The sequence below is a fragment of the Vulpes lagopus genome, chromosome 17 (assembly GCF_018345385.1).
Source record: "Vulpes lagopus strain Blue_001 chromosome 17, ASM1834538v1, whole genome shotgun sequence".
NCBI lineage: Eukaryota > Metazoa > Chordata > Mammalia > Carnivora > Canidae > Vulpes > Vulpes lagopus.
In genome coordinates this window covers 16,024,312-16,312,669 of record NC_054840.1, presented here as the reverse complement: position 1 = coordinate 16,312,669, position 288,358 = coordinate 16,024,312, and the positions used below count along the sequence as shown (strand labels likewise).

At 41.0% G+C, this 288,358-nt stretch overlaps 1 protein-coding gene and 1 pseudogene across 6 annotated transcripts; one reads left to right on the top strand and one right to left on the bottom strand.

Moving 5' to 3' along the window:
- Nucleotides 1-138,156: 138,156 nt before the first annotated feature.
- On the top strand, nucleotides 138,157-259,290 carry LOC121477339 (schwannomin-interacting protein 1). Of its 6 annotated transcripts, none has more exons than XM_041731547.1 (8): nucleotides 138,157-138,224; nucleotides 139,273-139,989; nucleotides 231,010-231,128; nucleotides 249,858-249,975; nucleotides 250,888-251,085; nucleotides 251,920-252,043; nucleotides 254,580-254,673; nucleotides 258,649-259,290. In XM_041731547.1, the coding sequence occupies exons 2-8, from the start codon at nucleotides 139,291-139,293 to the stop codon at nucleotides 258,698-258,700; spliced, it is 1,404 nt and encodes a 467-aa protein (XP_041587481.1). In that variant the 5' UTR covers nucleotides 138,157-138,224; nucleotides 139,273-139,290; the 3' UTR covers nucleotides 258,701-259,290. The 6 variants fall into 6 exon arrangements, with proteins under 6 accessions (XP_041587481.1, XP_041587482.1, XP_041587483.1 ...); XM_041731548.1 differs by lacking the exon at nucleotides 138,157-138,224 and adding an exon at nucleotides 138,831-138,939; XM_041731550.1 differs by lacking the exon at nucleotides 138,157-138,224 and adding an exon at nucleotides 139,004-139,151.
- A 12,710-nt stretch (nucleotides 259,291-272,000) lies between these two features.
- LOC121477621 overlaps nucleotides 272,001-288,358 on the bottom strand; it is a 17,790-nt pseudogene continuing 1,432 nt past the window's right edge.

Sequence of the window (288,358 nt, the reverse complement as noted above, 5' to 3'; positions counted from 1 at the left end):
AGGTTTCTCTATGCCAAGCGCGGTACCAGGCATTTTACTAAAGATTGTCTCATTTAAACCTCACACAATAGCTTTTAGAGATAATATTATTATTTCCAATTTACAGCTAAGGAATCCCAATTTTTTTTAAGATTTTATTTATTTATTTATTTATGAGAGACACACACAGAAAGAGGCAGAGACACAGGCAGAGGGAGAAGCAGGCTCCATGCAGGGAGCCCAATGCGAAACTCAATCCCAGGACTCCAGGATCATGCCCTGGCCCGAAGGCAGGTGCTAACCGCTGAGCCACCCAGGGATCCCCAGGAATCCCAAATTTAGACAGGTTAAGCATACCCAGTCTCAGAGGTCATAAGCTGCAAAGTTGGAATTCACATCCAGGTTTGTCTGTCTCCAAAGCTGATATTTTTCCCTCCACACCAGTCTGCCCCTAGGGAAGAGAGGACATGGGGGTGGGCACGAGGGAGAGTTGTCCAAACTGGGATGATGAAGCACTGTGGTAAGCAGAGAGCAACAGATGATTTGAAATACATTTCAGAGATAAAACTGATAGGCTTTGGTGACTAACTTAGAAATTAAGAATTTCTTTTTTTTAAGATTTTTATTTATTCATGAGACACAGAGAGAGAGGCAGAGACATAGGCAGAGAAAGAAGCAGGCTCCCTGCGGGGACCCTGATGTGGGACTTGATCCTAGAACCTCGGGATCATGCCCTGAGCCACAGGCAGATGCTCAACCACTGAGCCACCAGAAATTAAGAATTTCTAAGAAAACAAGGATTATTCATTCACTGGTTCATTAGCCAGGAATGGAGCCAAGATTTTGTGGATATTATGGCCTGTTCTTATTTTTTTTCTAAGTTGGCTTGAGTTTTTTGTTGTTATTCCTTTCAAAGCTCATTCAGTTTATTTAGTTTATTTTTGTTTCTCTCTCTAGAAGTCTGGTTTCTTATTGTCCAGAGACACCTGTAATGGGTGTTTCCAAAGACTTTTCACCTCTATGTCCATTAGGGTGTCCCTGTCTCCTTTTCTTTTTCTTTTTTTTTTTAAGATTTTATTTATTTATTTATTCATGAGAGACAGAGAGAGAGAGAGAGGCAGAGACAGAGGCAGAGGGAGAAGCAGGCTCCATGCAGGGAGTCCGATGTGGGACTCGATCCCTGGTCTCTAGGATCACACCCTGGACTGAAGGCAGCTCTAAACTGCTGAGTCACCCGGGCTGCCCCTCCCTGTCTCCTTTTCCACATCAAACACATACCATGTGGAGTTTGCAACCAAATTTATTGGCAGCCTTTTTGAAAAGATGGAGGAAGCTTCTTTTAGTCTGTGCCATCATTAGTGGGCATTTCGTTCTTTGCTCAGACCAGTGTTCTGATATGGAATGGCATTTCAGAATCTTCATTGCTAGTTCCTGCTTGTGTGGAAGGTAGTTTTCGTTGAGATTGATGTTGTAAATAATGCAGTAACGCTGAGATAATAAAATTCTGGTCAATGTTCAGCCAAGAGCATGGAGAAACACCCAGAGGAAGATTTTGGAAAACCAGGTTAACTTTCCGTGGCAGTTGTGTTTGTATTTTTTGAACAGTCAACTTCATGCATGATGTATCTAGCACTTCACAGATTTCAACACAATTTCATATTTCTTATGACACTTCACCCTCTTAAGAACTCTAAACGGGCAAGGTAAGGATTATTGTCTCTATTTATGGAAGAAGAAATTAGCTCAAGTGTTTAGGTGACTTGCCCAAGCCCGCTTGGCTAGTGCCATCTTAGAACTCAAAGGTCACATATCTCCTCAGTGTGATCTTTACTTTCATAGCCACCAACCATAAATATGGAGCAATACGTAGTAATATGGGAAAGCAGAATATAGACTTTTATATTAAATGATGGTCTCCACCTTCACACATTTGCCCTCTTTCAAACATCCCAGATCATTTTGCAAACACATGTCATTATTCTCAAGAAACGAAAGCACCTGTAATATTAGAGAAACACTCTGCTCTTAGGGGAACTAAAAGCACTTTTAAGATAATAAGGAAGGTGATAGAGTATTTACAGACTGGAATGTTCCCTCCCAGAAGCTGGTTTATAGGGAAGGAACTTGAGTGACTCGTCATGGGCTACATAGTAGAAAGATTAAAAGGCAGGGCAGAAATGTAATTCAAAAGCAAAATGCTTCTTCTCATTTTAAACTCTGGACAGACCATCTCATGAACTACTAGAAAAATATCTCAGCTCCATCACAGTCAGGTTCTGGGAGCTGAGCTGACAGCCCCAGTTCTTATGTTTGTCAGAGAACAGACCATTGGCAAGTTGTATGACATGTTCAGTGCACAGTTCTGTGAGCTAAGTCTCTCTGGAACACAGACTCTATCTTTTCATCTTTGGATTTCTAGTGCCTTGGACACAAGGTGCTCATTAAATGTGTGGGGGATTACAAGTAATATCTGATGAAAAATATGAGCTTCTGCCAGTATTTTGCCAAAGGAACATAGATGAATCCCCTCTAAGTCTTTACATATGAATATTTTGATCCCAACAGTGCACTGAAGAGAATGCCCATCAATATACCAGAAGAGCCTCTGCTTCTTATCTAATCTCTGCCACTGGGCCCTACTCTGCTGTCCTCTCTGCTCCTCTTTGCCTTTCTCTTCAACTCCCTGTATCTGCATCATTCACTCTCCCTCTTTATAAAATTCCTTACAACTTTTCTCATTGATTATCTAAGAAATAAACAAAAAATATAGTCATTTATAAAATTCATTATGAATTAAGCCTGGTAGGAATGATTAATATTACTGTTAGAATCAAAACTTTATAAGCCCTAAAACTATCCTCAATAAAATGTGTTACCAAAAATTAGTGAAAAAATCAAATATTACTGAGAAAATTTAGTTATGAAAAAATTGACCCAAGAAAATTGCACCTTATAGAAGTAATAGCCATTAAGAGAAAAACTCCTTATGACCAAAGCTATAATCATTTTTAAAATAACAGGGCAGCCCCGGTGGCTCAGCGGTCTAGTGCGGCCTTCAGCTCAGGGCCTGATCCTGGAAACCGGGATCGAGTCCCACGTCAGACTACCTGCATGGAGCCTGCTTCTCCCTCTGTCTGTGTCTCTGCCTCTGTCTCTCTCTGTGCCTCTCATGAATAAATAAATAAAATCTTTAAAAAAATAAATAAAATAAAATATCAATGACAAAGTGAATACTTGACATAAAATTTAAGTGAAAAGAATTGATCTTGGTGAAAATAATTTTAGTAAAATAAAAATGAAATAGAAAGAATGAAAACTATTAAATGCACTCTATAGAAAATTCAGGGAATTAAATATTGTCCTAATGGTTTTCACTCCAGAAAATGCTTTCTTGAACCAAATTATTCAATGTTGGTGTAATTCTGACTGAAATGTTCATATTTAAAGTGTCCTTGAGTTCAAAATGTTGGGTCAAAACAGTAGGCACTAAAACCTCTCTACCAGAGACATGGTTAATCTGAAAGCCTGCAAATTGTTTCCTTAGCCAGGAAAATGTCTGCTCTGAACTTAAGTTTTCATGTCTTTCAGATGAAGATGTTAGAATAGATTATTTTCCCCTTGTCTCTCGAGTTCTACAACTCTGATTAACCAGATAAGTGTTAAATTCTTTAAATTTTTTAAAGTAAATTCCAGGTCAGCATAAATAAAAAGATCGTGAAAGTAAGTCAGAAAGAAACACAGGCAAGATTCCATCTTGAACACATAATATGAAAAGTTATACAATTAATCATGTAATCATGTAATGATTGTAATGTAAATGGCATAGTTACAACCATAAAGATACTTTGTCATTTTGACAAATAATAAAAAATTGATTTACTTTATAAACTGAGGGGAAAAAAAAATTTTCTTTCATTTCTGAAATTCTGTAAGATAGAGTATAACAGACATTGTTGGATATATGTGAAAATCTGATTTTTCCCATATTTTATGCTGCTGGACAGAGAGAATATTTAAGTTATACTTGATATTGAACTTGACACTTTCTCCAGAGCAATCATAAGAGAATAAGTCAGTCAGGCAATTCACAAACAAAATTTTATACTGTCAGTATAAAATTAGGTTAATTAAGTATTCAAGAGTTCATGAACATTTTGTGTAAAACTTTTTTTCTTCCAGTTTTACCATTTACTGTATATCTTCTTTTGTTTGAAACATTGAACGTTGTTGAAAATATTCCTATTTGAAAGTATTTACATTAATTTACATTTTCTGTTAAGATGACTGTCATGACCAACATATTGAACCTAAGGTGCATCTTGACTACTCTTAGCAGAGTACAAAGAGCATTCATTCAAAGGTCACTGCCATGGGACAAACTGTTAGGTTAGAGTAGCCAACAAGACCCACTACCCAAGGTTTGCTGTCTTGGTTCAGTTGACTACCAGCCCATCCTCCCATTCCCAAGCTGGATAGAGTTGTAAGCCATCAAAATGAAGTTAAAAAGTGAATGTGGCCATTTCTACTCATTTTTCTGTGTACATAATATATTTGATTATGAAAAACTAAGCATTCAAACAAAAACACGGATTTCATGGAGAGTCACTTACAAAATAGTCTCAGAGGCCATTAGAACTACATTGCTTTGCTGATTTTAATGATTTTTGGCTTTCAAATAACAATAATTTCTTTAAAAAAATAATAATGACAACAATATCAGCTAACAATTACTGAAACACTATTCCAAGCTTGTATGTATTTAATCTTTATTAAAACATGGAGTAGATGCCATTTTACAGATGAGAAAGACTTCAGAGAAGTCATATAATTTGCTTCAGATCATACACCTAGAAAATGTCATACCCAGGATTTGAATATAAGCAGTATGACTCTTAAAACCTAAACAATGCAGCTTCCCCAGCAAAGTATGGGTTTTGAGAACAGGATGATTGCATGTAGAAATTTAAATTCTTTTTCTATAGCAATTGATGAGAAATTTAGGCAGAAGTTTTCTATTTAATATGGAAGTCAGCTACCTATAACTGTAAATCTGAACACCATGATTTCTCAGGTTAAATTATAATATGCCCTTTCCTTTGTGGGATTTTCTTTTCTCATTTTAATGTTTCCCTTGCCTGTTTGACTACAATTTAATTGCTGTTTGGAGTTCAGTGTCCCTTAAGAATTCTAGGTAAATGTCCTTATCTTGTTTTCTTCATTCCATTTGTGGGTCACAGCTGCCTTATCTCTTTAAACATAGCACAGTGTTGTTTTTCCCATTTGCATTTTGGGAGGATCGGGTGAGAGAAGTGATGGAATAATACTGGCATACTCTTATGTTTCCTTCATCCTCATCTTCCAGCTCCACTCTTCACAATTTAGACAAGTCTCTGAAAGAGACCAGACTCTGAAAAGCAGTTTTGTAGTTTAAACCACTGTGTTTAAATGAAAAGGTGAGACAGAAGCTTAAAATTAAAATAAATTCAATTTCTGTTAAATTTCACTGAAAAACTCTGCATTCTACCCCTAAGAATAAAATCGAACTGAGTTTTATCCATGTATTCATTTATTGAACAGATATTTAAGAAGAACCTGCTCCCTGCCAGACTGCGCTCAGGGCTGGGGATACAAAGTGAAATAAGGCATGGCAGGCTGTGTCACCAAGGAGGTCAGCCAGACAAATGTGAGAATTTAAAATGCACAGGTGCCATGATGGTAGTAGGTTCAATGAGGGTATGAAATAAGAAGAGTCAGTTCTCCTTGCTGATGGTCAGGAAAAGTTACATCAAAGGTATGATGCTTTGGTTGAGTCTCAAAAGAGAGTTTTCAAGGCAACCCAAGAATTGGGGCGAGGGAGTAGGTATATTCTAGGCAGAAGGTAGAGGCGGACAAAGATCACGGGGTCTGTTCTGGGTTCTTCGAGGAGCTCAGACAATGTTTGGCAAGGTAGGGAGGAGTGTACAGGGAGGGAGAGGCTGGAGACATTACCAAGCCCATATCACAGGAGGCCTCATAGGCCACATAACAAGTGCATAGTTTTTAAGGGCAGAGGACAGCCCTTTAGGTTTTTAAGCAAGAGAACGCCAACTTCAAATTTGTCTTTGTGAATGATCACTCAGGGTATATAGCATGGACAGGAGGAAAAGGGGCAGAGAGGCCAATTAGGAAGTGGTTCATTAGTCACAGTGAAAGGCATTGAGGGTAAACTAAAGCAACTGAAAGAGCTACAGTTGGCTTACCTGGCAACTTTATGAGGTTTAGAAAAAGGTACCCCCTCTAGATACTCTTAGAAAAAGGCTCCCCTCTGGGCCACAAAGCCCACTATCTGGGACACAAATAACCCTCATCAACCTCAGCTAGGCCCCTTGCCCAATGCACAAATAACTCAGCACATGTGCTAGCCTTAGCAATGGTGTGAAAATGAGGAAGAAAGAGGTGACATGATGGAATGGATGGGACATGGGAGATGAGGGGAAAATGAGTCTAGGATAACTCCCAGATTTCTAGTTTGGGTGAATATGTGAGTGGTGATAGTATCTACCAAGAAAGAAAATTTCATAATTTAAATAGATTTGAAAGAACAGAAAACCACATCAGAATTAACGTTTTCAATGTGCTAGAGAAACCAAATATAATTGTCTATTGGGAGGGCCTTCTAGATGATCAACAGGGCCTAGTCCTCTACAATAGAGCTTCCTCTGTACCTACAGCTGCCCAAAGCTCTGGAGAGGGTCAGTATCCCATTCCTTACTCCATCAAATCTGGACTTTTTTCTCTTTTCCCTGGTAAGTTGTGAGAATGTGGAAAGCTCAGAGGACAAGCCCTCTCATGGAGCCAATGACACATCTCCCACCACTTCCTGAGAGCTGACTTAGAATACTACGAGCAGAGTCTGGGGTTTCCAAGTCCAAGGTAACATTTCTGACACTGCCTCATATCCATCTAGGATAGAACAGGTCTATTCATCTTAGGACAGAGCATAATAACCACACCAGAAACTGCCAAGGAGATGATCAGCCATGTGAGGGCTGAGGTCATAGATGATTTCTTTCAGGAGCTCCAGAACTAGAGACAATAGCATATAGAGGGGAGTGTAGCTGAGGAATTACTATGGTATATGAGTCAGGATAGGATAGGCTATGCTGTGGTAACAAATGACCCCAAATCTCAATGGCTTAGAACAATAGAGGTTGTTTCTTACTCATGTTACATGTCCCTGGCCACCTGGTTGGGACTCTGCCCTACATCATCATCATGTCCTCCCTCCTGGACTCCAACTGATAGAGCAGCCACTACTGGAGCTATGCTACCCAACATGGTAGTCCTTTAGGCACATGGGATGGGTTGCTCATATTTAAATTAAAATTAATCAAAATTCAATGAAATTAATTACAATTTATCTTTCATTTGTACTTGCCATATTGCAAGTGCTCAATACAACATATGGCCAGTAGCTAGAGAACATTTTCATCATTATAGAAAGTTGTACTGGACATGCTGAGTTAAAGCGTTGGGGCTTTAAGGGTCTTACATTAACCACTAAGTGTGATGCGGTACCATCTAACAACCAGGATCCAAACAGTAGCAATTCCACCCTGTGCCCAGAAAACAGAGAGCCAGAAATATTCAGTGAGCAGCATTAACAAACACCCATTTGTGCCTTTCAGAAGAGCTCACAGTTTCCCCCCTTATCTTTGTTGTCATCCAAGATATGAACAGGGAAAGAAGCAATCATAATTTGGAAATGTGAAAAGAGAACAGAATATCACAAGTCAGTTGTGAGTTCAGACTTAAATGAAAAGAATGACAGAGTGATGACATTTCACTGAGCTCTTCCTCTAGGTTATATTCCTTATTTATCTTCACAATGACCCTGTGTCGATCTATGTTACATATATATCTAAATATAACATTATATGTGTGTATATATGTATACACATATATACATATATATGTAGATAGAGATCTATATACATATAGAAAGAGATATACACACACACAATTCCCACTTTCAAAATGAGGAAACAGGTTCAGGGAGGTTATGTTACTTGACCAACAGATGTCTACCTGACTTCAAAGCACTAGAAATGCTTTATATGGAGATGGAATATACTATTTCCCAAGTCTTTTCATTTTTGCCACGCTGGTCGCCTCTCAGTGGCATCCCAGAAGCCATACTCCAGAGGTCCTCCACTCCTCTGATTGGCCAAATAAACCACATCCTGTCTCTCTCTCTCTCTTTCTCTCTCTCCCTCTCAAGTACTCCATCTCTCTCTCCCTTTGCAGCATTCCTTAGCAGAGTCAACAGCGCCATTTCAGCAATTTTAAAGGTGACTTCCAATAAAATATGTATGCAGATTTACCTCGGAGTTGGTAGGCTGAGCTATAAATTTATACCTGGTCAACCATGCAAAGTCTTTCAATTAAAAAAGAAGAAAGAAAATACACAGAGTAAAATTTCTATCGACATTTACCTTTGAATAAAAAATTGTTTTTTTTCTTTTTGTTCTTGTTTTTTTCCTTTCTTTTAAAAAAAATGTAAATGCATTTCCTCTCAAAGAACGAAAATGCCAAGTGAAGAGTAATGACTTAAGGATTTCAGTAGCCTGGTGTTTAAGCCTTTTTTATAATGCCTGGAAATAGAGAAATCCTCAGTGTGGCCAACATTGCTTCCTTCACACAGACCCTGGTGCTTTGGACTGCAGACGTGCATGCCTAACAGTCTTCACCTCTCGGGTGCAATCTGCAGCACTGCCATTGGTCCCCTCCCCCCTCGTTTATGAAAACTGAGGGATTAGCAGAGCCCGAGACAGATCCCCGCTGAGCTGCCAGCATCAGTGGGCTAGGCATGTTTTTTTTCCTCTTTCTTCCAAACCTCAGCACCCATCTCTTTCAAGGAAGACTGTCTTCCCTCCCTGTAAATGGGTGACCTTTGGCCTCCGCCAAACAAAGGCTGCAGATTGCTTCGTGCTTCTCGTTTGCCAAGAATTTATTGGAGCCCATAAGACAATTCCTGGAGCTAAGGAAACTGTACCCTTTTTGTTAGTCGTTACTGTTGTTTTTAATCTAGGCTGCAGTCCAAAGTTTGCAGCATGAGTGAACTACTATGCTCTGCTTTCTAGTTTGCGTTTGGCCAGGAAAAAGCAAACAAATAGCAGTGCTTTGTGTAACATTATAGATTAGAGGTCTCTGGTGTTTGGTATTTGCCTTGTCATCCTCAAAATAAAATCTTAAAAAGGGGGAATACTAAAGCATTAAGTCCATAGTGTATAAAGCAGTTTTTTTGCCAAGTTGCAAAGGCATGAATAAAACCAAATTCATCTTCACAACAAATTGTATCTAGGAAGTGGAAGAGATGTTTATCCCATTTTATGGATGAGTATACAGCCTAAGCTTACCGCTCATCTGTTCTCAGGTCACACATTTTAAGATCACAAATTTAGCTACAGATGGATCAGGACCCTTGTCACTGTCGCTGATTCTTGTCCCCATGCTTGCTCCCTGCCTTACAGGATATTGGAGATTATTTTAAATTTTTTAAAAGATTTTATTTATTTATTCATTTAAGAGAGAGAGAAAGCAGGAAAGCAGGAGCAGATTGCGGAGGAGGGAGAAGCAGACTCCTGGCTGAGCAAGGATCCCAACCTGGGGCTGGATCCCAGGGCCCTGAGATCATGACCTGAGCTGAAGGCAAACATTTGGCCAACTGAGTCACCCAGGCGCCCTGAGATTAATTTAATTTTGAAGCAAAATACTTCATGTGAAAGGCACTATAGACAAAATGCTTTTGTTTTAGTCCAAAACAGGAGTGGAGTAACAGAGAGGAGGAGAAAAATGACACTTAGAACTACAATGATAGGTCATGCTTCCTTCTGTGACATAGCATACTCCTTTGAAGATGTCATTCATCTGGAAACTATGACATGTGTAAAGCCCCATTTCAGCTGGGGAAGGAAACAGACCATGGCACTCGGCAGAGTTTTGTGTTGGCTGGAAAGATGTAGAGTAAAAGTAAGAGAGCAGCCATGTCCCTTCTCTCCTTTGATGCCCAGACTCTTTCAAGTAAACTGACCCTATAATCCTTGGGAAATAATGCACTTTGCAGGATGTTGTGAGAAGGGGCCACTGGAGGCAGAGCAGATGCAATGGACTGTGTCCTCGTGCCTGGCACATTCTGTTGCTAGTGGGTGTGTGGTGCCTGCAGGTGACTTACTGGGTGGAGAGAGCAGCTGGCCATGTCAAGGAAGTAATAGAACCAGAGAAGCAAAGCCTTTTCCTTCCCTTGATTGTAACTTCAGGTTTTGTTAAAAAAAAAAAAAAATCTTATGGCATTCTTTAAACTACCTAAGCATGGAATTAGCCTGGCAATCATATTCTAACTCTAAACTCGTATTTTCTGCTATCTTCACACCTATGTTAGGCACATAAAATACATTACATTGCAATATGGTCTTTTAAGCAAGTGAATGCTCAACCCCTTCCTGAGGTATCCCCACTGAGTCATCTGTTGCCCCTCACATTCTGAGGAAAAGCACAGTCGGGTGGAGTGGTAAGGAGCACTGGCTGATGTGGGATCACCCCATCACCGCCAGGCGTGCCCCACGCTGCCACCTAGAAACCTGCAGGTTCCTGGCAGGAGGTTTCCACAGCAGATAGAAAGGCAGCAAAGGGACAAGCCTCAGTAAGGGCTATACATGCTGCCCGGGAGCAACAGCTGCGTCCATCCTGAGCACCCCACGAATGCCACACATGGAGGACTGGGGAATTTCAAACAGACGTACGAGAGGCTTCCTCTTCTGGGGGCATGCCTGAAAAGACTCAGGGCTTCCCAGGGGCCAGAGAAACTATGCACAGGCCCTGAGGGTTCTTAGTCTTTGGAATTCCATGTCCCAATATAACTCAAGTGCCTCCCTCTTTGGCCCTATTCACTGGCATCTCTGGAACCCACAGTAAGGCCAACTTGGAGTGGAACCCTTGTGTTCCCCAGGAAGGATGCTAATCCTTTCGTCTTCTAAGAAGGTCACAGCTCTATTTGCTTCTTCCTAAAAAAGCAGCTGAGGCAGAAGGGGCATGCACGTGTGTCTCACAGGGACATCTGTCTCCTGGCTGCAGGGCCCCAGCGAGGCCTCTGACCCCTCCCTGCAGGAAGCCGCCGCAGCTTCCCATTTTATCACAGGGGTGGGAAGGTAAGCAGTTCCTGAGATGCAGAAAACAGCCCCAAAGCAACTCTGCTTTCTGTCTGCCTTCCTGCACACCCGCCCCCCTTCAGGCCTGGGCCTAGCAAGCTGATGAGGTGCTCCCTGTGCAGCAGGTACCCCCTGAGCGCGCAGGGCCGCGGCTGAGCGACCCTAACCCTAGCCCTAGCCCTAGCCCTAGCCGGGTGCACCTGCAGGCCCACAACCTCAGCACCTCTGTCAGCCTGCAACCGTCCCAGCCCTGGAGAAAGGGCTTGCCAATTTCGTACTAACATAATTATGTAAACAGTGGCTTCTGTAATCAAAGAAAAGTTGTCCGATCTGAAGGAAGAAGGGCTGTTTGTTTCTGATGATTTTCCTGGAAGCTAGATGGAGCTTTATTTCTCCGAGTAATGTATGAGGCGATCAGGATAGCTGGAATTCTCTTTATCCAAGATCTGAAAGAGACCTTTATGTCTTTAATTTCATTAATCCTCACAAGTGAATGCTGTAAAACTTTGACTTCTTTATGAATGTTCCTGCCTTTTGTTTTTTTTTTGTTTTTTTGTTTTTTTTTTGTGTGTGTGTGTTTTTTTTTTTGTTGTTCCTGCCTTTTGACTCAATAATCTCAAATATAAGAATTTTTTTGCAAGGGGATAATGCAAATGAAGGACATGTGTGTGTGTGTGTGTGTGTGTGTGTGTGTAGATACATATACAGCCAAAGATTCCTTATAGTGTCATCTTTAGATTAGAAACAGCCTGAATGTCCTCTTAGGAAAACATTAATTGAACTATAGGTAAATTCTCTCAATTGAATAATGTTCAGGCGTGATGGGGATCCTTGGGTGGCTCAGCGGTTTAGCGCCTGCCTTCTGCCCAGGGTGTGATCCTGGAATCCCAGGATCGAATCCCACGTCGGGCTCCCTGCATGGAGCCTGCTTCTCCCTCTGCCTCTCATGAATAAATGAATAAAATCTTTAAAAAAAAATGTTCAGGCATGACAAATAATACATTTGAAGCTATGGTAGACTTGAAAATGCTCATGATGTAATAGATATTTAAAAAAATAGAATGCAAAAAAATTATGCTATTCCTTTATAGCATTTTTACAGAATTGTATACTAATTGTTATTATAATATACTAATTCTGTAAAAATAATAAATGTTTATGGACAACGCCTGAAAGGAAATATGAAAAGCAATATGAAAAAGTGTGTGTTGGGGTAGAAGGGGGATCTTTATATATAGGAATGGAAAGCTTGAGAAGTATCTATTTCTTTTTTTTAAGATTTTATTTATTTATTTGAGAGCAAGAGAGAGCACAAACGGGGGTAAGGGGGGAGAGGGGAGCTCCTCAGTGGCGAGCCTGACCTGGTGCTCCATCCCAGGACCCTGGGATCATGACCTGAGCTGAAGGCAGACACTTAATCATCTGAGCCACCTAGGTGCCTAAGAAGTATATATTTATTTAATGTCTTTATAACATTGTTTCAGTAATGAAAGAGAAAGTAAAAACAATAGTTTTCCACTTTACCTGGTAACTGCTTCCTACACTATCTTTAGTGGGAAATGTAAATGTTCAGGTGCACACTGTAGGGTGCTGTTAACTTCTGAGTTTTTTGAAGGCATAAAATTTAGAAGGTTGTAGATAAAAGAATCCTGCAGAGAGAATATAATGTATCCCAGAAAACCCTGCTGGGAACATGTTTAAGCTCTGTCTTGATTTAAAAAGAATCTGTTCTACTCACACCCCATGCTCTGTCTCCCACGAGGACAGACAACTTTGGAATGCTAGGCCAGTAAGCAAAATCCTCCCCCAAGCCCACTAACTCCCCCAACCTGAGTCTTAACTTCTCACTTGTAGGAGGCTCGGAATGTTCCTATGTGGCAGAAGGTTGGTGTTTCCAAATGAATGTGTAGCTAAGCAATCAAAGCATAAATGGTTAATGAGCATCTCATACATCAAAGACACTTGTGACAATTATATATGGTGCTACATGACGAAACATTTATAATGGTTAATATTTATTTGGCCAGGCATTGTGCTGATCATTAGACATGTGTTATTACATTTGATCCTCACAACCACCCTCTAAGATATGCTCCATTAGCTGTCCCATATTATAGGTTAAGAACATGAGTTTTGAAGATCAGTTGTTAAATGAAACCAAAATTATGCAGTCTGTGACTCTGAAGCCATTCTCTAACCGACTTAGACTCTCTACCTTCCCAAAGTAGTCATCCAGGTACTTTTTAACTTTATACATTAAAGCTCATGAGACTTTCCTTAGATAAATCAGCAATTTCCTTTAACTTGTAGATGTTGATAATGTGAACCATGAACAGGGGACACTGTAGAACTGGGGTCTGGGTCCTCCCAGTGTGGAGGTAATCTCTCTTCAGAGCAGATAACTCCTGCAGGATAATTAGAAACCACACAGAAAACAAGAAGCTTGCAGAGGACAATAATAGCTGAATGCAGGGGTATGTGTTATGACCAAAATTCATGAACCATGGACTCATACACATTAAAATGTGATTCCTAAGGCCATGGACATTGGAGGTAGAAGACAGACACATCCTTCCTTACCCAGATATTGAAAAGATAGCTACAAATAATAGCTCAGTTTGGGTCAATGAAGCATCCTTGAGCTAAGCTATTAAGAACCACCATCTGGAGGTTCAGAGCCTCAAGGAAGGAATAGAAAAGCCCTTAGGAAAAAAGCTTGTGGGCAAGTTTAGGCAAAAGCATTTGAGGGGCTTATTCAAGATGTGGGGTTTTGGGAAAACTCCCTGAGTAGCTGGAGTCTAAACTCACAGCTTCTGCTGGGTGCAAGGTTTGTGCCTCCAGAACCCTCACACCAAGGTAGAAGTTAGCTGTGTACTTAAACCAACACTGTGTATTGGACTATGGGATAAAAGGAGGGCCGCAAGAGAGGAAGAAGCAGTTTGAGAAGGCAAAGACATGGGAACTGGGGTTTGAGAGAGGAAATGTGTCCCCTGGGTGGAAGCAATGGATGAGCAACTGAAGATGACACAGTAATCTCCTGGGTGCTAGACCTTTGCACTGGGTCCCAATGGAACCAAGGTGCGTGTGCAGGCATGTGGCGAACCAACCATGGGTGCCAGACCCAAGAAAGACCAGGTTCAGATCCTGAAGTGCCCTAGAAGTATGACCTTAAGAAAGTTACATCAAATCTCTGACCCTACATTTCATCATGTGTAGAATGAGACCAATTCTAGTGTTGTTGCCTCCTAATGTTATAGTGTTATTGTGTGCTATTGAACAACACACAGTAGGCGAAACCCCTGACACATAACAAGGACTCAACACATTTTGGTTTCTTTCCCTCTTTCTTTCTGAGAGTCACCCTTATTAACCAGGGAACTCATTTGGACCACTTAGAATAGCATTGTATTTTTAACACCTAGTTCAAGAGCTCAAGGTAACAACAGGATTCTTCAGTCTTATTTCTCAAAGAACATTAAAGGCAATTAAAATACTAAATCTTTTCCTTCCTCTTTACTTCCCTCCCACGCAGTAGTATGCTGAATTTTTCTATCCAGTATACTTTGCATTGGTAGCCTGCAGTCAGCCATGATGAGATTCTTTACGCCATGGAACTTGGCAAATGCTACCAATCAGGGCTCTTTTTTGTTTCTAAGAGCTGGTTTATCAGTGTACCATCACTTCAGCCCCACAGCTGCTCCAAAGCCTTTCTCTTCAACTCTCAATTTCTCCCCTTCCCACCCACTCCCAGAAGAAATTCGTCTTCCCCCCGCAAGCTTCACAGATCCCTTTCTCCCTTCACCCTCCACGTTCTGCCTCAGCACTTGAACATGTGGGCTCGCTATGCTCCTCTGCAGACATGGACAACAGAGGTAGGACAGGGCTGGCCAAGGCAGGACTGTCTTTGGGGGAATAGGAGAGAGATGCTGTCAAAAGCACTCTGGGTTAATAGTAGTTACCCCAGGAGGATCTGACATCAACACTGATCATAGTCATTTTATACCAAACTTGTAGCATTTTCTAAAACTAACACTGAAGGGTTTTCCATTCTGGATCCCAGCCCATAGTGTTTTTACCTTAAAAAAAAAAAATCAAAGGAGGGCATCTGGGTGGCTGAGCTGGTTCAGCATCCAATTCTTGATTTCAGCTCAGGTTATGATCTCAGAGTTGTGAGATCGAATCCTGCATAGGGTTCTGCACTGGGTGTGAAGCCTGCTTAAGATTCTGTTTCTCCCTCTCATTCTTCCCCTCCCCCTCCTCGCTGAAAGAAAAAAATCAAAGGAAGCAAGTTATTTACTTTGGAAATGAAGCCTTGTTGAGTCCATCTTCACTGGGGTCTTCACGTGACCTTCACAGAGGTCATGTACCCTTTCAGCTACTGCATCAGATGGGCCCTGGAGAACCCTCTTGCACTGTTGGTGGGAATGTGAACTGGTGCAGCCACTCTGGAAAACTGTGGAGGTTCCTCAAAGAGTTAAAAACAGACCTGCCCTACGACCCAGCAATTGCACTGCTGGGGATTTACCCCAAAGATACAGATGCAATGAAACGCCAGGACACCCGCACCCCGATGTTTATAGCAGCAATGTCCACCATAGCCAAACTGTGGAAGGAGCCTCGGTGTCCATCAACAGATGACTGGATAAAGAAGCTGTGGTCTATGTATACAATGGAATATTCCTCAGCCATTAGAAATGACAAATACCCACCATTTGCTTCGACGTGGATGGAACTGGAGGGTATTATGCTGAGTGAAATAAGTCAATCAGAGAAGGACAAACATTATATGTTCTCATTCATTTGGGGAATATAAATAATAGTGAAAGGGAATGGAAGGGAAGGGAGAAGAAATGGGTAGGAAATATCCGAAAGGGAGACAGAACATAAAGACTCCTAACTCTGGGAAACAAACTAGGGGTGGTGGAAGGGGAGGAGGGTGGGGTTTGGGGGTGAATGGGTGACAGGCACTGAGGGGAGTACTTGACGGGATGAGCACTGGGTGTTATTCTGTATGTTGGCAAATTGAACACCAATAAAAATAAATTTATTATTATAAAATTAAGAAAAGAAAATGCAAACCAAAATTATAAAATATCAGTATAGAACCATTAAAAAGCTTAAAATAAAAAGGCTGACAAATCCAATTATCAACAAGGACGTAGAGAACACTAGAAGTCTCCTATATCTCTGGTAGGAATGCAAAACACTGCAATCACTTTGTATAATAGTCTGGCCATTTCTTAAAGAGTTAAACATAGGGCGCCTGGGCGGCTCAGTCCCTTAAGCATCTGCCTTCCACTCAGGTCATGATCCTGGGGCCCTGGGATTCAGCCTGCATCCGACACGTGGGCAGGTGCTCTCTTTCCCTCCCTCTCAAATAGATAAATAAATAAAATCTTAAAGAAAAAAATAAAACATAGAGTTAACCATAAAATCCTGTCTAAAGAAACAATAGTAAAAAATTTTTTAAAAATAAATAAAAAATAAAGAAACAAACAAACAAAAAAAGATGGGCCCTGGAATCCATCATTCCTGCCTATGTTCTTTGGAGGATCTACCCAGACATGATTTCACCAACTCCCATTAGTGGTCCACCAGAACACGAGCGACCCATTGAATTATATAATAATAAACTAACTTCTTCTAGCAAACAAAGCTTTTTGGAAGCAAAATGGCTTGAGAGTATAGATAACAATTGACTTTTTCACACTGAGGTCAAACTAACAAGACCATCCAGTTACAAGAAATGTCCTTTCATACTGGTATTCTATAAGCTGTTATAAGTTTTTCTCTCAGATAGGCCCTAAGAAACCTGGTCTAGATTGTATTCCTGCCTCTCTTTTGTACAGACTTTGAGATCAGAGGTGTCTGAAAGAAAACAGTGCTGGCAGTCAGCTGCCATTTAGCAGTGGGATTTTTGTAATCACTAGTGAAATATAGATCATGGGCTTTCTAGAGACACTGTGGAAGGGAAGAAGTTTTTAAGTTCTTTAAAAATATTTATTTGTCCTTTTTAAAAAAATTATTTGTTTGTTTATTTATTTATTTATTTATTTAAGAGAGAGAGAGAACCAGTGGAGGGAGAGTTGGAGGGAGAGGTGAAGGGAGAGGGAGAGAGAGAAGGAAGCAAGTTCCCCACTGAGTGGGAAGTCCAGTGCAGGGCAAGATCCCAGGACCCCAAGATCATGCATGACCTGAGCTAAAGGCAGACATTTAACCAACTGAGCCACCCAGGTACCCCTGTCCTTTTTTTTTTTTTCAACTCAACTATATAGTGAGGCAAATGTATTCAATCCATAGGGATGGCCATAGGCAGAGAAAGGCAGGAAAGCAACATTTACCTGGCACTCACTGTATGTCAGGCACTGTTCTTAGTATAGTACCTCATTTAAACTGTATAGCAACCTCATGAGGAAAATATAATTCTAAAGGAAAAACACACTCCTGTGTGTGTCTCCTTTACTCTCACACTACCATACTACTTCATTTCTGACATCAGATGTGTGGGTTTTCCATACATCATGCAACTGTCTGACACCAGCTGGTGTCCTATACTTTAACTCAATTCTGACCCTATCTACCTGGAGAGAGCATCAGATCCCATGGATTAAAGTCTCAGTCCTACAAGACTGCCCCCTATTTCAGATATCAATGGCAAGTCCAGGTTGTTACTACTGACGAACTATAAATCAGAGGATCTCAAGACCCCCTCTTTGGGCTCTATAAATTTGTTAGGGTGGCTCATAGAGCTCAGGAAAAGCTTATTTACTTGATCATCGGTTTATTATAGAAGAATGTAACAGTAACAATCATATGGAAGACATGCATTGTGTGAGGGGTAGGGGGAAGGGCACAAAGCTTCCATGCTCCCTCTGAATATAACACTCAACCAGCACCTTTACATGTTCACCAACCTGGGAGCTCTCTAAACCCAGTCCTTTTGGAGTTTTATGGAGGCTTCCTTACATAGGCATGATTGGTTACATCACACATCACTGGCCATAGGCAGTTGCGCTCGAACTCCAGCCCCTCTGCCTTTCCCTGAGATTGGGAGTGGGGTGGGACTGAAAGTTGCTGGGGTTGCTAGGATTTGAGGGCCAAGATAATGAAAAGAAGAGAAATTCACTGAAATGGTACCAATATGGTGTGCTTTGCTATAGTCCTTAGGGCATTTGCTCATTCTTAAAAAGTTTAGGCCTGAATGCAGCTGCTAAAAGGTAGATAAGCCCACAGAACTCAAGGAGCTAGAAAAAAAAGGTTTGCTAAGGCAGCCAGAACTTCAAGAGCCAAGATCCAAAGAAAGAAGGATAGTGCATAAAAGTGAGCCCAACATTCTATGCAAGTTTTGATTTCAGGGTATTTGTTCATTCTTAAGCTACACAGAGCAAAAGGCTAAGAAGCCAAATAGAACATAACTAGAAATTGAGTGGAGCTTTTGGCAGTATCATAATACCAAAGAGACCAAAAGGAAAATCAAGTCCTACCAAAGAGGAGTCCTGTTAAATACTCTAAGCTCCATAGAGAACTACATTCAAGAAGTGTGAGTGACCAAATAAGAAAAAAAAAATAATAAATTTTAAAACCCAGGCTCAAGTGATTGAATTGTGGTGATTTGCTACTGCCTGACAGCACATGACTTTTCTCTGAAGACAGGTAACATCATCCAGAACTTTTATAATGCTTCACTGACAGTGTCTAACATTCAATCAAAAATTACCATGCATGTCAAGAAATAGGACCAAGAAAAAAAAGAAAAACAAAACAAAACAGACAATGAAAGCTGATACATTGGTGATGCAGATATTGGACTTTTCAGATACCAACTTAAGAAAAATGATTATTAGGTTCAAAAAATAGATAAGATATGGGATCTTATCATAGAATTGGACTCTATAAAAGGTAATCACAGGAAAATTCTAGAAATGGAAAAACACAAGAATGGAATATAACTGATATGTGAACCCAAACTCATTAATTTAAACTCAGAATTTAGGAAAAGTGAACAACACACATGGACACAGCTATCAATAGGCATTTTCTATGTATAAAACAAAGGCAATAAAGTAGGGTCACAAATAACAAATCACATAAATGCTTGGTAACATGGCCATAAACTTGAAATATTAAAGATATCGCAAAGCAGCACCTGACTTTGTTTTTTTCAAATTATTTTTAATATTTAAGAATTTCCCTTTTCTGGATAAATCTTCTCTATTTGCTTATTTCAGAGATTTGCTTTTTCTTTTTTAAAGATTGGTTCCCCCTATCCCCTTTTGTTAGAAAAACTTTCAGTTTATCTTTGAGCTTCTGAATTAAAATTTTATTCCCACCAAGTCTTAATTGACCAGAAGCTGGGAAATTAACTTAAAGGATAAATCTTGCCTTGGCACTTACAATCAGCAACAGTATGATTTCCAGAATGAAAACAACCTGCTATGGTACAACACTCATCAGTTGTGTGACTTTGGGCAAGTCAAAACCTCCCTGAGCTTCTGCATCTATAAAGTGGGGTCAATTCCAGTTCCTTAATGAGATTGTTATAGAGATAAAACAAAATAGAGCATATGAAAACCCTTTGCAAACCGCAAAGCTTTTTTTTAATTGTTAGTTGTTGCTACTTTTGTTCTCTGATCCCTGTACAGAAGGAAGTAATTGAACCTCATTTATGTTTGCAGACAAATACTGTATGTTTTTAAAACAAATGTCCACATCTCCTTCACACAACATTCAATATACTTTTATTAAACATCTGTGATGTTCCAGGATCCCTGACAGGTACTGAAGATGCAAATATCAATAAAGCAATCACTTTGCCCTCAAGGACCTCATAAACTGAGAGGGAAGATAGACAAGTAAATAAATCATTACAATACATTGTGATGTGTGGTGAGACCAAAAAGGGGGAATTATTAACTCAGCTTTAAATGTCAGGGAAGTCTGGGTTTTGAAGGACAACTTGGAGATCACCAGGCAAATAAAGGAGGTTGGGAAGACCATGGAAGCCAGAGGGAGTGCAAAGACCCAGAAGCATGATAAAGCATTTTAATTTTTCTTTGATTCAAGTATGAGGCATACATAATCTTGGTCACTTAAGGGCTTTGTATGATAAAGGAGAAAAACATACAAACAAGCAATCTTAATAGTTTTGTGGAAAATTCTCATCTATGGAATTTTTTAAAGTATATAAAAGTGACTAAAAATAAACAAAAGAAAAACAACCCAATTAAAAAATAAGCAAAGAACTTGAATAGTTATTTCTCTGAAAAAAAAAACACCATACAAATGGCTAATAAGCACATGAAAAGTTGCTCAACATCATTAGTCATTAGGGAAATGCAAATTAAAACCACAGTGAAATACTACTTCATACCCACTAGAATGGTTATTATTTTTTTTCAAGAAAGGAAAAAGAAAAGAAAAAAATAGCAAGTATTGGTAAGGATGTGAGGAAATTGGAACCATCATGGAACCTTTGTATATTGCTGGCAGGAACGTAAAATGGAACCTCTATTGGAAAGCAGTTTGGTGGTTTCTCAAAAAGTTAAACATAGAGTTCCTAAATGACCCAACAATTCCACTCCTACGTAAAGACACAAAAGACTTGAAAATAAGAACTCAACACATGCTTGCAGACTAATGTTCATAGCGGCATTGTTTATAATAGCCAAAAGGGGGGGCACCTGGGTAGCTCAGTGGTTGAGCATCTTCGGCTCAGGTTGTAATCCCGGGGTCCTGGGATCAGGTTACACATCAGGCTCCCCACAAGGAGCCGGCTTCTCCCTCTGCCTATGTTTCTGCCTCTCTTTCTCTATATCTCTCATGAATAAATAAAAATAAAATCTTATAGTAGCCAAAAGGTGGCAATAATCCAAGTTCAAACAGCGGATAAATGAATAAGCAAAATGTAAACATTCCACTGAAAAAAAACATTTTGATAAACAAAATGGAGCATTGTTCAACCATAAAAAGGAATGAAGTTTTTATACATACTATAGCATGGATACACTTTGAAAATACTATGCTCAGTGAAATAAGCCAGACAAAAAAGGACAAATACTGTATGATTCCACTTATGTGGGCTCTTTAAAAGCAAATTCATAGGGACAGAAAGTAGAATGGAGATTTCCAGGATATGGAGGGAATAGAAGATAGAGAATTATTGACTAATGGTTGCTGATTTCCTATTTAGGGTGATGAAAAATCCTGGAAATAGATATTGGTGATGGTTACATAACACTGTGAATATACTTAATGATATTGAATTACAACACTTAAATATGGTTAAGATGGTAAATTTTATATTACATTACATTTATATTATATGTATTTTACTACAATGAAAAAATGTTTCTTTTAGGATCAAGCAGTACACCTCTACAATATGGCATAGCCTAGTCTCTCTCTCTCTCTCATGCACTAATTTGTATTCTCTACATTTTCCCTAATGCATACACATTCTACTTTTTATTTTAAAAACCTTAAAATTTCACTTTTCAAAAAAAGAAGCAGACAAACCATTATGGTAAGAAAAACTAAGCTGTCTTTTCTCTATGCACAAAGTACCTTGGGAATACAGAGGACACCATCTGGATTTTACTTGGCCTGGCAACCGCCTTGCAACTGGCTCGTCTGGAGGACTCATAAAATGTGGCTGTGTGTCATCTTGCCCTAGGAAACCTCTTCTGGAAGGAAGACAGCTCAAGTCTCAGTTATTTTGATCATTCTGCAGAGCTTTAGCAAGACGTAGGGCAAGACATCTAGAGCTTCCAACTTCAAAGAGGCACTTCGTCCTTGGAATGCAGCTGCCCAGCTGGCCTGGGGGACTCTGTAGATTAGAAGGGCCAGACAGAAACCCTCACACACGGAGGAGAAGAGATAGAGATACCAGCCAGTTTCTTCCCAGGACTCCCTCTCCCTACGGGTGCTGCCAAGGCATTTCCTCTTTTACTTTAGGGAAAGAAGAGAAGCTGGTTTGTTGTCCTAGTAAACTGGCCTCTGGCCCCCACTGCCCTTGGCTTTGTCAGAGAGAAGACACAAACAGTATTCTACTGTATTGTAGCCATGTCTCTCAAACTCGGAACAAAAGTTTTGGAACTGGGCCCTGCTTTGGAATTGGATCATCAGGCAAGGCCCTGAGGCACGGCTAGTTTGCCCAGGATTTTGCTCTAACCTGATTTGACTTGGGGGCCAACTAAACCGCTAGGGGAGGAGGGAGATGTGCTGAGCTCCAGTAAATCCATCACTTATGCTGATGTTGCTCACAAAGGAAGACAGGTTTAAACGGTGGGTCAGGGAGATGCAGACCCTTAATTTGAAAGCCCCTTAACTGTTAAAGGGCATACATGTGAGACTTCTCTTTAAGGTGCTGAGGATGAAATTGTCTTTCCTTCTGGGATTGTACCCCCAGAGGGTTGAATTTGGATTTAGTTCAGTCATCCAATAGGACAGCAGAGAACAAGCACCAATATGAAAATCTCCTGTGTCTCAGAAAACTTGTGGCCACACCCTGGAATTTCATTCTTTTGTTTTCAAACCTCGAGGTCCTGTGATTTCACAGTTGAATTAAGAGTTGGGACCTGGAAGGGATGTCTGGGTGGCTCAGTGGTTAAGCATCAGCCTTCGGCTCGCATGTGATCCTGGAGTCCTGGGATCAAGTCCCACATCAGGCTCCCCGCATGGAGCCTGCTTTTCCCTCTGGCTATATCTCTGCCTCTCTCTCTCTTTCTGTGTGTGTGTGTGTGTGTGTGTGTGTGTCATGAATAAATAAATAAAGTCTTAAAAAAAAAAAAAGAATTGTGACCTGGGAATTTTTTTTGAAAGATTTTATTCATTTTTATTTGAGAGAGGGAGTGAGAGAGAAAGCACAAGGATGGGAAGGGTCACAAAGGAAAAGAAGAAGCAGGCTCCCCACTAAGCAGGGAGCTGAGGACTCAACTCAAGGGACTCAACCCAAGAGTCCAGGATCATGACCTGAGTCAAAGGCAGATGCTGAACTGACTGAGCCACCCAGGTGCCTTGGGACCTGGGAAATTTTAACACTAAACCCTCATTTCCCCATGTATTTTTCTCCTTTGCAACATCCAGCTCTCTTTTGCAGTGACTGACACACATACAAATATATTTAAAAGTTTATTCTCTAGGGAAATTGGAGTGGAGACTCTTTGGATTCTGGTACACAATGGTGTGCTAAAGACAGTGCATATAAGGGCTTCCAATAGCCAATTGTTCACATCGCTTCCCAACTCTGTTCACATATTCATGGCACACTAGTAACTTGAAAGCAGCCAAGGAAGGGTATTTACACACAGAAATCAGCAAAAACTAAAAACCTGGGTTAGTGTTTATTGTTTATGGAGACCAAGTGTGAAGCTCAGAACTAAAGATAGAAAGATTAAGTTAAATCAGCATGTTCACATAGGACTCTCAAACCACCCTCTTCCCTTTGCCTTGACCCCAGAATGCAGCAACCAGGCATTCACTACCAGGCAGGGGATTAGAAGCTTCTCTCTAGGGCAGCCTCCGTGGCTCAGCAGTTTAGTGCTGCCTTCAGCCCAGGGCGTGATCCTGGAGACCTGGGATCGAGTCCCATGTCGGGCTCCCTGCATGGAGCCTGCTTCTCCCTCTGCCTGTGTCTCTGTCTCTGTGTCTCTGTCTCTCTCATGAATGAATAAATAAAATCTTTAAAAAAAAAAAAAAAAGAAGCTTCTCTCTAGAAAACTAAATGACCTCAGAGATAAATCCATATCAATGGTATAATTTGGGGTTCCTTAACAAACAAACACAAAAAGCTGATGTATCACTCATGGCCAGTAAGTTCCCCAGGACTTTCAAGTAGCAGTTTAGTCCCTTGTTTTAATTGTGAACTTTCATCCAATTTTTTTCAGAGATTTGTGGAAAATCTCGGTCATGAAAGCAATCAAAACATATTTTTTAAGTAGAGGAGACAATAATTAGGAAAGCAAAGAAATCTTCAGAAAGATAAGAGATGATGTCACAACCACAGAATAGTAGGTTGCTGTATTCAGTATTCATTACTACATAACACATCACCACAATTTAGAAGCTTAGAACAACATCTCATTATTTCACAGTTTATGTGGGTCAAGAGTCCAGGCACGGCTTAGCCGGTTTCTCTGCTCATGGTCTCAGTAGGCTGCAACCAAGGTGTCAGCTGAGCTGTGTTCTTTTCTGGAGCTTGGAGTTCTCACCCAAGTTCATGTGGTTGTTGGCAAAATTCAGTCTCTGGTGATCGTAAGAAGTTGTTGGTCCCTGCCTGCTCCATCTCCCTTCTTTAAAAAATTGTTAATCTTTTATTATTAAATATGTGGTCAGTACACATATAACAGACATCCCTGTTCTCTTGTTGCCAGTAGCAGGAGCCTGCTTTCAGCTCCTGGAAGCTGATTGCAGTTCTTTACCAGGTGCCACTCACCTAAGCCCTCTCACTAATGGCAGCTCCTTTCTTCCAGGCCAGGGAGGATCTCATCAGAATGTCATCAGACTTCTCAACAGCAATCCCAAAAACTAGTATTATGCTGAGTGAAATAAGTCAATCGGAGAAGGACAAACAGTGTATGTTCTCATTCATTTGGGGAATATGAATAATAGTGAAAGGGAATATAAAGGAAGGGAAAAGAAATGTTGGGAAATATCAGGAAGGGAGACAGAACATAAAGACTCCTAACTCGGGGAAACGAACTAGGGGTGGTGGAAGGGGAGGAGGGCGGGTGTTGGAGGGGAATGGGTGACGGGCACTGAGGTGGACACTTGACGGGATGAGCACTGGGTGTTTTTCTGTATGTTGGTAAATTAAACACCAATAAAAGTTAATTAAAAAAAAAAAAAATCCCAAAAACTAGAAGAGAAGGGAGTAATGCCTTCAGAATCCTGAGGGCAGCAATTTTAGCATGAAATTTGAAATGAGGCATACCAAAACTGAAGTGTGAGGGCAAGAAAAGACTTTTTTCCATATTCAAGGGCCAAAAAAACTTACCTATTAAGCGTTCTTGATTAGGAAGTATATTGAGAATTCATTCTTGGCAATATAAACAAGTAAACCAAAAAAGAGGAGGACACAAGGCACAAGCAATGAAGGAATCTAAGTCAAAGAAAGATGTAGGGAAGTTCTGGACATTAGCATATAACAGGCTTGTGGAGAAGCAGTCAAGGTTGGAAGAACAACAGAGGATTATGGAAGAAAAATTCCCTGTAAAGAGGGAGTATTAGAATGATTAGATTATCTGACATGGTGAAATATTTGGAAAATATTAGTGATAGGTATAGATTTGAAAAATTTTATCTGACATGGTGAAATATTTGGAAAATGTTAGTGATAGGTGATTTGAAAAATTTGGAGTGGGAGAAAAGTAAATATAATAGTGGTCCTACGCATAACGTGGGGGGAGGAGGGGCAAGGTAGGGCAAGTCTTAACTCCTGAAATAAAATAATTAATCTCTAATCTTATGAGACTCCTTAGCTCAGCAGTGGAGTAATATTTACTCAAAAAATGTAAACTCTAAATATACACTTATCAAAATATCACAACATGTGAAGAAGATAGGATATGGGGAAGATGAGGGATTTGTTTTTCAAGGGTTTGGGAGGTAGGTTCGATTGCTTAATGACAGGAAAATTGACCAAGCCTGCTAGGTTGAAATGTGAAGAGCTTGTATATTCCAAAAGAAAAGGTGGCGAAGAGAGTTGAAATGGGATACCTCTGGGAGGTATAAATGAGGAGGAATGGAAAGAGGATTGGTTTACTTTTTTATTCTGTTCGTTACAATAAAAATAAGGAACAGAGAAAAGAAAGCCTATATAAATATTATTTTGGATTTAAAATATTTATTCTTTTACTAGTGTATCAGATTTCATCAACATCTGTAAGAATCAAAGTTTTCCCAGCCAGAATAAACAAACAGGAAATGCTGAATGAACAGTTAGAGACAGAGACCTACCTCTCGGTTTAGCCCTTGGTTTAAGAAAGACAAACAAACCAAATTTATCTTCCTTTTGTTACGAATTCCACGCTGATTTTGACAGATTTCCCTGAGTGCCTATGCTCCACTACAAATTACTTATTTTTCTGAGTCATTCTCGTCTAGACTGCAAGAGCAGTCCCTGCACAGTGTTTGGCGGATAGGAATTGTAGGTTCTGCTCAGATTTGTTTGTACAGCACTTCCTCCCTCACGCCAAGTATGCATTATATGTGAATGAGGCTCTTCACAGCTCTGCGTAATTACCGCATTTGGAGCCATTCTTCTCTGCAGAGGTTGGGTATTTTTTTTCTTTTCTTTTGATTTCTTATATTTTGCAGCGACTGTCATCATTATTTTGATGCTGTGGTTTAATAGGGGCTTCAAATGCAAATTTGACAACACAAGCTGAAAATTATGGGTGGCAAACAAAGGAACTAAACTTCCATGGTGTTTTGAGAGGCTCCACCTGATGTATAAAAGCACAGAAGTTTTAGTAGTAAGCCCAGCATACAACCTTGGCTTTTGTAGTATAAGAACAAGAATCTTCTGAAGACATTGTCCAACCTGGCCTCTAAAATGGAATCCTAATTATTTTTCCTTACCCCATATTTTACAATCCTGACTTTGCAAATGGTTGAGATCCAGTTGGAAACTCCATGTTTTCCAGTGAATCTGTTGTCCTCTTTGAATCATTTGTCCAAGGGTGAAAAACCAAATGTTTCACAACTGGCAGTGCCCAAAGGCTAATCAGAGCAGGAGTAGAGCTGGAGCTCCTAGTTGGCACCTGTTTTACACCTCTAGCTACTGGACCATGAGAGAAATGATTGGAAGGGGCCCTCTGGCAGGGGGCTGAGGGACTCAAAGGGTATATGGAAAACCTGGAAAGCAGCTATCACTAAGCAGTATGGGGGTATTTAAATGTTTGAACAACTGATAAGGCGGTATCCGGGCTTTCTGAAATATCACCCTTGCATGGTTCACTTCCTGTCTGTAGCAGTTACTTGTGTGCATGCCTCCTAAGTCTGGCTTCCTGAATCTTGACATAAAGAGTGTTCCCCATTGAAATTAAACATACTAAAATTTAGGTAGGGACATACTTTTCATAAACACAAATCTACTTGTTTGGGGGGACAATGAGACTTAGAAATATACATATACAGGTCAGACTTATTTCTTGAAAAAAGTTATCATTGGCGTAATGGATATTTGGGAGAAAGAAGAAAGCATGTTCTTTGTTAATTTTTTAGTTTTGTAGGTGATATGGAATACAGAAGGAAAGACTTGTGCTAAAATTTTTTCTTTTGAAAAAATGGGGACTTCTTTGGCAATATTTTAATTTTGCAATAGTTTAGGTTTAAATTCTTACAGGAAAATCAAACCTTAAGCATTACTTTGGCAAGTCTTTGTTTTCCCTGCCAATGCTAATTGAAGAATAGAAGGGGAGAGATCCATAAAGAGAAGGAAATTAGATTTTTTTAGATCAGTTTTCAAAAAAAAAAAAAAAATATCAGTTTTCAGAACCTAAGAAGTTATCAAACTATAAGGATAAGGGATTGTAAAAGAATATGATTTTTATCAAGGCCATAAAATTTACAGTTATTTTCCTTCATTTAATTTAAATGTAGAAGCGATATGCATCTATAATGTGTCAACCCATTGGGATCAGAAACATGGAATCATAGGTTAAAACATTTATTTTTCATCCAAAAGGAAATTGGCATGAAATACATTTATCAAGGGACTACATTTCTAAAGCATGCCTTGCATGGCTGCCTAGGACTAAAAAAAAAAAAAAAAAATCTAGTATATTAAAGTAATAATTCCTTTTGAACTATAGGTATTAATGTAAGATGATAGAAACACACCAAAATAAACAATTTTCAAAGAAGAGACTGAGGCCAGAATATCATCTTGCCTCTCTAATACTTTATTAGTTGTAGTTTTAGTAACTCATGTTCTCAAAAGATAATTACCTAGAATTCTCTTAGCTCACTCTAAAGCTCTACGCAGACTTGTCAATAACACACTGTTGATATGAACCAAATGTAGGATGTTTCATTCAAAACAACTGAATGGTTTATTTATATATTTTTTTAATTTTTATTTATTTATGATAGTCACACACAGAGAGAGAGAGAGAGGCAGAGACACAGGCAGAGGGAGAAGCAGGCTCCATGCACCAGGAGCCCGACGTGGGATTCGATCCCGGGTGTCCAGGATCGCGCCCTGGGCCAAAGGCAGGCGCCAAACCACTGCGCCACCCAGGGATCCCTGAATGGTTTATTTAATACAAGAGCTGTTGATCATTTAAAGTAAATTACCATAACTAGTCTACATTAGACTTTAGGTTATTTTTAGTTGTACTCTAATAAGATTCTGAAAATAATTTTTGTTTCTCTAATAACATGTTTCAGAAGGTACCATGTGCTAGATAGACAACTGCTAGGCACTGAAAATCTAGAAATAATTAAAGAGGATACTCTCTTTTCTTATCCTGGACCTCAAGGCTTAGCATAGGGAATAGACAATTCCACAGATAATTTCAGCAGAGCCTGATAAGTACTCCAAAAGAAAAAGACTTGTTTTCTCTGCTAAGGGGGGGAGAGGCAGGAATAGCCAAGGGAAAGTCTCTAAAGCAACCCCTGATCTATATCCAAAAGGAAATAGAGACATTAGCCAGGCAAGAAAGACATTTTAGACAGAGGCAATGGAAATATGGGAAATGCGTGTGGTATTGCAATCTGAGCAATAAACTCAAGACTGGAAATCCTGAGAGGAAATGTTTAAATTAATGGACAGAGGCTAAAAAGCTTCCAGAAAAGTCATACAGAGTAAAATAATTAACACTTTCCTTTTGAGAGTTATCATTGCATTATGTTCTCTGTTGCTTTCAATAAAAATAAAAAATATATGGGAAACTTCCCAAGGATTAGCCATAAAAATGCTTGGAAAAATTCCAACATTGGCCATTAGAAAAAATTTCTATAATATATAATATTTCTGTCCTGAGAGGATAAATAAAATGTTAAATGACTTTATCCCACAGAATAAAACCAATATTTGCTATATTTGAATATTTTTTGGAGAGTTAGATGTAAACCATCCATGTAACACAATGTGGACTTTTCAAAATTGTGTCCTCATAATGGTTTTCCTACATAAATTGAGGAAAAAAAGCGTGCAAACATGAGTCATGTGGAATTTGTGTTCCTTATAAGGTAGAACATTTTCTGATTCTCAAGTATCAATTTCTTTTTCTGAGTCCATCCAGGAGTTGGACTGGCCCAGAAGACACTGGACTATCCTTACCTCCTGCATTAATGAGACAAAGTCTTATATAACATAATGTTATATAATATTCTGACTCTAACTCTGTGGATCTTAGTAAAATGAGAGGGTGAACCAGATGACCTCCAAGCTCTTTGAGCTCTGACAGTTATTTTACAAAGTTGTTTTCTTTTTTTTTAATCTCATGCTTGATAATGGCAAACGTGGCTCTGTAATGACTTCCCAGCACCAGTCAATGAAATCACTTCGTCAGCATGCATCTCAGCCATGGAGATCAAGGGTCTTATTAATTGTGTCTTGTCCATCTCACTTAGGTCATAATCATATTTCTCCACCCCCCCCCAAGTGGAACACATTAGACTGAGACCATCTTTTATTGGCTTTTAGTCAGTAAGAGTAGCTCATTCATCTACATCAGCCTAAGTTCAAGTCAATAGTGCAGAAAGAACATGAAAGACTCAAAGATGGTATACAGCCAAAGAATTGAAAAATTTATTCCAGAAAACCTCCTATGACTGTATTTCAGGAAAAAATAATCACCTAAAGGGGGTGCTTCATCTGCATTCTGATAGCAATATATTGTATATATTGTCCCTGCTCTACTCAGTCTTGCTTGACTGGATGGAGAGCAGATCCTCAAAGATTTTTGATCACCCACCTCATCAATTAATATAGTTTATAGACATAGTATAGATATTACAGATATAGTATATTCTTATATTTATATATTATGTATGCTTATTAATCAATTATAGTCTTGTAATATTGAACTAATAGGTTGTATAGATTTTAAAATACCTATAAAATAAAAACTTTAAAAGGAAGAGATTTTTAAAAATTAATGGGAGTGGAAGTTACAATATTCTTCCCAAACCCTTGTGGATTGTTTTGAGTGCCCTACTTTGAGACAATTGCTTTAAAATTCTGACTCTTCTGAATGAACCAGACATTTACATTTTAAATCTATTCCTTTCTAATCTTTTAGGGATCTTAGTAACCTCTTGTTTGAAATATTAAAATATTTAAAAATTTTAAATCCTGAGTTTTGATATGTGTATATGAGGTGGTCAGTTTCATGTTTTTCAGTGAAAAAAAAAAAAAAAAAGAGGTAACAGAGGGAAAAGTTTACTGGGCAAATAATATCAGATCAAGTTGTTACCAACTTGATCCTTGAGCCATCCCAGCTCTCCAAAATCTCATCCTCATCACTCATTTTTCTCTACCATTCATTAGATCTTGAATGTGATCTCCTTCAATAAAATTTCTATCTCTCTCCTTTTTTACATGCACATGAGGTAAGACAGTAAGATACTAATGCTCGTTCAGAAACAGATACCTCAAGAAGTACAGAATTGTATTCTCAATATTTGATGATCAAATTTCTTTTCTTTTCTTTTATTACCCACTTAAATCACTCAATTCGTTTATTGGATTGAGCCATTAATAACTTGACTATTTCCCAAAATCAGACCCATACAAAAAAATGAGGTTTTTGTCTGAAGATAAAAGATCAAAGATTTCCAGCCCAGAGATTGTTTAAATTGATGTGTCCTGGAATTCTGGCAGTAAACTCAAAGAGGACTGAAGGCATCTTTATAATCAGTGTATAAACAATTTACATATTAAAGGAAAACATGAGCCTATGGTTTTTAAAAATCTTTTATTTCATCATAGACCCTCATCAAAGATCTCTCCACCCAGGTTGGAAAGCAGTATGGTGTGCTGAACAGAGCCTTCAGAGGATTTTTTTTTTTTTAATTTTATTTATTTATGATAGGCACACAGTGAGAGAGAGAGAAGCAGAGACATAGGCAGAGGGAGAAGCAGGCTCCATGCACCGGGAGCCCGACGTGGGATTCGATCCCAGGTCTCCAGGATCGTGCCCCGGGCCAAAGGCAGGCGCCAAACCGCTGCGCCACCCAGGGATCCCCCTTCAGAGGATTTTAAACTAGAGTTCCAGCCTCCACCCATCATTAATTGTCTGTGTGACCTTGAACAACTGGCTTAATCTTTGAGTCTCCCTTTCATATTCTGCAAAACAGGACACTGTCTACCTTTTAACTTGCTGTGAAGATCGAGTATTTATAAAGCTCTTAGGAAAGTTCCCAGAATATAGTGGAATTCAATAAATGGCAAATGTTTTGGGTACCCTTTTAAATCCTTAAAGATTCTCTCTCTCTTCCTTTTAGTAGCTAGCATAATGTCTTCTCTGGAGTAAATATCAATAGTTTTCCATTGACTAATACAGATAATCTCCTACACTTTGATAATTTTACTTAACTTTATAGAAGTAAATGATGCTGTGATGCTTTGTATGTTTTGGAGATTAAAGATAAAATAGTTTGACAACAATATAACAATAACAACAAGAAGTCTGTCTGTGCAATCCTGTCTACTTTTCCAGCACATAGAACATCGATTCCCAGGGTCTGAAGTTATCTTGAGTTCTGAGGTACGAATGAGAAATAGAGGTGCACAAATCCTGATTATACCACTGACTGTGCGTGATAGACCTGCAAATCCTTTCTCAGGTCAGTTCCACAATGCAGGTCTCTGCATCTGGGAATCAAGTCTAATCTTCTCCAGTTGGCGATTTGGGTAATCCTTTGGCCTTCATCTTTGGGGATAAACCTTATCTTTTTCCTAAGAGGGAAGCAGGGAATGTGTTTTTCTATCCATATGGGGCCAGATTAGATTCTATGCGAGAGAGTGCATGTATACATGAAAGAAAAGCAGAGACAGTCAACTGACTCTTCTACAACTCTCTGCCTTAATTTGTAAGGAACCTGGGCCTGAATTTTAATCATTAGCCCAAACACAAGAAAGCAGATTCTTCAAAAATGGCAGATAGGAAAAAAAAGTACAGCCTTGCGATCTGACGTGCAGAGGCTGTCTCCCTGAAATACGTGGCCTACCCTGGATATTGCTTGCATCGCCACAGAATGGCCAGGAAGACCCACATTCCGTGCCTCTGTGGGGACAGAAACCCTTTCAAAAGAGCAGCCAAGCCTCTCCAGTTGGTAGCTCCCTCTGAACAGAAGTACAAACAAGGTTAATGAGTTCTGAAGCGGTTCTTTTGAATATTCGAAAGACAATAGTTAAATCTGCATGTTCTGTTAGGGAAGTGACAAGTGGACAGACATTTGGCTTAGAATCAGATCCTGGTGCCTTTCAGTTACTACTGATGTGGCATTGAATCAGACGCCCAATATGAACTCCAATTTTCTGATATGTAAAATGAAAGATATAATATCTACCTCGTAGACTTCTTGGAAGAACTGACTGAAAGAACAAATGTAAAAAATGCCTAGACAGCAGCCATTCTATAGGTATTGTTGCATCTGCAACATATAATGAAGTCAAGTTTCCTGTTTTGGATGATAGTCCTAGATCTCTCTTATCTCTTCAACCTGGAATTTTGACAGAAATCTTCTGCTTTTAGAATCATTTATCACTGATTTGGATTTAGATTCTTTTGGAAATTAATTACTTAGCATTAATGCTTTTTGCTGCTGCAAAGATAGATTTGGAAGATTTACCTCTGTGTGAGTTTTAATAATTATGATTTCTGCTCATATTTGCATAGAGCTATGTTCTCCAAAAATCTTTTCTATTTTTTCATTTGTTCGAGACTTAATACAGTTATGCTTTTAAATTTTAACATCAATTTCATGGAGATGAGTTTAAATGGTTTTCTGTGGCTGGATACAAATAGGGCTTTTTATTTTCAAATCTTCATTTGAGAATGGCGACCATAACCCATAACCTATCTCAGAAATGACACCCAAATAGGGCAGTGTTTCAAAGGAAATTCAGAAAAATTGCAAGCGTAGATTACGGAATGAGCATCTGACATTTGCCTTGGCTCCTAAGTGAATGTAATTCACCCGAATGGGTGGCACGTGTGCAGTTTGCAGCACACTGGGAAATACTCAGAGGCCCACTCTGCACAGCGGATAGACTGCCAAGGAAGAAAAACAAATGGCAGTCTCTAAGAAAAGAAAATATGGTGCTAAATTCTTTATGGACATTTTATTGTAGTACAAGGAAGTCTGCATTAAAGCAAAAGAAGGAAATGATTTTGTTACACTTTTACATTAAATTATTTTTATCATTTGTGATCTCAACTTGAGCTGGGTCTCCAAACAGAGTTCATTTTTGCTGCTCTATTGTGTAAGCAGTACAGCTGAGGGGAAATGTGGAGGAGGAGATTTAAAACCCAAGGACTTGGTTTTGAATCCCATCTCTGCCATTTACTGACTCTATGATCAGTGGTTTTTAACTTTTTGGAGCTTCGGTTTCCTGTATGTAAAATAGCAAAACACAATTAAATTACTTCGATGTTTATTAGGAGGATTAAATAAGACAATACATATGAGTAGCCCTTCATGTACTGTAAAGTGCTAAACAAACTTTAACATCAATGTAGTAATATTACTATGAATAGGGATAATAATAATACTGGTACCAAGGTTTTTGCATTGTGTTCAAACCTCCCTGCCCCTATATATACACCCACTTCTGCCTCTGTGAAATTTCTATGTATACCTTGGGTTGTATGTGTAACAAACGTAATTCCTTATTCACACAATGACACTCAATGCATGAAGACTTCACTTCCATCTTCATAAGGCTTTTCCTCTAATTTTCTCCAGAGTGTTTATAGATTTCTCACATGGTATGGTTATTCTGTCAACAAATGAATATCAGATGAAGGATTATCCCGTGCAAGTCTCTATCGATGGCACTGCCCAATCACCTATCCCAGACAAGCAGAGGTTCAGAAGCTGTTTATTCAGGCTGGAAATAAAAACCAAATACTACATCTGAGGATGTAAAACATTAGATTGGACACGGGAACAGAGTACTACTTGCCCGTAAGCTACAGATTGTGGAGCCAATGGGCGAGATGGCCTCTCAGACCTTATAAAAGTCAGCAAGCCAAGGCTACTTGGCAGAGAGGAGACAGTATGCAGAACAGGAACTCAGAAACAAAAGTAGAAGCAAGTGTGAGGTCTGTAGCATAAGGTAGGAGGAGGATGGAGAAATGACTAACAGTAGAATAACTGCTCTTGAGTGGGGGTGGGGAGATTGCTGAGGAAGGAACTAGTCCTAGTTGTGTTGGTGGGGTGGAGGGATAGAAAAGTGAATAAGCACTGAACATGAAGATGATTGGGTAGTCAGATCTAGGGTGGTCAGGAATGGGCTCTTGGTGAAACTTCTATGTGCTGGCTATTAAACCAAATTTACCCCTTCAAGAAAGAGAAGTCAAGATTTGATGAAGTAATACCTAAAAATCAAATGACGGGCAGCTCGGGTGGCTCAGGGCAGCCCCGGTGGCTCAGCGGTTTAGCGCTGCCTTCAGCCCAGGGCCTGATCCTGGAGACCTGGGATCGGGTCCCATGTCGGGCTCCCTGCGTGGAGCCTGTTTCTTCCTCTGCCTGTGTCTCTGACTCTCTCTCTCTGTCTCTCTCTCTCTCTCTCTCTCTCTTTCTCTCTGTCATGAATGAGTAAAATCTTTTTAAAAAATAAAAATAAATAAATAAAAATAAAAATCAAATGACTACACCTGCTATGGGTATTCACAAGAAGGTTATTGTTCTGGTTTCCAGAAGACTTTCTTGTTTCCCAAGAACTCTCAGTGAAGTGGAACTTATTACTTATTCTCAGTGAAGGTGAATATACTGTGATCCAGAGTCTGTGTTCTGCTCTGCAATTTCTTTTTTTTTTTAATTTTTATTTATGATAGTCACACAGAGAGAGAGAGAAAGAGAGGCAGAGACACAGGCAGAGGGAGAAGCAGGCTCCATGCACCGGGAGCCAGACGTGGGATTCGATCCCGGGTTTCCAGGATCATGCCCTGGGCCAAAGGCAGGCACCAAACTGCTGCGCCACCCAGGGATCCCATGCTCTGCAATTTCTAAAACCAGATTCTGTAAGCACATCAAAAGTGGCTCTGACCCTCCAGGGCAGACTCATATTAGCCAAGCCCATAAGATACAGAACGCCAACAGACTCATTTACAATGAAAGCCATTATTGTCACACATCCCAGAATACTCAGATGGCACACTGGCACATTCCTTCCCGTAGGCCAGCCCACGAGGGAAGTCAATTTGTAGTCAGAAGGTAGCTTGGTGAGCACAGAATCAGAACACAAGGAAATAGATGATTTAAATGTTTAATGGCATCAAATTACAAGAGCTGGTTGTATTCTTCAGTCACAATAGAAATGCCCCTGACTATCTGTAAAACTCTATAACTTTAGAGCCCTTCTGTCTTGGACTGGGCTTGGCTAGGCATGATTCATTGCTTCTTCTGTGACTCATTTTTTTCCATGTCCCCATCTCTCTAATGGATGCTTTCTTCCTCAGACTTGTTTAATGTATATTAATACTTTATAAATAGCACTTTATATACTGTTTCATAAAGCCTAGGATCTCTCTCTTCTCATTCAGTTTGTGTTGACTTTTATGGTTTGACTCTAAGAGATCTATCAGATTTCCCTACTTTATCTATCTATGAGCAGAGGTGAGTGAACAGGGCAGAGGATACTTCATAGCCCCCTTTTCTATTAACAATTACAGTGAATTTGAACTCTTACCTTTCCCCATTCAACATAGGAATATTTCTAAGTTGTCCACGGCCATCTCAAAAAGTCACGCCTGGAATTAAACACAATATTTCTGCTATGGTTCGATAGCACTTGCAGAAGCTGCAACCTGTCCACTCATTTTTCTCAGGCATTATACTCTAGGTACCCTAGGTACATTAGTTTTCTCAGCAGCAAAATTGAATTGTTGATTTATCTTTTTTGTTGTTGTTGTTTTATCTTTTTTTTAAAAAAGATTTATTTATTTATTTATTTATTTATTTATTTATTCATGAGAGACACACACACACACACACACACACACAGAGGGAGAGAGAGAGAGGCAGAGACACAGGCAGAGGGAGGAAGCAGGCTCCACGCAGGGAGCCCGACGTGGGACTCGATCCTGTGGGACTCGATCCTGGGTCTCCAGGATCAGGCCCTGGGCTGAAGGCAGGCGCAAAACCACTGAGCCACCGGGGCTGCCCATTGTTGATTTATCTTAAGCTTCAAATAAGCTCTCTTAAATTGTCTTTTTTAAAAGCTACATATCTGAAGCTTTTCAGTAGTATTTTTCATTTGTTCTAATTATATTTCATTTTGCATGCTTTGACCCATCATTACAGCCTACTAAACATGTTAAAACTGGCTTGTCATTGATCAGGAACTGTGTAAATATCAGAGTACATATTATAGACTGATATTGTACAAATGGTTATTTTCTCTGCTTTATTTGGGCTATCAGTAATCCTAGGGTGATAGAAAGGCATCTGCCACATTCCTTCTTGATCTTTTTCTCTTTATCCAATCGGAGCTTTGTATGAGGCATTTTTCTTTCACACTGGTGACCACAGAAGGATTGAAACAAGATTAGCTCATCTCACACTGATCAATAGGCAGAGCTATAAAGGTACTTATTGTTCCAAAATAAACAAGGAAGAGCACAATTCTGCAGACTGAATAATGCTCACTAAAAGCTAACTTCATTGCTTTGCAAAATCACAAGGTTATCTGTTAGGAATTTAAGGGAATAAAAACTGAAGCAGACAAAGATTTTGCCTCTCAAAAGCTAACATTCCAGTTGGGAAGAAGACTGTAATGAAACTGTTGAACTTAATCTTCGTGCCCCCAAGTGACTGAACCCCAAAGCATAGCTAGGCCAGCAGCCCCCAAAAATTGGAAGTAGAGAACGTCCACCATAACCAAACACATACATATAACTTGATATTGTTTTCTGTTTAATCTAACAAACCACTATTCTAATGGAGAAAAAAAGGCTAGTTTTATTTTTAGAAATTTTTAAGAGGATAGGACAATTCACACAGGCCAGAGTTGGAAAAACCATGACTCAAGCATGAACTTGAAAAAGATCCTTCCTTCCGATTAATACCCTACCCCACTGCCACCCCAGCTTGGCTCTCTGATCAGACTTACCTGAAACATGAAATGCTGCCTATTATACTCACCAAGAATAACCCTGCCATGACACTGACTTTTTCAAAAACAGTGAGTTGGCTTTTGCCTTATATCTACCTACACAGGCAGGGGCTCCTTGGTGGCTCAGTCAGTTAAGCATCTACCTTCAGCTCAGGTCATGATCCCAGGGTCCTGGGATTGAGCCATTGGGGGGTGGGGGGGAGGAGGCGGGGAGGGAGGTTTCCTGCTCAGCAGGGAGCCTGCTTCTTCCTCTCCCTTTGCTTGTGCCCCTGCTCATGCTTTCTCCCTCTTTTAGATAAATAAACAAAATACTAAAAAAAAAAATAAAAAAAAAAAGGATTTATCTACATAGGCAAGAGAACTCAAAAGATACTTCTCAGAACAAGGGAGAGGCACTTTCAAAGTAAATCTTATTTTGCACTGTAGAGTGGAAAGACTGCTCGCAACCTCCGGAATGACCGGTGTGCCTTCCCACAATTTGCAGATTCTACCCCCACAGACACCCCCTGTACTTTTCGATAGCCCATTCTGGGGATCCCTGGGTGGTTCAGCGGTTTAGTGCCTGCCTTCAGCCCAGGGCGCAATCCTGGAGTCCTGGGATCGAGTCCCGCGTCAGGCTCCCGGCGTGGAGCCTGCTTCTCCCTCTGCCTGTGTCTCTGCCTCTCTCTCTCTCTCTCTATGTCTATCATAAATTTAAAAAAAATCTTAAAAAAAAGAAGATAGATCATTCTGCCTGCAGAGTGGAGGACAGATTAATGTAGGGTATTCTGGAGGCCAAAACCAGTAAAGGAACTGTTGTCATAATCCAGCAAGAAGTCATGTAGCATCCAAGTCAGTAGGATTGGAGAGGAGATATGCATCTGAGAAATATTAAAGAATGAAAAGAAACAGGATTCAGTCATGTATTGATGTACAGAATAAGGATAGGAACCAAAAGGTAGTACCCAGGGGCCCCTGGATGGCTCAGCGGTTGAGCATCTGCCTTTGGCTCAGGTCCTGATCCTGTATTACAGGATCCTTGCAGGGAGCCTGGTTCTTCTTCTGCCTATGTCTCTGCCTCTCTCTCTCTCTCTCTCTCTCTCTCTCATAAATAAATAAAATCTTAAAAAAAAAAGGTAGTACCCAGATTTCAGGCTTGGGTAAGTGGGTGGGCAGAGATGCCACTTGCGGCAGAGAAGGGAAAATCTAAATGAAAAGACAAGATGTTCAGTTTTGATAATGTTGTATTTAAAGATTTTTGTAGAATATCAAACTGGATTTGTCCATGTCTTAGGTTGGGTTCTCTCAAACAGCTTATGAGTCAAGAATTCATGTGCAAGTTATTTTTTTTTTAAGATTTTATTTATTTTGAGAGAGACGGAGCAAGTGCCAGGTGGGGCAGAAGGAGAAGGAGAAGCAGGCTCTCCACTGGGCAGGGAGCACAAGTGTGGGGTTTGATGCCAGACTCGATCCTAGGACTCTGGGATCATGACCTGAGCCGAAGGCAGACACTTAATTGAGTACCCAGGCACCCCATGTGCAAGTTAGTTATAAAGGAAGTGGTCCCAGGGGAGATTAATAAGGCAACACAGGCGTTAGCCTAAATTCTGATGGGTCAGATACATCTCACAGCTTCCTTACCTGTAGCAACCAGTTTTTTTTTTTTTTTTAAGATTTTTATTTATTTACTCATGAGAGACAGAGACAGAGAGAGAGAGAGAGAGGCAGAGACACAGGCAGAGGGAGAAGCAGGCCCCATGCAGAGAGCCCAGGATCAGGCCCTGGGCTGAAGGTGGTGCTAAACCGCTGAGCCACCTGGCCTGCCCTGTAGCAACCAGTTGAACAAGCACCTAAGTCCTCTTTTCAAGAATGCAAGTAACTGTTAGCAATTAGCTATTGGTGCTTTCAGCCTTAGCTTTCCAGCTGAGAGAACATATGCCTCCCAAGCAGCCTCTAGCCTACTGAGTACAGAGGTATAATGATAACAACTCACCATTTCTGGGACTCCTCTACAGTCTTTGCGCTAGAGCATCCCATTGAACTAGCTGAGATTTTCTCAGCACTGCACTGCAGTCTGAGGCTCATTCTTTCTAATCCTCCTTCTGTCTCTCTCTCCTTTCACGGATGTCAGACCTGTGAAGATTTTCTCTGCCTGTCACCTTCTCTGTCCTTTACCTTCACAGGTATTACTGTGCAATAATTCCTTCCACTTTTAAGTCCACCTTGGTGTCTACTTCCTGGCAGATCCAACACACCACTCAATACAAGGGAGCTGGGCTTTCATACTCTGTACCCACCAGCCATTGGTTAAGAGTGACAATGAGATAGAAGGCAAAAATGAAATAGATGAAGCCATAGAGGGAGGCAAACCATATTAGACACTGAACTCTAGGAAACAAACTGAGAGTTGCTGGTAAGGAGAGGGATGGGGAATGGGGTCACTGGGTAATGGGCATTAAGGAGAACACTTGATGGTAATGAGTGCTGGGTGTTATATGCAACTGATGAATCACTAAATTCTACCCCTGAAATTAATACTACACCATATGTTAATTAAACTGAATTCAAATAAAGAATTTTTTTAAAAAAGAATGACAGTGAGGCAGAGTGAGGGAAGGGGATGGGCATGCAACAGCTCTCCACGTGTGTAGGCACAGCTGCTCTGTAATCCCAGACAGCCCTCTGAAAAAGCCATGAGGGCAAGCTTGAGGAGTAGGGTATGAACCTATGACACACAGAAATATTAAAAGGGACCCAAAGGAGTCTGGGCAGAGTACCAGTAATGTGCTACATCCAGAAGGAAACTAGGTATCCCTATGGACCTGTAACACAGGAGAGAGACCTGGGCTAGAGTTTGGATGCCTTAGTGTGCAGCTGCTGGGTGGAGACTAGAAGGTAAGGTAAAGTAGACTGAATAGGGAGAGGGTGTTAAGGGAGGAGAGACAACAGCTACGGAAAGAACCAGAAAGCAAATCAGAATTTAAGGGGAAGCAAGAGAAAAGAGAGAAGTTAGTGAAAGGGGGAAAGGCAGAAAGGTAGAGGAAAATTAGAAGAGAAAGGGAAAGAGAAAATCCAGAAATAAGGGAGTGGTTGATATTGACAAGTGCTCCTGAGGTCAAGCAAATTCCCAAGTGAAATGAGCTCAATGGAGAAATTAGGGAGGCTGGAGGAGGAGGGGGTCAACGTGTCAGGGACTCAGAGCTGGATGGGAAATGAGGCAGAGACCCCAAGTGCCCAGTGCTCTCTCAGGAAACCTGTCACTGAACTGAAGGAGATAGGGTTGTGGGGAAAAGGACTAATATATCCTTCTTGGGTTCTTTGTGATTAGAGGCACATAAGGTGCTTGTGAGAATTTTCAGTGATAACAGTAAACTTCAGAGAGAAGAAATCAATGACAGCTCTGGCTTTATACAAAGTACTGTCCACCAGTGTCTGTCAGAACAAATGACTTTACTAATTGTGTGTCTTCATAGCCATTGCACTTTGCTCTGGAAAGCCATTACAGCTAATGTTCTGATGCTTTATACTACTTTTACCCACTGGACTGGTCCAAGATAATACAGTTGTTCAGCACCGTTCATTTTCCTATGTCCTGTCTAGAAGCTCAATTACATGTAGATGCTGACAGAAACAAAAATGGAAAATCACTCAAACTAAAACAGAATTTCTTCCAATTTGGTTTCAAAGCAGGAAAGAATTTATAGTTTTAAGTACATTCTCTATCTTCAAGAAGCTCCTCCCAACAAATAGGCTTTCTTTCCTACAGGGTCATGGGGAAACCGATTTATCCAGAGATCTCTGCCCAGAAGTAAGCTCATGAGGCAGGTAAGAGGTAAACCATGTCTTTCCCTAAATCCCACCAGACCAATGAGATGGACCTGCCTGTGGCTCAGGTTTCTCAGAAAGTGGCTGCCGGTCAAAGGTCAAATCGGCGCTGAGAGAGGAAGCTGCAAGTGCCTCTTGAAGGGAACAGGAATGGATGGTGGAAAACCAAAATTTTCACATGATCCCCAGCACATTCCTCTCTGCTCCCAGCCCCTAGTTTCCCTTTCTTAAAAAAATGGGAGGAAAGAGAGTTGGACTGGCTCTTGGCAGGAAATTCGAGTGAGGCAGCTGCACACCTCCACCAGGCACTCCTGCTGACCCATGGGTAGGAAGTCACGCTGTGGTTGAGAGCATGACTACAGGGCAAAGCAGAATTGTTTAGAGCCCCATGTCTATCGCTTGCTGTGTAATCTTCAGCACAATCTTTACATCTGAAAAGGCCCAAGGGCCTTTGCCTCCAACCCTTAAACCTGCAGATGTTTTGATCCCTCTGTGCACTCAGGAAGTCTGCAATGATTCCTTAGGACTTTGATGGTCTGTCTCCATTCCCTATTGGTCTCTCTTTATCACAAAAGTGCTCACAATTTTATCAGGGAGTAGCTAGAAGATAAAGGCAAACCACCGTCCAAATTCAGGATAAACAATGAATGTTGATGGTTGATGGTTGAAAAGTCAACACAAAACTGACGATGGCTAAAACTGTAGGTTGTAAAAATTTAATATTGAATTAAAAAAAATAAAAATGACAAAAGAACCAAATCTTCATCACAAAATTTAGACCTACAAAAGTAGCCTCAAAAATGAATTTTGCAGAGGTCATATCCATCAAAAAAAAATGACAGCAGAATCAGTGCAATTTTATACAGACAGAAAACTGATAAATCAAACTTATTCAACTTAAATGGAAAAGAATTGAAATAATTTCAGTAAAATAAAAATTTAAATTGAACAAAAGAGATATGATGTAACTACATTATATAGAAATTTGACTAAGAATTGCATTTGGTCTAATGAAGTCCATTTCAGGAATAGTTTCCTCAATGAAAATTTATCACTGTTGTTATAGTTCTGATGAAGATATTTATATTTAAGGTGGCCTTTGAATCAAAAGGACAAAATGGATAGGGTCCTGCATCAGGGTGTTACCTAAAACAGCCCTGAATATACAACCAAGACACAAGTACACTGTACTTGTTTTTATAGCATGGCTACATTTTTTTTTTCATAGAACCACACACAAGCCCTACAAAATCACAAGCCAACATCTTGGAATTTGTAACTTGATTTTTTTAAATTCATAATCTCAAAGAACCATTGAGCTGGAAGGGACTTTAAGAGATCATCTGGTGTAAACTATCTAGGACAGATGGTGGTCTATCCCCCCTTGATCCTCCCTGGAGCATGACAGAGGCAGAAGAGAATGAATAATAAGAAATGAACACTGTTGGCGAGGAAAAACAAAACTGTACATTTGAAATCAGGAAAAAGGGGAAAATTCCAAACAGCCATTCATAATTCTACCATTTAACTATTTTACTTACGTTCATATAATCATTTCATAACTGGTTCACAAATGTTGTCTCAAGAATAGAACCAAATATCAAAATTAAGAAAGATTTGTTATAAAAGTTACATGTTAACAAAATTACTTTTATTTAAAGTATTAGGTAGTAAGAAAAGTCCTAGAGTCGGGATGGGTACTCTGATTCACTTTCAGTACAGCTATAAATTTTCACAACCTTTGTGGGTAATAGACGGGTAGTATTTACTTGGGTTTAAAATGTGTGCATATTCTTTGACCCCCCCAAAAAAGCCCAATTATGAGAAAAATAAAAGCACAAGTGCATGGATAATATTTTAAATATTAAAAATAAACAAGACCATTTATTATTTGTAATGACAAAAATAATAGAAAAATTTGCGTGTTCATCATAGGAGAGGAGTGGAACAAAGTGTGATCTATCTACCCAATGGAAAGCAATGCCACCAAGGCACAAGAATGTCTTAGATCTATCTTAATTGCCTAGAAAAAAGCCAAAAAAGTTTTAGGAAACATATGATTCAATCCCCTAAACATAAACCAACAAGAAAGCTAAATGTGGGGAAAAAAAGCTTAGTAATTAAGACTATCTGCATTTGAATGTTATGTGGGCCACACACTAGGCATGTGATCTTTGGCAAATTACTTGATTCTCTGTGCCTCAGCTTCCTAATCTACAAAAAGTAGTGATTTCTTACACTCATTTCATAGGGTTATATGTATAGCATAATAAGTGTCCGGCTCTTAAAAAAAATACCTAACTTATCCTAAGCACTACAAGAGTGTTATTTGCTATTATTTCTATCAGTATATCTAATGTTTATGTTTATACAAGCAAAGGACAAAATGAATTTACAACCTGAATATTTAGCATCGTGTTATGTGAAGAGTAGAATTAGAGACAAAGAATTTTATATAGATACTTCACTTTTGTTTGAACTGCTGCAACAAATATGCATTACTTTTGCAACTCAGATGACTGAAACTTAAAAAAAAACGGAGAAATTTTTTAGTAAAGTATATCAGGTAAATGTCAAAATGTCACCATGCGTTTGAATGTCTTATAGGTGAAGAGTGTAGACAGCCAAGCTCCTGGAAGCCTTTTATAACAGGAAACGTGGCCATCTCTTCCCCCATTTGTAAGAGTGTGACATCCTAAGCAGTTTCACTACCATTAACACTAACAATATATTTGTTTGGGTACTGCCTCAAACACATTAAATTGCATTTTTGTTTCTGTAAGTGCGCTAAAGGTTTAACAATTTCCATTAGCACCTCTGTGAAGAGCAATTGCAAGACAAAAGGCAAATAGTATAATTATGAAAGCATTAGAAGCCAATTTTTCTTATCATTTTCTATTACTTTTTAGTAAGCAAACTTTTAATTTCCTAAAAACTCTAACATAAAGTAAGTTTGAAAGCCTAAGGCATTTTACTGTGAAACTATCCAAAATATTACCCTGTGCAGAGCAAAAGAATACATGTTACAATTTAACTTCAAGAGCCTAGGTAAAATGTGCCTTTGCGACTTCCTTGTATAGTTGGCCCATATTTTCTTAATAAAAGCAGTTTATTCATTATTGAGGCCATCACCTTCATTAGGTTCTGTTAGAATCCTCAAGATATTTATTGCGCATTATCAAAGGAAAAATTATATTTGCATTTATTATCTTTTGCTAAGGCAGTTATAGGTGGTCTTTAGCACATTTAATGTAGTAATAGCCTTGTTAAGAGTTACATACACTTAAAAAAAAAAAAGAATTACATACACTTAAACGGAAATAAAACCAACCAAATCACTATTAGTCTTCAGGTTTCGAAAATTAGCTTTACCTCAGCCAGTGGTAAACCTGCTCCGTTTTCACTGGGTGTCTGCTCTGTCAGGTGATAAGTCAGGGGTAGTCCACGGCCCAGAGGCACTTGCGTCCTAATGGGAGAGAAATAAGGGAGCAGATACGTAAACAAGACCATTGCAGCCTATGATGAGTGTCCTGAAGGACATACTAAGGGTGTTACAAAAGAAATGATCACAGGGATGTGTGTGGGGTGCCAGGATGACTGCCAGGGGACCTTTCAAGGGAAATGATAATCTGAGCTAAAATCTGAAGGACAAGAATGAGGTAGCCACATAAAAGGATGAGACATCTTACAAGTCATGGTACAAGCAGGGTGAAGTGATCTTTAAAATTAACTGTTTAGGATTAGCTTCTAATAATCATTCATTCTTACCTCTATAAAAGTGATCAATTTAGGAGTCTACGCTCAGATTTTGCTTAAAAAAGCCTAAATATACCATTTTATATTCTCAGGAAATTGTTTTTAATATTTGGTGTCAGTCACTATATCCTGCACTTGTCATTCTCAAATTAGAAAGTTTTGTTCTTTAAGTTGCTAATGTAGGGGCACCTAGATGGCTCAGGCAGTTAAGCAATTAAGCTTTCACCTCAGGTCATGATCTCAGGGTCCTGGGATCAAGCCCAGCTTCCAGGCTCCTCCATCACATTACCCCTCCCCCTGTTCATTCTCTCTCTCTCTCTCTCTCAAATAAATCTTTAAAAAATAAAAATTTAAAAAAATACACTGCTAATATAAATACTTGGGAAGATAGTCACATGCAAATCACACAAAGATGTCAGAGACAATCCCCAACTCCAGCTTCTGAGTTAGGAAACTTTAAACTTAGTAAGCCATGAAACACCTTTTACTTATCTGGCACCATAGGTTCTCTCTTTGCAGCCTTGCTCACCCTCTTCTATTTGCCACTTCACTTGCCTACTCGCTCAGACTCGACACTTGCTTTTCACTTGCCTTTTGACTCTGCAGATCCAGTGAACTTGGACCCCAGTGTCCTCATCTATAGAACTAGGCGGTTGGCCCAGATTAAAGTCTCTTTCATTTATTTTTTTTAAGATTTTGTTTATTTGAGAGAGTGAGAGAGAACACAAGCAGGGGGAGCACCAGAGGGAGAGGAAGAAATAGGCTCCCTGCTTAGCAGGGAGCTCAATGAGAGGACCCTGGGATCATGAACTGAGCCAAAGGCAGATGCTTAACCGGCTGAGTCACTAAGAACCCCATAAACCCTCTTTCATTCCTAGCAGTTTATGGTCTACAATTCACTATCTACAAACCCTAGCTCTTATGATTGGTCTTGTCTCTACCCCTGTCATGTGCATGGGCCTGTATGTGTCTGTGTGCCCATCGTCTGAGGATATGGGTCTGTGGGAAGGGGGGTGGGGAATGGAAACAGGTGCAAGGAGGAGCTTGGTGTATGAGCATGTCAGGGAGGTAAGAGGAGGAAGTCAAGGCCCATGTAGAGTTGTGGTGTGAGCATGGATAGAATTACATGACTCTTCCATTTTAGTTACTTTATCCTTCAAAAAAGAAGAAGTAACAAAATTTGGGTATCAAAATTCCTTGTAAATCATGCAAAAACAATCTTCACACATTAAAAGTGATGCATTGATTTGTCACCCATCAGTGACAGTGAGCCGTACTGACCAGAAGTGGTGGTACCAACCACATCCCACCTATTACATCACCTCAGAGCCTGCTGCCCACTGACTGCCTCCTTTCATAAAACAAGAAGGCTGGGACACCTGGGTGGCTCAGTGGTTGAGCGTCTGCCTTCGGCCCAGGGCATGATCCTGGGGACCCGGGATCGAGTCCCACGTCGGGCTCCCTGCATCGAGCCTGCTTCTCCCTCTGCCTGTGTCTCTGCCTCCCTCTCTCTGTGTCTCTCATGAATAAAGAAATAAAATATCTTTAAAAAATTAAAAAACAAACAAACAAGAAGGTTTTTCTTTCAGCCCCTTATAGTGTCTGTTCAGGGCAATACAATACAGTAGTCAACAGGATGCCTTCTGGGTTTGAATCCTGTCTCTACCATGTGTTTGCCACATGACCTTGAGCAAGCCGTTTGGATTCCCTGAACCTCAGCTCCCTCATGTCTAAGATGAGGACAACAGTCATATCTCCTTCATTGATAACCATATCTACTTCACAAAAATCAAATATCAAACATCTTGCATAAAACTATTTTCATTAGCTCATTCAAGTCTCGAATATACAGAGCTGCCTCCATTTTACAGATGAAGAGATTGAAGCTCAGAGAAGGTTGTAAACTGCCTAGTCACCCAGCTTCAGAGTGTCCAGAGCTGCCCATGTGGAGCTTCCCTTCCACAGAGCCCATGTGGCAATGTGTTCCCATGTGCTTTCCTACTTCTACTCGGTGATACCTGAGGACCTTTGAGTCACATGGCCTGCCCTAGTGTGTGAGTTGGTGGGGCAGGTGGGGGAAGGGGAGCTCCTTCCTTGGGATACTGCCAGTCTTCAAGGTACACACCAAGGAAATGACTAGAAACATCATGGGTTTCCCCTGTGTTACCACACATACTGTAATAGGCCCACACATCTTGAAAGGGCCAGAAGCTAACATCAATTATTTTAGCTAAAATAAACTTGGAAGCTAGGAATCGCCAAAAAGACATGCAAGTGACCATCCTCAAGCAGAGATGGTGCCAGTAAACAGTGCAGGACACAGATCAGTGACCCCCACAACTAATCTAGGTCCACCTGAAAGCCTGGGTCAGCTGCCGAAGCACATTTACGGCTCTCCCTGGACTCGTGCACGGTGGTGGCTGTGGTGTTCATTTACTTTCGCCTTCATATAATTAGTCCACAGATATTATGAGATGGTGATAATGTACACGTACATCACGCTCCGTTTATAGGCTTGTAGTTAAGGTCGTTAGTCACGCTCCGTGTGACTACAGCCAAATCTGTCACAGAGTCTAAACTGACCAATAAATCCATGTCAAGTGGAGAGAATAATTTAAGTGATAATAAAAGGCAACTGGTTTAGATTTTGATTTTATTGGCAGGAGTTTCCTGCTGCCTGAATGCCATTTAACTCTTCAGGAAACAGTGCCGAGGGTCCTGAACCTTCTAGTCATAAGTGTAAAAGTGGGGATTAAAAGAGGTATTAGCCTTCTGAAGACAAGAGAATGGTGAGATCTGATTTTAAATTAGTGTCATCAGTGGGGAAGAAGCAACTGAAAGGATTCAAGGGGCACCTGGAGGTATATTGTGTGGCTGCAGTTACTATGGTGATGGGTTTGTTCTCCAAAAGACAGAAGCTGGGACCCGGGACAGATGTGTGGGATCAGAATGTCATTGTCTGCATGAAGCCCTTTACCCTGACCTGTAGTTATGAAGTTTCCAGGATCCCATCAAAGACCATTTTGCTTCCAGCATTGTCTTGGCAGAGCCAGCGGCTTGTGGGCTAATGCTCTCAAAGTCTGGCAAATGTTCCAAGAATGGTGCCTGGTCTACTTCCTCCCACCTGTAAAGGACAGCAAAGTGCCTGTCAGTGTGTGTGAGAACAATGCACGGGAGCCCTGATGTCCTCATGCAGAGTGTGCGAATTATATCGTAAAGCTCTGCCGTTCCTAATACTGATGTTCTTTCTGATTCAGAAAAAACAAACAAATGAACAAACAAAAACATGACACCTGGCTTGTTCACAGTCTCTCTTCCATGATGGTAGTGTCCAGATGACAATATTGTGGAGTCACTTGTAATCAGACCCTGAGGAGCAGGGTTGGATTCTCAAGTCAGTGAGAAAGATGAAAAATGGCAAACATCAAAAATAACTGTTGCAAATCCCTTAGATTGCAAATCAATTATAATGCATCAGTTTTATATATTCTGTTATATATTCTGATTTTTTTCTTTTTTAATTGAGGGATAATTGACCTATAACATTATATTAGTTGTAGGTGTACAATAGGATTCAGTATTTGTATACATTGTAAAATGATCACCACAATGGGTTTGGTTAACATCCATCACTGTACATAATTACAATTTTTTTTCTTTTTTCTTGTGATGAGATTTTTAAAGATCTACTCTTTTAGCAACTTTCAAATATGCAACACAGTTTTATTTACCATGCTGTACATTACATCCCCAGTACTTATTTATTATTCAGATATTGTTATGTATTAAACTTTGAGAATGCTTGAGACAGACCAAAGAAAGGAATGATGCCCTGTCTTCAGTTGATTCCATGACACCTCACTCCTAATGGCCCTGCTGGCTTCTTCTCATTTGCCTGATTTTTGTAGATTGAACTGCCCCTATTAAGCCTTGCTCCATTCTTAGAAGTCCACACTCCCTTGGAGATCTAACCCAGTCTTACAACTTTAAACTTATCCCCCTGCTGACTCCTTCCAGGTAGGTATCTTTAACACCCTTGGACATCCCACCCAAACTCAGATTCATGCATCCAACTAACTACTCAACACCTCTGCTTGAATGTTGATCTGATATATCAAGCAAGCCCCAAACCGAATTTCTAATCTTTCCCTACAAACTTGGTCTTCCTATAGTCTCCTCTGTCTCACTAAATAATTCCATTTCAGTTGCATGAACCAAATTATTTGTCATTCCTAGTTGGCATTTCCTGCTATTTCAGGCCCTTGAGCTTAATTTAGCCCCTTATGCTGTGGTGATCCAATTGATCAGAGTAGAGAGCTCCACGAGGAGAGAGACAATGCCTACGTTGCTCTCTGCTGTGTGGCAGCAAAAGGCCTGGCTCAGAATGGACACATAAGAAACTCATCAGAGAAGAGAGATTGCTGGGGAATGAGTAACAGAGTCCTTGGGATGAGACTGGACCCTCAGCATATCAAAATGGTTCATCGTTTCTTTTGCTGGGTTATGAGACTGTAGCAAGCGGATGAGCTATTTACCCACATGGTACAGCCTCGAGCACTGTTAAACCACAATGTGGCTTCATTTCAAAGTGCCATCGTGTGCCTACTAGGATTGTTCACGACAGCCCCCTGACGGGTATAATTTTCAGTGCCTCCCTCATTGAACATTCAGTACTTCTAAAATTGTGCTAAGACTGAAAATAATGAACTAAAAATATAAAAATAATATCCTTGTTAATGAAGACATTAGCCTTTTTGTGGTTCTTCATGATTCTAAAAAATCGGAGAAAGCTAGATGAAGGAAAGTCATGACATATTAATGATTTCAAATGTGTGCTGGAATTGGCAGAACAGAAAATGGCATGAATAATTCAAATAAGACACCAGCGTGGGTTTTTTTTTTCCCCCTCTCGCAAAAGGTTGAGGCATGAAAACCAAGGAAGGGGGGCTTCTGAAAAGACGAAATCATACATTGTGTTGTCCAGCGATCTCCTTGCGTTTGGAAGGTTAACGCAAGTTCAAGCAACCTAGGACACCATCTAGTTATTTTGAGGGGATTATATTGAAATCTTTTGACACTACATTTAGTTCTTTCTGACTCTGGCAGCTGCTGGAGAGAGTTAAGACTGAATGTTTGATGCCCAGTGAATTAAAGTCTATTTTTGAGCTCAAATCTCCAAATCCTAAAGGAATGGCCACTGAGAAGAAAGAAAAGCAAGAAGCAGCCCCAGGGGCAGCTGGTTTGGGGCAGTGTCTCCTTATCTCTGCCACGCAAATGACGATGGGAATCGGATATGAAATGGTCTGAAAGGAAGCTTGGGGTATGGATGATGACTGTGAGTAGGCCAGGAATAAAAGCCAAAGCCCACACAGCTACCTTTTTGCTTTAATACCTTTTCTCCCTTGTCTTTTTACCTTTAAAAAGACAAGTTTACCTACAGCTACTTACTATACTACTTACTTACTTACTATAGCTATAGCTTACCTATAGCTACTTTTGAAAACATAGCTATAGTGTTCTGAAGAAGAGCAAAGTGTCCTTCAGCTGTGCATAGACTCTCATGACTGAATATGTCCGAGTGAGACTGAATTTCTGTTCATATCTATGGGATATATATTTCATATATACACACACACACAAATATACCTATACATATAACATGTGCATGCACCCATATAATGAGTGTATTTTAACAGTGCAGGGAAGAAATATTTTATTTTATTTATTTTTTTTTTGGGGGGGAAGAAATATTTTAAAAGAAAATTGCTATGAGTAGGCTCAAGGCTGAAATTAATGAAGAATGAGGGTTTAAGTGACTAGGGTAAGAATGAACCTCAGGATGACCATGAATTTAAAGGTTTTCAGAGGTTCAGTACAGAAGATAAATCAATAGGTACTTGAATCAATCCATAAATTATCTGCTGCAGGTTGTCTTTTAGAGGTTGGCCCAAAGGGATTAAAACAGAAGGAAAATTAGAGAAATCAGCCCACAGGAAACGGTAATCCATCCACCCATCCACCCGTCTATCCATCCATATACTGGGTGTACACTCAGAATAAAACTCAGAACTGCTCTCTTCACTGAGCTCTCAGCCCAGTGGCTGACAGAGCAAGGAAACACAGAATCTGGTTGCCATTCACTGAGCTGTGACGAGGCAGGAGTAAGGGGCTCTAGGTATGCAGAGAGGGGACAACTATCATTCAGGAAGAAGCCATCTGAGATTTCAGACTTTCGAGAGTCAGAATGCAACTCCTTTCTGTAAGGATTAAACTCTATGAAAGCTAAATGAGCTATTTTAGTTCCTTATTTACACCACATAATTTATATAATCCTTTCTACATGTTTTAGGGGCACTTTCCAGTAAGTAGCTCTCTACATTTTAAAAACTGAAATAAATATCTGATTTTTAAGCTCATGCCCAGCTATGTGCAAATTATAGAAATAAATTTGTTAAACACCTTATACATTGCTTAAAAAACAGACCATGCTCATAATCAAATAAAACTTGCAGATTTTAAATTAAGCACCTACTATGTGTTGAGCTTTGTGCTAGAAGTTTCACATAGTTACATAGCAAAAATCCTGTAAGAAAACATTGTGATTCCTATTTTACAAAAAAAAAAAAAAAATATATATATATATATATATATATATATATATATATATATATACATATACACACACACACACACACACACACACACACACCTATATGCACTTAGGAAGACTAAGACTTGGGCTCTTAGCTTTTGGCTTCAAGTTATTATTATCATTATTACCATTACTGTTATCCTCATCTTGCCATCATCATATATATGATAATGTGTTTTACAGATATATATTTTAGTCATTAACAGCTTGCAACATAATAATACATATGACAAATATTTTTAGTCTAGGAAGACGTTAAAGATTACGTATTTCAGGGTGACCTACAAATGAAATATGTCTTGTCGGCCAGCATAGCATTTTGTTTAGTTTAATTTGAATGTGAATATATCCCTTCAGTGTGTGTGTAGGGGGTGCAGGTGCCAGGGGTGAGGCAGTAGGACTGGTTTTCCAGGGCATCCACTCACAGCCTGGTCGCAAAGGCTTTGAGTTAATGTTCCCTGAACCTTGGCATAAACCCTTCCTTTAATGAGTGAGGAAAAAATGCCCAAGAGAGTTAATTCACTTCCCAAAGCCATAGCACTCAATGGCTCAATGGCCTTTACTCAGGACTTTCGCATGCAGATACGGAGACAACCTAAATCATGGGAACCACATGCAAACACTGGTTGTGCTCTGAATCCAGCATGCATCAGACTCATCTGGGCAGCTCTTGTTTATTTGTTTTCTGATTAAAAAAAAAAAATCAAGAGGAAACTCTGCTTGTCGTTGGAGGAAAAAGTAATAATGTACTTGTTTTAAAAGAATCAAACCATTCCAAAGGGTATATAATCAAAATCCTAATTTTCTACTCTCTAGATCAAAGCTGTTAATAATTACTTTGCATTCCTCTGAAAATTTCAAACACATAAAAAAGTAAATATATATCTTTATATCTTCTCCACTTCTTTAAAAAAGAAATGACACCACAATGCTTTTACTCTTTCAGTTATTGCATCTTGTGACTAGTTGGTAAGGTTCTATTGTTATATGTAAGGATCTATCATACTCTTCTAAAAGCTACATGGTACTTCACTGATTGGAAGTTCCATAATGTATTTAACCAATCCCCTCTTGATAGACATTTAGATTATTTCTAGTATTTCATTGTTATAAATATCTTTTTAATATATCTTTGCATATATATGTGCATATTGTTAGGATAATATCTTAGAATTTCTGAGTCAAAAGGACATAGAACTTTTAAAAATATTCTGATAGTGGGACACCTGGGTGGCTCAGCGGTTGAGCCTCCACCTTCCGCTCAGGGCGTGATCCCGGATTTCCGGGATGGAGCCCCACATTGGGCTCCCTGAGAGGAACCTGCTTCTCCCTCTGCCTATGGCTGCCTTCTCTCTCTGTCTCTCATGAATAAATAAATAAAATATGTAAAAAAGAAATATTCTGATAGAGATTTCTAAATTGCCTAACATTGGTGTGCTGAAAGCAGCCTGTAACAGTTCACAAAAGCCAGTTGGTAGATATGTAAGAATTTTGTGAGCCACTTGTCAAGCTTATAACTTGAAATCATGGTGGGAGTACTAATAGGAATCTGGGCATTCATTCATTCACTTATGGCAAGCCAGTTTACCAGCACACCACTGCCTATAAAGATAATTAACACTTATTTAGGGAGGGAAATTTTTCAAGGGTAAGGCCCCATTGCAGACCTACAGAATCAGAATAGGAATGTCAATAGGAACGGAGACTCTGGACTTCTAGAGACTCACAGGAGTTCAGTAATCCAACTGGAACCAATGGTGAGGAAATCTCAGCATTGTTCAGAGAAGGGGAGGGAAGTCAGAGGAGCTATTAGGAAAAAATACTAAATTGGAACTTGAGGACTGTTTAGGAGTAAGATATACGATGGATTCTAGAGATGATCCAGGTGTGGGAGGTGTTTTCTTCAAATATATGAAAAATGGACTTGCAGAAAGCAGAGGTTACATGCAGGGGTGGGGGGCTCCTCTCACTCAGCTGTTCACATAGCCATCTGCCTTCTACTTTTTGTTAGAGCTTACCTCAGAACTTCCCCTAAACTTCTCCCCAGTTGTTCTACCAATTGCAGACTCACATACACACCCCAAGGATGAGTCAAGCTTTTACCTCTCTCCCCACCTTCAAAATCCTTCTTCAGATGTAATTGAGTTAAACTTAAGTGAATGACCTCAAGGGCATCAATATATACTCACACCAAAAGGGACTATCTCCCTGGATTAGGTTCTGAGCTGCACATGTCCTCAGAGACCTAGAAGTCTTGGAGGACAGATAGGATTTTTCTGACCAAGAATATCACAATGACAAAACAAAAACAAACAAACAAAAAAAAAACTAAAAATACCCGACAACTCACTCCCCAACTTCCAAAAGATCTTAGGAAGCTCTCACCTGAGAGCTATGATAACCTTTCCACCCACCACACACATCCCCCACAATACCCCTCCACTGTTGTTTTAGCTAAAGGCGGAAAGGAGACTAGCTATAAATAATTGCAACACAATTCAATGAAAAGTGAAAATTCCATTGTCTAGATTGTTCTACTATTTTTTCTTTTTATTAGATGACTGGTGAAGCAGATTCAGATAACCAAAGAGGCACTTTGGAATGTTAGTATAGGGCATTGATTCTAGAGTTGGACTAAGCTCCTATCTTAGTTCTGCCTTTTATTGGCTGCTTGACTTTAGGTTTGTTGCTTAACTTTTGTGTACCTCAATTTCCTTATGTGTATACAATAACAGCACCTATCTCACAGGGTTTCATGAGGCTTCAATAAGGTAATATATGTGTAATATCTGGTACACACCTGTATACATCGCTTAGAACAATGACAGCCACACTAATTACTTCTATATGCTGTAGCTATTTTGTTTGTGTGGACAAAGTCTTTCAAATATTCATTCCTCACCTCACATTGTTTCCCTCTAGGTGGACAAACCCTGGGACAGGAAAATTAAAGCCAGTTTCATTGCAACAGGAGGAATATATACTATATGATAGATGAGAGAGAGAAAGAGAGAGAGAGAGAAAATAGAATGCTTTAATCATATTTTTCCAGCAGTTCCTTGCTCACAAAAAACACATCAAAATTATTCATTTCAACAAGCTACCGTGGGATATAAGGTTCAAAAATAATTGCTTTAGACCTCAATTTTGACAGACCTTATAAGAGTTTTCCTTACTTTTAAAATCACTAACTCAGTGTGAAAAAAAAAGTTTAAATTGGACAATATCTCCTCTTCCATCACTTAAGGTTTATTTGCTTTTCTCTTTTTAGTTGGCCCATCTGAAGGGGTTTAATGGAAGCAATGGGAGCCAAGCAGGGTAATAAGGCTCTAACTGACCAGGAAAACTTGCACAGAAAGTGCAGGAGGAAAGGGCATTTCATTCATCTCTTTCCCCGAGATCAGCGCTGTCTGTGCCCTTTCCCCAGAGGCAAAGTCACCAGGAGAGAAATGAGTCTCTGGCTGAATGTGGGTGGAGGGCGGAGAGACCTAGAATCTGTTTTGTATTTACTTATCCTGATGTATCCTGACTTGATGTCACATCTGTGGTGACAATAATACAGCAGTTCTATTTCCTTATTTGCTCCTTACAAATTAGGGATTTTTTAAAAAGGCTTATAATGACGTAATGTAAAATGTATTCAAACATCCCAAGTGTTGGAAAAAAAAAAGTACAGCCATAGTTTTTGTATTTATCTTAGTATAGGAAATAAAACCTCATTTGATGGAAAGCTACATGTCGTAGAAGTGTATACATTAACATTACAAATTCAGTGCAAGTTCCCTACTTTACATTTGCTGGAGGAAACCTAATGCCTATTAGTGAAAATTGAATTATAGCCTCTTCTGAATGAAGTGTGTTTTGTGATGTCGGAAGGTGTTGCAGGCAAAAGAAAAATCGTGTTCAGAGACTTACAGGGTAGAAGGAGCACAGTGTCTTTATTAGAGGAACAGAAGTTCTGGATGGGTGGATGAGGGTGTAAAAACAGTGAGAAGCAAAAACAGGGCTTGTGATAGGTCATTTTATGCATCAATGTCACTGGCCAAAGAGATGCCCAGAGAGCTAGTAAAACGTCATTTATGGTGGTGTCTGTGAGGGTATTTCTGGAAGAGACTAGCATGTGATTCAAGAAGACTGATAAATTGCCCTCATCAATGTGGGTGGGCAGGATCCTCTAACTCATAGAAGGCCTGACTAGAACAAAAATGGCAGAAGAAGGACAAATAAATCTCTCCTCTTGAGCTCAGATGTTCATCTTCTCCTGCCCCTAGAAGTAGGGCCCCTGGGTCTCCAGCCTTCAGACTCTGGGACTTACACCTCCCCTCTCCGTCCTCAAACTGGCTCTGAATTATAACCACCAGCTTCTCTGGTTCTCCAGCTCGTAGATGGCAGGTTGTGGGACCTCTCAGCCTCTACAGCCATGTGATCCAGTTCCTATAACAAATTTCCTCTTATATCCAGTAGTCCTCCCCACCTTACCTGGGGGTTCACCTTCATTGGCCTCGGTTACCCACGCTCACCTGCAGTCTGGGCGCAGACGATCCTCCTTCTGATGTGCATGGTCAGAAAGTCAGTAATAGCCTAGCACCATGTTGCAATGCGCATCATTCCCCTTGCTTCATCTCATCCCCGTGGGCCCCATCTCACGTCATCACAAGAAGAAAGGCAGGTACAGTACAATGAGATATTTAGTCGAGGTATTCACATAACTTGCATTACTGTATATTGTTGCACATGTTCTATGTTGGTATCAGTCACTATTGTTAATCTCTCACTGTGCCTAGTTTATAAATTAAATTTTATCATAGTTTATGTATGTACAGTTGACCTTTGAACAACACAGTTTTGAAACATGCAGGTCCAAGGCCTGCATGTGAGGGTTTTTTTCAATATCGGTACTGAAAATGTATTTTTCTCTTTATTATAATTTTCTTAATAACATTTTCTTTTCTCTAGCCTACTTTATTGTAAGAATATAGTATATATTGAATCATGATATTGTACATCTGAAACTCATATAACACTCTTGATTATACTTGAATGTAAAATGATAAATTAATGAAAAAATTTTAAAAAGAATACAATATAAAATACATATACAAAATATGTGTTACTAGATTGCTTATATTTCCAGTCAACAGGAGGCTATTAGTAGTTAAATTTTTGGTGAGTCTAAAGTTATATGTGGATTTCCAAGTGCATAGGGTGCCATTGCATCGTTCAAGAGCCATCTGTACAGGGAAAAACATAGTATATATATATATGGTTTGGTGCGATCTGCAGTTTCAGGCGTCCCCTAGGGGCCTTAGAACACATCCCCCATGGATAAGGAGGGACTATTGTATCTCTGTATATCCTAGTGGCTCTGTTTCTCTGGAGAACTCGAATACAAGGTTATAGAGGACCCCTGAATGTGAATCCTGAACAGTTGTGTCCTCAAGATATGGCTTGGAGTTTGCAACATCAGCATCACCTAGGAAAATGTACATTCTAAATGCTAAAAATGTACATTCTAATGCTAAAAATGTACATTCTCGCCCCATCTCAGATCTACTGAATCAAAAACTGGGGTTGGGAGGGAGGGTGGTGGGAATGAGTAATCCGTGTTTTAACAAGCTATCCAGGTGCTTCTAGTACTTTGATTCTATCTAATGGTCTGAGAACCAGGAGTATGGACCATACTCAAAGGTTTACCCTGCACATTGGAATCAGCTGGGAAGCTCTAAATATTGATTTCTGATCCCCACCCCAAACAATTACATCTGGGAGTCCAACTCTGGCATAGGTATTTTCTGAAAGCTCACCAGCAGTCCTAATATGGGGCCAGGGTTGAGAATCACTGCCTCAGGCTGACACTTTATAATCTGTAACATTGTAGGGCAAGCTTCACTCTCAGAGGGAATTCTTTGATAACCATATCTCTTCTACGTTAAGCCTTAGTGACATTGGTCTATAATTAACATCACCTATTTTCTAATGGCCATGCCCTTAGCAAACGTATTTCCACCACTCTTTTTTTTTTTTTAATTAATTTTTATTGGTGTTCAATTTACCAACATACAGAAAAACACCCAGTGCTCATCCCATCAAGTGTCCACCTCAGTGCCCGTCACCCCTTCCCCTCCAACACCCGCCCTCCTCCCCTTCCACCACCCCTAGTTCGTTTCCCCGAGTTAGGAGTCTTTATGTTCTGTCTCCCTTCCTGATATTTCCCAACATTTCTTCTCCCTTCCTTTATATTCCCTTTCACCATTATTCATATTCCCCAAATGAATGAGAACATACACTGTTTGTCCCTCTCCGATTGACTTATTTCACTCAGCATAATACCCTCCAGTTCCATCCACGTTGAAGCAAATGGTGGGTATTTGTCGTTTCTAATTGCTGAGTAATATTCCATTGTATACATAGACCACATCTTCTTTATCCATTCATCTTTCGATGGACACCGAGGCTCCTTCCACAGTTTGGCTATTGTTCCACCACTCTTAATAACAGAAAGTCCTCTGAGCATAGATAGCATGAGGTAAGCTTCCTTTTGGCGCAGACTAAATCATCAACTGAAGATTCAGAGAAATGGGTCCAGAGTAACCAGATTTTTTAAATTGAATTTACAAAAACAATTATTTGGGAGGGAAGCTGGGAGAATGGGAGGAAAGAGGGGAGTGGTAGGGAAGGGAGGGACACAAATACCTGTGAAGAAAAATAGAGCTTTCATACTTGTCTTATGAACTAGAGAAATAAAGTAGCCATAGTCCCTTTGGCCTAAACAGGCAGCTATTTCTTAAATTTCAAATATCACCTTCACTTGTCACACATCGTTGAACACTTGTTAATTGGGCAAACTTTGATAATGAAAAACTACCAAGTATTGAGCGCTTCTAGTAGGATCACACCCTAGGGGAGGCAGCTTAGGTTCTAAAGTTGGTATATGAATCGAAAATCAGTCACAAACACCACTGCACATCCCTTAATAGCTGAGATACAAGAGGCACATAAGAAACAAGTCCCCATGAGATCAGCTGATCACCTCCAACCCCATGTTCCTCTGAGTTCAGCTCTGTCACCCATGGATTGGATGCTTGCTTCAAGGTCCCCCCTCCACCTCTTGTTGGTGCTTTACAAGCATTGTCTTTTTTAATCTCCATCACAGTCCCATGATGCAGAGATTATCATTAATATGCTATTGTTATCTCTATTTTCCTATTTTACAAATAACTGAGAAGAAGTCAATTGCCCAACGCTGGGTACTGGTGCCCAAATTAGGACACAGTGTGTGCAACCACAGGACTCAGAGCCACGGCTTCTCTATAGCAGAACCAATTTTAAAATGATTTTTCCTTAGTGGGGTCCTTTTATCCTCCTATCATTTCCAGTGACAACAAAGCTTTTCTGAGCAATTAATTATGATCCCAGCAAGATTGTTGAGCCAGTGCTATGGGATGAAGGCAGAACTTCGTCCCTGCCCTCGCACCCTTTCCCAGTCCCTGCTTGGTCTCCAGAGAAGGGAGCCTGGGATGAAAAGACTCTCCTCGCAGCTGACAGGTCACATATATAAGCATCCCAACGTGAGGCTTTGGAGGAAGAAACCGTGGAGAATGCCAATAGTTTGAAAAGTTATCACATCCCTTCTCAGCATCCCCAGGCTCAGCTAGAACCTTCTTTCCTTTCTAGTAAGAAAACAGACTCTGTGAAGGGGCAGACATTTCCAATTAATGCCCAGAATAAAGCCAGAAGAAACTCGAAAGAGCTTCTCAGATGATTGATTGCCTGCTCAGTACAGCATCTCCTTGGGCCCAGTCTCCCCCTCCTCCTGCCTCCCGGTCTCTGTGCTACTACGCACAGGGAGCAGAGAGGGGCTCTTCTCATCACCCACATTTCCTACGACTTTAATCCAGAGCAGGAAGGAATAGTTTTGTCTGGAAGAGAAACAGAAGCAATGAAATACCTCCCTGTTTCAAAGCCACTACCTCTTCAAATAATTCAAATCCCAGTCAGTAGTTAATTAATGAAAAGCAGAGTTGTGTGAGCCCAATTAAACTCCTTGAGCTGCTGCACACAGATGTGCAGGTTGCACACTGAGCAACTGCATAGATTGCAATGTGAATGACATCCCCTGGACTTGTACAGTGCATAATCTGCATGGCCATATGTGGTGGCCCTGCCAACTATCCCTGAGGCCATCCCAAGCCTACTTGATGTAGTGACAAAGCTTGCAGGCATGGAAGCCAGCTGGCCAGGTTCAAGTCCCACTGAATTGGGGCCAGTTTGTTTCTTTGTCTGTAAAATGGGGGTGAAATGATGCCCACCCGCGCTCTGGCTGTGAGCATATGTGAAATAGTGGTGATGGTGTGCTTAGTGTAGCATCTGGTTCGCAGTAAGCCCTCAAAAAATAGTAGTTCTCATTACTGAACCCCAGGTGGGGAGCTAAAGCTTGTGGATAGGATCAGATTCTGAAGTTACCACACTGAGACATCCAAAAAAGGATGCATGAGGAAACAGGACAGGGGGGCCAGGGCGAGGAGACTTCTGGAGACCTTAGGAGAGATGTCCATCCTCATACTCTTGGCCCTTTGCAAGGGCATCCACCCACTGAGGCAAGCCTTTGCCTTTTTTTTAAGATTTTATTTATTTATTTGAGATAGAGAGCACAAGCAGGGGGAGGGGTAGAGGCAGAGGGAGAAGCAGCTTCCTTGCTGAGCAGGGAGGCCCACATGGGTCTCAATCCCAGGACCCTGAGATCATGACCTGAGCTGAAGGCAGATGCTTAACCAACTGAGCTACCCATGTGCCCCTGCTTGTTTTTTTGTTTTGTTTTGCTTTTTTTGTTTTTTTTAAAGCATCACACTCTGCAACCAGTGGAAGGCATTGTAAAGTAATAGCTATTAGCTTGGCAATAGTTGTAGTGAAAATGCAGAGGGACCTGTATGTATAGTAAGTTCTTGATTCGACCTTACATGGATGGCCAGGGCTGCCAGTGTTCTGGCCAAGCTGGAGCTTCAGATTTGTGCATCTCATGGGTAGCAGGGGGAGGGATGAGCTGGCACAGGTAATAAACATGGGGCACAGAAACCAAAGTCCTAGTCTTGAGTCAGTTAGCTCCTGGAAGGAAGGAGTGTTTGAAATGTTGAATCTCAGAGGCAGGCACAAAACCACAATGACCTCCAAAAGGAAGGGGTAAGGGGGTCTGACTTAAAGAAGAGAAGAGCTGGGAAAATAGAGGCTGGAGGACTCCCTTAAGGCAGCACTTTTCAATTTTTCAAACCATGACCCATGGCGAGAAATCTATTTTGCATCACATCCCGGCATACACATACACATAGAACCCAACATAATTGCACAAATTGGTGCTTGCGCTTAATGCATGCTGCACCCCGATATTATTTCCATTTTACTTCATTTTTTAATGCTGTTTCAAAAACTCTGCTTTAATGGAAAATATGGGAAGGGCCCTTTTGGGGGGACCCTGGGCCCAAGATTGTGAGAGAGAAGGTTTATTGGAATAGATGCTTAGTAATGGCCAAGGGTTTCATGATGCCGTGTGGCAGCAAGCGTTGGACTGTAGGGGATTAAATCAATGAGATGCCACTAGACTGGATCTTTTTTTAATACCACAAGCCTTGGACAAAGTAGGCATTCAAAAACACTGATTTTAACCAAACTTAACCCAGTCTTAGTCTTAATTAGACTGAAATTAGCTGCCTCGTGTATATTCTAGTGAACTCAGTGGAACTTGAAACACCTGGAGGGGTAAATGGGTGGAGTGTCCCATTACTTTCCTTAAATGTCTTTTCCCAACTGGGTTTGCCCAGAGGCCTTGATAACAGAGATGTCAAGTTCACATGCTCTGGTGGGGCCTGGAGCACTGGGCTTCTCCAAAGATATTCTCTGCGGGGTGTTCAGGACCCAGCAGTTCCCATCAGCTGGAAAGAGCTGAGTAGCTATTTAAAATAGTTGTCTACTAAGTGAATTTTCTAGAAATGTTTTCCTTAGACTCCTTCTCTATTTCCTCTCTCTGCAGAAGAGAACTTCTTTCTTCCTTTTCCTCCTTCGTGTCATTAGACTTGTTCAATAAGAAAAGTTCCAGTGCTTTTTTACAGGCAAGCGTATGCTCTGGCTGTTGCAGAATGCTAATGCTTACCGAGGAGAAAAACATGTTTATGAGACAGTAGGTTCTAGCATTTGCAATTTCCATTCCAAGCAATGCAGTCCTGGTTCTTCCCTCAGCTCTTGCCTCGACGCTCCCAGAGGACTTGATCTTTCATCCTGGGTGCTCCCGTGGGCAAGAGGGGTTACCCAGGCCCAGAGTTACCCGCAAAGGGAGGGCTGCAGTGGGGTGCTGTGAGGGCAAGCTGTGCCTGGACAGCTCCTGGCCTTTCATCTCTTCTTCAGGAAAAGTGGGATCATGATAAGTATCTCCCAGTGTTGTTGTAATGGTAAGAAGCAACGTATATACAATGAAAAAGAGTGTAAGCCACGTGGAGATACTTAAACAGAATTGTAGTAGCAGGAGCAGTAGTAGTTTTGTTGTTGTCATCACTGTTATAGTTACAATAAATTTCTTCTTAGATGAACTCAAAGAAAGCTAGACTCCTTTTGACCAAAACCAAACAGGAAATGGATTGTTACCATTGTCACCATCATTAAGGATTAGTGCATCGGCCTTCCTTCTGCTCACCTCATTTATTAAGAGTATTAGGGCCCGTGTCTATCCAATAAGAAAGTCTTAAGGTGGATACAAGTGAGGACATCACAGGAAGGAGGAACTGGGCGACTGGCCTCATCAGTACAGATTTTAGGCAGAGCTTCTCTGTCCTACTAGCTTACGAGCCCTCTCACCCTATCCAGGTCAGAGGTTCCATTTCATTTGTCTCCAGTTTCTCCCCAGCCTCTCACCTTGCCTGCTCCATACACAAAACAAAGCTTTGTCAGGTGGGTAAATACGAGTATTAGTCAACCCTATGAGACCACATCAGATGCCTACATAGTTTTAATGCATTCTTGGTGATTGAGGGCAAAGAGCCAGTGCCGAAGCCCTTTGCAGTGTTAAACACATTGTGGTTGGTCCTTGAGCTGTGGGAGGGAGCAGTGGGTGAATCTTTTCAAGGCAGAGTTGGTAAGAGGCATATGGGAGGAAGGTGGTGCCTGAGTTTGTCATAAGTGAACCTGTGAGTCACTGTCTATTGCAGGCAACTAGCTCCTTGCTAAGGGGCCCTCTAGGGAAGAGAGATTTATCAGACCACAAATTCTGAACAGCTAAAGAAGCATTCACCTTGAGGGAGGATGTCGACCAAAACTCTAAGAGAATGATCTGACTTACAGAAAGCTTGTATCTGGAAAAAGAACTCGCTGCTCCACTTGTGGGCAAAATCTTGGTTGTGCATCTGGCTGCTTTTCTCATGGATTAGAACATTCAAGGTACTAAAATCAGTTGGTCCGCTTGAGCTAGGCTGAACAAACAAACTCATGACAAAGAGAAGCTCAAGGGCTTCTTCTCACTAATTTTCAACAGCATTAAAGTTAGACCTCAGAGCCTCAGTGTCCCATTGTTTTCGTTTTTCAACTAATCACACATAAAAGGGCACCTTCATTGCTCTTTCACAAAATATACCAATTTTTAGTTGGATTTAAACAGCCAGGGGACTCAGGTCGTGATCCCGAGGTCCTGGGATTGAATTCCACATTAGGCTCCCCGCAGGCAGCTTGCCTGCTTCTCCTGTCTATGTCTCTGCCTCTCCTCTCAGTGTCTCTCATGATTAAATAAATAAAATCTTTAGAAATAAATAAATCAACAAACAGCCCAGAAAGCTCTCTAAACTAAAGAGAGACCAACCAGGGCAAGGTGAAAGCTTCCTTTTGCTGTCCAGAATTCAAATGGGGAGTTGATTAAAAACTCACCAGGAATTGTTACTTCAGCTATTCTAAGATGCTTCTTTCTTTTTGATTCATAATTTGATGTTTCTTAAATTAGTGTAAGTTGGATATTTTATGTGTGTAGCTAATGAATTTGTCTCTCTTTGAAAAAAAGAAGCTGCCACTAAGCCAAGAGAGTGCCATATTTGATATCATCTTAGAATTAAGGAAATAGCGGATGCCTGGGTGGCTCAGCGGTTGAGTGTCTGCCTTTGGCTCAGGGTGTGATCCCAGGATCCTGGGATCGAGTCCCACGTTGGGTTCCCTGCAGGGAGCCTGCTTCTCCCTCTGCCTCTCTATCTGTGTCTCTCATGAATGAATGAATGAATGAATAAATAAATAAATAAATAAATAAATAAATAATCTTTTTTTCAAAAAAAGAATTAAGGTAATAAGATACTTCACTGTCTCCTCTAAGAACTTCCAGCACAATGTCTTGTGCACAGCCCTTGAGTTACTATGAGCCCTTCCCAAACACTCCCATCCTCCCTAGGGTCCTGGAGTAATATAGAGATGGCACATCAAGAGACACATCAGGACAGCATATGCTGCCCAAGGCCAGCTATGCAGTTTGTGGATCCAAGTGCAAAATGAGAATATGGGAACCGCTGTTTAAAAATTATTGAGAATGTCAACAGAGCGACAGCAGAGCATGAAACCAAGCGTGGGCCCTTCTGAGCATGGAACCCACACAACTTCACAGATCCCATGTTCATAACACTAGCCCAGTGATGGCCAGAGGAGAGGGCTGTGCTGAGCTTTGAACACTGTAAAGTTCCCACACTTTGCAGAAGCCCTCCCTCACTGACACTTAAGCAATCTCACCCCCACATTCTTGTACAGCCTACTAATTCTGCATATGTCCAACTAACCCAGACTGTCTTGAGGAAAGGTGCTGAGAGTCTTGTGGGCATAGTGAAGCCTCAGGAGACCTCTCTTCATGGATCTAGTAGCATAGCCCCCGCTCTGAGCCCTGGCCATTTTGGGCTTCTCCTCGCTGATTCCTCTTTTTGTTTCCCTCTCTCTTTTTCACCAGTCCAGGGGCTTCTGCTTGAGAACTAGCATCCCTGCTCCATTCTTTCAGGCCCTTATTTCTCTCTATTCCATGTTCAAACCATTTTATTTCATAAACCAGCCCTCAATAGCACACTCAATAAAGATTTTCAGCCTGAGTAATTGATCTGAGTCAGAATTCTTGTCTGTAGAAACCATAATACAGTTTGGTGTATTATCAAGTTATTAGATGAACGTCTGAGCCAGCCTTCATTTATTTGGAGCATGATGCTGATGCCTAAGCTTTCTTCTGATGGCATTGGACTTTTAATTTCTGCCCCTGAAATGATCACCATTAAGTCATTGGCTTAACTTGAACTAATGCATTTGCAATCACATTTTGTTTCCCTGAGACTATGACTTTGATTTAGAAAACACCTTTAAAACCTATGGCTTTTTAGGAGAGACAGTATTAAGGAACCAAGAGTCTGACAAATGCAAGAAGCCAATTTTTAACTGATTCCATTTTCCCAGCAATCCCCAGACACTCCCCTGGGAGAGGGTGACATGCAGTTCCACACCAAGGGAGTGCCTGGTACCAAAAAGGAAGTGTGATCCTATCAACTAATTGGTTGACTTCATGAAAATTGTTCAAAACAATCCTTTTTTGACAGCTCAGGCCTGACCAAGTACATTCCATAGTTGGGGATAATTGGAATCGTAGATGTCGCTAAAATCTAATATCTCACAAGGACTCCAGACTTGAGCTTTGAAAAATTATTAGCCATTGCAGAATGCTCTCACGCTGCTGTAATGGCAAAATTTCCTTTTCTGAATCTATTTTATTATATGCTGAGTCTGCAGGCATATAATTCCTCACAAAGTTGTGGAGATGATTAAATGAACCAATGTGTATAAAGTGCTTGACACATTTCTTTGAACATAGTAAGCACTCAATAAATGTTAGCTATTATTATTATGTGCTTCTTTACTTTGAAATGACATTAATTGCTGTAACAACTAGAATACATGAATTTTTCTCCTGCCATGTAAGGCAGTCTCTTCACATGAGTGCTCATGTTTACATGTGAATTTCGTGTCCAGCTAAGAAAAGAGTTGGCTTTGAAGACAGATAGATTTGGATTCAAAGTCCAGGTGAGCCACTTTCTATAAGCAGTGATTCCTCACTAGGGACAATTTTACCCCTCAAGGGCCTAATTCCCAGTATCTGTTCTTGGCATGTCCAGTAAGTGAGCCAGACACAACAACTGTGAATCCAGGCAGTCTTTGAAAGTCATGGCCGCATTCATGGCAGTTGTCTTTGGAGAAGACCTGTCCATGCACAGCAGAACCTTGAGCTGCTATCCTTAAATGTAGGATCAAGATTCAAATCTCCATAAAGGGTTGGGAAAAGCTATCTCTTTAAAAACAAGAGATTTGAATTGAGAGCAAGATAAGAATGGAGGTGTGATAGGAAGGCACTGACAGGTAAATAAGAACCTAGAAAAAAGAACCAATTCCATAGGCTGGGCAAGTTCCAATTAGGATATGACTCAGGGGTACCTGGATGCCCCAGGACATGCCCATGTCTCCTTACAATAATAACTCACAAGGGAGAGGTGAGAAGCAAGAAGAGACAATGAAGAGCCTGACTGTGGTAACAAGTCTGCAGAGCTCAAGTTTGGGAGCGACTTTCTTCCAATAGCAGCAGGAGGGAAGAGGAGGACATAAGGATCAATTGAGCTCCAAATGGAGCTCCAGCCCCAGCCACGGATTTGTACTTTAGGGGTCTGTGCTTTGAGGGCCTGGCTTTAAGGCAGAAGTCCAGATGGAGAAAGCAGTACAGAGGCAGCTGATTTGTATGACTCTAGATGTGCAGAGGCAGCAATGTTGAACTTGTTGGTTTGACGCACTTGTGTATGTTTTGTCCAAGACTAAAAAAACTGCTAAACTTAGAGGGCAGAGCTTCCCTATGCTCTGAAAAATCATGTTTAGTATTAGCTGATGATAATGGGGAAGGTGAGAATGGCCTATATTAGATTACATTGTCCTTGCAAGTTAAGGACAAGTAGAGCCACAGACAAATACCAGTGCTTCCCTGAAACACTCATTATAATATGAACGTATTAAAGGATGACATCAGCTGCATCTGATAATGAGTACATCAGCTTATGTGTATGGCACATCCTGATCTTTGTTCCTCACACTCTAAAAATAGTTATCCTGAGTAGGAGAGACACAGTGTGCGTCACTCTGAGATCTTTGGGGATTGTCCAAGCAAAAGGCCAGGAAGCTGCCCCTGGGTCTGCATGGACTTGGTCTACCCCATAGGTTTGCATAGGACTCTGTTTAGGCAGCTCTGGGGAGGGCAATTCAGGAATGCTGGTAGCCCTAAACAACCTCATTTGTTAGTGCCAGTTTGACTTTCATAAAACTCCTCCCCAGCATACCTGAGAGAAAGCAGAAATCCCTCCTCTTTGGAAACTAAAACCTATGCAAGAGAAATGATGTTCGTTCGTGGCAGAAAATTTGGAATAAGGTCTGGGCTCAGAAATGCGTGTTAATATTTACATATGGAATTATAGGTGCTGCTGTGGATATGGAGGGGCACCAGGCTCTAGAAGGATTTGCCCTTTACAATTCTTTCTCAAAAATAGTCTTTCTAAGGAAACAGATGGTGGCTCCCTCTATCTACGTCGAAGTTCGAGAGTAGTCAGTTACTCAGATTATTATGCTGTAGATAAACAGTGTTATTCTATTCAGTTCTTCAAATAATCTTCTATTTAAATCATAGCTAATTACTATTTAGCAAATTAAACTCATTGAGCACTTCAGAATTGTCTGTTTCACTGTCAAAATGAAAGCTTTAGGGAGCCCTTATTGCAAGGAGCTTTTTTCCATTACATAGAATATTATCTAGTTGGCCTGAATCGGCAACAAAGAGTTTTTTCTCGGAGCCCCTCAAACAAACAAACAATACGAATCGTTTTTGAAGCTTCAAGTCTTCAAGTAGGCATTTCACACATGGACTTTCCTGAGTAAAACAGAAAGACCTTGCCAGTGTCCTAGCTGTGGGCAAGGCCCTCAAAAAGCAGATGTCAGTCAGGAGGTTAGGAGTAGAGAAGTGGAGGGCTTATGGGAAGGTGTGACTCTACCAGCTGAGTCGGCTGGACAGCACTCTCCAGGAGAGCTGCTACCTAGGCAGTGTGCTCCAAGATCTACAATTGTGCAACCACTCAGCTTCCCTACAACTTTTAACTCAAGACTTTACACAGTCGATAGTAAGGATTCCTTGAGAGCTCAATCCACATTACGCAATGAAGTGCATTTATTGAACAACTACTAAATGTGAAGTGAACACACTACTATGCAACAGAAGACAATGACTCCCATGGGATTATACCTACCAACAGCACTGCCCTTAGACCAAGGCAAGAGGGTCTTTAGAAGGTCCCTGAAGGGCCACATGTTTCAGAGGATCCCTCTCTGGCCATCCCGTAGCCATATGTCTAGCCACATCTCCACCTCCCATAATGAGTTCTAAAGAACAAGGGGTCTTGTCTACGCGGAACTCAAGCCTTCCCTTCCAGGTGATGATCCAAGTACTCAGGACCCTGGAATTCCCTGCTCAAATGATCCCAAACCTACATCCTGACCTCCCTGACCTACATACAACCCTCTTACCCCTCATTCTTTTTCTCAAGAGCAGACCGTGTCACCAAAATACATGTTCAGAAGCCCAAGCGGTGGCCAGTTGTAGGGAGATGGGATGGAACCAGTACATGGGATATGATAGAATTTGGACATATATTAAGGGGGTGGGAGGAGGTCCACACACACACACACACACAAGCCCCATGGTTCAGGCGTGGAAAGAGGAGGGAGTCAGACTGCAGGCTGAGCACCAGTAAGCCAACTCTTCTGAACCATAGAATCCCAAATTTGAACCTAATATTCCAGATAGTTTTGAAGGTATATCTGTCAGGATAGGAGATATGTTAGATAACATATACATATTCAACAGTTTGCCAGACTAGTTGACAGCTTCTAAATATTGTAGCATAAAGTAGGTGAGCCTCCATCCGCACTCCTGACCTGCGGTCCCTTACCTAGGCTGGTGGAGAGTGGGAAAGGCTAGGGCAATCTCCACTGGAGCTTGGTGGATCTCCTGGCCCTGGGGGGCGGGGGGAGGCATCCTCTTCTATAACATCACCTGGGTCCGCACTAGCTGGTGAGCTGCTTCCCAATCACACCTCCGTCCATCAGTTATACTGATGCAGAGAATTCTCAACATCTTCAGTTACTCAAAATCCATCTTTGAAAGAGGGACCTTTATCAGATGTGTTTTTAGTACTCTAGTTATTTCACAAGCCTGTGCAAGCTCTAGGAATTGAGGCAGGAACATTAAATGAATAAATCTTACCTGTCTTTTGTGTCCATTTCATCTCCTCTTTTGGACCTGTCACTTTGTGCTATTCTCTCGCTACCCAGCGCCTCAGCTACACCACAGCATTCCCACCTGAGCCAGCATCCCCATAAATCGCCCTATTCTCCCTTCCATGACTCTGTTTCAAAGTCCGCCTTCTTCTCTTGAAGATGATTTCTCCTGTTAAAAGCAAAGTAGTCTACAGCGATTAATTCATACTAAGGTGTGAATGATTAATAGTCTCCTTACCATGTCGAGTACAATTGACTATTTCAAAAAATTCTACTTAAACAAAATAATTTCAGCTGCCAGACATCATAGACAAATTTTGGAAACAAAGTAGGTAAGGGTTTTTGCTTTTTTATTGGTAAAAAAATTGTATTAGCAAAACTTTATTGAAATTGATTTAAATATGATTTTTAAATTTTGATAATTTATCTATCTATAATGAAGACCAAAATAGTAAAATACTCTCATATAATAAATATCCTAATAAGAGAAAATAAACTAATTAAGGTTAATTGGTTATTTATTGGATCAATGACTCTGGCTGGCAAACAGGAGAAATTCACTTTCTCAATACTGAACATTGCCCAAAGGATTCTGTTGATGAACTATTTCCTCTGACTTCCAATTTAGTTCTCAGAGTATGACTTTAAAATTTAGTAATTAAGTTTGAATCATGACTGCCTCTACTCCTGAAGCCTGCATGAAGGTGATTTCAACTCAAGGGAGTTACTTTTAAATTTAGAGAAGGCTTGCTGGCAAACACACTATAAGGGTGAAAAAAATTCCTCAAATGGATTTATAATGTATCTAATACCTTGTCAAAGACAAAAACAGAATAAAGAAGGAAATTTATTTTCTGCTCCTAGCTGCCATCAGGAGAGCACCCCAGATGCAAAAATCAGAGCACCTTGGCAGCATAGTTTCACCTTGGGCTTGTACAGGGAGGAGCAGACAAGTTACAGGGAACTTGACTTTCCAACTGGGATGCTTCTGTCACAAGGGCAGCTGCAGTCAGTGAGGAAAGGGGAATGTTTACCTCTGCGTCTAGCTGGTTTGGGACGTACAGTAGCTAATTACAACACGGAGAATGGAAATCACAAGGGTCTGTGTCTGGCCTTGTCCTAGGTAAACAACAGGGTCATCCAGACACCACATCTAAGTCATATGGAGAAGGATGGTTCTTTGCAGTAAGCCATTTCCCAGAACACAAAAGGAGGTAGGGAGGATTTCTTAACCAGCACTGTTTTCAGAAGAATAGGGCTCAGGGGAAGTTCACCATTGTTCACCCATTTGCAAAAATGTGCACTTCCTTCCCTGTCTCTTCCCCCTCAGAGCAGCACTGCACTCGCCACCTGCTCACCCGGTACCAGTCTTGGCTCTCCTTCACCAGCATACCAGGCAATCTCACTGCAGGGCCTTTGTACTTGCTGCTCCCTTTGCCTGTGGTGCTCCACCTCAGAGATACACAAGCCACCCTCCTTCAGATATTCTCATGCCCCCCGGTCTCATGAGATCTTCCCTTCCTCATTGCCTAGCTCCCCTGTCTTTGCTTTTTCTCTTTCGTGTTTGTAGGCTTCACTTACCTGCCTACTTTATTGTATGACTTGCCCTTAGAATATAAACCCCATGAGGACAGGGCTTTTTCACTACTGCATCCCTAGCACCTAGCACGTAGTCAGCATGCAATAAATGTTTTTGAATAAATATGTTAAAATAGTGTATGCTTTGCCTCACCACATATTATTAAAGTTATGTATTACAGTGATTAATATCCTTGGGGACTTTATACCATGTAGCATGAATAGCACAACCTGGGAGGGATAGCATTCCTGGATTTGTTCTGAATGCTTAGTCTAAAAATAGGTATTTTAACTTTTATTTTTATTCTGTATGATTATAACTAAAGATCCTAAAGCCAGGATAAAACTACATATGTTCCAAATATCAACTTTCAGAATTTTGGCCCTGTAATTCACTGCTCTGACTTATCTGAAAGAAGGCAGCAAAGTACTATGTCAAGAAATGACTACTGATCCCCCAGTGTCTCCTAATCTGTAGATGCCAGGTTTTAATCATATACCACACGTGGTTCAGGTGCATGGGTATTAAGCTCTCTGCAATAAGTGAAGTTTGCACAATTTAATCAGAAATTACTTTTTCCCCCCCTTTCTCTTTCTTCCTTTTTTTTTTTTTTTTTTTTTTTTTTTTTGGTAGAGGAAGCAAATGTATCATCAATTTTCCAAACCTATTACTATCTTGCAGAAGTTTTGGGTTCCCAGAAAAGGAAGAGGGAAAAAGTTATTAATTAATGAAGAATAAAGGGAAGTTAAATTCTCAGGTGATATCTCTTTATTTTACTTTTTTATTGTGAAATTGACGTCATTTTTGAACAGCCTTTGGTGAGTCTATGGCCTTAATCAAGATTTGGTTTCATTATTTCATATTTCCCTCTAGTTCCTGCTCACACGCACATGTAATTTTTCATATAGTTTCCATCATAGCAGAGATAAAATTTTGTATTTTAGGGGTTTTTTCCTGCTTAATGATAGTCTATAAACATTAACCATATTATATCAGTGTTTTCAAAATATCATATTTTTATACCTGAAGAGTATTCCATTGAGCTGCTGATGTACTACATTTACTGTTCAGGGGGAGTTTCCCTTCTTTCTGAGCTATTTCCCTCTTCTCTTCATTGAACTTGTTATCAGTTGGACCTTAAAAATATCTTCCAATTTAGTTACCTAACTTGGCATAAATTAGTGTTACCCAAACCAGGTTCCACAGACCTTCCCATGAGCTCCTAATAGTTGTCCAATGCCTGGAGTGTGGGGGAAGAGGAGGATAGTGAGAAGGGGATCCTGTCTGCAAATGAGTGTGGGAAGCTCTATATTTAATATACACATCTTGGAGTTTGAGCTTTATACTAGTAGATTAAAAGCCCTGATAAGTCTTTCAGAAAAGGCACTTTAATTCAGCTTTCCCAAACTTTGATCACCATTGTACTCTTTCCCGAGCACATTCTGAAAATCTGAAGGAGCATTTATTTGCATTTCCTAGAACCTGGTACAGAAGCACTGTTCAAATGGCTCTCTCTGACCAGGGTCCTCCTAGTCCAGGGACACTTTCTATATCTCCTTTCCTGCCCAAAAGCTCCTCTCATTGATTTCGTAACTAGACTCCCTAAAGAAGCAAATGGAAACCTACATTGTCTTAATTTAGAACTAGAGGTGGTAACAGGGCAAGTGCTCAAGGACTGGAGGTCTGGTTTCTGCTCCCAACGTGGTTAGTCTCTCGGTATGACTGGGCAAATCACTACTCCTTTTGCCCTGCTGTTCACCCCATCTATAAAGTGAGGGTTTGGACTAGATAGATTCTGGAAAGGTAAAGCTGAAAGCAGCCTCTACTGTCTGCAGGGATGCCTGAGGAGATAATGGGAAAGACAGAGGGTAGCCTAAGGTATTCTCATCTGAGTGTCTCAGGGATCCCAGCCCCTGGACTTCCAAGAAGGGGATGTTGTAATTCTCACAGAGAAGCTTCCACACTAGCCTAAAACCTCCAGTAGAATGTATACATTATTCTCAATAGCCAGGGACATTGTCCATGGCCCATTTAATTTCCTCTGTTGTCTTGCTGTAAAGGAGCTTAAGCAACTCACCTCACTTCTCTAAATCTGTACTTATCTTTTCTGAAGGCTGTTTCCTCATCTTTAAAATAAAATAATACAAATTCTCATGAGATAACATCTTTAAGAGGATTAGTACATAGTAAGCACTCAAATAGTTTTCTCTCCTTCCCTTTTCCTCTCCCATGTTAAGTAAATACCAAGTGTCTAAAGAAGACAACTGCTAAGGTTCAGTAGTTGCTGCCAGAAAAGCCAGTTGAGCATGAAATGCCTCTTCGGGAAATACCTCAGCTCCAAATAAGTAACACGAGAAAGCAGCTGGTGCATCTTGTGTGCTTGATCACTTAATGTGAGTTGCAATGATGTCAATGAACTGTAGAAAAAGAAAGAAGGGGCACGTAGGTGGCTTGGTTGATTGAGTGTCTGACTCTTGGTTTGGGCTCAGGTCATGATCTCAGGGTTGTGAGATCAAGTCCCACATTGAGCCCAGGTCAGGCTCCACATTCAGCAAGGAGTCTGCATGAGATGATCTCCCTCTTCCTCTGCCTCTCTCTCTGTTTGCACACACACACACACACACACATACGTTCTGTCTCAAATAAATAAATAAATGCTTTTTAAAAAAGAAAGAGCAAATCAAATCAAGAAAAGTTTAAATGGGGATCCCTGGGTGGCGCAGCGGTTTGGCGCCTGCCTTTGGCCCAGGGCGCGATCCTGGAGACCTGGGATCGAATCCCACATCGGGCTCCCGGTGCATGGAGCCTGCTTCTCCCTCTGCCTGTGTCTCTGCCTCTCTGTCTCTCTCTGTGTGACTATCATGAATAAATAAATAAAATCTTAAAAAAAAAAAAGAAAAGTTTAAATGAATGTGTGATAAATTAATAACAGGATGATTGGAGTATGCTAAATCTTTGACAATCTAGATTTTAGAGGGAAACTATGTACTTCTTCTAATCCTTCTAAAGGATATTATCATAGAAAAATGAATGGACAGGACTCATCATCTGGTGACCTAAGTAAAACAGACTAAATAAAGCATCTGAGCACCTTGATTTGGGCACCTTGGCAGCTGAGATAATTTCTACCAACACACTCCACATAAAATGTCCTTTGGGCTCAAATTTCATAACTGACATTCAAAAAACAGTTGTTTCATTCATATACTCCACTGATGGCTTCAATTTAATACAGTATTGACTGAAGTAGTTTCTTCCTCCTTATTCTTGGTATACTTTTAACTGTAGAGAAAGAGGAGGAAAGTAGAAGTGAGAAATATTCAGTTATAATAATATTTCTCTAAGTTTGATCTTGCATCAGAATTATCAAAGATGCTTCAGATTCCCAATAACAAATATTAGCAAGAATGTGGAGGAAAAAACCCTTGTACACTTTTTTTTTGTAAATATAAATTGGTGGAGCCACTATGGAAAACAGTGTGAAATAAAAAAATTAAAAATAAAATAAATAAAAAATAAACAAAAAATAAATAATAAAAAAATTAAAAATAGAAATTCCATATGATCCAGTAATTCCACTACTGGGTATTTATCCAAAGAAATCAAAAACAAACAAAAAAAAAGAAATCAAAAACATTAATTCAAAAAGATATATGCACCCCTATGTTTATTGTAGGATTATTTACAATAGCCAAGATATGGTAGTAACCTAAGTGTCCACTGATGGATGAATGGATAAAGAAGATGTGGTATATATAAGTACAGTGGAATATTACTCAGCCATAAAAAATGAGATCTTGCCATTTAAAACAATATAGATGACTCTTAGGGTATTATGCTATAAGTGAAATAAGTCAGAGAAAGACAAATATCATATGTTTTCACTTGTAAGTGGAATCTAAAACAAACAAACAAACAAACAAAAAGCAGAAACAGAACCATAAATACAGAGAACAAACTGATAATTGACAGAGGGAAGAGGGTGGGGGAATAGGCAAAATGGATGAAAGGGAGAAGGAGATACAGGCTTCCAGTTACAGAATGAATAAATCATAGGGATGAAAAGTTCAGAATAGGAAATATAGTCAATGATATTGTATAGTATCATATGGTGATAGATGGTAGCTACATTTGTGGTAGGCATAGATAATGTATAAACTTGTCAAATTACTGGTTGTAGTTTGACATTCAGGTTGTACACCTGCAACTAAGGTAATATTGTGTGTCAATTATACTTGTATAAAAAAAAAAATCAGATGCCCAAGCTTCATCTCAAACCTATTGATTCAGAATTTCTGGAAGTGAGATTTAGGAATCTGCATTTTAAATAAGCTACCTGGATAATTTTTAAAACTGTCCTATAATAAATCTCAACATCCCTTTCCTGTCTGCACTTTATTTCCTTTGTGTGAAATCCTTCTCCTCTCACCTACTTTGAGGCTTCTTTGTCTACAATCCATGACCCGTCCATCACACTTCAAAACCTTGCTCAAGATGCAGCTGGGTCCTACTTAACCTGCCAACCTCAGGGTTTTTCTTGTCATCCTGAGCTCATGTGAACTCACCACAAGTGGGGTCGGTTTCTTTCCCAACTTGTCAAATTATAACCATCTCAACAATTTCCTTTATTCAACAAATATTTATTGAACCACCACTCTGGCAGGACCTGTGCTTGGCCCTGAAAATATAGTGGTGAACAAGAGACAAAAGTCCTTGCTTCTTGTAGAGCTTACATTTTTTTGTGTATGTCCTCCCCAAAGAGACTATTACTTTCACAATAGAAGTCTGGTCTCCAATTAGTTTTGCATCTTTCCATAGGACTTAGTAAAAATTAAACACTAAATTCATTATAGGAAACATGACATAAAATTCAGGACAAAGCTATTTCATGTCTTAATGTCAAAACCTAAAGTAAAGGATTTTTTTCTGGTTATTTTTTTTTAATTATGAATAATGGCTTATCTGTTTCCTGCCTGTGTTTCAGATACGGTTTAGAATCAAAGACCCAAAATTTTGGAGGAGGGCATAAAATAAATAATTATTTACAATTCTTTAATTCTGCAATCAACACGATGTACAATTTTTCTCACACTTCCTTTTTAAATAGTTCTACCACTCTTATGAAAAGAGCTTGTTTAAATTCCCAAACTTACCTAACCAATTTGCTTTACTTGCAAAAACTATAAGGAATGCAAAAAAGGGAAAATATCACTCTATCAGCTTTCTTAATCCCTTCTGAAATCCACAACACTTTTTTTCTTGCCTCACAATAGATACAGTGAGCTTGAAATTTTATACTCATATAACTCAGGTATGACTTCTGATGCCCAGCAATGATGAGATAATTTATTCAGAGCAATTCTCCCACTGAACATTGCTAAAAATACTGAATAAAATATGCTTTCATCTTTATTAAAAACATCAATAAGCCAAAACATAGTAAGGCGTAAGGCTTTACCAAGCCAAAACCTAGAATAAATGAGAACACAGAAAAGTAGGCCAAGCACTAGGAGCTGCTTTTGTTCCAAGGCCATTTGCCTATTTGGACTGTGAAACTGAGCTGTGGCTTCAATGGATTCCTGGGGTGAGAGGGATGGAAATCAAATCTCAAGACCCACAAATGTGGAGAATGTAATAGATGAACCTCATATTAAAGTGGAACATGAAGGGCCACACCAGAGGGAAGACCATCCCCTCCCATCCCCCTCAAAGAGCCTTGGAAAGTTGCTTTCACCCAAGACAGAGCAGGGCAGAAGGAAAAGAAAAAGGAAACCTTGCCCTGAGAGTCTGTAGCCACAGGAACATTTGAGGTCTATGCAGCCCCAAATTTGTATCACTGCAAATAATTTAGTTTAGAGTAGTATTAGACTGACATTAATCCCAAGCCTTCTCCAAGGGGAAGATAATGTCATCTTAGTGATCCTCTAAAAATTCTTACATATACTTTCTCAAGTGGTATGAGCAGCACAGAAGCACAGGTAACCAAGTACACAAAGAAACAAAGCACCATGAGCAAGAAGCAGCAGGAAGAACAGACAGCAGAATCAGACACTCAGAAACTTCAGATATTGAGCTATCACATTCAGATTATTAAAAGAAGACGTTTATTATATTTAAAGAAATTTTTAAAGTGAAAAAATGCCTGAAAGGAGCAATCTTTTAAAATTACGAAAGCAGTTTCTAAAAAGTCAAATAGAATCTCTAGAAATTAACAATATAATAATGAACACAGAAAGATAAATATCGTTGTTTCTATAATTGAATTTAGCTCCTGGGCCCTTATTTCTGCCAATAGTGGAAATTTCAAATGTATTGATTAAAGGTAATTCAGTCCACCTCCAGGTTACTACTCAGTCTCTTTGGGTAAATATTCAGTAACACAGTATTCAGTAACTCTGAGCTAACATAAATTTCAGGCCTTTGCACATCTTAGGAGAGGGATTGTCTATGGGAGCTGTCCTCTCCTGAATACTAGCCCTGGTTTTTTCATTCTTAGACATTCATTAGCCTCTCTCCTCATGTATCTGCTATAGAAGCATCCACACTCACTTCTGCATCTCTTCTAACTCTTATTCATCCCAAGGTCCCTTATTCATAAGGTCCCTTTTGGTCCACAGACCTGCACCTAGTCCTAGGCTGTGTCTTCTACAAGACATGGAAATTTCCAGCTGCTAGGCTACCCTTGGGGCCATATGATCTGCCTCAGATCCTCTCTGCCCAAAATCTCACCTGAGAAACTATATTTTCCCAAACAGGAAGTGGGGCCCAAATCCCCTCTACACCCAAATGTATGAACTTCTGTGAGTGTTTTGTCTTTCATGATCCCACTGCCCTCCCTACTAAGACTCAAGCAAAATGAAGAAAGCTCTCCCTTTCTCTTCTCCCTCTTTGTCAAGCTTCTCCTCCATTCCAGATTTGCTTGTCTCCTCTCCACAATGCAGGAAAATGCTCTGTGTTTATTGAAGAATTCTTCCTGTTTTATGTTTATTGTATCAACTCTATGTTCTGAGACCTCCCTACTCTGTCTTGAAATCCAAGCTTTGGGGATTAAACAAACGAACAAATAATAACATTGAAAATGTTTCTCATATCCAGAACCTTTCATTCAGAGTCAAAAGCTCTGGCTTTGAAGACTTTATATGAAAAATCAAAGCTAAGAGTATGACTGTGTTCTCACTAGCTTCTTTGGAATCTCTCTTGTCTAAGTTGTGTGTTTTTCTCAGACTGAGGGGAAAGGGGAATTACTAAGATAGAAAAATACATCCAGTAACACTTCAAAATATTATTCTACTGCATCAACAACTTTTCTTATTTAGTCTCTACAAAAAGAAAGTATATTTAATAATGAACTTGGTATAACCAAATTATCCTGTGGCAAATATGTGGGGACCATAGCGTTTTATTATATGAGGATCTGGTCAGCCCATAGGTTTCAAGCACAGGCTGCCGGCAAATTATATTGATTTACCCTACAGTTCTCACAAGTCAAAACTAGTGTTACTGAGATAACTGAAGATTTGGAACAAAAATTTATATTTACTTTCACAGGTAGCTATGAAGTTAGAATCTTTTTTTTTTTTAATCTTGAAATTGGGTGCTATGCTGTTTCCATGATTACATCACCCCTAAATGTCAATAGGCAGGGATTTTTTTGTCAATGAGAATTGATGTCATAAATTGGCAGTTCAAAAAATAACTCATTACCTAAAAATATGACAATATTTAACATTATTAAAAAGTTTAGGTTTCATTGAAGCAGAAACAGTTTTTACTCACACAAAAAAATGCAAATTCTAAGATCTTTCTTTCCTTCAAGGATAAAAATATATGTATATAAAGTGAGAGTAGATGAAATCTGCCAACTTTATATTTGGAAAGAAATTCAGAGATGATTTTCCTACCAGAAGTTTTGGGTATAGACCAAGTGGATAAAGTTATCTGAGAGGATTAAATGGCTCCCAATCCATATGTAATTGAGCTACCACGTTGGTACGCTGGCTATTGACGTTTTACACAAGGGAGTACAGCGCCTCTTTCAGTTAGGATTAAAATGTCTCCAAAGACTAACTGTAGAAAGCATTAAGAATACATTAAATATCCATGATTTTGTTTGCATAATCTTGATTGTGACTATAGATAGAGCCCACATCAGTCCCGTGAAATCAGCATCTATCCTGTACATCTGCATTGAAAGCAAACAATAGCAAAATCCTCTAATTTCAGAGCTTTAGGTATGCAGAAAAATTTACCTAGAGCTGAAATTTACAAAAACCATAGAAACTTCCCATTTTTAAGTATTTCAGGTAATAAGTTTTACAAATTGTTTCCAAAAAGTGAATCCATCCATTATTAAGTCATTTACAGAATGTTAGAGCTCAGGGTACATGTGTCATGAAAATCAGTGCCATGGTTTCCACAGCAACTACAGCTCTGTCTCATTTGAATCCTCACTTTGTGCTTTATTCAGCCTGTGCTGGTAAATTCAGGCCCATGGCCACGGTGAGAACAAGTAGGTGAGTATAGGTGCATACACACACCTGTGTGTGCATAGGGTCTTTTCCATAAGAACTAGGTTTTCCTTTTTATCATGTGATGATATACTTAACCTTCAAGCTTGATATCAACAGATCTTTTTGCAGGGCTTTCAATTCCCAGACATTGTACTAAACTGCTTTTGTAATGAAAATTATGACCAAGTGAATGTTAAAAAAAATCAAATGATCATATGTTGGAATAACCTGAATCCCCTAAGTTTATGCCTGAGCATCAGTCCTGTCACTAATTCAAGAGAGAAATATCTCTTCTTGAGCCTACTGCTAATTCCAGAAACCAGACTAATAGAATAAGGGGATATTTCAGCTCAATTTGCCTGGAAACCAGGTATCTGGGGTTTACACGGCAGTACTTCCATCCCTTCCAACTGAGCTTCTCAATTGCTTTGTGATTCTTGATAGATTAGTTGACTGTGCCCAATGTATCTATCACACCAGGTCCCAGTGCTTGACTGATTGCTGTGTAATGCAATTAGCAGGCCATCGAGTTAGAAGACTTGTCCCACCATGAAAGATAAGCTCCATTATGACTACTCTAAAACTTCTTGCTCCACTGTTTTCCATAGCAAGATTTCCTCCTAAATGAAATCTGTTTGTATCTTTGGTGTTCATTTATCAATACATCCAATACATATTTATAGCGTTCCTGCCCCCTGGAAGGGGCTGTGCTGGGCACTGGAGACCCTATGCTGACCCTGTAACTAAACACCTTGAGTCGGGTCTAATAAGAACTCATAGCACGGTAACAGTGTTAGCGGAGGGTTCCCATTCCTGGGCCATTCCCAGCTACCAAACCTTTAAAATGGCTTCAAAAAAGGCCACTACCATGTTTTCTTCCATTATAAGCTTTCGTCTTACATTCCAAGGTCCTATCCTACTACTGACCTTTCCTCGAGAGTCCTCCTTCCTCCCTGTTTTCCTAGTTGATTCCCATTACCAAATACATTTCCACTTGATCCCCACTCTCACCCCAATCTGGCTTTCAGCTTCCCATTCCTAGAATTACCCACCTGCTCTATCTCAGACCTATTTTCATTTTTTTTATGCCTTTATTCCTCTTCTCACTAGAGTTTTGAAGTGTTCAAGAGACAAGGAGACCCAAGGCACCATGTGGCTTTTGTCTCTGAACAGTTCAGGGCTTGATGGGGTTCGAGGAATCAGGGATTCAGATTTGAGCCTCCTTGGCTACATTCTGGTTTAAAAAGCTTTACGGTTAACCCTATGAAGATCTAGCCACTTTTGTCCTATTGCTTCTCTTGGTAAATGTCTCCGTGTTCCATACAATCCATTACCTTCTTCATCCGCCCCTGCCCCCCAACCAGACTGAACATTTAGTGAGGAGACCACTATTCATACATTCACCTGAAACAGAATCTCACTAACTCTTCTTTATCCTCTCCATTACCAAACCCTATGGGTTTATCTTCACTGCCACTACGTCATTTAAATTCTTATCATTTTGGGCCTAAATTATTACCCTCTTCCACCCCCCAAATGATTAGTCAAATCTACTACCACCCATCACCACTTTCACCCATCAAATTCATCCTTTTAACTGCAGACATGGTATTTTTTTTTTTCAAAATATATGCCACTTCCTGGCCTGAATCCCCATAGCCTTCAGAATAACATTCAAACCATGACACATGGTTCATTATTAGGTCCTGCCTACATTCACAGCTTCCTTTTCCAGCAACCTACCATCCACCCATGCGCTCTTTATTCCAACCATATAAAACAGGGTGCAGCTCCTATAACTTTTGCTTCTGACTCACACCTCCATTATTTCACAAGTGCTGACTGTTGCCTCTACTTGGAATGCCCTTCATCCTGTTGGGGAGGAAAAATTAACTTCACCTCCATCTTTCTAACTTGTTGGCTGAGGCCCCTGTAACAAAAGACAGATTAACAAGAGAAAAACACAAAGAAGTTGATTAAGATGTATACCTCATGTATACATGGGAGATACCAAGGGAAAAATGAGTAACTCTTACAGAGGCAGCTTAAATACCATCTTGAGTTAAAAAAAAAAAAAAAGTGTGTGAGAGGCCAATTATGGGGAGATGAGCATGAAAAGTTGAGTTTGCTATGCAGATTTTGGTTCTCTTAAATCTCCATTGATAAGAGTTTCTAGTGATTTAAAGCCATCCTTCTCTGAGAGAAACAGAGAGACACAGATAGAAACAAAGAAAAAGAAGAAGAAAGGAGACTTCCTTTATAAATATATTTTTCCCTTACAAAGGGCAACTTTTACTGCTTTCAAAGCTTCACCTATGTCTGCTATTTCTCAAAATAATCCTAATGCCTACAAGGCACATTTTGGGGGGGCATATTTTGCCACCCTTCTCCATGAAGCATTATATTAACTCTTATTAATCTTATTCGTGCTTGAAACTCAGTTTGCTGTGTGTTGTGAACTGTACAAAGAGCAGTGTATGTGTTCCTTGAAACTCAGCTCCAATTTAGATGTCCCTCAGTTAGGTTCTATGGCATTCTGTGATTACTTCTGTTAGAGCATCTGTCATAGATAATATTTATTTGCTAAGTCTCATTTATTCAACTTTTATTTACTATGTATCATACAATAGTAGAAATTTAGACAAGTTTTCTACTCTCCAGTCTTCCAGTCTACCAAGGAAGAAAGACAATTAAGGGATGACAATAAAGTGAGTATCAGTGGAAGGAAAAGTAGAAGGTTCTGAGGGTGATAGGAGTTCTTGACACTACCTAGTCAGGAAAGGCTTCCCAAGAGAGCTATCCTTTAATTGAGGCTGAGACACATTCTAGGAAAAGGAAGGCCCACTACAGGCCTGGAAATGAGAGAGCAAATATATGGGGCCTCATTTCAAGTAACTAAAAAGAAGTTCAGTACAAATGGAGACAGGCAAGAGGTTGGCAAGACACCAAGATGAAGAGGTGATAGAGGCTCTGGCTAGTGGAGGGCTCAGGAAACCTTATTTAAGCAATTTAGATTTTTATCCCCCAAATAATAGGAAGGTGATTAAAAGATGATAAGAAGGGGGTGACATGATCAGACTTGCCTTTTAGAATGATCACTGTGGGGAGCTCCCCTCTCCTTGCTAGATGTGACGCTGTCTGATTTGTGAATCATTTCATAAATCCAATTAGAGCTTTTAAAAAAAAGAATAATTACTGTGGCTGCCTGTGAGAATGAAGTATTTGGGGGCAGGGAGAAACTAGATACAGGAGCACTAATTAGGATACCGTTCAATCCAAGAGAGATGATAGTGACCTAAACTAGATAGTACCGGTAGGAATGAAGAAATGTGGACAAATTTTAAAGCTGCTTAGGAGGTGAAACTGGCAAATGTATTGGTATATTAGAAAAAAACAAGAGGGAGAGGAAGTCAAGGATAATCCCAGATTTCTGGATTTAGATAATTATGGGTGCCATTCCTGTCATTGGGAGTGTTTGGATGGAGAGACAGTTTTGAGATGATAAAGTCCGTTTAGAACCTACTGATTTTAAAGAGCTGTCCAGGAGGTATTTGCACATACATGGATCTAAGGATCAGAGAAGAAGAGGGAGATAAGTCTGGAAATGGAGATTTGAAAGTCATTAGCACATATATAGATTGTAATTAAGGCCAAGAGAGTGGATATGATCCCATAGATGGTAGATCTAATAGGGCAAGGGCCATACATTATTTACCTCTGTAATTGCAGGGTCTAATATTAACTATGTCTGGAACAGAGTGGGTGCTTTGATAATTTTGTTGAACAAATAAATGAACAGTGTGAAAAACTGCCTAAACATAAAATATTAAAGATAGAAATTTGTAGGGTATTGGTATGCATTAAGCAACTTTTTTTGGAAAAGCAAGGAATGGAAAATCTAAAAAAAAAAAATAGATTAATAACTACTTTGAAGACAAATGAAATGCATTGCATTTGTACAAATTAAGGCAGAGTTACAGTCCAAAAATTACCAAAGCAGATTGCAAATGCTATTTTATCATCATTTGTATGGTGTCTGTGACAGTGCAATTAAAATTTGATAATCATATTTGTCTACGCATAATAATTAGCAAGAGACAAAGAGATTAAAGGGATAGTTAAAGAGAAACAAAAAAAAACGAGCAACCTTTAAACTGCACATTTGGCACTGCGGGATCCTGCTTTCAGCAATGGCCTGTCATGGTGGCTTGCATTCCATTTTCCACTTGCTCCCCTCACAGAACTTGAATGTGGGGATACAACAAAACTCCTCTAGTGTATTATCATGGTAATTTTGTAATTATTTTCAAAGGGAAGTCTTTGAATCTTTTTGTTCTTTTATTGAACATAACATTTAAATGTAGGAATACATTTCTCTGAAACCAAACGGTGCCTGCCAGCAGTGGTAATGGATATCAGCTCAACTACTCAGAGAAAATGCCCCCACCACTTTTTAAGTATGTCTCTTTTTTCTCTTGATTCTTTCATTTCATTGGAAAACATAGGAGATACATCTCAGAGATTTTCTTTCCCAATTTTTGCATCATAATCTCAATCCTTAGTACAAAGCCAAAAGGCAATGAAGCGAGTCATTATCAAGTGAGTGAATTGTGGAGGAAAACAAACTGGCCAACATCAGACATGAGATCACATTACAGTGTACCTGCTCAGTACATAGAGGAACTTAAAGATCGTTCCAGGGGCGCCTGGGTGGCTCAATGGTTGAGCTTTTGGCTCAGGTCGTGATCCCAGGGTCCTGGGATCGAGTCCCACATCAGGCTCCCTGCATAGAGCCTGCTTCTCCCTCTACCTATGTCTCTGCCTCTCTCTCTCTGTCTCTCATGAATAAATAAATAAAAAACTTAAAAAAAAAAAAGAAAAGAAAGAAAGAAAGATCATTCCACCTGTCTGGGCCTCAGTTGTCTCATCTATAAAATGAGAGATTGGATTTGGTTACCTCTAAGACCCTTCCAGCTCTATAATTTTATTATTCTATCCTCAGGAACCTTATATTACTTTAAACTATGTAGGTTTTATTAAACTTGACTTTGCTTCATTATTTTATTGTATTTGTTCTCTATTTAACACTAACCTTTGACATCTTAACTATGTCTCCAGGCCCATGAGTATTCCCACACTCATGCTAGGACTCTAGCATGAGTGTGGGAATATGATAACACTAAAAACAACACTTCCAATCTTTGGGCATTTACCACAAGGCAGGTATTATCCTAGGCATTTCACTTTATTTCATTTGATCTTCACAACACAACCTTATGTAGCAAATATTAATATCTCCATTTTATAGAAGATGAAACTTGACAGCTAGAAAGTGCTATAGCTTAATTTCAACCCCAGGTCTGCCTGCCTCCAGAGCCTGTGCTCTGTTATAACACTTTGTTATATCTGGATTCCAGGCTAGATTCCACTCTGAGGATTGGCATGAACCCAACAGAAGCAGGTAGCTCTAGTTGAAGAGGGTTTAATGGAGCCATCAGGGTGTTTATCCACAAAAATTCGACTTGAGAGATGAACAAGGAAGGGAGAACCAAAGTTGTGCTGGAGTACCGCTCCCATTGTGATCATAAGACTGCATGAAGTATCACGTCCAAGGGGAGAGGCAAGGTTGGATTGGGGAAATGAAGAGCGACAATGGCAGCCAGGAGAATCTTAGGAGAATTCGCTCCAAGCCTTCTTCATTAAGGCCAGACATGACAGAATTTTGTGGAAATTCTCTTTCAAACAATATTTCGTGGTGGCAGAAGGAAATAAGTGAAAACATCTATAAGACAATGGAAATGGACCCCAGGAAACCGGTGGCAAGTAGTTTGTGCTGGAGCTTCTCTCAATGGCTCATGAAAGGCACATTAGAGAGGCTTTCCAAATTGGTCAAAGAAGGAAAGGAGAGTTGGGTAAAATGTACTAGGCAGAGATCTCATGCGCCTGCTCTGTACAACTAGGCAATAAAACAAGTGGATCCCTAGGTGGCTCAGCAGTTTAGCACCACCTTTGGCCCATGGCGTGATCCTGGAGTCCCAGGATGGAGTCCCACGTCGGACTCCCTGCATGGAGCCTGCTTCTCCCTCTGCCTGTGTCTCTCTCTCCCTCTCTGTGTCTCTCATGAATAAATAAATAAAATCTTAAAAAAAATAAAAAGTGTTGTTGGTCCGGTGTTCTATAATGCCAGGCCATCTCATTCCATGGTGAACACCTCAGAGGTCCCATGCCCACTCTTCAGAAAGTTTTCAATCTTTACAAAAGATGACACTGCAACATCAGAAGTAAGTGGGTTGGATTCGTCAGGAAAATACAATTGGCTCTTATTAAGTATTCTTGCTTAAAAAAATGAATGGGAATCTAATCAAAACACTACATTAATTAATAAATAGCAAGTAGAGGGGATTAGAAAAAAATAAATGATATCACAAGAAAGTAATCAGCCAAATCCTGAATATAGAATATTTTATAGGACAAGTGATCCAGTTTATCCAACTATAAATGATTCAGTTTCTCCAACAAATTAATGGCATGAAATAGGGGAGATGTGTCATATAATAAAATATTCTTCATAGATATTGATTTTAAAATAAGTAATTGGGGGCACCTGGGTGGCTCAGTCAGTTAAGCGTCTGCCTTCAGCTCAGGTCATGATCTCAGGGTCCTGAGATCAAGCCCCACATTGGGATCCCTGCTTTGCGAGGACACTGCAAACCTCTCCCTCTGCCTGCTGCTCCCCCTGCTTGTGTGCTCTCTCATTCTCTCTGTCAAATAATTAAATCTTTAAAAAAAATAAAATAAGTAATTGATATACAACATCTGGTCATTTCAAGTAAATAACTGAATAAGAAAGTATAAATGTATGCATGTGGGTGTCCATTGCTCTTTTGTTTGTAATGGTGGAAATACTAGGCATCCACTGAAAAAGATGCAGTATTGAGACAGAAGAGTGAATTAAAAGTGAGGGAAAAAAAAGCAGGTTACAGACAGTCTGTATGGTATGATATGCTATGGTAATCAGAAAATCTAGATTTTAATATAAGGTTACTTTCTACTGTTAGAACTTCAACAAATTAATCTCTCTGAGACTCAGTGATTATAGTTCCTGTCTCATAGAGATACAGGACCTGTCTCATAGAGATACAGATATCTCATGGAGATGCTACAAGAATTAAACATAGTAATGTTAAGCACAAGGCCTGGCAAAGTAAGCATTTGATATATCCCTCTATGATATAGAACAGACTTTCTAGAGTAGTGATAGCTATCTAGAGAAGAAATTATGGATTTCCCCTTTTTAATTTTAGATAAACTTTCATTGTCACTAAACTATAAAATTTGTATTATTTTTGTTGTGAGAGCCTGTGTGTGTGCATCCTTTTTCAAAAACATAAACAAAGATAACTTTTTAAAGCAGTTGTAGGTACCTAGCAAAACTGAGTGGAGAGTGGAGTTCCCATATCCCTCCTGGCCTCACACACATACAGCCCTCCCCACTATCAGCCATATATCCCTTTGAAACATGAGAGTTTGGGGTGTGATTTTAAACATTCAAATAAATGGGATTTTTAATAATTAGATAATTGTTTTATCACTAGAGAAAATGGGCTGTGAGATCTCCATTCCATAAGAATTTTTATTTAAACTTCCATTTTCCTATGTAATCTAATATATGGTAAACATGTAAGAAGAGGCATATTTTCTACATACAGGGTTCTAGATATTTTCTATATGATTTGTCATTTACCTTTTAAATTTTCTTTAATTCAAGTATAATTAACATACAGTGTTATCATTTTCTTATATACATTTAAAAATTGGTGATTATGATTGTGGATTTGTCCATTTTTATTATAATTCTTCTTGTATTCTCAGGGCTATGTAGTGGCCATCTTAATCCTTATTGGTCTTCTTTGCCTTCTAGTCTACTTTCTTATATAAACGGTTTACATATGGTAGCACAGGAGAAAGGGTAATGGGGAGATTAGGAAGACTTCAAGCAGTATGAAACCGTGTGTGGTAATTACTAGTTCTGAAGCTTATCATGTCTCAACCTCAACTTCCTCATCTGTAAAATGTGGCTGATGATAATAATAGTACCTACCCCAATACAAATCTACACCTTGAAGTGCCTTGGGGTAAACATTGGGGCCATTGAAAAAATCCTGACAAACTTCCTAAAACCCTTAATTGAGAAATAAATCAACATTGATTCTGCATAATATATGGACTTGAGAGAGTTTACCTACTTGTAGTAATAAAAGAAAATTATAAAAATTATTTCCCTAAAGACACCTGGCTGAATCAGTTGGTAGAGCATAATTCTTAATCTCATGGTTATAAGTTTGATGTACATGTTGGGTGTAAGGATCACTTAAAAAAAAAATCTTTGGAGCATCTGGGTGGCTCAGTTGGTAAAGTAACCAACTCTTAATTTCCACTCAGATCATGATCTCAGCTCCATGCTGTGTGTGGAACCTGCTTGAGATTCTCTCTCTCCTTTTCTATAAAAATAAATAGATGATAGATAGATGATAGATAGATAGATAGATAGATAGATAGATAGATGATAGATGATAGATAAAATCTTTAAAAAAGAAAAAAATTCCCCAGCTAAGCTGAAATCCCCAGTGGTCATTGTAGTGTGATTGGTCAGTGTTCCTGAATCAAGGGTTTATCACCCCAGTTTTCAGAGGTACTAGAGGAGCTTTCCTCAGTTCTTATTTTGTGAATAAATTCTAACTAAGGTAAAATAGTTTTTAATTCCATCGTAGTATTTCTAATATCTCAAGAAATTAAAAGTAGTTAAAGTAAAATGGGATTTTTACCTACTACTTGATCCTTTCCCTACCTTATATAAATTACATAAGATACTCTGTCAATCTCTTTTTTGGCAAAAGTACATGAAGCCAAAACCTAATCTTCTCTTGACAAAATACAATGAAAGAAGTAAGCTGTAAAGTCTGCAAATAGCTAAAAGAAACATTTTGTGTTGAATGGACATGGTTTATAATGAATATTGAACTTTTCAAAGTGTCTAGATCTAATAAGTTTGTCCAGCTCTGAAAAAACACACTTCTCTGGCCCTCCTTTATCCAGAGTTAAGTTGGGTTTAATAACAAATATTTAGGCTTCTACTATGTGCCAGGCACTGTTCTAGACTTTTGGGGAAACCAAAATGTGTAAGACATGGTTCATGGCAAAGGGAACCCTAACCTGTTTAATAAACAAAGCAAGAATTAATACAGATTCATACTAGAGGTTGAACACAGGTAGCCTACAGACATTTGGCCCACATGGCATTTTAACATTTAATCCAGAAATTTTATTTTATTTTATTTCATTTTAAGATTTTATTTATTTACTTGTGAGAGAGAGAATGAGAGAGAGAGAGCATGTGCAAGACAGAGAGCACAAACAAGGGGAGCTTTAGGCAGAGGGAGAGATGGAAACAGGTTCCTGGCTGAACAGGGAGCCCAATGTGGGGCTCGATCCCAGGACCATGGGATAATGAACTGAGCCGAAGGCAGATGCATAACCAACTGAGCCACCCAGGCGCCCCTAATCCAGAGATTTTAAATAGAAATATGGGTTTGGGGTTATCTGGAAGAGCCATAAAATACAGCATTTTGGACTCACTTTTCTGTAAGGCCACAGCCAACCAGAATTAAGAAGCTTTGCTTTCCTTAGAAAGCGTGGCCTTAGTCTACACCTAGCCTGCCTCATACACTGGGCTTATCTGCCTGTCTGCCATAGGAATGGAAGCCTGTGATCCTTGTCTTGTATCAAATAATCATAAACAAGGTAGTATTCTGAGTAACCAATGATCATCTTTATACCACTTGTAAGTTGTGGCTTGATACTTCTTTGTATCTAAAGATGAGATTTTATTTTTTATTTGTATTATTTTTAAGATGTTATTATTTATTTATTTATTCATGAGAGACACAGAGAGAGAGGCAGAGACACAGGCAGAGGGAGAAGCAGGCTCCCCGCTCCTGATGCAGAACTCGATCCCAGGACCCCGGGATCATGACCTGAGCAAAAGCCAGATGCTCAACCACTGACCCACCCAGGTGTCCCTAAAGATGAGATTTTAAATATACTAAATATACTTATTTTAATAGATACAAAAGCCCATGTAGCATTAATAAGGCTGTAAGAGACCCTAGCGCAGCAAGGAATGATCTTGAGGTTTCTTTGGTTAAAATAAAAATGTACTAATTATACAAAACTATCCTCAGTGAGTTGGACCAGATTACTCTATTAAAGATCAGTTTCTGAATTGATGTTTTTTCACAACGGCAAGCCTACACGTTTATAATGCTTTGAGATCTTTTCAGCAAATAGCCTATAAGTTTTGTACCTGGGTAAGGAAAAAAATATTTGCTGTTAAGCAGGGAACATCTGTAAAGTTGTCGCCCATACCATTGTGCTGTAACTCCAAACGTGTGGTACAGAGCTCTCTACATCTGAAAAAGTCAGCCACCAGAAGCAAGAAGTTAAACTGAATTCTGAAAAGAAAAAAATGCACCCTGAAAATAAATTGCCCAGGTTCCTCCTAGCAGGTGAATGTAGAATCTGATGTTAGTTTCTGATTGAAAATTTCAGAAAATGAGTACAGCATTTGAAACCAAAAGTACAATTGCATTATTGCACTTAATTTTCCAAGGCTCAACTATGCAAACTTTATTATTCATGGTTTTCACATTTCAAAACTTTAAAAATGTTTTTTTCCATCTATATTTCATATGTTCATATATTTTTCATATTTTCATTAAGAAGGATTATTTTCAAAACCAAAGTGTAGCAAGAGTTTGTGATGACCTTTTGAAGCAAGTAGACTTATCAGTTAAAAGCAGTCAATGATTTAATTTTTCTGGTGTTTCCATTTATAGAAATGACAATTCTTCCTTAAACAATGGTCAGTAAAATTGGCAGAGAATATGCATTTATTCTTTCTCTGTTTGCCATTCTCCGAGTACTGAGGCGTAAGGGAAGAGGCTATTATTTGGGACCTTGAACTGAATTCATCACTCTGATCTTCATTTAGCCAGTGATTAGAACCCAGTGTAGTACCTTCCTGCTTGGCCTGGAACAGCCAAAGAAGATCGGCCAAAAAGGATCAAGTGAATAAAGAATTCGAGCTGCAGCACCGGGTAGAATTACAAGATGCTCATAGATTGAATGAAAAACCTTCTTCCATTAAACATTTGCCCTGAAGGAAATTGTTTTCAAATTTTCTTCTGTAAGTGTTATCTTTCCAAAATCATTTCTTCCTTATTAACCTAAGAACACATGGTTGAGAAAAAGTTGACTTAAAGCTTGACAATAAATGATGTCTGCCAGTAGCTTAGGATAAATCTTGCCCAAGATATGTAGCTGACCCACCGTAGAGATATGGGGAAATTATGTCACAAAAGAACCTGGAGCACTGACCTAGAGACCCCCACAGCAAGAACTACTGCCATATTTTTACAGAAGTAGGATCTCCAAGCAATTCTAGAGCCAACCCCCACCTCTCTACTTTCCAGTGCCCTGAAACATTTCTGAGGCACTAGTATCTCTCAGAATAATGTAGGTCATCCATACCAGCAAGTATTTGAAGGGTTTCCACTTTCACAGTCAAGCTTTTATTTTTTAAGAAAGAAGGAACAGGGATCCCTGGATGGTTCAGTGGTTTGGCGCCTGCCTTTGGCCCAGGGCGTGATCCTGAAGTCGGGATCGAGTCCCACATCGGGCTCCCTGCGTGGAGCCTGCTTCTGCCTCTGCCTGTGTCTCTGCCTCTCTCTCTCTCTCTGTCTGTCTCTCATGAATAAATAAATAAAATCTTAAAAAAAAAAAGAAGGAACACAGTGTACAAGGGTTCCCCTTTCTCCACATCCTTGCCAGCATCTGTTGTTTCCTAACTTGTTAATTATAGCCAATCTCGGGATCGCTGGGTGGCGTTGAGATCCCTGGGTGGCGCAGCGGTTTGGCGCCTGCCTTTGGCCCAGGGCGCGATCCTGGAGACCCGGGATCGAATCCCACGTCGGGCTCCCGGTGCATGGAGCCTGCTTCTCCCTCTGCCTGTGTCTCTGCCTCTCTCTCTCTCTCTCTCTCTCTCTGTGACTATCATAAAAAAAAAAAAAATTTATAGCCAATCTCACTGGTGTCAGGTGATATCTCATTGTGGTTTTGATTTGTATTTTTCTGTTGCTGAGTGATGTTGAGCATTTTGTCATGTGTCTGTTGGCCATTTGTATGTCTTCTATGGAGGCACGTCTGTAAGGGGAACCCTCTTACACTGTTGGTGAGAGTGCAACCCGGTGCAGCCACTCTGGAACAGTATGGAGATTCCTCAAAAAGTTGAAAATAGAGCTACCCTATTACCCAACAATGGCACTACTAGGTTTTTACCCCGAAGATACAAATGTAGTCATCCAAAGGGGTCCTGCACTCCAATGTTTATAGCAGCAATGTCCATGATAGCAAAACTATGGGAAGAGCCCAGATGTCCATCAATAGATGAATGGATAAAGAAGAGGTGGTACATATATACAATGGACTACTACTCAGCCATCAAAAAGAATGAAATCTTGCCATTTGCAACAATGTGGATGGAACTAGAGGATATTACACTAAGTGAAATAAATCAATCAGAGGTGCAGTGCGAAAGAAAAAAAATCAATCAGAGAAAGACAATTATCATATGATTTCACTCATATGTGAAATTTTAGAAACAAGACAGATCTGTCTTGAGGAAGAGGGGAAAAAAGAAAACAAGACAAAATCAGAGAGGGAGACTGGCACTGGACTCCAATAATGATGGGCAGTCTTCTGACATTGACCATCCTCACTCCCATCAAGCCTCTTCCTGTGGTACTTCACAGGTACCTCAGGTCAGATCCTTTTCTGTTTCATTTCCTGACCTCAAGCCCTGTCCCATCTCTGTATCTGTTGATTCTCCTTAGGAGGGGTGGGAGCTGGTGGCTTCAGCTAATCTCTGAAGAGACTCTTAATCATAGGAAGAGACTCTTAATAAGAGACTCTTTTAATCATAGGAAACAAACTGAGGGTTGCTGGAGGGGGGGTTGGGGGGATAGGGTAGCTGAGTGATGGACATTAAAGAGGGCACATGATGTAAGGAGCACTGGGTATTACATAAGACTGATAAATCAGTGACTTCTACCTCTGAAACCAATAATACATTATATGTCAAGTAATTAAATTTAAAAAGAGAGAGAGAAAAAAAAATAAAAAAATAAAAAGAGAGAGAGAAAAAAAAATAAAAAAATAAAAAGAGAGAGAGAGAAAAGAAAGAAGGAACACAGGAATTCAGAGAACTTGAGTTTTTTCTTGTGTGTTGAACTGTATTTGGACAAAAGCCATTCTACTTGACTTAAATCTGTGTACTTTGTCACTTCCCAAACATAGTCTTGCTTCTCTTGAGTCTGTGTTTTGTATGTTCTAGAGTGTCCCTTCCACATTTCCTAACTTTCTTAAGCTCCCACTCATCCTTGAAAGTAAAGCACAAGCTTCACCTCCTCTGGAAAGTCCTCCATGACTCCCTCTCTCAAGGCCTTCTTTGTCTATATCAAATAATCTTAAATATACTTTAAAGTAATTATTGTTATCTGTTTACCTGTCTACTGCACAGTGAGTGCAGGTGTCATGTCTTTCCTGTGGTTAGTGCCAAATGTTGAGTTGGGGCTCAGAAAACATATCGAATGAACAATTAAGTGAATGAATATATCCGTATCCATAAACTCCCACTAGAATGTTAGATCCTTAGAACAGAGACTGTCTTATTTATGACTAACCAGATATTGATTCCTATGATTCCCACATACTTCCTCTTTCTTAATTTTTTCTTCCTCTTTCTTTAAATAACAGAAATGGAAGGGCAAACTTCCTGGCACCCAGCACTAACTTAATAAATATTTCTTGAATGAATGAACATTTTTTTAAATGAAAGACTGTTTTTTTTATTAGGCAATTCTGATGGAAATTAAAAATAGGATTTCTTTTACAGAAAATAATCTCTTTCTTCAAGACCCAAAAGACCTCCATTTAAAAGTATTTGGATCCTGATCTTGAGGCCAAAAGAATCAATAGCACAAGTATAGATAGGGCTAGTAGCAATACCATTGTAATGAGATAATATCTTTAAAAATTAATTTGTTGCTTTTTCCCCCCAACTTCTTTTTATGTGACCACAATATCTCAAAGATAGTAGAATGATTAGATCAAGAATAAAAGAGAAGAATGGTACATGTTCAGCTTTGCAACTCTGGAGCAGACTTTTGAAAATCAAAGGACTATCATGAGGGATCCCAGAGATCATGACATAAAAATAGAAAGAGATTAACTGAAGCCACCAGCCCCTACCCCTCCTAAGGAGAACCAACAGCTATAGAGATGGGACAGCGCTTGAGATCAGGAAATGAAAGAGAAAAGGACCTGACCTGAGGTACCCATGAAGTACCACAGGAAGAGGCTTGATGGGAGTGAGGATGGTCAATGTCAGAAGACTGCCCATCATTATTGGAGTCCAGTGCCAGGAGGAAGCTGAGATCACTAATCACCACTTTAAAGAGCAGAGGTATAGACAGAAGAACTACTTTGTTATTCCTTCTACCGACAGATGTCTTCATGCCACCTGTGGTTTGTCCAGCCTAAGAACATTCATTTGTACCCCCAGACTTTTCTGAATTCCATCTATACTGCCACATGTAAATGAGTCCCATTTTTTGATTATTCAAGACACCCATGAGCCTCCTACGCATCCCTTAAGGAGGTGCGTGAAAATCCTAGGCTTCTAGTGAGGCAAGGGGAATAGCGTGTCATGGAAGAGAGAGGTCCAGCACAGGTACTTGGGAAACACTAAATGGTGATTAAATAATCACCTCCATTATACACACTCTATATCAGTCAGACATGAGATTCAGTTAGCATAATCTTAGTTTAAATCTGTTCAGAACATAACTAAAGTTCAGATCTCCATCCTAAGTATGAAAACACACATTCAGAAGAATGTGGACAAGATGATCATATGCAAATAGTCTAAAGTACTGGATACACACAGCTTGAAGAAGAGACTTGGGTAAAGGTTTCTTTTGGGGGGACCAGGGGGAGTGGATAGCACTGGAACTCATTAGTGTGCTCTTCTGAACAATGGCTGGCACTAGTAGTCAGAGTGGTCCAAAGATGGTTCAAGATCAGTTGCTTGACCACTTGATTACAATAATGCCACAGGACTTCTGATGGATTAGTTGAAATAGTTAGCAGTTGGGGTGACTGCTGACTCTGAGAATCTATAATTCTATGAAATGAAGATAAAAGAATTAATTCAATCAAACATTTATTGATCACCCACTATATGTCAGCCATTGTGCTATAAGTGCTAGAGAAGTAATGGGGCAAAATGGCCTCTCTCATGCAGCTTATAGTCTAGAGAAGAGAAGACAGACATTGATCAAAAGATCACACAAGCAAATATAAATTTCAGTGGTGACAACTGTTACAAGTGAGAAGTCCACAGTGCTATGAGAGTGTTTATGAGGGGTATACCTGGGCAGGGAGATGGGGACAGCTCCCTGAAAATATGACTCAATCAGAAATCGAGAATGTATAGGAGCTCTCCAGGAGAAGAGGGAACGGAGGAGCAATCAAGATGGTGACTAGGAGCATCCCCCTCTTTCCTTTTCCAGATGGAAAACAATACAACTCATTGAGAATTTAGAGGAGATACGGCATAATTATTAAAAGATAGACTTGAATTCCATATCCTCCACTTATGAGTTGTGTGTCCATGGGCAAATTATTTAGGAATTCTAAATTTAAAGTTTCCTATCTGTCAAATCAGGAAAATATCTACCTTACAAGGTTTTTGGCTAAGATTAATAAAATAATGAATATAAATTGATTAGCCCAAGCCTACTTCATAGTGTTTATTAAGCTTTGGCTATAATCCATAAATAGACATGACATGACAATGGAATTTTATTCATTGAAGAAGAACATAATCCTTTTATAAAGATTTTTTAAAATTGATTTATTCATAGAGACAAGAGAGAGAGGCAGAGACATAGGCAGAGGGAGAAGCAGGCTAGCTGTAGGGAGCCTGATGCAAGACTCAATTCCATGACCCAGGGATTATGACCTGAGCCAAAGGCAGACGCTCAACCGCTGAGCCACCCAGGTGCCCACAGAACATAAGCTTTTTAAGCTGCAAACTAGTAGATTCTGGGATTGAGTAACCCACCAGTAAGGCTGGGAGAACCAAAGCATTGATGGTAGGGAGTGTGAACTGTGGTCTACAAACTTGAAGAAAAAAAATCTCGTGATTCTCCATTTTGTTTTGAATCTAATTGAATCTTACCCTCACCTAGATCAAGAATTTTTTTTTTTAGATCAAAGAATTGTGCTAGATCAAGGAATTCAATCTCAGATTCTAATCTTCAGTGCATCATAGTCATTTGATTAATTCACTATCCAAGATAGCTTCACCCCTTGAAAGGCAACTAAACTGGCCAAAGTCTCTGTCCATTTCCTCATCTGGGAACTTTCCTCTCTGGTGGTGGTAGTAGTGCTGCTCTTCTTCTTCCCCTCCTCCTTCCCTTTTCCTCCACCACTACTCTCCCCCCATAAGGCATAGGGGGAGAGTGAATGCACAAGGGAATGAATATTCTTACTCTCCCCTCACTTCTTCTATCTTCTGCCAGCATCTCATGACTGACTCCAACTGGAAGCCACAGAACAAGAGGATCTGGTATAGTCCTCAAAGATCAGCTTTCTCAGGCACAGACTAGGTTAGAGAAGGGCTGATAATGAATCAAAGTTGGGGGTGGGTGGTGGTACATGCGTGTAGTCACCTATGATGAATATTTATGCCGTCAAAAGAAATGAACTATTCTTGGAATGACAAAAGTATAGAAATGGAGAAATAATTAATGGTTGTCAGAGGTGGGGTTGGGCAGGAAACAAGTTGGCTATAAAAGGGCAACACAGAGATCCTTCTGGTGACAGAAATGTATCTTGACTGTATCTTGACTGTCTGTATCTTGACTGTCCTGATACCAATATCCTAGACATGATGTCGTTCTATAGTTTTGCAAGATATTTCCTTTCAGGAGAATTGGGTAAGATGTACATCAGATTGTTCGTGTTATTCTTACAACAGCATGTGAATTATAATTATCTCAAAATAAAATATTTAATTATAGTGGAAAAAAACAGGTTAGCCGAAGATCAGATAGGTACTAGATATTTCAAAAGTATAGTCTTCTGCTTCCCAATAAGACTGTCTTCCATTTGGTTTACACAGAAATCTCCTGGGATTCTTAGTAGAAAAAATATCACTGAACAAATTGGTTTTTGCTAAAAGTTCTTCATTCTTTGACTTGACTACATCTTGAAAATTTTTGTTAGATTGCAAAATCCTGAGCATATTCAAGAATACCTTGGTCTGTTAAGACATTGACAAAAGTACATAACCAAGACATGAAGCAGAGAGAAGTGAGGAACGGGTGTCTATTTGACATAATAAAAGGAATAGAGCAGAGGAACTGAAGGCAGTTTATTTAAATATTTATTCTTCATTATGTTACAAGAAGGATTTAAAATGGATTTCAAACTTCCTTTTTTTAATATATGAAGAAATCTCGTGGGTGCCTGGGTGGCTCAGTGGGTTAAGCATCCAGACCTTGGTTTTGGCTCAGGTCACAATCTCAGGGTTCTAGAATCAAGCCCCACCTCAAGCTCTGTGCTGAGTGGAAGGTGGAGCCCATTTAAGATTCTTTCTCTCCTGCTCATAAGCTCTTTCTCTAAAATAAATGAATAAATCATATATATATATATACATATATATATATATATATACACACATATATATATGAAGAAATCTGGGTGAGGAGAAAACCAGAGTAGTAACAATGAGACAGGAGTAGGGGAAGTCTGGGTGGCTCAGCGGTTGAGTGTCTGCCTTTGGCTCAGGGTGTGATCCTGGAGTCAGGGGATCGAGTCCCACATCGGGATCCCCTCATGGAGCCTGCTTCTCCCTCTACCTATGTCTCTGCCTCTCTCTGTGTGTATCTCATGAATAAATGAATAAAATCTTTAAAGAGAGAGAGAGAGAGAGAGAGGAGTAGGATTAGTACATAGTGTACAAGTATGAAGTCACAAACACTATGACAAGTCACCACTCAGGTAGCCTTTAGCCCCACCGTTCTAAATGCCAACACACACACACAAAAAAAAGCCAATGCAAAAGCAAAATGTCACCTATTACGTGATTACAAGATAAAACTTGACTTGAAAGAAACCTCTTTGCTGTGTCCTCCTATCATAGAGGAGACGTTACACTTTACTCAACAACATCCTTAGGGTTAACAAAACAACTAGTTTCATAGTTCAACAAAAACAGTTCCATCAGGGACCTAAATAATGCAGTTCGGGTGTATAGCTTTCGAGTTTTGACTTGGGGACATTTGGGAATATTTTTAGAATGGAAAGATTGCGTTCTTTAGAAAATCAAAAACTATTTTTCAAACATGCTTTAAGTAAGTATTAATGGGGTGGCAAACTAAAATCCCTACTGGGTCCAGGGAGGTAATCTTGTGTTCAGGATTGGGTGACAGAAAAGGCGGATGTCTGTAAAAAACAAACACGTGCTACAAATAAAGTGAAAAATGACACTTTACAAATGGTCTCCAGTTGGGGGCTACACGGGGGTATGTACGGTAGGATTTCCGCAAGTTGGAGCCTACCGTTCATTACAAGCCTGTTGTTACCATAACCCAAAGCAGGGCCAGATGTTACCAGTTTTCTTATTTTTCTTGCACATTAGTCAGAGTTCTGCTCCAGAAAACAGAAACTACTCTAGCTATTTTAAGCACAAGGGGCTTCAAACAGGGAATTAGGTGCTTACAGGGTGCTGAGGCTGGGCTTCCAGGACTGACGCCAGAGGGACAATGAGGAACCCACCCCCAAGGACACTGCCAACTCTGCTGGTCAGGAAGATGGGAAATCAGCAAGTTTCCCCTGCACTGTTAACTCTGGGAACAACTGAGAGATAGGGAGCTACTGAGGCTGTGACAGTGGCCCTGAAGCAAGGCTTCACCTGTTAAGTCCATCCTGGCAACAAAAATAACAACAACTCAAAGATGCTGCTGACCTCACTTGTCGATCACACAAAGCTGGTGACAAGAATGCTCCTGCAGAAACTCTCAAAGCATCCTTGATCATGCCTGCCACCAGGGGCGGCTGGGATCTCTGCCTTTTAAATCTCACTTCAATGCATCTGCCCACTCAAAGCTAAGTCACTTCCAGATGCTCAGATTCCGAAGGGCGTTTTTAGCTGCTCAGCCTCTGGAGGGTGTGAAGGAAGAGGGTGGGGGACATGTGGAAAGTATACAGAGCAATAATCCATTTTAGAACCATATTTTATTTTTATGCAGAAATCACTTGGGCTTTTAAATGCTGATAATCAAATCATTATTTTTTAATTAATGGGCAGGCCAATAATGTGGGAGTTGATAAGATACGCCTGTGAACAGATTTGGCTTCATGGCAAGTAACTGGAGGGTAGGTGTCGGTCCACTTCTGCTCAGGGAAGAAGAGAAGCTCAAGCCCTGGCCCCTCCCACCAGCCGATATATGAATAACAGTTTATATAGTGCTATGCTAGAGTCAAAACACTTAAGATGTGGTTACTACTAGTAAATGCTTGATGAAATAATATTTCAACAATACACAAAATCATACAGCAAAAATTTATTTTTCTCCTCTCACTTGCACTGTCAACTCCTCAGATGTAACCTTCAATAACATTGTGAAATAAATCAGACTTCGCTGTGCTTGAATTGAATATTCTAGAAGCACTCTTTGTTTCAGGTGGTCTACGGGGTGGTCTACTAAGAGAAAGCTAGAACCAAGTGTTTAAACTCATGAAAGAATCTGTCCAGTTTATACACGGGGGGGTTAATTGCCGATGAGAATCTATCCAATATAGGTTGCTGGTGAGTCTGTTGACTGAGGAACGGGTTTACTGTCCAAAGCAGAGAGTTCATATTCAGCCTGGAAACAAATATAATTTCCCATAACATATTTTACAGCCAAGCAAACAAATATATTTCCTGTATCAGGTGTATTTTACAAGCTTTGTGGTAATCTCAGACTTTGTGGTTAATGGCCATATTTATTGCTAATATTTGAATATCATAGTGCCTTCCTTTTCCCAATGAACATTCAAAAAGAAGGCAATAATTTATTCTAAAACACTGCAGGCAAGCATTTAAATTTAAATAAAACCGTTGTTTCTCTAGCTTATCTCTTGACACTGTTCTGTGTTTATTGTGCTCCTGTTTTCACCAGCAAGTAAATATTCTCTAACCTTCTCTTTCTTATCTTATGGAAAAGAGTAATATTCAGCACCTCTCAAAGTACTTGGGTCAATAAGACATTGTCCTCTCAAGGCAGCTCATCAAATCCACACTGATCTATAATTTCATTTACATTTGGCCAAAGTCAAAGCGGGGGTTTAGTCTTCTCATTATTATTTCCACAGTTTGATATATACACTTGAGACATTTGTAGTGTGTGTGTGTGTATATATATATATACAGTGTGTGTGTGTGTGTGTGTGTGTGTGCAGAAAGAAACCTGTGTGCACGTGTGTATATGCACATTTGTATCAGATCATTTTTTTCAAACACTTTCACGGATTATCTTATTCAATCATCACAAAATCATATGAGGAAAGTAGGTTACCTATTTTTTAAAAGATTTTATTTATTTATTCTAAAGAGAGACAGAGCATGAGGCAGGTGAGTAGCAAGGAGCACAGGGAGAGGGAGAAGCAGACTCTGCACTGAGCATGGAGCCTTGATGCAGGGCTCAATCTCAGGACCCTGAGATCATGACCTGAGCCGAAATCAAGAGTCAGATGCTTAGTAGGTTACGTATTATTATCTCCGAAGAGGCTCAAAAAGGTTTAGTGCCTTCATTAAGGTAACTCAACTAGGTGCTCACTTCAGCGGCACAGATAATAAAAAAGGTAACTCAACTAGTAACCCATCAGACTGTTTTGGGGTCCTCTGTGTCCAGTCCTCTTTTCCATATACTGTGTGCCTTCATATAAAGATCAAAAAATATAACTGAAGGGCATTAGAGTTCACATCCCAACTCCTGGAAAGTGGGGAACACAAAGAGCAGGTGAGGTGTTTTCTCTCAATAGCATCTCTTCCTCTCCTGGTTCTGGCACTTAGAGTCTGCTGTTGCTCATGACCAAAGCCTGTGTGTGTTTCCCAGTGCTCCAGGAACTGGGTAAATATTTTTGCAGCCTCTCATCTGAGTTCTTGACCTTAGTTCATCCAGAATTTAGGTTCTACTTTGGTTTTCTTCAGTCCTTTTCTGAGATTGGAGGACTACTCCTTAACCTTAATGTTTTTCGTATTAAAATACTTTTACATGTTAACTAATTAATTTAGAAAAAAAATAGCTTCATATAGGTAAGAAAACAAAAATCAGCAGTAATCCCACCACCCAAATATTTCTACCACTAAAGTTTTGACATATATCTTTTCTTAGTCAGTTCAGGCTGCCATAACAAAATACCATAGACAGGGTGGTTTAAACAATAAGCATTTATTTCTCATGGTTCTGGAGGAACTGAGAAGCTGAGAAGTCCAAGATCAAGGTTCCTGCAGTTTCAGTGTCTAGTAAGAGCCCTCTTTCTGGTTTGCAAACTCCCTTCTTGATGTGTCCTCACGTGGTAGAGAAAGAGAAGGCTCTGGTTTCTTTTTGTTCTTTTTATAAGGGCATTAATTCCATCATGTTAACACCACTCTCATGACCCCATCTAAACCCAATTATTTCCCAAAGACCTCACCTCGGGATACCATCAAACTGAGGATTAGGGCTTCAACATATGAATTGGAGTGGGAGGAAGGGACACATTCTGTCCATAGCACGCTCTTTCTTTATAAATGTAAACTTTTAAAACTGAGCTTATACTGTTTATTCCCTTTTGTGACGTGTTTATTTGGAAATAAAAATATGTCGCAAGTATATTTCCATGTTGTTAAATAGTCTTTAATGACTATCTCACTACATGGTGTCAGGTGCATAGTTCACATACTGGTTGGGCTTTTAAGTTATTTCTCTTCTTTACCATTCTAGATAAACATAGTGTATAATTTCCTGTCTCTTATGGAGCATACAGTACCTAAACCTAACCCCACATATAGCCTCTGTAAGAAGTAACCCTATGGGGACGCCTAGGTGGCTTAATTGGTCAAGCATCTGCCTTCAGCTCAGGTCATGATCCCAGATCCTGGGATCAAGCCCCACATTGGGTTCTTTGCTCCACAGGAAGCCATTTCTCTCTCTCTGTCTCTCTCTCTCTCTGCTGCTGCTGCTGCTGCTTCTCCTACTTGTGCACTCTCTCTCTCTCTCTTTCTGTCAAATAAATAAATAAAATCATAAAAAAAATAAGAAGTAGCCCCATGCATCCTTATGACAGTTCTCTTCACAAACAACAGTCATTGGATAAAGCCAATCTATCGGCACTCAGCAAGCAATTAGTCTAAATCAATCAAGAATTTTAACTTAAGAGACCCAGAAAATGTAGCAGAGAGGAGGCATTTTAAATGAAAGATGCCTTGCAACCCAATACCTGTAACCAAAAGAATCATGTCTAAAACACTGATGAAAGTTTGATGCTAAATCTTTTTTTTTTTTTAACTATTCATGATTATTTCTTTAGAATAATTCTTAGGAAGGGCATCTGGGTGGCTCAGTAGGTTGGGCATCTAACTCTTGCTTCAGCTCAGGACGTGATCATGTGGGATAGAGCCCTGTGTCCAGCACCAGGCTCTGCTATCAGCAGGAAGTCTGCTTGAGGGTTCTCTCCCTCTGCCCCTCCCCCTGCTCTCTCTCATTCTTTCTCTCTGATAAATAAATAAATCTTTTTTAAAAAAAAGTAATTCTTGGAAATGGGATTCTAGCTCAACGTTATACATTTTTAAAGACTTGATGCATATTACCAAATTACTCTCTAGAAATGATATTCTTCTCCCAACCACCACTAAAGGTTAATTGATCCAATTTGATTTCCAGGATTGTATTTCATTGTTTTAAGTTGCACATCTATGATTTCCAAGTGAGCTTTAACATTTTCTATGGATATTGGCCATTTGTATTTCTTCTTTTGTGAATTGCCTGTTCATATCACTTGCTCATCTTTTTCTGCTGAAGTAGTCATATTTTTCTTACTGATTCAAAATAACTTTATATATTACAGACTTAAATCCTGAATTTTTGTTGTTGTTGTAAACTGGTGGGAATCAGAAGGAAGGTCAGGAAAAAGTGGACCAAGGATTTCAGTGAATGTCTGCAGCCAAAAGATCAGGTCCAGGGACACTCTATCTCATGACTCTCTTTCCTCACTCCTAGACTTGTTTTTAATATGGAGTGCCAGGTCACATGGGGCATTCACAGACTTTCAAAAGGGTACATAGACCCTACTTTTTAAAGGAACTAATTTCCAAATCTCCAAATTTTGTGTAACTTGTTTTTAATATGGAGTGCCAGGTCACATGGGGCATTCACAGACTTTCTTTTTTTTTTTTTTTTTTTTTTTTTTTTTCCACAGACTTTCAAAAGGGTACATAGACCCTACTTTTTAAAGGAACTAATTTCCAAATCTCCAAATTTTGTGTAACATGTTCCTAAGATAGACTGCCTAAAAAATCTTTTCCTACCTCTCTTTTGCTGGAGTGTTTCTTTTTACAAGACTGCACTATGGTGATTTGCACTTGGGTATGCATATAGCTCGATGGGAACTGAGTGACATTTGGTATCCCCGCCTTCATTCCCATCTACATGAGCAAGATTTCTCAATATTTTTATTAAGAGATGCATTTTCAATAATTGAATTTTTTTTCTTAATAATGATCTATCAAAAGTGGCATATGTTCATGTTGTTTTCATCAATTTTGCCAAATATCGATCAGGATAGTGTAATAAACCTAAAACTTCAGTGGCTTAACACAACAAAAGCTTATTGCTCCTGTACATCAGTCTGGTACAGACAAGGAGGCTCTCCTTCAAGATAGATCACTCTGCTTCCATCTTGCATCTCTGCTGAGTTCCCAGCTTCCAACTGGGAAAAGAGAAAGAGAGCATAGAACTCAACCCACTCATAACTACTAGGACAGGAAAAAAAAATACATCATTTTGGCTCATACTCCCAATGAGAAACTGAGAAATATAAACTTCCTATACCTGTAGGAAGAGAAAAGGGAGTGGTGACCACAGCATTGTCTCTGCCACACGTACTCCAGATAATACTGTAATGACAAATTCAGTCCAGATGAATGTTTCTTAAGAGGGTCTTATGGCCACAAATTTTAATTCCACTTTATTTTTATAGACAAGTATACAAAGGTAAATAATTAAATACTCTTTAGCACAAAAATACATTTTACTAAGATGAAATTCTGTAAAGGAATGGAAATAAGAATTCAAGAGGGAACCAAAAAGAGGTAAAATTTGCCACTCTTACCTGCTGATTGATGGTGGGTATCAAGTTGCTATAACATTTACATTCCATTGGATTTATTATAACAAGTTGGGTAATAGTACCCTTTAAAAAGCCAACATTTACAACAGACTGTAGATTATATTCTTTGCTACTCTTCAAGCTTCTGATGAAATTTCTTTTACATTACAACATAAAACTGAAAAAAGATGCATAGTTTTTCAAAATTCCTCTTGGAGATAGTGAACAAAAATGTTGAAGCCCAGTGCCCTACACTATCTTTAGGGAAACACCCATTCAATTTGATTTCATTTAAAAGCTAACCAGAAAGAAAGAAAAATACATTGTTAGCAGGACTATTTCTGCTGTACTGGATGTGCAGCTGCCAGGGACTGCAAACTGCAGTCATTTATAATGCCAACTTACCAGGAAATCCAGGGATAGAGGGTTCCAGGTACAGAAATGTATTTCTTGGGAGAGTTCACATGTCAAGGTAACAACCAGACCCACTGCCGGCCACACCCCACTTAGCTTTGTGGTCAAGCTACCTTAGGATTTAAGTTTTCCACCTTGAAATTAGCGAATTCTTATTGCCTTGCTCATGAGCTAGTCATAACGAACCACTCTGCCAGCTAAATAAACATCCTACCACTTTCCAGAAGAATCCAAAGAAGCCTGTCTTTTTGACTATGGAAGACAGCAGTTTTAGACAGGGGTCTAGCTCTCCTTCCTAAAAAGGCCCATTGACCTTTATTGCAAGTGAAATAGCTTATGGGAACAGTAAATGACTAACCTTACTGTACCATAAAATAGAGCTCCCGACAGCCTCTCCTCTCCGTGCTGGTGAGAGGCCTATAATAGCATTCCTCATAAAAACCTCCGTGCCATTTCCTAGGTGCAAACCTTTAAAGAAGTACAACTAGGGAGTTTCCAAAATTGCTTGAAGAGAAGATTATCTAAGAATAATACCAACTATTTAACAGATGTTTCTTGACCAGAATTTGAGATCAGTTTGTTTCTGCATATGCTCGTTTGGTATAAGTGACAACTGGCAGTATAATGGAAACATAGCAGGGCAAGCTTACATTAAAAGGCCATTGAAATGCCATCTGATTTGGAGATTAAAGACCAAATCATGCTTTCTGAACCAATAATGTTAAAAGCCATAAAAAAAAAAAAAACTTGTGTCAGGTTTCAAAAAATAAATAAACAATCCTCTAATTTGCAAGGTGAGGTGCTATAGGAAACCAAGACTAAAGATGTGATGAGCTTACAAATCAAGAATTCAGAAAGTCCTTTCCTGATCAACATGTACTTACTCCCTTCACATATCCTGTTTTATCTTTATCATGGAATTTATCACTACCTGACGTTTTCTCCTCTATTTCTTTATTGGTCTGTCTCGCACAAGAATGTAAGCTCCTGGAATGCTGAGACTTTGCCCATTTTGTCCATGGCTGCATCCCCAGGGTTCTGAACAGAGCCCAGCATGACTTTTAGCAACCTCATCAAAGGATAAGTAAATTACTACCCAAGAAGCAGTGTGGACTCAAGAGAGGGAAAAATGAAACCCCAAATATCAATAATGGTCACGTCATCTATTCAGTAAAAAGAAGTTCAAACAAAGTAATAGGGGCTTGAAGAATTGACAGATCTTAAAGAAAGAATCAAGTATCCTAGAAAAGATAATTAGATGGGACCTCAATTTCCTGGCTTCTGTGGGACTGGGGGGCAGCGCACAGTGTGGAATACACACATAAGGAATACTGGTTCCATGCCTATGACTTTATATGAAATGAAGTGTTGCTACTAAAGCCTTCATGATACTCAAAAACTCAATTAGCCTTTGTTCAGGACACTTCCTGTACCCTGCAACATGCACTGGTCAGTCCTTCCTCCAAATGGGTGTCTAGTTTTGCCTGCTTAGCTCAGGTCACACCTGTGGCATCTGCAAATCTTAAAAAAAAAAGTCTTTAAAAATAAGTCAGTCTATAATCTAACAGTAATTTAAAGAGGCCTTCACCAGGTGTTAGCTCCCAAAAGCACATTTAGAACTGGTGATCTTCATGATGTCCGGCTACACCGGGATTGTCCTGCTGGTGCCTTATGGACAGACCATATGCCTGTGAATGAGGGATGAGCACTTCCTAGAAGGGAATGGATCTTCTGACTATCATTCTAGAAGTTATCAATCCTGGACAGAAAATAAGAACTCTGGAAGTGGGCTTTACATTTATGTAAGAGATTCCTCCCCTCTCCGGGCAGGTAGTTAGTATTGTCCAAACTCCAGGAGGAAAAGGTTTTCTTGACATCTAGAAGCAGATGAAGATTGGGGCAGGTTACCATCCCACAGGGGATCCCAAAGACCAGTCTGGGATGTGTGATACTATTTCTCTTCCAATTCACTTCCTATTCTACTATTGTCTTGTTATGTTTAATCCTGATACCAGCTGTCTTGTGAGATTAAGGGAGAATCTGTCTCACACTGGCTGGGATGATGGAAGGGAGAGGAGGTCCCTCTCATCCTTGGTGAGATCAGCATGGGTCAGCTGCATTGGTCACCAGTAGAGGAGACCTGGGCTAAGCAGCATTTTCTGAAAGTCTTGTGGTAGTGATAGCAGGGCACAGAAAATAAGGAGACCCTGCCTGCCTTGGGTATGTTTGAAATGGCATCTGAGAGCACCTGGAAACCTGAATAAAAAGCTGCGGGACAGTGGGAAGAATTTTCCCTAGCAGTCAGGACAGGGGGTGTTGGAGCTACCAAGTTTAGTCATTAAAAATTAACTGGCTCCAGATAAACTCTTAGTCAAATTGAAATTTTACATATCAGTTATTTTTATAGAGGTAAGGAGCTATCCATTTATTCTAGGTTTTTTTTTTTAAGAAAGTGACTTGATTTATGGTGAAATACAGAAAGGTTTTTCATTAAAGTGTAGAAAAGATAATATTGTTAACACATTTAACTAATATTATTTAAGTACTACCCAATTAAATTAAAAAATGTATAAAAAATTGGAAAGGATGAGCCAAATGATAACTATTTTTTTAAAGATTTTATTTGTTTATTCATGAGAGACACAGAGAGAAGCAGAGACATAGGCAGAGGGAGAAATGGGTTCCCCGCAGGGAGCCTTATGCAGGACTCCATCCCAGGACCTCGGGATCACAACCTGAGTCAAAGGCAGACGCTCAACTGCTGAGCCACCGAAGTGGCCCCTGATAACTATTTATGAATGATATAATCACATAACTAAAAGAGAGCAACATGGAAAACTTTTGGAAACAAGTTAACACAGTAGGAAAACTAGTTGTTAAATGCAGTAACAAATAACCAGTAACTTTAAAGAACCACAAGTTAGAAAATGAATTGAAAAAAATCCCATTTAAAACAATATTTGGGGGATCCCTGGGTGGCACAGCGGTTTAGTGCCTGCCTTTGGCCCAGGGCGCGATCCTGGAGACCCGGGATCGAATCCCACGTCCGGCTCCCAGTGCATGGAGCCTGCTTCTCCCTCTGCCTGTGTCTCTGCCTCTGTCTCTCTCTCTCTCTCTCTCTGTGTGACTATCATAAATAAATAATAATTTAAAAGTAAATAAATAAATAAAACAATATTTGGAGGAATAAAATACCTTAGAATAAAAATAACAATAAACATGAAGAATGTATATGACTGAATCTTGAGAGAATAAAATGGCATTTGCTATGTGCAAATTAAAAATTGAGTATTATAAAGATGTTAACTTTCTTAAAATTAAATTATTACCTGAATGCAATACCAGTAAAAATGTCAACAAGATTTTTCTGGTTATTGTTGAAATCACATATGGGAAATAAAGATGTTCATTACAGAATTATTATAGTTGCAATAGCCTTGAAACAATCTGAATGTATGTCAAGACAAAATGGGTTAAACTATGGCCTATTCCCAAAGAATAGCATTATGGTATCCTCCTATTTAAATACATAAGGGAGATATGCAGGCCGGGATATGGCATAATCTTTAAGATATATTATTAATGTAAAGATCAAGTTGCAGAAGCACACACACACAAATGACATATCTATGTGTATGTGTACATATATATGTATATGTGTGTGTGTATATATATGTACACGTAGAGAGAGATACATACAGAGAGAGAAATTATTATTTCATTTGTGCACTCATAAACACACACACACACACTTCAAAGAGTACCCAGGAAACTTTGCCACCAGAGGTGTGGAATGGGGAATAGGGTAAAATATATATCCATATATATCCAAAATATATATCCATATATCCTTTTTTGCCATTTGGTGTTTTTATTATGTATATGTCTTAACTTTTCAAGAGAAAAATCATTTTTAAGCAAAAAAAAATAAAAAGGATTAAGAACATAGACCTAAAACAGAGCACTTGTTTAATTTAACAGTACTTACTAACATGAATGCAATAAGAGCAGTATTTAGTATTTCCATCTACTGAGCTGGTCAACTTCTACTCGTAGCCTAGAGAAATTGTTGCCCATGTGCATAAGTAACCACATAGAAGGATAGAAAGGCATGGCATGGAGGGGGGAGAAACAGCTAAAACATTATGTTTCTCTGTGGTACCTGCTATTTAGAGTGCGAATAAATGTTTATAATAACAAAAGTTGGAAATTAATATCCATCAGCAGGGTAGGGAGATGTTTAATAAATTTTGGTACAGCTAAGTATTTTGCAGATGTTAAAAGGAATGCAATAAATGCATACATAACATGAAAGATGTTCAGGTTATAATGTTATTAGGTGAAAAATCAAATGATAAAACAATGTGTGTAGTAGTAGTGGTAATTTTTTGTATAAGCATAGAAAATGTATGGAAGGAAATATATCAAACCATAAATAATAGATGCCTAAGTAAGACAGTATTTTATTTACTTCCAAGCCAAACCTGCTTCTCCTCATCTCCTTTCGTGCTGCCTCCTGAGGGAGTAGCCGTTTCTGATCTGTGAATCAGCGTCGCTGATGTAACCTTGGTGCCAACCTGGCCTTTTGCAGCTCCTCATTGGGGTGCAGAGCTCACTTATAGCCACTAGCAACGTTATTCTCTGGTTTCCATTCTGCAGCTCCTCCTGTGTATTGGCTCCTGGGGAATTTTGCGTAAGGGAGAAATGACAGGATTAATGTGTTTCTGTGGTTCCACCATAACCTCTAACAGATACCCTCAGGTATTTTTAGAGAGGATTTCCTCTTCTCACCTTTTATACTTTTAACATCAGCACCTACATATTTTTTTAAATTTGTGAAACTATAAAATAAACAAAAGTATACAAAGAAATTTTCTAAGGAAAGCTTTGCCTTAAATTTAAACATAAAAATAACACCTATACAATGGTATTTACTGATGTCTGTCACTGTTATGTGCAAAGAATTTGTAACCACAAAAAGGATTAATGACCATTGTATTAAACCTAATGTTTAGTTTGGTTTTTAGTTTTTAGTTTTAGGTTGGTTTTTTCCTTATACTTGTTTTGGGTTTTCAAAAATGGGTGATATACTATTACATCATATGTATTTAATTAAAAAGAATATTAAATAAATTAGATCAATTTACATCTTTAACAGATAAATTTTAGCTTACACTATTACCATTTGATCAGGAAAAAGAACAATTACTTTCCTTTAAACATATTATTAAGTTAATGAAAATCTCAGTTTATGTATTCATTCATATGGATTCACATGATTTTCCCTCCCCTTCCTCTCCTTCTCCCATGAGAGAAAAATCTCTGAAATAATTTTAGGAAAGAAAATATGATATTGGCGGCAGCCCGGGTGGCCCAGTGGCTTATTGCGACCTTCAGCCCAGGGCCTGATCCTAGAGGCCTGGGATAGAGTCCCACGTCAGGCTCCCTACATGGAGCCTGCTTCTCCCTCTGCCTGTGTCTCTGCCTCTCTTTCTCTCTGTGTCTCTCATGAATAAATAAATAAAACCTTTTAAAAATATATGATATTGGGTCAAAGGCTATAAAAATATTAATGCCTCCTGATGCAAGTTTTCAGTTTGCCTTTTATAGCTTCCCTTCCTTGAGTTTGCAATACCTTATAGGTATAAATGTATTAATTTAATACAACCTTCAACAGCTGTGAGCATTTTACATAATTTTTTAATTGCTTGTTAATTTATACCAAAATTTTCTCCCTTATTCATTGAATAAGCTCATCTTCTGAGATGTGTATTTGTTTGTTTACTGATAAACGTTGTCAAATTTAGAACCCTTGCTGCTGGAAGCCTTCTCACATAAGAAAAATTTGGTAAGATACTTTTTTTTCAATGTCACTATAACATAATGCTTTATCCTAGCCAGGCCCACAAATCATAAAATTTTAGGTAAAAATGGACATCGTAAGATAACACTTTGATATACAGTTAATTCAAGGGCAAATGGTAATGTAGATATGCACTGTGTGATGCTGTGGGCCCCATCTCCAGTTACAGTGAATCATTCAGCTATCTGAGAGCTTCTTCAGGGATAATGGCACCATCAAGAGAACCTCTTGACACAAGGCCTATAGCATCATTTAAAGGACTAAAGCAGGATGGATGAACTAAGAGCAATAAGAACAGTGACAATTGACATGATATTCTATGTAGAAAACCCAAAAGACTCCACAAAATTTGCTATAACTGACACAGGAATTCAGCAAAGTTGCAGGATATACAATCAATGCACAGAAGTCAGTTGCATTTCTATACACAAACAATGAAGCAGCAGAAAAAGAAATCAAAGAACCAATTCCATTTACAATTGCACCAAAAGCCATAAGATATCTAGGAATAAACCTAACCAATGAGGTAAAGGATCTGTACTCTGAAGACTATAGAATACTTGTAAAAGAAATTGAGGAAGACACAAAGAAATGGAAAAATATTCCATGTTCATGAAATGGAAGAATAAATATTGTTAAAATGTCTATGGTATCTACAGCAGTCTGCACATTCAACGCATTCCCTATCAAAATGCCACCAGTATTTTTCACAGAGCTGGAACAAACAATCCTAAAATTTGTGTGGAACCAGAAAAGATCCCGAAGAGCCAAAGGAATGTTGAAAAAGAAAACCAAAGCTGGAGGCATCAGAATTCCAGACTTCCAGCTGTATTGCAAAGCTATAATCATCGAGACAATATAGTACTGCCCCAAACAGACACATAGATCAATGGAACAGAATAGAGAACCCAGAAATGTACCCTTAACTCTATGGCCAACTAATCTTCAGCAAACAGGAAAGAATATTCAATGGAGAAAAGATAATCTCTCTTCAACAAATGGTATTGGGAAAATTGGACAGCCACATGCAGAAGAATGAAACTGGACCACTTTCTTACACCATACACAAAAATAAACTCAAAATGAATGAAAGACCTATATGTAAGACAGGAATCCATCAAAATCCTAGAGGAGAACACAAGGAGATCCTTGACCTGGGCCACAACAACTTCTAGCTAGCCACATCTCCAAAGGCAAGGGAAACAAAAGCAAAAATGAACTATTGGGAATTTTTCAAGATAAAAAGCTTTTGCATAGCAAAGAAAACAGTCAACAAAACTTAAAGGCAATCTATAGGGGCACCTGGGTGGCTCTGTCTGTTAAGCAACCGCCTTTGGCTGAGATCCTGATCTCAGGGTCCTGGGATTGAGTCCCATGTCCTGGGATTGATCCCTGCTTGCCAGGGGCCCCCTTCTCTCTCTCCCTCTGCACCTCCTCCCTGCTTGTGCGCCCTGTCTCTGTCTCTCAAATAAATGAAATATTTTTTTTAAAAACCTATGCAGACATTATACAAAAATCCTGGATTCCAGCCAAGTGATATATTTTTTTAAATATTTTTAAAATATTTTATTTATTTATTTGAGAGAGAGACAGAGTATGAGCTGGAGGAGGGGCAGAGGGAGAGGAAGAAGCAGACTCCTGGCTGAACAGAGAGCTCTATGCAGGGCTGAATCCCAGGACTCTGAGATCAAGACCTAAGCCTAAGGCAGATATTTAACCAACTAAGCCACTCAAGAGCTCCCATCCAATTGATATAATTGAACAAGTATTTCCCAGTCTACTGTATGGTTCCATGCTAGCTGTTAAGCAGGGTATGGAAGACTATGGTCTTTGTCCTTAAAGAATCAAAATCTCTGTAAGAAGCTAAGATGTAAGAATAGTCTGATACTATATAATCAGGTGCCAAATTGAATTTTTTAAAAGATCTCAAATATATAGTATAGATACTAAGTATTAGGCATACTGGCCAGGCTATAAAGAAACAATATCCAGTTGGCAGTGAAGAAAAAAGTGTATAACCACCCAAGTGATAAGTAAATTAAGTTCCACTTTTTTCTTAGAATCTAACATTTTATAATCGCTTTTTTTTAAAAGAATTTATTTATTTATTCATCACACACACACACACACACACACACAGAAGCAGAGACACAGGCAGAGGGAGAAGCAGGCTCCATGCAGGGAGCCGGACTTGGGACTCAGATTCTGGGTCTCCAGGATCACGCCCTGGGCTGAAGGCGGCGCTAAACCATTGAGTTACCCAGGCTTCCCTATAATTGCTTTTAATCCACCCCAAACCGCCAGGACAGACTTGCATTTGAATATCATCAGAAGAAAATGTTTGCTTTTGCTAAAATATCTTCTCATCTCTGACAGCTGTGAGCTTCAGCTGCAGGAGCCCAGGCCTCAGGAGTGGGCATGGCCTTGGTTGAGAACTGTGTGTGTTTATATGTTTAGGAAAGGCCTCCACCAGCTGAAATAACAAAATCATCTCCACTTGACTCATTGTCAGGGCGCACTACTAATATGTCTTAATCAAAATCTTACACCACAAGCTCCTGAGTCTTCTTTCTTTTGTCTCCAAGTCAGGAGGAAAGGGATCTCCGGCTCTCCCCTTTGTGATAAGCAGGAACTTTGGCTTCCAGGAAGCCAAATCTGAAATAGAAGCAGAAGCCCTTTCATCTAATTGAGAAAGTCTTCCCAGTCACCGTAAATCTTTCTGTAGGGAGACAAGCCCCATAGAAAGGATTTTCTGGCCTTTGAAAGTGGCCTGCCAAACACCATTCTTGTGCCTTATCCAGGTGTCATTAAGCTGCCTACTAGGTGCAGATGCCAGAAAACAGACAGCCTCCAGATTTCTGTGGAAGGCTTAAGCCTCTGCAATCATCAAGAGAAGGAACTGCTTTGCCCAAACAGGCCCCAAAGCAGACAAGTGAAACTGTCTTCCTTATATGGTGAAAAGTGCCCTGTCCCTTTAAGGCCAAGAGACTTGGTTGCAGACAGTCCCTGGGAAGTTTGCCGGCAGCCCCATCCTTGGGTCTGATCCTTGCAGCTGTGCAGGTGAGTTCCCAAACCTTCCTTCCCCAATTTGCCCTCTACAAAATCTCTTGTGACACGGCAGTTTGGGAAAGCTGTTATAAGAGGCCTAGAGAATTTCACGGTCAGCAGGGATGGTGTTTGGAGAAGTTTAAGTTGAAGGAAAAAACAAGGTTACTAGGGTAATGTGCAGTAATGCAGCCAGTGAGGATGCTTCTAAGTTCCAGTGGGGATGAGGCATCAAGGTTACTGAGGGCCCTGGGGCATTCCAGAACCGGGCAGGGGAAAGAAATTCTGCAGAGGAAGAGGGAGAGATTCTAGGTAAAAGCCTGCAGGGTTAAAAGTTTAGGATCCTGAGCAGGAGAACCTGGTCAACGTGGTCAACTGCAAGTTTAAACCAAATAGCTGGGAGAAAAATAATGTTTCTGCAAGTGTTAAAGGCTTTGCAGGAGCTGGAGCTACCGGGCTGACTGCAGATGAGAAAGTATACCCGAATGTTTGCAACATCCACTGGCATGGAAGGCTGCAGCCTTAACCCCTTGTTTGGCTGGCTGTTGAGCAGGTAGGGGTTGACTGCACAGAGCGGAGTGAGGATGGGGCTGCGGGTGCGTGTATGGAGCGCTGCAGCAGAAGACTAAATAAATGAATAAGATGATGATTGTAGAAAAGCATCTCTGGTATCCCCACAGTACCACCTGCAGAGAAGAGAGGTTTTCTAAGCTTGCAAATTCTGTGTCATTCGCCAGCAAAGGGCTGGAAGAAATCTCATTTAAGCTGATTAATGACTGCTCTGTCATTTACTAATTCAGCTCCCTATTTCCACCCACCCCACCCCACCCCGGCCTAGAGCCGCCTAAAATATTAATTTGAAATTAACCATTAGAACTTTTTAACAGGGAAGGATGTGCTAGAAGTGTGTCTGTGAAAGGCTGAAATGTATACAGTTGGGGCTAGGATTTTATTGACAGGATAAAAAAAGAGGTGGGCATGACATATGAGGAGAAACGCTTGATGGTCATTTTACAACGTATCCTAAAGCCTTTAACTGAGCCCATCGGTCTGCTATAGCCAAAAAAAGAAGTCCACCCAGGAATTTACAAAGGGAGATGCCAAATTATAGGGCTTGGGGTTGTCTTCCCTCCTGGTTGGGTATGGGGCCATTCATCACTCAGAGGCCAGTGATTTCTTTACAGTTGTTGTGGGGGGCAGTGAGCACAGAGGCTGGATTAACATTCCTTAAATACTCCATGCCTTTAAAAAATATTCATTCATCTGAGTATTCACTGACAAATTCTTTTTATTATTAACTAACAAGTGCTCAATCCCTTGTTTTCTGAAGGCAGATTGTTCGTGGAAAAAGATTGCTTTATCAACAGGGATCCTCTAGTGCAAGAGTTCCTCTTTTCTCACTTCCGATGGGTGGGCAAAATGGTGATATTGCTTGCTGAATAGAAAGATCTATTGATTCTAAAAAATCACAGGACTGCACGCAGGCCTTACTCCTTTGGAAATCCTGAGCAAGAAGTTAACTTACGCACTGACAATTTGGAAGAGAGCAGGGTGCGTGGGTCTAACTTCGCTTCATTTTGTATCAAGCTAAATCCAGAAAGCAGTGTCAAATATACTGCTTTCAAATATGAATGCTGCCAAGAAAAACAAAATCCCATCCCCAAAGCTGGAAAATCTCTAAAAGTAACATACTGTGATCTTTCATAAGCTAAATCAAGGCATGTAAAAGGAAAAAAGATGTGGCTTCCTGAACATTTCACACAGTGACCCTCAAGTCTCCTATTGCTTATACACCGTCGGGCAAGCTCTCCATTTTTTCCATGCATCAGTGTCTTCACCATTAAAATTGTGCCTTCTTGGGAGGGACTTTCATTGGAATGGAGAAATCAGACCTGGGATGGAACAGACTGGGTTAAGTTTTCAGTTTCTTCTTTATTCCATAACCTTAGGCGAATTCCACTGCCAATCTGAGCCTTGGTTTCCTTATTTGTAAAGGGAGTAAATAATTAACAATATCCAAAGAATTTGAGGAACCCAAACCCAGAAGAGCCTCCATAAATGTGATTCTTTCTTTCTTTCTTTCTTTCTTTCTTTCTTTCTTTCTTTCTTTCTTTCTTTCTTCTTTCTTTCTTTCTTTCTTCTTTTTCTTTCTTTCTTTCTTTCTTTCTTTCTTTCTTTCTTTCTTTCTTTCTTTCTTTCTTTCTTTCTTCTTTTTTTTTTTCTATGACTTAGGGAAACTATATTGTTCCTTGGGGGAGGAAATGTGTTTTGAGAACAGAAACCAGCTCCACAGCACAACTTTAGCACCATAGTTAGTTCACTCCCTCTTCTCACCCTCCTTCAAAAAAGGATGCCCTCTTCCTGGGAAACCCACTCCTAGTTATTAACCAGGTGCATTGGAGGGTCTTCCTAAAGCAAGCCCACTTCCACGTATGTTGTATTCGGAGACATGAAAACAGTTGGTTGTTTTCCTTTGGTACAGAAGTATTCCATATGTTTGCAGAACAATAGCCAGCCATCTTAGAATCTCAGCGAAGGTGATCTATCCACAAGTAAGTTTCAAAGCATTTTTGAGGGAAATTTTTTTTGTTATTATGAGGCACCCTTTTCCAGTGTTTCACTAACAACCAATTGCTATTTTTTGGTAAAATCTCCTAACACCTTCACCCAGCTGTCATTAAGAACATGGTTAGTGTTAATTTTAGAGTTTTCATTGTTCACTTCAAGCCAAGAACAGGTTTGCCTTACTTGTAAGAGGGCTGTGTATAACACACTTTAAAAATGAAAACATTCTCTCCACTAGTCCGGAAAGGTGGTGATACATTTCAGCAGCAGAAACATTCCATTGAAAGTACAAATCACAGCACATATATCAGCTGGGAATTGAGAACTGTCATTTTAACTAAATTAAGGAAAGGTCACCCCTGTGGCTGATCATCTTGTTGTAGATTAGCCACCACCTCTGTCAGGACACTGGTGTTTAGATCCACAGCTGGCCACTTAAGGTAACTGTGGGACCCTGGGCTAGTTCCTTCCGTCATAGATTCTGCATTATGGAAATAACAGTGATATGTATGCACGTGATTGTGGGAAAGGCAGGAAAGGTGGCAGTGGAGGTGCTCAATAATTATGTTGGATCCAAATGTCTGATAGTCTATAACAAGATCCTTATACTTTAATAAGATACTGGCCTTAGATCTCATCTACACCCTTTAGAACATTCTGCAAGTGAGTATGTGTCTAAGGATGTGTAAATTAAATTTTTAATGAAAATTTAAGTCTCTAATTAGGTGGAACCAAAGAAAAATAGGTGGTAAGGCAATCAGAAATTTTGCTGCAGGGGTTAACTGTGAAAACAGGTTTAAAATCTGGTGGGTCACATGGGACTTCAGATTAATTATGTTCTTTAAAAATATTTTTAATTTTTGACTGCATGGGAAGTACTTCTGTGTCTGGCAAAAAAGAGGTGGCTTGGGGAAAAGCAAGTGGTCAAGATTGAACAGGTGGAGTAGAGAAATCCTGGTGGAGTTGCATCTCTTGACACACCTCCTCTCACCCCACCTCCCATTCACCCTGAGCTGTCAGATGCAATTTGTTCATGAAATTGCCAAGCTGGGGAAGCTTGAGGAAGTGTCTAGCTAGACCAGCTTCTTGCCCTCAGTCGAAGCTGCATCTGAAATAACCAGACACAATGGCCACCTATCTCTGCTCAAGAAAAGAGTGTTTCAAGTTCAGTCTATTTTCTACCTGCACTAGGGCTGCATTTGGGGAGTTATCCCTTTACCTAACATTGTAATTCAACGTTGTAAGCCCATTTTCTCTTAGCGTGCCTCTGCTCTGTCCTGTGTAATTATGGCAAGTTCCTATCCTGCCTGTAGGACATTGCCACTGGGTTTGGGAGTGCGGCTAGGACCACAGCTTCCTTGAGGGGCAGCACTCCTTGTTCCCTCTCTAAGTAACCACCAGGTGAGCAGACATTCTTCCCCCACTGACTTCATCAATTCTATTTTCCTTCCCTGTCCTTGTCTCTATTGTAGTAGTTCCTAGAGACAGTGCGCATCAGAATTACCTGGACAGTTTGTTAGCACCCAGAATGCTGGGACCCATCCCTAGAGCTTCTGATTTGTCAGTCCAGGCTGGGGCCTATATACCTGCAATTTGTAACAAGTCCACATGTGGTCTGGGAACCACTTTGGGAACACTCTGCTAGCCCAATACTAAATCTCACTCTAGTGTTTCTAACAATCTGCAGCCCTCCCACCTTCCAAAACTATACCTGCTCCATTCTTGGGAGTGAAACAGAGCCTTCTCCTAACCATAGTTAAATATTACTATTTATTGAATTCGAACTGTAACAAGCCCTGTGCTAAACACCCTACATCTGTTAGTTGTAATTTCCTCAACAACCCTACAAGTTTGGTCTGATGAAACAAACAGAAAGAGGGTAAAAAGCCAAGGTCTCATAAGTGACAAAGAACAGGTATCGTATTTAAACTCAGATTTATCTGGAAAGATCAGCTCTTTCTGCTATTTCAAGGCTGGCAATAGATGTTTAACCTGTATGTCAAGTCTGATTCACTGGTAGCAGCTGCCTAGAGCACTGAGTTGCGGAGTCCCACGTGGAATGGGTGGTCAGCAGCAGGGAGTTCTGGAATTGGTGAGCTGTACACGCCGGGGGTGCAGGAGTAGAGGAGGCAACATGGGTGTTGTGTATTTGCCATCCCTACACTATACTTCATCCATGGATCAATTTTGTTAGCTATAAGACTTAGATGAGGATGAGTATTTAACTTTGTTCCATAGGGAACAATATAATGTATTTCCTTTTCCCTCCCCTCCTCTGAAGGTGAATCTAAGTTTTTGAACCTAGATTTGAGAAGGTATAATAACCTGTAAAGTAAAATGAAATGCAACTGGTATATAGATAGTGGTCATCACATGGGCATTTAGCCTTAAAGTGATGAGGGAAAGGGAATTACGTTAATTATATCTTTTATGTTATGTGTCTTTTTGTGTGACCTATACAATGGATTTCTTTATACTAAATAATCCACTGTAACTTAATAAGGAGGTAATGACATTTCTAGTTTTGTTCCTCCCTCCATCATTCATATTCAATGTGGGATTTGTTATTTTTAGCATCTCAGGGCTTTATCTGAAAAATGAGTTTGATAATGCCTTTCTGCTTCTTACTAACATTTATTATGTATGTGATTAAATGACATATAACTTCATGGCATCTATTTTATTCAGTCAATAGATATTTATAAAAATTTATTCCTGGGTACTGGGATATAGCAGCAAACAAAACAGACTGCTCTTATAGAACTTAATTCTAGAGGGAAGGAGAGACAATAAACAAGAAAAAAATAAAGAAGAAAATTGTATATAGTGGTCTGTGCATAGTGCATTGTGAGAGTGTGTGTGTGTGTGTGTGTGTGTGTGTGTGTTGCTGTCTTAGATAGGGTGGTCAGGGAAGGCCTTTCAGAGGAGGTAACATTGAAGCTAAGACTTGAATGTGGAAAATGGATAGACTGGGACTGGAGCAGTCCAGCCAGAGAGAACGGTGTGTGCAAAGATCCTGAGGTTGAAGGTAAGCAGGGGCCAGATCGAGTAGGCTAATAGAGGTTTTCAGCTTCAGATGGGACCACACCCATTCCCTCACTGGAGGGTGTTTGAAGAGTTGTGAGTGGTGATTTGGATACAAAATGTTGGAGTTGAGGACAGAGTACTACTGACTTTCAATGGGCAGGGATCAGGGATGCTAACAGCTTGCCCTGCTTAGGACAGACTCACACGGGACTTGCCCTGCTCATGCTGTGCTGCAGATATTGTCCCTGTGGAGAAATCTCAAGAGCCTCTAAGGCCCAGATAAGAAGTTTGAATTGTATCCTAACTACACTGGGAGGCTATTGGAGAATTGTAAGCTTTAAAAAAATGATCTTTAAAAGACTACTTTGGCTACGTAGTGAAGAGTGAAACTGATAGGGACAAAGGTGAAAGCAGGGATGGTCAGTAAGCAGCTCTTTGCGTAGTCCAGAGTAGAGGTGATGGTGGCCTGGCCAGGGGTGGAATGGTAGGGTTTGGGGAAGTATTTTCACCTTCAAGAAGACTGCTAGATAAATGGAAAAATGCTGTTTTCTATGACACACCTATGTTATCCTTTTTTTTTTTTTTAAGAGACAGAGAGAAAGATTTTTCAGTTTCAGAATCAGCTGGCTTCTCTATATTCATTTAAGAGAATCTTTGTGGCACCAAATGACAGAAGACCTTGCTCTTTCAAATGCAAGTCCTTATCCTCTTGCTCTTTAACCTTGCAGATCCGTGCACATTTCAAGTTGTTCATAACTCAGGAAGGTAATCTATTTGATTTGAGCTTCTAAAAAGAGAGAAAATGACATGTGCTTCTTGAATAACAATATATGATTTCTTTCTCTGAAGGGTCAATAGGAATTAGCCTACCTATATCATTTTACAAAACCAGTGCCTAATCGCATGGGTAACAGGGACCAAGTCTACATTTATTCCACTGAAAGAGAAGCATTAAGAGAACATCAGAATCTCTTGAAGAGATTGCAGGCATTGCAGTACTAATTTTCCTCGAGCAGTAAAGCCTCGCAAATAGTTTTCAGGTGCATCAGCTCCTCCCCCACAAAGGCAATTCAGCTTCCAAAATTTTAGAAAATCCCCCTCACCCCTGTCTTCTCTCTCCTCATTGCCATCTCTTCTCACTGCACCCCCACCGCATGTGGCCCCCAGAATGGTTCAGGGTTCATCTCCAGAGGAACCCCCCCCCTTACATCCTTGGGGACTGAGGAGCATCCTGGCTCCCAGGCTGACCTGAAGGGACCTGGAGAAGAGAGAGGAGGCAGCTGGCTTGAGGCCAGAGCCACACTAGTGAATGGTTTCATGGAGTGTGGAAGTCAGGAGGTCTTCCCACCAGAATCCTGTGTTCTGAGAACAGAGGAGGGCAGCTACCAAAGGAACACAGGGGTCTGGATGTGGGACATGTGGAACAATACACCACGGCCTCCAACTAGAGCTGATGAAGCCAAGTACTCACCAAACACATCCTGCCTTCCAATTTCTAGGTGAAACTGAAGAAGAGAAATAGAAACCATGGGAAACCCCCCCCCCCACCCAAATTAAATCTTTAAAACCATCACCCAGTCACCATAAGCCAAGCTCCCAGGAAATAAAATATCAAGTGATCTCACTTACCTGTACAAGCCAGGGAAGAGGAAGTTCTGCCTCCATCTCTGGGCCCACATGTGGTCCTGCAGGAGGCGGGCCACTTCACTGCCTACTACGAAAAGGGAAACCAGACTCATGTATTAGGAAATAAAGAGCAGGGGCAGCCCGGGTAGCTGAGCAGTTAGCATTGCCTTCAGCCCAGGGCCTGATCCTGGGGATCGAGTCCCACGTTGGGCTCCCTCCATGGAGCCTGCTTCTCCCTCTGCCTGTCTCTCTCTCTCTCTCTCTCTCTCTCTCTTTCCTCTCTCTCATGAATAAATACATTTTAAAAATCTTTTTTTTAAAAAAGGAAATAAAGAGCAAATGGTTTGCATTAATAAGTCCTGACCCAGCTACCAACTAGCCATGCAACTTTGGACAAGGTCACCTTCTTGAACTTGAGAAATAGGGTTGATCAAAGTTCTTTCGGGCTCTGATGTGCTCTGAGCCTATACTTCATAAGTCAGCTCAAGATTTTCGCTGCTTCCCTGAGTCCTCTTGCAAACCAAACCATCCACCTCCCCAAGTCCTGTTTCTCTCTCTAATTCTGAATTAATAGCTTTCTCCATGCTGTTCCCATTGGCTCCTGAAACACCCCCATAACACACCTAGAACACAATTACTTTTCTTTCTTTCTTTGCATATCTCCGTCCCTCTACGAGATCTTAAATTCCTCTGGAGAGAGTCACCAGTGCCATAATTGTGTTTCTCTTTAGAATCTCCAGTGCTTGGCACAATACCTGACACTTATTGGATGTTCAATAATGTTTGTTGTTGAACAAATGGAAAGAAAAGATATAAAAATGGAGAAGACCGAGCCCAAGCCAATTCAAAGCTTAAGAGCCAGCTTTTGCTAAAAGCTACATGTTCTGCCCATAACATCCTGGACTTCTCAGAATTAAAAAAGAGAAAGAGAAAGAAAGGGAGAGAGAGAAGAAAGAGGGAATTTTAGATATTATAGCAAAAATTTCAGATATCATAGCTTCTAATACACTATGTCTCCCCTGAGCTATACCGGTTTCACAGGATTTGAGAAATACTAGAGTTTTACCTAGCCTTATATTTATAAAAAGCTTATATAAAACTGCTGAGTAGGTAGGTAAATGGGGTTAATTGTATGGTGGTGGATGGTAACTAGACTTGGAGATGATCACTATGCAGTGTATACAGATGTCTAATTATAATGTTGCATACCTGAAACTTATATAATGTTATAAAAAATTCTACCCGAATTTTAAAAAATGATGAGTAGAAATTTCCAGATTTCTCTCTATAAAACTTCATGCCACTTTAAGCTGTTCCCAGAAAAAAAAAAAATCAGAAAGTTTAAAACTGCCTGCATCTTATCTTAGAAAGACAAGTTTTGATCCTTTCACTTATTTAATATTTGTAAACTCCATGGCCCCATAATTGCTAAAGAACCTAGGAAGGGCCATGTGGGATGAAACCCCTGGCTTGCCTAGCCAAATCGCTAACACAGTTAAGCCTTGCAGGGGTGGTGCTGAGAAGGGAGAGAGTGAGGACTCACAGCAGAGGTGGCCTGAAATAGGACAAATCCAAGCCTGGTCTAGTTCCAGGAATTTGAATCTGAAGGGATTGAGATAGAGCACATTGTCAGAACTTTTGGACAGTGGCCAAATGTTCCATGAGTTCAGGCTAACCAGGGAGGACCAGACACAAGTGATCTGGCCTCAAAAAAGGGGCCAAGGGGCACCTAGGTGGTGCAGTCAGTTAAGCAACTGATTCTTGGTTTCTGCTCAGGTCATGATCTCAGGGTCATGAGATTGAGCCCTATGTCAGACTCTGTGCTCAGTGTGGAGCCTGCTTATGACTCTCTCTGCCCCCCACCAAATAAATAAATAAATAAATAAATAAATAAATAAATCTTTAAAAAAAAAAAAAAAGAAAAGAAAGGGGACAAAAGGAAAAGGGAACATGTAATAAACATCTCCACTTCATCATGGTAATGTGTCACGTATGGTTCATCCATCCATTCTTCTCAGCCCCATTTCCAACCTCAAGTTGGAACAAGTGTCATGAACTCAATTATTTTTAATTGTTTTGTCTGTGTAAAGAAGCAAGTCTCTTTGGCCCTTATTAGTGCTGTCCTGGGGGTGGGAGAGAGGACCACCATGAGTATGCAACTGTAGACTTAATGACAATAATAAACCTCATTCAAACTAAAAAGAGCAGAGTTTTGGTAAGTTCCATGGGATCTCATCTAAGGGATCACACCATGAAAAGATCTTGGGAAGCAGGGGAGACTCCCATCATATCAGGAGCATGCGCTGGCTCATGACTCTGTGGGCTGCTGTCTAGGGCATGTGATTGCCCAAAGTGGCTAGTATCAGTTGAAGACCCCACAGGCCACTTGGCCAACGAGATGGATGAAAGGCAGCAATACCACAGAGTAACTTAGCCAAACTCTCAATACCTTACAGTTAAACCATAAGGAAAGGCAAGGGATTAAGGTCAATTCTAAGATAGTGTCATGAAGTGGGAGAGAGACAGGCACAGAGAAAACGATCAAGGTAGGATACTCAGAGGGCTTCAAGGGTGCCAAAATGATGTGACTTCAAATGGAGAGATGGGGAATGCTGCTGTTCATTTTATCATTATTCTTTAGACTGTGCATATATGTGTTTATGTCCTGCTTTGCATGTATGATATATTTTAAAATAAAGAGACAACTATCATATGGTTTCACTCATATGTGGACTATAAAACATAGTGAACTATGGAAGGGGAAGGGAGGAAACTGAGTGGGGAAAAATTAGAGAGGAAGACAAACTGTGAGAGACTCCTGACTGGGAAACAAACAGGGTCGCAGAAGGGGAGGAGGGTAGGGGGATAGGGTGACTGCGTGGTGGGCATTAAGGAGGGCATGTGATGGAATGAGCATTGAGTGTTAGACTATATGTTGGCAAACTGAATTTAAATAAAATATTTTTAAATGGTAAAAAGAGAGAGAGAGAAAGAAAGAAAGTTACCTACTTCCAAAATATAAACACTCAGTGTCTGAAAGAAATTGATTGGGAACTAAAAGCAGTTGCTGAAATAAAGCCAGTAAGACCTTAAGTGAAATTTTAAAACAGAAACCATAGAACCAGTACAGATGTCAATCTCTCCCCCACCACTGCCCCTACTTCCTCTCTCCCCTCTCTCTTCTCTCCTCTCTGCTTTTGCTGGCAACACTTTCGCTGACTGGAGAAGAACTATGGGAGTAAGGAGCATTAGCACATACCTACGAATTACATTCAAGAGAAAATACATTCCCTGGGCCCCCCATCCTGCTGGCCAGAGCGGGAGTGATTTAGCACAGTTGCTTTTCCAAAGTCGAAAGGTTAAAAATAATATGTACTCTCTGGAAGCTGTTGTTCTAACACAAGGTAGCCATTGAACAGAAGCCTGTTTAACTAACATCAGGACGTATGCAGTGGGGCTGTTGGGCCGAGCGGAGCCACGTGCACCTTGCCCTCCCTCTGCCTGCCTTTCCCTGTGTCGCTCTCCATCCTAGGGCTCTCCATGATGCTCCACACACCAGCTCAGTAGTCCCTATTTTGCTCCACTCTTTACATGCCTCGAACAGCTCATTTTTTCTTGAGCCCTGGCTTAGCCAAGTCCCCCATATTTGGTTCCTTTGATCTTTCTGTTAAAATCAAGCTCTTCCTCTTAATTATTTTCTGTTCCACTTCTTTGAACCCCTTCCAGTTGCCTCCATGTCTCAAGAAGCCAGGTGTTTATTAAGAATCTGGGTGAGGTTCAGGCAGAAACAGGTAAGATGCAGCTGCTTGCCCTCAGGTCACTTGTGGCCTCCTCTCTAAGCAGCAAAGGTGGCTTACCAGAGGCACGTGACATTCCAGAGCGGTGAACACGGCCCTGCACGTGGCAGGTGCTCAGTAAGTAATTACAGAATGGAGAAATTAATTGGGATCTCTTTTAAATGGGCTAGGCTATATTCACACTTATGCTTAACTTGCTTCCCCCATCCCACTCTCAGGCCAGGTCTCTTTCTGCTTTCAGGTTTTTCTTTCTCTTCTTCTGGTTATTTCATAGCTTGTTTCTTTGATGCTTTACACATTTTAAAATTAAATTTCTTTGTGTTTCCTGCCCATATATTTAACTTCATTAGTTTAATTCATGTCGTAAGATTTTGCTAGTAACCTTGTTTACCAAATTAGTGTTATTTACAAGCTATTCTATTTTAGCCCGTCTTTAAATAACTGATAATCATTTTCATATTGTCTTATATTTAATTTCTGTTGATTAGAGTAGACTTTGCTTCTATATTTGTCAATTTTCAGTGTTTTCCTAATTAGGCACAGTACAAGATTCATCATATCCTGTGATCCCAACACAGGTTTGGGTTGAGAAAAAAGACCATTGTCTTCAAATGATATGATGTATGAGAGATTTCCTTCAAAATAGCCTAGTGGGAGTGGGGAGTAGGAGAGTTAGAAGGGAAATAAGATTGCCATGGGTTGATAGTTGCCAGACCTGGGTGATAGGTATGTGAGGGTTCTTTTTTCTATTCAATTATGTTAATGTTTGAAGCATTTCCATAATAAAAATTTATTTTTAAAAAAGTCAAAAGAATATAGATATAGAATGAATCATATGAATTATCTTAGGCCCCCAGATGTCCCTTGTCATTGTCATTTATTGGTCAGCCACCTCTCTACATTCCTTGCAAAGCTTAACGCTTGCTTTTCCTCTTCCTTTCTTTCCAAACTCTCCTTCTCACCCGGGAGATTTCATGGAGCTGGTGTAGTGTCCAGTGCCTCACATCTGCAATGCTAATCATTGCACCTCTACTCTTTTTCAGCAGCGCACCATCCCTGGTCATATTTTAAATCATTTCTAAAATGATGCAGATCTCTGCGTGCTGTCTAGCACTCTAGCTAAGGCTCTCAGGCTGTGTTTTGATACAGAATTCACTTTTTCTCAATGATAGTCAAAACATAAAGCACGTATACAATCCAGCCATTTCTGGCTTACAATCCTTCAGGTCCCTACCAATTTCAAGTTCTAATCCAAGCACAATATTTTCCACATCCAGTTCCTGCTTTCCTAGCATTTCTAGCCTCTTTCTCTACTATTCTCCTATACATATTCACACTGTCTTTTCTAGTTATACCAAATTTCTTTTATTTGTGGGTAACAGACCATGCTTTGTTACACCTCCAAACTTTTGACCATACTATTCCTTGAGATTGGAATGCCCTTTCATCAGTTGGCCCTAGGGAACTTCTGCGACTTATGTTTGTACCTCAAAACTCAATCAAGCTTCACTCCTTCGCGAAGGCTTTCCTGAGCTGTCCTCATTGAGCTAAATGCTCCCTCCAACATCTTTTCTCATAGCACTCTTTGACTATGCCCACCCAAATACTTTGAAACCCAACTGAAATCATGTATATTGTTTCCTTTCTTAACTGTAAGCTCTTTGACCTCTTTCAACTTTTTCTCTCCAGAGTCCAACCCAATCCCTGGCACACAGTAGTTATTTGAATGAATGAGTAATTGAAAGAACGGAGGAATGGATAAATGGATGCTATTACCTCCTTAAGGTAGCACTCCTTACTCAACAGCCTTCTCTAGGGGTCTGGGCCAATGCTCTTGGTCCTGGGCAGCTCCTCCAGTCTTTGCCTCCTAACTGCCCTTCTCAACCCACCTGACCCATCTGGTTCTAGCTGTACTCAATTGTTCCTGTTTCCGCTGAATCCTTCCTATTTGGTGGCTTCCTCCAGGTGACTGTTTCCCAGTGTGTGGTACATAATAATTTTTAGGTGATACTCAGACAAGTGTCTTTCGATAGTCTTATATTTATATTTGTGTATATTTGAGGAGGGGAAAATGAGCACATAAAACCTGTGATATCACAGAGAATAGGATAACACAAATGTAGGTAGTGCCATGGTAATGAACTGTACCTGGACCTCATAGACCAGAGGCAAGGTGTTCAGACATAATCATCAATGTTCCAAGCCCTCAGTAACCAAACCCTCAACCATGCCCAATAGAAGTATGGACAGTCAGGAATAACACCAATAGAGAGGGCTCCTTAAACACTGAATTCCATAGGCACCTCTTTTTTATTCAGTGATATGTCAAAATGTCATTTCCTGAAGTTGCAGAGTATATTTATGTACTCTTAAATATGTTATATTTTACAGATAAAATAAATATCTATTGAGCTGTCCAACCATATCCTCATGCAAGTTCAGATTTTTGTGTGGGCTAATATAGAAACTGACAGATTTGTCTCATTGATGTGGATCCTCATCTTTGTTGAAACCATCAACTAGAATATCTAGCTATTTTGATCAAAAAGTGCCATTCCTCTCCATAAGAAACTTATTTTTATTATTTACTTATTTTTAAAGATTTTATTTATTTATTCATGAGAGACACACACAGAGAGAGAGAGAGAGAGAGGCAGAGACACAGACAGAGAGAGAAGCAAGCTCCATGCAGGGAGCCCAATGTGGGACTCGATCAGGGACTCCTTGATCACGCCTTGAGAGAGAGAGAATGGCACAGACACAGACAGAGGGAGAAAGCAAGCTCCATGCAGGGAGCCCAATGTGGGACTGGATCAGGGACTCCAGGATCACACCCTGAGCTGAAGACAGATACACCACTGAGCCACCCAGGCGTCCCAAGAAACTTATTTTTAGCCATATATTTTATATGTCAATTTGATTTATTCTGTTTTTCGCCTGGCATTTTTACTTTTAATGTTTACAAGTTTCATAACATAATTTTTATAGAATTTACTATATTTCATCAACTCTAATATACAATTGATGTGTAAAACACATCATTATTTTATGTGCTTCTAAGAACAATAGAGATGTTGCTAATTATAACTGCAAGATGCCATTGATTCTAAGACACATCCCAATTTCAGAGGTGTTAAAATTATTTTTTAAAGTGTGCTTAAAACTTATAAAGTGCGATATATGTACACTTCACTGTGTTTTACCCGATAATACTTATATTCCATTTATCATAGTGATATAAAGTTTCTCTTTTGAATGAATTAAAAAATGAGTTGGTTTAATAGGAATATGGGTAAATAAGAGTAGACGTAGAATATAGTGTGGCAAAATCCTTGAGGTGACAGCCTAGTCGTTGTGACTTGGCCAAGACTCAGATATGCCTGTTGGCCCTATGCAGGAGGTCAGGCCACCCCCACTGCCCTCCAGTTCTGTGTGCAATTCCTACCTAAGGGAGAACCTCCTCCACCAAGCACGGAGGAGGGATTTGGGCAATTACGCCTATGCTCAGATAGAAGAATGTGGCAATAAGTCACTGAAGCCATTTTATGAGAGTGAAAATGAATTCCTAAGAAATAGACTCATTATAGGTATTGAAATAACCTAGAGTTGCCTCTGTTTAAATAACAATGTACTGAGAGGTTTCTGTTTTGTTTTGTTTTTAACCAATTCTCCATGAAGTAAGGGGGAGAAAAGAGCATTTTAGCCTTTTTTGCTGAGTAACTTATTTACTAATAATGGCTAACTAAACGTGAAACAGTTTCTTTTTTTTTTTTTTTTGAAACAGTTTCAATGATTATTAAACCAGAGAATGGTCTGCTTTGTTTTTCAGAATAAATATACCAGTTATAATTATGAACAACTTGAAGCAAATTGTATTTCATTGACAAAATACAGAAGTGGCTAATTTCCTACTTCCAGGATGGAAGTGAAGAGAGGATCATTTTAGATAGAGTTGGATAAAACTGTTGACTTTCCACTGGAAAAATGCTATGCTTTTGCACATTAGCTCCCTGACTGTTGCTGTGGATCTGTGTTCATCATGCTTCCAGCTCCCACCCTGTACTAGATCTAGTCCTCAGAATGCTAGGCACTATATGAACATTTCCCCAAGAGCCATGCAAAACCCTTTGATTTACTTGGTGCTTATTCTTGAAGGTTATTGTGAATCATTAGCCAGAATGCAATAGAGCAGGAGGTCACAAGTCATACAGGCTCCACTGCTTGTACAGAGCCTGTTTTTGCAAACCTAATTTTGAAAGTTTTAATGTAGGTATAATTGAAAAGATAAATTGAACACATATGCATATCCTAATAAAGGTATTCTTCAGAGTCAGCAAATAGTCACATCATACAAAGCATCAATGAACCTATTATAGTATAATAAAAAGGAAAGGTCTTATAAAAGAAGATTATTTATAGGCTATTAGTTATTAGTATAATTTTAAAAATATAAGCAGTAACAATTAGCAGAATTGATAGTATTGGAGATGCAGCTGTTTCCACTCACTGGTACTAATAATATTAGCAATAATTCTATATAGTAATGTCAATTGAAAGCTAAACCTCTTCCAAGTTCTTTGTTTATCCTTATGGGTCCTTTTATCAGATCACTGATGCATAATTTTATGAAAAACCCATTTCCTAACGTTCATAAAAGTTACTGACATCATACACTAAACTTTGAAATTTATTCATAGATTGGAATAAAATGATAAGTGTCATGTGGTCTAGTACCCTTTCTCCAAGCAGATAGTGGTCTGAAAGTCAAATATATTTAGGAAGTAGATTCAAATATATTTAAGAAGTAGACTTGGTGTTTTAGGTCAGATTCTCTAGAAGCAGAGCCTGAGAGAGGGATTTGGATGCGGGTGGTTTATTGAGAGATAAACCTATAAGGGAGTGAGAGAAGCAGGATAGGGAAGGAAGAAATGCCAGGCAGGATGTGGATCAGATGGGGATGCTTGGCTTGATGAAGGTGGATGGATAAATTGCACCGTAGAGGATAGCTGTGAGCCTTTGTAGCCAATATTCACAGCAACTGGGGTGGGGCGGTAGGTGTGGTGGCCAGGACTGGGGACCTGCCTAGAGTACCAAGAGCTCTAAGTACATTTGGTGATGGAGGGAGAGTGGGAAATGGAGAGGGGGGAATAAGGATGACCCTTGGGTTGGTGGCATAGTGAATAGATTCTTGAATGTAACAACAGCACACCTCATAATACCAACAATCTAAGATTGCAGAAGAAATACGAAAAGATTCTCATTTTACAAATAAATAAATTTGCCTTTAGCTTTGACTTTCTAGGTCAAAAAAATATCAACTTCTTGGCATATTTGCATTGGGTCAATTTTCTACTAAAGATATATAAACTTTAAAAAAAAAGAGAGATTTTTTAGATCTTTTCCACATACTCTGCTTCACATTGAAAATGAACCCAAACTGGTTCTAGTACTCTAGTAACTGAAGATTCACCTGGCTACAGTCCCAATATCATGTCAGCTTTTAATGAAAAAGTATTATGCATTATTCTTGTGCATTCATCCTTAGTGCAGAGGTCAGTAGACTATGGGTTGTGGGCCAGAGCCAGCCTGCAACCTGTTCTTGTATGACCGAAGAGCTAAGAATGTTTACATTTTTAAAGGGTTGCTTTAAAAAATGCTGTAGACTAAATGACCACAAAGCCAAGAATATTTATTACTTAGCCCTTTACAGAAAAGTTTGCTGACCCCTGCATCAGTCCATTAAAACCCCAAAACTTTTTTTTCAGAAGTGTGCTGACCCCATCTACATTTTGAAATAAAATCTGACATTCAGAAACTTCAAACTAGTAAGTGATTTACAGAACCAGAAAATTATTTGTCTTATAAAAGGATTCATCACAGAACTCATACAAATAAATTCTAGTTCACCTGAACAATTTTTTTAAAAGATTTTATTTATGTATTTTAGAGGGAGGAAGAGAGAGAGAGCACGCAGGGGGGTGAGCAGCAGGAGAGGGAGAGAGAAACTCAAGCCTACTCCAAGCTGAGCGTGGTGCACCCCCACCCGAAATTGGATCTCAGGACCCTGAGATCACGACCTGAGCCAAAACCAAGAGTTGGACGCTTAACTGAACAATTGTTTTTAATAGGATTCTTCAACAAATTCAGAACCATTCCTTTAAAGTAAAATAAATATGCATGATTTTTCTTTGTTTCATAAAAATATTACTACCCGTTTTTTGATTATTATAAAGAAACTGGAAAACCCAAGTAGATACAAAGGTAAAAAAAATCACCTCTAATATTACCATCTATTGTTAACCACTATTAACATGTGGCTACGTCTTTTCTAGGCATAAAAACATTTAATTTTTCAAAATCTGGATGATGTTGTATATATGATAGTATATCCTCTTTTATTCATTTAATGTTCTAATTTTCAAAAGCATCTGATTTGACTGCATTTATTCCACAGAATGAGTATGTCACAATTTATTTAAACATCTCACCATTTTTTGACATTTAGGTTGAAGCTAATTTTTCACTATTGTAAATGCCACAATGAGCGTCTTTATGCATAAATCTAGATCCTCATCTCTGTGTCCTTAGGGTAGATTTTTTAAAGAGTAACTATTGTCTTCTTACCCCATTCTGTTCCTTATCTTTCTTACAAACTCATTCTTCTTCTAGCTCTATAAATGACGATGGAATTCCTCCAGGCTAGAAAGTTGGCCTTCTCGTCTCACTCTGTCTGCAGAAGGTGTCACCGATACCCAAGCTTTCAAATATACAATGTCCCATATTTATATCCCCAGCCCCAGATCTCTCTTCTAAGCTCCGGATGCACATATCTCCAGATATCTACTTGTCATCTATACTTGTATGTTTTATATCATCTCAAATAGACAATGTCCGAAAAGGATTCAATATCCTCCCTCTTTCCGCTCCCCACCAAACCTCCCTCCGTATTGCCCATTTCAGCAAAGAGACATCCACCTTTCACTCGGTTGCTTATGATACGAAGCTGGAAATCATCAGTGACATCACTCTGTCCCTCACCACCCCCACTATTCAGTCTTGTTAATTCTCTCATCTAAATATATCTCTAATATTTCTATTTTTCTCCATCTCCGCTACACCCACCTGAGCCACATTTATCTCCTCCCTGGACTACATATTTGCTTCCTAATTGGTCTCCCTGCATCCACTCTGGTCCCACTCTGTCCTTCTATCCCCTTTGTAATTTTCTGCCAAGAAGAACATTTCTAAAAATGTCAGTGTGCTTTTACAAGCCTTAAGTGGCTGTGAGGATGAAGATCTTAATGGCACAACCCCTTCTCTTGCCACTTTTCCCCTACTCTCTTGCTCCAACCTATTGCTTTCCTTGCAGATATTCGATGGAGGTAAGCTTCTTCCAGCCCCAAAAGCTTTATTTCAGGGGTTTGTCTATTCAGCTTTGAACACCCTCCCTCTTCAGCTGACCAGACCTTTTGCTGATGCATCCCCCAACACGCATACTACCTACCTACGTGTTCTCTCAGCATCGTATGAGTCTACTTTTGGGGTACTTATGACAAATTGAAATTGTTGTGTATCTTTTTTTCTCCCATAGTGCCTGTTTCTCCACTAGACTGATGTTTCCTTTTAGGCAAAACAGTGTTCTTCTCTTTTCACCACACTATAACCCAGTGCCTCCCATGTAGGAGTTGCTCAATAAATACTTGCTGTGTTATTAACAGGTTAGGGGGTATAAACTTTGGGGAGACATTTATCAAAGAGTATTATCAAATAATGTTCCAGAAAGTTTGTATATTATCATTCAGTGTTATCCAATGGTATTCCAGAAAGTTTGTGTCAACCAATTTATTAAGCTCACCAATAGTATATATGTCTGTTTCTTTGCACTCATTTTGACAATGACTATTAAAGTTTTAAATAACTTTAAAACAGGGTGCGTGGGTGGCTCAGTCAGTTAAGTGTCTGCTTTGACTCAGGTCATGATCCAGGGTCCTGGGATCGAGCCCTGCATCAGGCACCCTGCTCGGGGGGGGGGGGGGGGGGGAGTCTGCTTCTGTCCCTCCCTTTGCCTGCCACTCCCCCTGTTTGTTCTCTCTCTCTCTCTCTCTGTCAAATAAATAAATTAAAAAATATTTTTATAGGCAGTATGTTACCTCATTATTATTAAACTTGCGTTTCTTTGATTACTAGTGAAGTTGAACATTTTTCACATTCTCCCTTACTTTGAGTGATCATATAATTTATCACATAAAGTGGGACACTTTTGAGAGTGAAGAAATGTGCTGTTCATTATTATGGCAGGACGACAGGTATAAAGCAGGACCCTCCTACATAAGCCAAGATGGATGGTTTCCCTAACTCTTCCATTTTCATGCAGTCTTAGAACTCTGGGCATCTAGAGCCAAGAGCAGAGGTCCAAGTGGTGATCCAGGAATAAACTGAAGATAAAAATGCTTTTTATTCTGAATTTTAATATGGACGCCTTTGTGCTGTGCTGTCCAGTGACTCAGTGACATATCCTGGGACTCCCTGCCACCCATACTGCCCACTTCACTCATTTACCTCACCTGCCTAACCCTTAAGACATCTGACGATTTCATGTAACTCTCCTTCCATAATAAGGCCGGTGGCCCGAGGAGCAGCAGGGACTGCCTTGCCCATAAATGTAGAGCTAAACAGAGGCAGAGCCAAGGCTCTTGGAAGAGTTCCCTCCTATTCCACCAAGCCGCCTCCTTCTGCACGTTCACATGCATTCCTCCTGCCTGCATGGCACTGATGGGTGCCAGCAGTTATTTTCTGATTTGATAACACTTCCAAAGTTATGTCGAAAAGTGACCAGAACAGAGTTTTACTTCCTAGAGCATCCTGTGAGGATGTTCCTCTTTGACAAACATAACACATCAAAGTACAAGGCACACAATTTCTGAGGCAGTTCATCTTGTACTGGGGTCATGGGCACATGGTCTCAGTGCCTGTCACTTGTAACGCTTCCCTGAGCTCACGCAACGGGTCTAGGAACTTCCCTAGCTTTCCCTAAATGTCCTTTTATGTAATTTATGCCCTACAATGAAGCCCAAAAAATAAACTCAAGAATTGCTTACAGACTTGCATTTTCAAGAATTGCTAGGAACTTAAGGGAAGTAGAATATGATGACAGAGACTCTCTAGAAAAAGAAAGACAAGAGTTTAAATAAGTCGAATTCTTGTCAATGCTGTCCATCCAAGGTAAGACTTTATTAGGAAAAGAATAGCAGCCTTCCTCTTCCAATCTCATCAAAAAATTTCCTTCCAATGGGATTCCCAATAGAGCCTCTGTGTACTGTTGTGCAGATTGCCTGCTGCGCAACCCTAGGGGGCGCCATTCACATCGCCACCCGTGCAAAAGGTGCCAAATGGTTAACCTCCTGGCAGGCCCTGTAGTGCAGATCAGGAGGGGCCTCCTGGCACCAGACAGGGCACAATCTGTGTGGCCATATGTTGAAGTCCTGACTGACACCTCTGTGCAACTTTTCCCTGATAAAGACAGACACTGTCCCATGCTGCAGTTAGAGTTGCCTTGTTCACCAATGCCTATTGACTTTTTGGAGTAATCTTCATTTCATACATTCACCTAGTTTTTGTAAGCACTGTAGTATCTGTCAAGCCAAGTGTCCTGGTTTCAGGTTTAGAAAATAGGTCATTGGAGCTATCTTTTAAGGGCTGAGGTTGCCTAGATTTTGCCATTTCAATTTTCTTGAGGGAAATGCAGGAAAGAAGTGCACTCTCATGGTTTTCTAGAGAGTCAAAACATTTAAGATGCTAATGTTTTTTAAAGGGTAAATGAGAGTAAGAAAAAAATTACTTTAGGAGGATATAGGATCCATCTCTGAAATGTCTACATTTTAGACCAACATTTAGAGACCAAAAGTTAAGACTGACCACTGGCTCTACAGAAATACAGGAGAAATACTATGCTTTCAGCCTGCCTAATGGAGATAGACCTTGGTTTCAAATTAGTGGAGGAACCAACTTGGTAGCTTCCAACAGGGAAGGTGATAAAACCATTGAGAGATATTCTTATACCATATTTCCCATAGCGTTTAGGATGAAATCCAAAGGGTCTTTAAGCTGGAAGAAGACTTTTGGTTCATTCACTTAATCATTCATTCAATTAATTCTTACTGTTTGCTTAACACTGTGATCGTGCCATCTAGCCCCTTCATGAGGAAACTGAGGTCACAAAGTTGGTTAGAAACAGGGCTGGAAACTAAGCCCAGATGTTCTAAATCCAGGACACTTGGCCTCACAGTGCTGTTAAATTCAGGTGATGAAATGGGAGAGCATCTGTGTACTGCATGTGACTTGCATGTAATTCATGTAATAAAGATGAAATACAAACCTCTTTGCCAGCTATTTCTTTATTACTCTAAATGCCACAACTTAGAGAAGGTGCAGCGTTAGGGGCAATCATTTCTGAATTAGTCTGGAAATTTTGCAGACAAACCTTTTCTTTCCTCTATCTGCTATCTGCACTCCTTTGGATTTAAATATTTTAGCCATGTCTTTTCACACGTGTTGCCCTGATAGATTAGAAACCTATAAATAGCCCTGACCTCTGAGAAACACGCTCTCATCCCTACCTTTTGAGTATTATTCCAGTTTTCTATTCATGACAAAAATGAAAATCCCAATTTCACAATAACTGCCTTCTTAAAGGGTCTGTTTGGCGGGGGTACTTAAAAGCATGGAGTTCATAACGAGGTGAAATTTCATTTTCTGAGGTGTCTGTTCTCTGCCTTTACACTATTAAGTCACCCAACTCGCTGAATATTGCTGAACTTGTTGATGGTTGAGCAGGTGGGGCAATGTGAGCACTGGAGAGCGAGCAGCTGCTCCCGCCAGCTGCCTTCTTCTCCGCCTAGACAGAAGTACTGCCCAAAGAGCCTCTGCAGGGCAGCAGACTGAGAACTCCTTTGAAGTTGCTGGAAGGAGACCCTTTCTGGCATTTTGCTTGGTAAATGTATCCATATGCACACAGACCAAAGGGCACGGAGCTTTTCACTGAGTGACTTAGAGCCAGGATTCTGAAGCCAAGCTACCTGTGTCCAAGCCCTGGCTAGGCCACCCCACGTTCCCTCTTTTTGACATTAGGCAACTTACTTGAGCTCACTATCTTCAGCATCCATACCTATAAATGGAGATACTAGTTTCTTCCTGAGAGTTTTCGGGAATTCAACGACTTAAATGTTATTATTAATAATTCCAGCAACAACTATCGATGAAGCTTCTATTCCATTCCAGTTACCATGAACAAAATATTTCTATTTTGGAGCTTACAGTCTTTTTTCATAGCAGGAGCCCTGATCCCTCTAAGGGTTATAGAATCAATGGTGATGGGTGGGCAGGTTTTGTTTTTAGTGAATCAGGATAGGATTTTACAAAAGAAGGGTTTGATGAAACTTTTAAATATTTTTAGCTGTATGTGTGGCCTGGGTCTTGACATAAAATGGTTTTCTTGAGTCTAGTAGAGAAGATAAGCAATTAAACAGCAACCTCAATAAAGTGTGTGTGGTAAGTGCAGCGAGTGTCTCAGGAGCATGGGAAAGTTACCTGATCCCTTTTGGGGGTACAGAGAATCAGGAAGCCTTCCTGGAGAAAGTGACATGTAAGCCTAGACTTAAAGGATAACTAGAAATTTGCCAAAAGAAGTTGGGGGAGGCTGGGCAGGAAGCAGTTCCTTTAAGGGCAATGAGGAGCTAAGGGGGTTTTGATGAAATGACGAGAGCCTTGTTCAGATTTGCCTTTCAGAAAGGCACTCTGGCTGCACGCACACAGTGGGCACAGGTCGTAGGAAGCCCATTTAGAAATTTCCGGACATAGGGATCTAGACTGGGGGAGGGAGGCAGTGAGTATTCTAGAGGGACAGGATTTGGTGATTGATGGCAGACGGTGCTGGTCTGTGATGACACCCACTTGACTCACATTTCTGATGTCTAATGTGCAAAGACTGCAGGCGACAAATCTAAATCTGTATGCCCCAAGCTTCTAACTGGGAGAAACGGTCCTCTAAACAGGAAGACAGGACCTTTCAATCACTTTCCAAATCATCTCTCCATCCTGCTGGACATATCCGTAGACTGTCGCCGGCCTAAGAATTGGCAGGGCTTCCTGTTCCAAAATGGGACAGTTCTTGGCAGGAGATGGAAAGCTGGAAACAGAATGGAAACTGGGCTAGCCAGGCACCTTGCACGAAGAGGAAAGAAAAAAGGAAACCTGGTACTTTCCCATCTGATCCAGAATATCTGGTCAGAAAATAATTTAAAAGGACAGATAATTCAAAGAGGTTTCTATTTGGCTTTGAAATGCCATGCATTTTTGGCAGTGGATTTACCTTGCCAAATGTTTTTCTAAGGCCTTATTTTGCATTCCCTGAACATGGACCATCTGGGCAGCAGGGAGAGGAGTCGGAGCCCAAGAGGGAGTCTGGGTGGGTGGGTGAGGAGGTCGTAATGTTTAAAAATTGGGGCCAAGACCACAACGCTTCTTCATCACCTCAGCTAATCAATACTTCCCTGTCTACCTGTGTCCTGCCACAGCGCAGGGAGCCCTTCCTGACCTAAACCTTGCCAAATCACATGGTGACTTGAAAAGCAGCTAGCTAGTTCCCAGCACGCAATGTTTCCTATCCACATCTCCGAACACTCTCAGGGCCACCTCCATCCCACATGGGGGCAGACAGCTGACCCAGTGCTTCACAGCAACCTCAAAATCAAACCATATTTGGAGCCCAAGCAGGCTGTTTACAGATGTTACCATAAAAGACATTTTAAATTACAATCAGTCCTGTTTTTACAGAAGAGCTGTAAAGGGGCTAGAACAGAGGCCCCTTTTCCTGTATTCATAAGACCGCTGCTTCCAGACAAGTTAAAAGATTAGTTTATCTTCCCTGGTTCAGGCCTGCGGAGCACAGGAAAGAGTCACACTTCACTGAAATCACTTAAACAAAGGGTCTCTGCACCAAGTCCCAATTAGGACCTAGAAGAAATGTCAGGGTGGCAGCCACTCCCTACTGAAGAATTTCTAGCATTCCCCTGTTCCTCAATCTGGAGGGTGCAAAGCCCGGGGTAGTGGCCTGGTCCAGGCTTGAATTCACTGGGAATAATTGGAAACAGTACAAATCTGGAAGTTCAGGGAAACTGGTTTTCCCCAATCTGTTGTAAAATTAAGTGCTGGGCTTTTTTTTTTTTTTCTTTTTGAAACTTTTCAGCTTTATTGAGGTATAACTGACATATAAAATTATAAATATTTAGGGATCCCTGGGTGGCGCAGCGGTTTGGCGCCTGCCTTTGGCCCAGGGCGCGATCCTGGAGACCCGGGATCGAATCCCACGTCGGGCTCCCAGTGCATGGAGCCTGCTTCTCCCTCTGCCTGTGTCTCTGCCTCTCTCTCTCTCTGTGACTATCATAACTAAATAAAAATTAAAAAAAAAAAAAGATCATCCTTTAAAAAAAAATTATAAATATTTAAAGTGTATGCCCTGATTATTCGATACAAACATAGAGTGGAAAGGACCCCCCCCCCCCATCTAGTTAACACATCCATCACCTTACAGTTTTATTTTTCTGCCTGTATGTGAGACCACTGAAGTTCAAAGTACTGTTTTTCACAGACACCAGAGAAGGGGGCAGTTCTTAGCTTCCCAGTTCTTACAAGTCTGAACCGGTGGGTGGTTCACTGGAAATTCTTAACCCTGAAAAGGTGTTCGAGGACCCATCTACGTTTTTCAAGTGTTGCTATCTCTCACTTCGCGGAACCTGTTCCCAATTAGATGAGCTGCCAAACTCGGGGAGCCAGTGTGTGTTCGGAAAGAGCCAGCATATGTTTCTCTGACTCGGTTTCCAGAAAAATTTGAAGGCGCAGAGCCAGTGCACGTGCCAGGAGGGGCAGGTCACCTGATACCCACCTCGTCCCCTCCTTTACGGTCTCCTTGGTCGGAGGCGGCCAAAGGGGGCTCTGGAGGTTCGCCTGCACCTTTGGCACAGATTCTCCTCCCCAATTCCAGGTATCGGGCCCATCCTACGCTTGACCCCTCCGTTCCCCAGACACCCTGGTCTCCGAGGCCAGCCTCAGCGTGCGGTGCGGCCCGGAGGGGGAAGGAAGCGTGAGCTAAAGCAAAAGCAACAGGTTCCGCCCACAGCCTGAACTTGCAAGGGGAGCCGGCGAGGCGACTGGAGCTGGGCGGTGGAGGGAGAGGAAGTGGCCGAGGAAGGTGGAAGGGAAATGATGGTGCATGACCACTGAGCACGCGTCGCTCCGGGCTCCCACATGGGCTATGTCTGCGCGCGTGGGGCGGGGGGGGGGCTCGCCGGCTCGCTCGGGGGCTTCCGCGTGGGTGAGGATGCGCCGCGCCGGGGCCGTGGGGTACGGCGAGGCTCAGGCAGGGTAGCGCGCCCCGAACCCAGGGCTGGAGACGCGCCCGGGAAATATAGTGCGTCCGGGGGGGGGGGGGGGGGTTGGAGTCCCGCGGCCTCCCAGGGGCCGCGCTGCGAAGTGGCCGAGTCTGCATCCGGAGCCCCGCGCCCGCTTCCCCCGGCCTCTCTCCGGCCCCTCCAGCGCCATCCCCGCGCCGCCTCCCGCCCCAGCCCGCCGCCGCGAAAACCGGGAGAGCGGCCTCCGCCGCGCCCGGCAGCCTCTGGGCATGCTCCGTGGCGGGACCCGCTCCCCGCGCGAGGGCGCGTCCTCCCCGCGCCGGGCGCCCCGGGCCGCACACCTCGGCGGAGGCGAGCGCCCCCCTGCCCCGGGCGGTCCGGCGAGCCGGGGAGGGGAGGGGAGGGGCGGGCGGGCCGGGGCGGGGCGCGGCGGGGCGGGGCGGGGGCGCCACCTCCGAGCTGCCGCGGTTCCTTAGAAAGTGGAGCCGGGCTCGGAGCGGATCGCGGCTGCCCGGCGGGGCGGGGAGGGCGGGGGGGGCCGGCGCCCCGAGCGAGGTGCGGATTCAGGGGCCGCCCGCCCTCCGCGCGGTCCCGCCCCCGGGGAATCCTAATTCTCTGCCAGAGCGTGTGGTTCCCGGAGAGTCCTCGGGGCGGGGTGCTGGGCGCCCGGCGCGAAATGGTCACAACAAAGTCCATGCGCGCCCCGGGGCCCCTCTGGAGGAAAGTGTCCGCGCCCGCGGCTGGGCACCCCCTTTGCTAACCGGAGGGTCAGTCGCTGGGAGGGAGTGGGGGGGCCCGAGCCTCGGGGCGCAGCTCCGGCCGGGTCGGGGTGCTCGGGGCAGGCTCGGGCAGGCTCGGCCCGGCGGCTCACTCTCTGCCTCCCCCCAGGACTACCGAGAGGATGGGATGGATCTCGGCAGCGACGCCGGCAGCAGCAGCAGCAGCAGCAGCAGCAGCCGCGCCAGTTCGCAGTCCAACTCCACCAAAGTGACCCCTTGCTCCGAGTGCAAATCCTCGTCGTCGCCGGGGGGCAGCCTGGACCTGGTGTCTGCCCTGGAGGACTATGAGGAGCCCTTCCCGGTCTACCAGAAGAAGGTGATTGATGAGTGGGCGCCGGAGGAGGACGGGGAGGAGGAGGAAGAGGAGGACGAGCGCGACGATGCCCGCCGGCCGGCCCGGGAGCCGGGGGGCGTGAGCGCCAGGACCCGCGGCGGGGGCGGCGGCGGCGGCGGCGGCGGCGGCGGGGGCACGGGCGCCAGCACCGTCATGCCGCCTCCCGTGCCCAACGGCAACCTGCACCACCCGCACGACCCCCAGGACCTCAGGCACAATGGCAACGTGGTGGTGGTGGCCGGCCGGCCCGGCGGCTCCCGGGGCCCCCGCCGCGCGGTGCAGAAGCCGCAGCCCGCGCGGGGCCGACGCGGGGGCCGGGGCCCGGCAGCTGGGGTCCTCCCGCTTCAGCCGGCGGACGGCGGGACGTGCGTGCCCGAGGAGCCCCCGGCGCCCCCGATGGACTGGGAGGCGCTGGAGAAGCATCTGGCCGGACTGCAGTTCCGGGAGCAGGAGGCGCGCAACCAGGGCCGCGCGAGGACCAACTCCACCTCCGTAAGTTGGCCGGGCGCGTGCCCACGCGCGCACACTCGCGGACGCCCCCAGGCCCGCGCGCCCGGCCCGCTCCCCCGGGGTGCGCCTGCGGCGGCTGCGGGCGGCGGGTGCGCGGGTGCGCGGGTGCGCGGGCGGAGGGAGGGGCGGGGCGGGGCGGGGCGGAGGGCGGGGCGGCCGGGGGGCAGCGGAAAGTCGGGCTGCTGGGGCCGGCGACTCATTTTAATGGAATTACTTGCGGAGACGAGGTTGTGAGTCACTTGCACGAAAATAAATCCGGGGAGATCTTGGCACCGGAGCCGGGGCCCTGCGGGTGATATTTCAAGTCGTTAGTAGTCGTGGCCGTGTCGGCCGTGGCGGGTCTCCCTGCGTTACCACCGGGGTCTCGCCCGTGCGTGGGCTGGCCCCGTGCACACGCTCCCGGCCGCCTGCCCAACCTCGGAATGGCTCCTGCATTCGAGTGGGTGACGCCCCCCCCTCTGAGACTGGGCGGGGGGGAGCCTATTGTGGACCTGGGGGATGGGGTGGTTGACCTGCCCCGAGGAGGGAGCGGTTGTTGCCTCTGTGGCCTGCACCTCGCTGGGGAATCCTTCCTTGTCTTGCTGAGGAGCCCCTGGCAGTTCCTTGTCAGAGGCCACTGCCTCAGTTCAGGAGATCCAGAGAGGGAGGGGTGCAGAAGTGGAGGGGGGAGACGGAGAGAAGGAGGGCTGCATCTATAATAAGAAGCCCTGGCAGGTTTGCACTTGTCTCAACATCTCTCCTGCCCCCGAGACGGGAGCAGATAAATGACTTAAAAGAAAAACATCAGGCGTGGAGCTCTGCTGTGTATCACTGCTTTGAGATAAAGCAACAGTTGTAATTTGAAATGGTTAATGATGTCCCTAAATGGGGCTGAAGGGCACGCAGTGGCACCGAGCTGCTTTCCGTGTGTGGCAGCTGTGCCGGCAGTGCGGGAGAATGCTGGCTTGCAGGTGTAATTTTTTGGCTCCAGGGCCCTGGGGCTACTGGAAATTGGGTGCATGCACTTGTGACTTCAGGGGTGAGGACAGTAACCGTGATGCACGGAGAAGTTGGCACGGTTTCTATCAGACAGAGCTCTTGGCTGACAGAGCCCACTGGTTAGTGTCCCTTGGGAAACTACCTATTAAATTAACACATTCATTTTAATCCCAGCTGTTTACCAAGTCCACTAGCAGATGTGGAATCTTTCCATTACAACCAATCCTCTCTCTCATACTTTGCAATGGAAAACACCCCTTTCCCACTTAGTGCTTGGGAAAAATACCTGATTAAGCTCCCTGGACTTAAACAGTGACTTGAAGATAAACACATTTTGTTTACCATTGCATGACATTTTTACATTCCAGGAGAATAATTGGTGTACGTGCCAAGTTAGGATTTGACGATGACATCGAGCTCCATTATTTAAAAGTTCTTAAACAAAATGTTATGGAGCACCTGTTTGCTATGTGCTAAATGCAAGGTCTAATCCTCCGTGCTGCAGTTACACATGTGCCCATGTGAGACTTGAATTTTGGTGTGGGAAGATAGGGATGCGGGCTGACTCCCCTCTAGGAACTTAAAATTTAATGAATTACTTAACAGCATCCCTTCCCCCCCCACCCCCCACCCCAACACCAGACACGCCCACAGCCTTGTTACTGTGAGGACTTTGTGAATCTTGCCTTCTCTGGCAATCTTTGAAACCAAAGGTGTCTCCTCACCTATTGAACAATTTACATATTTGGGTCCCCCTCCCTGCACCCCAGTGCCCCTGAAAATGCCCCGTCTGGGCATTTCCTCCACAAGTTACACAGAGAAGTTTGGAACCCATTTCTTTAAAGCAAATATGAATACAGAAAAAAAGGGGAAGGGAAGAGCTTTTTAGGGTGTTTAGTCAATTTTACCATTTTTTTGCTTGTTAATAACAAAATTACTAGCCAATGTCAGTTTAGAATAGTGATTTTCATACTGTAAGTTATTGATGAAATCACCTTAGCATTTAAAAAAAGAATGAAATAAAATAGAATATACCACTATCTATTGCAGGTAGTTACCGTAAGTTTGGTTTTAAAAACTTTTGGTTTTATGTAATGCTGGGTCGTGATGTAAAACTTATTTCGCACTGTGGGTTGTTGTCATAAAATTTTAAAAACACTGATTTCAATCCTCTTTACTCCTGCCTGGAATAAGTGGGAGAATTTATACCTATGAGGACAGAAACTTGAGAATAACAAAGCAGTCATCTAGAAGAGAAAGCCTATCTAGAAGTTGTTCAAATCAAGTATTTTTGCTCCTCCTTAAAAAGTTGTGTATATAAATGGAATTAATACAGACTACTGGGAGGAACGGTATAAAGTGGAAAAGATGAGTGTTTTCTCCTTTACCTTTGAAGAGAACCAAGTAACCTTTTCCCACCTGAGGGAAAACCCCCAGTAGGGTTGCCTGTATTGGAATCTAGTGGCTGGTTCCTTCTATCATTGCAGATGACTCATCCCAAAGTAAAGTAAGGCACTCTGGCGTGTTTTCTAGTGCTTATCACTACCTGACATTCTCTTGTTTGGTTTCCCTTCATTTTTGGTTTCTCTAGAATCAAGTTGTAGTGTAGAAGTCTTGCCTGGCTTTTAATTGCTGTAACCTAGTACCTGTGATAATGCCTGGGATACAGTAAGTCCTCAAATACTGAATGAATGAATGAATCAATCAATCAATCAATCAGTCAATCAGACAATGGTCTATTAGGCACACATGCCCCAGACCTAAGCCAACCCCCTCATATAGCAGTTGAGAAAACCGAGGCCCATTGAAGTTAAGTCACTGGGCCTAAGGGCCCACTAAGTAACCTATGAAAGACTTTCTTCTTACACCAAGACTAGGGGGGTTTTGTTTGTTTGTTTTTTCTCATTTTAAGGCTAAAAACAATTTGAAGTAAAAGGGAAGGAAAGGTTTCCTAATGACAAGTCCCCCCTTCCCTAGTGTATATTAAGGACCTAAGTAATTAAGAAATAATCAAATCCCATTAAATATGAATCTCTTCTCACATATATGGTTTTAGTTTTGGTCTGTTTCGTTGGAATAGGCAGCAGCAAGACCTCAAAGTGAAGGATGAGATCCCAAAAATGTGTTTGCCAAAAAGAAAAAAAAAATGTGTTGACCATCAGTCATTCCTAATCTAGGCAAAATTTAGAGGCAAATTTAAGAACACACAACATCTAGGTGGGATTTAAACCCTAGGGCTGACCTTTTCTTTGTGAAAGGGTTAAAGCAGCTAATTTCTCCCTTGGTGTCAACTAGGAATGATGGGCTTGGATCCTGCCAGGAACTTTCTTTGGGGTCAGAGCTCTAAGGTGCCAGAGGGAGTCCTGAAGGAAACATTTTGGTGACCTTACATCCTGCTACCCCTCTAGACAGGCTTGCCTCTAGTGGCCCAACCTCCTCCTTGATGGAGCAACCCCCACCTCTATGTCAGAGCCTTGAGGGTAGCAAAGTTTCCTTTTCCACTGCCTTATCCCCAGTAGCTCCCTCCTGCTTGGCACAAATGCCTGACACACAGAGGGAGGGAGCCATTCAACCCAACAGCCGGAACTACTCCCAGAAGTACCCGCTCCAGTTGGCCAGCCCCTGCTCATCTAGTACCTACCTGTTTCTCACAGTCCTGCCCTGGGCCTGCATCACCCACTCATCAAGGGCCACACACAGTTAAGGAGTAAAGAAAGATACTGGAGACTGGTGCCTTTGATATGAAATCTAGAACTAGTGTGGCAAGTCCTACTCCCTGATATTCATATTCACCCCAAATTCTCATTTCCCTGCCTACTGTGTTTGGTAAATAGGGCAATCCTAGGGAAACCCAGCTTCTCTCTTCTCATTGCAAACCTGAGCAGTCCGCTTTCTCTTTTTGCCTGCCTCTTCTGGATCTTACTTTGTCTTGGGATCACTCTTTTGCCGATTCAAGGGTTCCCCTCCACTTGGCCCAGTGGGGTGGGAGTGCCCATTGCCTCAAGGTACTCCTCTTCCTTTTTTTTATAATTCTTTTTTTTTAAGACTTTATTTATTTATTCATGAGAGACACACAGAGAGAGGCAGAGACACAGGCAGAGGGAGAAGCAGGCTCCATGCAGGGAGCCTGATGCAGAACTCAATCCCAGGACCCTGGGATCACAACCTGAGCCAAAGGCAGATGCTCAACCACTGAGCCACCCAGGTGCCCAAGGTGCTCCTCTTCCTAACTGGACTATAATTCCACCTCTTTTTCTCAATGATCTTTCTGTGAGGTTTTTCACTTCTTAGGGTTTGAGTCCTCCACATTGAGCCTATTTCATCTTTGGGAACTCACCCTCTATTTTCACCCTCTTTTCTCACTTTGGATTCTTTAAAAAAAAAAAACTATATAGGTTGAATTGACAATCCACTGCACACATCTGAAGTGTGCAATCTGATGGGCTTTGATACATGTGTACACTTGTGAAACCATCCCCAAAATTAGATCATGACCATATTTCTCACCCCAAAAAGTATCCGCGTGCCCCTTTGCCATCTCTCCATCCCATCCCTTGGCAACCACTGGTCTTCTTTCTATCATTGTAGGTTAGCTTGCTTTTTCTAAAATGAATGTAAGTAGAATCATATAATATGTACTCAGTTTTTGTCTAGCTTCTTTCACTCAGCCTGTAATTATTTTGTGATTCATCTATGTTGTTTTGTACGTCAATAGCTCATTACTTTCTGTTGCTAGGTAGTGTTTCATTTTATGGATATACCCTATTTACCTGTTGATGGACATTTGAGTTGTTTCTAGTTTCCATGACTCATGGAAGTGCTGGAATTAATTCATAGCAACATATTCTTTCTTTTCTCTTGGGTAAATACCTGGGAGTAGAAGGGTTGGATCATATGGTAGGCAACTGTAGAAGTTGCCTGTTTTCCAAAGAAGCTGCACCATTTTATGCTTCTGTCACTGTGATTATTCATGTGCTCCCTGTAACCTTGGCTTCCTGTCCCACTGGTTGCTCTGTTCCATCTGTGTCCTTGGGGACTTGCAGAACATCTCTCTCTTCAGGTGACTGGGGTGATTGCTTCCCTCCCTCTTGAAACAGTGAGAGTACCAGGATCACATCTTGCACCCAACTGGAGTCATTATGCCCACTGTTCAAAAATACCCATTTTTGAATTAGAGAAGAGTTCTAGTTGTAGACCCAACACATTTTAATTATGGTTTTATTATTTTTAGTGCCTGTGACAGGTGTATTTCCTCTTTTAATGAGAAGATAAGAATAATTTTAATTGGTGTGTTAATTGAAAGCAAATTTTCCTGATGAAGTTTTTTTCCTAAGTACTTGAAAACAATTTGTCTTTTTATTTGTTTTTGCTATTAACTAGTAGCAAACTTCAAATCGCCTATATTTTTTCCTAGAATGGTAGTAATTACAGGTTGTTTTCAGTGTATTATTCTGTGAGAATTCCAGCCGCGGTCCTCCTTTCCCATCAGTGACACCACTGATGTAGCTTGAATGGCTGAGTAGCTTGTTTCTCTAGTTATTTGGGCTATGTTTAAATTATATGAATTCCCATTTTTATAGACTGAGTTAAGAGGTCTTTATTACTCCTACAAAATATTATAAAATTTGTAAGTTTAATAAATCATGTGATATGGCAGCCTGGGGCACAGCAGTGAAAATAATCTGTGTGGTGTACAACTATCTCTTATTCCTGTTAGAGGACACTACATGATATTGTTAAATCTTTTTTTTTTTTAAATCATAATCAGAAACTACCAGGACTAAATGTACCCTGTGCTTCAACCTTTTACCTTGAAATGTTTAGTGTCATCTTTGCCTGTTTTTCTGATTTATGTTGATATTTGTTTAAGAGCTGCAAAGGCTGCTCTATCCATTAGTGTGTACTCAAGACTTTAAAGAAATATATGGTTGGCTTAAAAACAAATTAGATTGCAAGTGACCTACATGTTCCAGGGCTCTGTGTGTATTTAAACTACCATCACATGGCCCATCCTATAGTAGAACAGCCCTTTTTGATAGTGTCATGGTTGGACTAAAGGACATCTTTGCCTACCAATTGGTCTGCACATAGTGGTCCTTTAAAACATCCTAAGGAAAACTTTTAGAGTGCATATCTGAGAAACAGTTGTAGACATTCTCATCACACATTCATTGAACTCTGTGAACATCTCACCACTGACACCCTGTCACCTTCCTTCCTTTTCCGGCTCTGCCACACTTCCAAATCCAGATCCTTTGCCTGGCATTCCTTATTCACTCAGAAAGACCTGGCATGAGCCCCTTGCTTTGTAGCAGGTCTAGATGCTTCTGTCCACCAAATGCCCAGCACTTGCTTCTCCAAGGCCTATTCTGACTCAGGGCCTCACCTCTTTGGGACACTGTATCTGATCAGCTCGCCTTTCTGAACTTTTTATTCCACTTGTGTACCACTTCTGCACACTTAGGTTTTGAAAAAAGGCTTTCTAGTTTTAAGTGTTTTCATCTTATCACATTCCATCCTCATGACACCTAAAACTTGAACAAGGCAGTAATTATTTCCATTTTAAAGATGATAATACTGAGGCCCAGGAAGATTCAGGGGATTTACCTGAAGTCCCAAACCTGACAAAACTCAGACCAGACCTGTCAATTCTGACTCTGCTTCAGTGACACTGTCTTATATTCTCAATTATCTGTTCATGAGTATGTCTCTTATCTACCCAAGTGCTAGTAATATTAATTCCAGGTCCTTTCTTAAAAACTTATCTAAACTCTATGACATTACATTTGCATTTAAAAAGAGAAATTTGTTTTTACTCCCAGACCTTTGCCCCTGAAGATATGAATGGTCTTTGTTTTCTTACTTTCGAAATTCAGTCCCAGGTAATTTAACAAAAAGGGCCTTTGCAAATGCTTTTCTTAACCACTTTTTGCTCCTTGAGCTGGACCAGATGATGCTTTATAATGCCAGTAACTAGGGGATTATTTTGCATACAATGTATGTAGAAATTCAAGTGTCAATTATGAAATTGAACATTTTTAATAGAAAAGTAATAGAATTTTAAAGGCAGAAAGGATCTAAGAGGTCATCTCATCCAACCCTTCCCATTTTCAAGGGCAGAAATAGGTCTATGGAGATTAAACACCTTTACCCAACTTCACCCAATGTCCTCAACCCAAGCCTCCCCAAGTCTGGAAGTAGATTCTACTTTTTAGCACTTGATCAGAAGTTTTCATTTTATTGTTTCTTTCTCTTTTTCCTTTGTTAAACCAACATTTTCAGGCAATTATAAATTGCTTTCTTCCATTCAGACTTCGGCTCATCACTGTGTATATTTCCACCAACAGAACAGTGCTCTCCATGAACCAATGATATTTTCTATCAGTGCTCCTTTTCCTGTCTCTGCAGCCTCCTTGCCATCACTGGGCCACACGGTTCTTCTCTCTTATGGGGCCAGAGGATGGCTGGCACTTGAGAACTTTGCAAGGAGCCTCCTGAGTTCTAGAAGACGGAGAGGGGAGCAGTGGGAGAGTTCAGGCTCACCCTTGAGCAGGTCACTTCCACAGACAAAGTCCTCCCGTTGACTGTCAGGCCATGAGGTGGAGCCGGGGTTCAAGAAAGATAGGGGAGAAAAGATCTCTGTGCAACTCACCCACAAGTGGAAGTACAATTTTAAGTGAATAATTGATTGCAAGCCTCCCAAAGGGGAAAATAACAACCAAGAAAAAACTAGAGAGAAGAGTATTTGTGGTGTTCAATAGCAGCCCATGAAATCGTCTCCATTAGGACATCAGGTTTTGTCAGAATGTGGGTGAGAACAAGGAATGGAAAAGTAGACCTCAGGAAAAGGAGATGTAAAAAAAAAAAAAAAGGAAAAGGAGATGTGTTTGGGTTTTTGTTTTGTTTTGTTTTTTTGTTCAAGATTTTTTATTCATTTGAGAGAGTGAGAGCATAGCAGAGGGAAGGGTCAAGGGGAGAGGGAGAAGCAGACTCTCCACTAAGTGGGGAGCCTGATGCTGGGCTCGATCCCAGGACCCTGGGATCATGACCTGAGCCGAAAGCAGATGCTCAACCGACTGAGCCATCCAGGTGCCCCTGTGTTTGGTTTTTTATGATCCCCAAGTGATATTTCTTAGTTTCCCACTTAAATATGTAGAACTGAGCCATCGCTAATTCTTCTTGTCAGGTCCATGACATTTGTAATAACCATTCTCCTTCATTTAGCCAAGCCTCATCAAATCTGTAAGAGCCTGCACTGTTTCAGATGTTCTTGGTTTATTCCTTTGCTTTGTTTTGTTTTTGGCTACTACTTCCTTTTGTGATGTTATTTTCCTTTGGTGAAAAGTAAAATATTCAAAAGTATTCTACTTTGGTGGTATTTTCTCCTGAAAGTTAATGTAATTTAAAGGATGATGGCTTAGGCCATGAAATACTCAGGTTATAGGAATGAACTCAGCCAGTGTTTGTTCAGCTCCAGGTTGATGGGTTTTTTTAAAAGTACTTGTAAAATATTTTTTAGTTGCCTGTAACGGATGTGAAGTTGTATTAAATAAAGTAGAGCTTACTGGAAGCAAAAGAGGTACCAATTTTTTTTTGTCTAGCTTTATATATCAGATTTCCTAACAATTGCCACTTGTATCTGTACATTCTACTGATACCCTTGAATCTCCACCCAAATATTTTATACTAATTTGTAATTGAATGACCTTTTTTTGGTATATCCATCATCAGCAATATCATATTCATCTTTTTTCTTCTTTTATTTCCTTCCATTTTTCAAAGTTACTCCTTGGCATTTATGCTTCTTGAAAGTGGTTGTGGATCTTTCTTCCTTGGGATATTAGCATAGTATATATATTTTTTAAAAAGCTTCAGTTTTTATGGGTTACAAGAAGCCATGCATTAGTCAGCAGCTGATTTCTGCAAGTTTATCAGTTCAAGAGGGTTTTATTGCCCATGTCCTCATAGAGATGATTGATCCTTCAAAATTCTTTCTTATAGAAATGAATGTCTGAGTTGTTTGTAGAGTTGGGTTTTTGTTTTTGTTTGTTGGTTTGTTTTTTACAAAAAGCATCTAGTAAGAAGATGTGAGGCTGGTGTTTAGGGTGCTTAAAAAAGGACAGAGGACAGAGCGCAAGCCCTGTAGCCTCACAGCTAGGCCTCCAGGTGGCAGATTGCCTGCCAGGACTTCCTTGAGCTCCCTGGAGCTGATGTGTTTCCCCCTCAGCAGTGCACACCCATTGCTGCCTCCTCTAGGATCCCCCCACTGTGATCCTCAGCCTGTGGTCTGTTTCTTCTTTCATGTGTGTGCGGGTCCCTTGTCTTTAGAGAACCAACTCAAAGTCTGTATGAAAGTGGCTTCTCCTCTGATGACCAGGGCCCCTGGACAGTTAACCTCATGGATCACCTGGTGATGAGGAGATTAGGACAGGTACCCCCCCGCCCAGGCCTGCTAGCAGTGGCTGAGGTCCCCTCAGTCACAAATGGGTCATAGGCATGTTCAGAACAAAACAACAGGTAAGTTGTGGCAACTACTAAACTAACGTAATTTGATTCTGCTTCCTTCTGGGTTTGCCATATATGGAAAGAATTTTGCTGTCTAAAAAAGTTTAAAGGGAGTGAGGTAATTTCCTTATAATTCCTAAGATCTCCAGCAGCGTTGTAAATTTAGATTTGAGGTTAGAGCATTAAAAAATAAAAACAGAACCAAAAAAGCTGCTATGTTACGAAATGCTGGGGCATTTCTGATGTCGGGTCCAGCAGCGTAATAGCTCATACCCCCCTTCCCCCACGTACAGAAAGAGTAGCATTAAACTTATTTCTAAAATAAGAAGGGCCTGGACCTCTGGGAACCTGCACAGTGTCTTCTTAGAAGAAAACTTAAAGGCTAATCTCAACTCCTATAAAAATAACATGTTTTCAAATAGTTTCAAAACCAATTTAGACTTCTGTTTTTCTCCTCATGGCACCAGTAGCTAAAAATTATACCACTTATGAAAATTGCAGACAATTTTTTTTCTTTGTGCAATCTTACATAATTTTTGGTCCATTTTGACCTGGTCTGACATTTTATTATGAGCAACTGCATCTTAAGTGCTCTTCCCTTTTTATTACCACTCTAAAATTGGTAAGGAGTAAGGGAGAAGACCACTGGGATTTTATTTTTGAATACTCAAATTATGCAACCAGTGATCTCCTGCTAGAGTCGTTACCCAGCCTACAGTGGCCCCATGGTCTGACCCAAATAGCCCTTAAAGTCAGATCTTGTTCTAGAAGAAAAACTTTGGGTAGCAGTAACTTTAGAACTTTTTTAATATACCTGCTTTACTGCTATATGGTGGTTTCGATATTAGAAATTTTTTTCTTGTGTTTCCTACAGAAACACTCAACAAAGCAAAGGTATAACTGTTGGGTGCCTACTGACATACAAGTGAGACCCTGACAGAAATTCCAGTGTGCTGGCAGCCTAATTAGAACTCGGCTTTACTAATAAGCAATCACACTGGGAATGAGAATTATTAGAGCTGGGAAGGAATCCACCGCAAGGATGGCAAACCCAGATGCTTCCAGAGGCTGCGCAGGTAACTAATGAGGGCAGTGGGTCAGGGGGAAGCAGGGCCCGGGTGAGCTAGAGAGCGTGTCCCAGCCATAAAGGGGCAGCTGTTCTTTCCTACTGGCTGATTTGTTGCCATGCTGGGATACAATCTCAGCATTCTGATATATCAGGAGAAGCCCAAGACCAGGCTTTTTTTTTTTTTTCCAAGACCAGGCTTTTGTGAGAAATATCTTGAGTATGAAATTTTGGCAAGTAACTTAAAAAAGAAAAACCACACATAATTTTGTAGGGCTAACAAGCATATCAGCTCTTCAAAATACAGCTCCTGGGCTACCAGCTTCCCTTCCTACACCAAACCCAATCTCTTCGTTTTACAGATGAAAAAAACTGAGACCCAGAGAGATAAAATGACTTATCCTCAAGTGAGGGTGAGTTGGGTGAGTTGGGAGTAGCTTGCTGAGAAGTCTGGTGAGATACTAGAAATGAGAGATGCTAGGGAAGAAAACTCAGGAAGAAATGTTCGGATTTACTGACTACCAGAAGTCACTTCCCCTACCTCTTTCAGTGCTTAAAATAATTTGAAACAATAACATCCAGAGGGACAGAAAAAGAGATAACAGTATACACTTTATTCTGTTTTACTTAATTTTTATACACATCCCATTACTTAGGATTTGCTTTTCTCTTTCATCTTCAAAGCAGTTCAGAAACTGATTTCTTTTATTTGGATTCAGGGAAATATATTATGATTTCTTTCTTTATTACTTATGAATAATGAAAAAGGAAGAACTCTTTAAGAAAAAGTTACCTTAACCACACACACACACACACACACACACACACACACACACACAGTAAATGGTCTCAGTTCTTTTATCTGCTGGAAATTCATCTGAGACCATTTAATTCAAGGGATAGTAGTAGTAGAAGTAAGTTTTGATAACATTTCTTGTTATTATATAGAATCTAATGAAAACCTCAACATTACTGAATCATATTTAATTTCATCTGTTACTACCAAATATAGTGTTGGAAATATAGAGGTTAGGAAGTTTTTTTTTTTTTTTTTTTCTTTTTCCTCTTTAGAACTGCTGGCTCTAAGTACAAAGTCAACACAGTTTTCAAACAAACAAGACAAGTTTGGGGTCTTGATTTACTTTCCTTTAGAAAAACAGGAAACATTGTTCATTTAGCTTTTCAAACACGGCTTTTTACTTTGGAATAACTTAAGATTTACAGAGGAGTTACAAAGATAGTACAGAAAGCTCATAAATATCGGTCACTAGCTCCTCCTGATGTTAACATCTCGTATAACTGGCACACTCGTCAACACTAAGCAACAAACATTGACACTATATTATCACCTAAACTACAGGCTTTATTTGGATTTATATTAGCTTTTACCATTAAAAAGGTATTGCAACTAGTCACCAAAGGTAGTAAGTAATAGATCCTTGTCGACTGTGGCTTGAGAGGGGGAGAGCTAGGTTCTTCCATAGTCTCCCTTACCTCCCCACAAAGTCATCCCAAGCGAACATGAAGCCTAAGCAAATATTCTGCTGTGTGTTTGCCTGTAAATGTGTTGTGTGTGTGTGAGTGTGTGTGTGTGTGTGTGTGTTTAAGATTTTATTTATTTATTCATGAGAGAGACAGAGACATAGGTGGAGGGAGAAGCAGGCTCCCTGCAGGGAGACTGATGCGGGACTGGATCCCAGGATCACAACCTGAGCCAAAGGCAGATGCCCAACCACTGAGGCACCCAGGTGCCCCATGGTAATGTGTCTTGAAGACCATTCTCCTAGCTTCTCTCCCAACCGGGTTGCCTCACCGGGTCTCTCGTAGGTGGGAACTCTGTGGCTGCACTGTGGGGAAAGCATGTGCAGTGAAACCAAAGAGCAGGACTAGTAAGGAGAGAAGCGTACACAAACTGGAAGAGGGTACCACCCCTCTCATCGGGAGGAGGTTGTGAGGGGCTGTGTTGGGATTTCTCAACTATAGTATAAGTTACATACTTGGCCATCGTCCCTTTCCTTTGGGCTGTAGAATGGCCGTAAGTTGTCATTGTCCTCTGGAATGTTATTTGGTTCACTAACATCCAAGTCATTTGTCTGTTTGTTTGTCTTTAGGAATCAGCTTTTCTGCTAAAGAAGGCGCTTGTTCTTTAAAGTTAAGCTTCTGGTGGAATTGCAAAGGTTCTGCAAGTGGTATGAAAGTTCAGGCAGTAGGGAGTGAGTTGACTAGAGAGAGCTGTAAGTGATCTGGGGGGTGAACACCACTCAAGATGTGACATGAGTGATATGTTGTGGGAACACATTTGGGAGATTTCACGGATTAGAAACAATAAGGTAATGGGTATGAGACTCTTGCACTCTTGCAGGCCTGGAAAAAAGGATTGACCTATCAGGATGTTTAATATTCGTTGACCGAATCATCGGAATTTTAAAAACTAAACTACTACCAATGGGCACCAGACATGGTTTTGTCAGCAGTAGGCTATCCCCGTGACTCAGTGATTTCTCATAAAGAGGGCTTCCTAGTTAGTCATTCTCTGCCTTTGGTGGCCTGGCTTGGCTGACAGGATCGGTGATTTCCTCTTAGGCTTGTTCAAATTTCCCAGAATTCTTTTACTAATTACATGTTCAATGTACTGTGGATTATGATACTACTAAGTAAATGTTTCTTTCAGCAAAACCCATAAAATCACATTGGGAACTGTGCTTTCTAGACCAGAATGTTTTGAATAAATACATCAATTTACATACTCTCTTGGAATTCATTAGATGCTGTGCTGGAGGACAGGATGTTTTGGCATCCCTGACCTCTATATTCTTAGGTTCGCCCTCACACATGGTGGATGTTCATGGACTTTGTGCCCAGCATAAGTTACGCTTCCTGATAGCGCCCAGTTTCCTTTTAGGGAGTTTCCCTTTCCTGCTGTGTATGATTTTGGTGGAAGGGTAATTGAAAATGTCTGACTCATGTTCTGGAACCTCAGCCCTAGAATCTCCTTGCCCTGGCTCTGCTGCAGGTGGAAGAGCTTCCCTGGGACTTTGGGTCTAGAGCGCTCACTACAAGGCCCTCAGAACAGCTGGAAGCCCTCGCAGTGATGACTGCTGCCAAGCCCTTGCCGTGAGGGACCATGGCCTGCTTCTGCTGCCTGACCTTCCCTGTCTCCCTTTCTTTTTCTATGTCTCTAGTTGCTGCCCCAGTGTCTACTTCCTGTTGAGTCTGAGAGTTTAGATCAGCTGGTGTTGGTTTTCTCGCTTTCAAATCAGGAACCCTAACTAATAACACCACTGACTTATGAGTCAAGTTCATAAATGGTATCTGTAGGCTCATTATCACTAAATAGAAGTCAAATATTTTAGAGTCTCTCACAGAATCATTGAATATCAAAGGTGGAATGGACCTTAAAGCTCAGCTGGCCCAATCCCCTTCATTTTACAATGAGGAAATAAGTACATAAAGCAAGAGAGAGACTTTGGAGGTGTCATAAACAGAACATTGACATCCTGCACAGAGACCTCCTGTCTTATCCACCCTGGGCATCTTGTCCACACACCCTCATTCTACTCCCCTGCCCCGTGACTCATGGTACCCATTTATGGGATGACTGGGCAGATCCAGGGGTGACATCAGTAGCCTTGGAAAGGATCAAAGTTAACTCACATACGGTTCAACCTATGGCTGGTGATGCTAATACCAAGATTCAAACACTGGGCTGAAACATCAGCAGGCATTACTCCAGTTCCCTCTGATGCCAGTCCAAACGTGTTCTTGTGATGCAGCCGAGACTTTGTATAAGGAAGTAGTTATTAGCAGGCTCTGGAATCAGACAGACCTGGCCCAGAATAGTAGTCGTAGCCTCCTAATGATTATTAGTATACAAACTGGTATCTTGGTGTAAAATCTCCTATAAATGTTTAATGTGAATTAGAGAATATCTTCTAACCATTCTTTATTTTGTAGAAACTATGCTCTTGTTTGATCTAAGTGTAGCCAGTCTCTGAGTTTTAAATAAACTTTTTGAGTTCATTTTGGAATAAGAGCTAGATTTTATTTTTTTAATTTTTTTAAAGATTTATTTATTTATTCATGTGAAACACACACAGAGAGAGACAGAGAGAGAGAGAGAGAGAGAGGCAGGCAGAGACACCGGCAGAGGGAGAAGCAAGCAGACTCCTCGCAGGGAGCCTTATGTAGGACTCCATCCCGGATCCTGGGATCACACCCTGGGCCTAAGGCAGAGGCTGAACTGCTGAGCCACCCAGGCGCCCCAAGAGCTAGATTTTAAAACTGCTTATGTGAAGCTTTTCAGCAAAACATAGTCCACAAAATGTTGTCTGCCAAGTCCTTCCTAATATATGCCATTATTTTTTTCTTCGTGGCCTATTCAGTCAGTAAAGACATATTGAACACCTACTGTGTGTTAGGTATGGAGGAAGAGGATGAGCAGATGCTCACTTGGAGCTGTCATGTCATGAGGCTTCTTGCCCTCATGGAGCTTGTAGCCAAGTGGGGGAGGCTGACCTAAATCCGGTAAGCACACAAATGTGCCAGATGCTGCTGGAGAGGGTGATGATGCTCTGAGAAGTAGAGATAAACATGTCAAACCTGTTTTAATGATAATAACAATAGCTATTACTTACTGAGTGCCAACTATGGGCAGGTACTGAGTTGACTGCTTTTTACTTATTGTGCCTAATGCTCACAGTGAGGTGAGGTGGATGCTGTTACTTCTATATTATAGATGAGGGAGCTGAAGCTTATATAAGGCAGGATCACAGAGCTAGCGTGGGTCTCGCTGGCTCCAAGGGCCGTGTGCTTTCCACTTTCAACTAGTAAAACTGCTACACCAGATACTTGGAATTTAGGCTCTCTGACATTCATTACATGATAACTGCTTGTCTTTGCTAATGACTGTGGCCACATCTGAACATCTGTAATCTCTGGATATACAATATCTGCTTATACTCACAAGGTGCTATCTGAGACTTCTTCATAAATGAAAACTTTTATTTAATTAATTAAAAATTCATTCAAGGGGTGCCTGGGTGTCTCGGTTAAGCATCCAACTCTTGATTTCAGCTCAGGTCATGCTCTTGGGGTCATGGGATCCAGCCCTGTGTTGGGCTCTGTGCTCAGAGTAGAGTCTGCTTATGCCTCTCCCTCCACTCCTCTGCCCACTTGCATGAACTCTCTCTCGCAAATGAATAAATAGGGTCTTTAAAAAAATTAAAAGTAACCCTACGACCCAGCAATTGCACTACTAGGTATTTACCCCCAAAGATACAAATGTAATCATCCAAAGGGGCCCCTGCACCACAATGTTTATAGCAGCAGTGTCCACAATAACCAAACTATGGAGAGAGCCCAGATGCCTGTCGACAGATGAATGGATAAAGAAGAAATGGCATATATATACCATGGAATATTATTCAGGCATCAAAAAAATGAAATCTTGCCATTTGTCACAATGTGGATGGAATTAGAGGATATTATGCTGAGTGAAATAAGTCAATCAGAGAAAGACATTTATCATATGATCTCACTCATACGTGGAATTTAAGAAAACAGGATCATAGGGGAAGAGAGGGAAAAATAAAACAAGACAAAATGAGAAAGGGACATAAACCATAAGGGACTCTTGGGATCCCTGGGTGGCGCAGCGGTTTGGCGCCTGCCTTTGGCCCGGGGCGCGATCCTGGAGACCCGGGATCGAATCCCACATCAGGCTCCCGGTGCATGGAGCCTGCTTCTCCCTCTGCCTATGTCTCTGCTTCTCTCTCTCTCACTGTGTGCCTATCGTAAAATAAAAAAAAAAAAAAAATTTAAAACCATAAGGGACTCTTAATCATAGGAAACAAACTGAGGGTTGCTGGAGGGGAGGGGGCTGGGCAAATAAGGCAACTAGGTGATGGGCATTAAGGAGGCCATGTGATGTGGTAATGAGCACTGGGCGTTATATAAGACTGATGAATCACTGAACTCCACCTCTAAAACTAATAATACATTGTATGTTAATTAATTGAATTTAAATTTTAAAAATCAAAAAAAGTAAAAAAAATAAAAATAAATTCATTCGAACATAAATACATAGCTTTATGTTTCTTCCCTTCTCTTTGAAGGTTCCCAGGAATACCCCTATTGCTTGTTTCTAATAAATCTGTCTAGTCCATTAAGACTAGTCAAAAACTTGCCCTACATGTTGGTTTGAAGGAGTCATAATAATCCTCTGGTTGAGCGGAGGTTCAGAGAGATAAAATGGTGCATTCCTGCTCTCTTGACACCCAGTCCTGAGCTAGCTGCTCCTCATAAATTGTTTTGCCTCTAGAATGGGACTGTGGGTCACTAAGTTATTGGCAGCCATAAATAATGGAACATGCCTCAGAGTCTTTGCCATGTGATGGGCAACACACAGAGAGCTTTCCTTGCAGAAGTCCTGGTACCACTTTCAGAAGTAGCATCATCTGGGGCATCTGAAGTAAAAGAAATGACCATCTTAAGGCCCAGGAAGGATAACAAGGTCGGGTAGGGTGAAGTAGAGGGGGCTCAGGCTACAACAGAACCCAGTGCCTCCTGTGATTTTTTTTCTTGCCCAATCATGTACTTATTCACTTAACAGCCACTTATATCCAGTAGCTGCATGTTGCTGGACACTAGGGAGATGAAATGGCTCTGAGCTATGTCCAAGTGGCATATTTATTTTGATGAGAGAGGTGGACATTAAACAACTTCCTCAGGTAGTTATTTAATCTCTGAGGTAAATGCTGTGAAGGCAGGTCAGGGAGACTAGAAGCCTCTCCCTCGGCACCTGCTGAGGCAGCTGCAGGTGGACAGCTGACCCAAGACCTGGAGAGAAAGGAACCCAGTGCAAGATGGGATGGCCAGAGCTGCCCCAGGGAGCTGCGGCAGGTGGGGATGGGGGTGAGGGGGCCAGGGAAGGAGTTTGGAAAGGTTTGTGGAAATCAAGTCAGGACTAGTCTGAGGAAAATTGCTCTCCTTCCTAACAAACACACCCCAGACATCTGAGTCTGCACTTCATTTATGGAACTTTCCACCATTACTCCTAAAAACCACCTTTTATACAATAAAATAACCGTGCAATTTTCCTGTAGTAAATTCAAAATATTTTTTTATGCTGCAGAGGGTTTAATGATAGACACAATGCTTGAAATGCCATTTCCTTATACCCAGAGAATTGGGGTACTGTGGCGAATGGAGCCTTTTAGGGAATTAAGTGGGAAGAAGCTATTTGAATTCAGTAGTGAATTAATGTTAAACTTCTCAGGCACCAGGAAATTCTCGAGTGTTTTGGTTTAGAGGCGTTGACATATTTGTGGGGTTCGTTGGTGTATTTGTGGGGTTCGTATCCTCTGGGCTGGGAATATGTTAAAAGGGAGTCCCAGCCTTGCTCCTTTATGAGCTCCTTGGGATTTACCTGAAGCTTTAGGCACACTGACCTGAGATGGGGCCAGAAATGTTGAAATGCCAGATGTTGACAGGATTGGGGGCAAAGAGTCAGGCATTCTAATGTCAGCCACGTGAGCACTCAGTCCTGGGACTTCCTCACAGAAGCGTCCAGAGCTCTGCAGGCAGGTTCAGGGAAGTTAGGGAAACCCCTCCGTTCCCCCAATCCATCTCTCTCGTCTGCCCACCCACAATGAAAAACTGTTGAATGTCAAATAGTTTGCAACTTTGAAGTGAAATGTTTCCTGCCACATGTCATCCAGTTGAGCAAGTCCACACCTGTTCATCTGGTCGCTGGTTAGTAGAAGGAATGAAAGAGAAGAACCCTGTGCCTTTGAGCTAAAGCATTTTAAATACTTATTACTCTGATTCACCTTCACTGCTGGTTTCCTTTTATCTTGACACTGTAAGTAATGCATGAGCCTTCCTACGGAACATTGCAGATCTCATTTAAATGGTAAAAACGTCTCCAGCCCAGGTGATCAGCTTGTTAGAAGAGCCATTTGCTACACAAGAAACATGAAATGTTTTTGTCTGGTTGGAGCCTAAGGACTCCCTATAACGTGGGTGGCACCCATCAGTTTCTATTACTATTTTTCTTTTACCATTGGCTTCTGTTCCTTTAGTTATCCTTCCAAATAGCATCATGCTGGGTCTAAGAAGATTATTTACAAATCTCTATCAAAAAACAAAACTGTGCAGGTTTTAACATTAAGTGGAAGTCAAAAGAAATCCGGAATTTTCTCCTTGGCATGGTTGCTTTGCTTTATAACCCAGACTGACCTAGATCTAGGGGTTATGAACCAGATAAGTATTGTGTGGTTTTTCTCTAACCCTTCTCCGTTAAAAAAAAAAAAGGCTTTAGAGTGAACCCAAGGCTTGTAATACTTTGAAAAATAATCACAATTATGTATGATTCGTTTTATATACCTATTAATGGCAATACACTTAAAACGCCATAGCAGACCCGTTGTGCAACTTCTCAATTTGATAGCTTTTCTGAAAAGCCTAACCATGCTTCTATAAATGTAATAAAAGCTTTTTTCATATTAAAGGCATGTATTGGGAGATGGAATGTTTCCTTCTCCCTACATAACTGCACAGTGATTAAATATTGACTAAGAGCCAGGAGTTGACAGCCAGCGGCCTCACCCTGGTAAATGCTGATGTGTGCGGTTGAATGTAAATACAGAGCCATCCATCCCCCCAGGGCCATGGCTTTTTGTTGGGAAGTGGGGAGCAGCAAGTTGTGAGTTATGCACAAGGTGTCACATTTGAGTGCTACAATAGAAGGATGTAATTTGAAACAAGTAATTCCTTTAAAAGCAACCCAACTCTGTCAAAAGAAAAATATATTTTCCTAATCAATCTGAATAAAGAGGATGTTAGTCAGAAGTTTTAACAAAACATCCAGGGTCCCACTGAACGCTGCTGCTTGCAGAAACAAAAGAGCTGTCTGTCACTGGAACCGCTATTCTCTCACAGACAATGATTACTTAGTTTATATGACACAAACTGGTTGAAATCATCAGATTTATTTTTGTGATACTCATTTGATTGGGACATTTGCTCATTTGATTGGGACATTTCAATACATCTTCTATATTTTGGTTGTATGTGTATTTTCTTTTTTGTTGTGTTTTAAACAGTCTGAACCTTTAAAATACACAATCAGTTTTTTCTCTCCCTCTTTGGGGGGGGAGGTGCAAAATGAGATGTTTTGCTTAGTTTCGAGAAGAAAATACCTTTCTTTGCATTTTTTTCTGGTTAATAAGGTTCATTATAGATCTAATTATTTTCATTCTAAGACTTTTACACTCTGCAGCAGATACCTGACATGTGTTTCAGAGCAGCTCCCTGTCTGGGTTGAGCCTTTTGTTTGGGTTGTCTTTTAAACACTAGAAGTTGCTGAGGCACCTTCTTCTAATTTTCCCTTGCCTGTTTGTTTACCTCATGCATGTTCACACAGACTTGGCTCAGGCCTATAAATCCAGTCTGTGGAAGCTAAGTGACTGTCAGCCTGCACCAGGGCCTGCCGCAGCGTCTGCCCCTTGCTAAGGGTTTAGGGAGTCAAAGGGATACGCTATGAAATGTGAATCCATTTCCTCAAATTCTGGGGTTTTGTTTTGTTTAGGTGAATGGGGAACAAATCCAACAAAATAATTCTTAGTGTTTTCCCTTTGTAGTTTAACGGTTTTCAAAGAGTCAGCCTCAGGACAGACTACTTTGTTGGCTCTAGTCCTCCTTTCTACAGCCTCTGCCTACATTTAGACTGGCTCCTCACTCAGCCTGAAGCAGTCCAGCAGCACTAAAAATCTGGCATATTTTCAAAGCAATTTGACTTGGTCTTCAGAAGGCAAGGGTGGAGGTGAGCCAAAGAATGTTTATTTTTTCTGATTTCATGTGGCAGATAGAATGACCATCCCAGACTTTTCAAATAGTCTGATCAAGATGACTTTTGACCCTCAGAAACAATCCATTCAGCCTAGAGACTAAGCTGTGCCTCTGTCCTTAGCTGCCTCTGCTGAGCATCTAACTGAGATGTGGCGGGGATCGTCCTCGTCCATGTGTTCTGTTCTTATCACTCAGGAAAGTACATTCTTTAGGTTAATGTATTGGGGCAAACACTAAAAGTAACAGTATGTGAGACTAGGTTTTCAGTTTCACTCTTTTCAGAAAAAACAATGTAGTGATAAGAATCTACTCTAAAATCATGCTGTAGATTATAAGGCATAACAGAAATGACAAGATGCAGTCACTGCACTCATGCCACTTAAAACAGTGGGTCCTGTGGATAGAACGGAATCTTAAGAATAGCCTGCTGAGTGCTGAGCATCCTTTCATTTATAAGAAATTAAACCCAGAAATACTAAATACGGTTCCTGAATATGATTTCCTGTTGGTTATCTATACACTCTAGAAGATTCCTGAGGAGATGTTTATTGCTCACAGGAATTTAGGGGAGGTGTCCTCAGGGTTGACTGTTTTCCAAGAGCCCCCTCACAGGGGCAAATTAGCCACTTCCTTTTCTCAGTGGGTTGACCACAGTTCATACATATATCAAAAATATAGAGAACCTACTACATTGTAGGCACTGAAGCATACAGTACTGGAAAAGAGAATCCTAGTCTAATGTACACACACATTAAACCTGTGTTAGGGTTTTCCAGATAAACAAAACCAATAGGTATGTGTATGTTTGTGTGTTTGTGTGTGTGTGTGTGTGTGTGTGTGAGAGAGAGAGAGAGAGAGAGAGAGAAAGAGAGAGAGAAAGAGAGATTTATGTTAAGGAATTGGCTCTTGCCGGGATTGACAAGTCTCAAATCAATAGTGCAGGCTGGCAGGCTGGAAATTTCAACAAGAGTTGGAGTCTTCAGTCCAAAGTCATTCTGGAGGCAAGAGTTCCTTTTTTCTATAGGGGACCTCAGTCTTTTCCCTGCATCCATCAGCTGTTTGGATGAGTGAGGCCTACTGTATTATAGAGGGTAATTAATCTGCTTTACTCACAGTCCATGAATTTAAGTGTTAATCATAAAAAATACCTCTATTAACAACATCTAGACTAGCATTTGACCAAGTAACAGAGCACGATGGCCTAGCCAAGTCGACATCTAAAGTTAACTATCCATTCCCTACCCACCCTCAAATAACTATGTCATTTCAATTTGAAGGCTCTCAAACTTGAGCAGACATCAGAATCCCCTGGAGCGCTTGTTAAAACAGAATGCTGGCCTTTACCCCCTTCACTCAAGAGATTTGGGGTTGGGCCCAGGAATTTGCAACTCTAACAAGTCCCAGATGATGTTGATACTTCTGATCCAAGGACCACACTTTGAGAATCATTGCTTTATGTAATCCAGGATCTGCCCCTTAGCCTCGTGGCTCAGAAACATTTTGTGATTATAAGAAAGGTAGTTTTATTTTTCAGAGATGGACTCAAATAATTCAAGATTACCAAGCTGATGTGTAAAATATCAGTGCAAATTTATTGACTTCCGATAAGAACTAAAACCATGATGGTGAGCAGAATAATCACATCAGCTTGAGGGAAGGGTAGTTCCTCCTAGGGCAGCTCCATGGGACACTGAGCAGAAGGAGATGGAGAATCAGCCAAGGAATGGGATGGTTGATTGTTTGCTGCACACACACACACACACACACACACACACACCCAAGGATGGTCACATTCTTATCAGCCAAGACCCTCTCTCCCTGGACTTTGTACAAGGATTAGACAGGGCCATTGTTTCGGGAATGGATCCTTTAAGTGGAAAGCTTTTGTTTTTACCGGTCTGATGTAAGTTATTCTCTGTGCTGCAAACTCTACTCAACAGTGGGGCTCAAAGTCCACAGAGATTGGAAATACTTTTGGCGAATCATTAAACATTTAATTTTTATGGTAAGATTTCATTAGATGTAACATATACTGTTTTTATGAAAGAGGAATGTGGGCAGCATTAGAATGTGTTAATGTGTGTCCTTTATATGTTGAGTTTCCCTTCTTGGTTGTTAATTTGAGTAAAGATACAATCTCCCCTTTACAAGATTATTTCTATCTTTCTTTGCACATCTTCTCAAAGTCAAAGGAACTTGACTTTGAAAAAACATTTATACATTTCATATATTCAAAATGTTCCATGTCCATTTAGAAATCATTTTTCCCAAGCTTTGGCGTCCTGCCTCCATTATACTATTTTTAGATTTCACATTAAGAATGGGATTCCTTTCTTAATAAAGATATTTGAACCAGTTGTGTTGTAAAAATATTGTGTTTATCTTATTTGTTTTAATGTTCTTATTTTAGAATCCTGCAATTGCCCTTATCAGTGTTAAAAATTTGGCCCCTTGGATAAAGACAGATCCTTAAAACTGGTTCTGAGAAATCAGAATATGGGCTGAGTCTGCATAACCCCTCACACCATGCCTACCATGAACTTCTTGTAAAAAAACATTTGAATAAATAGCCTTAGCCTTTGGAGATAGTGCATGGAGATTTAGTGCATGGACCTCCGTGTAGACAAGTAGTAGATCCATACCAATCTCAGTGACATGGCACAAAACAGGTGCATTCTCATGTTTATTAACCTTCTGGTTTCATTGTCATACTCTCCCAGGGTCCAGTCAGCAAACAGAAAACCATTCTACAAGTTTCAGGAAGTAGATTTAATACTAGAGAATTGGTTATGCAAATAAAGGAAGAACAAAAAGTGGACACCAAGGTAATCCAGAGACTAGTAATGGCAAGAAGCAACCACTACCTTGAGGATTGAGGGAACAAAAGGGAAGAGATAGTGTTACCAGAATCTTCCTTGGAGATGCCTCATGTGGATAGGCCCTAGCCTGGGATTGTGGTAGAGGGGGTGGGGGGACATAGCCATGCTTGAGGACCATCCTTGGGGTACATCTGGCAGCCACAGTTCACAGAAGGGTTGTCCTAGGACTGGTGCTCTCCGCAGCTGCAGGAGGAATGCCCCAAAGGAGCTGGACCTTGTGAAACATCTTCCTCCTCTGCTCTCATTCATCAGTCCACTGGTGCCTCCTGTGGGCAGGATCTAGCAGGGAGCCAGGTGGCAAAGAAGCCTGAGAAATGTGGTTTACAGAGTCTCAGCCTCAGCATCCTAGAGCAGAGGCTCATGGCTTTCTTTGCTTCCCTTCCTTCCTATGTGGATCTTTACTATCAGTTTTACTCACTTATTTCTATTTTAAAAACTCAGTATCTTGAGTAAAGGTAGTGTTTGTGATAAAGGGATCTCATGTAAAGAACAGCGGAGGGGATCTGTTAATCTATTTAGATTACCCTACAGATTGTTCCCCAGTCGTTAGGAAATGCTTTTATGTTAATGAAGGAAACAGAAATCTCAGCTTATTTTTAATATCACATTTAAGTTTCTCAGAGAATAGGATGCTGGGTAATACTCTCATTTTACTTTGAGATTTTATTTGAAGTCATGTTCATATTTGGGTGTAGAAGTCTGTCCTCCTAATAAGTATTCTTATCTTGTGGTGTATGTGTCTTGTGTGTAGAAAAAAAATGAGTCATTTTCTCCTCAAGATTAGAATTTCATGGTATCTCTTTTTGCTATAATTCCTTTGTGTGTTCATTTCTAGGACTGATGGAGTTGGTAATGAAAGTGCCCTCCCTCTATGGTATTCAGAGCAGTTCAACAGGCCTTTATTAAGAGCCTGTCAAGTGCCATGGCTTTGGGCCATAGGACCCTGAGATCATGACAGAAATCGAGAGTTGGATGCTCAACTAACTGAGCCACCCAGGTGCGCCCTAGTTGTTATTAATTATTACCATTTTGATAATCATTCATAGTTTGGGTAGGCATTTTAGACATTAGTAAATTTAATAGCAAAGTTTTTGTTGTTGAGATATTTGTGATTCATTTGCACAGTTAATCATCGTCTTGGTTGTCATTGGCCTGGAAGGGAATTTTTCTTTTAAAGTTATTAGTTTATTTAGGATTTATGCAATTCCCTCTCCTACCTCCAGAAAAGATTTAGGTGGCTGGCTTTTCATTTCTAAAGTTTTAATAAGAGAATTAAAAATAAATAACTCAAGTGCCTTAACCATTTTTCAGGCCCTGGGTTTTTCGTGCTTGCTTACAGGTTGACAGTTTGCGAATCGGAATGGAGATTTGATATAGGCTGGGGTAAGGAGATGGATTCTCATCTAGTGACTAGAGTACTGAATTGAAATTTTAGAAAAAACTTGGATTCTTTGTTTAACTGTGTCACAGATTTGCCATAAGTGTAGGCAAACTATTTGATTCTTTGCTTATTTTTATTCTGTGTTTGTAATCTCCTTGATTCACAGTAGCTTATAAGAATTAATATGAATGTTTATAAATAGCATATATTTACCTTGGATGAAAAGGGCTATGTATAAACTATATCTTATTCTATTTTTGTTGGTTTGGGGCAGGGTTTTTAGCCTTATCTGCGTATCACAAACCCTGAGAGCCTGTAATATATTCAGATCCAAGGCATCACTCTCCTATCCTAAGAGCCTGATTCCTTTAGGACCCTAACATTGTGTGTGTGTGTGTGTGTGTGTGTGTGTATCTGTATCTATCTATGCCTGTCTGGTTGTCTATTTATCTATCTACGGATCTATCAAAACTCCACCGGTGGTCCTAACCTGCAGCTAGTTGGAAATATTGGCATAAAAGAAACACCCAATCTGTGTACTTGGTTCTTTCTCTTACACTGTGTCTATTGACCATTTTGTTGCTTATTAAATATGGGCAGATCTATTAGTTTTCTACGGCTGCTATAACAAATTGCCGCAAACTTAGTCACTTAAAATAACACATTTATTATGTGATAGTTCTGGAAGTCAGAGGCCTAAAATGGTTTTAAAAGGCTAAAATCAAGTTATTGGCAGGGCTGATTCCTTCTGGAAGCTCTAAAGGAGAATTTGTTTCCTTGTCTCTTCTAGCTTCTAGAGGCTTTCTGCACTCCTTGACTCCTGGCCCCACATTCCTACCTCTGCTTTTGTCATTACATTGTCCTCTGATTTTACCTACCTTCATCTACAAGGACCTTTGTAATTACATTAGACACACCTGGATAATACAAGATAATCTCCCCATCCCCTGGAATACAGGATAAACTTCCCATCCAAGACCCTTAATCACATCTACAAAGTCCCTTTTATCAGGTAAGGAAATATAATCACAGGTTCTGGGGATTAGGACATGGACATATTTGGGAGAGGCTATTGTTCTGTCTACTGCAGCAGGAAAAAAAATTCAGACCCTCCCATTTTTCTCATTTAAGTACAGAAAACTCTGAGTCAGCCACATCTCTTTTCTACAGTTGCTGATAAGCAAGAGAGGGACATTTTCAAAGGCTGGAAGTGATGATACCATATTTAGAAATTTGATTTTATTGATTTTTTTAGAAGGCTACCAATTTTTAAATTTTCACATGCCTAGGAACTTGTTTCAGAAATGGATTGCATAACATTTGAATCTCATCAGCTATGAAATCGTGCATTGCTAAAGTTTCCCTCAGGTAGAGTACTTTTCCGTCACTAATACAGTAATTCTCAACAGAGTGTGTATTCAGCCCCTAGATAGGAGAAATCGAGATTCCTGACCATAAGGTCAAGGTCAAAGAACTCACTCCTAATGGTCAATATATTTGTATTTCAATATAACTGATTTCCTTGTAATTCTATGTTTTTTGCTATATGCATATAAAAACATTGTACTATAAAGGGGTCCACAGGCTTCACCAGAATACCAAAGGGGTTCTCATGGCATTAAAATGATTAGGAACTCCAATGAGAGACCAACAAACAGGATCCTAAGAGAATTGTAAGTGTCACCAAAAAGATGATCATGGGATGGAGGAAGCTGCCCAGGGGAAGGGGAAGCTCCTGGCAATGTTTTTTTCAATTCTCACTGCTTATTGAGATGATGAGCAGAAGGTGGGTAGTGCCTCTTAAAACTACCAGTGCCTGGGACACACGAACAGATTCTGGTTTGATTGTTCATGGGAGGGTTCTACATCTGTCATGAAAGAAGTGATGCTGAGTTTGGTCTTGTGAAGGTGAAGTAGAATGGGAAGACCTGTGAGAGTATGGCTGAAGTTAAGGGCTCAGTAAAGGCACTGGAAATGGTTACACAGACACCGGCAGTAAGTCCATTAGCTCCTCCTGCCTCTGGCCTGGTTCTGCTGCCAAACACTGTCTGCTGAAGACTCTGTGACCTATGAGCAGGATAGAACCAAATTTAGACACTTGGCAACTCAACCACTTAGCCAGCTCATTTCCTAGTAGGGAATACAGGTTTCTAATAGTGAAGAATGTGGGCCTGAGCCAAACTGCTTGGGGGCTAAAACCCTGCTCCCCTGCTTATTAGCTATGTGACATTTGGAAATGTGCTTAATCGCTTTGCTTTAGTTTTCTCACCAATAGAATCACTTCCTAAGATAATGCCGACAGCTAAATGGGATAGGCTACTTTTGTTGGCTCCATTCACAGATGGCACTTAGAGATAACAATATCATAGCTGGTGTCACTGACTGAATGTGCCCCCCTCAATGTACATATGTTCAACCCCTAACCCCCGATGTCACAGTATTAGGCAGTGTGGAATCTTTGGGGGGGGGGTAATTAGTTTAGATGAGGTCATGAGAGTGGAGCCCTAATGATGGGATTAGTGTCCTTATAAGAACAAAAAGAGAGGTGGGGATCCCTGGGTGGCTCAGTGGTTTAGCACCTGCCTTTGGCCCAGGGCATGATCCTGGAGTCCTGGGATCAAGTCCCATATCAGGCTCCCTGCGTGGAGACTGCTTCTCCCTCTGCCTGTGTCTCTGCCTCTGTGTGCGTGTGTGTGTGTGTGTGTGTGTGTGTGTGTGTGTGTGTGTGTGTGTCTCATGAATAAATAAATAAAATCTTAAAAAAAAAAAGAAGAAAAACAAAAAGAGAGGCCAACACTCCTCTCTCCACCATGTAAGGATATAGGAAGAAGGCTCTCACTAAGTACCAAATGCTAGCACCTTGATCTTGGCCTTCCTGTCCTCCAGATTATGTGAAATAAATGTCTATTGTTTAAGTCACCCATTCAATGGTAGTTTGTCCCAGTAGACAAATGAACTAAGGCAGCTGGGAAGGGGGCAGAGCTGAGATTGGAAACCATGTTTTGATTCCCAAATAGAGATGCTTAACATGCAAACCATCTCGGTATTGGTTAACATATGTGCTAAAAGTTTGCACTTAGGCACAATGGTGGCCCAAAGGAAGGATTCATTTTATTTGAGTAGAGCAGAGGAAGAGAATCTTAAACCTGGATTTGCCAAGAGGATGTGATAGAGGGCATTGCAGGCAGAGGGAATAGCACGTGTAAAATTATGAAGATGTGGAAGAGCGACTGCATGGGGACTATGACCATGAGGTAGGATGTGTGGAAGGAAGCCAGCAGCGAGAGGGAGGCTGTGGAGCAGTGTCTGTCTGGGGTGTACTGCATGAGGTGTGCATTAGAAGCCCTGGATATGCAGTGCAAGCACTCCTGAGTGAAGATAGAGGGTGGCAATGGAAGAGAGAAGGGCAGAAATACAAGCCATGTCAAGCATGTTGAATCATCAGAATCTGGCAAGAGATGGTCTGTGTTTGGGGAGCAGGGCAGGAATCAGAGAGGAGTCTGGGCCATTGGGCTGGCACAAAGTGATTGGTTGGAATCCAGTGAGTCTTTGATGCGCTACTACTTGCAAAGGAGACCCGCCAGGGTGGAGCGATGACATACCCATCCTTCCCCTGCTTCACAGAGGAAAGCAGAGATGAAAACAGCATGACTGGGCAATGACATCTGGGGATAACCATGAGAAACCCATCTGCATAGATACAGTTCCCCTTCCTCTGTGACACTTAACTAGGCAATGATAACAACTCTAAAAGAGAATTTGGACATGTGGGACCTAAATTTCAATGCAAAGAGTTGAGAGTCATGGTGCCAAAGCAAAGTACTGATGTACAAGAACAGTTTGGTGAAGAGAAGCCTTGCATTGACCATAGAGAAATGAATAATCACTCTGACAGCATACCAAGGCTATGAAATCATGAAAGGGAGATAAAAACTAAAACCACACACTCTGTCTATCAAGGAGGGAAGTGACTGAAACTTTCTGGACAAGCACCAGAGTGTTTTTCTTCTAGATGATGTCATCCAGTTAGAATAAAGACTTAAACAACCAGCTACTGAATTATCCATTTTTCCATGACTAACTGGCTTTTCCTGTTGTGTTTGGTCTTTGGCTTTCTGCTGCTCGGGAGAGCCACATTTTCATGTTCAGCCTTAATCTTGCAAAATTATTAACATAAAGGACTGTTTTTTTAAATTTCTCTAAATTGGTAGGAGGCTATGATACCACTTAGTTCTGCAGCGATGGTGTTGATGAGTTGGTAAGGTCGTTGTGTGTTTTTGAAACTGACTATTTTGCCTCTGTTAGTTAACAGTACCCAGCAGGTCACTATAAAACTTTATTTTACTAGATGTTCTTAAATTTCTCTTAGGTTAAACTGTGGAACTCCGACATCCACTTACTTCCTAAATCTTTCCTTAAATTCTTCTTCCAAGGGGTTTTTCGTTTTCCTTTTTTTAAAGATTTTATTTATTTATTCATGAGAGAGAGAGAGACAGAGAGAAAGAGAGAGAGAGAGAGAGAGGCAGAGACACAGGCAGAGGGAGAAACAGGCTCTATGCAGGGAGCCCAACGTGGGACTCCATCCCAGGACTCCAGGATCACACCCTGGGCTGAAGGCGGCGCTAAACCACTAGGCCACCAGGGCTGCCCTTTCTTTTTCTTCCATTGGTATCTTAGAAGGAATTAAGCAGGGCGCTTGCATGGCTCAGTGGTTGATCTGCCTTTGGCTCAGATCATGATCCTGGGGTCCTGGGATCGAGTCCTGCATCAGGCTCCCCATAGGGAACCTGCTTTTCCCTCTGCCTATGTCTCTTCCTCTCTCTCTGTGTCTCTCATGAATAAGTAAATAAAATATATTTTTTAAAAGGCATTAAGCATTATATCAACTGTGAAATTTCTTATTGTAGACACATTTGTAAGATATGAATTAGTATTGAAATGTTGTTGAACCAGTTCTTACCACATTTTACTAAACATGTTAATCTATTAGGAAATGTAATTTATATTAGTATTATACAAATCAGAAGGTTGGTACTGTGTAGTAGGGCAGGACAGATTTTGGAGCCAACTGGGCTAGGTTCTAATCCTTTCCTGTCCGTTCTAGTTATATGACCTTGAGCAAATTACCTGACCTCTCTGTACTTTGACTTCTATTATCTGTAAAATGGGGTATTAATAGAACCTAACTTCACAGGGTTGTTAGAGGATTAAATGGCAATGGGTATGCACACCTGACCTGACCTGTAGCTAATGTTTACTCAGTTTTCTATGTCACTGTCATCATCATTTACTCTCATTCTCCTAACAGCCAAACAAGGCTTATTTTTTCCAAAGGCCCTACTGCAGTTTTTTGTACCTGGTTGACTCTTAATAAATTAACAAGTCTGTACTACTGAATTAGAATGATAAAGAAAGTGGTTGTTAAAATCCTTTCCTTGATTTCTTGAGCCTTTGCTTTTAATGATGTTACAAAGCTGCTGGAATCTTCCACTTGTGGCCTTACATGTGCAGTGAGAAAAGTTGGGTAATAGAGGGAGACGCCGGGCAGGGCAATTTATTTGACCTACATTCCTTTACTCTGGTGTTCAAGAGGCTTTATTCATATTTGTGCATGCGGTCTTGAGCAACCACCAAAAATTCCATCTCCTCAGGCATTCCTCCTTCCTGAGGTAATAGATGCAAGCAGCATCAAGCACGCTCAGACTCAGGTATGCTGTCTGGGTTGCTCCTGTGGAAGATGAAGGCCAGGTGCCACTACATGGCACCATAGAAAGGAAGCAGGCTCTGGAGCCCACTGATTGGAATTTGAATCCTAACCCCAGGCAAATGACTCCACCACTCTGAGCCTCAGCTTCCTCATCTCTGAGAGTATGAAATGGAGGGTCACAAGGTGCATGGCACTGAACCTGGCACAAAATAAAACATACTTATCCAGGAAGGTTTCCTCACTGCCTCCTTTGGGCCAGACCCCCTGTTGAGCCAAGTGCCAGGGATCAAGATGACAAGACATTCAAGCCTGACCGTGTTAACTAGCCAGCAGACAGATGGACCCACGAGTTGTTGCAGAGGAGCATGGTAAGCATCATGATGGGGAATAAGGGGCAGTGAGAACACATGGAAGGCTCACACTCAGACCCGATGGATAAGCTAGGAGTTTGGTCCCCATTCTGGTGGGAGATGGGAAGGAGGGGGATGAAGGAGAGTGTTGGGCACACAGAGAAATTCAGTAAGGCTGGCCATTAGAGAGGGATGGGTTGAGGTCCCATTTAAAAATTTGGACTTTGGGATCCCTGGGTGGCGCAGTGGTTTAGCGCCTGCCTTTGGCCCAGGGCGCGATCCTGGAGACCCTGGATCGAATCCCATGTTGGGCTCCTGGTGCATGGAGCCTGCTTCTCCCTCTGCCTATGTCTCTGCCTCTCTCTCTCTCTCTCTCTCTCTCTCTCTCTCTGTGACTATCATAAATAATTTTTTTTTAAATTAAAAATTTGGACTTTATTCGATTTTTTAAAGATTTTTTTTAACATTTTTTAAAGTAATCTCTACACCCAACATGGGACTAGAACTCACAACCCAGAGACCAAGAGTCACATACTGTACTAACTGAGCCAGCCAGGCACTTTAGACTTTATCCTAAGAATAAGAAACCTGTTGCAGGGTTTTGCATGGAGAAGTGATACAATAGATTTGGAGTCTAGAAAGATAATTCAAGGTAGAGATTAGAGTTGAGGAGGAGAAACAGAGTCCCGGGGTCTGATTCAGCTGAGACACAGTGGACGTCCTTCCGGTAAGAGATGAGGGCAGCCTCATCTTAGGAAGAAGAGGCTTTCAAAAAGAAAGAAGTGGTGTTTTCATTCATTTACTTATTCTACAATATTAACTGAGCATCTTTTGTGGCTATGTGCTGCGCTAAGTCCCATAGATGCAATAGTGAACAGTCTTTGCCTCCTGGAACTACATTCAGCATATAACACAATTGAGTATAAATGAAACACACACACAACACCTGATTTTATGACCAAGCTGATGCTTACTCTTAGATCTTACTCTTAGAAGGGAAGATCAAGTACAGTTGAACACACAGTTCTCTGGCCGGCCTCCCCCAATGCCAATATCTCTGACCATGATAAGGGCATGCCTAAGTCCTAAAAGCCAGAATTTTCTGATCTCCCCCAGGAGTCGTTCTTGCAAGTTGCCTCTTCCCCCACTTAAGAGATCCAGGAAAGGGACCGATTCAGAGCTACTCCAAGCCAGGCTCACAAACTAAAATACCTACAGGGATAGAATATCATTATCAACTGTGTTACCCAGTGGTATCTGGTGCTGGAAGGGAAACTTTGCAATGAGACCATTGGGTCTGAGAAACCCCAACCTCCACAGTGATTGCTGCTCTGCAGCTATATGACATAGATTCTCCACGTGTGGTCTCTGACCCCTAGTAGGCAGTGAGGGTCCCAGTGACAGAAGGAGAACTCAACCATGCCAGATCTTTCTTCTGCTACTGGAGGCTCATAATCTACAGTTGCAGTCTTTCATTTTTACCTAGGACAGAGGTGTGTGTGCACAAGCTCGAGATACCTTCAATCATATATGCAAGTTCATATGCATTAAATAAAGGAACCCTTACCCCACCCTAAAAACTGGAGACAGCAGACTTAATCTCAGAGAACCTAGACAGCACTATGCACAATCAGTGACTTGTAGCTGTGCTGAAATGAAGGTCATGGGATTTTTATGTGAAAATCCCCATTTTAAAATGTTGGCAACCAAGGACATTGTTTTTAAACACGCAGTTTATAATCATCTCCTTCTTCTCCTTCTCCTTCTCCTTCTCCTTCTCCTCCTCCTCCACCTTCTCCTCTACCTTCTCCTTCTCCCTTTCCCCCTCCCCCTCCTCCTCCCCTTTCTTCTTGTTCTTCTGTTCTTGTTCTTGTTCTTATTCTTCTTTAAGAGATTAAAGGGGAGAGGGGCAGAGGGAGGAGAGGATCTTAAGCAGGCCCTATGCCCAGCGAGAGGCTCCATCTCACGACTCTGAGATCATGACTTGAGCTGAAATGAAGAGTCAGATGCTTAACCAGCTCAACCACCCAGGCACCCCAACTGTTTGTAATCTTCTGTGGACTAGATTGTTCCTTGTTCAGGGCTGTCCTGCAGAAACCTCTGCTTGTAGCATCTACTTTTTTTCCCTTTTCACTCCTCACTGAGCGCTTTAGTCCCTCATTATGTTCAATAGGAGTGAATCAAAATTGGGCAAAATGTTCTTACATTTTTGGAAGTCATATACAGATTAAGTATATGTATACACAAGGATTTTATATAAAGAAGAATTTTCAGCTGGGGTGGTAGCAGTTACAGTAAGTTAGATACAGTTGTAAAAGTTTCTCTGAAGTGACAAATTTCTGAATCCTGGTCCATTTACAAACACATTATGGAACACAAACTTTTATTTACAAATAAAAGAAAAAAGTGCATGCAGATGTATTAAATATATATTTACACAAAGAACATATGAGTACATAATATATTTTCCTTAGGAATTGTCAGAAACTTACTTTTTCCTGTATCAAATGATGAGGACTATTGAAAGTAAAAAAAAAAAAAGAAAAGAAAATTCATATATTCAGCATGGATATTTTCTTACCATTTTTATGGCAAGGAATAACTTAAGCAGGTGCCTCTATTCTGACATTATATAGCTTTAGATTGCTTTTTAAATTAAATGCAAGTTTCAGGAAGGAACAAATTTTTTGCATCCCCTTTATGATTGTAATCTTTGCTTTCTAAAAATTAAGATATTTTCTTCTAAAAGAAGTAATCTATTTGATCGATACTACTATTATGTTTAGTAGGTACCTTACAGTCTTATAAATTTGTTTTACACACAGTGTCCTAACAATCAGCTTTTCATTTTATTTTAAGATTCTTAAAAACATCTCCTGGAGGGAGAAAATACAAGTTTTAATGAAATAATGAAAATAAAAGATTTAATGCAGTGCCTGAAATTTGATAACCATGCAACGCGTCAACAGTTATTGTTATGATTAATGGTATGACTGCTGTTGTAAGCCTTGTTGACACCTAAAGAAACTGAGTCTTAAGTAACTGAAGCCCACTATTGTTATAAAACTAGTACGATTTAGGGGCGTCTGGGTGGCTCAGTCAGCTATGCATCTGCCTTCAGCTCAGGTCATGATCCCAGGGTCCTGGGTTTGAGCCCTGCATCAGGCTCTCTGCTCAGAGCCTGCTTCTCCCTCTCCCTCTGCCTGCCACTCTACCTACTTGTGTTCTCTCTCTCTCTCTCTTTCTCTCTCTCTCTCTGTCACATAAAGTCTAAAAAAAAAAACTAGTTAAGTTTTAAGAGACAAAAAACATTTTAAGACACATTGACCTAAACTCCATAGCCTTTCATTCATAACAAAAAAGAACAAACAAGCAAACAGACCCTCATGTTTATTAGAGCACCTATTTATATGCTAGGTGCTTTGCCCCTATGCACTTGATTTTTTTTCAAGTACAGTTGACCCTTGAACAATGCAGGGGTTAGGAGTGCCAACCCCCCTGCGGTTGAAAATTCGCATATAATCCCGAAATTTAACTACTAATAGCCTATTGTTGACCAGAAAAGAAAATGTTAAGAAAATCTTTTAAAAAGTGAATACACTGGGATGCCTGGGTAGCTCAGCGGTTGAGCTGCAGCCTTTAGGTCAGGTCGTGATCCTGGGGTTCTGGGATCGAGTCCCACATCAGGCTCCCTGCAAGGAGCCTGCTTCTCCCTCTGCCTGTGTTTCTGCCTCTCTCTCTGCGTCTCTCAGGAATAAATAAATAAAGCTTTAAAAAAATACACTTACAGTACAGTACTTTACTTACTGAAATAAATCTGTGTATATGTGGACCTGTGCAGTTCAAATCAGTATTGTTCAAGGGTCAACGGTATTGTATGAGGTTTCATTTTATAGATGAAGAAACTGGAAGTACAATGGGGTTAAATCACTTATTAAGTTCACATTGCAAGTAAGTGGCAAAGTCAAGAAGAGCTCCTAGATCTGAAGCCGAGGCTCCTGCCTTCTGGAAGAAGTTCCAGAGTATATTGTCTCATACTACTTTGTTTTCTTTTTTTTTTTAATTTTTATTTATTTATCATAGTCACACAGAGAGAGAGAGAGGCAGAGAGAGACACAGGCAGAGGGAGAAGCAGGCTCCATGCACCGGGAGCCCGACATGGGATTCGATCCCGGATCTCCAGGATCGCGCCCTGGGCCAAAGGCAGGCGCCAGACCGCTGCGCCACCCAGAGATCCCTGTCTCATACTACTTTGTATCTAATTGATGCTTGCTAGTAGTAAGTATTTTATTTTTAACTAATAGTAAATATTTGAGAGGTTTAGGTTGCTAAGAAAATAGTCTTCGTTTGATGAAATTGCTGGCTAAAGTAGAAGAAAGCAGTCATCTTGAATAGAGTTTTCTGTAAAATAAACAAAAAGGTTTTGTTCTTGGTTTTAAAAAAAAATCTATTTCTTTCCATGTCTGGGAGGTGACCTTTCTGATGTTACACCGTGGGTAGAATTCATTCTGTAGGATGTGAGTGGGATTTGGGGAGTGTGATGGGAATGACTGATGAATCCGTACCCCCTTCCTAACTGGCTTGTCATGCTAAAAACAGTGCCGTTATGGTCTCACAGATGAATGGAGAAAACATAAACGATGGACATAGGAAAATATCAGTTCGGATTAGGTTTAGCTGTGAGTGACAAAAAAAAAAAAAGCCTCAATTGCCAGTGCTTCAAAACAAGATAGAATCTTATTTCTCACGCACGTAAAAGAAGTATGGAGCTCAGGAATTTAAGGCAATTTCAAGATGACTGAAGATTTTTTCCTGTTTTGCTGCTTCATCATCCTCAATATATGTCTTTCTTCCTCATGGTCCAGGCTGGCTGCTTGAACACCTTCTATCACATGATAATCCAGCTGGTAGGAAGGAAGAAGGGCACACCTCCCTTCCTTTAAGGACACCTTCCAGAAGTCACACACAACACCTTTGTCTAGATCCAGTTAGCCAGAATGTATTCATGTCATGTACACGTGGTTGTGACCACACACATGGTTGCAAGAGAGGCTAGAAAATGTGGTCTCATCCTGGAGGGTGGGGGTGAGGACATTTCCTATCAATGAGGAAGAGGAAGAAAACAGATACTGGGAGACTAGTAAAGTCCACCACAGAAAGAATGGAAAGGTGATCATGGAAAAAGATTGCCTCTGGTCCTCTGTTTGAGGATACCTTATGCATGCTTTGCCTCGGATGGGAATCCTGGAACAAATGCTCAGATGTGAGTCCTCACCTTTTACTGAGTATGAATGATACTTTGAATAAATGATAGAAATCTTTAGGAGCCCATTATCTTAAAAAAAAAAAAGCAAAGATGACCATTTTATCACTTTAGTAGCTCCTTTGCACGCTGCTTCCCTACAAATGGGACCCACGTAAGGAATTGCATCATTAATGAATCACTAGCTCAAAACCTGCATTTACTTTCAGAAGCTTGCAACTCCCATTTGAAGGTCTGAGCTCCCTGACATAGATACAGACTGCTCGAGGGACATGGATTCTGAGATTCTTGTGACTTGTTCTCATCAGCACATCTTGTCATGGGTGGGAAATAAATATATTTAGAAGGATGGGAAGAATGTTTAGGGAGCTGGCTGCTTTTCAGCTGTCTCCTTGTCATAGGGCTCTTTCCTCTCAAGGTATATTGAAATAATAATCCTAGCAACTATTTTTTGAGAGCTCATTAAGTATATGTTAAACTTTAAAAAAAAAAAGTCTATGTTAAACTTAAACTTCAGAACAGCTCCGAAAGTTAGGCTTTATTCGTTCTCATTGTATAGACGTAAAAGCTCAGTCAGATAACTAGTAAGGGGAGTTGCTGGAATTTGAACTTGGGTCTGATGGACTCCAGAATCCATACCCTTTATCACTATAGCCCCTCATCTTTCAAAAATACAAGAAGTACAAGGACCCATTCAATGTTTCTTTTTGCGTAAGTGGCCTAGGGAAAGTGGAGAGGTTTTTCCTGGTCCTTGGACTTGTATGGCGACTCCCAGAACCCTCTCCTTGGTTCTTTACTGAACCAGTGAACTCTAGGAAGTGTCACTGCGGTAGAGCCGGGGAGCAGACTGCCTAGAGCTCTCCAGGGGAGGGAGGTCAGGAGCAAAGAGCTGGGCTGGAGCCCTATTCTTTCCCCAGCTTATTGCTTTCCAGAGGTCTTGCTCTTACCACTCTGCTGGGGTTTTTTGTTTGTTTTTGTTTGGTGTTTGTTTTGTTTTGTTTTGTTTTGTTTTTGCAGTTGCCTTCATCTCATAGCTGTCCCTAGTTACCAGATGACTATGTCCCTGAGGCTTTGGGTTTCTTCAACCTCATGGGAGGTGGCGGGTGAGGAGGGGGAGAGAGGGTAGTAGGGAAGGAGTAGAGGGAAAGGAGGTGGTTAGAGAAAGAAGGAAAACTACTTTCCCTGCCGTTCCCAGCAAATTTCTCCTCAGTCTGTATTGGCCCAAATGGGGTCACATGTTTGTCCCTGACCCAATACGTGAAGCTGGGAGATGGGATCATGCAAATTAATTTTGAGCCACAAATCCCACTCCCAGATTAACTTCCCTTAAGTACCTGGTCTTTGCATGAGGAGCTGAGGCTACCAAATAAAAGTAAAGATTACGTTTTATAAAAGACTAGGACTAGGGTTTGGGAAAGTTTCATCTATTGGACTCCCCCTGTTGTGAAAGAATCAGCCCCTACCCGTTTCTAGCAGCACCCCAAAACCCCAGGTATTAGGGCTCTTCCCTTGACTCAGGACTTTTGGAAGGCTGCTGACCCCTAGTGTTTAAAGTAGAGCATTGGACAGAGAATCCAGAGATCTGGGTTAACCTTTGAAATGAGAATCACAAAAGCTGTGCCATCCCCCCACACAATGAGAGTGTGAGCAAAATGAAACTTCTAGAAGTACTTTAATGAGCACAAAGCCCCCAGCCACTGGCACATCAGCGTTTAATGACCACTTGTGTGAGTAAATGAAGAACCCAGATGCTACTCAGCTCTCCTGTCCCCCTTCCTAGCCACTGCTTTCACTAGTAGATACATCAGCCTACTTGTGTTCACAAAACAACTACCGAACAACCAATTGTATCTGGAATGTGTGCATATAAATATGAAAGTATGCTAACAACCCCAAATTCACATGTTTTGTGATGTGGAATGCCACTACATGCTAGGATAGCAGAGAAGACATTCGTTGTGCAGGGCTTTTTATTTTAAGCAAATCAACAAGCATTGCTATTATGAGCTCTATTTTGAGCTGTGGGTGAAGCTGTGTTAGATGGGGCTTTCCCTTGGTCTTGTGCTTTTGAGGTAACAGGATATTTCCTATGTTCCATGTTTTGGGGATAGGTGTGGAGGGGAAAAGCAGGAGAATGTTAATTATAATATAAGATGAATCTCAAGGAAATGGAATGTTACTATTGTCTTAATTTTGTTTTGCTTTCAATTGACTTCCAATTCAAGTGTAATGTGGCAGCTCTCAGGGTAAGAGAAATTTGGCACAAACCTATGAGTAGAAATGAACTGTCATTGACTGGAGAGGGCACCGAAGGCCAGAGAGGATTTCTCAATCTGAGGTCTGGGGGAGAGTTCTGGGAAATGGTGGCAGCCACAGCTGTAGAAGTTCCGACAGCTGTTTGGTTTTGGCAGGCCAGGCTGCTGCTCACTGAAGAGAGCTGTGCTCGCCTGACATGCAGCCTGGAAGATCCCTTCCAGGAGAGGAGTCATAGTCTTTGCATAGGGAGAAGGAAAATGGGCGGGTTAGTGCCATCGTGGTCAGATGGATCATGGATGGAAAAAAAAATCAAACTATATCCTTATGTCCTGAAGTACTATACAAGTTTTGCTAGCCTCCTCTTGTCTCTTGAGTAAAGGAAATGATACGTATTGTCAAGACTATCATTATTGATACAATTTTGTTGAGAATGAAGATGGGTAATAAATATTCTAGCTTCCAGTTGATAAATTGCATGATTCTACTTTGGATTCATTCTTCTAAGATACATAGTGTTCCTACAGAAATATGGATTCTATTCAGTCAGTGTTTTACTGAGACTTAGAGAGCTACTTACATTGCAAACCAATCTCAGCCAGTTTAAACAGTCCTATTTTAAGCTGAATTTGTGCATCAGGGGGAAAGTGGTGGAAGGGGTTCCATATTGGCTGCATGGGACTGATGTATGAATAATGGGCAAGTAATGGATGACCTGGGGTTCGTGCCAGCAGAACCCCCCTGCACATCTGTTTTCACAAGCACTTGACACAGGCTCTGCATTTTTAAAATGTGCCAAGTGCATAGATTTGGTTGGTGTATCTTTCTAAGTGCTCTGTGACTCTATAAAAGGAGAATTAACAATGAAGAAGGCTACAACACTGTGTAGAGAAATAAAACTATTTTTAGGATGTTTCTCCACAGGTTAACTTTTAGTGTCAATGTGTTTTCTTTGGTTTGGTTTGGTTTGGTTTTTGCTGCCCCTCCCCCCATACCACCACATTTGTGTGTGTGTGTGTGTGTGTTGACTAGATAATAACTAATTAGCAATGCCCTTGAGAAAAAGTCTCAGCCTGAGAAATGTGGAGAAACCATGGCTGGAGAACTCTGACACAGCTGTTCAATTTTGGCAAGAAAAAGAAAAAAAAACGGAGTTCTCGTTGTTTGGGTGTATGAGGCACCACTGTACCATTCTGCAGCGTGATTTGTCATGGAGGGAAGCAAATACAGGGGAACGTGCTTTATACCTGCTGCCTTATTAGTCCTCGAATAACCCATTGAAGCAGGTGTTTTTACTCTACTTGTAGAGATGAAGAAGTTGAGGCTTAGATGAGTTGCGAAGTTTGCACCAGGCCTAGTTTCTAAAGGGTGTGGCCGACTTTTGAATCCAGACTTTTTTTTTTGAAGATTTTATTTATTTATTCATGACAGACACACAGAGAGAGAGAGAGAGGCAGAGACACAGGCAGAGGAGAAGCAGGCTCCATGCAGGGAGCCCAACGTGGGACTCGATCCCGGGTCCCCAGGATCACACCCTGGGCTGAAGGCGAGCAGCACTAAATGGCTGCCTGAATCCAGACATTTCTAAACTCAAAGAGACCCTGTTCCTTCTACTGTACCAAATGATGCCGTCCTCAAGTTTTTGTCTTTGAAATAAAATACATGCAACAATGAGCATTTATTCAGTTGAGTGTTTCTCAACAGTGACAGACGGTTTCTCTGGAGCCCTTATGTTTTCACTGAGATTTTGATTGCTTTGTTTTCATTTTGATAAGAAACTATTAATAATAAGCATATTCTGGATCACCTGGATTATCACTTTATAAGCGAGTACTACTCTATTATGGAAGCAATTCTGGTTCTATTTGTGTTTACACTGACACCAAGAAGTATTTCTCCATCCCAGAGATTGCGAGGTGCTCTACCAACATCCATTCTCCCCTTCCTTACTAACAGAACCCTCATTTGACTGCAGGGGACAATATTTTTGTATTACCCAGACATCCTTGAAGTTGAGAACGGCCATGTGACACTGTTCTGGCCAATGATTTGCAAGTGTTATTGAGTGGGGCTTCCCAGAAAGGTTCTTAAAGGTGGCTACTTAGCAGGCTAGTGCCTTTTGCACTCTCTATTCTTTCTTCTTTTCTAGCCTGGAAACAGACTGAGTTATGACCACAAGGGCAGGAAAACATGCTAGGGGTGACTGCAAATGGAATGAGTCTGAGGTCTCTAATGACTGCAAAAAAAAACAAACAAAAAACAAAAAGCAAAAACACCAACAAACATCATGACGACTGTGGATATGGCTATCTACAGACAATTTATTATATGGGAACAATAAGCTGATTTTTAAAATGGCCTTAGTGTGGGCAGCCCAGGTGGCTCCGCGGTTTAGCGCTGTCTTCAGCCCAGGGTGTGATCCTGGAGACCCGGGATCAAGTCCCACATTGGGCTCCTGCATGAAGCCTCCTTCTCCCTCTGCTTCTCCCTCTGCCTGTGTCTCTGCCTCTCTCTGTGTGTCTCTCATGAATAAATAAATAAAATCTAAAAAAAAATAGCCTTAGTGCGATAATAATTTACATACCACAAAATCCACCTGTTTTAGGTGTACAACTCAGGGATTTTTAGTGAATTTTCAGAGTTGTGCAAACATCACCACAATCCAAATTTAGAAAAATTCCACCACCCTCAAAAGATCCTGCCTGCCCAATCCTACTCCTAATCCTAGGCAACTATTCATCTGCTATCTCTATAGATTTGCCTTTTCTGGACATTTCATGTAAACGGGATCATACGATGTGGAATTCTTTCCCATCTGGCTTCTTTTGCTTAGCTTACTGTTTTTGAGGTTTATCCACTTAGTAGCATGCATCAGTAATTTGTTCTCCCTTATCACTAAATAATATTCCATCATATGGCTATCCCACGTTGTTTATCCATTTGCCAGTTCATGGACATGTGGATTGTTTCTATTCCATTGATAGGAATAATGCTACTGTGAACACATACATGTCCTTGTGAGACATGTGTTTTCATTTCTCTTGGGTGGATACTTAAGAGTGAAATTGCTGAGTCATCTGGTAAATTTATGTTTAACTTTTTTTTAAAAACTGCCAAATTGTTTTTCAAAGTTGCCACACCATCTTACATTCCTTTTTTTTTTTAAAGATTTTATTTATTTATTTATGAGAGACACACAGAGAGAGAGAGAGAGAGAGAGAGAGAGAGAGAGAGAGGCAGAGACACAGGCAGAGGGAGAAGTAGCTCCATGCAGGGAGCCAGATGCAGGACCCGATCCTGTAACCCCGGGATCATGCCCTGAGCCAAAAGCAGATGCTCAACCACTGAGCCACCCAGGCATCCCATCCATCTTACATTCCTACCACAATATATGAGAATTCCAGTTTTTCCATATTCTCACCAATAATTATTTTGTCTTTTTGATTATACTCATCCTAGTAGTCATGAAATTGAACCTCACTGTTATTTTAATTTGCATTTCCCTAATGACTAATGATATTAAACATTTTTTCGTGTGCTTATCAGCTTATTTTTTAATGAGTTTGTCTGTCTTCTTATTCATTTGTGAGAGATCTTTGTATATTCTGGCTACAAATCTTTATCAGAAATAATTTCTGCACATATTTTTTCATAGTCAATGGTTTATATTTTTACTTTATTATTGATAATTTCTGAAACAACAGTTTTTAATTTTGATGAAATCTATTTTTTTCTGTTATGGATCATGCTTTTGGCGTTATATTTAAGAATGTTTCTCTGCATCCTTTGTATTTCCATATAGATTTTAGGATCAGCTTGTCGATTTCTGCCAAAAGTCTATTGGAATTTTGATAGGGACTGTGTTGCATCTTCAGGTCAATTTGAGGAAAATTGCCATCTTAATTTTATTGAGTCATCTAGCCCATGAATATAGACTGTCTCTCCATTTATTAGATCTTCTTTAATTTCTCTCAGCAATAATTTATAGTTTTCAGTGTATAAATCTCATACACCTTTTGTTCCTTAGTTTGTAAAGTCACTGTGTTTTGGACTTTCTTCCGCTGAATTGAAGTCCTGATTCATGTTCTAATTGGCAGATAAAGTAGAAAATTAAAGGAATAGAAGTAGACTTAACATACATACATAATATTTTTCTGTGAAGGCTGCATCCTGTCTTGGTGGATTAATGAACAATCAGTTTCACAGTGGACAGTGGAGACAGGGGTAAGGAAACTGAATGAGCCCTGGCACGCAGGACATCCACACATACAGCCCAAGTGAACTTTCACTTGGCAGTTAGTACCAAATGTGTAAAAGCCAATAAAGTGACATCATCTGTCACAATAACTCAGCATTTATTCACTGTAATTAATTGATTATCATGTTTGTTTTTATTGGTGAATTTGTTTATTCCATGTATTATCAGCATGAAAAATTTATACCTAGTTTTACATTTATTGACCCAATATTTTTCCCTTTAATGAGCGTCTAGTATGCAACACGGGAAGACACTGATTTTAGTTTATTAGGTTACAAAGCATTTTCAGCTTACCATTTTATTATTCTCACAGCAACCCTGGAGCTTTGGTAAAATAAGGGTTTTTATTATTCCCACATTATAAATGATGAAACTAAGCCTCACAGACATTAAATGACGTGCATAACTTTATACATCTATATGTGGCAATCCTGGGATTTAAAATTAGGAGTTCAGGCTCCAGATCCCTTACCCTTTCTGCTTCATATAATAGTGATTATTGATCATTTTCTTAAACCCTCCTAATGACACAAGGGAAATATAAAACTTTTGGGAGGCTCTACAGTCTAGGTAGCGAGGTAAAACCCATGAAACAGGCTAAAAGTAAAGTTAGTGTGAGGAGCCCACAGCCCAGACACTAAGTTCTATTGGCATCTAGAGAATGCGGACAACTATCTGGACCTGAGGAATTGAGTAAGAGAGCACGGCCTGAACGATGCAGAGGACATTATTAGGCAGCCTAGAGCCATGACACCACCTTACCCTCCTTCAGAAGTGGAGCACTCATTTCCCCCCAGCTTCTGGGAATGTTAGCAGGCAACAGTTCTCATCTGGGAGCCTCTTTGAGGATTGCCCATGGCCAAAGAAGCTGCCTTGCCCAAGGTCACATGTCCTTCTGAAGGGAAGCCCGTATCTAATGCCTGGTTGATGCTGGGACATAAAGGCTTGGCCTCTTTCTCCCAACTTGGGTCAACTCTGAAGGGCCAGCCTAGCCCCAGAGCTCCCTTACAGGATCAGCTAGGCTTTGCTGCGGCTGCATCAGAAGCCAGCTTCTCCTCCCGCCCTGTATTACTTCTCTGGCCCCTCCCTGCTGTAGGTTCCCAGTGTGCTCCTCGATAAAGTTCCTGCTGGTGACCTCCACCTCAGTCAACTTCCTGGGGAACCAATCTGTGCTGAATGATCTCTGAGGTTTCCAAGAAGCCAAAATGTCATGAGCAAAGGCCTACAGGCCAAAATTCTTCTCGAGACCGTAGCAGATAATAAATGGAATAGAGTGTTTTATAGGAGCTAGAAAACAGGGCCCAATGGTAGAGGACTTTGAAAAACAGGATGAGGCATCAATCAGGCTTGATGGAGAACACCCCAGAAAGCCTTAGCTGACCCATATCCCCAGTCAGAATACTGGCGCTGACCCTGACATTCCCTTGGTAAGGTGAATATGTCATTTAGATATCAGCCCAGATCCTGAACATTTACCGCCATTCATCTGATCCTATGAACTGTGCCCTGAAGTCAGAAAGGGAAAATAAGAATTTAGGATCTCCCTTGCCAACTTTGTTCTTATGTGATTTTAAAGCTTCTCTGACTCATTTGGAAAATGGGTATGTTTTGGGGATTGAAATACTCCTTATTTCAGAGGCAATTCATTGGTATCATGTGACAGGAGGCTTACATGGCCAAAATAACTGAGTGATACTAGGCTAAACTAAGTTAAAGGGAGACCTTTACTGTAGGATTTCTTAGTCCTTAATATGTTGCTGTGTCTTAGAGTCTCAAGGAAGAGGATATAATCTAAATCCTCTTACTCTAATTCATCAGGAAGACCTTTCCCCACTTCTAACACCTTCCAGGAAGCATCTACTAGGCTTGTGTCCTGTTAAAGTCATACTGAGAAACCCTGGTCCCTTGCATAGGCAGTTAGTAAATGTTAAATCAGATTATATGAATTAACCATGGTCCGCCCTGCCTTGACCTCCAACTAAGGAATCTCTCAGAAATTGTTAAGACTTCCCATTGACTTTGGTACTCAAGATCAATGTGGTCTTGCTTATTTAATTGTCTAGGTATCCTCCAATTCATGACATATATCTTTTAAAGAATGGTACTCTTTCAAGTTTTTCGATTGGGAAGAAACATCGGATTCCAGTACATGCACTCTTCATTGAATGGGTAGTAGCTACCCTGATGTGCTGAAACATCTGGTGGCTGCCTTGCAGGAACAAAACAATGTGTTGAGAAGGATGCTGAAGCTGTGTTTGGACTGTCTGAGCAAGTACGCTCTGATGGATCACTAATCCATAACATCCGTTAATATATTACTTGCTACCTTTATTTTAGACCATAGTTTAACTTATACATTCCTTTGCCTGTTGAAGACAGTAGGAGAATAAATAAATCAAAAACCATCCCAAATGCAGCATGTTCAAAACAAATTCATTATCATTATCTTCTCCTCTGACTTGAGTCTGTGCAGACTCTCCGATAATGGCAGTGGCCTCCACCACCATATCCGTGATATTCATGACCACTCCGTCACTAAGTCTTGCCAATTTTGCCTTCTAAATGTGTCTCAAATCACCCCCTCCCCATCACAACTACCACTGCCGTTCTACAAATGCAATTAATTCTCACGTAGAGCTTCTCCTACCTGGTCTCCTTGCCTCCAGTCCTGTATCCTTTAAACCCCTCCCCCCAGTTTACCTACCTGTCTACGTGTTCAGGTAGGTCTCCTTCTCAAACCCATTAATGAATTCCTCAGGGCAAAGCCTAAACCCCTAAATGTGGCATTAGAGGCCTCCCATGTCTGGATCCTACTGATCTCTTAAGGTTTCATATCTTGCTATTCTCTTATGGTCTATCAAAACCAGTCTGCTGAACTGCTTAATTCATGCTGTTTTTAGCCCCCATCCCTTTGCTGTACCTTCTGCCTAAAATGTCTTCTCTAACTGCTTGCTCTGTCCTTTAACTGCCACGTTAACCCCTACCTGTCACTTGAGCTCAGCCATCACCCACTCCAGAAAATCTTTCCCAGACTAACCAGTTATATATATTCTGTCTAAATCATATCAATCTGTAATGTGTAATTGTCTGTTTATGTGTCTGTCTGCACCTTGAAAGCAAGGATGCATCTTATCTCATCTCTGTACTCCTTGGACTGTTAACATGCCTGCTTTATCTTAAGCACTCAATAAACCAAGGAATGATATGGACAAGTGAAGGAATTAAATACTATGAGGAATAAAACTAAGCCAACAGCAGCTCATGGACATCAAGAATGTAACTCATGCTAGGTAAAGAATTTTCTTTGTGGATTAAGAATGACTGCCATGCATGGCTGGTAAGGTCTGAAAAGGCAAAGTGGGCACCAGGGCATCATCAGTGAAAATAGCACCAAGAAGATTCTAATAACCTTAAGTGTCCCATAAAGCAACATGGACACTGAGTTGTGTCCTTCTTTCCCTGAAACCAAAGACTTTGAGAAGTGCTTAGTAAAGTAATTTTCCAACTTTGTGTGTGGCCATTCTAGATGCCCATATCTGTCCTTCTGTGGCTACCTTTTTATTTATTTTTATTTTTTTATTTAAAAGATTTTATTTATTCATTCATAGAGACACACACAGAGAGAGAGGCAGAGACACAGGCAGAGGGAGAAGCAGGCTCCATGCAGGGAGCCCGACGTGGGACTCGATCCCGGGTCTCCAGGATCGTGCCCTGGGCCGCAGGTGGCGCTAAACCGCTGCACCACCAGGGCTGCCCTGTGGCTACCTTTTTAAAAATGCCTACAATTCGGCTTATTTTCTTCACGGATTACTTTAAAAGGAACACCTTCCCACTACTGATTAGATCAGATTTAAGTTAACCCAAGTGACCCTACGGTGAATTACCCAGTAGATTAATACTTCTTTTCAAGTAGATGACAATAGTGGAAGAATTGAGTAAGTGGAGGACTTCAGTAAGCTATCAGCTCCTGGTTGTATTCCTCACTTGTACTTTTGTTGCTGTTTTCTGCCATTTGTAGCCTCTATGCCTTGGTTTTAAATGGCCTCAGAATATGGTTTTCCAGACTCTTTAGTGCCCTTATTGTTTGGATTTTCTTTTTTTATACACATGTACTTCCAATGTGCTACAGTCTAAGAACCTGAATATAAAATAAACACGCAGTCCCCTCATTCATCTGATGGTGAGACCTTCTGCAACTATATTCAGCTGAAGCCACTGAAGCCGAGACATACACCCTAATATCAGACTACACAGTCAATGGTGATGAGCAAGAGTGTTTGTAAAGTCCATGTATATTAAACTCCAGCAGCCCAGGAGCATGCACATAGGAGTAAGTGGCCATTGTGTGAAAATCTCACTCATCCTCAGAGGATGCGAAATAAAGAAAGCATTTTACACCAAAGCAGTACCTTCAGTGCTCCATCACGTGACCCCCGTCAGAGTGCTATGTCTAACACTGATGTCCTAAGGGTAGAAAGTAGTTGGAAAGCTGGAAACAATAGGTGGTTATGCTTTAAAATGGGGAGAGTAACACTCAGATTCAAAACTCATGTGGAAAAGAGTGGACAAGTAGTGTAGCAGGGCTGACCACTTGTAAACCTCCTGAATCGCTTGCCATTAGCTTTTCTCTGCTGTCTTCTCTCTTAGCACCTCGAATTCATATCCTCTTCCCCAGGAAGGGGCAATGTGGAGCTGTGGGCAGAGCACTATCTAGGAGTCTGCTGGGCCTTTGTGCATCTGCAGGCCAGCCTAGGGTACAGGAATCCCTGCTGTTGGCCCCCCTTGGGCCAAGGGCTTTGCTCCCTTGAGCTCATGCAGCCCCCCATATCCACACTGAGAAAGCACTGAAGCTTAGAGAAGCCCTGTTTCCGGACAAAGGTCACCAAGCAGGATCAGGTGTGACCGACTTAGAGGCCCTGCCCAGGTCTGCCCAGTGCAGATGTCGTAAGTCCTTTTCCTTTCTGGCAAATTAAAATTTGGCTAATTATAAAAAAAGTTCTATGTTTCAAGTTCTTAATTTAAAGATGAAAAAAGTTTAACTGTGTGGTCCTTACCCTCTGTCTTAGTTATCTATTGCTATGTAACCATTTACCATAAAATTGAACAGTTTAAAACAACAAACTTTTATTATCTCGCCATTTTTGATGGTCACGAGTCTGGGAGCCACTTAGCAGGGTAGTTCTGGCATAGAGTTTCTCCTGGGGTCACAGTCAGAATGTCCATCGGAGCAGCAGGCCCAGAAGACTTGAGTGGGTCCTCTTGCTAATTGGCTCAGTCATGTGGATGGAGGCTGGAGGCTTCCATTCCCCCACCATGTGGCCCTTTCCATAGGTTCCTTGAGTGGCCTTACAGCATAGTGGTCAACTTCCCCCAGTACCAGTGATTGGAAGAAAGAGAATAAAAGAGAGGAAGCAGATGTGTCTTTCTAAACCTCGTCCCCAAAGTGGCTGGTGTGTAGCTTCTGCTTTCCTTTTCTGTGGAAGAAAGTCACTAAGTCCAGCCCTCACTCAGGCAGAAGGGAATTAGGTTCCGCTTCATTAAAGGAAGAGCATCAAAGAATTTGGGACATGCTATAAAACCACCCTACTCTCTCCAATCTTCTGAGGAAAACAAAATGAAACAGAAAACAAACACACCACCACTTGAGACTGCCTTTTCTGTCTTGACTGTCACTTGAATGCCCTTACCACCCAGCAGCTTCAGTTAAGAAAACATTTCCCCACCCCTGAACTGCCTCCTAAGGAAATGATTATTTGCATAGCTGACAAATCTTTGCTTTTCCAAGGAATTTACAGGGACTGGAAAATGTACAGATAATACAGCTTTTCCTTTTGATAACGCTCTGATGTAAGCCAGGTGCTTGATCTAGAATCTGCCTCCCACTCTTTATCTTGTAGGCCAGTGACCTAAGAGAGGCCACCAGAAGGCTGAGGCCAGGTACCTGGGGCTCTCCCACAGATTGCCCCCCCTCATACTTTTCTCCTGCTGCAGCCCTAGATGAGGCCTGGGCCTCAGGGTGGGGATTAGCCTGCTGCCTGGTATTCTCAGCCCCAGGACAGATGGCTCAGGTCATTAGGTCCTGGGAGCCATCTCTGCCTGGGCCAGTTGATCCTGGTCGGGCTCAGCCAGCTATTCCCAGGTTTGAACGAAAGCTGTACTAATTATCAGGGTCGCCTGGCAACCTGGAGAACTCTGCTGTTGGCCATTCCCAGATCTCTGACCACACTCCAGGTGGGTACTCTGTAAAAAGTCTTCTATAGATCCAGGAGGATCTAAGCTTAATTCTATATTTGAAGTGATTTTTTTCTTAGAAGAAGAGAGCAGGACCAGTTTTAGAATCGATGTGTTTTTGCCTTTTCCCCACTGCATCTGCCTTAATTGGATTGAGTATTAGGAAATTCTACTGCTTAAGTCAGACACCAAGACTAAACACTTGAAATTATGATATGTTCCTAGGGAAGGAAATGATTAAAATTTCTAAAAATTACAGTTACAGACAAGTTATGCTTAAAAAAAAAATGTGTGTGTGTGTGTGTGTGTGTGTGTGTGTGTGAAATGCAAGTATCAATATAGAGCATCTTAAAACCTTTAGCTTTCAATCTGCCTGAAATTAAGGGAATTTTATCCTAAAGGGGTAGAGGAAGTTACTAGGACAAAGTAACTGAAACCTGAGGAAAACTAAGAAAAGAAAGAAAATATGTGCCTCTCTTTGATCATTCACTCCTAAATGTTCATTCAGGTGACTACTACGGTTAATTTTCTAGATGCTAGGGACAGCTTGTAAACAAAACAAAGTCTCTGCTATTCTAGAGCTGATATGATACTGGGAGTGAAACAGTAAACAGTCAAAAACGTGTGTAGTACTTTAAATGTGGTCAGTACTACTGAAGAAGACAAAGCAGAGGCCGGGGGTAGGGAGTGTGGGGGTAGGGGGAGGTGGCAATTAAGAATTTTAGATAGGGTGGTCAGGGGAGAGACCTCAATCCTCAGGCAACATTTGAGGAGAGATCTGGAGAAAGCATGATGGCAGGTCACAGGCTATCCAGGGTTAGAGAGTTCTAATCAGAAGCAGAGAGTACAAAGGCCCTAAGGTAAGAGAGTGCTGAGGTTCATCAAGGATATTGAAGAGGGCTTTCCGGCAGGGGCCAGAGGAAGGGAAGAACAGGTCCTGTGGGTGCCAGGAGTAAGATTATAGAAATCTCTGCAAGTTCTTAGCAGGGCTTTGGCGTCTACTGTGAATGAGATGAAGACTCTAAAATGTTTTGAGCAAACCTGAGAAATGATATAATCAGATTACCTTTTAGAAGTATTCTGGGTATTTTGTTGAGAATTTACCCAGGTAAGGGTGGTTGGAAGGACAGAAACAGAAAGTCTGGATGGAAGACCTTTGCAATAATCCAAGTGAGAGATGATGGTGGTCCAGAACAGAATGATGGCAGTGGAGATGGTGAGAAGTGGGCAGATTCTGGATATATTTGAATTTTCAGCCAAAGAAGATTTGCTGGTAGACTGTAGGGTATGAGAGACAGGGAAGAGTCATGGATGACCCCCAGATTTTAGGCCTGATCTTCTGAAAGCTTAGAGCTGTCATTTACCAAAAATGGGGAAGACTGCAGGTGAAGACTTTGCAGGAGTCGGGTGTTGGGAAGGTGGGAATTTGTTTTAAGCATAATAAATTTAAGATATCTATTAAACATGCAAGTGGAAATGGTGAGTTTGCCATCAGATGAAGGAATCTGAGTAAAGGGATCAGGCCAAGCTAGAGGTATAAATTTTGGAGTCCTCAATCAAGAAACTGGATGACATTTCCAAGAGAGCGAGTTCCAGATAAAGGACAAACCCAAGAACTGAGCCTTGGGTATTCTAATGTAGCACTGTCCAATAGAACTTTCTGTGATGGAAATGTTCTCCATGTGCTCCTTCCAAACACAAGTGGCTATTGAGCACTCTAAACAAGACTAGTGCAACTAAGGAATTGAATTTGTAGTTTTTTTGAAATTTTAGTTTAAGTAGCCACATGCAACCAGTGGCTACCATATTGAAGAGCACAGCTCCTGTAGCTAAAGGTAGACGAACCAGGGAGGGATCAGTCGAGGGCAGGTTTTAACACAGGAAAAGAGCCAGAAGAGAATGTTGTCTTGGAAACCAACTATAGAATAAATGCTAAGAAGTGCTCATAGATCTAGTGTGAGCAAGACTGGAAATTGATCTTGGGATTTAGGAAGGTATAGCCATGTCAGCGGCATGGGGAAAACAAAACTGACTGGAGGGTGTTCAAAAGAGAATAAAAGGGCAGAGGGAAATGTAGACAGTAAGTCTGGCCGACTCTTTCAGGAAGTGTTGCGGTTGTCTAGGAGAGTGTGGGAGTGAATGGACTAGGGAAATATAGAGGACACCAGGCAGTGCCAAGGGCACACTTGGGATAAGCAGTCATGAATTTAAAGTGAATGTGGTTGTATACTTTTTTCTATCCACAGTTATCAGCTTGGAAATAGGCACAGGGTAGCAAAGAGCTAAATTTAATCACAGTTGGGATTTAACTGAGTATGATGTTGGTGGTTATAAGGATGGGCCATGGAATTGAAGGTGTGTAGAGAGAGAAGGAAGGACATGATGGGACTGAGGGGTGGGAGGAAGATGGGCAGTGTATGGGGTGTAGGGCCTAGTGCGCTTGAAGAATCATTGGAATTAGAATACTAGAGAGAGTTAGCTGGAGTGAGAAAATGAGATTGTTGGAGAATAAGAGGATTGACGCTGAAATTTTGGAGGTCATGACATTGTTGATGATGGTAAGGTCAGGATAGGACCATGGGAGTGGTTATGACTGAGATAGAATGGAAGAGGAAGGAAGCCAAGGAACTTACAGGCCAAGATTTTGGAGGGATGTCCAGCTAAGATGGAAATCCCCAAGAATTAGAACTCACATCAGAGAGTGATTCTACAGGGCATGAAGCAGGTAAGCTGAGACGAGTTGACTGTGGCTGGGATGCTGATTAGGGATGGTATCAGGAATCTGATGATAGGAGAGTCAGAGCAGGGTGTTAGGGAGGAGCCACAATTGTCTGGAAGCTAGAGAGGAGCAAGGAAGACACCTACCCATCCAACAGGCAAGATGGAGGCTGGAGAGAAAACTATAGAGGAGACAGGGCCTTCAGGCTCTGTTGAAGAAAGACAGTGAAGGAATGTTCCAAGAAGAGGGCCCCCTGGAAAGGCCATAGAAGACTCGGGGGCAGAAGTCTGAGGAGTAAGGCATATAGGATGCCATATAGGAAGGCACTGAGGCAGATGAGCAGTGACCTGGGAGTTGACGGGGCATAACTAGGCATGGAGAGATCCTATGGTTAAGGCTGGATGGTCTCCAGGACAAATAATGTGGAGGCAAAGGAAGAGTTCTGGGGTTTTTGTTTGGGCTGATTGCAGTGAGGGTGAGTGATTTTTTTTTAAGATTTTATTTATTTATTTATTTATTTATTTATTTATTTATTTATTTATTTATTCATGAGAGACAGAGACACAGGCAGAGACACAGGCAGAGGGAGAAGCAGGCTCCATGCAGGAAGCCCGATGTGGGACCCGATCCTGGGTCCCCAGGATCAGGCCCTGGGTTGAAGGCGGCACTAAACCACTGAGCCACCCGGGCTGCCCAAGGGTGAGTGATCTTAAGCAGAGGATGTGGGTCAAGAAAGAAATCCCGTCCAGAATTACCAAATACCCCCAGGTGACCCATGTCTGCATCCATTCATCAACCTGCTCTTTCTAAGCTTAAATTCATCATTGGCCTCCATTAGCTTCTGCTATTCTTTTTTTAAAAACTTTATTTTTTCATTCATGAGAGACACAGAGAGAGAGGCAGAGAGAGAAGAGGGCTCTGCAGGACTCGATCCCAGGACCCCAGGATCATGACCCAAGCCAAAAGCAGCCGCACAACCACAGAGCCACCCAGGTGCCCCAGCTTCTGCTGTTCTACTGTGGAATTAATCCTATGCTAGAGCAAGAAAACTCCAGGCCTGGCAGCTGGCATATGTTAGGGGCTTTGTAAAGGTCATGTCCCTCTTCTCCCCCTTCCCCCCCCCATTCAGTTTTGTCTCCACTCATACTGAAGGAAGTTATGTCTTCCCATTGGTATTCACATGCCAAAAGTCAGAGATGCTTTTTTCCTCCAAAAGCAGGAACCCACATAATTCTCCAATGAAATGACTATGTCCGATTCCCTTCTCTTCACACATCTGCCACCCAGGATGAGCGTCATGGTTGTGTATCCTCTAAAGTCACACAGGGCTCTTGGCTTCATGTCCTGCTGTTACCACCCTGAAATTCTTAATTTTTGAACAAAGGGTTCTTATTTTCATTTTGCGCAGGGTCCCCCAAGCCATGTAGCTGGCCTTCTGCTTATCTAGGCACCCCCTCCCAAAACAAATAACATAAAATATGACCAAGGCGGGGTCAGGTCATTTGATTTACTATCCCATCTATGTGTCAACGTTTTGGTGATGAAGGGGATTTTGAAAATAATGAAAAACACCTTAACCATATCATTTGTAAATAAGAAAATAATCGAGTTCATCAAAAACCTATGAACACCCAGTTTTGAATCCTTTTTTTCCAACCTGAGGAACTAGCATCACTTTCGGAAGGATTCTTCATCTATTGTTATTACCTCCACATATTAATGAGTTGAAAATCTTAAAGTTATTCTTAACTCCAAGTGAAGCATGACTGAATTATTATTGTTCATGCCAAAGACAAGATTGAATCCTTCCTTGAGAGTATTTCATGCCTGCAGGTAGGAGGTCTCCCCTTGTCTTTACAGAAGACATCCACTTCCTCTGGTGTGTGCATTTGAGGGCAGTAGCCTTGGGTGAGGTGACGCAGGCAGGGCAGGGCAGGACAAGGATGCATAGTAGACAGAATCATCATTTATCTGGGGGCGGACGGCAGACCTGCCTCATTGCTCTCACCATCTAGGGAAAGCAAACCCTTGCACAGATTAAGCCATCGAACCTGGATTATGGTAACTGGTGTCAAATGAAGAGTCCACACAGGCTTTCTGGATTCAACAGTGCCAGACCCGTACTCGATGCACTCTTGACCTGGATTCAAGATTAATTTGTCACCAAGACCGGGCAAGGTACCTGGAGCATTGACAATGTAGTAGTTTTTTTTTTTACTATGGAAATCATAGTCGATGATGATGCTGTGATACACAATAGCAAGTATTTTCTACAGAGAGGGAGCATTTGGATTAGAGAGACTTGAGCCACATCCAGCATTTCTTCTTTAAACATTAGAACACTTTCTGGGAAGCCGCAGCCTAAATTGTAGCTTATTGCTTGTTTCTTAGCTGTCATTTCTGTTTGTTTTCTTCTAAGAAAGTAAACATGCTAAAAATATATATATATTTTGCCTTTTTTCCTCCAGCCTAAACCTCTACGGTGGACACATTTAAAAGTATCAGTCCTAGGGTGCCTGGGTGGCTGAGTCAGTTAGATGTCTGCCTTTAGCTCAAGTCATGATCCCAGGGTCCTGGGATTGAGCCCCACGTAGGGCTCTCTGCTCAATGGGGCGTCTGCTTCTCCCTCTCCTCCCTTGCTTGTGCTCTCTGTCACTATCTCTCACTCTCTCAAATGAATAAATAAAACCTTTTTAAAAATAAAAATAAAAGTATTGGTCTTTTACAAACTCAGTTCACCATCCTACTGGTCATTTTTACATCTATTGTTTTCATGAGAAGACTAGTTGGAAAACTAGCATTCCTTAAATATAAGTATTATGACTTTTTACTCTTACCAGTATCCTTCTTTGAGGTGCACAAGTTGACAATATGAAATTATTTGCTGTTTTGCCCAGCTATCCTAAAGAAACAAGAACCCATCACACAAGGTAGCCAGTTGAGAAGGAGGAAAACACACTAGGCTGTTTTTTTTCTTCTTAATGATTTTGAATTAAATCGGGCCAAGAGTCTGGTGGATTCAGCTTAGAACATGTTAACCTTACGTGGGGATCTGTAAATGATTATTTGCCCTCAGGTTCAGCTGGCCGGTCAGTCCTCCCCCTGAGACACATCAGCAAGGTGAGGGGGCCCCCACTGAGCCTGCCAAAGCTATACTTCACAGCGAGGAGGGAAATCTTGCCAAAAGGCCCCACCAAGTTTAGCTCACAAGCTGGCTGTCAGCCATTAGCCGTCCAGGTGAAGCTTCACTGTCTTGACATGACAAGATGGGCACTTGACCAGCTTTACTGCAGTAATGAATTGAGCTAATACCAGCTGCATGCAGGCAAAACCTGCCCTGGAGCCCAAGGCTCTGACTTGAAAGAACTTCGAGAATTCCATGCATTCATTCAAATATTGGTTGAACACCTACTAGATATGCCTGACACTGTGCTAGACGCTAGATCTATAATAGTAGACTTTGTAGATATGGCCTCTGCTTTCTCATGGACCATTCAGGCGAGTGGAGCAAGTCAACATGAACACAAATTGTGGTAAGTGCTAGGAAAGAAAACATAACATGCTGATTAGATTTGAGGCCGGACTTTATTTAGACTGGGGGCTAGGGAAAGGCCTCCAACTTTCAGCAGGAGAAGTTACTTGGCAAAGAGGGAGGCATGGTCAGGTTGAGAAATAGCTCATGCTAAGGCCCTGAGTCAGGGGAGAGCTCGGCTTTTCTAGGAAACTGAAAGGCAGCCAGTACGCCCAGAGCAAAGGGAGCAGGATTGTGAGCGGTACAAAGGAGGTCTGGAGCGTTGATCAGGACCTAGGGGAGGAGGGATAGAGAATTAGTATTACATGCTAAATATTTCATCCTAATGTGCTGCTGGGAAACCCACTAAGAGTTTTAAACCAAGATGTGACATAATCTGATTTTTGTTTTTAGAAGTGCTTTTCAAATTCACAAAAGGTAAGGCTGCAAGCACTCAATTTTTATATAACAATCTGGGAACTAAATTGAAAAGCATGAAGCTATCAAAGCTATCAAACAGTGCGACTGGGTGAGTGAATGAGGCTTAATTTCTTTTAAAACGATGCTTGATTAATGTATGCCATTTAAAATTAGGGCCAGAGGTCTGATCACCTTAGTTGTAGTGACAGCTCTGCTAAAAAGATCACTTCTATCCTTTGGGAAATGGATTTGATTTTAAAAACCTCAAAACAAAACACAAGTAGCTTAAACTATCAGTTTAAGTTTCCAGGGCTGTCTGCAAAGCAGATGTGTGCCTTTTTTGCTGGCTGCTATTCCTCAGAGTTACCCTCGGAGTCAGAGGCCGTGAGACAGAGGAAGCGTTGGTGTCTGGTCATAACAGATTGTGTTTTATTTTCCTAAGGTTTTTTTTTTCCTTTTTTTTTTTCTTTGCTTGCCTGTTAAGAATGAAAGCAAGCCAGTTCTACTGTCTCAGATGAAGGGAGAGGAGAGGTATCACTGAGGAGATAGGGATTCATTGGACTCAAAAGAACTTTCTATCTTGACTTTCTCAATAAATAATGAAAACACCAGGGACTTACAATAAGTGAACATTTTGTTGGCCTAGCCTTTGTTTCTGAAAGAGGCTCTCTTTGCTATTTGCAGAGGAAAACTGGCTTAAGTTAGAGAGTTTTAGAAGAATCGGGATTAATGCACACATTACCTTTCCTGCTTATGAATAATCCATGATGGATTTTCAGCTTCCTCTCCAAGAATGAGTCCACTCATTGTCCACTGTCCTGAGGTGCGTAATTTCCTAACCAGTACCTTTACCCTCGGAAAGAATTTATTTCTAAAAGATGAGAAACTTTCATAATTCAATAGCTTTAAGATAAATTAAGTGTATGAAATCATTATATGAAGTTCTAGCATCTTTATTACACTTCAGAAATACTTTTTAGACCAATGTCTGCTTTCCTAACCTTTTAGCAAATAGAAGTCACTCAAACACCTCTTTTAAGAAGTGACTGTTAGATTGTAAATTCCAGATTGTTGCTTAACTGGCCCCAGGAAAGCTGGTTAGAGAATGTATACCTAAGGAAGCTTTTAAGCACTAAATCCCATTATAACTAATAGCATCTCAAAACTACTCTTGTATTGGGGGGGGGGGGACAAGAAGATTTAAGGACCACTAAAGAATTTTAATAGTTCCTTAGAGGTTATGTTAATAGAGTTTAATCATCAATTATGCCTCTTTCCTGTGTTCAGTGACACACTAGGAAAATATGTCAGTTGATGAGCAATTTCCAGAAGAGATACATGATATAAATTATGTCTCTTTTTTCATCAGTACTTTGTTTTACTCTTTGAAATAAATCTTTTGAAAATAGTGGCTAATTTTCATAATAAACTAAAATTTCATCACAAACTGTTGTCCTAGCTTTTGAAATATTTTTTCCACAATGTAAAAAAGAAAAAAAAAAAAATCAGGGCCGTTACCCTTATTACATTTACAGAGGGAAGACTTTGAATTGAAATCTAGTAGTTTTTTGTTGACTCTTCACCCAATGCTAATATGTACCATGATACTAATTTTGTTGTTATTGTTCATTTGGAAACCTCAAGATACAAAATAAACTTAATTTTAAAAGATAGGTATTTGATAGCCTGAAAATAGTATTGGGGGTAGTGGATTCAAGGAGATGACAGTTTCTGAGTCCAAACATTTGGCTTCTATTTTTTTTAAAGATTTAGTTAGTAATTTATTTGAGATAGAGAGAGAGAGAGAGCACATGCATTCAAGCAGTAGGGTGGGGGGAGGCAGAGGAGAGAGAAAGAGAATCCTCAAGCAGACTCCCCGCTGAGCACAGAGCTCTACTGGGGGCTCCATCCCAGGACCCTGAGATCATGACCCGATCCAAAATAAAGAGTTGGCCACTTAACTAACTGGTCCACCCAGGTGTCCCAGCAAGTAGAGACCCTTAGATATGAAGCTGTTGTCCAAGCACATTTGCCCAGCAAGAAGCACAGTTGAGCCCAGAACCCAGGTCTGTGACTCCTGATCCAAGGCTCTGTCAAGTCCAGAACCATCAAAGGCAGCCAAGATTGTAACTGTGGTTGTATTAGCATTAGTGTAACTTTTAACTCTTTGGTTAATGTCACTGGAGAGTTATGTATTTATGTTTATAATTGGTATTAACATTATCACTGAATGACCAATAAAACAATCAAGCACACTTTTTAACATTTTTGTTTTCTGATGCTATACACAATTGGAACTGGTTTAAAAACACAGTTGTCCACTAGAGGTCACCTTTCCTCAAGATGAGGGTCAGTCTCCTTCCCTAATACTCCGTTAACCTAGTTTTAAATCAACCACCACCACCTTGGAGAAATGAACAGCCTTTTCTGCCGACGGGGGGGGGATCCCGAGGAGTGCTGTAGCTACATGCACTTGTATGGGTAGGTGAAGCTGTCTGGGCTACTGAAAATCCTGGAAGGATGAAGGGAGATGGTGCCCCCTGCTTCACCTGTGTGCATGCGTGCACACACACACACACACACACACACTTTGTGCTAGTTATGGCTTGACTCCTCTTGACAGACCGACTTATTTTAATTTGAAAGTCTTGTTGTTAGCCCTGGCAGGTTTATACTACCTTTCAGTTTTTTGCCACTGTTTGCTCTCTGGGACTCCAAATGCTGGGAAATGGAGACAAAAAGAAATGGTCCTTAAAAACTGACATAAATTTGGGATGAAACCATGTAGACTTCACCCAAATTTATCTGAGTCAGTTACTATTTTTCTACAGCGTGCAAATTTCAGTCAGCATTGGCCAGAAAATACTATGGGGAGAGGACTAGGACTGTGTCCAATAAACAAGCACTTTGGCAGATTCTATTGAAATATAAACCATCGCATTATTCTAGAAGGAGAGGGAGGCTGCCTGCTATAGCACTGCCTGACGCATCAGGTTTCAAACTGTGTCTGTAGAAACCCAGGGTCGCAGGAGATATTTTTAGAGGCTCACTTGCACCTGTTATTGGAGCTGCTAAACACCTCATCCCCGGTACCCCAAAAAATCTAGTTGGTAATTAAAGAGTTCTGAGATGTGAAAATAATTCTGAATAGAGTACAAATAAGATTGTCTATGAGACTTTAGGCTTTTGGAGAAAAGTGGTCCCAAAAAGCTGTGGTAAGAAGAATATAATATTTCAGCCCAAATGTAGTGATTCATTCCCTCATATCTATCTATGCAAAGTATTTTACCCCACCCTCTTTTGACATCAGCATATTAATTTATCCCTCCAGGTTAAGTAGTCTTATACAGTCCTTAAAACTGAACTCGGAAATGTGTCATTGACTTGTAGGTGGTATCTCTGTACTGGTCTTACTGAAAAGTCATGCCTGTGTGTGTCCAAGAAGGTCAAATTATCTGAGATGCCCAAGGGGGCCAGCATAGTTCAGTTCCAGGTTGGGGTCAAGCAAATCCACTGGGCACATTCCTTCATCAAGCCTAATAGGTAGATAGCACAATGCCACGTGAATGCCCGATACCTCAAATGAGCAAGTCTGGTTCTAGACACATGACCTGTTGGAAGTCAGGGCACTGTGTCTTTTCTTACCTGTTCATTATGACAAATGTGAACAGTGGCTATATATTGTTAGTAAGTCAATCTGGAAATAAATTTCTTCTTACTTTACTTTCAAGCTTCTAGATATGTTTAATGAAAAATATCAGAGATTGCAACATAAGCTGTTTAAAAAAATGACTGTCACCATGTCCAACTACTTATCTTTGTGAAACCAGATTCTCCAGATGTGGTGCAATCAAAATAAATAAATAAATGTAAAAATACAGTTGGAATAAAACTTTAACTGACATCTATAAATTCTGTTTTCAAATACTTATGTACAACACAACAGCCTCATGTTCCCAGTAAAGGATATAATGGGTAAATATTAAAAATTTGAGCTAAAAATTTTGTTGATTAAAAACACATCTGTTATTTTGCCTATCAATTTTCATTCATTTTAAAAACAGATTCTGATACTTCAAAAAAAGAAAAGATGAAGTGACAACCAATGACTTACACTAATAATTTGCTCAGGAAACTGTTTTTTTAATACCTGATATAAAGGTAACCAGGGTCAGAATAGTCAAAACTTTTGAGTAAATTAGTTTATAATGTTCTGTAAGACTCCCAGGTAAGTTTCTTATTTATAGTTATAAGGCTAAAAAAATTATAACCCATCTCATTTTTGTCCTTCTCTCACTCCCCATTTCTGGGCCTCAGAGCATGTGGGAATATCCTGATACCAAGCATCCTCTCTTCTGTGTGAGAAATGACCTTGATCCAACAGGAGCCTCCAAGCCCATTACAGGCACTCTATCCCCGAAGTCACAGACAAATCAACATGCTCAAATCATAGTTCATTGAATCAAATTAAAATGCCTCTCCAAAAGCAAGGAAATGAGGATGTATGACATATGTTGGACCACACTTCCTGAGTCTTATTTTATGTCCAGCCTTTCTGCCACAACCACCTTCCCTGTCATTGGTAAGGTTGTGAGCTGAAGTTTGAGAAAGGAGGCCCGATTAGACAAAGGTGTCTGCCAATGGACAGGCAACTTGCTTTATCAGAGACATGGGGCAAGTTCCTCTGGCTTCCTCTGTAGCTTGCCGCCTCTCCCCATGAGCAGCTATGGATTGTATTTGCAGTTCTTGGGCAGAGGACACATGGGCCAGAATGGATGTCACCAGTGGACAGTGTACAATCTAACAAATATTGAATGCCTCTGGCTATTTAGTGTGTTGTGAATATTAGGTGCTTCTTTATTCTTTCCATGTCTTTCTGTGCCCCCTACACACATGCTTGATCCATGTCTAACACATCCAGATTACTTACTTAACACATACGGTGAATTCTGCCTCTGTCTACTTGCTTACTCATTGTCTAAATCTAAACATCTTACGCATTTCACATATCTCTGAAAAGCTATTATATATTCGTCATCTATTCCTAACACCTCCTATAAGTTTCAACCGTACCATTTGTTTTCCTTATTCTTCTACAGTTAACTGAATCTTCTCAAGTAATACAGCAAACTCCCTACAAAATCTCTTGAAAAACCTTTCCGTGGTATTGTATTGTCCAGACTCTGATCCCACTCAAGTTCTCTTTGCCTTTCAGGTCTTAACTACCTACTGCCCTCTTAATGGCCCAAAGATACTCCCCACCGGTGCTCCTGCATCTTTCTCCATCTCCACCATGACCTCCTCCTTCCACAACACTGCTTCATAACTTTGCTCATCCTATCTTTAGGTCCATAGCTGAATGAAAACCCACCATGTGCTCCTGGTCTAACTCCAGGACTTGGCCCTTTTGATTATTTTTCACCCATTGCCTTCTGTTTCTCCCTTCTCACTAGCTCCTTCCCCGCTGAACACATAGATGTTTGGTTCTCCTCTGTCTTAAAAAGCAGCCACAACCAGTCACTCTGATTCCATTATACACTCAATCTACCACCCTAATGCTCTAATTCATCAACAGACTTCCTTACAAACTGCTTTCTACTCAGTCCTTCAACTTCTTAACCAATTATGACCTGGCTTCTACCCTAACACACTACTACTGAGATTATTCTCTCAAGAGTAACCGATGACTTCCTAATAGAACTAATGGCTCTTGGTTGTGTTTACCTTCCAACCTACTAGTCTTATCTGCTTCCCTACAGAAAAATATTTGAAGCAATCAAGCTCTGCCAGCAACCCACCCCCATTAGCCCCTCACTACACTGGTTTTCATTTTCATCTCACTGTTAACTATACTTGTTTTGCTTTCTCTTGTTCTGTATATATGGGCTTTCACCCAAGATTAGTATTTCCTGTTGGTGCTATAAAAATTTACCCTAACTTAGTGACTTAAATCAATACAAATAATTATCTTATAGTTCTGGAGGTCAGAAGTCCATAAGGAGTCTTATGGGACTAATATCAACATGTCAGCAGGGCTGTGTGCCTTCTAGAGGCCTTTCCCTTTCTAGAGGCCTCCCACACTCTGAGCTCTTCCTTTGTCCTCAAAGCCAACAACACTGAGCGGAGCCTTTCTCACACTACCCTCTCTCTATTCCTTCCTCTTCGGCCTCCTCCTTTTACTTTAAGGACCCTTGTGATGACATTGGACCCATCTAGAGAACCAGGATAATCTCCCATCTCAAGGTCAGCAGATTGGCCACCTTAATTCCCCTTTCCTGGGTGGGGGTCAGGACATACATACTCTGGCAAGTCATTATCATGTTTACCACAGGGATGTCTTTGTTTCTTACTAGCTCTGTCTCTACAGTCTCTCCCTTCATCTAATTTTCTACAGCTCAATTATCCTTTCCCTGAAAAAAAAAAAATTCTATCTGTTGGCCTGACTTCTCTCTGCATCCCCAGTTGCCCCCTATACCTTCAACTCAGAACCTTATGGGGAAAAAGAAAATAACTCATTACTGCAGCCCAACCGCCACCCCCGCCCCAGAATAAGGTCCCCCTTCTGACTTCCCTGTTCCTTTGCACAGCTCCAGTCTTCCTCCAGTCTTGGTCTCAAAGCCTCATGACTCCTTGTCTTGTTCACTCCCCACCTCAGACTATTCCCACTATCACCTCCATCGTTCAGGCCTCTCTTTGTTCTTGACCTGTTGCTTTGCTTTTATTAGGAGAAGGGGAAAAATCCATTTCTGTTCCTCTCCTGAGCACCTAAGAACTGTTCTACATGTTATTCTCATTTCATCCTGTCAGCAATCCAATCAACAAGGAATTAACATCCTCAATTGCTAGAAGAGGAAACTGAGGCCGGAGATCAATGAGGTGACTTTCTGAAGGTCATGGTCATTTATCCATTCATTTAAAAAATATTGATTGAATGCCCATTATATGCCAGGTACTATTTCAAATGCCGGGAATATTAATACTGAATAAACCAAGCAAGATCCAAGTTCTAAGGAAACTTAACGTTAATCTAGAAATAGAAAAGATAGGTATTCAAGAAGTGAACAACCAAATGAACAAGATTATTGCAGCCTCCTGGCTTACCCTAACTAAGAATTCTCTTCCTCCCCTGAATTCCTAGTGAGCAGACAACAAGATCTCTTTGAAGGCATAAACCATTCATCGTTACATAGTACAATCATGTGTGTACTCCCTTATTTCTCTTACCAGTCTCCTTCAGGACAGAAACACTTTTTCACATGCCACATAATGGAAATCTGTTTCAACTACCAGGTTGTAAGACTTCAGGGAGGTGTTGTGGAAAGTAGTTCGTACACTAAAGAGCCATTTTCTAAGGTTTGTTGTCTTGGTGATGCTGATTGTGTTCTTTGGGTGGGTCCTTCAAGGACCTAGTATCCCCGATGTGGCCAGAAATTATTTTTCTTATAATTCCCTTTTTTCCATCGTCCTGAAAGAAGCACAGCTGAAAGCCATATAAAATGTCCACCTGCTTTCCCAAAATTCCTAAGGAAAAGCTTAAAAGTTTAAGACAATGCTTAAGACAATGGCTTCCTTGCTCATCTTCCCCACCCCCCCCCATAACTTTGGGTTTTTTTCCTAAAATTTCATTACAAACATTTTCAGACTGCATAGTTCTCAGGTGAATAATCATTTATGCCCCATCCAGACTCTACAGGTAAAGTTGTACTAAACTTGCTTTGTCCCAGCTTTCCATCAAACCATCTCCTCTGTCTATCCATCAATTCATCTCATTTATTTGATGCATTTCAAATGCCTGCGTATCATTAACTACAGTTCAAAATTTGCTAACCAGACCTTTTTTATTCTTTTCAGGGAAATTTTGCATACGGTGAAATGTACAAAATTTAAATGTATTGTTCAATGAGTTTTGGCAAATGTACCCACCTGTGTAAGCCAAGCCCTTATCAAATCACACAGCTTGTGCCAGAAAGTTCCCCATGCCCCCTCCAATTTGGCCCCTAATCCCAATAATTCACTTTGAAACTATATGTTCACATTACCTGTAGATGTGACTTTTTATCGCTACATTTGTTACCCCAAAAATCTCCTTCATTCTATTGCTGTTAACTGCCACCGTTGAAAAAAGTACTTTCCTGGATTTACAGACACCAGAGTTTGCTTAGGGGCAGAAAAATAGCTTAATCAAGAAATACTCTAATTTTTCTTCCTTTTAAGCATACCTTTGATTCAGATTTTGGTAGAGCCATAATTAGACCTCTTACTTTATGGTAGATTTTAATTTTGAGGCCAACCTACATTGGCTCAGTCAAAAAGGTTTATTTCTCTAAATCTAGTAGGCCTTCATTTAGCATTGTTTAGTAAGAACACATTCACAGGAAATGAACCTAGAAAATCTGGAGGGTTTTTTTTTTTTTTTCTTACTTTGATGCCTTGTTGTTGTTGCTTAAGGACAAGGAGGATTTATGTTCTTGAGCATGTCACAGCTTTCCTAGGCCTCATTTTCCATATCTGAAAAACAGCAGTGTATCTCTTAAGGTCCCATCTAAATCTGAATCCCAGTACTTTTTATGGGAAGGAAAGTTGTGTAGACCTAAGAAGAAAAAAGAATCTCTATGCTACATGGACCATACTTAAAGAGTTGGCCAATATTTTTTGGTCCAAAAATAACAAGTGTTACTGTAGTTTGGTAAGTTATTATAGCTAAAATGTTTTTGGAACAGCTGGTTTCTGTTTAAAGTTTTTTGTACTAGCAAATCATAATTTAAATTGTAACACAAAGTCCTTTCCAATGAATGACTATAAAGAGAAGCTTGCTTGATATATGACTTTTTTTAATCTTGTGTATACCGCTTGAGAGGGTTTTTTGACAGGATTTGGGATACAATTGTCAGAAATCTGTTCTCCCCAGAGCCACCTCTGAGTCACTTCCACTATTTATGGAACAGCAACTGTGAAGTGTGGGATCATGTTTAGGCTTTTTTTTTTTTTTTAACAACACATGATAAATGTTTTTAGGAGCTTATGTAATCTATCCCAGAGCCTTTCGTTTTCAGAAGAGAACAGTCCAGGGAGCAGCTTTTTGGGCCTTGTACAGCTTGAAAGCATGTTCCTGAGTCTTTAGGTCATAGATTGTCAAAGTAGTAACTGGAGTAGTTTTGACAGCCTTTGAAATTAAAGCTGTTCTATCTTGGAAAGTTGGGGTAGGCCTTCTATATTAGGTATAGGATTTTCATTTCATCTATTTGCTTGCAAAAGGAACTTTTACTATGACCTACTTTTCCTTACACATATTTAGGATTCCGGAATCTTTATCTCGATGGTTGTATAGCAAGCCCCTACCCCACCCAGAAGTCTCTCTGTCCTGTGTGGTTGGATTACTCAATAGAGAAGGATGGGAGTTTGGGATAAGGATGTACTGAATATTGTTTCCTTTCCCTGAAAAGTTTCCATCCCCTTTCCTTCATCCTACATTTAAGAAGACTCAGGATCTAGCTCAGGCTTCTGCTTCATTCAACAAGCTTTCATTGTGCCACCTGCCAATGAACAGGCTTAAAGAATCCTGCAGTCACAGGACCTATCTTTCTCCTGTATTCCACAGAGAAAGGCTGTGAGCTTCTGCAGGGTACATCTCCAGAGCACATTTCGTTGCGACCCCACGAACCCAGTGCTGAAATAGCAACCTGTGAGATCATCAGTTGGGCCTTCCTTTCCACCTTTTTCACTCCCCTGACTAGGAGACTGAAGCCATGCATGTGAGCGTGTCCCTGGAGTTGAACTCAAGTAGCAAACTTTTCTCCTGTTTGGATCTCAAATATTGAAAATTAAGAATATTTATTTTTAAAAAATTGGTTTTTCTCCTTCCAAGCAACAGAGGTGTTGTTACAAAACTATTAAGTGTTTCACCGTATATTCCTATCACAAATTCCCACCATTCCTTAAGATTGGGCTTGATGCAAAAACTTGTCAAACATCTTGATTTCATTCCTCAGGCATAAAGTATTTGTTTTTCTGTCACTAGCATACTGAAGACTGTGTGGTTAATAGTAAGAGTTTTTGAGGAAGTATATAGATAGGTAAAAATGAATTAAGAATAACATCTCTGTTGGCTTTTTTTAATTTGGTGGTTTAAATTCAGCCAGGTTTTCACTGAGTACCATTTATGTGATCAGGGCCATTTTATTAAAAAACAACAAAACAAATTGTCTATGGCAACTGAATAATATAGATAAGCAAATTTTATTTCTGTGTGTTTATATTCTTAATTTCCTGTCACTAAATTAGCTTCAAGAATTTACAGAGCTTGTTTCTTCCTATATATCCTAAAATCCCAGAATGACTCTGCGGAGCATTTCAGACATTGTCCGCCCCCTGCCACCCCCCACCCCCCCCCACCCCCGCCCAAAACATGTATTTCCTTTGAGCAACTGTCTCCCAGTCCAGAATTCTTTCCATTACAGACTCTTAGGTAGAATGATCTGTCTCTGGGATCGTATGTCCTTTATGGGGGTGTCTATATATTCAAGTCCTGACATTGGATTAGATGGAGAGAGACCCTTACCTTAAAAAAAAACAAAAAGCAAAAAAAAAAACTTGCAGTTTAGTCACATTTTCATGAAATGAACGAATGATACTGACTGTCCTACCTTAAGGAGCTCCCTCCCTAAGCAGAATTTAGGACTGATTATTTCATTCGGTCTGTGGGTGGCTTGAAAGGCAGCTCAAAGCCAAAAAGCAGCAAGAGGTTGGGGGGGGGGGGGGGGGATGGGATCCAAAGAATCACAAAATAACCCTCCTGTGAGTTACAAAGTTGCCAAACACTGCAGAAACTCAACATGCAAACACGCCCCTTGGGGGCCAGCACTGGGGGGGGGGGAGGGGGGGCTGTGTCCCGAGGCAGCCCCGGCCCGGCTGCAGGGATGCTGCTGCCCCGGGCCCGAGCGTGCGGCCGCAGCATCCCGCGCGCCCGTGAGGCTCCGTGTCCCTCGCCGGCCTTCCTCCCTGCGCGAGGACTGGAATGTCTCCGCACCAGCTCCCCGCCTCCGTACAGCACCAGAAGGTCACAGCAGCCCCAGCCCGAGCCTTCTCTTTGTGCCTATAATATAATTGGCTGATTGTGCCCGCGATGAGCGCGCCCCCTCCCCCGGCGCGGCGCGGCTCCACGTTGGCGAGCGCCGGCCCCGCGCAGAGCGGCTCGCGGGCCCGCGCAGGTTGCTCGGCCGAGCCGCGCCCGTGCCCCGCCGCGGGGAAGCCCCTGCGCCCCCCGGGCCTGCGCCCCCCGGGCCTGCTCGCCGCCGCCCCGCCCCCGCGGCCTCGCCTCGCCGTGCTGCGCCGGGGTGTGGGCCCTAGGATGCACGGAGATGGTCCACCAGGACAACTGCTCGTACCAGGTGAGCCCCGGAGCCCCGGGCGAGGCCGGCATCCTCGGCCCGGAGGCCTCCTCCCCTCCCCAGCGCAGCAGGTTGCCTCCCGCCGGGGCTCCAAGGGGGAGCCCGCCGCCCCCTGCGCCCGGCCTTCCTCGCCCACCGTCCCTGAATCCTAATGAGGTTTTCTGGGGAGTAATGGGGCAGAAAGCGCTGCTTCCTTGGCCTCTAAAGCGTATTGTGAGATCCGCGGAGGTGATCCGTGCTTTTTGCACGCTCCCTGTGTCTGTGCCAGCAAGGGGGACTGCTGTAAACTGTGATTGAATCTGGGGGGGTGGGGGGGAGCCTCACCGAGGGAGAAGCCTGGCCAGGAGTCACCCGGGTGCCATTGCAAAATGCGTTTTGTTGTTGTTTTTTTATTGTTTTTTTTTTTGTTGTTTTTGGTCTTTTTGTTTTGCTCACTGCGTAGGATGGGAGTTGTTTGACATCCAGGGCATAGGATGATCTTTAAGGAAATTATGTACCTAAGAAGTAGTCACTGATGACCTGAGAAACCGTTTGGAAAATCCGGCCAGCAGGCACTTGATGTGCGAAGTTGCACTTGCATGTCTTCCCCCAACTTGTTTTTACTAGCATGTTGCTTTCAGCCGTGAGTCCGTAAGAATGAAGGTGCTGACATGCATTTAAAAAAAAAAAACAAAAACAAAAAAAAACTCCACATGGAAAATTTTTTAGTGTTCCATATTCATCTTTGTGCTAATCTGCTGTGTGGAGTTTTAAATTAAGCAGACGATTTCAGAAGACCAGAACTAGAGTGGGAATAACTCCTTCCTGCGCCTTGGACTGTCCAGGCAACATTGAAAGGGTCCTCGTTGTAAGCAGACGAGAATGTTCTCGGAGTAATTGCTCTTTGCAGCGGCCGGCATGGCTAATCCAAGTCCAGGGTGGTTACCATTCGGGTATTACCCAGCTGACCGAGTTCAGAAGCTCTAAGGGACCAATTCTGTAATTTAACAACGCCTCTTCCTCCTGTGGGCTGGGTTACCTGAGACAAGCAGGTGTTTCTCATGAGGTCAGGTTTCCCAGAGGTAAACGCATGGGGACAGAATCCTACATTTCACAAGGCTCAGGACAGCGGTTTCTCAGCTAAGTCCAGTGCACCTAGGAAATATACTTACGCACTTTTGTCTCTGCCATGACTGGAATTTTGTCATTACAGGCTCATTTTATTGGATTTTCATTTCACAGTACATGTAGGTCCAGAGATCCTAAATATTGAGATTTGCGCTTCCCAGGAATTCTTCCCCTGAGAAAGGGAAGATGCCAAGGAAAAGCCAAAACTTCACTTACCCACAATTCAGAGGTTGAGGATGGAGAATGTCACACCTCTGTGGAGAGCCTCGCCTAGTTATGGCATGGCTCCAGGTGACTCAGTTACTATAATAATTAAAATAATTTTTCTTCTCTCTTTTCAGAGAAGCTATATAATTTAATTTTTGAAAGGCAGACTACTGTGAGATTATCCTCTATACCTTTTCATTACGTTGATTCCGAAATCACTGGTTTTATAGGTCAAAAATTGGTCAGATACCAGCAGTTTCATCTGAGGAGAAGGGATTTTGTTAGCCGACTGCTTCTGAAAAGGACAGATTGATTTTCTTTTGCATGAACTACAACATATAACACTGCCATTGTGTGTTTAATAGCTCTGAAATATTTGCTTATTTGCACAATAAAATTAAGTGTATTAGGCAGATAATAAGAGTCAGTAGATTCTGTATCTCCCTGGGGTTTTGGAATACAACTACCTTCATTTATCTATTCTTTTGAAACACCCTCCCTTTATCCATAAATCAGTAAAAGACAGAAACATTAACCGTGAATCCAAATCTCAATCTACTTAGAAACCTTAGTTTTAGAACTCACCTGGCACCACACGTGATTGGATTCAGAAAGGGCAGTTTCTCCATGTCCTTGGCTTGATGTTGTCATAGTCACTGGTAATATCGACAGTATGATGTTTTTCAGAAACCTTGCCCTTTTTCAGATGAAAGCTTATTGATTTGTTTGTTTTTAAGGATGAAAATGCAATGATTAGAGCAAATTACGTAGGGTGGCATTTTTAGTGAGTAAGTAGGATTTACTTCTAGGACTGATTCCTTTCTTCTCATAAATGTATACCAAGTTTTCTTAATGGAGAGTCCATGAATGGAGCTCCAGGGCCCATTCCCCCAAAATTAAATGCACATTTTGGTGCATATGTCTAGGTGTATGTTATTATTACAATCATCATCATCATCATCAGAGCATTAACAGCCTCCTAACTGGTCCTGCTCTTACCCTTCCCCCGCCCCCCACTGTAGTCTAATTTTCAATGTAGTATCCAGAATGACCTATTAAAACCTCAGTCAAAGCATGTCACTCATCTCAAAATTCTCCTCCTCAGAGTAAAAGCCCACATCCTTCCAGGTTCCTGGCCCTGAGGGCCTTGGATCAACCCGCCCCTGCTTCCTTTGGGACTTTCCACATTTCCCTTACCTTTCACTCCCCTCTTGCTCTGCCAGACTGACCTTGAACTTGCTGTCCCTCTGCTGCTCTATGCTTCCCCCAGGTACTCCCATGTAAGGCTGCCAGATTTAGCAAATAATCTGCAGTGTTTGGAACATGCTTACACTAAATATCACCCTCTGTTTATCTGAAATTCAAATTCAACTTGGCATCCTGTATTTTTCCTGTTAGTAACTCTCATTTCCTTCAGGTCGTTGCCGAAACGCCACCTTCTTGGTCGGGCCTTCTCTGGACCTAACCCTGTCAATTTCCACCTCCTCAGTTCTATCCCAGTGTTTCTGTCGCACTTGTCTAAGTTACTTTTACACCTGGCATTCATCACCACCTATCAGATACATATTTTACATATTTTCCAGTCACTGTCTCCCTCACTTTATGTAAGCTCCATGAGGGCAGGGGTGTTCGTATTCGTATTCACCTGCTTTCCCAGTGCTTAGAACAAACCCTCAAGTCATACGGATGGATATGCCTACTCTGTGTAAAATTGACTAATAAGGGACGCCCGAGTGGCTCAGTGATTGGGTGTCTGCTTCCGGCTCAGGGCGTGATCCTGGGATCCGGGATCGAGTCCCACATTGGGCTCCCTGCATGGAGCCTACTTCTCCCTCTGCCTGTGTCTCTGCCTTTCTCTCTCTGCATCTCTCATGAATAAATAAGTTAAATCTTTTAAAAATAATAAAATAAAATAAGAAAAAAAAGGCATTATAAACATACTGTGGCCATCGTGGTTTCTTATATTTTGATAGCCACTGGGATATCTTTCAGCCTTATTCTAACCACCACCCCCCCACCTCACACCCCACACACATCCACCATTAGCCTGCACTGTTTTCATTGTCTGTGGGTCAGAATATCCCTTTGTTTATTGTTAGTTTTCTCATCTATGAAATGGGATTTTCCCTAGTTGACATCTGGCACCGCTCCTGCCAGAGGCCACCTTTCTGCATGAATAAGTCAGTTATGTGAATTAAGAGTCACCTTCTTCTAATGCTCATCAGGGCCTCAGTGAAGATTGTAAAGCTGCCCCAGGAAAACCATGTATCACTTCATGCCCTGATCATTTGCTGCGAATGTGTGGTTGTATAATCGATGTGCTGCTTTTCCAAATAGGTGATTGTTTTGAAGAAGAGAGTCTCACTGCTACCAAGAGCTTGGAAACTTTTGTCCGAAGTGCGTGGACGCACTGTGCTTTGCACAGGTTAACCCAAGGAGGGGTGCACAGGGGGAGATTCTCAGACAGGATTGTTTATGGTGGTTTCGTTTTGAAAGGTTCTCACGGTGTCATCGTCTCCGTGTACTTCTCCCTCGCAGGATTTACATTAGCCAAGAGGTTACTGAGGCATGTGTTGTCATTTTCAGTTGTAGCCGTGTTAAAAGATAGAGCGATCGACCTCCATTTTCCAGTCTTGGGAGGAAGCCAATCTCTTTAGGAAAGAACCTTGCCCACAGCTTCATAGGCCTGGCAGCCTGCAAGAGGCCAAATTCTTCTAAATGGTCTCTGAGAGCAGGCTTTGAAATGCTGTTAACTTGAAAGCACAAGTTTAGGTCAAGGGGTCCGTGTTGCTTAAAAGCTCCTAAATATTTTCTCCTCTTTCCCTGCAGTTGGTTTTTTGGGGTTAGTGTGTTTATAAAAACAATGACATGCTTTCATCCCTTTCTTTCCATCGCTTAAATTCCTCTATGACCTTAGATATAGATCACACCCTCACATTCTTAGCTACTGTGGGAATGAAGACTTGAAAGAAAAAAAAGGGAAATGGTATGTGAATGACTCTCATCTCTTTCCTCCCTTGGGAACATAAAGAGCCACTTCTTCAAACACACACCTGGTCTTGAGGAAGCACAGTAGAAATCCTTAATGTTCTCCCATTTTTGTTAGGATGTATTCCAGACCCCATTGTGTGGATTCAGGAGCTGACTATCATCCGAACCCTGGACAGAAACACTCCTCCCTCTAAACCCTACACTCCTGCCCCCATATGGCCATCAGTTCTTTGTTTTGCTGTGGTGCCTCAGCCTAGAATGTCTCCCACCCACACACCACCTGCTTCTACCTATTGCACGTTGATGCAGCTTGCGAGGCTCACGTGCCGCCTCCTTTGGGGAACCTTCCCCTTGCTTCCCCCACTCAAAATTTCTCCTCAGTGAAAAAAAAAATTTCTCCTCAGTGGACTTTGTTTTTCTTTCTAATAGAACCCATTTACAGCTAGTGATAATCTAAGTCTGTCTACCCCATTAGACAACAAGCTTCTTGAAAAGAAGGATCTGGTTCTAGGTCCCTAGTGTATACATGGACTATGTGTTCAATAAATGTTTGTTGGATTGAATTGCATTTTCTGCATCTGAGTCCCCAGGATCAGGATTGCCCATCCTAACACTAGAGAGAAGCTCAGATCTATGCACTGCAACAGGGAGTTGGTGAAGCTGACCGCAGTGCTCCTTGTGTCTGGCTCGTGAACCTCTTGGACAGTTACCAGCATTTCAAACATCCCGTGTGCCAAAAAGGGGGATGTAGTGCAAAGAATGAAATAAATGAGACAGACATCCCAGCCTTCCCGGAGATAATCCGTTAAGAACATACCTCTGTACCTATTTCTCCTTAACCCAGAGAATTTTCCCAGGGAGAATGAACCTCACGGTCTGTCCCCAAGCACTTTTTCAATATACCTCTGGGCAGTTGAGACAAGTGCTCATCCCCAAGCTGCCTTTCTTAATATATCAGTTTTGCAAAGTTTCAATACATCTTTTTACCATATAGAGCAGTAGTTCTACTGCCTTCTGAAACGTGAAATTTTTCTTGGGCGAAACGTTTCAGTCCAATTGAAGTGTCATACCCAGCACATAGGGTAAAAGATGCCCTGTATTGATCTTAAACAACAAAAGTAGGGAGTATATCAGTTTAAGTGGTACATCAAGATATTTCTTAAATTCTTGCTGGAAAAAGCAGTAAACATGCCAAGATTCTACTGGGTTATTTAATAGTTAACAAAGGAAAGGAAATATATTCTATCCCTACTGACATCAGGCCAAGTGAGGGCTCATTTCCCAATCCGTTCTTCCTGTGAATGAGAAAACAAGATATCAAATTTGAGTTCATTTAAGATTCCACCCAGTTTAAGCCACCCAGTTTCATCCATACCCAGGAAGAAAAATATATTGACCTAACAGAGAAGGGAATTTGAAAGCATTTTAGTGCACTATTTGATGCGGGCTTTTAAATATAAGTTCAACAAAACAATGTTCTTAGTCTATAGATTTTTTTTTTTACTGAAAAAAATTTTTCCAGAGTTCATAGTGTTGAAGAATACTTTGTCTTCGTTATTTTGCCTAGTTGATGTATAGTTGCATTTTTGGGGGGAGGAGGTAATATTATCACCTTAATTTAATTAAGAAAATAATTCTGGGTATGTAAATTCATCTGCACTTGTTTTTAGCCAATATATCTGAAAATCTAATTTATATGTTTTACCACAAAAGGAACACAGTGATAAGTGCACAGATGAAAAAAATCATTTCAACGGGGTTTCATTACGGGCCTGATCTGAAATAGAAATTTAGTACAACACATCATTCCTATTTAAAGTAGCACTTGGGGCTTCAAACATCATGATTCAGACATCAAACAATTTTAAGAAATAAGTATGCAACACATTTCAAGATGAACATCTAGTATTTACTCTTGGAAAGGGGTGCAGTGAGGGATGGGAAGGAAATAGGAACATCTTCCTGGTAAATACCAGTGCATGGATGGTTTTTAGATAGTAGAGACCCCACATTCACATACAGACACACGTACATACACACACACACAATCTTGGGTGACTAATCACAATTTCACATGCAGAAGCTCAACATTAATAGAGCCATAGCCCAATTAAGCCATATCCTATTATTTATTTATATCTTCTATACCAAGGGAAAATTTGAAATCTTGATGTACTTACTATTCCCCAAAGTGCAGTATACAGATGCATCAGAAACTACCAAACTTCCTGAAATAGTGAGTCCTTTGACAAACTACTTGAATTCAGAAGGAAACATCAGAAAGGCCCGTGACAATCAATATAAGAGAGCCATTAATGGGCCAAGAATGCTAAGAACACAGAGAAATGTAATGAGGGTATTAATACTGATCCCACTTGGAAGCTGTGCTGCGGCCATCAAAGTGACTGCAGTTGAGTTTCTTATACTCAGGTTTTCAGTTGGACAGAGAGATCCAACTGACAGAGAGATGCCTGTGGTGCTCAGTATTTTTGATATGAGTAAACATCTGATAGCCTGTCCACTGCCAACTTTTTCACCTCCTCCACCCCATACTCCCAGTGCCATTATTTTAATTGTTTTAGTCTGCACCAAAAAAGTCTATTTAAAAATTGCCTGTGGGCAGGTGCCTGGTGGCTCAAACATCTGACTTTTGATTTCAGTGTCAGGTCCTGGTCCTGGAGTCCTGGGATCAAGCCCTACATTCCTGCTCGCTGCTCAGCAGAAATCTGCTTCTCCCTCTGCCCCTCACCCTACTCATGTGCTCTCTCTTTCTCACTCAAATAAATAAATAAAATCTTTAAAAATAAGTAAATAATTAAATAATAAAAAAATTAAAATTGCCTGTGGGGCACCCCATTGGTGGCTCAATCCGTTAAGCATCTGACTCTTGATTTCAGCTCAGGTCTTGATCTCAGGGTCATAAGATCAAGCCCCACCTTGGGCTCTGGGCTGAGCAGAAGTCTGCTGGAGATTCTCTCCCTCTGCCCCTTCCCCCTGTGCATGTGTGCTCTCTCTCTCTCTCATAGATAGATAGATAAATAAATTACCTACATGTTTTCATAGGTTACCTAGCTATCGTAGTAAAAAAGCAATTTTAGATAAACTTTGCACAGAAGAAAAAAAAATTTTTTGAAAAGAGATTATAGGTAGGCTTTGGTTTGTATAGCACATGGAGTTTGGATGTTAAGGCTGAAGGCAAGGCAGTGGGATGCTGATGGGTTAATCAGAATGAACTAGAGTTTCCATCTATGAATAGGAAAACCTTTTGACAATGCATAAGTGATTTTTCCCAGTAATGCAGTTAATGTTTTCAGAGTCGATCATTTCCACCACTGGCCGATAATGATCATTTAAAAGCATTAGCTCACGTGACCAGTGCCTCTTGCAATTCAGATTATGGCTTGACAGGAAACTGAAGCTCTCCATTCTAGTCCTTAAATTTCAGGGCAGAGGGTAAGAAGAGGCCATCTCAAGCTCAGGCACTGTGAGTGGCTGTGTGTACATTTTCCAAAGGAAGGTGTTAGCATCTGAGCCCATGTTATGTCAGCACAGTTCATTTTAGAGAGCTCAGCAGTAGAGGAAAGAACTAGGGGAAATTATCTGTAGGAAGGACACGAGGGGTTGCTACCCCTTTGTGTTTGAATAGCTACTGCAAAACCATCCGAACATTATGCTCAGGTCTTCCAAGGTGGTCTTTGGTTTGTTCCTTTCCTCTACTCATTCAGACCTCTTGGAACTAAAATTAATTACAGTGTTGATCCCAAGCATCTAAAGTCAGTGTCTTGCCACCATGTCTGGCAGTATGGTCTGAAATAGAAGGATAATAGCTTATAGTGAATTTTCATCAAGGTCTAAAGCTGTGCTTCTGAAATTTAAGGTGCATTCAAAATTCCTTGACTCTTTTAAAAATGAAATTGCTGATTCAGTAAGTCTGGGTTGAGACCTGAGAGTTTGCATTTCCAGTAAGCTCCCAGGTGATACAAATACTGCGCTCCGAAGGACACACTTTGAGTAGCAAAACTCTCGAAAACACCAAAGATCGGTCCCCATGGTAGGAAAATAGTAGATATCTCAGGATGGCCCATGCCATTCAGATAGCAGTAGTACAACTCCTTCTGGAAAAGGTCTAAGTTATGAACCTGTCTATGTGCTGAATACTCTTTTAGGTGCAGGTACAAGGTGAAATTCTCCATTGGGGACCACCCTACAAGCTCTTGCACCCATGTTTTGGGGGAGATGTTCTATCAGTTGCCTCTCTGTAGTACTTAGTAGAGAACCACTTACGACAATAAATGGCAAAGGGGTTAGAGGAAGGGAATGGTCTCTAGTACTTTCTTAGTACTAATCCTTGTTGCTGTTGTTTGGCTGGGAAATTTCTATCTTAGATCTTGAGGTGCCCTTCTCCAAAAGATGATATATTAATAGTATATGTATGTATATGTATGTATGCAGTCGATATATTACTAGTATGTATATATTAATTTGAATATATATAGTTAATAGAGTTCAGTCATTTAACATACATAAAAAAATAACATACATATATAGAGATAAATAGAAAATAGGTAGATAGATAGATAGATAGATAGATAGATAGATAGATAGATAGATAGTTTGTGTATGGACAGTTGCTGCTCTTTGTCCAAGTGTGTGTGTGTGTGTGTGTGTGTGTATCTCCACCCAGCTAAATTTAAAGTAAAAAGATGTAGTCATTAGACTTATATAGTTTTATGTGTTTTACACAGTCTTGTAAATCTCTAGATTTTTTATGATTTCATCCATGTTAACTCTTGATTATAAAGAGCTAAGTGGACTAGGATGCTAATCTAGGCAAAAGATTGAAATTCCTAAAAAAAAAAAAAAAAAGATTGAAATTCCTGAAACCTGTGGTAGCCTCCATCCCTTCCACCCAGCTAGACCCATTTTTTACCTTTTGAACGTAGGTGGTTTCCACAGAATATTTCAGTCAAAAAGTACTAATATGAGCTACCAATGTTTCCTACGGTGGAGCATTTAGAGGAAACATTTTAAGTAACATACATTTCTCCTCCCTTCGTGTATGTATTCAGCAGCCGTTCGCTGTCCACTTAACGTGTATAAGGCGTTGTCTGGATTCTCTGGGGAAAACAAGATAGATAAACCAAAATCCCTGCCCCCTTAGGAAAAAAAAAAAAAAAGCTTGAAACAGCTGTTGGAAAGAAGCCGTAGCAGTGATTAAAACACCATGGTAAACGAGAAAGGAAAATTCACTATACAGTGTGTTAGGTCATGACCATCAGGGAAGGAGCTTTTATTTCATTCCTTGAAGCCTAATCATCAGGGGATAGCGGTGATCCATGCTGGGTGTTCCAGATGTGTGATTTATGAAACATTTTAGTACGTGATACTCTGTGTGCTGCCAAAATTCTCTCTGTATTAAGCCCTAATTTTTAAAAGCTATGCTTGATTATTTGATTGTGTGCCGTTGATTCTTACTGAGGCAACCAGCAGGAGGTGGGCCAGCACACCCATTGAGAATGTGAGCCCCAGAAGGGGAGGCCCCAGGTTTCAATTCTGGCCTGACCATTGGCAAGCTGCCACACCGTGGGCAAGTTACTTAACCTCACCGTGCTCTCACTCGGCTATAAAATGCAGTTGATAATATCTACTCCAGGGGGTTTCTGTGAGGACTAAACACATATGTAAGAGGCACATGTAAAGTGCCTGCCAAATAGGGACCCCTCCACAAAGGGTAGCTACTGTTACTATGTTAACATATGTCATAATAAGGTGCATAAGTGCTTTCTTCACTTTAATGAACCTCCTTTGTCAGGATTTAATATATCCAGGGTCCTTGAAAGTAGAGAGCATTTTTACCCAAAGCCTCAGCTTTGGAGAATTCTTCAATGTTGGGAACACCCCTGCTGGGGCAACGCTGGGTGGTCAGCATTGCCTTCCAGACCTGGAAGATATTCTGCATGCACACAGTAGGACCCTTGTCTAGAGTGAAGGCCCTGGGGTCTGGAGGAGAGTAAGATAAGGGGGAGATCTCCTAAGCCCTGCCCAAATGCAAGTGTGGCTTATGAGGGACAACTTGTCATCATACTGTCTGGCAGACATGCAAGCCATTCTCTCAGGAGCTGAGCTAAGGAGATGAGGGTGGGCTAAAGGCAAGATTGGGATTTGAGTCCGGGACTGCACAGGATAGTATTTGCTTTACAAACGTAGGGCTATAGTCAACTACATTAAGACACATTTATGCCACAAGTCTTCCACAAATTGAAATGTGTGGGTTTTTTTTTTTTTAATTTCTGGGGAGAAATGCTGAATGTGAGCGTGTCAAGGCTATCTTGAATGGCACTTTTACTTGAGAACTCTTATCGTAACAGCATTGAGGTTGGCCAGGAATTCAAATCGGAAGATGAGGAGGACATTTGCTGCTCTTTGTCCAAGCATGTCAGAGTATAAGATGGTTTGTTAAACGGTGGCTTGGCCTTTGAATTCTCCTTTGGCCCCTTTCTCCTGCAAACAGTAACTTTTTAAAATAAATAGTGGGAATATTTTTAGTTTATGGTAGTAGTAATTTGATAATGACGAGTATGTGCTTGTGTGTGCACTTCTGTTTGTGTGCTTCTTGCGGCAAAACATCCTCCAGCTGTGGGCCTTCTCCTTCCCTGTATGTAAAGACAGTAAAAAAAAAAAAAAAAAGCCATGGGAAAAGGGTAAAGAGAGCAGCAAAAAGGAACATTCTCTTTTGTGAAAAAGCCCGCCACTGGCTGGAGTTTTTTTTCCCCACTGACTGGATTTTAAAGAAAAGTTGATGGATCTTTTTCTCTTGCCTATATGGATAGAACAAAGCACTGATCTTGAGGCAGAGGGGTCCTTCTCTAAGATGGAAATAAATGTCCTTTTGCTGGGGCTACTACCAGAAGATGTGATTTTCATATCTGATTTTAAGAAATGGTTGGTTATAGGAAAAGGGGGGAGGGGAGCAAACATCTGTCATCTTACAGGTTAGTCTTTAAATTATACTGTTTTCATTTTGTCATGGGATACCCGGCTTTTAAGTCACTACTGAAGTCTGGGAGGCTGGGGTTTTGCATCTATTTTTATCCCTCACACTACCGTGGTTCAGAATAAGGTTGCTGGTTTCCTCGCAGGGCTCCAGTCCACACTCAGCCCTGAACTGGGGAGTGGGGGGGCGTGGGGGTGTCGAATCAGCCCTCCCTTGATTGGGAGGAAGAAAGGTGCTGTGGAGAGAAATCCAGGCAAGATCACTCAGGGGAAGGGGACAGCAGACGGTGGGAAGGCTGGACATTCAACAAGCTGAGTGTCGAGGCAGAGTGAGCCTCAGAAACAGCAGCTGCCCCTGTGCCAGAGCTGAGGACAGAGCAGGGAGGCCGGGCAGGGCGGTGTCTCTGGGACAGAGTAGGGGCAAGGACATGCATAACGAGGCACAGGCTCTTAGCTGGCTCTCCATGGCAGCATGAGCAAGTAACTAGGGTACTGGGCGATTGGCACATCAGCCTATCAGAATTCATGGGAGGTTATTTCTTAAGTGAAATTCTAAAGAGTTAAAGGATGAATTTGGACAGTGATGGAATGGATGACATCATCAGTCAAGAATCCCCATTGGATATGGAGGGGAATTATAAAAAGGTAAGGGGTGGGGGAGAGCTCTTTTGTTTGTAAACAATTGGACCATTTTTCTAACTGGGAGAAAGATCACCCTTGAAGAGTGGCCAAATTCCACACTCAGTAGCCATTGCCATAACATATTCAGGAAAACTAAATGCACAGAAGTAGAGACATTAAGTTAGAAGGGTTCTTCTTTCTGCTTTTCTTGGCTTGTACTCATTAATATATTATAACAGTAACTTGAATACATATGTTGTTATTCTGAAGTTGAAACAATTCTATCGTGCATTTAGTTGCTAGGCAGTCTTTTTATGTAAAAGAATAATTCAAAAAATTTTTTGACATATATTGCTAATTTACCTGCAGTAAATTATTACTAGAATGTTTAACCAGTCTTTTTTTTTTTTTTTTGAAATACAGAATTTTATTTAGAAACTGTTTAAAGTAGGAAAAAACCCTGTCAAGAAAGACAAGGTGGAAAATGGGTTCCCAATAAAATGGAATTTTAGGGCAACAGAAGTCTAAAAGGCCACAAAAGAGAAATAGCACCACTGTTATTTGAACAATGGCTAGTTACATGCATTTTTTGGTAACCAGTCTTCTAAGTTTGACTTCTTTAACAATGAAAAATATAGTTTTACTAAGAGGAGGGTGAGTGGGATTTTGAAAAATTGATAATTATCTGCTAATACTTTGCTAGCCTTTTCTTTAGAAAGACAGTAAATATATTTTTGGAATGTTTTATCTGGTAATTGTCGGTAATAACAGGCCCAAGTAAAAATAGCTTTAGTTATATGGGTGAGGTCATGAAATTAAGCTACAAGTATATGCTTGTCTGTCCACAGAAGGCTAAACTTAACACAGTATGTCCTTCCCCCTTATTGTCCACAAGTCAAGGGTAGGTCACAACACAGTACAGTGTGAAGAATAAGGGTCCTTCCGTCATGGACCTGGAGAATAAGACCTCTTTACCTTCAGAGGCAAATATGGCTAAATACTGCCTCTTTGAACAGCAAAACTTGCTGCTCAATTTTCAGTTTGATCAACTAGGTCATGAACTTTTTTCCCCCAGAGTAAGATCTAGAAAGTTCTATCATGATAGTTTCTTAAGTATAAAAACATGAAGTATGGCATTTTATATATTAAATACTAAATTGTGTGTGAGTGTGGGGATGTTTTAAGTATGTACTTTATTTCTTAGAGCAGTTGACAGTAGCTTATGCTCTTTTCTTCAGAACCCCAGACTTTAAAAGAGGTTTAAATGACCTGCCATGTTGCCCTATGCATTTTTCTTCCCTAGCGCTCCCCAAGAAGAGAACGAGTGCCCAAGGTAGTAAGTGTGCAGAATACTAAAACTCTGACACCTCTCAGTTATCCCCTCCTGCGAGAAGCAGGTGTGCAAAAGTGGCAGAGGACGCTCAGCAATCATAGTGGGTCACTTGCCAAGCCCTGTCAACCCGTTTCTCATGTAGAAAAGTGTAGGTCAGTTTGCACTTAGGAAAAATGAAAGACATACCATGGCCACTGCAGTAACAACAGAGTAATGACCACTGTAGTTTTTTTCCCTCCTTGGAAACTGAGAGAGCCCACATGCCTGGAATGAGCAAGCGATGATTTGCAGGCAACCTGATACAGCACTGACTAAAATGGCAAACATGTGAGGCTCAAGTGGCTTTAAAACATCACCAGCAACAAAACAGAGTTGCATTGTGTAATTCTTTATCGAACTAAGGCAGGAAAATGCCACCTGTGATTTCAGGAGAAACAGTATCTAATAGGTTAGTACAAAAGACCACTAGATGAAACTACTAGGTATGTAGGACGCACAGAGATCAGTCTGTATTTTTCAGGCCCCTAAACATGGGAACCAGTCTCTTGTCATTTCAGCTTTTTAACTAAAGTAGTGCTTGCAAACTAAGGTACATATTGGGTACTCTGAAGGCTTCATTATGTTAAAAAAAAAAAAAAACACTATTGGTCATTTCATCAAGAACTTCTAGTGAAGCAGAGCAACATATGCTTTCTTTAAAATACCAAGAATAGGAGAACAGTTACCTAGTATAGAAAAATCACTTTTCCTAATTCATATCTTCCTTTTCTACATTTTTCTCTCTAATGTTTTTGCTGTTTGGTTGACTGGGTAAAAAATTAAATTAGATGCCGTAAAGCAGTGGTCTGCAGGCTTTTTGGCCTTGGCTCCATCAGCATAATGTTTCTGAGCCCATACACCTATTTTATTCAAAAATTATACATATATAAATATGCTGTAAATATATATTTTGTATGTATAAAACCTATACACCTATTTTATTCATAAATTATACATATATAGATATACTGTAAATGTATATTTTGTATGTATAAAACCTATACACAAGTGGACATTTTTAAAACAAAATGTTTCTAAATATGAAAGTTTTAATAATTTCTTCTTTCACCTCCTGTCACTTTGAGGTCAGTTGTCAAAAACAGTTGGAAAATTGGTATACTCCCACCTAGGTACAATACAGTTTCCTCTGCCAGTCACACTAATAAATACCACATGTGTGTAGGGATTATTTTGCAAGGTTGTTTTAAAGTCAGGCAAACAGCCTTCAGGGGGAAAAGGTCACCTTCCCATGTCTAAAATTAGATTCCACCTTGGCAAAGGAAGGAAAAGAGTACACATCTGTTCCTATTCCTTGGGGGAGGCCCTGATGGTGAAAAAGATGTTTCATTAAGGACCTCTGGTTTATTCAGGAGTAGTCGAAAAATGGTCCTCAACAGAAAGCAGCTCTTAGTGTATGGGGTGGAAAGGCTGCCCTGTGGCAGGATCTCAGGTGTGTATGTTGGGCCATAATCGTCCTGCCTCGCCCTGAGCAGCCTCTGACCTTCTAATAAAGCCCCACACAGCCGACTGTCCTCAGGACCCGGGTTGCCACCCGGGGATCCCCATGCAGCCCGGGATCTCTGTCCCGATTCCTCAGCTGTCACCCCTAAGAGCCCCTTCATGTCCCTGGCATGGCGTGTGGGGCCAGAGCCACAGAAGGGGGCTTGGGCTTTGCCTCCAGGAGCTTGCAGCCCCAGCGGGGAGGCACACAAATAAGCTGCCAAGGGATCGATGCTGCCCGGAAGGATGTTCGGATCCAGCGTGCACCTGGGAGACGTGCATGCAGCCTTGGCCGGCGCAGGACCCAGGCAAGAGCCACCGTACATTGAGGGGAGGCCAAGGACCCAGGCAAGAGCCACCATACGTTGAGGGGAGGCCAAGAAAGGAAAAGAAGACAGTTTGACCCAGAATGCCGCGAAAGGCCGGCCGCCACTTGGTCCCGGGGCAGAGCCAGCCCAGGACGCTGCTGCGTCCCGAGGCTGCTGCTTGCAGAAGCGGGAGCTGCGGACGGGCCGCGTGTGGCCAGAGGAGGGAGAGGCCGGCTCGCCCGCTTTGTTTCTCCGAGGTGCTGTCTCTGGTGTCGTGCATCCAATTATGGTGAAAGATTGGGGAGGAGCCCGTGAAAAAAATTAAAAGGCTGGAAGGAACAATATTTAAAGTGAAGCCACAGCTGCGCCTCATGTTTTTTTTAAAAGGTGAATGGAAATGACTGCTCGAGATAAACTGCAATAAACAGGAAGACAGAATGCCAGCTGCCATTCCAGACAAGAGCTCTGCCCTCCCCACACAATTAGGAGGAAAAGCAGCCGTCGACCTCCATTAACCCTCACGTCTTCCTGCCTGGAAGGGCTGGATACGCTTGAAGAACCCTGTCGAGCTCCTGAACCCTGGAGCCTAGCCTCACCTCGGCCACCTGGGGACGATCGGTGCAGCTTTCTGGGCCACCGTCTCCTTTTCTTTCAAGGGAGGAATTGGCCTGGTTGGTCTCAGATGCTATAAATATAAAAATATTAAAGCCTCTTGGCTCCTGGTTCAGAGTCCTTTCCATCCTGTCACCCTGGTAGCACACCTCCATTGGCCAGCCTGGTCAGGGATGCGCTGTGCAGGTTAGCTGGATTTTCTAGAGAAACAGTACGTGAGTTACCTATGGGGTGGGGGTGGGGGTATTTTTTTTTTTTTTGAGAGAGAGAGAATTCTTACATATGAGATGTAATTCACATACCATAAAATTCGCCATTCCATACTGTACATTTTGATGGTTTTTAGTATATCCTTAAGTTTATGCAAACCCCTGCTAATCCCAGAACATTGTCATCACCCCCAGAAGGAAGCCCTGTGCTCATTAGCAGTTACGCCTAGTTACCCCCTTCCCCCACAACCATTAATCTACTTTCTTTCTTCATAGATTTGCCTGTTCTGGACATTTCTGGCTCTTTTACCCTTTTCTGTACTCTTTTCACAAGCTTATCCCACCCCTCCCTTTAATGTTAACAACAGCTACCATTGAATAAGTTTCTGTCTGGGCCAGGCACTGTGCCAGGCCCTTTCTATACAGTATTTCATTTAATCCTTAAAACAACTTATAAGATAGGTATTAGTATCCACCCCCCCCCCTTTTCTTTTCAGAAAAAGAAACTGAGGCTTAAAGCGTTTCTGTAATTTGCACTAGTAAGCATCAGAGTCAAGATGTTAACTTGGGTCTTCTTGACACCAAATGCCCTAAAGTCCCTGCCTCCTTCCTGGTCATGCCTGTGTCTGGTTCGCCCAGATCCTAAGTCCACCCTGACGTGGGAAATTGAGGACATCAGCTTCCTGGAAGTTGACGGAGGTTGCACTGTTTCATAACCATGCAATAGGTCTTTTGATCCGTTGTGTTCTCACTGTGATACTGAATGACAGTGCTGGTTTTAAAGACTTCTAAAATGTCACCTGTTAGAGTTCCCAGACAACACTGCCCTGTGTTAAAAAGTAGTCTCTGTAGCCAATCACATGAGAACCAGAAAAAGCTCAAGATGCTTCCAGCAGGGGCGCCTGGGTGGCTCCGTCAGTTAAGTGTCTGCCTTCTGCTCAGGTCATCATCCCAGGGTCCTGGGATCGAGCCCCATGTTGGTCCCTGCTCAGCAGGGAGTCTATTTCTTTCCTTCTCCCTTTGCCCCTCACACGCACACTGTCTCAAATAAATGAATAAAATCTTTAAAAACAAAAACAAGATGTTCCCAGCAGTTCCTGTTTTGGATATACCACTCATAGGGGAGGAAAACTTTAGTTTCCAACTGTATCCCCTTAGGGCTTAATGTGAAATGCTTCCACTACGCAGTCTCTGTGGATTGCACCTGGGGCTCCTGTTACCTTCACCAGAGTTCCCATTCAGCCAGTAATTGGCTACTAAACTTCAGCCCTAGGTGTTAGATACCTTTGTTCTGGTCCTTAACAATTAAGAGTAGTCAGGGATGTTAGGGACACTGCACAACAGCACCTGTGCCCACCTACTTCTGTTCATATTGCCTCCCCATAGCATGAAGAGAAGGAATGCAGTCAATAGGCAAAACGTCCTTAGGGTTAACTAATTTTAAACAAAAATCTATACCCTCTGGACTGGCATACCCCACACTTTTAATGTCAGGCAGGTCTCTGAAATAGGTATCAGAAGACCCTGGGCCCTACAGTATCTTCCCCTCAGGTGCCCATCCTGGACTTTAGGTCTCCAAAGCCAGCTCTCTCATGAGTACTGATGCTGAGCAAGCCCACCCCTGGCCTCAACACTGCCCAACAGCTCAGCCTGACATCTAGTCCAGAGGATTTCTTTAGACAGATCGGTGCAAGGATGCAAAGATGAGAGATTTCAACAGCTTTTCAGGAAATCTTTCTGGACTGATTAGTTTAAGTGTCTGATATGGAAAATATCAGAAATACAAAAGGGAAAGAAAACGTCCAGAGAGTATCCATTTAGTAATACAATGGAAAGATACTAGGTTATTTAACTTCTGTTTCCACTAAGAATTGAAAAGGTCTTCCCAGGGGTAAAATAAGATGCAAACATTTGAGAAAAAAAAAACCTGCACAGTACTTTTAAGCATTTGACATCCAAAAGTGCACAATTTATTTTCTTATAGAATGATTTCATATTTTGACCTTGTGGCAAACCCATGGTTGTTTCAATAGAAAAATAACTGATATCAGTATACTTGGGTTTTCTTTTTTGTTTGTTTTTAAGAAAATGCAATTTGCCTAATGAACAAATAAGTTCTATACTTCTGGTTCCCAATGTTTAAAAGCCTCAGACTCCTCCACAATGGAATGCTGCCCGTAAATGTTAGAGTAAAGCTGTCTTCCTTACGAGCTGAGGAGAGAAATAAGAGTGGCTTCTGTTTTCCTAAAGGAAGAGTGCTTTTCCACAGGGAGCTCCAGAATCCCAGATGCATTCCCTGGTGGATGCTGCTAATGGGGATGAGGCTGATATCACTAGGCAATAGATTGCACTGAAGCGAGGGCTTCATTAATTGCTTCAAAACAGGCATCCTGGCAAGGCCGGGCAGCTACAGATGAAATCCACCTGGATCCAGAGTGTGGCCATCCACATGGAACAGCTGTGTGCTCAGTTAGGGAAGAGCCGACTCTGGGTTCCATCTAGCTACTTGATCTGTTCAACTGCTTAAAGCCGGGCTTCTCAAAGTATCTGCACCAACAGCATCGGCGGCATCTGGGAACTTGTGAAAAAAATGCATTTTCTCAGCTGCACCCCAGACCTTCTGAATGAGAAAAAACAGTCTGTGTCTTTACAAGCCCTTCAGATGATGTTCATGCATAATCAAGTTTGAGAACTACCAGTGTAAAGAAATTTGTGACAGAGAGAGGGTCACTTGGTACGCGTGCCCAGCCTCTGCAATTCTCCACTTGGCATACTGGTGTTCCAGCAACCTCCTGGCATCCTGAGTTTCTTTATGGGCCATGGGGGATCAGCTTATGGAATAATGTGGCCCCAGTTATTAGGAGGTTTTTCCTCAGTGGTGATTCACATGCACCCTAAAGTGTGCGAAGCACTGACCAGCAGCAGTTGAGCAGCGCAGAAAGGAGGATGCCAGGAGAGGTATCTTCCAGGATCAGAAGCGAACTGAGTACTGAGAAGGTTAGCATTGTAAAAGCACATCCAATAATAAAGGGTTCTGCTCCCTGAAACAAGTGGAACTGGGAGGAGGGGGAAGGTCAATCCAGGGAAAAGATGGAAGATGGGAAATTTGGGGGAAACAGTTTTCGTTCTCCTCATCCCACAGCTGAATCCCATTCAGGCCAGGTTATTTCTGTCCCCAAGCTCACGTCTGCCTTTATTCCCATAGACCGGTATGCCATTCACATCGGCCAGGTCCTGTGATTTTTCTGGACCAAACTTCTTTACACGTCTTCCTCCTTTGGGAAGTTTAAGGAACTCCTTCCTTTTCATCAGACAGGCCCTTTCCGGCTACATGGGTTTCATCATCTCTGCAGGAGTCAGAAGGAAACATCTGTTTGCAGTGTCCTGAGTACCAGCTGGGTTTAAGTTTAGGGTGTTATTTCCCAAAGTGTGCTCCTGAGAGGCCCAGTGGCCCCACAGCTACCCCCACAAAAATACAGTGTGTCACACTAGGTGTTAGAAATGCGCAAGATACTCCCAATCTCCCATTTACAAATGTGCAGGTTAGCGTGTGAAAGACTGGGTGGCCCCTGCTTCAGGGACCCGAGACACCTTGATGCTTCTGGCAAGGTGAACTGGGCCAGAGAAGTTGAAGGCAGGGCCAGAGGAGGGGCCTTAGGAATGGTATTGTGTATAGGGGACAATATGACCCCATCCTGAAGAACCCGTGGAAAGGACATGGGGACATACCAGATTTGGAAAGGGACAGTATCTACTCAAGCAGAACAGTATGCTTTTTATTTCTTTTACCAAACACCCCTCTTTGTTCTTATCAAGCCTGGGGAATTGCAGCAGAACAGGGGCCAAGGTGGGAAGGGCTGAGCATCGGTGCTTAGGGTCTGACCGTGCTCAGTGGTCTGTGTTCTGAGATCGTGGCTCACATGGTAACCTCAGAAGCCATAGTGAGTCTTGTCTGCCTGGGCACAGGGGGTGGCAGTAGGGAATTCAGGGACAGGCGAGGACGAAAACTAACTGCCTGTGGCTAGACAATGGTGAATTTCTAAGCACATTTTTACTCTCCTCTTGGTCTTGAATAGGCTTGTTGTCTCACAGTGATGAGCCACTGTTCTTCAGTTGCCTGTTTGTTTTTCGCAAGTGGTTTTACCATGTTTTACCAGGGTAGTTCCTGGAGCCATTTTAGGAGTGGACGTAGCTCCACGTGCCATAAGGCCAGCCTACAGTGTAGTCTGAAGTCTGCCTCTCCCTTTTCCTGTACACGTCCCTGTTCCTCACCCTGGGACATATTTGGGCTTTTGAGGTTGGAGGACATCATTGCCCTACAAGTGTAATTCTCTAGAAAACCAAAGAACTTTGAAACCACACCCACATACACACACACACACACACACACACACACACGCTACACATGTGGGCAACCGAAAGGAAAATAATTCCAGTTGTTGAATTTTAAGAGAAAAACTGTTTTATTAATCAGTTGAATCTGGTTACTTGAAATGTTAGGACTGGCATCTGTTCCAAAAGGAAGACTAAGCAGTGATGTCAAAGAGAGAAGATACTTGTTTTGTTAATATTTGCAGTCATGACTGGGCCTTGGTGTGTATATTTTCTGCTTTTCTGAAAACACACCACACCCATCTCTGGAAAGAAGTAGATCCATAATTCATAAGTCTCACATCATATCTCCAACATGGCACCCACTGTTCCTTGCCCGGACACCTCACTTATCAGGTGGAAGGACAGAAAGATCTGGCACCAGGAGGATGGACTTGAATCCTAGGTCTTCTGTCTAACAAAAGGATAACCTTCCTTTACCCTCCAGTCCCTCATCTTCAAAGCAGGAATTGTTGGAGGATTAACCATAATAGCTACCATTCATCACACATTTACATTACCACCACCACTGCTGCTAAGCAATTTCCATAAATTTCCTCATTTTCCTCCCAACATCCAGTGAGATCTTTTACCTCTGGCCTAGGAAGGGCTTTCCAAGCACAGAGCTTGTCAACAACACTTCAAAGAAAGCAAGCTACTGACTTAAGGATGTTAACACTTAGATTCAAACTCGAAAGGATGAATCTGCTTAATATAAAAATTTCAAAACTTCCAATCTTTATTGAAAAGTAAAAAAAGTAATTCAGAGAAAAGCAAGTACAGTAACTAAAAAACTTAAGATCACTGATAAAGACATTAACGTAAAAAGAATACCACTTTTTGCCTATCAAAAACAATAGCATTTTTTTTAAGTGAAAATAGTGTTAGCCAGGATATAGTGAAAGCCACACTCTTTTATGTTGCTGGTGGGCATATGTAAATTGGAACAGCTTTTCTTTGCAATGTGACGAAATGTGCCAAGAGCCTCAACAAATGTTCACACCCAGTTGATCTGGTAATTCCACTTCCAGGAACTTATCCTGAGGAAATAATCAGACACGTGGGCAGGGATTTATGTAAAAATGCTAACTTCTGTGTTATTTTTCATTGGATACACCCCAGATGACTAACAATAGAAGGTGCTCTATAGGATAGAATGATGTACAACCATTAAAAATCGTGTTTCAAAAAATATTAAATGAGAGAAATTTTCAAGGAAAATAAAAAGTATGATCCCCGTTTTATAAAAAGGAAGAAATACATACATAAGATAAAAAACTAAAAAGAACTATCGTCCACAACCCAAAATGTTAACAGTGATCTGTGTCTAAGCAGTGGGATTATGGGTGTTTATGTTATTTACGCTTTTCTAGATTTATTCATTTGGATACAGAGAGAGAGAAGGGGAGAAGTGTGAGAGATGGTGTATTATAAAACAGTCCTCTTCAAGCTGGTCATGAAATATCCAAGTATAGAGAATTGTAATTAATGTCAACAGAAATATCTTTAAGGCTTTCTCCAATATCTCTAGCTCTAGTGCACCAAGTAAATCAGGAAAGATAGACTTAGAATCAAGGGCACGTTCACACATTTATACCTGGAATAGGTATTTTCTTCAAATAAAACCTCTTCCAGGCTAATGTTGGACATATTGTTGAACATTACTCATTAACACTCATGTTATCTGCTGATTTTATTTTTGGATATTCAATTTCACTCAACAGTTTTCTGACTAGAGAGATTGTTGGGTGAGAATCTCTTTTGTATTTTATACGAATTAAAAAACAGGTTCACTACCTACACTAAATCTGCATAGGAGATACTGGGATTTTGAAATGAACTTATAGATGTCAAATGATACCAAATGGTTCTGTTTCGGCAGAGCCATCACAAGGACCAGCCCTGCATATTTGGGAGGGTGGGTCACTTTTTTTTTTTTTTTTTTTTTGGTGAGTCACTTTTATTAAGGTTTCCAGCAGCACCGTTGCAAGTGGTTAGTAAAATTAAAGGCCTTGTTGTTTCCCTTTACAACCTTATGGGTTTTTGAGGCTTAGTACTATGCTAACCCAGCAGACAGTATATCAGCATGGCATCTGTAACTATATAAAAGCAATCTTTTACTTTGTGGCTGTATTGCACACACACACACATGCACTGGAGCTCTTCAGTATGACACGGTTCCATTGGTACATGCCAATATGGAGAGCTATCCAAATAAACAGGTACAGATAGAATCAGTTAAGTGTGAGAGTCGAAAGAATGCTGTGGTTTCCAAAGATTAAAAAAATGCAAGGGAAAAGGAGACTGGAGATGAGCTGTCCTTGAACTGGAAGTTCAAAAACCCATTAAAACTAATTATTTGACGCTGGAGCCTGGGGGTGCGTATTTTATACTTGATCTCAGCCAAAAGATCGAAAAGCTCTGGGGATGTGTGTTTTAAAGACTGCAGGAGATTCTGATGCAACCAGTTGAAGCGGGGCAACTGAGAACCATGATCTTAGCAGCACTACTGTCACGTATTTTACTCTGCTCTGGTTAATATGGTACCCACTAGCTACCTGTGGCTGTGGAGCTCTTGAAATGCAGCTGGTGTGACTGAGGAGTTGAACTTTTAATTAATTAATTTTTCATCTAAATGCCAGTAGTCACATGTAGCTAATAACCTCCATGTTAGAGCAGCCTGAACTTAAAACATTGCCTTCACTTGGGGGTAAAATGAGGCTGGTTTTGAGCCCACCCATCCCACAGATTGTGTGTTTTGTCACTGACAGTGATGCTCAGATGATGGCTCAGAGCTTTCACATGCAGCTTCTGGGTACTGGTGGCAACAGATGTGGCTCCTGTGGGGGAAATCACGGGCCATCTTGCCTTCCAGAGCCACACTCAATCATGTGAGCCTCATTTGGTAATATAATTTGCTCATCATCATCATCATCATCATCGACGTCAGCCCCCCCGCCCCCACTCAGAACATCCAGTGGTGCTTCTCCCATCCTTCATCATCCCATAGAACAGAAAACCAGGCTCTCATTTTAACCCCAGGATTTCTAACTCATTATGTTTGTTTTTGTCGTTGTTTTATTTTTAACTAAGGAAATCATTTCTAATCTTCTCCCCTGTTGTTTAAAGGGTTTGAAAGTTCAGCATGGTGAGTTTTTATGGGACTTTTATGGGAAGCCAAGTGTTGTAAACATATCCAAATTATCACAGTAGTATAGCTTCCCACATCCTTTTGCTACGCACACCGACCTGACTTCCCTTCAAAATATGAAACAGATGGGCCCAATTAGAATTTTCCAGCTACTCTAGGCCCTGTGTAAGGGTTTCTCATCTTCTGAACCTGGTGAGATCAGAACTCTTGAACAGAAGCAGTAGTTCCTGTCAAGACTGTGAGCTAGGTGCAGGCAGGGGCTACCGATTGTCCAGCCCGGGCTGGGTACAGCATCATAATGTGGCACCTGCCATCTCCCAGAGGCTTGGTTCATATTGGTTGAATGAATTAATATTCTCGCAATAGAGAAAGTGGGCTGCAGGGACAGTATAAGGAAGAGAGAAAACAAGATCTAGGGAAAGGCCACATTTGGGATAAAAGTGATTTGATTTTGGGCAAAGTGCTTGCCCTCCACTTTATTCTTTCATATCTAGTAGGTAAGAAGAAGAAAGATTCCAGCACCCAGTAATCTAGTTCTCTCCCAGTGACGATCATTTAGTACCCCCATGGTGATTTCCTAGACCCGTGATCATGAAAGACTCTGAAGAACTGGAATTGCTTGCAGAGGTGAAACCAGGAAAGATTGGATAAATTTCAGCTCCTCATAATTCTCATGCTCTTGTGCTGTGGCCTATTCGTGTTTCGTCTAAGGTTGCAGTTCTAAGAATCTTAGCAGTTAGACCGGCTATGGTTGTGATGTATCTGCCCGCTTATCAGCATTTTTTATTTTCCTGAAATTTTAGGCACAGAAAAATGAGAGAGAATCTATCCGACAGAAGTTGGCACTCGGAAGCTTCTTTGATGATGGCCCAGGAATTTATACCAGCTGTAGCAAAAGTGGGAAGCCAAGCCTTTCCTCTCGGTGAGTGTTCTTTTGAGTTGATTTTCTGATATGTACCTAATGGATTTTGTCATCCAACTATACATTTAATAAAAGATATCTTTTAAGCCCTTGAGTATTTTTTCCCCATAATACTACCAGCTTTATTTGAATTCTAGACAGCCCCCTCCCCCCCCTATTGGGTTTGTTTTTTGCTTTTTAGTTTTTGCCCAACCACTTGAGGCCATATTTCTATATTTCTTTTTTTTTCCCCTAAACACAACTCTGATTTTGGACTGTGATGGGGGAATCAAGCCACACTCTTAAGCCGGCTGATGCTTAGAGAAGTGTGGCAGACCACCAGAATTCCCATTAAGCAGTCCCAAAGCATCCGGCATCCCCCTCCCCCTTTCATTTGATTGCAGTGAACACTGGTAACTGAGAAATACAATTCCCACTTTGATCATTCGATGTTTATTACAGTATTTAACCTGTCCTCCAGGCATTTTTCCTTTATCTTAATTTATTTCAGGATATCATTGCTCATTTATTGTAATTTATTTCAGGATACCATTGGTCATTTGCATAGCTTTTAATTCTAGTTGAAATATATTAAAATTATAATTTTACCTAGAAAACGGGGCTATAGACCAGAGCTTCCCAAACTTTAATTATGCATATGAATCACTCCCTGTATAAATACTGGCTGTGTTTACCATGTTAAGCCAGGTGTGGGAGCACATGATCGCATTCATGCATTTATTCAACCAACGGATTTCCACTCTCTCCTCCCTGTATCGCCCAAAATTAGACACTTTAAAGTCTATTTAAATCTATTCTGTCTTTCAATAAGCCTTGTCCTCAGTCTTATTCTTAAAGACTCACCTAAATCAGCAAAAATCAGAAAGCACGCACACGCTCCTATGCACATATAGGAGTTACCACCGTGGGTTCATGAGTGGAGACAGGAGATACAGAGTCACAGCCTCTCCTCCTCCTCCAGGTGCCAGCCTGGTCTCCTAGGATTCCCTCACTTTTCTCACGTGTCATTCCAGAGCTGGAAAGCACCTGTTCCTCCCCCTCCCCCCAACTCCTGTAGGATGTGGCAGGAGGAGCTCTGGCCTAGGGACCTAGAGATTGAGGATTAGTCCTAGTCATTTTCTAATTTTGAGACTCTTAACAATTTTGTTTTGCCAATGCCTCAGTTTCCTTGTTTTTGTAAAATGAGGAGATGTGACCATATAGATCTCTATTGCTTTTCTCTAATATTCCCCTAAAGCATCAAGAAGTTTTCTTCTAGAGGCCCCATCTCTCTGCTTAGCAAAGTCACATTCATCTGGCCCAAATGGGGGGTTTTGTTTTTAAAATCAAAGTTACTGAGAATCCCTGGATGGCTCAGTGGTTTAGCGCCTGCCTTCGGCCCAGGATGTGATCCTGGAGTCCCAGGACGGAGTCCCACATCAGGCGCCCTGCATGGAGCCTGCTTCTCCCTCTGCCTGTGTCTCTGCCAATCTCTCTCTCTCTGTGTCTCTCTGTCTCTCTCTCTCTGTCTTTCATGAATAAATAAATAAAATCTTTTTTTAAAAAAAGTTACACACTCACATGCATATATGGCTCTGAAAATAATAACTACAAGATGTGTAATAACAACACAAAATTAAAATTACAGTCCCCTGTCCCATCTCTCTCTATCGTGTCCCACTCACCAGAAAGCGTAACTTTTAACTCCTTGGCTGTTTCTTCTGGTAATTTACCTGTATATCTCTAAGTAAGTCTTTGCTTTAAATAACCATATATTGGGGTTGCCTGGGTGGCTCAGTCAGTTAAGCGTCTGCCTTGGGTTCAGGTCATGATCCCAGAGTCCTAGGATAGAGCCCCCATGTCGGGCTCCCTGCTCAGTGGGGAGTCTGCTTCTCCCTCTCTCTCTATTCCTACCCCCTGCTGTGTGCACTCACTCTCTCTCTCAGCGAAGTAAATAAAATCTTTAAAAAGTAAATAAATAACCATCTACTACCAATTATAGAAGATTGCAATTCATATCTTTTACAGCCCTCCCATAAACATCATTATAACTCCCTCATTCTCCATTTATAATTATTTCATAATTTGGGGTCCAATAACGGTTCATTCTTTACATTATGAAGATCATTGATTCTACACTGAACCATGTCATAAACTGTGATTACTTGAGAAACATTATTGTTTGTCTTGAAATGAAAATTGCCTCATTTTTCCCTTTGCCAATCCGTGGTTTTGACTGCTATATTATATTCCACTGTGTGAGTATATCACCGTTTACTTAGCTACTCTTCTGATTATAGACATTGAGTTGTTTCACAGGTCTTGCTCTTGTAAATAGTGCTGCCTATGAACACCCTTGCCCATGTCTTCTGCTGTCCACGTGCAAGAGTTTCTCTTTGGTGTACACCTGGGAACAGAATTACTAGGAAAATACGTGAATGTTCACGTTTAGAAGATAATGCCAAAACTGTTCTCCAAAGCGGCTGCAACAAGTTACACTGCTACTAGCAATGTTGCAGAGATCCTATGGAGATAGGATTATAATATTTAAATGTTATATAAATATATATAAATAAGTGTTATATTGCCAATCTTTTTCATTTCTGTTAATCAAATGGGCATTAAATGGTATTTCATTGTGTTTATTAGCCATCGTTGTTTCCCTTTCTGTGAAATGTCTATTTGGGTCTTAGGTCCAAATTTCTATCAGATTCTTTCTGCTTTTGAAAATTGATTTATCAACATTCTTTCATTATGGTACTCATCCTTCATATGTTATATGTATTGCAAATATCTTTTCCCAGGTTGTAGCCTGTCTTTTCACTTCCTCACTGTGTCCTTTTAGACCAGGTTTCTTTTTATCAAACTTTCATAGGCCATGCTTTCTGTGTCTTGCATAAAAAATCTTCTACCCCAAGGTCCAAAAGACATTAACCTAGATTTCCTACCAAGAGTTGGAAGTGATTTTTTTTAAAGCCGGTAATCAACTGGGAGTTGGTGTCTTGATATGGTTATGGAGGAGATGTCTAATTTCATCTTTTTCTATTTACATGACCATTTTTTCCATCCTGTTTATTAGACAATCCCTCTTTTACTCATTGATCTGACCAGTTCTGTACACACTATACATTAATGGGAATGCATTCTGTTTCGTCGGTTAGTGTTTCTATCCCTTCACCAATACCATACAGTTTTAATCACTGTAGCCTCAACATAAGTCCTAATATCTGAACAAGCAAGCCCCCCTCCTCTTTTCCTTCAGAAGTATGCTTCCTGTTACTGCTTTTGTATTCTTCCATATAAATTTTAAATCATCTAATCAAGCTCAGCAAAATACTCTCTTGGGATTTTGCACTGAATCTATAAATCAATTTAAGGGAGAATGCATTTCCACAGTATTGTATCTCCCTACCCATGAACATGGCCTTTCTCCCCTTTATTTAGATCTTCCTGAATATTTCTTAACAGGTTTCATAATTTCTCATTTAGAGATGTTGTATATCTTTTGTTGTTTCTAGATACTTGGCGAACTGGTATTATTTTAAGTTCTCTTTGATAATGCATTCTCATTGTTTTGCTGCTGGTGAGCAGAAATGGAGTTTAGTTTTTATACTATAATATAATTGTTCCTACTAGTTGTCTGCCCCCTTGTTACTTCTAATAAAGTTGTTTGTAGAATCTTTGGGATTCGTAAGTGCTATGATCTGAAAAATAGCAGCTTCATTTATTGCTTTCCAATCCTTGTGCCTCTGTTTTTTTCTTTTATTGATGGCTAGGGCCCTAATATATTGAGGTTTAAAAATGATAATAGTTGGAATCTTTAGCTCATTTATCATATTCAATGAATACTTCTGATGTTTCCTCATCTAGGATGATGTTAATTTTACGTTTTCTTTAACATTTCTCTTTATGAGTTAATCATATTCCCTTATATTCATAATTTATAAAGAATTTTTATTATGAATAGATCTGTAACTACCACATGCTTTTTTTACATCTGTGAAGATCATTATATGATTACCCCGTTAATCTATTAATAAATTATATGTAAAGAGTTTTAAAATATTAAATAATCCTTGCATACTTAGTATAAAACAAAATTGGTTGGATTATCAGACACTATTAAATTTTATTTATAATATTTTATTTAGTATTATATTTATATTCATGAATGACATGGGTCTGCTGTATTCTTATTTTTTTTCTTGTTTTTGTATCAGGGCAATGCTGGCTTAAAAATAAGGTGGCTGTTATTCTTCTTCCATAATGTCTAAGTAAAGCCTGCATAATATAGGAATATGCTATTTCTCACCTGTATAACCATCTGCGCCTGGTATTTACTTTGTGTGTTTGCTTTAATTGCTTCTAGTTTTTAGATGGTTTTAAGATTATACATGCTTCTTACTTCTTCTTGGGTCAGTTTTAATGGGTTGTATTTTTCTAAGAATTTGTCCTTTGTTTAAGTCTTCAAAAATTTTTGAAATGACACTTTCCCATTTTATGACAGGTATTAATTATATTAATTATAGGTAAAGTGTTTAAAATGTTTTCTTCTGATTTCTACACTGTCCATGATTTTTTTTTTCTAATTTATTTTTGTTTCTTTTCATTTCTGCCCATCAACGATAAGTGTAAAATACTAAATGCTATAGGTGAACCCTGTGGTTGGGGTTTGGTGACACATATTGTTGCCCCAGTTTCCTGACCACTCAGTTAAAAAATAGACACCACACAAACCTCTCATTTTCTCTCCTCTTACCCTGATTGGTTTTTCTTTGTGGCTTTTATCACTACCTGATATTGTATTATATTTTTTCTTTTTTTAATCCATTCTTTGTCTAACACTAAAATATGGACTCCAAGAGAGGAGGTCTTTGTCTGTTTTATTCACCACCAGAACTATTGACTAAATAGTGCCTGATACAGGGGTGCCTGGGTGGCTCAGTCAGTTAAACCACCAACTCTTGATTTTAGCTCAGGTCATGATCTCTGTGTCCTGGATTGAAGCCCACATTAGACTCCACACTTGGCAGGGAGTCTGCTTGAGGATTCTCTCTCCCTCTCCCTCTGCCCCTCCCCCTGCTCACACTCTCTCAAAATAAATCTTTACAAAAAACAAAAATAGTGCCTAATACATAGTCACTAGACATTTGTTGAATTAAGGAATGGTGAACTTCCCCTTAGAATGGGCAAATAAAAATGCAACTATTTCATTAGGGTGCCTCCAAATAAAAATACATAAAGCTCTTTTCTTTTAGGCTATAAGTTGCCACAGAGAACTTTCCAACCGTATCCTGAGGAGTTTTAAGCCTGGCTGGCAGTATTTTAAGTCTCTGGCAGGAGAATGGTTGAAGGTTCAGCATGGAGAATGTTATTTAATTCCTTTGATGTTAATAAAGGCCTTTCATTTGATACTTCAGCTATGTCTGAGGGTGCCCCATTTCAGAGCTCCTCTGGTTCAACCTCTCAAGATAGTAAATGTCCTCATTATGCCAGGCCAACAGGTGGACACGGCAAATAGAGGGTCTGCATAGTCCTTTCAGTTATTCAGTCAAGCTTCCTCTGTGCAGTGCTAGCCCACTCCCCAGCCTTCCCGTGTAGCTGAGCATGCCTAGTCTCAATAGTGCAAATGCATGTGCTTCCCCAACCAGCCAGCCCTGCAAGCACCCAGTAAATTGAAATGTTAGGTCAAACACCCCTCACCCATCTGCATTTTATCTTCCAGCATTTTTTCACACTCTCTTGTGTGCTGTTGTCTCTGATTCCACTTTCTTTGTCCTTGGAGAAATTATACCTTTTTCTTTGTCCATGGAGAGTTCTACTTTTTTTCTTCCTCTAATATTATTTCACCAGGATTTTAGAAGAGAGTGTCAACAGATACCTGTTTTCCAAATGCCATGTTGAACTAGAAGTTTCATGAAGGTTTGGGCCAGATGGCTTCCCAGGGGGTGGTTTTCATTATTTCTAATAGCAGAAGTATCTTCTCAAATAAAATCCTCTGCAGAAACCCTGTGTGTAAAACCAAGCTGTCCTCCTGTGCTTCAGGAAGGCTGAAGAGGGTCTGGGGTACCCCTGCCCAGAAGATGCCTCCCTGTCATTTCCCTGCAGTGCACCTTCCCAGGTCCCCATATTAGCACCTCTTTGCATCACTCCCTACATGCCCCCAGAGCGCACCTGAAACTCTTCAGGCAGAACAAAATTTGAAAATCACCGAGTCATCTACCCCCAGTGGTGACACAGCTAACTAAACACATATGTATTTCACAGTAGTTCATAACAAGCTATGCTTGGTGACTCGCCATAAGGAAGATTATTTATATCCTGTTTTTTCAGATGTTTTCATCTCCACATTCTGGGATGAGATCATCCTCTGTGAGAACACGATGACTTTTTGGATACCCTTTAGGATGATGGCTAATGATGAGCCTTAATGTTTCTAAGAAATATGACTTTATCCCTGTAAATTTAAAGTCTGCAAAGACTCATTTCCCCTTGTCAATAGTAATGGGAAAGAAAAGCCTCAGGAAACGTTCAGTTGCAATTGCATAACACACATTGGCCATCCCTATTAGAATTAATTTTTTTTCTGATGTATTACAATCCTTGAAATTCTTCATTGAGCTAGAAATACCTCACCTTTTACTTACAAAACGACTTGAGGGATGTTAGAAATTGGAAGTCCTTTAATATGGTGCTCCCAAATGCACCTGAGTCCACGTGCTGACTTATTAAATAATCAGAACCAGGTAAATCTTTTTGACAGTATGACTGCAAAGAGCTAAGTGCTCAATCTTAAATGAGGTTGAGTACTTAAATTAATTGGCCAACCAATGGATTCTGAAGTGCTGAGCTTACTTTTAAGACAAGACCTCCCCAAGTTAAGTGGAACCTTTGGCAAAATCACGGAGTTCTACTTATGTATTTTAAAGAACGGGTATTTACCTGTAAAAATCAACTTCATACACATTGTGTGAGAAATTTTGAAGTAACATGAGTGTCTTCTGGAAGACATGCATGAGCTCCTCCTGTGTAATTGCTCCACATTGCTCTTTGGGTTTCAGCCCCACTGAATTTTTTTAATTGGTGCTGTCTTCCAAAGCACTTTTTAAAAGAGTGACAAGCTGATAAATGTAAACGAGGCTTACAATAATCCCATAAAGACATTTCATGCCTAATACTGCAGCAAAAGAATTGTTGATACTGCTTCATAACTCAGCTAATTAAATTTGACTTCTAGTAAAATGCAGCAAATATAGGAAGCACCATTTTTTCTTCAAAATGTGCTAATCCACACATAATCACCTTTTTTAACTGAGACTGTATGACCTTTGTTATTTTTCCCCCATTTAGAAATGTTTCAGCAAAAGCTTTAAAAAAGCTTAATAGGAAATGAAAAAAGTGAATTACCTACTCTACTTTTGAAATAGGTTTCTAAGAAATATTCAGTGTAGTCATGTTCTTGAAAAAAATTCCTTTTCTCTTATTACTAGTATAATAACTTTCCTATAAAATATTTTTTCATTGACCAAAGTAATCTTCAATCACCCTTATATTTCGGATTTGGAGTTTATTCAGCTCAGCGTTATTAAAGGAATGGAAACTGGCTTGGCTGCCATGAGACCATGAGACCGAGCACGGTCATTAGTAATAGACACTGAGAAACCTTTCATTTTTCAGACATTACAACGTGATCTGCCATTGTGGAGAAAACAATGCGGGCTTCTCCAGTCTCCTTTCCTCAGACTAACCACAAAATAAACCTGACTCCTCCCTCTCTTCTTGCTTTACCGTAAGATAGATTTTTATTTACATACATAAATATATATACAGTCTTTTTCATAAAGTATACAGTGGGAAGCTGTAACCTAGAATAGGCTATACCCTTCTCTCTAAGCATTGCAAATATTACGAAAAAGAGAAATTCCCCAGAGAGCTTTTGAGCAGCTGGTTTGAATAATGATTACTGTTGACTCATCTGAACCATTCCAACCTCCCCAAGTCAGAACTCATTCCTTTCTTATTCTTGTAGGTTTCTTGGTGAATGGCTGAGATGAGACCTAATAATAGATACCTGCCACCTTCTTTTGTGTTTGGGCTGAGGATGCTGGCTGGGGAGGCACCTGGTCCAGGGAATTGTATCAACTGGACAGATATCAGTGATCTAGAGAGGCTTTAAAGAAATTGGATCCACAGGAGCTTTGCCTCTGAGGAACTGAGAATCTGTATATATAATCTGACACAGAATCCCAAGTTGAACAAGTATCGTTTTTCCAGGAAAAAAAAATCATTCTTTTGTCTCTAACAGTAATAATTTTTGCATCATTTCCTGGCGAAGGAAGCAGCGTAGTCCTATAGACCCAGTATGGGTCAGAAAAGAGGTGGTCCCATTTCAATACAATGAAATTTGCTTTCAGGGGCGTCTTTCTTGAAGTAATAGGTGCATATTGTAGCAACCTATTTATAACATGCAACATATCTTTTAAACTTCATATTAATCTCATACACGTATACCAATAATTTGCTTAGGAAACGCTTCATGTAAGTCATTCCAAGATGCATGTCCTTATAAGTGGTAGTTTACAAATTATTTTTCTATACTGTTTGGAAAATGATTAGGTAATCTACAGAAAACCTATCATTTTTTTATGTCTTCCTCCAAGGATTACCTCTGCTATTCTAAAATATCACACAATTTTAGGTGTAAAGCAGGATTTGAAGTGGATCTTTTGGAGTAATAAGATTAAAAATGGCAAAACAAATTTAATTATGTAAGCAATTCTTCTCTTTCACAAACCTGAAAGAAAAGCAAAATGGTATTTGTGAAATTTTCTTTGTCTAATAAATAGCCTCACTTTACAATAATGCCAATGACCCCAGTTTAATTAGGTGCAATTAATTTTGCGCAAGTGAAATTTGACATCTTGCTAGAGGCATAACCAGCTGTACCCTGTCTTATGAATTTTTTTATTATCACCAATGAGAATTCAATTGTCAGAGCTATTGCAGAAGGGTGGGAGGCAGGGAGAAAAGGCCACAGGGCTGCATTTTATATTTAAAAATGGCTCCAGTGGACAGCTAAATGTTTAATTAAAAGAACTTCTAGGAATGATTTTTCATTGGCGCATCATCTCTGACAAGTTATCATGACTTTATTACTGCAGTTTGCACTCCCTTTGGACAGTGTTCCCCCACATGTGTCTGGACTCATGCAATCCAAATGAAGACCGGGCTCCTTTGAGAGTTTACAAAAGCATTTGCTGCTACCAGAAAACACTCCTGCTGACTGCAAGTGAGCTGTGTCATCTGGAGGTTTAACACAGTCCTTTTGTTCAATCTTGTAAAATTTCTGTGCCCCTCACATTGTTCTCCTTCTTATTATCATCTGCATTAAAAGCCCGTGGAAGATGTTTTGAAAAACCACTGCCAATTTGAAAGGTGACACATGCCTCCTTGACACTTAGAATTTTTATTTTAGTTGTTGAAATAAATCTTTATTGAAAGACTTATTTCAACATGCACTTTTATCACCTGTGATCTTGTACCTATAAAAATAAGAAGAAGAAAAAGCAAAATACATTGGATAAGATAGCCCTACACACTCTTCACGCTCAGAATCCCAACTCTTCATTTAATCATTTTCCCTCTGAGTTGTCAGTCTTTGCTTTTCCCCACCGTGTCACCCTCTGTGCTATCAGGAGATGCTACGCATCACCTTCCAGGCCATTGGCCATTGTTCTGCAGGTTTTATGCTGGAGCTTTTTTGTTCTTTCAGAAGGCATGAGTACCTGAACTATCAGATCCCACCTCTTCATGAGTGGTCCTTCACTGGTTTTTTGGCCAAGGGGGTGACAGGTCAGTTAAACCATCATGCCACCAGCCGAGGTGGCCGAGATTGTGAGACATATGACTTTAAAGATGGTAAAATATGAACAATTACGTTTCATAGAATCAATGAAATTCAGTAGATCTGCATTCTTTTGAATGACCACATATAATTCAGATGACCCCAAATTAAGTCATGAAAAAGAATGTCTTTGGGATAAAACTTACTCTACAACCAAGCCTAAATGGTCACCCAGATTTTTCTAAACATGAATCTAAAAAGTGGTGAAAGCAGTGATTCTGTGCACAAGAGACTAAAAGAATTTGCACTTGAGATTGTCACCAAATCCAGTCATACCCCTCAAACACATGGACAAGCACTAACTCTCCAGCTGCCATATCTTCACCCCAGACACATGGACATTATCATCCATCTGGAAGCAACAAGCAAATCTCCTTCTCCAGCAGCTGAAATTCATCAGCAGATCAGACAAATAGAAGTTTAAATTCTGTCTGGGCTGAGAGGAGTAAATAAACAGGCTGGCTTTAAAAACACAGACACTTAAATGTATATCTGTTACTATAGTCTATAATCTACTGTAGATCCAAGAGGGAGAATGGGATTGAGACTGGGCCTGGAAGGGTTGTCAACAGTTGAACAAAAGAGTCCAAGAGTCCATCTCCAGAAACATTCACTTGTAGGGAACCGTTCCTTGCTGCCCTCCAAGAGTATCTCCCGCCCCCAGCCCCCTGCCAAAACCAAAAGGCCAGCCTGACTCATGTGTGAGTCATGCTCCCTGCATAGCCACCATCTGAGTCAGACACACAACCATCCTCTTCCAGCTGTCAGACAGTTCATCCTACTCACCTTTTCTCCAACACACAAGCGCTAATCAACTCACCCATTTTCTCTCCTTTTCCCTTTTTAATTCCTGCTAAATGCCCACACATGACAACTTAGAGGAGCTCAAAAGAGAAAAAATTCAAACCCAACTGAATTTCTTCCACCAAAAAATGTCTGGGTAGATTTCCTGCCATTTTTTTCTATGCATAATATATCTTCACATTTTTTATTACAAAATTAGAATTATACTGTACCTACTGTTTTATAGCCTGATTTTTCTTCACTTAATATATCGGGAACATTTACCCATGTTCATAACTGTTCTTCTATCATGTGTATTTTTACTAGCTGTATAATGACCATTCTGTAGTTCACCAAATATATTCAATCTCTTATTATGAGACATTGGAATTATTTCCAATATTTTGTTTTGGTTTTGTTTTCTTTTTTTCATCTTTTCTTCCATTCATGAATTTATGCTTCTTAAAGTGCCCTGGCCTCTCAAAACAGACTTTTCAAGAGTAAAATACCAGCTTTGTGACCTATGCAATTTAACCTCTGAGTCCTAGTTTTCTCATATACAAAATGAGGGTCATCATACCTACTTTAGCATATCTGAAGAGTAGAGGTAATATATATGAAGTGCCTTAATACAAAATAGATGATCCAAAATGGTAGTAACTCTTGAGGCACGTGGGTGGCTCAGTCTGTGAAGCATGTGACTCTTAGTTTTGACTCAGGTCATGATCTCAGTGTCGTGAGATCAAGCTTGCATTGGGCTCCATGCTGGGCAGAGAACCTGCTTAAGATTCTCTCTCTCCCTCCGCTCTTCCCCCCACTCTCCCCCACTCAGAAAAAACAAGAGATTATTTTAGAATACAAATTACTGAGAAATCATTTGATTTTAAGATAAAAGTAGACCACATTTGGCAGCTAAGAGAGATGACTGTTTCTATTCCATCATTATTCCAATATCAGAAGAAGCCTCATTCTGGTCTTCAATTCATGGTAGAAAATATTTCGGGTGAAATGCATTTTTTCAACATTAAGATCCTGTAATTCCAAATTTAATTACATGTAAGTGGTCATTAGTGAAGAAACTGGACACTGATATGAAATTAGAACTAACAGCTGTCTGGGGCCTGCAAGTATTTATAGCTCTTGAGAGAGTCAGGTTAGGATACAGGGGCTGTGATGCTTTACCAAAGAAAAGCTGGTGGATGCTAGTTCCCCTTTTCTATCAGCTTTTCAGGTGAAGAGAAGATTCTGTGGCCATGTGGTGTTGGATGCCTACCAGCCATCATGTGAACATGTACAGATGGAAGGTCCAGAACTAGCCTTATAAAAGGAAGCAGAAAAAGAGATTATGTACAGGATTAGGATGAAAAAAAAAAAAAACCTAGAGGGCCATTCACACTACTCTAGCCACCTTTAGAGCTGCCTTCCTCAGCTTTTGCAGAGAAAGCCAAATGCCCGAGCCTGTAAGATGTGGGATCAGGGTGGGACATAAAGAGACATGAAGTCCTCTCTTTTCCCCAGTGCTCTCTTTGGTATATAATTTGAAACTACCGTTAACTTCTCTGGGCACATGCCTGCTGGTGGGTGGGCTTTCCCATCTCTCTTGCCTTTATTTCTCCTACCTCTAGTTTCCCAACACTTCCTTTCTTCTGCAGTGCCCTGCTCAGTCACCCTTTTTGGTTAATACCTTATTTACTAATGGATGTCCAGGTAGTAAAAGTATTCTTATATATAAGATCTACAAAGTGTTTCGAGTTCTCTTCTGATGCTCTATATATTCCACATTTCTGCTTGCACATTATGATTTAATGATCCAAGCACTTGGTACCTGTTGGAAGACTCAGTACCTGTTAAAAGGCCTGATTTCTGTTCCTAGTTCAACTATTAACTGTGCATCCCCTTAATAAAGGGATCATGGACTACAAATGCTGTCAAGGGCCAGCAAGAAACATAATGAGTGAAGAAGCCCAAATAAAAGGCAATAGGGAGTAGTGGGGACTGTAGCAAACTAGAAACAGTACGCCCTGGCTAAAATGGACAGCAGCTACTCGGCAGTAGCCTCCTGGGTCCATGGAGTTTATCTAGATGGTATTACCTGATCCTCAAATGAATAAATGAGCAAACAGTTAAATATCCCTTCTCTAATATAAAAATCGTTTCTAGTGCTTTTTGTGTGTGATGATATATGCTGGACCAGCCATATTCACACCTGTTATGTAAATACCAGTCTTTTCTAAAAGTCCAATAAATGATCGTCCCTTGCATCGCACGCTGCTAGCAAAAGAAATTAACACAATCCTACTAAAGTAAAATAAGAAATAGCATTTTAGAATAGTATTTGGAAAAAGTCTTTTGTTAAGGAGTAGCAGCACCTCATTTTAACCCACCTCAGCACACTCTGTAGAGACCCCTGTTACACATTCGAGACATCTGGAGCTTACCAAAACCTCAGTTGTTCCCACATTGTTTTTTCATGATAAATCCTTAGAAAAATGAAATGTGTTTACAACTACCCTTGGGTAATTACAACCCACATTTTATATTCCTTCTCCTTTGAAAGTATCATGAGACAAAGATATATTATAAAAAATATTTTTAAAATAAAATATTATTTATTATGTATAAAGTCTTTGAATAATGCACCAAAGACCCATTAAGATACATGTAAATAACATATTTTAATGGCCCAGTCACAAACTAGTTGGGGATATTGGGCGACAAATGATAGAGCAGGGTCAGTGGTGCTCATAGCCACTCTGGTTGTGGATAGAAAATAAGCCAGGCATGTTTGAAATCCATAAGCATATGGGTAGTTCCTTTTCACTCTGCTTCTTGAGGAAAACCAAACAATCACCTTAGAATTATAAGCAACTGGCAGAGGTATAAGCCCACGAAGATTATATTACCAGACACACAGGCAAGATCTAATAAATCCAAAGCTGATGTTAAATATAATATGGGGCCAAAGGGCACTGGATTCAAAAACCAGACATTCAGCCTGTAGTCTCTTCTTTGTGACCTTGTACCAGGTATCCATTGCCACAATGATGATGTGTAATCCAAAAAAACACCCCTATCAGTGGCATACAGTAATAAACATTGATTTCTGCTTAGGAGCCTATAGGTGGGCCGAGCAGTTCTACTGGTGAGAGAGAGCTGGGTCGGATGGGCTTACTCACATGTCTGCGGTCAGCTGCGGCTTGGTGAGGTGACTCTACTGTCCTTGGCTGAGCGCTCTTTGTATCTGGGACAATGCTGATTGGACTCTGTGCCATGAAGTCACTCATCTGCCAGCAGGCAAGCCTGGACTTTTTCTGAGGGCAGTGGCAGGGTTTCCTGAGGGGTGGGGAGCGGTTGGCATTAGAACACTGGCATTTCCTGTGCATCCTGTTGGCAAGACAGGTCAGGAGGCCAGCCCAGGGGGAGGAAGAAGCTGCAAAGTCACAGTACAGAGGGGGCAGGTGCAGGGAGGGAAGGATTGGGACCGTTTTTATACATCAGGCTGGTACAGGTCTGGGAACGCATTTGACCTCTCTGAGTCCATATTACGTTGCCTGTTATCCACAGGTGGTTGTACAGCCCAACAAGGGAACACAAGCAAACATCATTTTAAACTCGAATTCAGTGCAACAGATAGCTCAAGTGAAGCTGAAGTTAATGAAGGCTGAAGTTAATGAAGGGGTGGCATAGGGGGGAAAAAAAAAAGAATCTTAAATATTTCTATGTAGACACTGGTGGTCTAAGCTGGTCCTGGGAGATTGCTATTTCTAAAATCAGAAAACATCAAGTAGTTCTGGGGTTCAGAAATAGCCTCAGGACAGCCCAGTCCCATCACCTCAAACCAAGGCCAAGGGCAAAGGCCAGATTCACAGTGATTACCACTCTACCTAGAAGTCACAGCGAACTTTAGGATCATCAGTCATATTATTTCTCTCAGGGAATAAACTGGTCTTGTCCTTGTGTTTTGCAAAAAGTATTATCTTTATGCTAGGTTATATCACGACTTGACTGACTAGGTTTTTGAGATATCATCCTCTCAGTAGTTAAAAATATTTCACCCCTGCCATCCTCTCAGTGTTGTGCATATTTTAATAATATCCCCAGTAATGCTAGTTGGAAGTCAGCACAAGCATTTTCCAAGTGATGGTCTTTCTCGCCCTAAATGCCAAGCAGACGTTGGTGCTGAATGTCCTCTTGACTAAACGCCTTCGTGCCACTGGCCAGTAGGCCCTGCCACTAAGAAAGAAGTTCCACTCAACACCGAGAGGCCCAGAAGACTTAGTCTGTGTGTCCTCATATTTCTGAGCATTCTTCCTCCAGAACACCCTCTTTTCAGGTCCCGGGGCTCCCCGTCAGTCACTCCGGGCTGCAGTGTGGTTTTTCACTGCCTCGTGGTGCATGAGGAGAAGAGGTTTCCAGAATAACCAGGACACAGACGCCTCAGCTCTAATATCCACAGGCAAGGCAGACGTCAGGCGGCCTTTGGCATGCAGCGCTCTGCTACGGGCCACTCGAAACATCAAGAAACCTTGACTTGGACACCTTAAGGTTATATCACTAATTAAAAGATGAGGATCGTGTTTTGTTTTCACCTCTGACTATGCTTGAGAGATCCAGGCAAATTCGAGCCCTGGCAGCTTGGATTTTGCAAGACCGTGGAGCCCGGTTATAAGTGAGGCCCGGTGCACTGCAGGGCAAGGGACGGAGAGGCCAGGGCCTCCAGGCAGCTATGCTTCCCCAGGGTGGGAGGGGGCCCAGCACAGGGGTTATCATTTCTTGACCCTGTGACACAGAGCCTTCGAGAACACCAGGTGGCCCCACGCACCCCCCAGCCAGGCTGCTGCTTGAGATCTGTGCTTGCGTTTCCCCAAAGCCGTCTTCATCTTAAAACCTGCTTAAAGGCTAAAGGCAAACAAATCCTTCTTGAAACCTCAGTCCATTTTAAGATGTCTTTACTAAAATCCCCTCTGAACCATTAGTTGTTATGTCATATAATTTCCTTTTCCTGAGAGTAACATTCTTGGTGATTACCGCTATAAGGAATTATAAGTCTCACCCCGTAAGAAGCTCTGTTCAGTTTCCCACGGTGATAATGTGCTACTAAGGCGATTTTCTGAATTTCTACCTGAGGTGTTTTTTCATTTCATTCAGACTACTAAATCTTTCCCTTTTTTTTTTCCTTTGCCTTTCCTGAGTTGGAAATGCTATATGGTTTGGTTGATTGTGATCCAAGTTGACCCTTCGTACAAAGGCCAGTTGGAGGCAGAACAACAGAATTTATGATCAGAGTTTCTTCAGAATGAAAATATATTAAAAAAAAAAAAAAGAATGAAAATATATATCCCTAGGTGTTTTAAACCTTATTTTGTAATGGTATACTGAGGGGTTTTTTATATGTATAATCTCTGTGTCTAGTGCCCAGACACTTCAAGACTTTAGCAGTTCAGTAAATAGAAAATGCTGCATATTCCTAGATTCAAATTAGGTTTAATTTAAAATGCCTCCTTAATTTTAAAATATGCTTTCAATGTATGTTTTTTTTTAATTTTCAGTTTTACTTCCTACTATTTTCCAATCCATATATCTTGAGTTTTAGATTAAAAATGAGTTGATTGGGGGGGGGGTGACAAACTACAGATAATTAATTTTAAAATTTAATTTATGTGGGATCAAAAGGTAACCTGAATATATTAGATTTCTCCCGGAAAAAAAAAATTCTAATGGAAGAAAATTAAAAGGAGATAAAGTCCAGCTCAGCAGAAGTCCAAGCTGCCTAATAGTTAGACAGTTGAGGACACTCTCTTAGGTATTCAAAGCCAGGTGAGGTATTCAATTAAGTGACTCTATTTTTTTTTAAAGATTTTATTTATTTATTCATGAGAGACAGAGAGGCAAAGACATAGGCAAAGGGAGAAGCCAGCTTCCCATAGGGAACCTGATGCAGGACTCGATCCCAAGACCCTGGGATCATGACCTGAGCCAAAGGCAGATGTTCAACCACTGAGCGACCCAGGTGCCCCAATTAAGTGACTTTAGAGGTCCATTTAAATTCTATATTCCTTTGTCTGGGCCTTCAGAAAAATAGAGAAAAGAAGAATATGAATATGTACAGAGCACCTCCCCTGTGCCCAGCTCTGAACTATTTTCATCCTTCTTTACAAAACATGGAATTATTCACCCCTTTCACCCCTTTTTACCGATAAGGAAATTGAGGTTCATAGAGCTCAAGTAATGGGCCCAGAGACAGAAGGGAGGATTCAGAACCTAAGTCCCATTGGCTCCAAGCACCCTGAGCTGATCACGGCAAAACCTGTGCCTTCTGGGCCTAGCGCGGTCCTGCTTCCTTGTCTGCACAGGAAGGTAGGCCAGGCACAGAAGCAGCTGAGGGGAGGGCTGCCTCTCCTTACTGGACTTTCAGTAATTGCAGAAGGTAACAATAGGTGGCAGTACATACACATAACCATGACAGCGCCTGTGTTAAATCAGTAGATTTTCTTTTTCTGGGTTCCCTGTCATTTTAATGTTAATTCTTTATTTTTTTATTTGATGGAGAGAGTGTGCACACAAACACAGGGAGCGGTAAGGAGAGGGTCTGGAATCATGACCTAAGCCAAAGGCAGATGCTTAACAGTCTGAGCCACCCAGGCGCCCCCCCACTTTGGTTTTCAAACAATCACTTTATATGAATCATCTTAGCAATTTATACAAAGCATCCCACCCCATTGGAATAAAAAAAGATGATAATGTTAACTCTCAGACGAGTTGCTCTGCATTGCTCCCTGTGACAGTAATAATGCCAGAGCAATTCAGTGTTTGCTTCCTAAACCAAGCTTAGACAGTCTCCTGAGGATCCCTTGCTACTTAAGAACCTCCTTTGCCTTTTCTTCTAAGCTTACAAACGACTGGGACTACTAGGGATGCTTGAAAAATTACTTCTTTAAATACTCTTTATAGCCAAACAGTATTGACATGTCTTGAATTTCAAAAGAAGGTGAGGACAGAGTTGCACCCATTGTCCAGCCTCACATGTAGCAGACACACAGCTGGGTGACCCTCTGTGGCCACATCTCCAGCAACATCACTCATGGAGCTACAGGATTCACCACAAGCAGAAGGAGCTTCTGAGAAGTCTCCAACTTCTGAGGCTCTTCGTGCACCAGGCAGTCTGCTATGTTGCAAGCTAGTGCCTTTCTGACTGGGTTTGGGGTTTCCTTAAGTTTCTTTAGGTGTATATTTTTTTTTTAGTGACATAAATGAACTCCCTTGGTTACACTAAATGATACCAGGCAGCTTTATTTGGCTGAGGACCCCGTTCATCTTTATCAAAAGGAATGTAAGCTCAGTGGCTCCACACATATTTATTATGCATCAGCTATGTGGTTGGTATTGTGCCGGGTGCTTTTATATGTGGCATTAAATTAGCTTTCACTTAACATGAAATCGGTGTAAAAAAATAATTTAGCAAAAGTTCTCATTTTATCATTTATCAAGTTATGAACTGGGGATGCTTGGGTGGCTCAGCGGTTTAGTGCCTGCCTTCGGCCCAGGGTGTGACCCTGGAGTCCCGGATCAAGTCCCACATCAGGCTCCCTGTGTGGAGTCTGCTTCTCCCTTTGCCTGTGTCTTTGCCTCTCTCTGTGTCTCTCATGAATAAATAAGTAAAATCTTTTTTTTAATATTTTACTTATTTATTCATGAGAGACATAGAGAGAGAGGGGGGGGCATAGGCAGAGGGAGAAGCAGGCTCCATGCAGGGAGCCCGACGCGGAACTCAATCCCAAGACTCCAGGATCACACCCTGAGCTGAGGGGAGGTGCTAAACCACTGAGCCACCCAGGGGTCCCATAGAATCTTTTTTTAAAAAAAAGTTATGAACTCATTCAGTTATCATCATTGTCCTTTAGTAGAAGTTATCATTTGTGAGTTGGGAGTAATATGCGTCACTCACTTCTCCATGTGAGGAACACACAAGATTGCTTTCTGTTAACAAAGCCAGACAATCGGAACGAGTGCCACCAGATAGCAGACAGCTGAGTAGAACTGCTGTCCTGTTTGCTTTTGCCCAGGCTACAGAGTGGGATGAACCTGCAGATATGCTTCGTCAACGACAGTGGCAGTGATAAGGACAGCGATGCTGATGACAGTAAGACGGAAACCAGCTTGGACACCCCCTTGTCTCCCATGGTGAGTCCAGAGCCACCAACGCTCTGTGCGTGTGCTTTCCTGCTCAATTAGCTTCTTTTTTTGTTGTTAGGGAAAGAACATGGCAGAGATTAAAAGAGGAATGTCTCTTGCCATAGCATGCTCCTAAAATTTGACAATGAAAAATCAAAGCTGTGATCCAGTAAGAAGACATAAGCTCTGTTAAAGTTAGCGACTACTTTCATATGAAACCCTGAGGGAAATCACATATGCCCTAAAAAATTATGCCAGCTACCAGTCCTTCTCCACTGGGCTTTGAAATAGTAAGTGCAGAGCAACAGTGGGACACATTTTTAAAAGGCAGGGATGGGGATGCGGGTGAGGATGGGAAGGCTAGCACACAGCGATGTTGCTCAGAGAAACCAGCAAGATAATGTGTGTAAAACATTCCTCACTCATTCCTTGCACACGTATTATGAAGCTTGGGGCTTACTGCTGGAATTCTTTACTCTATATCACTTTCCTTACCAAAGACCAACCAACAGGCAACCGTTTGGTCCATGAATGCAAGGCCATGTCTGAACCTGATTGGATACCTGAGACCCTGTCCACACTCTAGAGGACAGCACGCTGCCTTAGCTCTGGGTTAAATATTTTGCTGTGTGTGTGATCACTTCAGGAATGTTTGAGACCAAGAATCAAAGGAACGTCTCAAGTTCATCATCAGTAGATTCTCCCTTTTGTTACATTATTCTGCTAAAGTCAGAGTCTATTCTTGGCATTGAAGAAATAAACCATCCTCTTCAATGTTATTTGAGCTTGGTACAGGCCAGATCAAGTGGTGAGTCGCATTGATGGAGGGGCCTCTCAGTCCCTCCAGGAGGGAATGCTGTAGCCCATCTCCAAAGATAGTACCTGACAGAAAGCTCAGGGCTCTTCTTTTTCCCTTCACAGAGCAAACAGAGTTCTTCCTATTCTGATAGAGACACTACTGAAGAGGAATCCGAATCTCTGGATGACATGGATTTCCTCACAAGGCAAAAGAAATTGCAAGCCGAAGCCAAAATGGCCCTCGCCATGGCCAAACCAATGGCCAAAATGCAAGTAGAAGTGGAAAAACAGAACAGGAAAAAGTCTCCCGTCGCTGATCTCGTAAGCAGCAAATACTGAAGTGCCAGAGAGTGTTTGGTGGCTGCAAATGGTTGACGCTGTCCCAGTTCTTTCCCAGAGTTATGCAAACTTGGGTTTCTACAAGGCAGTTTGTAAAAAGTACTGTCATTGAGAAATAATGAAGTTCGTTTCTTTTTCCTTCCTACTGTACCACTAAAGATATATAAGCAACACATTACATAAAAGTAAACCCTGTTCTTGATTCATAATAACTGTATTTCTTAGAAGCAAGATTAGCTGTCATGGGAATATGTGGCATAGTGGATGAAGGGCCCTGGTCTTTGAAGTTCAGCTCTGCCATCAATTTGTTGGGAGGCTCTGGGCAAGCTACTAAGTCTCAATTTTGTCATCTCTAAAATGGGAATAGTAATACCTGTGTCAGAGCATGATGGTGAGAATTCTATGAACAAAGCATTCAGAACACACAGCACAGTGCTTATAACGTGGTACAAATTAATAAAGAGCTGATACTATTAATTTTATCCATGTCATTGATATTCCTTGAGCTCCCTGGTCATTCTTTTGTGGACATGATCATTGACTCGCAGTTATCACAGCCTTAGTCCGAGACCAGTCTGCAAGCTTTTGATTTAAGTAGCATAGCATTTTGATACCAGTAATGTTTTGGACAACATGGTGTGTGGGGCCAGGGTGGGGCGAGGAGCTTGCAATGGGGAGGTTGGACTGGGAAAGCTCTGGAGCAAAGGACCTCAATGGAAGTGGGTGAGAGTGGGTCTTTCAGGAGGAAAATGGGTCTTGTGCTCAGTATCCTGGCTGCTCTGTTCACACCTCCATTTCTTCCCTCTGTATCTTTAGCTGCCACACATGCCTCATATAAGTGAATGCCTGATGAAAAGAAGTTTAAAGCCCACTGACCTGCGGGACATGACTCTCGGGCAGCTACAAGTGATAGTCAATGATCTCCATTCCCAGATAGAAAGTAAGTGTTCAGTGTGCTTGAAATTGGGGTATCAAATGTGAAATATCGTGGGAGAGTACTGCCTCCTTGATTCACTTCCTTTGTCCGTTTCATTGGTTTCCTCCTGCGTGCTGCAAGAGAAGGAAGAGAATCACAAGGCTCTGTTTTTGTTTTTGTGTTTTTTTTTTACCATAAAATGTTCAGAAACTTCAAGAATTATTCAACGTTCACAGAGGTGATAGGTTCTTTTTATTAATCTCAAATCCCCAGCACCTAGCAGCACAATGCCTGGTGTGTATTTGGCTCACAATGTCTGTTTCTATGCTACAATTTGGTAGTTACACATCATTAATTATGCAATTATACCCTCAACTTTACTTGTGTTATATTCATTTTAGGTCATCAAATCAAATTCAATGTACATTGTGGAACTCTGGGGGGGTGGGGGGCCGCGGGTGGGAATATGTATGACCAATTCGTGAAATTTACAGGATGACAAATTATGGGCCTTTTTCCCCCAGAATAAAGAAAGGCCTCTAACAGCAGTGTGCTGAGTAGGTGACAGATGAGTGGCTCTCACTTGACATGGCTGGTTGTACAGAGAAGGGCAGTTAGTTGCTTAGCCCAAGAGAGAGAACATAAGACACTTGGGCAGTATGGTTAGTCCAACTGAACCATGTGCCCTCCAACCTTTGGAACATATGATTCTATAAAATCCTGCAGATTTACGAATTAAAACTACCTAAGGGACCCGTGAACCAAATGCATTCACACAAACTGACTATAAAAAAACATTTAAGAGCCAACTAAGGAATTTGTATACTGTCTGAATGTTTTATTAAAGATGTATTTATGGGGCACCTCGGTGACTCAGTTAAGCACCCGACTCTTGATTTCAGCTCAGGTCATGATCTCAGGGTCATGAGATAGAGCCCCACATAGGACTCCAAGTATGGCATCTGCTTGAGATTCTCTCCCCCTGCCCCTCCCCGCCCCCACTTGCATTCTCTCTCAAAGAAAAATTTTGTTTAGGTATGATGTCTGAAATTTGCTTTAAATTAATCTGGTGGGAGAAGGAGAGATAGGTGCGTCAAAACTGGCCACGAGTTGATAATTTTTGAAGCTGGTTGGATGCATGGGGATTCATTACATCAGTCTCTTTTTGCTTTTGTATCAGTTTGAAAATTTCCAGAGTAAAAAATGAAAAACTTCATATGGGAAAAAAATTGTCCATGTACTATGTGGGCCCCCTACTGAGTTCTAGTATAAAAGAAACTCTAGTGGAATTTTTTTTTTAATTTTTTAAAGCTACCCTAAGAACATACTGAAAAAAATTAGAATTGGACATATTCAGAGTTAGGTTAATATGTTCAGTTTTAAAATCAAGGGAAAGGGCTTAACATTCTAATTAAGAAACCATAGATTCACAGGATTTTTTTTTAATTCTACTATATTTTAATTTTAGTTGAGAGTAAGTTACTAGGACTGTAATTCTTTCAAGGACCTAAAAGGCTTTCTGATATTTTATGGCTGAAAGATCTTCCTTAGACTTCTAAATACTAAAATTGTCATCTAGCTCTTTTCAGTGGTAGATGAATTTAGCCTTCTTTGTATGATTTCTTTTTCTCCCTTTTTTAAATTGGAAACTAGTCTGAACTAAAAGCAGATCAATGCATCATTTGAAGTCAGGATCTCCAAAACCATTTCCAAGGAGATCCTAGCTGAGTACCTCCTTCCTTTCTGTTTCTGGCCTCAAAGTTCTTGCTGCTAAATGAATGCTATCACCCCTGTGTCTGTGTGTGGACCTAAAAGCTTCGATCTAAAGGTTAAAAAATAAGAGAGCCCTGGCTTGTTCGTATTTTTCAGGGGCAGAAGCCAAATTAACCCAGTGCACTGATTTTTGGAGGATTAGAAAGGGTAATATCCATATATGTTCTATTCCCAGTATGAACCCTAAGGAATATTTTCCTTGGCACCCCTCCAGAGATTTTAAGAGTTACTTCTTCAGGTCTTACACGTCTGGCTTTCCTGTATCTTTAGATATGACTTGGGTATTACTGAGAACAGCCTGCGCGTAGGGCTGCTTCCTCTGCGGGCCACAGACCTTCGAGCACCCCTGGGGCACCTTCTCCTGCTGGGTACCTGATGTAGTGATTCAGGTGCCATGGTTCCCTCCAGCTGTCAGGTGATGAGAGCAACCTCATGATGGAAGGTGGAAAACTTCATGTGGCCCTGGACATATTTGTTCACACTTCTTCAAAACAAAATCCTGCTTTTTCTAGCAAGCTATTTCCCTAACAGCTAATGATTTCTTTTCCCACTTCAATATGAATATAATTGGAGATACCTCATACTTAATTCCTTTTCTTCCAACACTTCTCTAATTGTGCAAACTAATCATGCTCTCAAACTGAGGACTTCTCCTGGATTTGTGAAAAGCTAATATTAGGATCCTGAATTTTAGCCAAAGTAACTTGTGTAAGGGTCCATGTAGCTGCACATTTTGACTTAGATGCATTTTTTTCTGCTTTTAAATGCTCTCTTTTCTTTTCTCCAGGCTTGAACGAAGAGTTGGTCCAGCTGCTCCTCATCCGAGATGAGCTGCACACAGAGCAAGATGCCATGCTGGTGGACATTGAAGACTTGACCAGGTCAGTGATGCCTCACCCTTTCCAAAGAAGGAAAGAAACCCAGGATGGTCTTAGGTTAAGAATTAAGGCAAGAGTGAGCTCTAAAGAACAACTTCTTCCCCTTACTTCCATGAGTAACTCACCTCATCTCTGCTGGTGTCAGCTGTTCAGATGCAGGGGAAGTGGCTAAAACTCCTTTCCAAATGCATTGCTTAAAAAACAAAACAACACCCCACAAATGCATTGCTTTTTCACAACCATCCTCCCTTTGTGATGGATTGTCAGTGCATTAGAATTTCTTACACCCCCACCAAAACCAGGTCAGCAGTTGTGGCCCACAAGGACTTTTTCCTGAAGGACTGTTGCCCTGGGGAGTTAGCCTTCATCCCTTCCATGCTGGCATGTGTCCAGCACATGTGCAGCCATGTGGTGGGTGCCACAGAGTGGCATTTGCTGTTATGTGACCCAGCTCTCAATCGCATCTGCCATGTCCAGAAGGCAGGGACACTGGCATCCTTCCACAGCACCAGTGCCACCAGATTGCTCTCACCATGGGGAAACTCCAGGACTTTAGTTTCTAGCTGGGCCTGGCTCCAAGCACCCCCCTCTAAAGAGGAAAAGAATGTTACCTCCCCTAGGGGATACGGAAATGAGGCGAATGCCCATCAGGATCTTGCATTTCTTAGTATTTCCTTTGTGGAAAATCCTATCACCATAAGTATATGAAGTATATGAAATACCATGAGCATTCGTATGATCTCATATTTACTATGATACCTAAATGATTACTAAATACTATGATTACTAAATACTATCATATTTACTATCATATTTTCTCTGAGACAGTACATAAGAAGGCTTTAAACCAAGAGGTAAAAATTACTATTAGTCCTAGAAATGGTATTCAGAGAGTAGAAGGCCCCCCAAGGAGAGAAAGAACACTGCTTGTCACAGTAACAGAAGGAATTAACTGTACGATCCAGAACCACCCAAGGGAAGCCTTGAAAACATATGTAGCGAAAATGTACTTAGCACCTACCACAGAACCTCTTCCCGATGTGTAATGCTGGGTAAAATATTTTTCTAAATTCAGTGTTATAAAAATAGTTTGGGTAGCAAAATAAATGCTACAGAACTCTGTTGAGGCTTTTTTTTTTTTTTCCTCAAAAAAAGACCTATGGGCAGCACTCTGTGCTGTATGCTTTGGAGATTGCCTCGCCCCTAGCAAAAACCAAAAAGCCAGAAGGCCTCATGCCTGCTTAGTATATTCGCCTGTATCTCAAATATCACAGCAGCACTCACATAATGTTATTGCCATCTACCGATGTATGCAGGCACTGCCACAACAGCTGTAAGACACATCCCTTTTTGTCTAAGACATTTGTATATAGGTATTAAGATTATGGGAAATATAAATCCAACACCTGCATCTTCTAAGAAATATGTGAACCCTTTCATAAATTCTGTGACTTGCCTGTGACAGTGGAGACCTTCTCTTTGCTCCTCAAAGCCGTGCTGGCATTCCTCATTGCAAGGGGGACGCCGTGGGGCTCCTCTCTTCCCTCAAAGTGTTAAGTTAGCACTTAGGTTGGCAGCGTCTATTTTTTTTTAATACCTTTCAGGTGGTGTGATCATGGGACACGGGGCAGGCAGCACCACGGGGTGAAGAGGAGAGGAGTTAGTAATTTAAAGCTGTCAGAGGAACCCTTTAAAGTGGAGCGGGTGGCGAGAAGTTCCTGTGTTCATCCCTGGCTGCAAGCTGTAACCTTGCTGGTGGAGGGAGGAGACTTAAACACACCTAAAGGCAGAAATGTCAGAATTTTGCAGCCTGATCCCAGAGGGTGGAGAGCAAGGGGCTAGGAGGTTCCATTCACCTGTTCCCTCTACCTGTCCAGTAGATAATGGGACCCTCTGCCATCCCAGGTGTCAATTCAGATTAGTGGTTCTCAAGTTCGGCCGCACGCTGGAGTCACCCGGGGAGCTTTTATAAACTACGGATGCCTGGGTCCCACCCCTACAGATCCTGATTTAATGATTCTGTGGGGTGACCTGGGCCTTCAGATTTTTTAAAGACTCTCCAGATGATTCCAATGCAGAGCTGAATTTGAGAAACACCGGCTTTAAGTCAAGCCTCTTTAGGAAGGTGCACCCTGACACCACCCACCCACCCCCCACCACCCAAGACTAGACTAGGACCCTCTTCTTGGTGCTCCTGGCAACATGGCATCCCTTCCATGTGGCGCATAATCATGTGTGAAATCGTCCATCTCCAGGAGAGGCCTGCCCAGCACAGGTCCTCCGCAAGGATTGTTGCTAAAAAAGGAGTCCTTAAAAAAAAAAAAAAAAAGGAGTCCTTGTGGGGCATGCGTCAAACAAATGCTAATTAAAGGACTTTCATAGGTGATGAGAACCTTTTAGTTTTATACCCTTTCCCTCTTTTGTTTAAAATATTAATGAAACTCATGCTTGTATGTCTGTCTCAAAATAACAACCAACTTCCAATATTTTCTGAAATTACTTCCTGTCCTTCCCTCTCAGAAAAACCCTTGCCGTGCGTGATACGTATTCTTAAACTGCTGTAGAAACTATAGTTTGATTAGCAGCAGTGGAATCTTAGCTCTTTGAGCACCAAGATATTTCTTGAGCTGAATTGGAGCAAGGCCCATAAGCTACTCGATGGAAATGATCCAGGCTGTTTTATACACATAAACAGAGCCATGGCAGGATCTGCTGAAGGGCGTTTTTGTTTTTGTTTTTGTTTTTGGAATAAGGGGCTGATATCTCTTTCTTGAGTTCTTTCATTGTTAAATGAATATCGCCAATTACTTGTGGGCTGTTGAATGTGGCAAGGACACTCTTGTCACTTCCCTATTTCTGAAAGTATTTGTGGTTTGCCTCCCCTGTACCATTGATAGACATTCTGCACACAACCAATGAGTAAACTTGACGTCATTGACTATCCAAATCTAGGCAGCACCCAAAAACTACCCCTGAAGCTTTGATTGCAGCTGGAAACCACAACCTTTAGATGCTTTCTCTTGCCAAATTTATAAATTCCTAAAACTGTCCTTCAAAACATCCGTCTTTTGCAGATGTCAAACCCTATCACTCTCTGAGAGAATGTTTAATTAGTGCACATTGAAGTGATGTCAGCAGCCTGGCCTTTCTTCCCCCTCAGTCTCCACTGGCCGGCTGCTGCGTTGGCTGAATGTGGGGCTCACAGGCCATAACAGGGCTCGATGACTTAGAAGACTCCCTCTCCTACTTTCCGCTTACCTTCACGGCCATGGTCATGCCATTAGGACGAGTGCAGGGGGGACCGTAGGCAAACATGGAAAGTCTCGGCATCTACAAAGACCCACAGTTTGTCAGGAAGACATTAGCTTTTGCAAGAGGGGAACTAGATGATTGGCTTCAGTTTCTGTCAAAGAGCTGTTTGCAGGCTTAAGTTTGTGTCCATGTGCGTGTGTCGTCACATGGTTCCCTTCTATCGCAACACCTTGTTTGGACTTTCTGCTTAGCACCCATGTTCTATCTGCTATCTCCTTCTTTGCTCTCCGTTCCATCTTTGTCCCTCTCCACTGGAATATACGTGCCCTGGAAACAAAGACATCACTCTGCTCACCACCAGATCCACGGTGCCAAGAGCAGTACCTGGCACGTAGAAACATAGTAGACATTTATTGGATATATTTTCCCCAGATACTTATCTCTCTCTCCTTTTCTTTTTTTTTTTAAACACAGTGCTTTTTCTTCTCAAAAGTAGCGACATCTACCATCCTCAGGTTAATCTAGTGACTTAATGAAAGGAATCATGCATGAGATATAAAAATTAAAGAGGGCAAATCCATTTGAATTAAGGACCGTGTCTTAATTCTCTGGATTTCGCGATGAGTAGCTCTGAACCTCAGTTTGGGGGATTGGTCTAGCTCTGGATTAGAAACCAGTTTGGGTCTTTCCTCTTAGCACTAATTAATGGTATGATTAATCTTACAGACATGCGGAAAGTCAGCAGAAGCACATGGCAGAGAAAATGCCTGCAAAGTGAAAGAAGCCATCCGACCAGAGGACGAGCTAGAATTTCTTTTGCTTCTGTGGTTGTAAAAATGCTATTGCTAAAGGTGGCGCAGAAACAAACGAATATCAGTGTTAGTCATTGATAATGTCTGAAGCTTAACGTCCAGTGATTGGCCTTTGCTTCTTAATTTATTTTAATTTTTTTACTGTGCCACTAAATATCAGGCATTTTAATAAAATATTGTTACAAAAAATGTACAGTACTGACACCATCACAAGTCATGGTTATCAAAGAGGGTAGTTTTAACTTTATTTTTATTTGTTTAGAGATTTTAAGTTGGAGCAGTATTTTACCACTGACTACTTTCATTCTTCACTGTAGTTTTAAAGAAGAACTGTAAATGACGGTGCTATCTATACAAGTCAGAAAATACATGCCTGCCTCGTAGTGAAGTTGTAGCTCTCCGTAATACGTACATTTTAATCAGTTTTCAACATTTTGTGAATGTTGACTACCTGAAGTTCATTTTTAGATGTGCTATTAACATTCTGTTGGATTCAGAGGGTTCCTTGAAAGTTTTATGTATAAATATGTAAAATAAAAATTAAAACTTTGTTTCATAGGATATGTCTTTTTGCTCACTAGCAGGCCCGTTACTGGCTCTCTTTCTAACCTCTTCACACTTCCTCAGCTGAATTCCCCACGATGAAGCGTTTGTCAGTGAAAAAATAAAGTGCTCCAAGGAAAACAATGCAGAGCATTGCTAGGAAGATTGTGAAGGGTGTGAGAGAGTGTGTGCGTGAGTGAAAGAATGTGTATGTGAGTGTATGTGTGTGTATGACCCAAAAAAGACAACCTCAGCAACATCAGAATTAGCACTTCCGTCAGCACTGTTATCAATCTGGAATGTTAGCACTCCACTATTTACAAGCTCCTGGTCTTGTTAGAACCTGTTACCACATCAAAACTGCATTTACACAATTTGCCACATGAACAAATGATGCTTGCATTTACTCTTTTCCCAAGGCCAGTTGTTGCCATGTTTCAGATTTTTAACCACTTCTCTTTGGTCTCCTGAAGAAAAATGTCAAGTCTAAAGTAGATGACAGACTGTTCCCCAATAAGTAGAGTTTCAAAATTGACTTAATTAACTAATGTCCTTGCAGGTATTAGAGAATCATAAGCTAAAGCAGAGATGTGCAATCAACATTCCAGAACCAACCACAGAACACCTGGTTTCATTATTAGGTCCGTGATGTAATCTGAAGATAGTTTCATTCATTCATTCATTCATTTTAGTTTCAGGTGTAGAATTTAGTGATTCATCACTTATATAACATGAAGACAGAAGTTTAGACAACTGTGTACCTTTCCCTTTCTCAAAAATATCCAGATAGATATTTTAAGGTATGAAGAGTTGCCAATTTCCAGTCTTCTCTTTAGCAAAATAGGTTATCTAAAATTGTAACACTAATCATTTTTATGGGCCTCAGTCAAGTTATTTTCATTTGGAACAGAAAAATAATGCAGCCCATAAATATGTTTTGCCTTTTGTGAGTTGGCTGTTGAGCAGGATAGGCTGCTCATCACTGAATGAAGGGTGAGGAGCCCAAAGAGGGATCCTCTCTAAGTGAGCTTCGGAGGCCTGCGCCAGCTGTCCATGATCTCCCAGAGGGACCTCGGCCCTGAGAACAGGGTCAGCTTCCAGACCTTTGCTGGTTCAGTTGGGTGACAGTACTGGTCAGTGAGCCAGTGGGCCTCACCTTCAGCTGCTCAGTGGAATCACCTGGAGAACCATAGAAACCACTGGGGCCTGGGGCCCAGCCCCACAGATGCTGATTTAATTGGTCCGGGATGTGAGGCCTGAACGTCCCGATTTTCAGTGATACTCATATTGAGAACCACTGCCTTACACATTTTTCTTTTTTAACTTTTCTCTAGCCATTTTTTAAATATCTAGGTGTTTGTCTAATTAAAACCTATTCCTACTAATTTGAAATTTCTGGAGAGAGCCAAACCAACCTAGGAAGAGTGCCACAAAAAATGCCTGTGCCCACATAAGTGCAGTAGCATGACCTAAACCTCCTGTGTCATCCACAGCCTCAGGTCTCCATCCTAAAGCTCAGCCCACCAAGAGAAATTATCCTATTTTGTTTCTTTTCTTTTTATTAGAGAAAGAGAGAGAGCACAAGCAGGGGGGAGAGGGAGAAGTAGACTCCCCACTGAGCAGGGAGCCCAACATGTGGGGCTTGATCCCAAGACCCCGGGATCATGACCTGAGCCAAAGGCAGATGCTTAACCAACCAAGCCACAGAGATGCCCCCATTCCTAGTTTTTTTAATCCTTGTCAGAATTGTCAACTCCAACAAAAATCTAGAAATGAGCTTTTTCTTTGTCTTAATGCTATCCCTGACTAGAAATGTGTTCTGGAAGAAATCCACGGCCTCTAAATTCTTCAGTTGTTGGAAGCCCATAATCATAGCTAAGAGCTCCTAGCTGGTGAAAGAAGAGAGTAAGCTGACACACACGAGGGCCCCTGAAAACACCTCAGCTGGGGCAAAACCAGCTAAAAGTAAGAGCAGTTCTTCTCCCTGAGACCCTCAAAGAAGATTATACCCAGTGTACTTCTCTGCCCCCATAGGGATGTCACCAAGTGACTCATCACCAGGGGGATTCTTTCAAGATTGGGTCTTTCCAGTCCTTTCACTTAGGTTTCTCAGCAAGGACTGGGATTACTCCCAACAGGATTCTTATCTGCTCTAGATCACCCTTCTGTTCATTAACTAAGACCCATACTAGTTAACCAGGCTTACCCGACCTAAGAAGTAGGGAATGGGGCCACCTCTCTTTTCAATTTTAGAAGAGTGAAGCACAGGCAAGAGCACACAGGCTCTGGGGCCACAGGTACTGGGTATACATGCTTACTCCACCATCTTTCCAGTGATGTGATGCCGAAAAAATTACAAAAGCTCTGTTTTCTCTTGTTGCATCATCCGTAAGTAAGGTCTCTTGGGATTATTCCAAACTTTGAATAAAATAATGTCCATGAAAGCAACTGGCATGCAGGAGAAACTCAAAAAATAATTATTGAAAAGAGAAGTAGATGATCAGGGTTTGGATGGAGGAAGCATTCTGTATTTTACCAGTTTCTGAGATTTAACACATCCTTGTGGGGTTTTCTCGTGTTTATTCATCATTAACTTAGAAAACAGATACTTAAGGAAAAAGTTAATAACTCCAATCTTCAAGACCTCCCTCCTCCAAATATCAATGTTAAAATTTGGAATGTCTTCTTACATACTCTTCTCCGTGCTTACACAAACAAATACACACATATAGGTTTTGTGTTTCGTTTGTTTCCAGAAAGGCGGGATCACATAAAACAGTGTTATACAACCTGCTTTATCCATGGGCGTTCTTCCAGGTCGGTATATACAGATCTAAGCTATTCTTTTTAGTAGCTATATAGTAATCCCCAGTACGGCGGAAACTTTCTTCAGCCATTCTCTTAAACGATAGACATTAAGGATCTCTCCAAGTTTCTGCCACTAAAAAGTGATCCAAGGAGCATGCATGTACTTACATCACCTTGTGATTTTATTCTGTGATGACCTCATTTCTCCTTCACTGTTACTTGGTATCATGTTTAGATACTTCAGAGTACAGAAAGCTAATTAAGGTAGGAAAGACCAGGTGAGGCCATTGCAGAGAAGTTCAGTTCCTTACAACAAAAGGCTTAGACGTTTTTTGACAAACACCAACTCATTTTCATCTGTCATCATTTCATCTTTAAAGACCATGGTGTCTGGGACACCTGAGTGGCTTAGCAGTTGAGTGTCGGCCTTTGGCTCAAAGATCAAGTCCCACATTAGGCTCCCTGAAGGGAGCCTGCTTCTTCCTCTATGTCTCTGCCTCTCTCTGTGTGTGTCTTTCATAAATAAATAAATAAATCTTAAAAAAATAAAGATTTTTTAAAAAGAGCATGGGCGTCACTTCCTTGACACAACTGTTTCTCTTTGTGTGTGTGTGTATTACACAGCCTGTAAGGACTCTCATCCTGAATACAGGTTTTTCTCCATTTCCTGTTTGAAGGTTGAGGCAAACCTCAGCCACTCTGGTAACTATTGCCCTCAGTACAGAACCAATCAGAGAGGCTTCCCTTGAAGAGACAGTCTCTAATCGTTGGAACCCCTTTTTGACACTTGAATTAACTGGTGGCACTCTGCTCTTCCCGATGTCTGATGCCTCTCCTCTTAGCTGAAGGATGAGACCCTTGGCCTGGCCTATACCCGTTTTAATCTGCCTGTTCTCAAGCCTGCTTCCCCATTATGGGTTGACTCTTTCTTACATCCTTCACCTCTCCAGACTCTTTATCTGCAATCCCGCAACTTCCCTTCCACCGAATGTATCATCTCTGCTGACTGTGATAAGCAGCCCTATGGCAGATAGAGCCAGCCATCTGCCAAAATGCATCCCTCCTCATCATGTTCATAGTTACAGAGTTTTGCCTGTCAAGCAGCTAAACAGACAGGGACTACATTTCTCACTCCCCATTCCCTTCCATCGAGAGTAACCCACGATAGATTTTCACCAATGGGATGTTGGTGTGAAGTATCTTCATTCCAGCTGAGGCTTCTAAGAAGGGGTTTGCATTCTTCATGTGTTCTCCTTCTCCTTACACCAGCCACAATCACATGGACCTAGAGGGGGGTAGAGCCACAATATGGAAGGAATCTGGGTCCCTGCGTTCATTGCATGAACACAGCTGCCTGCCGCTTACAGATTTGCCTCAGGCGGTTACAGGAATGAGAAGTGACTTGAAATATGTTTGAGCCATTACACTGCATCAAATCTCCTTGTTACAATGGCCAGCGTTACCATCACTAACTAAAGCAAGTCCTAAATAAATAAATAAATAAATAATAAATCAAGTCCAAACAAGTACAGCCACAGTGCTTTAAGAAAGAGCTGAAAAAAAAAAAAAAAAAGAAAGAGCTGAAACACAAACCCAGGTCTGTGAAGACAAACCCTGCATTTCTTAAGGATCATGCCATGTGACTGCTGGAGACCCACCTCTTTTCTCTAGAAGATCTTCTAAGTCAGTGACTTATCCTTTCTCAATTCATGGACCTCTTCAGTTTAGTTGAAATCCTATCCCCCAGTCTCTCTTTTTCTCTAGCCTTTGGGGCAGAAACCAGACAGGGCCAAAATGAGACTTGTCATGAACAAACAACTCATGCCAGAAACAGGAAACCAGATTTTATTATGATGCTAGACATAAATATTTATCAAGTGACTACAGGATACTTCTACAAGTGTCCATCTGGAAGAGCCTTAGGTTTCTACAATCCTCAAGACCACATTTTGATTATTACCATCCCAGCTGAATTCTCATGCTTAGAAAACCCAATTACCTTTTGCGCTGGCAGTCATTTATTTTTTCTAAATAAGATATGACACATTCATTATGAGATAGGTTGATGGGTAATGAGTTTTCCAGAATATTTTAATTGAGGTTTATAGTCCATAGTCGGTATAAATTAATATTATATTAAATAACATATGAATTCATGGTCTGGCTATGCAAAATGAAAGTGTCTTCCTAATTTCTGAGTGAGAATCCAAATATTTCATTTAATAGCTTTGGTAGGAAACGAGTCACCAGAATGAATTGGTTGTAAGAAATTCTTTGCTATAGTGTAATTTTCTTCATACCTTTCTCAATTCTAGAATAGTATTCTGCTTGTGGTTATAACATGGCCTTTGTTTAAAAACTATTGAATCCATTTCCCTGCACCACTATATAAGTGCATGAGGTAGAAAAGCAATACTTAAGGGAAAAGAGATTTTATTCTCACCCTCCAGACTAAGCATTCACACTTTCTCGGTGATTATTTACTACTAGAGTCTCTCTTCTTTTATATTCAATCAATATCTTATTTGCTTTTTGGCTTTGCAGAAAATAGTGGCATGTATCCTGACTCTGGTAGAACATAGCAAGGCTGGAAGTGAGTTCTTTAATTTTCTGCCTCATAAAATCACTTTGCTCCAGATGTCTCTTAGTTCTTGGTAGAAATTACAGTCTGTAATGACGTGTCATCTCACCTTGTAAGGGGGATCTTTAGGTCACAGAGCATCCCCACGTATTAGAAATGGCATTTCACAAACAGCCAGGAGCCCATACTTCACCTTAGGAGCAATTTAGATATAAGAGTTAGAGGTGAAAACGGTGTTGACTCTTAAGGCAACAAGGAGAAAGGACTTTACTAATTCATCACAAAGCGTCTGTTTCCTCTTTCCAGTGATGTGAAGGACTCTCGTCCCTTCTGCTTGAGGAGGCTGGTTTTAAGAAATGTCATTTTCTCAGATGCAAATCAGATTGAGAATGAAGTACCAGGCAACTCTGTCAGGCCAAGTCATTTTTTAAGGGAAGTAATAAATGCCTCGGGAGGAATAACTAGGCGTGGGATGTTCTGTATGGGAGTGATAAATCCATCTCCCTGCAGTTCTGGATAAACCAAGAGTGGGAGTGGACGAGAACGTGGGGCTTCTCGGAGTTCCCACACCAGTCTCACACACTGCAGTGGGGGTACCGGTCCTCAGGGACACGGAGCTTTCACTTCCTGCCTCGAGGCCAAGAGCAGGAGAGGCGAATGTGAGGACTGAGGAGAACAGAAGTGCTGTTCGGTAAGAGGCCCCCAGGCCCCGGCAGCATCTGCTGAGGGTGGCAGCTCCACTCGGGGCCTTGCCTCCACTTCCCCCAATGCATTTTGGTGCCTGGAGCCCATTTGCCAAGGAGTCGCCTGGGGGGATATTGCCTCTGTGAGAGTCAGAGCTAGAGAGCCACCCAACATGCCTTTCAGAGAGGGGCCATTTCTGTGAGGACACATCTTGAGTCACCACAAAGAGACCAGGTGAGCCTTAGAGCCAGGCCTACCCCAGGATGCTGAGGCCTGGAAGGCATTTGTCAAAGGCGACCTGAGAGGGCCTGAATAATTGAGGTTTTGTCTTATAGGCAATACATAAGCAATTAAAAACCTCTTTTGAGGTGCCCCTACTTCCCAAGCTGATTTAAGGGCTACCTGCCTACAAACAGGCAAGAATCATTAAGGAAATATAAATTAATGAGGTTTGCAGGAAAGGGGCAAATCCAACAATAAAAAATTAAAAATAAAAGTCTTTAATTAGGCTCTCTTTGACTGCATTTGAAATTTGTTGTCCATCTGCCCCTTAAAAAAAAGTGCCCTAGATAAATCACCACAGTTTTGAAATCTAAATTGTATTTCAAGTCTGATGTTGTCTCCCTCTTGCTTCTTTTATGGTCAACCCAGCCCCCTGATTTGCATAGCTGGTGTGCCAATATAGTACTAACAATACTATCCCCAATACACTAAAATAAAAATTCAAAATGCCCACTTCCTCTTTTGAAAAGTACACACATGTGTATCACTTCCTAAATTATACTCATTGTCAAGAATTTCAGACTATAAAATCATCCAACAGTTGTTTTCATCTGAGGCCATTAACTACTTCTTTAAAACATCACAGTTGCCTTCCTATATGTTAGGAGCCTCTGTATTGACTAGTGGGAGCCAAATACACACATTCAACCACAGAGTCTTGAATTTCAAAGAAAGCAGGAAGTTCACATACAAATGACTCTCATTTCAGGTGTGTGCATGGATTTTCCTCCACTACCAATTAAGTAGGCAAGAAACATTTCTTTCACATCACACCAGAAAATGAAAGCCAAATCTTAGGGCTACTTCAGATTTCCGAGACAAGCAGCTATGGTCATTCCCAACTCAAAGTTACCCAGGCTTCTTGGCTCAAGATGAAAGCATTTACACTGGGAATTCCTTTGGCTTCAGTTTCCAGGCTAGTCATGCAAACAATTCAAAAACATGGATCAGCCTCACTGCACCACAAGCAAGGGTTCTGAGTCTTTAGGAAGATGGTAACTTTACTTTCCAAGTCCTAAAGCCAAGAGCAGGGAAGGGTGAATGTGATGATTTGCCCAAAGAAGACTAGAGGAGAAAAAAAAAAAGAAGAAGAAGAAGAAGACTAGAGGAGAATGGAAGGGGTATTTGATAAACTAGCATAAGAGGCACCTTATGGGGCGGGCGGGGGTGGGGGGAGATGCCAAAGTATCCTGCTATGTAGGTGGAGAAGTGTGGAGAGGGATTTGGACCACTGGATTATGTATATCTCTTCCAGAAGTCCTATATGCAAATGCATTTAGGGGCCAGACTAGTAATACAAGTAACTGAAATAATTGGGTGTAAGACACTGAGGAATGATGGGGAACTCATACCCCTGACTAAAGGGATTCACAATAAACGCTAATCCTCATCCAACTTGCTGTATTCACTTGGCTTCTGAAAGACTTTTCTAAGATTTCAAAATATTCTGGATTTGTTAGAGTACTTGACTTCTCTTAACTAATGTTTTAGCTATATGACATTAGCCACTACTGAAAACCACAAATATCTTATTATGTTTACTGACAGAATGATATTACTACAACCTTATACAATGACAACTTTATGAGTGCCTGAAGAGAGATTCTTTTCAAGTTTCAGAATCAATAATAATCATGTTTCTCTGATGATCATCATAAACTTTTTTTAAAAGATTTATTTGAGAAAGAGAGAAAGTAGATGTGCATGCATGCACCTGCGTATGCCAGGGGAGAGACAGAGAAAGAGGGAGAGAGAGAATCTTAAGCAGGCTCCACGTCCAGTGCAGAGCCTGACATAGGGCTCTATCTCACAACCTGAGATCAAGACCTGAGCTGAAATCAAGAGTCAAACACTTAACCAACTGAGCCACTCAGGCACCTGATAACTGTCAACTTTTTGATTGATCATGTTGCCCTCTTTACATTGGCTTCCAGGAAGCAAAGAACTATATTTGCAGTCCACCTATAAAAAATTGGATAAGAGCTTGGGGTACGCTGACCTTTAGTTTACTTTATCATCCCTGTAAGTTGCCTCAGATTCTTTGGGGAAATCAAGAAAAGTATCATAAACAAAAAAAAGAAAAAAGAAAAACATTATCTATCATCTATCTATCAACTATTTTGCTTATTTATTTAATTCTATTTAGCCCTCTCTGGATACCAATGCCTGCGATCTTCTCCCAGTGGCAGCATCTGGGTAACTGCCAAAGACAGAAATCCATTTTTTTTAGAAGATCAATTGATTAAAAACCAAGGCTCGATGTCGGTTTCAGTCCCTGAAAGCCTATTTTGTCTGTTGCCTCTTCCATATTTCCACTGCCCTGTTGTAATCAAATTCTGCTCTTGTGGTCAGTGGGAGCTACACTTTTTATAGACCCAGTGCATGTTCCCATTCTTCTTCTAGTTTCTTTGGAGATGTCTTTCCCCACTCCCTGTGGTTCTGCTGGGGCTGTCGGACCTGGTGCCTGCCCCTTGGAGCACAGGAATGGCCCAAGAAGTCACATAGGATAGAATTCCCATCACCTCAACCTCCAGTAATAATTGGTTTATTATTGTGCATGTGACTCCACAGAGGCAATCAGAAACTTCCCTGGCATTGCTATATGGATATTGGAATTGCTAGACTGAGAAAATAAGAGTCTGGCAGCCATCTGTTTACTCTGGAGAGACAGTAAGAATCAGAAGCTAAGGAGAGCAGTGGAACTGAGAGACAGAGGGGCACAAGGAGAAAGAACTGATGACAACCTATGAGTTCGTGCAGCTAGTGTGAAGCCAGATCCTCCGCCTGGTCATAATATCCCATTTTGCTTCTACTTGTCTTCCCATGGAGCCTAACTCAAGCCATTCTCCCTCTGATTGAGCGGGTGACATTTGAGCTTCTTGTTGATCCCAAGCTCCCCCTGGTCTCCAGGGAGACATGACATTTTTTATTCTTGAAATGACCTCCTCCCTGCTTTGAGCTCAAACACCGTCTCCTCTGGAATGTCTTCCTTTGACTTCCTAGATAGAATTTGCTCTTTATTCTCCTTTGCTCTCACGGTGTCATGTGGGTAATTGTACAGTATTGCCATTGTTTTCGCCTTCCTGCAACCAGAGGATGCGCTCCCTGAGAACGGGAAGGGCATTTATCTGCAAATGGCACTTGACAAAACCTAATATACATTGAAAGAGTGAATGAATGAATGTGCTAGCCCATCTTACGGAGAAATCCTACTCTAGCTTCTCTTTTCATATGCAGTTCCCCACCACCATTTCGCCACAAGTTCTTAGGTTTATGCAACAACTTAAAACTCCATGACTTTTCAAGATCGCAGGTGGCTTAAAAGTCCTCATTTGAAATTCAAAGTTCTCATAAGGCTTCTGAGGCACAGCCAATTCCAAAGCACATTAGGCCCCCTGGATATCACAACCTAATGAGTTTTATGAGCTGGGAGGAAAGGACTTGAATACAAGATATGTCAGATAATCTACCAAGCTGAAGGGGCCCATGTGGCGAGGATTGACTCTCCTCAGTTACTTGAATAGGTGTTTACAGTGACAATACTCAGAACCTCAGACAATATTCTCTGGACTATGATACATGATCCCATAGCCTTCTGGGAAGGTATTTAAGGCTTGTTGGCTTTCCTGTTGTAGAGTCTATGTTTCTCATCCTGACCACCAGAGTAGAACCTTGCACTGTGCCCTGAAATAGAGCTAGGTCTCTTCTTGCTAACCCTCCGATGCAGAGATGCAGAAACGAATCCTATGGTGTTAGATTACTTTCGTGAAATTCCAATGGCTGAATCAAAACTGGAGGAAATAGGAAGCTACAGTGAAATAAAGGTAGTAATAAGAGTATCTTTCATGCATACTTTCTGGGGAACTAGCCAGTATCCTGTTAGCCTTGAAAAGTTATTAAAACTTCCCAGAGATGTCCAATTTGCCCCCAGGAAATAATTTAGACCTTTCACATTATTTCATTATCTCATATGAGCTCAGAATTTTCCTGAGAAAAAGGGAAAGTAAGCAGGTGTGCTTTTTTTTTTTTTTTGGCAGAAAGAGAAATGGACAGAAAGGGATTGAGAAGGGCATTTCCCAAGGCTTGATAGCAACCATGCAGCCAGGATTAGAATGTCTCACTTGTATTATTAGCCCAGTACTCTTTAAACCTGCTTGGGTAGGTTCCCCCAAAATGTTTAAAACAACATACTCCTTAAGGGTGCCTGGGTAGCTCAGTCCGTTAAGTGTCTGACTCTTGATTTACTTCAGGTCATGATCTTGGGATCTTGAGATCAAGCTCCATGTCAGCCTCCATGCTTAACATGGAGTCTGCTTGGGATTCTCTCTCTCCCTCTCCCTCTGCCTCTCCCTTTGCTCATGCAGATAGTTCTAACTCCCTAAAATAAATAAATAAATAAATAAATAAATAAATAAATAAATAAATATTAAAAAAATACTCCTCATACTTTACTATATTCACTTCAGAATTTGCCCATCATATGTTTAAAGAATTGCAAATAATCTAATTTCCAGAACTTTCTAAACATTTAAAAATATACTTGGTATAGCCAATGGAATTTAAATACGAAAGCAACTTGACTATCACTTCATTTTTAAAAAATGAATAAATGAGCAAGCTCTTCCTTAACTTTTGGAAATCTCATATTCATATCATTTATTTATTCTTGAATTTATATTTCCATTCCACTTTCCCCTAAAATTTAGTCCTAATGTAATTTTATTTCATTCTTTGAAATGTTTTATTGATCATCCTATCCAACTTCTTTGCACAAAAATTGTATATAAATATCAATTTAATTTTTTTAAGTTTCCTTTGACTATAAGTAATAAAATTCTTCTATACTTCTATTACTAATCAGTAAAACAACATAATAAACAATATATTATAAACTTTGAACAAGTATAGAATAAAAAGAAAATTGTATTGGAAAAGCACTTTTCTTGAGAGGAGCTTGTTTAAATTTACATTTTGTTCATGTATTTAATGTTTATTAATTATTAACAGAGTAAGACAAGAGTTCTCCATCATTTCTATTTCCATTTTTATGGGGTTTTTTTCCATTTTTGTTTTTATAGATATAAACCTTGAGAAAACTTGTTCATAAATAAGTAGGTGGAAATGGAAAGTGTCTTATTACAGCAACGTCAATCAGTTGAGTTCCCTTTAAAATATATGCCAAATATCACATTGTGATTGATCTACCATCAAAAATTCTTTCTAGCCATCTATCAGATGACAACTCATTAGGTTCTATTAAATATTGTTGACAAAAGAATTGAAGACCACTTGGCTTGCAAAAATGCATTAGTCATTAGGGCTGTTTACTGTCTTAAACCCAGCCCTATACCCCCAGGCATTTTTTCTCAGGTACTTTTTACCACCTAGGGGAATGCATTTCAGTAAGATTAGAAGAAAAGCCATTAATTTATTGAGTAAGAGAAGACTATAAAAGGGAAGATGGGGGAAATGCCAGCAGGACAACTTTTTCAGCAGTTCCCAGACAAATCAACTCTGAGAAAGGGTTGGTGTGGTAGTTGAAGTTTCCGGAAATTGATTTCCCTAAAGCAATCTATCCCCATCCATTTCATGGAAAGTCTTTGTAAAGTCTTTTGGGATTTGCATACTGAAGTTTGAATACCACTGTATTAGCTCATTCTTCTACTGCTTTTAAATATATCCTTCAAATCTGTGCTCCATCATTATACCTTGTGCATCAATCGCCAACAGTGTGGTGGGCATTATTCCAGTTATTGGAGATACAACAATCAATAAAAGAGACAAAATTCCTGTCCTCTGTACTAGTAGAGGAGATAGACGATAAATTATCAGAATTTGACTCCATTTTACAGCGAGCAGACTAGGGACATAATAGAGTCAGAAATAGAAAGCTCAGGCCATTGCTGGTTCTGGAACACAGCTGTCATGTCTCCCTGTAGCCTGCAAGGGACCGGCACTGTCACCTTTGTCCTACATTTCCCCAGCACCGAGTAGAGTGCAAGCACATAACTGACTCTCTGTACGTATTTGTTTAATTAAATGGCTGAAATTTCAACCCAAAGAAATTGCATTTATCTTTCCAAAGTGTATGCTAAACTGTCTTTTAAATGTGAACTACTATAGGATCATTTATAAAATCACAGCATTTTTAGATTCAGAAGGAAACTTAGTGACTCCTTGATCCCATTTCTCCTTTGCTTTTTTTTTTTTTAGGAAACTGTTAATTTTCCATCAACCTTATTTCCATTTCTGGTTAAGAGTCTGTGGAAGAGCAGCTTAGGATCACTCGAGGGTCATTACTAGCCATTGAGTGGCCTGAGCAGTGGGAGCTGCAGACCAGTCCTGAGCGAGAGCTAATGCACCAGTTTTCAGTAGGGAACTACGGGGCAGACACAGAGACCCCTGCACACCTTCACACCATTTGAGACCTGAGGTTGAGTAGCAGTAAATTTGGGACCTGGGGCAGTCCATTCACCTGGAAATTCCTCCTTGGTCAAGGCTTTTTCAGGAGAGACCGGGAGTGGCCTCTCATGGGTGTTCACAGGAGGTGGTGCCAAATGCATGCAGGACCTCCCAGGCCAGCAACCACTTCCTCCGACCCACTGTGTGAGCTCCCTTGCTGCCGTGTGGGATGGCAATGCCCATACAGTGCAGAGGAGACAGTGAGTTACGCAGGGCGACGGTCAGCAGGTTAACATAAGGTGCCTCCATGAGAAATGGGTGGTCAGCCCTGGGATCAGTAATCACCAGAAGACAGCTCCCTACAGGCTACCTGAACCTGGCTAGTGAAGGTTCCAGAAGTGAAGTGGCCCACAGTAGGAGAGGCTCCACTGGCAGCAGCCAACTTCAGCACAGCCCACTGGCCACTGTTCCTGGAGGATATGACACCTATCTCGCTCGGGTGTTTGACAGCAACAATGGTACAAGCTACAGGAAGAAGCTTCTCATAAGATCTCTCTAGATTTGTAGATTTGTAATATGCCATCGGTTTCTCTTTTATAGATGGAATGTATCATTTTGAAGTCAGGGTTGGTGTCACCTAAGTGGGTTCCTGCCACAAGGAGTTAGAGGACATCCTCCTCCCTTTATGGGAGGTCAGGGCTCTAGACATTGTGGAAGTTTCCCTTTAGGTTACATGGGAACCCAAAATGGTATGGATCCTCATATGGACCCTCAGCACAGAAAGGCCATTTCACTTTTTCTTAAAGGAGAGAAATAAAGCCTGGAAAAGCAAAGTGACTTGTCAAGGTTATGAATCTAGTCAGTGACAGATCTTGTATTTGTGGCCAGTGGAAACTCTCTAGATCCTTGCAGTCCAGGCAAATTCTGCATCCAGTGTCCTTTGACATATCTCAATTTGATAGCCCCCGCTGCCCCATACCCACGTAACCTCCAAAAAAGCCTTAGCATCTACATGAAATGTGAAATAAGAAAATGTTTCTACTTCATTAATTCCCTTGGAATTCACAGGATACATGTATCATAACAGAAACAGTTGGTCAGTTGGCTCATTTAGAGTAGCTATCCATATAACCCAAAATGTGGCTTCTTATTTTCAGCTTGGAGAGTATGAATGAAATCTTTAATGAATGGGATTCTTCACAGTTTCACTGTGAATTTAATATCTTTAATGAAGCCCAGAAGCCAAATTTCCCATTAAGGGTTAGCAGAATTAATGGTCAAGAAGATTCCCTTAGGCAGAGAAATAATAGTTCAAGTGGAAATGCAATTGCTTCTGTTTTGAGGTCTCTGGGGTAAGTCCTTGAAGTGACTGCTGCTACTACCAGAGGGAAGTCCCTGGTGGCCAAATAAAGAGGTTCCAAGTAAAAGAAAGAGTTGTTTAACTACACTGGCACAAATGGAAACCAAACAAGTAAATAAGAGAATCTGAGAGGAGAATTTGTTGGTTCGGTTTCTGAGTCTGCCCCCAATGGTTTCATTTTGCATATCTGTGGCATTTGGTTGAGGTGATGTGTGGTGAGAAGTTTCTGCTCATGGCTTTCCAATAAGAAATCCTGGAAACCACACTCAAGGGTAAGGACAAAAGAAACCCAAAAGAAGAAGTCCTTTCACAGCTATCCTTCACTCTCTACTCCTAGATAATAAGTTACTTCCCTGAGCTCTCTTCTGCATTCCAAGCTGGATTTCTCACCCTCCTCCTGCAAGTCTCTACATGAAACTTCCAAAGACAACTCAAATCTATTCTCATTGTCTTTGCCCTGAAACTGCTCCTTCTTCTATTTAATCTTGCTCAGCAAAGCACCCTACCATTTACCCAGGTACCCAAGTCTGAAACTTAGAATTTCTTCTTAACTCTTTCTCCTGCATCACTTCAAACTCAGCCATCACCAGGTCCTGTCACTGCTGCCCTCTAAATAAATTTCACGCCTTTCTCTTTAGAAGGTGTTAAGGACAGTGCCTTAGTGGATCATTAGTTCTCACCAGAGCTCCTATCGAGCTCCCAGCCCCCCTTTAGTCCCCTCCAGTCCACCCTCCACATTGTTCCTTATGGTCTTTCAAAATTAAAGTCCAATTTCATACCTTTTCACTCCTTAAAGTCCTTCAATGGCCCTGGCAACAGAAACATCTATAAAATATAATGAAACAAAGAAGGAACATGTAAGCCTGGACACAAGAGTAGGAATTCGAGCCCTGTTACTCATCTTAGGCAATCACTTAACCTCTCTTAGCCCCCATCTCCTTCTCTATAAAATAACACATTTTGAACTAATACAACGGATTTAAAATTTTTTAGTCTAGGACCAACAGTAAGAAATACGTTTAAAACCACAACACATACATACACACAAATGTATGCATAAGCGCATATACAAATGCACACACAAAAAGCCCATATATATGCACATGGAGACCACACATGTATAGGTATGCACATAAGTTCATACACATAAGTACAACAAATCATATTGTAAAACAGTTTCCCAACATGAAACATAGCCTTTCTATGTACAAGGTACTCTGATACTTTGTTTTTGTCTATATTATTTAATTTTTAAATTTTTAGTGAATGAAATAATGCTAGTTTTGACCCACAAAAATAATTTCAGAATTCACTGAAGGCTGTGACCTGATAAATATTGAATTACACAGTTTCTAAATTTCATTCTAACTCTGAAGATTTAGATCAGCCAAATCAGAAAAGAGAAGAGCTTCTAGAATATAGTAAGAAAGGCTAAGAAGGATCCCTTTTAACTAATATCATAAAAACACTTATAGCAATCGCATAACCTAGTCAACAGCTCACTATTTTGCTGCTTGCAAATATGGAAACCACAGACACTAGTTAAAAATTAACAACAGGGGCACCTGGGTGGCTCAGTCAGTTAAATGGCTGCCTTTGGCTCGGGTCATGATCTCAGGGTCCTGGGATCGAGCCCCATGTCTGGCTGCCTGCTCAGCAGGGTGGGGGTGTCTGCTTCTTCCTCTCCCTCTGCCCCTGCCCCCATTTGTGTTCTCCCTCTTTCTGTCTCTCTCAAATAAATAAATAAAATCTTAAAAAAAAAATTCACCACAGACCTCAGTTTAAAGTTGTATAATTGGCTTTATGATAGTATCCACAGCTCCTTGTCTCTTTAGGCAACCAGTCCCTTTTAAAACAACCCCAAAAGTGTGGAGAACAGCTTTTTCTTAATTTGATTATATATCTTGCATATCATTCTATGTTAGTATATTCAGATATACCTCCTTTGATGGCCGCATAGTATTCCATTTCTAGACAGAGATTTATTTAATTAATTCATTACTGATGGCTGTCTATACCAAACCACAAACATCCTAGAAGTATTTAAAGACAAAGAATACATGCAGTTTCCATTTGCTAGATATTAAGAAGTTATCCTCCGTGGAAATTTTACTAATTTACACCCAGTGAACCAGGTATGAGTGCCAGTTATTCCAGATCTTCACCAGCATTTGCTTGAGGATCAGCCACATGGATTCATATTTCACCTTTGGCATAAGGTGTGGGATCTTGAACAAGTTGCCTCAGTTTCCCTGTCTTTGGGCAATACCCACAAGGATTAAATGCAGAAATGAATGAAGAAGATATTTTATGATTTATCAGAGGTGTTTGGCAGCATCTTATTTACTACCAGCCCTCCCCAGTAATAGTAATATAATATTTAACTTTAACATACTATTGCCAATTAACTTACAATTTTAACAGTGTAAGCTCCCTGAAGGCTGTCAAATTTAAACAGTATGCCTCTCAGCCTCCGTGGCAAATTCTGTGTTCAATCAATGTTGACACATGATGTCTCAGAACACGCATCTTCATCTTTAAACATATAGTTCTCAAGTGAGTCTTGCTTATTGATGGTCTTAGAAATTTAAGGCTTCCTAAGCTCGAATGCAGTGCATAAGGGACCGAAAGAAATCATTGTGGATGACCATTGTCTATTACCAAAAATAGTTCGGTTTGTTCTGGCAGAGGCTGGTTTTGCAGTGCCATAATACACCAAAGGAAAATTTTCAAAGCAACATTCTTTAGAGTCATTTACTAGAACTGAATTTTTTTTCTTAACAGCTTTACTGATGTATAATTTACATATCCTAAAATTGACCTATTTTGAGTATAAAATCAGTAATTCTTGGTAAATTTACAAGGCTGTGCAAACATCACCACAATCCAGTTTTAGAACATTTCTAGCAACCCCGTAAGACTCCCACATGCCCGTCCACATGTCCTCTCCAAGCACACCGTGTTTGTTAGCCAGGGATGAGTAGAGAACTTGGATCCTCTCTGCTCCCACACTGCACACTCTCAGAAGGCAGCTAGGGTGTGTGGAGAATTTTTCAAGTCCCTCCGTGATTGTCTCATTTCCAGGATCTCCCTATGAAATTTCTGGCTTTTTGGCCATAAGGTGGGTTTTTCCAACCCAGACAACTGCCTGGTGGTGAATGAAGTGCTGCTGCCCCTATTCACTTGCCACCAACATCCTTTAACTGATGGCAAGTCTGGAAGGTGTTTTCCACCTTTTGCTGGAATTCAGTTGTGCTCCCTCCAGCAGCAAAGCTGCTGTGCTTGCTTTCGGCTTTGCTGTCCTCTGCTAGAAGCTTTGTACAGACTGAGCCCAGACAGAGGAGGGGTGAGGTAGAGCAGTGCCAGGCAAGAATGCCACACCTTTCCACCCTTCTTACCAAAATATAGCAGTTCTGGATGAAAAGATTCCTTCTCAGTTCATTGCTTGCCTTTGGTCAATTTTCAGAGCCCTGAAGTGGATGCTGTTGACAATGTTGTCTAGTTTTATTATTAATTTCTAGGGAGACGACATGCTAACTTGCTCATTCCACCCTACTGGAGTCTGGAACTTGAATTTGAACATGAACAGCATCCTTCTACCGGGCTCCTCAGTGTTCCAGCAGCTCTGACCCTTGGCCATCAGTGGACATTACTCTAAGTGATGAATGCTTTGAAGGGAGAGCAGGACCCAATGTCACTGTACCAGACCTGTCAATCATCAGGAGTGGCCGGACAGCACTCAGCATATATAGTTTGTCTTGGTTCTTCAGAGAAACTTGATGGACAAAATGAGCCCAATAAGACAGAAGAAGCAACAGTAAAAATATGTATTACATGTAAGACTCTTGTGGCTTAAAAGCTGAGAACTAAACCCTGTCCCAGCTCAGGAAAATCCAGAGATGGACATTTGGACAAAAGATAACCTCATATAGGACTGTGCAGTTAGAACTCTGGGAGACAGCTATAGGGCAGAAAGAAATTATTGACTTGAGACTGACTATTTTGTTGTAAGCACTATAGAAAATTTGGTGTCCTCTTATATCCAGATAAAGGAATCCTTTACTAATATACCAAGAAGGCAGCACAGCCTGATAGCTTGATGTGCGGAGTCTGGCGCCAAACTCGCTCAGATGGAACACCCCCCCCCCCTTCTATCTATGCTTTTTACATACTGTGTGACCCTGGGACAATTTTCCTAAGCTCCTTTCCCTCACCTGCCATATCTGTAAACAATACTTGCCTCAGAGGATGTACAGGTGGAAGGTCTCTGAATCATTCCTGACCTATGGTATAAGCTCAATAGATATTAGTTCTTATTAATGCTTTTAAACAATGTTTCTAGGGTTCTCCACCCTTCATGAGAGATCACTGGCCGTAAAATGTCCTTACCAGCTCTGGGATAGAGGAGGGGAGTAGGAGCAGAAGCTTAAGAATGGCGCTTTCAGATGCAGAATTGTGCCCCCCAAATGGTAGCAAGTTCACTCAGAATGAGCTGCTGGCCACCCCGCTTCTCAGACAGGTGTTTGGGAGCTCCTCAGGACCATCCCTCCTCCACCCCCAATCCCTGAGCCGTCAGGCCCCACTGTGCCTGGGCCACATGCCTACTGATCAAGCACCCCTTTCCTCAAGGTGGGCATCCAAAAGTAGGAGGTCCCTCAATTCTCCTACCTCCTCCCTTCAGCTCCCATAGCAGGTCCTTGGCAGCTTGCACTGTCCCAACCAGCCTGCTAGCTCCGCCTGGCTCCAGGCAATGGCCAACATTCCCTAAGGTGACTCTTAAGAACCCCATTAACAGCAGGTATCTGCCTTTCTGGTTTTTTAGGATTTTATTTATTTATTCCTAAGAGACACACAGAGAGGCAGAGACACAGGCAAAGGGAGAGGCAGAGGGCTCAGCGGAGAGCCTGATGCTGGACTCGATCCCAGGACCTAAGGATCACGACCTGAGCTGAAGGCAGACCCTCAACCACTGAGCCATCCAGGTGCCCCATGCCCCATATCTGCCTTTCTGATCATCTGAGCTAACTAGTCACCAGCTTGCTAAAGACAAACCAATGAAAATATATACATGCCATATTCTTAGTATAGGTCAAAATTATAATTATTCCAAAATTTGATTTCAGTTATTGTTTAGGGCCACATAAAACACCACAGAGTGTTTTAAATAACTTTTGATCTCTTAGAAATATATGTCAATCCCATTTGGGGAGCTCAGGATTAAACACACTAAGAGTCCTTATCACACTGAGTTTCCGTTTTCTTGCTATCGAACATAAACTCAGATATGGCCATATGGGTTTAAGTGATAAAATCAAGCTTAAGACAACCAAACCAAACCAAAATAAAACAAAACAAAGCACTAAGAAAGCAGTGTGCAATAGTGGCTTAAGGTGCAGCTAGTGAGTAAGACTGCCTGAGGTCAAAGACTTGCACTTCCCCAGGCAGCTGGGTGAGGTTGGACAAGTTAATTAACCTTGCTGTCCCTGATCTTTCATTGGGAAAATAGGGATAATCATAATACCTGCCTCATCGGGTTAAGAACTAAAGGGTGTCATGTGTGTAGCACACTTAGAAAAGTACCTGACACACTGTGGATGCTTATAAAGTTTAGCTATTCTTCTATTTGTTCTTATTATATTTTTTGCTGGTCAGATAAATCAGCATTTCCTAATTGCTGGTCCATGGAACTCAGAGAGGTCACAAAACCTTACCACACTAAATGGACTTCATTTTTAAGACAAAAACTCACATTGCACTTAATCAGTAAGGTAAATTACATGTTAAGTCAACATGTTGGAAGCAATTTGTATTTTCAGTGATAAATAAATAAAGGCATTATTCAAATATTTTACTCTCTTTATTGTAAATTTTCATAAGAAGGAATCTGTACTTGCACACCTTTAACAGTCTGAAGAAAGAATTTTTTTTTATTTGACTCATCCACAGTAATCCAGTGTTGGGAGATGTTGTAGGAGAATAAGCACTTAGAAAGAGGCTGCTAAAAAAAAAAAAAGAAAAAAGAAAGAAAAAGAAAGAGGCTGCTAAGCTCCTTAATTCCCACATGAATTTATAGCCACAGTAGATTAATGACTGTCCGTGGACACACTCAACATCAATACCAAATTAAAATAATTAGAAAATAGTTATTTAAAAGAGTGTGCTAAATATCTTCGTAATACATATAACAAAGGCACAATATTTGCAGTATGTTAAAACATCTTATCAATAAGGAACAGGCTAACAATGCAATTTATAAGTGACAAAAGAGAATAAATGGACAAATTATAAAAGAAATACAAATGACTACACACTATGAAAAGGTCCTCAACTTCACTAACAATAAACAAAATGATATATTTACTCCTAACACGTTGGCAAAGACAAAAATAAATAATTGATGTCACTCGGGATTAGTAACAGTTTGGAGGCAACGTGAACTGGCACAGCTTACAGAAAGAATGCTGCAAGAGCTTTCTCCCTCTCAGGTTCAAAACCAGCTGGGAAAAGTGCCTCTGAGTTCCATCAAATCCCATAGGCTCTAGTCTCATGCGCATCCCTAAAGCAAGCCCCGTGGCTGAGGAATACAGCACCACAGTTGGCTTAGTCTGAGCCAGTGTTGGAAGCCCACCCAAAGGAGACAGAAATTTAAATATTTCTTTTTTTTTTTTTTTAATTTTTTATTTATTTATGATAGGCACACAGTGAGAAAGAGAGAGGCAGAGACACAGGCAGAGGGAGAAGCAGGCTCCATGCACCGGGAGCCCGACGTGGGACTCGATCCCGGGTCTCCAGGATCGCGCCCTGGGCCAAAGGCAGGCGCCAAACCACTGCGCCACCCAGGGATCCCAGGAGACAGAAATTTAAAGTAACAGGTAGCATTTAAAGCCACAGAAATGAATAGGATCACTCAGGGAGAAAATTTCTTTTATTATTATTATTATTTATTTATTTATTTATTTTTATTGGAGTTCAATTTGCCAATATACAGCATAACACACAGTGCTCATCCCATCAAGTGCCCATCACCCAGTCACCCCCAGGGAGAAAATTTAAAGAAGAGCCCAGCACCATACTGTGGGAAGCTACAATGTGACCACAGATATTGTTGTGTTCCATGGTTGTTCCATGCTTTTACATTCTTACTTATGTACCTATGTTTTGGTAATATATAAGAGGTTACCTCACGTGTACCATTCTATACCATATTTGCTTGTTTCTTTCACCAATATGTCCCAATTTCCATGCCTGGTATCCCCAAGTTTAGGGCTTCCCAGTCTGTTTCTCTGAATTAACTCTTGACTGGGGCCAAGAAGAAAGGGCTCCTTATGCCCCAACCCATCTCACCCCTACCTTCTCAATAATGTTACCACCATTTCCTGAGACTTGGCAGGAAATGTTTTATGTTCTTATATTTTATTTTTTGTTATCCTTTCCAGAATTTATTATCATGATTTGGTCTTTTGGGGGGTATATCTGTGCTGTTGTTTCAGTGAGTTTTCCAGAGAGTAAGTGTCTAAGTCATATGGTCAGTCTGCTACAGCAAAGCAAAAGTCTTCATAATGTAATTTAGGAGATAAAAGCAAGTTACAGAAATATCTACATCTATGTATATAATACATATGTTTACATATAATACCATTTTTTAAAAAGCTTTTATTTATTAATTTGAGAGTGAGAGAGAGAGAGAGCACAAGCAGGGAGGAGAGGGAGAAGCAGGCTCCCCACTGAGCCTGACATGGAGCTCAATCCCAGGACCCAGGGATCATGACCTGAGCAGAAGGCAGACACTTAACTGACTGAGCCACCCAGGTGTCCCCATATAATACCATATTTAAATTAATAAATATATACTCTATATGAAGTCAAGCAGGGAATTTCTATAGTATACATCTCTATATTTTAAAAAGTTTTTTGGGGCAGCCTGGGTGGCTCAGCGGTTTAGCACCTGCCTTTGGCCCAAGGCATGATCCTGGAGACCCGGGATCAAGTCCCACGTCAGGCTCCCTGCATGGAGCCTGCTTCCTCTCTCTGTGTCTCTCATGAATAAATTTTTAAAAATCTTTTTTAAAAAAGTTTTTTGAATGGACATTGAGTATTTTTACAAAGAAATATTTTTTAAAAATCAGTAAGCTGATTTTTAATTTTTAAAGAGAGAACATGGTTATTAAAGAAATCATTAAAAATTCAAGAAGGAAAATGGATTTTAGAAAACCCTCCATAAAGTGTGGAATTATTATATTGTACATCTGAAACTAATATAACACTGTATGTTAACTGGAATTAAAATCAAAACTTAAAGAAAATCCTTCCATAATTGTCTTTCACTTTGGTAGTAACTATTTGTCAGATGAATATGAATAAAGGGCTTGTATGCCCTTTATCTCTTCTCCCTGCAAGTATGCACATACTTTTTCTCCTCAATGGAATAAATCTGAGCATAATGATGTTTTCTCTTAACAAGATGTCATGAGCATCTTTCCAAATCAATAAAGAAGTATCAGCTAATCTAAAAGAATAGATTTAATATTCTTTTTCCACAGAGCAATGAAATTAGAAATCAATATGGAAAGAAAAGGGAAAATACATTTGAAATTTTAAAGATATCAATCTAACAGTATATGCATTGAAGAGGAAATTACAACATAAATTCAAAAATGGTGGATACTAAAAGATAACCAAAGCTCTACAAATCAAGAATTGTAAGATGTAATGAATGTATATTATGTTAGTAGTCTTAAATGCATTTATTGGTAAATAAGAAATCTTTAGTAACTAAGTAAGATTGAAAATAATTTTATCGGGATGCCTGGGTGGCTCAGTGGTTGAGCACCTGCCTTTGGCCCAGGGCGTGATCCTGGAGACCTGGGATCAAGTCCCACATCAGGCTCCCTGCATGGGCCCGCTTCTCTCTCTGCCTGTGTCTCTGCCTCTCTCTCTCTCTCTCTCTCTCTCTCTGTCTCTCATGAATAAATAAATAAAATCTTTAAAAAAAAAAAGGAAAATAATTTTATTTTTAAAATCTGTGTGGTAATTACATGACTATTACATATTGGTTTTTTGCTTTTCTGGGTATTTGGGATAGCTCATATATTAAAACTTTTTAAGAAAAATAGTTAACTCAGGAAGCGTTTGACTGAAAGTAAACTCAAAGAAAGTAGGAAAAAGGGAATAAACACAAAAGCAGGAACTAATTATGATCAATAAAACTAAGGGCTAGTTTTTGAAAAGACAATAAATAAGCTGCTGGTTAGACTGATCCAAAAAAAAAAAAAAAGAGAGAGAGAGAGGAGAGAAGACACAAATTAGGCACAAATGAATATTAGAAATGATAGGAAGATATAACTACAGATGCAGTCAAAAGTTTTAAAAAGTGTAAAAGAAAAATGTAAGTTTGGAAAACATAAATTAAAAATATATTCAAAGAGAAATAGAAGACTTGAATAAACAAACAACTATTTTAAAACTTGAATAAGTTGCAGGGGAGAGAAGTGCCCCTTTCTCCTCTCACAAATGGCACACTATAGTTTCACAGGCAGGTTTTTACAACATTCAACAGATTATTTTGTCCAATACAACCACCACAAAAAAAACAGAATGCTTTTAAAAGAAATAAAGAAAGCTAGCAACTTAATACCCACATAAAAAGAGTGAAGTTGGACCCCTACTTTACACAATATGAACTCAAAATAGATCAAAAACCTCCATGAAGAGCTAAAATTATAAAACACTTAAAAGAAAACAGAGGCATAAATGACCTCAGATTAGGTGATGATTTCTTAGATGTGACACCAAATCACAAGCAACAAAAGGAAAAATACACAAAGTGGACAGCATCAAAGTTTAAATTTTCTCTGCTTCAAAGAACGCCATCAAGAAAGTGACAATACAACCCACAGAATGGGAGAAAAATTTTGCAAATCATATGCCTGATAAGAGACTTCTATCTAAAAAAATATAAAGAACTCTTACAACTCAATAATAAAAAGGACAACCTGGTTCAAAAATGGGTAAAGGATATAAATAAGCATTTCTCTAAAGAAGATCTACAGGTGGCCAAGAAGTACATGAAAAGATGCACATCATTAGTCATTATGGACATGCAAATTAAAACTATACTGAAATACTACTTCTAACCCACCAGGATGACGGTAAGTCAAAAGTCAGATAATAACAGTTGTTGGTGGGAATGTAGAGAAATTGGAACCCTCATACCCTAATGGTGAGAATGTAAAATGGTACGGCTATTTTGGAAAACAGTCTGGCAGTTCTTTAAACACTTACCATATGACCCAGCAATTCTATTCTAGATTTATACCCAAGAGAAATAGGAAAAGGATTGAAATTTTGATATATGCTATAACTTGGATGGATCTTAAAAACATTTGGCTTAGTGAAACAAAGCAGACATAAAGGACAAGTACTGTATGATTCCATTTACATGGGATTCCTAGAATAGGTAAATCCATGGACAGAAAGTGAAAAACGGGCTATTAAGGGCTGGAAGGAGAAGGGAATGAGTACTGCTTAACGGATATAAAGTTTTTATTGGGGATGTTGAAAAGGTTTGGGATACAGATGATGGTGATGGTAACACAACATTGTGAATGTATTTAATGCCATGGACACGTAAACACACAAATGGTTAAAATGATAAATTTTGCATTATATATATTTTACTACAATAAAAAAAGAAATGAAATATTGATACATGCTCCAAAATGGATGAACCTTGAAATTACACTAAGTGGAAGAAACCAGTCAGGAAAGGTCACGTACGGTCTGATTCCATTTGTATGAAATTTTGGAATAGGCAAATTTATAGAGGCAGAAAGAGTAGTCCTTGCTTAGGGCTCAGAGGGAGGGAGAGCTTAGGTGTGTGTAGTTTTTTTTTATGGGTTGATGAAATGTTTTAACAACGATTGTGATGACTGTTACATAGCTCTGTAAATATGGTAAAGCCATTGCATTTTACAATTTAAATGAGTAAATTACATGGCATATGAATTATGCCTTCATAAAGCTGTTACAAAACACCAAAAAATTATTTAAGTTATTTAAAAATAAGAAAATAAAGAACAAAAATTAAAAATAAGAAGAAAGAGAAGAATGCAAAGAAGATACACAGGAAATGGAAGAGAGAATGAGAAGAAAGAAGTTCTTTTAATCAGTAAGTAAACACAAAATCATTTGTTTATGATAGAAGAGTAAACTCTCAGACAAACTTTTTAAATGTTGCTGAATCCAAGCTCAATACACCAAAATCAACAGCAGCCTATACTAGGCTGAATAGTTGTCTCCAGTGATATCAGTTTCTAATCCTTGAAACCTAATAAGTGTTGCCCTGTTTGGAAAAAGGATCTTTGCAGATATGATTAAGTTAAGGATCTTGAGATGAAGAGATCATCCTGAATCATCTGGGTGGACCTTAAATGCAATCACATGTTTCATAAGAAGGCAATTCCACACATACACACATGGAGAGGGAGAGAGAAAAAGAGAGGGACAACATAGAGCAGAAAGGGATTTGAAGGTTGACCTTGAAGACTAGATTGATGTGGTCACAAACCAAGGAACACCACAGCCTCATCCAGAAGCTAGAAGAGATGAGGAACAAATTCTCCCCTAGAACCTCTGGAGGCAGTATAGCCATGCCAACAGCTTGATTTGGGCTGTGGCCTTGAAATTGTAAGAGAGTAAGTTTATGGTTTTTTTTTTTTTTTTAAGATTTTGTTTATTTGTTTTGAGAGAGAAAGCTTGTGGGGAGGGGCAGAGGGAGAGAAAAACCCAAGCAGACTCTGGGCTTAATCTCAGAACCCCAAGATTGGACTTGAGCCAAAACCAAGAGTTGGACGCTTAAACAACTGTGCCATCCAAGCATCCTTAAATTTCTGTTGTTTTAAGCCATCAAGTTTTTAGAAATGGCAGCCCTGGGAAACTAATGCACAGCGCTATAGTACCCACCAGAAGAAACTAATTAAAAGACATAATGAACAAAAGTTCCCACTCATAACAGCAGTAAACACTTTAAGATACTTAGGAACAAATCTAATACCATTTAGCACTAATCACAGTTTCTGGTGAGGCGTCAGGCCTTGCTTCCCTATCAGACTAAAAAGTCCTTTGAGGGTAGAGAATACATTGTTACTTATGAATGATGTGTCCAGTGCCTCCTATGAACTGGTTAATCCACCAGGTACTAGAAATTTAAAAATCAACAGCAATAGAGTCTGACCTCACAGCGAACAGACAGGTAATAACACTAGAGTGCAACAAGTATTTCAAGAGTAGAATGAACAGTTCCGTGGAACTTTAGCAGAAAGAAGAGACCCTACCTTGAAAAATTAAGTTTCACAAAGGAGAAAGCTTTTGAACTATCTCTTCAAACTTCAGGCCAAGAAGCAGTGAAGCAAGAACAGTGCAGGTAGAAGGAATAATGAGCATAAAGATAGTGAAGTATCAGGAAAGAATTGGACATGTTTGGGGAATGGTAGAGTTCACTCTGTTTACACTGTGGGCACTGCTCTGTGTGTATTGCATACTTCTTAAGGAAAAGGCTGGGGCAGTAGGAAGAGCCCAGATCAGAAGGAGAAGGAGAAGAAGAGGAAAAAGAAGGAGGAAGAGGAGGAGGAGGAGGAGGAGGAGGAGGGGGAGGAAGAGAGGAAAGAAGAAGAAGAAGAAGAAGAAGAAGAAGAAGAAGAAGAAGAAGAAGAAGAAGAAGAAGAAGAAGAAGAAGAAGAAGAATGCCTAATGAATAAATGTAGTATGACTCCCAGTTGGTAAGGTGGAAGGTAGATTCGATGGTGAGATGAAGCCACAGCAAAACAAAATCAGGCAAATACATGGGAGGAGGAATCAATGTGTGGGCAGAGTGCAAGTTTATTTGAGTCCTGCTGGTTTATGTGCTTATAAGTGGAGATTTTTGGCTGGAGCTCAAGAATTTGAGACCATTGGAAATAGATGAAATTCCCAGGTAAAAGCATCAGAGCAAGAAGGGATAAGATCAAGGATGGGCCTCACCCTTCCTTCTTCCACCCTCATCCCCTCATTTATATTGGGTTTCCACCAACTCTCAAGAGGTAGCTACTCTCAAGAGGTAGTCCGCAAAGGAAACTCAGAAGCAGCTCCAGATGTAGGAGGAACATGTTCGCCTGATGCCAAGGGAAAAGAGTTGATCAGGAAAGAATGTTTATCCTCTCATGGGCTACAAAGAATCCAAGTAGGATGGGAACCACAGGAATGGCAATTAGGACACTGGATTAGTCAGCTGGGGCTGCCATAACAAAAAACCATGGATTGGGTGACTTAAACAACAGACATTTATTTTCTCACAGTTCTGGAAACTAGAAGTCTGAGACCAGGGTGCCAACATGGTTGGGTTCTGGTGAGGACTTTCTTGTGGCTTGCAGAGAGCTGCCTTGTCTCTGTGTGCTCACATGGAGGAGAGAGTGGGAGAGGGAAAAGGACAGAGAGAGACAGAGAGAGAGAGAGGCTTCATTCTCATGACCTCATCTAAACCAATTTTACTCCCAAAGGCTCCATCTCCAAATACCATCACATTGGGGGTTAAGCCTTCAAAATATTAATTTTGGCGGGGACACAATTAGTCCATAGTGGAGATTGTTAATGACCCTTGAGGGAGCAGCTTGAGAAGAGTGGGGAGACCAGAAGCAGATCATAATGGTAGAAAGTGAATGGGAGTAACCTTTGATAATTTTAGGTCTTTGTGCCCGGGGTATAGTAGGACCTTTACAGATAACATTAAATCAGTGTGGAAGATTCTCAGAATTTTACCTGCCCCCTTCCTAAATAAAATAGTTACACCCTACCTTGAGTTTCTCCTGAATCCTTCTTCCAAATCCCTCTGGACTAACTTTGCTTTAGATGTCACAATTGTTCTGCTGAAAGCACCTGATGACCACGGCCAGGAGAGCATGAGGCAGCAGCACATAAGGAACCTGAGCGTGGAGACACTTGCATTAAACCGGGGAGTGTTCCCAGGTCTAAACAGGGTAACCTCTACTCAGTTCCAGTCAACTGTTACTATAAAGAATTATAGGCCCAGAATTCCTGTACATTTGTATCTTCTATGAGAAGTCATAATCTCAGATTATTATGTAAAATCACCCAACTTTTCCATTAGCAACTAATTCAAATTAGTGTCAGGGGTTCAACAAAGTGCACCAGCAGGGCTATGAGACACTCAAGAGGCACGCAACCCTCAAATCATCGTGTTGGTCCCTACGAAGACTTTGCAAGAAGTAAATTAAACATGAATGATGAAAAGTCTGGGGCACCTGGGTTTCAGGGGCTGAGTGTCTACCTTCGGCTCAAGACATGATCCCAGGATCCTGGGATCAAGTCCCGCATCGGGCTCCCTACCAGGGAGCTTGCTTCTCCCTCTGCCTATATCTCTGCCTCTTTCTGTTTCCTCTCATGAAAAATAAATAAAATCTTTTTTTAAAATGATGAAAAGTCCTGCTACTACATAACAAGTCATAAAGTTAAGAACCTCATCAACTCCTAGGCATGATTTGGGTTGAGAACAAAAATAAAACTTTCCCTAAATCATGGAAACATAACCCAAAATAGAATTGCAGAGGGCACTCAGAGATGTCAAGTAACATTCCTAACTGATCAAGAAGGACAAGCAGGCTGTTGACAACACAGTCCTTCACGTCCCCATCAGAGCAGCCCTCCATGAAGAGAGGCCACAGGGCAGTAATGTCACTCAGATCTAGGCTCTCACTAGGAGCAAGATTGGAGGGGAGTCAGGAAAAAGAGGACCGGATTCTGTTCCCTTGACCTCTTAGAAACCTGTTTCCTCCTTTATACAACCAAGGGGCTGCTCCTGGGACACTCTCCCCAGTCCCTTGTCCTCTGCTGTGTGCACCGAGTAGTGGGCTGAACGCGTGTCTGTTCCCTTGTGACACAGTGTTGTTTTCTGGCCCCAGGAGCAAGCGACAC

Bases quoted from the DNA above. Each gene is read 5' to 3' on its own strand.
- LOC121477339 (XM_041731547.1), top strand. From the start codon at position 139,291: ATGGATCTCGGCAGCGACGCCGGCAGCAGCAGCAGCAGCAGCAGCAGC. The intron at 139,990-231,009 runs GTAAGTTGGCCG...CTGAAATTTTAG, and splicing joins CGAGGACCAACTCCACCTCC to GCACAGAAAAATGAGAGAGA. The intron at 231,129-249,857 runs GTGAGTGTTCTT...GCTTTTGCCCAG, and splicing joins AAGCCAAGCCTTTCCTCTCG to GCTACAGAGTGGGATGAACC.